This window comes from Heptranchias perlo, unplaced genomic scaffold (assembly GCF_035084215.1).
Source record: "Heptranchias perlo isolate sHepPer1 unplaced genomic scaffold, sHepPer1.hap1 HAP1_SCAFFOLD_65, whole genome shotgun sequence".
NCBI classification, from domain to species: Eukaryota; Metazoa; Chordata; class Chondrichthyes; order Hexanchiformes; family Hexanchidae; genus Heptranchias; species Heptranchias perlo.
The window spans coordinates 2,252,867-2,541,224 of NW_027139677.1; the positions used below are offsets into that span (position 1 = coordinate 2,252,867).

Below are 288,358 nucleotides of genomic sequence, written 5' to 3' on the forward strand. Positions count from 1 at the left end.
ACAGGATCTCCTGTTCATGCTGAAATAAGTTGAGGTTAATGAGGCGTTTATTTTGAAACTGGCTCAACTTCAAAGCGAGCCGGCTCCCTTTTGAGAGAAATGGAATAAAAGAATGTTTTAGTTCGAAACCGACCACAGGACAGAAATCAACTCCCACACAGACAGGAGGATCCTGGTTATTTTTTATATAATCAATTATTCAAAATAACTAGTGTTAGGAGGGTTCATCATTAATGTTTCAATAAAAAGTAAGGACACGAATTAACAACAGTTACGAGGGTCGATCAATAATCTTTACATAAAAAAGTTACCTCACAAATTACCAAAAGGTAGGAGGGCCCATCAGTAATCTTTATACAGAAAGTAACCACTGAAATTACCAACAGGTAGAAGAGTCCACCACGAAGCTTTATATAAAAAGTAAATACTCAAATTATTAACAGGTAGAAGAGTCCCTCATTAAGCTTTATGTAAAAAGTAACTTCACAAATTGCAAACAGGTAGAGGGTCAATCACTAATCTTTATATAAAAGTAATTACACAGATTACCAACGGTAGGCGGGTCCATCACTAATCTTTATCCAAAACGTAACTACACAAATTACCAACTACTAGGAAGGTCCATCACTAATCTTTATATAAAAAGTACATACTCAAATTTTCATAAGGCAGGAGGATGCATCACTAATCTTGACATAAAGATAAACTACTCAAATTACCAAAAGGTAGGAGGGTCCATCAATAATCATAGTACAAGAAGTAACTACACAAATTACCAACAGGTAGGAGGGCCCATCACCAATATTTGGATAGAAAGTAACCACCCAAATTTCCAACAAGTGGGAGGGTCCATCACGAATCTTTATATAAAAAGCAACCACACAAATTACCAACGGTAGGAGGTTCCATCACTAATCTTTATATACAAAGTAAACACTCAAATTTCCAAGAGATAGGAGGGTCCATCACGAATCATTATATAAAAAGTAACGACACAACTTACCAACAGGTAGGAAAGTCCATTACTCATCTTTATATCAGAAGTAACCACTCAAATTACCAACTGGTAGTAGGGTCCATTATTAATATTTATATGAAAAGTAACTGCTCAAATTACCAACTGGTAGTAGGGTCCATTATTAATATTTATATGAAAAGTAACTACTCAAATTACCAACTGGTAGTAGGGTCCATTATTAATATTTATATGAAAAGTAACTACTCAAATTACCAACTGGTAGTAGGGTCCATTATTAATCTTTATAAGAAAAGTAACTTCTCAAATTAGCAACAGGTAGGAGGGTCCATCATTAATCTTTATATAAAAAGGAATCACTCAAACTACCAACTGGTAGGAGTGTCCATTATTAATCTTTATATGAAATGTAACTACTCAAATTACCAACAGGTAGGTGGGTCCATCAGTTCCATTTATATAAAAAGTAACCACTCAAATTCCCAACAGGTAGGAGGGTCCATCACTGATCATTATATAATAAGTAACCACTCAAATTACCAACAAGTAGGAGGGTCCATCACTAATCATTACATAAAAAGTAACCACTCAAATTACCAACGGGGAGGGGGGTCCAACACTAATTTTTACACAAAATGTAACCACTCAAATTACCAAGAGGTAGGAGGGTCCATAACTAATCTTTATATAAAAAGTAACTATTCAAATTACCAAAAGGTGGGTCGATCCATCATTTATATTAAAATAAAAAGTAACTACACAAGTTACCAAGAGGTAGGAGGGTCCATCAGTCATCTTTATATAAAAAGTAACTGCACAAATTTCCATCAGGTTGGAGGGTGCATCACTAATCTTTATATAAAATTAGCTGATAAAATTGACAACAGGTGGGATGGTCCATCAGGCATCTTTATATAAAAAGTAACCACTCAAATTGCCAACAGGTAGGAGGGTCCATTTCTAATCTTTATAGTAAAAACTAACCACTGTATTACCTACAGGGAGTAGGGTCCATTAATAATCTTTTAAAAAAGTAATTACACAATTTACCAACAGATGGGATGGTCCATCACTAATCTTTATCTAAAATGCAACCACTCAAAATTCCAACAGGGAGGAGGGTCCATCACTAATCTTTATATAAAATGTAACCACTCAACTTACCAACAGGTAGGTGGCACATCACTAATCTTTATATAAAAATGAATTACTCAAATTACCATCAGGTAGGAGAGTCCATTACAAAGCTTTATATGAAAAGTAACTACACAAATTACCAACAAGTAGGATGTTCCATCAATAATCTATATATATAAAGTAATATCTCAAATTACAAACGGGGACAAGGGTCCATCACTAATCTTTATATGAAAAGTAAATACTGAAAATTTTCAAAAGGCAGGAGGGTGAATCACTAATCTTGACATAAAGATAATCTACTCAAATTACCAATAGGTAGAAGGGTCCATCAATAATCTTTAGATAAACAGTAAGTACACAAATTACCAACAGGCAGGAGGGCCCATCACCAATATTTGGATAGAAAGTAACCACCCAAATTTCAAACAAGCAGGAGTGTCCATCACCAATCTTTATATACAAAGTAAACACTCAAATTTCCAACAGGTAGGAGGGTCCATCACGAATTTTTATATAAAAAGTAACGATACAAATTACCAACGGTAGGAGGGTCCATCACTAATCTTTATATAAAACGAAATTGCACAAATTACCAACAGGAACGGGGTCCATCAATAATCTTTGTATAAAAAGTAACCACTCAAACTTCCAACAGGTAGTAGGGTCCATCACTAATCATTATATAAAACGTAAGTACACAAAGTACTAACAGGTAGAAGTGTCCATCACTCCACTTTATATATAAAGTAACTACACAAATTACCAAAAGGTAGGAGGTTCCATCACTAATCTTTATATACAAAGTAAACACTCAAATTTCCAAGAGATCGGAGGGTCCACCACGAATCATTATATAAAAAGTAACGACACAACTTACCAACAAGTAGGATGGTCCGTCACTCATTTTTATATAAAATGTAACCACTCAGATAACCAACAGGTAGGAGGGTCCTTCACTAATCTTTATATAAGAAGTAACCACTCAAATTACCAACTGGTAGTAGTGTCCATTATTAATCTTTATATGAAAAGTAACTACTCAAATTACCATCAGGTAGGAGGGTCCATTATTAATCTTTATATAAAAAGGAACCACTCAAATTACCAACTGGTAGGAGTGTCCATTATGAAATGTAACTACTCAAATTACCAACGGGTCGGTGGGTCCATCAGTTCCATTTATATAAAAAGTAACAACTCAAATGCCCAACAGGTTGGAGGGTCCATCACGAATCTTTATATAAAGAGTAGCCACTCAAATTACCAAAATTTGGAGGGTTTATCACTAATCATTATATAATAAGTAACCACTCAAATTACCAAGAGGTAGGAGAGTCCATCAGTAATCTTTATAGAAAAAGTAACTGCACAAATTTCCAACAGGTAGGAAGGTGCATGAATAATTTTAAAAAGAAAATTAGCTACTAAAATTGACAACAGGTGGGATGGTCCATCAAGCATCTTGATATATAAAGAAACTACTCAAATTACCAACGGGTAGGAGGGTCCATCACTAATCTTTATACAAAATGTAACCACTCAAATTACCAAGAGGTTGGAGGGCCCATAACTAATCTTTATATAAAAAGTAACTTTTCAAATTACCAACAGGTGGGTCGATCCATCATTTACATTAAAATAAAAAGTAACTACACAAGTTATCAACAGGTAGGAGGGTCCATCAGTAATCTTTATATAAAAAGTAACTGCACAAATTTCCATCTGGTAGGAGGGTGCATCACTAATCTTTATATAAAATTAGCTAATAAAATTGACAACAGTTGGGACGGTCCATCAGGCATCTTAATATAAAAAGTTACCACTCAAATTACCAACAGGGAGGAGGGTCCATATCTCATCTTTATAGTAAAACTAACCACTTTATTACCGACAGGCAGTAGGGTCGATCAATAATCTTTAAAAAAAAGTAATTGCACAATTTACCAACAGGTGGGATGGTCCATCACTCATCTTTATATAAAATTTAACCACACAAATTACCAACTGGGAGGAGCGTCCATCACTAATCTTTATATCGAAAATAATTACACAACTTAACAACAGGTAGGTGGCACATCACTAATCTTTATAGAAAAATGAATTACTCAAATTACCAACAGGTAGGAGGGTCCATCATTTATCTTTATATGAAAAGTAAATACTCAAATTATTAACAAGTAGTAGGTTCCATCAATAATCTATATATATAAATTAATATCTCAAATTACCAACGGGGAGAAGGGTCCATCACTAATCTTTATATGAAAAATAACGACTCAAATTGCAAACAGTTCGGTGGGTCAATCTCCATTCTTTATACAAAAAGTAACTACAGAAATTCACGACAGGTAGATGGGGCCATCAGTAATCTTTGTTTAAAAAGTTACCACACAAATGACCAACTGCTAGGAGGGGCCCATCACCAAGCTTTATATAAAAAGTAACTGCACAAATCACCAAGAGGTAGGAGGGTGCATCAATAATCTTTATTTAAAAAGTAACCACACAAATTATCAACAGGTAGGAGGGTCCATAACTAATATATATATATATATAGAAAGGAACCTATCAAATCACTAACAGGTGGGAGTTTCAATAACTAATGTTCACACAAAAAGTAACTACACAAATTACCAAGAGGTAGGAAGGTCCATCACTGCTCTTTAAATCAGGACATACCACATAAATTACCTTCAGGTAGGAGAGTCCATCACTAATCGTTATATGAAAAGTAACTACTCAAATTACCAACAGTTGGCTGGATCCATCATTTACATTTATATCAAAAGTAACTACACATATTACCATCAGGTTGAAGGTTCCATCACTAATCTGTATATAAAAAATAACCACTCAAATTACTAACTGCTATGAGGGGCCTATCACTCAGCTTTACATAAAAAGTAACTACACAAATTACCAAGAGGTAGGAGGGACCATCATGAATCATTATATAAAAAAGTAACCACTCAAATTACCAACAGTTAAGATGGTCCATCACTAATCTTTACATAAGAAGTAACTACATAAATTACCAACAGGTCGGAGGTTCCATCAGTAAACTTTATATAAAAAGTAACTGCTCAAATTTCCAACAGGCAGGAGGGTGCATCACCAGTTTTTATATAAAAAATAGCTACTTAATGGACAACAGATGCAATGGTCCATCAGGCATCTTTATATTTAATAAAAATACTCAAATTACCAACATGCAGGAGGGTCCACCACTAATTTTTATTTTAAAAAAGTAACTACACAAATTACGAACTGGTAGGAGGGTCCAACACTAAACTTTATTTAAAAAGTAACGACGCAAATTAACAACTGTTTGGAAGGTCCATCACTAATCTTTATGTAAAAATAAACTACACAAATAATCAAAAGGTAGGAGGGTCCATCACTCATCCATACAAAAAATAACTACACAAATCAGCAACAGGTAGGAGGATTCATCACGAATCTTTATATAAAAAAGTAACTACACATATTACCAACAGGTTCGAGGGTACATCACCAAACTTGATATAAAATCTAGCCACTCAAATTAATAAAATGAAAGAGGGTCTAACACTAATCTATATGTAAAACGTTACCAGTCAAATTACCAACAAGTAGAATGGTCCATCACTAATCTTTCAGTAAAAGTCACCACTCAAATTACCAACAAGTACTAGGGTCCATCAATAATGTTGATATAAAATCTAACCACTAAAATTACCAGCAGGTTCGAGGGTCCATCTCCAATCTTGATATAAAATCTAACCACTGAAATTACCAAAAGGTAAGAGGGTCCAACACTGATCTATATGTAAAAAGTAACTACACAAATTACCAACAGGTAGGTGGGTACATCACTATTTTTATATAAAAAGTGACTTCTCAAATTACCAACAGGTAGGAGAGTCCATCACAAATCTTTATATCGAAAGTAAATACTGAAATTCCCTACAGTTAGGAGGGTCGCATCACTCATTATTATGTAAAAAGTAACTCCTCAAATTACCAACACGCCGGAGGTTTCACCACTAATCTTCATATAAAAAGTAACGACACAAATTTCCAACAGGTAGGAGGGCCCATCAGTCGCCTTTATCTTAAAATATTCTACGCAACTTACCAACAGGTAGGTGGTTCAATCACTAATCTTAAAATATAAAAAAAATACTCAAATTCTCAACAGGTAGGAGCGTCCATCACTATTCTTTATATAATGAGAAACTACTCAAATTACCAACCGGTTCATCAATAATCGAGATATGAAAAGTAACCTCTCAAATTATCGACAGGTAGGAGGGTCCAGCACTAATTTTGATATAAAAATTAACTACTCAGTTACCAACAGGTTGGAGGGTCCGCACTAACCTTAATATAAAAACTATCTGCAGAAATTACCAACAGTTAGGAGGGCCCATCAGTAATCATTATGTAAAAACTAACTACACAAATTACCAACAAGTAGGAGGTTCCATCACTAATCTTTGCATGAAAAGTAACTACACATATTACCAACAAGCAGGAGGGTCCATCAATAATCTTTATATAAAAATATCCTCTCAAATTACCAATAGTTAAAATGGTCCAATACCAGTCATTATACAAAAAATATACCCAAATTACTAACAGGTAGGAGGGACCATCACCAACCTTTATTAAAAAATATGTAACCAGTCAAATTACCAACAAGTAGGATGGTCCAGCACTAAAATTTATGTGAAAGTAAGTACACAAATTACCAACAGGTAGGAGGGGCCATCACTCATCCTTATATTGATAACTAACCACTCAAATTGCCAACAGTAAAGATGGTCCATCACTAACCTTCACAGAAAAAAATAACTACTCAAATTGACAACAGGTGGGAGGGTACGTCAGGCATCTTTATATATAAAGAAACTATTCAAATTACCAACAGGTATGGAAGGTCCATCACGAATCGTTAAATGACAAGTAACGACACAAATTACCAACAGGAAGGTGGGCCTAACCATAAATGCTACGCCTTAAGTAACTGTTTAAAGTTACATGATTCATAACATTACGCATTAGTGTTAATATGAGTAGAACAGTGGTAAATATCCTCACCACCTATAAAGTTAATAAGTATTATTATTAAAACAGTGGTAAATCTCCTCACCTCCTGCAGTGTCGATTATTGTTAATATTAGAACAGTGGTAAATCTCCTCACCTCTAACAGTGCTCATTAGTATTAATATTAGAATAGTGGTAAATCTCCTCACCTCCTGCAGTGGTCATTAGTGTTAACATCAGAACAGTGGTAAATCTCCTCACCTCGTACAATGCTCGTTCTTGGCAATATTAGAACAGTGGTAAATCTACTCACTCCCTACAGTGCTCATTATTGATAATATTAGAACAGTGGTAAATCTCCTCACCTCCGACAGTGATCATTATTGGTAATATTAGAACAGTTGTAAATCTCCTCACCTCCTGCAATGTTCATTATTCAGGTGCTGACACCTGACAGATGTGTTTACTATAATCAAATGGAAGCACCAACCAGGACACAGCTCCATAAATACACAGACAATGTCACTGTCCATACAGACCATGGAATCACTCCCACCTACATATTATGAATGTGGCTAGAGAGCATATTGATCAAATGCATAATTTAAAAGCAAAACTTCACAAACGATAGCGTCCAACAAAAATATGTGAATAAAGTAATACAACAGCGCCAGTTTGTATAAAACCTAGTGAAGAATGTTTTAATTCCACAATGACCGTCCCGCTCCGTATTTCCCTGCAGAATATTCACTACCTCAGGAATAAGGCTGGTGCTGGCCTGCACTGTGAGTGAATCTTACCAATGGCCGCTCTCAGTGCAGAGTCTCAGCCGACAGGAGCCCGTCTGGAACTGGGTTGTGGAGACCAGCGGGACTCACTGGGTTTCACTGGGCAGCTGTCTGTCTCACACTCGATGTGGAGAGTTGATGGTAACACTCGGGAAATGCTCGATCCCAGAGCTAACAGCTGTTGTACTGATGGGGCAGGAGGGGCTTGATTTCATATTTAAAGAAATTTTCTCCTTCTCGCTTTAATATTTCCATCTAAACCTCCTATTAATATTGTATTAGATTTATTACAGAGCAACAAAATTTCAAAACTCCTGTCACCGCTAGGGCAGTATGAACAAACAGCTGGAAAATCAAAAATCTTCAACGAGAATGAAAATGGGCTTAGGTATGTTCATAACATTCTTTGAAATATCAATTCTGTCCTCACAAGGGGTCCATAAATCGGTCAAGGCCCTCCAGCTCCCACAGGGATTGAGAACAGTGCAGATAAACTGCAGAAAGAGGGAAGTGAGTGACCATCCAGAGGGTCAGTGCAGTCACAGTTGGTGGGAGCCCCTGAGTACTGGAACTGTTCAAAAGTCACCTGGTACTGGGGACTGTAAGGTGGATAGAGACAGTGATCAGAGGAGTATCTTCCTCAGCAACAGTGTGGCACCAGGAAGCAGGGGGACGCCCCGAGTATCGGGGGCAAGTTGAGAGAAGTTTACCCACAGGAATAGGAGAACGATCGTGTTGTCAGGTTGTCGAGTTCGGGGAATAGGCAGATTCTGATGTCAGTCGGAAGAATATCCTGGAACGCATGAGGTCTTTTCTGGGAAGGCGAGGAGAGCATTTAATAGTCCTGGTCAGAAACAGTAACGTGAATAGAAGTACGTTTATTTTAATCATTGTCGGGACGTTCAAGGCCAGGATTAATTGCCCATCCCTACTTGCCCTTGTGAATGTGGTCGGGGCCCTTCTTCTAGAAGCGCTCCATTCCGGGTGGTGAGTCATCGAATCATAGAACATTTACGGCACAGAAGGAGGCCATTCGGCCCATCGTGTCCGTCCCGGCCGAAAATGAGCCACCCACCCTAATCCCAATTTCAAGCTCTTGGTCCGCAGCATTGTAGATCACCGAATTCCATGTGCATATCCAAGTATGTTTTCAATGTGATGAGGGTTTCTGCCTCTAACACCCTTTCGGCCAATGAGTTCCAGACCCCCACCACCCTCTGGGTAAAACAACGTTTTCCTCAGCTCCCCTCTAATCCTTCTACCAATCACTTTAAATCGGTGCCCCAAGGTTATTGACCGCTCTGCGAAGGGAAATAGGTCCTCCCTGTCCACTCTATCTCGGCCCTCATCATTTGCACACCTCAATTAAATCTCCGCTCAGTCTCTTTGTTCCAAATGAAACAACCCCAGCCTGTACAATCTTTCCTCATCGCTCCAATTCTCCAGTCCTGGCAACATCCTCGTAAATCTCCTCTGCACCCTCTCTCGTGCAATTACATCATTCCTGTAATGTGGTGACCAGATCTGTACACAGTACTCAAGCTGTGACCTAACTACTGTTTTATAAAGTTCTATCATAATCTCCCTGCTCTTATATTCTATCCCTCACCTAATAAAGGAAAGTATCCCGCATGCCTTCTTAATCACCTTATCTACCTGTCCTGCTACCTTCAGGGATCATGCACTCCAAGGACCCTCACTTCCTCTACACCTTTCAGTATCCTCCCATTTATTGTGTACTCCCTTGCCTTGTTTGATCTCCCCAAATGCATTACCTCACACTTCTCCGGATTGAATTCAATTTGCCACTTTTCTGCGCACATGACCAGTCCATTGATATCTTCCTGCAGCCGACAGCTTTCCTCCTCACTATCAACCACACATTTTTGTATCATCTGCAAACTTCTTAATCATGCCTCCTGCATTCAAGTCCAAATCATTAATATATACCACAAAAAGCAAGGCACATAGTACTGAGCCCTGCGGAAGCCCACTGGAAACAGCCTTCCAGTCGCAAAAACACCCATCGGCCATTACCCTTTGCTTCCTGCCACCTTTGCCACTTTACCTTGGATCCTATGGGCTTATACTTTTTTGACCAGTCTGCCATGTGGGACCTTGTCAAAAGCCTTGGTAAGATCCATGTAGATTACATCAACCATGTTACCCTCATAGACCCTCCTTCTTACGGCCTCAAAAAAAATCAATCAAGTTAGGACTGGCTTAGTGGTATAAACTGGGCGACATGGACATGTTGGGCCGAAGGGCCTGTTTCCATGTTGTAAACTTCTATGATTCTATGATTCTAGTCAGACACGACCTTCCCTTAACAAATCCATGCTGACTGTCCTTGATTAGTCCGTGCCTTTCTACATGATGATTTATCCTGTTCCACAGAATTGATTTCAATAATTTGCCCACCACCGCGGTTAGACTGACTGGCCTGTAATTACTTGGTCTATAACTCTCTCCCACTTTCAACAACGGTACAATGTTTGCAAGCCTCCAATCCTGCGGCACCACGCCTGTATCCAGTGAGGATTAGAAATGATGGTCAGAGCCTCAGCTATTTCCTCCCTTGCTTCTTTAACAGCCTGAGATGTATTTCATCCAGGCCTGGTGATTTATCTACTTTCAAAGATTCTAATACTTCCTCTCTCACGATGTTTATCCCATCCAATATTCCACACTCCTTCTACTTAACTACAATCATACGTCGTCTCTCTCTTTTGTGAAGGCAGACGCAAAGTGTTCATTAAGAACCATACCCACATATTCCGCCTCCACACATGCACTTTCCTTAGCTATCCTCTTGCTCTTAATGTATTCTTTAAAACTTCTTTGGATTTTCCTTAATTTTACTTGCCAGTATTTATTCATGCCCACTCTTTGATTTCCTAATTTCCATTTTTATTTCACCCCTGCACTTTCTATACTCCTCTAGGCTTTCTGCAGTATTGAGCTCTCGGTACCTGACATAAGCTTCCCTTTTTGCCTTATCTTACCCTGTATGCTCCTTGACATCCAAGGGGTTTTGGATTTGACAGTCCAACCCTGATTCTTTCGGAACAAATTTACTCTGAACTCCTTGAAACACACTTGAATGTCTACCATTGCTCTGACTTTGATTTACCTTTAAGTGGCTGTTTTCAGACCTTTTTTGCTAAATCACTTCCCAGCTTAGTCAAATTGGCCTTTCCCCATTTGAAAACTTTCACACCTGTTCTATCTATGTCCTTTTCGATAACTATGCTAAAACTAACTGAGTCATGATCACTACCACCAAAATGCTCTCCCACTGATACTCCTTCCTTCTGCTCGGCTTCATTTCCTAAAACTAAATCCAGAAATGCCCACTCTCTTGTTGGGCTTGCTATAAGCTGGCTAAAGTTCTCCAGAATGCAATTTAAGAATGTTATGCATTCTACATCATTCACTTTTTTTGTATCCCAGTTAATATTAGGGGAGTTCAAATCCCCCACTATTACTGCCATATTTATTTTGCACTGCTCAGCAATTTGTGTGCATATTTGCTCTTCTATCTCCCTCTGACTGTTTGGGGACAACAGTGAGAGATAAATGAAGAGAAGGATTGGGATCTGATGAAGTTGCCGTGGTGGATAAATCACTGGGCCCAGAGATGACGCACCCGAGGCTGTTAAAGGAAGTCAGAGGGACTCTGCACAATTCCTCAAACATTCTGAGACGTAAATAATACACTTGTGCACTGAATGAGACCAAGTGATTAATCTGTTCAAGATTGGGGAAGAGGGGATTAATAGGGTAATCAGAGATCCATTAGTGATGAATCTGTTCAAGATTGGAGGAGAGAGGAGAAATCGGGTAATTACAGATCCTTTAGTGATGTATCGGTTCAAGATTGGAGGAGAGAGGATTAATTGGGTAATTACAGATCCGTTGGTGATGAATCTGTTCAAGATTGGAGGAGAGAGGATAAATCAAGTAATCAGAGACCCATTAGTCTGCTTCCGCTGGGGGCAAACACATCAAAACCGAAATTTAAGGTCGAATAAGTGAATGTTGATTCATAGCGGATGATCAAATGATGCTGGAACGGATTAACTGAAGGCAAGTCCTGTCGGAGGGGCAGTGTCGCACTGTCGGGGGTGGCGAGGGCAGCGCTGAGGCAGTGCCGCGCTGTCGGGGTTGCGGGGGGGTGGTCAGCGCTGAGGCAGTGCCGCGCTGTCGGGGTGGAAGAGAGGGGAAGCGCTGAGGCAGTGCCGCACTGTCGGGGTCGGGGGTGGGGGGGATGGGCAGCGCTGAGGCAGTGCCTCGCTGTCCGGTTGTGGGGGGGGGGATGGGCAGCGCTGAGGCAGTGCCGCGCTGTCGGGAGCGGGGTGGGCAGCGCTGAGGCAGTGCCGCGCTGTCGGGGTGCGGGGATGAATGTGGGGGGAGGGAGTGCTGAGGCAGTACCACACTCTAGTGCCAGTACGAAGGGAATGCTCGACTCTTGGAGGGGCAATACCGAAGGGTGGAGGTGGTGTTGGGCAATATTGAGGGAGTGCTCTCCTGCCAGTGGCAGTACTGAGGGAGTGGTGTATTGTCCGAGTTGCCCTGTTTCGGATGAGAGCTAAACCAAATCTGGGGCAAGTCTGCCTTCTCAGGTCGACGTAAAGGATCCCATGACCTCAGTGTCCCAGCCAATATTTATCACTCAACCAACATCACTGAAACAGATTATCTGGTTATTATCGAATTGCTGTTTGTGGGATCTTGCTGTGCGCAATTTGCCTGTCAGTTTTCCTAAATTACAAAGTGACTACACTTCAAAAGTACCTCATTGGTTGTAAAAGCCTTTGGGTCGTCCTGAGGTGGTGAACGGCGCTATATCAATGCAAGTCTTTCTTTCTTTTCCCTCCCATGTTTGACGCCAAGTTCTCTTGCTCTCGACTCTGGGAAACATGTTGTTGATTTTCTTGTCCTTACTGTTTAGGATTTTGAATCTTTTATGAGTCCCGCCCGAGCCTTCTCGTAACATCTTCAAGGAAAAGTTTATGGAAAGGCCTAAATTACAAAAAACGGCAACAGAGAATGTGGAATCTCTACACTAACTGATAGCAGTTACATGAAGGAGAAACCTTTTACAATGACATTTTGGGAAGCGAAGATTGAATCTCTGCGCCAAGAAATTGCGACACCAAGTGCCGCTAAAAAGCGGATAGAGTGAGGGAGTGAATGAGTGAGAGAGTGAGGGAAGGTGTAAAGTCTGACCGACAAAAATCACATCGGAAGTGGGAACAAGGCATCAGGAGCAGGTGGGACCTGTCCAACAAAGCTGACAGCTGAAACCCAATGAAGCCACAATTGCTGCTTTCATCCGACTTGAATTATTTGGTGGCTGAAAATCCCTGGAACAAAGTGCCGAATGGTCAAGAGCACAATTCCTCTATTTGTATATTTGCAAAAGAATTTTATCTGGGAATCGGATCAGATATTTATCTTTTACATACCCTTGAAAGAGCAATGTTGATATTGGCATGGTGTTCCTACAGGCGGGCGGTACTGATGTCAATCCTGGGCGGACTCTCTGTGACTTTTCTTGTTGGATATTTTTGCCATGGAGGAAATATGTTCGTAAACTATTGGAAACCAGTTAAACTAAAACCAGGTTATGACGTGCGCTATGCATCTCTCGATCTGTCAGAAATGAACTCGACTTGCTTGAAGATAATCAGCGGTGACCCAGAATCCCTTGAAAAAGCTCTTATCAATTCGATTACAATCGCAAACAAACATAAAGTCTTCACTGAAATCGATTATTTAAAAATGACCCGAGACTGCGATTCTTTTGTTAAAAACCGGAAATACATCACTTTCTCCTTAAGCACCGAGGAACGCGATTTCCCTCTGGCCTATTCCATGGTGATCTTTGAAAAGATCGAGATGTTTGAGCGGCTCCTAAGAAGTATTTACGCCCCTCAGAACGTGTACTGCGTCCATGTGGACAGGAAGTCTCCAAAGCCGTTTCACTCGGCCGTCCAGGCCATCGCCTCTTGTTTCAGTAATGTCTTCGTTGTCAGTAAATTAGAGACAGTGACGTACGCCTCATGGTCCAGGGTTCAGGCTGATCTGAATTGTATGGAAGAGCTGCTGAGGAGCTCAGTCCCGTGGAGATATCTCATCAATGTGTGTGGACAAGACTTTCCAATGAAAACCAACCGAGAGGTGGTCAACACTCTCATGGCCATGAACGGCTCAAATGTGATAGATTCGATCCCTCCACCGGGATATAAACAGGTAACTGGGCCAGCTTCATATCTGCCCAGCCGCCAAAGGGGGGCAGCGAAAGCGGTTCAATGTAATCAAAAGGAACGGAATGGATATTTGAAGGACTGGATGATTGGAACGTGCTCATCATCAAACTGCAGTGACACCACACGTCACCTGAAGCACAAGGAATGTGACACTACCCCCGTCCGGTGGTCTCACATCTCCCGCTTCACTGCATTGGAGAATCAAGCGCTGACCTGAACCTCCAGTTCGGCGGCCTCATGCCTCACATCGTATGTTTGATATCATTCGGTATGGGCACGAGAATAGGAGGATAACTTCATACTTAACGGTATTGGGCCTTCTTCCCAGGCAACTGAAGACGTGGCAGATGATTATTTGCTGTTTATTACTTTATTTTCAAAGCCTTGACATACTGTCCTTTCAGGTGTGATTGTTGATTGGCTTATTTAATTTCACGTGTCTAAATTCCAGGCTTGTGGGTGACCAGAGCAATTCGAAATAACCAATCTGCTAACATCTCCCATATCATTTCCCTTCAAGAGGCCATTTGTCGCAATGCATTGTGCCTCCGCCTTATCATTTCTGCTCGATATTCCTCTTGTGAGCCGCTCTATGTATCAGAATTTTGTAGGCAAACTTTATACAAGCAAAAAACATTAGCTAAAGTTTCAATGTATTGTTAATCGTTACTGCTGCTCGTTGTGGTGCGTTACAAAAATAGGATGAAGTCGAATAATGAGAAATGAATGCTCTTTTATTGACTTTCAGAGACGATGGAAGTTTCATTATGATATTCGTGGAACTGTGGTCTTAACAGATCGAGAGAAGAGCCCCCCTCCCATACGTAGCCCCATGTTTGTGGGGGCCGCATACATTCTGGTCACCAGAGAATTTGTGAGTAATTTATTTGTGAACTCGGAAATCCAGGCGTTTTTCAAGTGGTCGGCGGACACCTACAGTCCCGATGAACACATCTGGGCAACTCTGCAGAGAATGCCCGAGGTACCCGGCTCCATTCCATACACTCCCGGGCACCGCATGGGTGACCCACCAATCCTTACTCGAGCAGTGAAGTGGTCTTTTGAGGCTGGTGATGTAGAGAAAGGAGCCCTTTATCCGTCTTGTAGAGGGAGGTTCCGTCATCTACTGTGTGTTTATGCTTCTGCAGATTTGCACTGGATCTCCCAACAGAAACCCCTGTTCGCCAACAAGTTTGATCCTGAACTGGACAACACAGCGGTGCAATGCATGGAGGAATATGTCCGACATGGAGCGATTCACGGCACAGGAAGTTAAGAGTGAATGGGGAGATATGAGCCCCAGGCAGAAAGCAGGGCTGTAACAGCGAATCGATTACGATTACTGATGAGGCATTGTGCTAAGTAATAATGGGGGAATATGTCACACATCAACAAAATAAATAACAGGGGACCTATTGTTAGGTCAATGAGGACCCTTGTAATGAATATGAGCATGATAGTGAATGCATAATTAATTCAAAGTGGAGCATTGTAAAGAATTGGACTGTAATAGAGGCTGCATCAAACGTTGTAATTGGAGCATTGTAAATAAACGGAATGTAATAGTGGCTGCATCAATCGTTGGAATTGGAGCACTATAAATCGTAGGACTGTAATAGTTGCTGCATCAATCGTTGGAACTGGATTATTGTAAATAATAGGTCTCTAATTGTGGCTGCATCAATCGTTGGAACTGGGGTATTGTAATGAATAGGACTGTAATAGAGGCTGTATAAATCGTTGGAACTGGAGCATTGTAACTTAAATGTTCCGATGCGTTCCCACTTCGGGTAATGCACTTAGTTTTATTTTTAATTTAGGCAAGCGATGAAGGGACACTTTACATACTCAATACAGAGGGACTGAAAATCAGCCGTCCTTCCAGCATCCTTCAGTCAAACTCTGTCAAGACAGCGGGGGGAGGGTCGCTAGGAATCAGTCTGGGGAATAGTGAGGGAGAGCGACCCCATGACTATCGACACCCAGGCACTGATGAGTCAACGGGGGGATATTGAATTTGGCGATAGTGTAAAACAGGCGACATCGGATCAGCCTCCGTCATATATAGAATCATCGAAAATTTACGGCACAGAAGGAGGCCATTCGGCCCATCGTGTCCGCACCGACCGAAAACGAGCCATCCAGCCTAATCCCACTCACCAACACCTGGTCCGTAGCCCTGTAGGTTACAGCACTTCAGGTGCACAGCCAGGGACTTGTGAAACGATTTGAGGATTTCTGCCTTTCAGGCAGTGAGTTCCAGACCCCCGCCACCCTCTGGGTGTTTTTTTATTCCTTAGCTCCCCGCTACTCCTCCTACCAATCACTTAAAATCTATGCCCTCTGGTTATTGACCTTTCTATTAAGGAAAATTGGTCCTTCCTATCCACTCATCCAAGGCCCCTCATAATGTTGTACACCTCAATTAAAACAACCCTCGACCTCCTGCGTTCCAAAGAGAACAACCCCAGCCTATCCAATCTTTCCCCATAGCTAAAATTTTCCAAACCTGGCAACATCCTCACAAATCTCCTCTGCACCCTCTCTAGTGCAATTACTTCCTTCCTGTAATGAGGTGACTAGAACTGTACTCAGCACTCAAGCTGAGGCCTAACTAGTGTTTTATACAGTTCCAGCATAACCTCACTACTCTTACATTATATTCCTCGGCGAATAAAGGAAAGTATTCCATATGCCTTCTTAACCACCTTATCTACCTGTCCTGCTACCTTCAGGGACCTGTGGACATGCACTCCAAGGTACCTTACTTTTACTACACCCTTAAGTCTCCTCTCATTTATTGTGTAATCCCTTGCCTTGTTTGCCCTCCCGAAATGCATTACCTCACACGTCTCCGGATCAACTGCTAATTTCTTCATCATGCCCCCTGCATTTAAGTCCAAATCATTAATATATATCACAAAAAGCAAGGGACCTTGTACTGAGCCCTGTGGAACCCGACTTAAAACAGCCTTCCAGTCACAAAAACACCCGTCAACCTTTATATAAGAGCAAAAAAACATCAGAAATAGGAGCAGGAGTGGAACACCCGGCCCCTCGAGCCTGCTCCGCCATTCAACAAGACCACAGCTGGTCTTCTACCTCAACGTCATTTTCCAGCACCATCCCCATATCCCGTGATGCCTTTAATGTCCAGAAGTCTATCTGTCTCTGTTTTGAATGTAATCAATGACTGAGCCTCCACAGCCCTCTGGGGTAAAGAATTCCAAAGATTCACCACACTCGAGTGTCGAAATTGCTTTGTCATCTCAATCCTAAATGGCCTACCCCTTATTTTGAGACTGTGATCCCTGGCTCTGGACTTCCCAGCCAGAGGAAACATGCTCCTTGCATCTACGCTGTCGATCCCTGTAAGAATTTTGTATGTTTCAATTAGATCACCTCTCATTCTTTTAAACTCGAGAGAATACAGGCCAAGTCCACTCAATCTCTTCTCATACGACAATCCCGCCATCCCAGGAATATCCTTTCTTAGGTACGTAGACCAATATTATACACAATACTCCAGGTGCAGTCTCATCAAGGCCCTATATAATTGCAGTAAGACATCTTTCGTCCTGTACTCAAAACCTCTTGTAAAAAAGGCCAAAATACCATTTGACTTCCTAATTGCTTGCTGCACCTGCGTGTTAGCTTTCAGTGACTCATGTACTTGGACACCCAGGTCCTTTTGAACATCAACATTTCCCAATCTCTCACCATTTAAAAATACTATGCTTTTTTGTTTTTCCTACCAAAGTGGATAACTTCACATTTTTCCACATTATATTCCACCTGCCATGTTCTTGCCCACTCGCTTAGCCTGTCTATATCGCCTTGTAACCATTTTGCCTCCTTCTCACAACTCACATTCACACCTAGTTTTATGTCATCAGGAAACTTGAAAACATTACATTTGGTTCCCTCATCCAAATCATTGATGTAGATTGTGAATAGCTAGGCCCCTTTGCCGAATGCCACTCAGCCAATTTTGTATCCAACTTGCCATTCTCCCATGGATTCCATGGGTTTTTGCTTTTTTGCCCAGTATGCCATATTTGACCTTGTCAAAAGCCTTGCTAATATCCACGTACTACAATAAATGCATCAACCTCATCGACACTCCTTGTTACCTCTCTCCAGAATTTCATTTCTATCTCCATCACCCGGAACGCCTGATTGAGGTTCCACTCACACATAACTGTGCGGTCCACGCGAAGCTGGAGCACCTCGCAGGGACAGTACAAGTGCAGATAAAAGCGCCTTAATGGGAATCTTTGGATGGTTCTATAACTAGTTGAATTTCGGCAGTCAATAAATAAATGGATTCCCTTACGTGCATCTAAAGACACAAGAACATAAGAAAAGGGATCAGGAATAGGTGACACAGCCCCTCGAGCCTGCTCCGCCATTCAATCAGATCATGGCTGATCTTCAACCTAAACTCCACTTTCCCGCCCGATCCCCATATTCCTTGATCCCACTTAGACTTCAAAAATGTAAATCTCTCAGCTTTGCATATACTCAACGACTCAGCATCCACAGCCCTCTGAGAGAGAGAATTCCAAAGATTCAGCACCCTCTGAGTGAAGAAATTCCTCCTCATTTCAGTCTTAAATGGCCGACCCCTTATCCTGAGACGATGCCCTCTAGTTTTATACTCTCCAGCCAGGGGAAACAACCTCTACCCTGTCAAGCCTTCTCAGAATCTTATATGTTTCAATGAGATCACCTCTCATTCTTCTAAACTCTGGAGAGTGTAGGCCCATTCTACTCAACCTCTCCCGATAGGACAACGCTCTCATCATAGAATAGAATCAAAGCAATGTTACAGCACGGAAGAAGGCCATTCGGCCCATCGAGTGTGTGCTGGTTCAATGAACGAGCAATCCAGCTCGTCCCACTCCCGTGCCCTATCCCGTAGCCCTGCACATTTTTTTTCGTTTCAATTACTTATCCAGTTCCCTTTTGAAGACTATGATTGAATCTGCCTCAACCACACCCTCGGGCAGCGCATTCCAGATCATAACCACTCGCTGTGCAAAAATGATTTTCCTCATGACACCTTTGGTTTTTTGGCCAAACACCTTAAATCTATGCCTTGTTCTTGACCCTTCCACGAATTAGAACAGTTTTTCTCTATCTTCTCTGACTAAACCATTCATGATTTTGAATACCTCTATCAAAGCTCCTCTCAACCTTCTCTGTTCCAGGGTGAACAACCCCAGCTTCTCCAATCTATCCACGTAATTTAAGTCCTTCATCCTTGGAATCATTCGGGTAAATCTCCTCTGCACCCTCTAAGGCCTTCACATCTTTCCGAAACTGCGGTGCCCAGAACTGGAAAAAATACTGCAATTGTGGCCGAACGATTGTTTCATAAAGGTTCATCCTGACTTCCTTGCTTTTGTACTGCATGCCGCTATTTATAAAGTCCAGGACTCCGGATGCTTTTTTAACCGCTGTCTCAACCTGGCGTGCCATCTTCAACGATTTATGCCCATATCCCCCCAGATCCATCTGTTCCTGTACTCCCAAGTCCCAGGATTTAATCCAGAAAACCTCCGTTGCACCGCCTCCAAGGCAAGTATATATTTCCTTAGATAAGTTGTACCGTACGCAGTACTCCAGGTGTGGTCTCACCAAAGACCTATACAATTGTATTGAGACTTCCTTACTCTTGTACTCCAACCCCTTGCAATAAAGTCCAACATATCATTTGCCTTCCGAATTGCCTGCAGTAGCTGCAGACTACATTTTTGTGTTTCTTGTACCAAGACACCCAAGTCTCTCTGAACATCAACATTTAAAAGCTTCTCACCATTTAGAATTTTTTTTTTCTATTCTTTCTCCCAAAGTGAATAACCTCACATTTCCCCACATTATGCTCCATCTGCCACGTTCTTTCCCAAGAACTTAAACTTTCTATAACCTTTTGCAGACCCTGTTTGTCCTCCTCTCAGTTTGCTTTGTATCGTCAGCAAACTTGGATACATGACACTCGGTCCCTTCATTTAAGCAATTAATATAGATTGTAAATAGTTGAGGCCCAAGCACCGGTCCACGCGGTACCCCACTCGTTACAGCCTGCCAACGTGAAAATGACCTGTTTATATCTCCTCTTTGTTTTCTGTCCATTAACTAATCCACTATCCACGCTAATATGTTACCCCCAACCCCATGGCAGCTTATACTGCTGAACAACCTTTTACGTGGCACATTATCAAATGCCTTTTGAAAATCCAAATACACGACATACATTGGTTCCCCTTTATCTATCCTGCTAGTTCCATCCTCAAAAAACTCGAAAAATTTGGACAAACATGATTTCACTTCCATAATTCAAATGTGTTATGTACTACACTGATCAGTGGTTATGACCCGGCTCTTGCATTGGGTGACCCTACACTAACATTACTGGTGGACAACGTACTCTAACATTACTGATGGTGACGCTACTCTGACATTATCGGTGGTGATCCTATCCAACATCACTGATGGCATCCTACTCTAACATTATTTGTGGGAACCCTATTTTAACATTATTGTGGTGAATCTACTCTACCATGACTGATGGTGACCCTGCTTTAACATTGACGGTGGTGACCCTACTCTAACATTACTGGTGGAGACCTTACTCGAACATGACTGATGGCGACCCTATTATTACATCACCGATGGTGACCATAATCTAACAGTACAGGCGGTGATGCAACTTTAATATAACTGGTGGTGATCCTACTCTTACATCACTGATGGTTACACCAGTCCAACATTGCTGCCGGTGACACGACTCTAACAATGCTGGTGGTGATCCTACTCTAACATTACTGGTGGTGACCCTACTCTAACATTACTGGTGATGACCCGACTCTAAATTTACTGGTGGTGATCCTACTCTAACATTACTGGTGGTGACCCTACTCTAACATTACTGGTGATGACCCGACTCTAAATTTACTGGTGGTGATCCTACTCTGACATTACTGGTGGTGACCCTACTCTAACATTACTGATCGTGACCTTCCTCTAATATTACTGGTGGTGAGCCTACTCTAATATTACTGGTGGTTCCCCTACTCTAACATCACTGATGTGGACCCTCCTCTAAGATTAATTTTGCTGATCCCAGTCTAACATTACCGGTGGTGAGCCTACTCTAACATTAATGGTGGTGAGATTGCGCCAACATCACTGATGGTGACTCTACTCTATTGTTACTGATGGTGACCCTTCTTCAACATTACTGATGGCGATCCTACTCTAACATTAAAGGTGGTGAATCTATGCAAACATAACTCGTGGGACCATACACTAACATTACTGGTGGTGACCCTATTCCAACATCACTGACGGTAACACTACTCTAACAAAACTGGTGGTGACCTTTCTCTATTTCACTGGTAATGACCCTACTCTATCTTTGCTGGTGGTGATGCTACTCCAACATTACTGGTGGTGACCCGGTTCTAACAATACTGGTGATGAACCAATTGTAACATTTGTGAAGGTGACTCTATGCTGACATTACTCGTGCGACCCGAATCGAACATTATTTGTGATGACCCTACTTTAACATTACTTGTGGTGAACCTACTCTAACATTACTGCGGGTGACCCTAATCTCACATTACTGGTGGCGATTCTACTCTCACATTACTGATGGTCAATCTACTTTAACATGACCGGTGGTGATCTTACACTATCATTACTGCGGGTGACCCTACTCTAACGTTCGTGATGGTGACCCTATTCTAACGTTACTAATGGTGACCCTTCTGTAACATTACTGGTGGTGACCCTTCTTTAACATTACTGATGGTGATCCTACTCTAATATTTCTGGTCGTGACCCGACTCCAATGTAACTGGTGGTGATACTATTATCAAATTATTGGTGGCGATTCTCCTCTAATAATAACGGTGATGACCATACGCCAACGTAACTGATAGTGACCCGACTTTAACGTTACGAATGGTGACACTGCTCGAACATTACTGGTGGTGACCCTACTCTAATATTAATGTCGGTGATCCTATTCAAATATTTCTGGTGGTGACCTTACTCTATCATTGCTGGGGGTGACCCGACTCTAACATTAAAGATGGTGACTCTACGCTAACAAAACTTGTGGGACCATACTCTAGCATTGCTGGTGGTGATCCTACTCTATCATTAGCGATGGTGATCCGACTCCAATATTACTGGTGGTGACCCTACCATATCTTTACTGGTCGTGATCCTACTCTAACATCACTGTTGGTGAGTGTTGACCGGAGGTTACAGGTAACGGTTATTGGCTTAGTACCAAGAGAACCGCAGTTCTGATGATGGTCAATCTGATAGCAACATGACCCGACATAAATGTTACTGTGGGTGAACGAATTGTAACATTAGTGAAGTCGACTCTACGCTGACATTACTCGTAGGACCAAACTCTAACATTATTTGTGTTGACCCTACTTGAACATTACTGGTGGTGCTCCTAATCTAACACTTTGGTGGTGACCCTACTTGAACATTACTGGTGGTGACCCTACTCTAACATTATTGGTGGTGACCCTACTTTAACATTACTGGTGGTGACCCAACTATAACATTACTGGTGGTGATCCTACTCTAACATTACTGGTGGTGACCCTACTTTAACATTACTGGTGGTGACCCAACTATAACATTACTGGTGGTGATCCTGCTTTAACATTACTGGTGGTGATCCTACTCCAACATGACTGGTGGTGACCCAACTCCAACATTATTGGTGGTGACCTTACTCGAACATTACTGGTGGTGACCTTACTCGAACATTAATGGTGGTGATCCTACTCTAACATTACTCGTGGTGAAGCTGCTCTAACGTTACCGATAGTGATCCCACTCGACTGTTTCTGGTCCTGACCCTACTCCGATGTCACTGGTGGTGACACTATTGTAAAATTACTGATGATGACCCGACTCTAACATTACTTTTGGTGATCCTACTCTAACATTATTTGTGCTGACACTACTCTAATATTACTAGTGGTGAACCTACTCCAACATTAATCAGCTGAACCTTCTCCAACATTATTGACAGTAGTCCTATTCACACCTTATTTTTTGGTCCGTAATCCAAAATTATTAGCAGTGACCAAATTATATCATTACTGATGGTTACCCGACTCTAACATTACTGGTGGTGACCCTACTCTAGGTTTACTTGTGTAAGCCTACTCTTATATTATTGGTGGTGACCCTACTCTAACATAACTGGTGGTGATCCTACTCCATCATGACTGGTGGTGACCCAACTATAACATTAGTGGTGGTGACCCTACTCCAACATTACTGGTGGTGACCATACATAATCATTACTAGTGGTGATCCTACTCTAATATTACTGGTGGTGATCCCACTCCAGCATTGCCGGTGGTGATCCTGCTCCAAAATTAATGGTGATGACCCTACTCTATAATTACTGATGGTGACCCTACTCTTACATTACTGGTGGTGACCCTACTCTAACATTATTGGTGGTGACCCTACTCTAACATTACTGATGGTGACCCTACTCTAACATTACTGATGGTGACCCTACTCTAACATTACTGATGGTGACTCTACTCTAACATTATTGGTGGTGACCCTACTCTAACATTACTGATGGTGACCCTACTCTAACATTACTGATGGTGACCCTACTCTAACATTATTGGTGGTGGTCCTATTCTAACATTACTGGTGGTGACCCTGCTCTAACATTACTGATCGTGACCCTACTCTAACATTACTGGTGGTGACCCTGCTCTAACATTACTGGTGGTGACCCTGCTCTAACATTACTGGTGGTGACCCTGCTCTAACATTACTGGTGGTGACACTACTCCAACATTATTGGTGGTGACCCTACTCTAACATTACTAGTGGTGACCCGACTCTAACATTACTGGTGATGACCCTAACCCAACATTACTGGTGGTGACTCTGTGACATCATTTCCGGTTTTGTGACCTTTTTCCAACATTATTTGTGTCGACCCGACTCTATCGGTACTGGTAGTTACCCGACTCTGACATTACCGGTGGTTGCTCTACTCCAACATTACCGAGATTTAAAACTTGCAGCTAACCCACCTCTCGATGGGCCGATTACCTAAAGTTGGACAATTGCGGAGTTTAACTGGTCACCTCTCTGATGCTGACACCATCTGAAGTGTTGCATTTTGCCGGAATAATATGGAGGTCACAAACTGCTTGCATGTTAAATGGGGGAGAGAAGCGAAGAGATCTCGGGGTACATGTACACAAATCACCAGAAGTACCGACGCATGCTGATAATGCCATAACAAAGGCAAACCAAGCAATGGGGTTCATTTGTAACGGGATAGAATTGAAAAACAGAGAAGTTATGTTGAACTTTTGTACAAGCTTAGTTCGACTTTTTTGGATTATTTGGACATTTTTGGTATCCATGTTATAAAATGGTAAATGAGGCATTGACGTAGGTGCTAAGATGATTCACAAGGATGATACCAGAACTGTGAGGATATGCTGATCAGGAAAGGCTTAACAGGCAGAGAGTATAGAAAATGGAAGTGTTTTATAAGTTAGACGGAGGGAAAAACATTCCCAACTTGTGGGGCAGTCCATAACTAGGGGCCATAAATAGAAGATAGTCACAAATAAATCCAATAATCAATTCAGGCGAGAACACTTTACTCAGAGAGTGTTGAGAATGTGGAACTCGGAGCCACATGGAGTAGTTGAGACCCTTAATCTTGAAGCCTTTATGGGAAGCTGGATAAACAAACGAGGTGAAAAGGAATAGAAGGACATGCTGATAGAGTGAGAAGGTAGAAGCATGTTGGTCTGGAGCATTGTGTTGGGCCGAATGGGAATAAAAATCTCGAGAGATATGGTACCTTATCAAAGGCCTTTTGAAAATCCAAGTATATTCCCTCCAATGTATGACACTTCCCTATTCTCTCTGTGACTCCTCCAAAGAATTTAATCTGATTGGTCAAGCATGACTGTCCCTTTTGAAATCCGTGCTGACTCTCCTTTATTATATTTTCGATTCAGGATGTTTATATCTTTGAGTAAAAATGCTATTATCTTTCCCACCACCGATGTTAAGCCAACTGATCGATAGTTCCCGGAATCACCAAGTACAGATATCTCAATAAAATATTGTTTATTCCTCGAAGCTGGCAGTCCATCTGGTGATGAATGTGATAGTCCACTTATTCATGTCGCCAATCTGATCCTGCTTTGCCTTGATTTGTGGATTTGGACCACACACATTATCGGCCCTTCTGCAAGTTTATGATTCTTGTACAATTACTGTGGCTGTAAGCACATATATGAAGTCTCAATGCATGACTAACAGTTGCAAATCCGGGAAAAAACTACCTCTGCACACGTTCAAGTTTTTCATTCCGTAGAATTATCATAGAATCATAGAATCATAGAAGTTTACAACATGGAAACAGGCCCTTCGGCCCAACATGTCCATGCCGCCCAGTTTATAACACTAAGCGAGTCCCAATTGCCTGCACTTGGCCCATATCCCTCTATACCCATCTTACCCATGTAACTGTCCAAATGCTTTTTAAAAGACAAAATTGTACCCGCCTCTACTACTGCCTCTGGCAGCTCGTTCCAGACACTCACCACCCTTTGAGTGAAAAATAACATAGAATTTACAGCACAGACACCGTCCATTCGGCCAAACAGGTCTGTGTTGGTGGTTATGCTGCACATGAGCCTTCTCCCACCCCTCTTCATCAAACCCAATCGGCATCTCCTCCGATTCCTTTCTCCCTCACGTGTTTATCAATCTTCCCCTTAAACGCATCCATGCTAATCGCCCAAACATTTCATGTTGCACGAATTCCACATTCTCACCACTCTCTGGGAAAATAAGTTTCTCCTGAATACTTTATTGCATTTATTAGTGACTACTTAATATTTATGGTCCTAGTTTGTATTAAGTAAAAATCCTCCACTCACTGCATTTTACTGGAGAAATAATCAATTTGTGTTATGTAACTATCCCCCACTCACTGCATTTTACTGGAGAAATAATCAATTTGTGTTATGTAACTATCCCCCACTCACTGCATTTTACTGGAGAAATAATCAATTTGTATTCTGTAACTATCCGACGTGACAGTAATTTATGCCGAGATGGCGCTCTGAGGCAGCAGTGCGCATGCCCTGGCCCGCCCACTCGATCGCGCGCTGTTTCCCAGTAAAATTGGGTTGAAGAGTGAACGGCCCCGCGGGCCTAAAATGGGCGAGTTATCCGGGCCGGACCGCTGGTCAACGGACGAATGAGCGCAGCGGATAAGGCCGGGGGATGGAGGAGGCGGGCTGATGTCACCGAAACCGGATTGGAGCCCGATCCGCTACATAAACCACTTTTCTAACTTTGGATCTACCTTTCTTTCAAGTCTTCAGAAGATTGCTTTGAAGAATCTGAGCGGATTCAATTCAAGGACCTGTCTTTTCAGGCCGTTAATTTACCTTTAAAGTCATACCGCCATGTCGCACTGAGGATGCATCTGCTTATTTACACAGATCCTCCATATTTCCTGAATCTGCTCGGTATAGGGATAATGTTGGGTTTTCCTGGCTAGAGATGGCCAGTCCCCAAAATGCATACTCAACTTTAAACACTCAAACGCTCAAATGGCTCTAGTCCTGTTCAAGCGGTCGCCATCAATGTTAGGTTTTTGCCCCCCGAATCCAATAGGCTAAATGTACAGTGGGTTTTTTACAGGATGACCCTTAAACATCGGCCGAAAACGAGGAAACATTGAGACGTCGGGTTAATACTTTTTAATCATATTAAATAAACCACCACATACAGTGACCATTCTGCAAGGAGTTAGTGCCACTCAAACAATGGACGGTGTCCTCAGTGTGAAGACGTGAATTTTTCTTCACAAGGACTGTGTGGTGGTCACTCCTACCAATACTGTCATAGAAGGATGCATCTGCGACAGGTAGATTGGTGAGGATCAAGTCAAGTAGGTTTTTCCCTCGTGTTGGTTCTCTCACCACGCATAATTGCAGGCTACGGGGTCGGCCATTCAAGACTGAAATAAGGAGGAATTTCTTCACACAGATGTTTGTGAATCTTTGGAATTCTCGACCCCAGAGGGCTGTGGATGCTGGGTCATTAAACATATTCAAGGCTGAGATGGATATATTTTTGAGGACTCTTGGGCAATCAAGGGATATGGGGATTGGGTGGGAAAGTGGAGTTGAGGTCGAAGATCAGCCATGATCCTATTGAATGGCGGAACAGTCTCGAGGGGCCGTGTGGCCTACTTCGGCTCCTATTTCTTCTGAATGTTCTAAACTGCTGCAGGCCCAGTCTGGCAGCTCTGTCCTTCAGGACTCGGCCAGCTCGGTCAGCAGTGGTACTGCAAGACACCGGACACGACAAAGGCAAATCAAGCCCAGTCCGTCCTGCAAATTCCTCCTCACTCACATCTGGGGGCTTGTGCCAAAATTGGGAGAGCTCTAAGTGTAGATGTACAATTTGTACCAGAGGAAAACGGTCACCTCTCGTGTAATGTAGAGGGGCACCAGTACCGAAGGAGAAATGTTACCTCTAGTGTAGGTCTACCACAAGTACCGGAGGAGGACAATAACCTCTTTTTGTCACTGCCGGGGTACACTAGCAAGGGAGGAACACGATCAACATTTGTGCAATTGTAGGTGGAGCAGCAGTCCCGCAGGAAAACGGTGACCACTCTTGTAAGTGTAGGGTACCATGAGTACCGGAGGAGCACGGTCACCGCTGGTGTATATGTAGGGTTACCACAAGTACCAGAGGAGCACGGTCACCTCTGGTGTATATGTAGGGTTAACACAAGTACCAGAGGAGCACGGCCACCCCTCGTGTATATGCAGGGTTACCACAAGTACCGGAGGAAAACGGTCACCTCTAGTGTCGGTTACCACAAGTACGGTCGGAGCCCGGTCACCTCTAGTGTATGTGTAGGGTTACCGCAAGTATCAGAGGAGCACGGTCACCCCTCGTGCATATGTAGGGTTACCACAAGTACCGGAGGAGCACTGTCACCTCTCGTGTAAGTGTAGGGTTACCACGAGTACCAGAGGAGCACGGTCACCTCTCGTGTAAGTGTAGGGTTACCACGAGTACCAGAGGAGCACGGTTACCTCTAGTGTAAGTGTCGGTTTAAAGCAAGTATAGAAGGAGCACGTTCACCTGTCATGTATGTGTAAGGTTACCACAAGTACAGGAGGAGCACTGTCACCTCTAGTGTATGTGTAGGGTTACCACAAGTACCGGAGGAGCACGGTCACCCCGAGTGCAAGTGTATGATAAGACTAGTACCAGAGGAGCAAATCACCTCTAGTGTAAGTGTGGCAATACCACGAGTACAATAGGATAACGTTCACGTCTAGTGTAATATAAAAGGACCAGTAGTACTGGAGGAGAAGTCTCACCTCCAGTGTAAGTGTCGGGTTACTCTGGAACTGCAGGAGCACAGTCACCTCGAGTGTAAGTGTGGAGGAACCACTAGAATCAGAGGAGGAGCACGCTCACCTCCAGTGCAAGCGTAGGGTTTCCACGAGAACCAGAGGAGCACGGTCACCGCTAGTGTAAGTGTATGAAACCACTGGTCCCATAGCAGCAACTTACCTCTGGTGTAAGAGCACGGTATCACTAGTAACGGGGTAGCACGGTCGCCTCCAGTATAAGTATTGGGTGCGACAAGGACCGGAGAAGCACAGTCAGCTGTATTGTCAGTGTAGGGATAACACCAGTATCAGAGGAGCATGGTCACATCTAGTGTAAGTGTAGTGGTACCATTAGTACTGGGAGAGCATGGTCACCTCTCGAGTAAGCGTAGTTTAAGTGTCGGGTTCTACCAGTAGTGGAAGAGCACGATCACCTCTGGTGTAAGTGCCGGTCCGTCCAATATCAGAGGAGGACGGTAACCATTAGTGTAAGTGCGGGATACCCCTAGTACCAGAGGAACACGATCACCTCTGGTGTAAGTGTAGGCCTGTCCAATATCAGAGGAGGACGGTAACCTGTAGTGTAAGTGCAGGGTACCCCTAGTACCAGAGGAACACGATCACCTCTAGTGTAAATGTAGGTACAACTAGTGTCGGAAGAGCACTGTCTCCTTTACTGCAATTGTAGGTTGCCACTACTGCCGGAGGCGTAAGTTCACTACTGCAAGACTGGGGCCGTCACCAAAGCGGCAGGATTAAGTTCAGCGCTTCTGCTGGATGAGTTGGGGCACTGGGAGTGAATCAAGAGCAGGGTCAGGGCGATTACTTCAATGGTAGCTGCTGACACCAGTCCTGTGGCAATAGGGTCAGGAGCAGGACTGGGAGATTCAACTTTCCATTTGCAAAGAATGTTTTAATTGATTGTGTTTTTTTGAAACTGTCCAATACAATTATAACTTTTTTTTTAAAATCTGATGTATCAATTAAGAAAACAACTTCCCTGAGTCTATTTGTTCAATGACTGTAACTATTGTTCATTGTGATCTAACCTGATTGACTCCCTGGATGATTGATGTGTGTGTAAATATAGGGATCCCTTCTCCCGCCTAGACCATGCGCTAGTCAGAGTCTTGCAGCTCCGACAGAATTCATCCATTCTCATAGAAAATGGGGCAAGTAACTATTCTGCTGATAAAAGAGATTTACTACCCGATTCTCGCAGCCATCATTATCCCCGGTGAGCCATAGTACCCTGTTTCTTGTTAATCCATGTTAACTGTCTCACTGTTCTTACTGCATGTTGGAAAAGGGAACATGTTTTCCCGGACGTCAGCTTTACACGGTCGGCATTGACTGGGACCAATTTGTGAACAGTTGGTCCGCCCTTTCTGCATTCCCCTTAATCTGATAATTTTACTGATGTTACAATGCTCTTTCCAGCTCTCACAGAAGGATTTTGGTGGATTTCTGGAACGTCTTGTCATCCCTTGCAGAGTGAGCGCTGCAACAGCTCATTAACATGTGTGGGTAGGTTGCCCTTTTTTTTTATTCGTTCACGGGATGTGGGCGTCGCTGGCAAGGCCGGCATTTATTGCCCATCCCTAATTGCCCTCGAGAAGGTGGTGGTGAGCCGCCTTCTTGAACCGCTGCAATCCGTGTGGTGACGGTTCTCCCACAATGCTGTTAGGAAGGGAGTTCCAGGATTTTGACCCAGCGACAACGAAGGAACGGCGATATATTTCCAAGTCGAGATGGTGTGTGACTTGGAGGGGAACGTGCAGGTGGTGTTGTTCCCATGCGCCTGCTGCCCTTGACCTTTGCAATGGTCCAATAGTAATCCTGTTCTCACACTGCTCCCTGTTAATAATCTCACTGAATGGAGTTAACTGCTCTCAACGGTTATCTCCATTTACTGCATGCAGTATTTCAATCAGACGCTGGAATATTATGTCTCTCCTCTCTCTTTCGTACAGCGAACTCGATGTCAATTGTGATTCTCTCACGAGGAAATTGCTGCCTTTCCAAGTGTATCTCCGTCTACATGGTGGCCATGGCAACAGAGGATCTACTGGTCATGATCATCAATATAATAGTGTATCATATTTTCAGTTATCACTTCCCACTTTCATTCCTCTCCCACACTCCCGTGTGTAGGTTCATTCTGTACATGGCCACTGTCACCCTCGATTTGTCTGTTTGGTTCACCGTCTCCTTCACATTTGACCGTTTTGTTGCTCTTTGCTGCCAGAAGTTTAAAACCAAGTATTGCACCGAGAGAACTGCGGCCGCGGTTCTAACAACGGTCTTTGTTCTGACCTTTTTAAAGAGCATCCCCGTTTTGTTTCTATATGCACCGGAACGAATAATTAACAAAGTGCAGTGGGGCTGTTGGGGAAGTGAGGCTATTTTCACCTCACCTCTCGTCACAGCGTACGGCTCGTTTCACGGCATGTCGCTTGTTTGGCTTCCCTTTACCTTAATTGTCTTGTTTAATACTTTGACCATCAGACGGATTTTAGTGACCAGTCGAGCCCGCAGGAGACTCCGGGGTAACAGCAGTGAGAATAAGTGTGATCCAGAGATGGAGAACCGAAGGAAATCCATCATTTTACTCTTCACTATATCGGGCAGTTTTATATTCGTGAGTTTATTAACTACCAAATTTACAAACCCCAATTATTACAGAGGATACCGCACATACCCAGGGTATATCGCTACAGAATTCGGAGCTATGCTAAAGTTTTTGAGTTGCTGTCCAAACACGTGTATTTATGCAGCGACCCAGAGGAAATTCAGAGAAGAGCTGAAGAAGCTGCTGAAATCTCTCTGGACACTGATTCTAAGATTGGTGAAAAAATGAAAGAAATGCGAACTTGAGCTCCCGTTGGAACATTAGAATTCACTTTCAGCCCCTATTCCAGTTTAGACTGGGGATAAAGATGGTTCTCGTAAAAACTCACAGGAACGCGACTATATTTCATGCACTTTGTAGCATTTAACGCCAACATTGACCGTGGGTTTCTACAGTTTCTACAGTTCATTGGCCGAGTGACTCCTGACAAATAAGGACATCCCCCTTAAGTATGAAAAGTGTCAGTGATGAAATGAACATTAATAGTGGAATAGAATATTTGATCAACGAGTTTAATATCACTGTGCGAGGAATGCAATTCAATTCTACCGTGTAATTGACAGGAAGATCCACCAGTTTTAGGGAAAGATTCGATTGTTTAAAATTCCTGGTGAATTTACTTTTTCTCGGAGGTTTGATGAACACGGTGCCTGGACTGACGTCAGCTGCACCGGCCACTTCATCCCTTCTCCAGGGAATAAGGAGCGGAGCCGCTGTATCGTTCGCAGTGCTTGCGATGTTCCGCCATTATCGAATGTTAACAGTTGTTGCCTTGTTTGATCTGCTTTTTTCTGTCATCTCGATATTGAGAAATAATTGAAAGCTGTCCAGCAAAATTAAAAATAAAGTCTTTACCTGTTGTTACTGAATGTATTTGATTGTTATTAATCTGAATCAGCGACCCGTTAAAACTGGTAAAGTAATGTAAGGACCAAGAATGTTTAATAACATTAATAATCAGGACAATTGATCTGCAATCAATGATCTCATATATTGGAATCGAATAAACCGCTCTGTGTGTTGGTGCACAGACAGTAACATGTAATATCCCTTCCCTTTTATCAACTGGTGTTGTTTGGGCATCCGAAAAGCAAGGCTGTGTCTTCGGAGCTTCTACCGGTAACACTGCATACCGGGGTTTGAGAGCGTTGCTCGGTGCAAAGGCATCAGATGAAGAATTGTGCCAATTAACCAGCAATTTGTCCGCCCGCCAGTTTCCGTGTCTCGGATGAAACTGTTTCCAAATTTATCCTGCAGTTTATTGGTTGCAGATTGAAAGATGTCGTGGGGATGCTGCCCCTGGGACTGGTTAAATCCACCGTAGGATGTGTTAGATCATCAGAGGAGATGTCTCTGACTGCTTCCACTGTTCTATTCAGTATACCCGGTTACACATGGAATACAGCCAGCGCTGTGTCCGCTCGATCTTTACACACACTGTGATTGATGGGCACCGCAGATATTGATTGATATGCGAGAAATACGCAGCACCCGTGGAGAGAGAAATAGAATCAACATTTCAGGTCGATGACAAAATCTATTCTTTCACAATTTCTTAGCCTCAGTAACAGATTTAAATGATTGCTGGGAATCTATTGCATAATCGGGCCGAAATACTTGAATAGTTGCGGTGCAACACGCGCGAAGTTCTCCACCATGTTTGTACAAGTCGGAACACGATGATGTTCGATGTTGACTCATGTTGATTCCGCCTAATCATATTACGACTTCCGAAGTGCCCCGATAACGTCCTTAATAATGGAGTCCAGCGTTTTCCCGACCACTGATGTCAGGCTAACTGGCCTGTAGTTCCCTGTTTTCTCTCTCCCTCCTTTCTTCAACAGCGGGGTTACAATTGCGACCTTCCAATATACTTGAACAGTTCTCGAATCCAGGGAATTTTGAAAGATTAAAACCAATGCATCCACTATCTCTGCAGCCAGGGAGAGGGGGTGAGAAAGAAGAACAGAGAGATAGGGACAGAGAGAGAGAGGAAGTGAAAGAAAACGAAAGAGGGACAGAGCTCGGGATTTAAATAGGAACAGATGAGGAGAGAGAAAGAATGAGGGCGAGGAGCACAGATAGGAACAGAGAGAAACAGTGGGTCAGAGAGAGAGACACACAGATGGAGGTGACTGGGTTAAATATCAGAAGTGGAACATTCACTGTAACGTTTAATGTTCGCTTAGCACCAATCTTGGAGCAAGCGGGTACAGGGCAGTGAGAGTGAGAGGGGTGGGAATCCCCAGGATTTGTGTTTTGATAGTGAGGGAGAAACAGAGGGGCAGACAGGCAGAGAGAAAGAAATGGAGAGGCTGAGAGATGTACATTAACGGAAAGGGAGAGAAAGAGAGAAGCAGTAGAGTCAGAGAGAGAAACAGGGGGAGAAAAAACACGGAGGTGACCGGGTTAAACGCAGAGGGAGAGATACAGGCTGAGGATATATCCAGTGTGTAGTCAGCCTGCCCAGTTCGCAGCTTCTAGAAAAACGTCCCTCTCTCACACACTTCCAGAACGTCTGAGTTGAAAAATTGAATCATGGAAGTGAGTTTAAAAAGTGCCCAAATGAATCAGCAGGTTAATCCCCAGTTTATAGGGAAAATTCAGTACTTTCTGGGGATCGAGGGAATGGGTGGACCCAGACTGGGAATACACACAGCGGAGGTTGGAGCAGGGGAGGGAGGGGGAGGGACGGTATATACCCAGACTGGGAATACAAACAGCGGGGTTTGGAGCAGGCGAGGGAGAGGGAGGGAGGGGATATACCTAGACTGGAAATACATATAGCGGGGGTTGGAGCAGGCGAGGGGGGTGGGGATGGGGAAGCAGTGTGCCCCATGTCACACTTGCTCCTTCCAGCCCTGTCTGTGGGGTTTGGTTTGAGCTGTGGGTAGAATTGATCTGTGTCACTGGGGCCTGTCCTTTGCCCAGCCCTGTGTGGGGCCTGTGAGTGGGATCAGAATTTAATATTTTCAAACTGCAGTAATATTCCCAACAAGGTCTTAGAGTTAAAGCTTTCAAATCAGCAAAATCGCCCCCAGGAATGTCACAAGTCCCAACAAACAGCCCCCTGGTGTTCCTGGACAAACCAGGCCTGTCCTGGGCAGGATTAGCCCAGTTTAACCTAACAGTGGGTAGAAACCCAAAGGGAGAGAGAGAGACATCCTAACAGATCAAAGGCTCAGGAAAGGAGCTCCAGTCTGCAGTCAACATACTGCTCACCTGAGGGTAACTGCGGGGTCCCAGTCCACATCCTCCCCTCTCTGTGGCAATGCTCGTGTTTCGGGGAGATGCGGCAACTTTAAGGGAACAGAGCGGCCATTTGAGCGGTTCTGGTGGAGTAAATACGGAGAAACTGTTTCCACTGGCAGGAGGGTCGTTAACCAAAGGATACAGATGGAAAATAATTGGTTTGAAGGCGACAATGTTTCATTCATCGAGTTATGATCTGGAATGCGCTGCCTCAAAGAGTGGAGGAAGCAGATTCAATAATAACTTTCAAATGGGAATCGGATAAATACTTCAAAAAATTCCATGAAGGTCGATTGGGAAAGAGTGCGGGGGGGGGGGGGGGGAGTTGGACTAATTAGATTGCGCTTTCAAAGAGCTGCCACAGGCACGATGGGCTGAAAAGCCTCCTTCAGTGCTGTTTCATTCCATGATTTGCTTCAGGTTTTGGCGGCCATTTTGTGTCCGATGCATGTCGGCCATTTTGCAGCAGGTGCATGGCGGCCATTTTGTTGAGTCCCAGTTGAGCTCTTTCGCTCACAGTCTCACCATTTTGTGCAAATTGATATCCAGCCTCTCGAGCAAAACTCACGCACTTCAACAGGCAGAGCGGTTGTATCTGCGATGCTGTTTAGAGGAGGTGGGATGTAGTTTCGAGGAACCTCTATTCAATATTTTGAAACAATAATACCAGTTTATTGAAAATAACGACAAGATCATGCCCGAGCTGAAGTAAGCGGGAAGTTTTATTAACACAGCACAGGGATAACACCGTGTGTTTATAGAGTGCCTTTACAGTAGGAAAACGTCCCAAAGTGCTTCACAGGAGCGGTTAACAATCATAATTTGACACTGAGACACACAAGGGGATATTAGGACAGGTGACCAAATCATAGAATTATGGAAAGTGACAGCACGGAAGCAATCCATTCAGCCCATCCAGTCCCCGCCGGCTCCATGCATCAGCAAAAGTTTGGTCAAAGATGGAGCTTTTAAGGAGCGTCTTAAAAGGAGGAGAGAAAGGTGGAGAGATGGAAAGGTTCAGGGAGAGAATTCCAGTGCTTCGGGCCTCGGCAGCTGAAGGCACGATGGTAAATGGCGGAGCGTTTAAAATCGGGGATGCACAAGAGGCCAGAATTGGAAGGGCGCAGAGATGTGAGGGTTGAAGGAACACTTGTTACATAGTCCGACTCTTCACTAGGATAGAGACACAGTATATACTATATTCAGTGACTGACTCCTCACAAGGATAGACACACATTATATACTATGGACAGAGACTGACTCCTCACTCGGATAGACACACACTATAAACTATATAGAGAGACTGACTCTTCACTAGGATAGACACACACTATACACAGGGGCACTTGTTACAGAGTCCGACTCTTCACTGGGATAGAGACACAGTATACACTATGTACAGAGACTGACTCCTCACTAGGATAGACACACATTATACACTATCTCCAGAAACTGACTCCTCACTTGGATAGAGACACACTATACACTAGATACAGAGACTGACACCTCACTGTGATAGACACACAGCATACACTATATACAGAGTCCGACTCTTCACTAGGATAGACACACACTATACACTATATACAGAGACTGACTCCTCACTAGGATAGACACACACACTATACACTATATACAGAGACTGACTCCTCACTCGGATAGACACACACTATACACTATATACAGAGACTGACATCTCACTAGGATAGAGACACACTATACACTAGATACAGAGACTGACACCTCACTGTGATAGACACAGACTATACACTATATACAGAGTCCGACTCTTCACTAGGATAGACACACACTACACACTATATACAGAGACTGACAACTCACTAGGATAGACCAACACTATACACTGTATACAGAGACTGACTCCTCACTGGGATAGAGACACACCATACACTAGATACAGAGACTGACACCTCACTATGATAGACACAGACTATACACTATATACAGAGTCCGACTCTTCACTAGGATAGACAAACACTATATACTATATACAAAGACTGACTCCTCACGAGGATAGACACACACTGTACACTATATACAGAGACAGACTCCTCACTGGAGCGCGGCCGTTTAAAGGGGAGGGACAGAAAATCGGCCAAATGTGTTCATATAATGAAACCAATGATGTTCATAAATTGAAACGATCACAAGTCCACTCTCAGTCCGCGTCTTGTGTCCTGCAGCGACTTCAGCTGATTCTTTCCGTTTGAACTGAACTGGTTCTTCTCCAGCCTGAAACAGATTAACGATTAAACAGGAAATAAACAGATTGAAGAACAGTGTCAATAACAGGGAGACTGGGCTTAATATTTTAATAATAATTACAGACAAATATCACCCATGATATTGACTGAATCGCATCTATATTTTATTTATTACATTAAACATTAACACAAGCACTCACCGGATCCGCTCCAGACTCCTGCAGGTCATTATTAGGCGGCGGAGAGCGGGGACAGATCGGTCTGTGAAGGAGTTTAACCCGAGGGACAGACCCGTCAGTGACCGGTTTGTGCAGAGAGCGGAGACGAGATCCTCTGTACAAGAATCTGTGAGACCGTTTTCCCATAGACTGGGGTCAGGGAGAGAGAAATAACAGGAATCAAGGGTAAATCTCCAGTGTTTATGATTAATACTATTACTGATACTCATTGTATCCAGTGTTAGACATCCAGTTATTATAAACACAATCTCACACAGTCTGATGCTTACCCCAGTTTCTGTATTTTACAGTCTGGGTTGCTCAGAGCCACAGACAGTAGGTTCACTCCTGAATCTTTCAATTTATTATTGTTCAGGGACAGCTCTGTCAGTGACCGGTTTGTACTGAGAACAGAGGCGAGATCCTCGGCACAAGAATCTGTGAGATCATTGTAATCCAGGCTGGGGATCAGAGAGAGAGAGAGAAATAACAGGAATCAGAGTAAATCCCCACGATTTATTAAAGTTACTGATACTAATAATAATGTACAGTGTTAGACGTCCAGTTATTATGAAGACAATCTCGCACAGAGTCCGTTACTTACCACAGTTTCTGTATTACACAGTCCGGGTTCCTCAGAGCTGCAGACAATAGTTTCACTCCCGAATCTGCCACTTCATTGACACCAAGGTCCAGAACCGTCAGAGACCGGTTTGTACTGAGAGCAATGGCGAGATCCTCGGTACAAGAATCTGTGAGCGCGTTTTCAGCTAGCCTGGAGTTCAGAGAGAGAGAGAGATAAAGGGAGAAAGAGAGAGAACAAGAGAAAGAGAAACAGAAGAAGAACAGGAATCAGGGTAAATCGCCAGTGTTTAATAACATTATTACTGATACTAATAATAATATGCAGTGTTAGACATTAGGTTATTATAAACACAATCTCACAGTCTGATACTTACACCAATTTCTGTATTTTACAGTCCGGGTTCCTCAGAGCCGCAGACAGTAATTTCACTCCTGAATCTCCCAGTTCATTGTTCGCCAGTCTAAACACAAACAGACAGAGTGAGAAACAAACTGAATCAAACCCCGGTTCCGATACAATTTCTCTCTCTGATATAACCGAAAATTTTTTTTAAAAAACTTCGGGAAATGAATGAACAGATTTTCCTCTCGCCGACAATGAATCTCAGTGTATCTAACTCCCCATATATTTAGGGACTGTCAGTAAATGTATTGAATAAATAAAGTGCTGACTATGTGAAGCCTTTCAATGTTCCTCAGTCCGGTCCCATTCCCTGATCAGAATTCCCCTCCTGGAGATCAGTGACCATCCCTGTCATGTTTGGGGAAACGGATCTCATTTCTGCTGCACCTGATCCCGTCGGATTTTAAGGGAATGGGGCAATTTTCCCTGAATTGAAATGATAAAGCGGCGATTCACTGCACTTTATAGACTGTGCATTATATTGATCTGTATAATAACTTGGGATGAGTTATATTGTGAAACAGCTCGAACAGCTGTTGAAAAATCCGTCCCACAGGATTTTATGTAACAAGGGGAGTTTATTTTTCCCCTTACAAGTTTGAAATGTCCCCGTACTCCTAGTTTAAAGGGGAGGGGAGTCTCTCACTTTATTAAATGAACCTGTACACCTAGTTTATAGGGTTGGGGAGTCTCTCACTTTATTAAATGAACCTGTACTCCTAGTTTATAGGGGTGGGGAGTCTCTCACTTTATTAAATGAACCTGTACTCCTAGTTTATAGGGGTGGGGAGTCTCTCACTTTATTCCCCATTATCTGGCTCTACGTTTATTTCAGGTGTAACTGGGCCAAGAGTTTTGGGGGAATTTTCCGCAGTTTCCTCCCCGAGCGGGACCTCACACATAGGGGATAGATAATGGGTAATTCCCGGGTTCACTTCCCCAAGTTTACCCAGGAGCCTTCCGCTGTAGGGTGGACCCACCACTGGCCGGTGTGTGTCTGTACTCCTGGGCTAATATCCAACAACCCGTTAAGTTTGAACGTTTTTCCCGGCAGATTTGAGCTCTCAAATGCCACTGAATTGTCGGCCTGGATTACGAGCGTGGGGCCTGAATCCACGACCTTCTGATTCAGAGGTCTGAGTGCTGCCAGCTGGGTGAAGAGATGGTGGATGTATTCGCGAGTGAAGGACTGTGTAATTGATGAGTTAAGAAAACATGCTGACGTCCTCTGGTGAAAGCGCAGCTCGCTCACTGACCATTGACTGCCCGAAAGTTGTATTTTGCTCTTTGTTACTGAATGTTTGATGTTTCGACTTCCCTCTCCTACACACGTTCACAGTCCGGTGCCGGTGACTCTCACTGGACCCTACAGCTCGGTAAGAGAGTGGGATGTTCCGACACACGGACTGTTGTACTTAGTGTCGGCTACGTGCAAGTAACAGTGAGAAGGAGCCTCTTCAATGGACATATCTTAGGCAGTGAGAAAAATAACAATAAATATGATTTATTGTAATTAAATTATCAGACTCTTTCAGTGACCTATATTTGCTGATCCGATTAAGACTCTAAAATCCCCACTCGTTCGCAAGGATCCATTTTAGATTTTCCAGTCCTTTGGAAATCACTAACCGTTCCTCTTTATATTTGGTATATTTGTGTTGAATCTGCTTGTTTCGGGTTCGACTGAACTGTTTCATTCCCTTCATTACGGAGCAACACAATCCGTGACTGTTTTGCAATTCGCCAAACAGTTAGAGACACATTAACAGTTACCTCAACTCTTGGTATTTGTACAGTACGGGTCCCAGTCGCTGGAGTCCTTCACACTGAATGTAGCACTTCTCCAGACTGAGGTTTTTTATTCTATCACAGAGTCCAATTACATGAGACAGGACCGCACAGTCAATCGGGGTAAGTCGCAATTCACTAAATGTAAGTGTTTCCACAGACCCCAGGGTGGCCTGTGCCAGTTGTTTATTCTGAGACTCAAACAGGTAGTGGAATGTATTCAGGAGGTCCCTTTTGCCAGTTTCACTCTCTGTGTTTCGAATGTGTCCTTCAACCTTCTCCTTCACCCAGTCAATCACTTCGCAGATTGTTTGATGAAGAAATGGACCCAGAAACTCCTCCAGGGGCCGAGCTGATCGTGGGGAGGAGAGACCAGCAACAAAACGGAGAAATATCTCAAATCGCCCATCTTCCTTACTGTGGGCCTTAGTGAGGAGTTTCCGGATGTCCCCGGGATCTGGAGTCAGGAATTCGGCGAGTGCGGCTACAAACTCTTGGATGGTGAGGTGCGGGAATGTGTACACCACGCTGTGGACAGACTCATCTCTCTCCAAAAGTTCCATCATGAACCCAGACAGGAACTGAGAAGGTTGCAGATTATATTTAATCAAATCTCCATTTCTAAACACAATCTTCTTCTCAGAGACTCCTGTGAAGGCCATCTCACCGATCTTCAGTAACACATCACGGGGGGAGACAATCTCTCGGCCATGGTTTTTCAGAATGTTGTAAATATAGTAAGAATATAGTTGGGTGATGGTCTTGGGAACTTGCTGCTGTTTCTTGTCTCTTTGTGTGAAGAAGGGGCCCAGTGCCAGACCGAGGATCCAGCAGTAGGAAGGGTTGTAACACATGGTGTACAGGATCTCGTTCTCCTCCACATGTTTGAAAACAGCTGCTGCCACCGTCTGATCTTCAAATAACTTGTTGAAATATTCCTTCCGTTCCTCACCAACAAATCCCAGGATTTCAGCCCAGACACTGATCTCAGCCTTTTCTAATAAATGTAATGCAGTGGGGCGGCTGGTCACTAGCACTGAGCATCCTGGGAGCAGCTTGCGCTGTATTAAACTGTACACAATGTCAGACACTTCACACCAGTCTTCAGGATCTGTGCACATGGACTGAGGTTCAGTATTTCTCCGATTGTCAGCAAAATCGATAGTGTCCTTGAATTCATCCAGACCATCGAATATGAACAGTAATCTCTCTGGATTCTTCCAGAGTTCTGCCAGAATATTCCCAAAGTATGGATACAAATCCAGTATCAGATTGCTCAGGTTTATTCTACAGTTAATAGCGTTCAAATCCCGGAATTTAAAACTGAAAACAAATTGAAAGTGTGGGTATATTTTCCCAGTGGCCCAGTCATAAACAATCTTTTGTACCATTGTTGTTTTTCCAATCCCCGGGACTCCGCTCACTGCTGCTGAACTCCCAGAATTGAATTCTCTCCCGGAAAAACTGCTCCGGAACAATTGACCAGTTCGGATTTTTTCCAGTTCTCTCCGGAGATGTTTCTTTCTCCACTCTTCATGGTCTCGGCCTCTTGCCAGCAGTTCATGTTCTACAAGTGTCCGATCTCGAACAGTCGAAATGACCGTTAGTTCAGCGTATAGATTGACCAGCTGGAAAATCTTAACCTTCTCCCTTATTCGGATCGTGTTCACTCTCATTGTTTCAGTTTGGACCCGGAGTGTTTCCTTGTGTTTCTGTTGAACATCTTCAAATAGAACAGACAGAAAACGGTTCTCAATGTTAGTTGTATTAATATAAAAACAACTACTCAATATCACTACTATTCAGTGAAATATTGCAAGATTGAATTTACAGCTTTAATAAAGATGCGTGGGAGATGGACAGACTGTGAATAGACAGTAGTTCCACTGTTAGTGTTTCAGACCTCGGGCAGGTTATCTGGGATATTGTGGGCACTGGGAGAGGGACAGACTGTGAATGGACAGAAGTTCCACTGTCATTGTATCAGACCTCGGGCAGTTTATCTGGGATATCGTGTGTACTGGGAGAGGAACAGACTGTGAATGGACAGAAGTTCCACTGTCATTGTATGAGACCTCGGGCAGGTAATCTGGGGTATTGTGTGAACTGGGAGAGGGTCAGACTGTGAATGGACATAAGTTCCACTTGACTCCTATTTGACCCGAAGATGAACTTCTGACCCCTTTCCTCTCCATCACAGAAACCGCCTTCTTCCACCTCCGTAATATCGCCCGTCTCCGTTGCTCCGTCAGCTCATTCGCGGCTGAAACCCTCATCAATGCCTCCAGTCTCGAATGATCTGATGGCCGGCCTCCCATCTTGCATCCTCTGTAAACTTCAGCTCATCCAAAACTCTGCTCCCAGCATTCCAACTCGAACCAAGCCCCGTTCACCCATCACCCTTGCACACGCTGACCTCTATTGGCTCCCGATATGGCAACGGCTGGATTGAAACATTGTAATCCTGATTTTCAAATCCTTCCATGGCCCTCGCCCTCCCTATCTCTGTAACCCCCCCCCCCCCCACCCCCGAGCCCCACAACCCTCCGATCTCTTCACTCCTCCAATTCTGGCAACTTGCGCATCCCCAATTTCCATCATTCCACCATTGGCGGCTGTGCCTTTACCTTCCTAAGCTCTGGAATTCGCTCTCTAAGCCTCTTCCTCTCTTAACAGAAGCTCCACTGTTACTGTATCATGGCTTGGCAGGTTATCTGGGGCATTGTGTGCACTGAGATAGAGACAGCCTGTGAATAGACAGGCGTTAAATTGTTTTTGTATCAGGGCTTGGGCAAGTTATCTGAGGTATTGTGCGCACTGAGAGCGGGACAGACTGTGGATAGACCGGAGTTAAATTGTTATTGTTTCAGGACTCGGGCAGGTTATCTGGGGTATTGTGTGCACTGAGAGAGGGACAGACTGTGAATGGACAGGAGATAAATTGCTATTGTTTCAGGACTCGGGCAGGTCATCTGGGGTATTACTTGCACTTCTATAGTCAGCTGATCACAGGTAAATGTCACTGCCATTCTGAAGGTACAGAGGGGAGTCAGAATGATGATTTAAGAAATGAAGAGTTTAGGTTGAGCGAATGGTGCGAGGGTTTGATGTATTTTGTTTGGGCAAGAGATTTCAGCTTTGAAATGTTTCACTGGAATTCCCAAAATGAGTAAGAATATAAGATCATAAGAAATAGGAGCAGGAGTAGGCCACAAGACCCCTCGAGCCTGATCCGCCATTCACTAAGATCATGGTTAATCTTCAACCTCAAACCCACTTTCCCGCCCTACCCCCATATCCATTGATTGCCTCTGTGTCTAAAAATCTATCGATCTCAGTCGCGGATGTATTGAAACAGGAAATAGGAAACAGGCTCACAATCAGCAAAATAATTAATAATGGAGAAAATTGAAAGGCAGAAATAAGGGCGAAATCAGGGTCATTTTCGCACCCAAAGGGTTAGAGAGCGGGGCACCAATTACCAGGGACGGACACTAAAGGGGCAGTGTGAATGGGGTGAAGAGACAATTGAACATGTTTCTGTGTATACACTGAGAGGAGGGGTAGGTGGGATGAGCTCTCTAACAGGGACAGGCTTATTTGGGCCAATTGGCCTTTTCCTGTCCCTAATCATTTTCCTGTATTATTGTGTTTCAGAAATTGCGAACAATTTTTCAGCAAGTTTTACACATACATTGAATATGTTTTGATAAAATACGAATACGAACATACGAATTGAAAGCAGGGGTAGGCCATTCGGCCCCTCGAGCCTGCTCTGCCATTTGATAAGATCATGGCTGATCTGAATGCGACCTCAACCCTACGTTCCCGTCTAACTACCATAACCGTTGACTCCCTTGTTAATCAGGAATCTATCTAACTTAGCCTTAAAAATATTCAATGAAACTGTCTCCAACGCTCTCTGGGCAAGAGAGTTCCACAGACTCCCACAAGGGGAAACATCCTCTCAACATATATCCCTTCTAGTCCCCTCAGCAATAAGATCACCTCTCATTCTTCTAAACTCCAGTGTATACAGGCCAAACTTGTCCAACCTTTCCTCATAAGATAACCCCCTCATCCCAGGAGTCAGTCGAGTGAACTGCCTCCAAAGCAATTATGTCCTTTCTTAAATAAGGAGACCGAAAAGGCACACAATATTCTAGATGTGGTCTCACCACTGTCACCTGCAGCAAAACATCTCTACTTTTATATTCCATTCCTCTTGCAATAAATGACAACATTCCATTTGCCTTCCTAATCACTTGCTGTACCTTCATACTAACTTTTGTGATTCATGTACTAGTATACCCAGATCCTTCTGTACCTCAGAGTTCTGCAATCTCTCTCCATTTAAATAATATACTGCTTTTCTATTCCTCCTGCCAAATTGGATAAGTTCACATTTTCCCACGTTATACTCCATCTGACGATTTTTTGCCCACCCGCTTAACCTATCTATCTCCCTTTGCAGATTCCTTATCTCCTCTTCACAAGTTACTTTCCCACCTAGCTTTGTGTCATCAGCAAATTTAGCAACCATACATTCGGTCCCTTCATCCAAATCATTGATATAGATTGATAATAGTTGAGGCCCAAGCACTGATCCTTGTGGCACTCCACTCGTTACATCTTGCCATTTCACCGATTAGAATTAGAAATAGAATTACTGCCCACTCCACTCAATATAATGTAAGAACAGAAAAGAGTCACAGTTCATTTGAGCTGTTCTTCCAATTGTTTCATTTTAGTCTTAGTTTCCTGTAATGCAGGTTTGGGAAATAACAGACATGTTTCCGTTAGACATTCCATTGGGTCTAAAAGACAACTGAATTTAAGGACTATTCTTTGAGTAGAATAAGGTTCTCTCTTTCACTGCCGTTAGGAATCTAGCCAATAACTTCCTCGACACCCTGAACATTATCTTTCCTCACATTTCTCCACGGATTAACATTCTGTTGCGTGAATATCTGCACATATTCTCAGAACAGATCTAACACTGACGTCTCGTCCTGTGCTTTGAAATGATAACTTTTCAATGTTTCTCATTTCTGCACCTCTTTTCTTTACTGGTGGGTCAGATTTCTAGGGGCGCGGGTAACCCTTAACATCTGACTCAAGGCACTGCTCTTTACTTGTGAGCCCAGAGAGTCTGTGCGGAACATAGGAGGTGAGTATTGAGATTAAGAGGGTATTGGAACTAAGTGAAGTATATATGTGGATTCACAGTGCATCAAGATCCTGCCAGATGTGTATGGTGATTCCTAGTGTATCAGGATCCTGCCAGGTGTGTATGGGGATTCGCAGTGTATCAGGATCTTGCCAGGTGTGTCTGGGGATTCACAGTGGATCAGGATCCTGCCAGGTGTGTCTGGGGATTCACAGTGTATCAGGATCCTGCCAGGTGTATGGGGATTCACAGTGGATCAGGATCCTGCCAGGTGTGTATGGGGATTCACAGTGTATCAGGATCCTGCCAGGTGTGTCTGGGGATTCACAGTGTATCAGGATCCTGCCAGGTGTGTCTGGGGATTCACAGTGTATCAGGGTCCTGTCAGGTGTGTAAGGGGATTCACAGTGTATGAGGATCCTGCCAGGTGTGTATGGGGATTCACAGTGTATCAGGATCCTGCCAGGTGTGTATGGGGATTCACAGTGTATCAGGATCCTGCCAGATGTGTATGGGGATTCACAGTGTATCAGGATCCTGCCAGGTGTATGGGGATTCACACTGGATCAGGATCCTGCCAGGTGTGTCTGGGGATTCACAGTGTATCAGGATCCTGCCAGGTGTGTCTGGGGATTCACAGTGTATCAGGATCCTGCCAGGTGTGTCTGGGGATTCACAGTGTATCAGGGTCCTGTCAGGTGTGTAAGGGGATTCACAGTGTATGAGGATCCTGCCAGGTGTGTATGGGGATTCACAGTGTATCAGGATCCTGCCAGATGTGTATGGGGATTCACAGTGTATCAGGATCCTGCCAGGTGTGTATGGGGATTCACAGTGGATCAGGATCCTGCCAGGTGTGTATGGGGATTCACAGTGCATCAGGATCCTGCCAGCTGTATGGGGATTCACAGTGTATCAGGATCCTGCCAGGTGTGTCTTAGGATTCACAGTGTATCAGGATCCTGCCAGGTGTGTATGGGAATTCACAGTGTATCATGATCCTGCCGGTTGGGTATGGGGATTCAGAGTAGATCAGGATCCTGCCAGGTGTGTATGAGGATTCACAGTGTATCAGGATCCTGCCAGGTGGGTATGGGGATTCACAGTGTATCAGGATCCTGCCAGGTGTGTATGGGGATTCACAGTGTATCAGGATCCTGCCAGGTTTGTATGTTGATTCACAGTGTATCAGGATCCTGCCAGGTGGGTATGGGGATTCACAGTGGATCAGGATCCTACCAGGTGTATGGGGATTCACAGTGTATCAGGATCCTGCCAGGTGTATGGGGATTCAAAGTGGATCAGGATCCTGCCAGGTGTGTCTGGGGATTCAGAGTGTATCAGGATCCTGCCAGGTGTGTCTGGGGATTCACAGTGTATCAGGGTCCTGTCAGGTGTGTATGGGGATTCACAGTGTATCAGGATCCTGCCAGGTGTGTATGGGGATTCACAGTGTATCAGGATCCTGCCAGGTGTGTATGGGGATTCACAGTGTATCAGGATCCTGCCAGGTGTTTATGGGGATTCACAGTGGATCAGGATCCTGCCAGGTGTGTATGGGGATTCACAGTGGATCAGGATCCTGCCAGCTGTATGGGGATTCACAGTGGATCAGGATCCTGCCAGGTGTGTCTGGGGATTCACAGTGTATCAGGAACCTGCCAGGTGTTTATGGGAATTCACAGTGGATCAGGATCATGCCAGGTGTGTCTGGGGATTCACAGTGGATCAGGATCCTGCCAGGTGTGTCTGGGGATTCACGGTGTATCAGGATCCTGCCAGGTGTGTATGGGGATTCACAGTGTATCATGATCCTGCCAGGTGGGTATGGGGATTTACAGTGGATCAGGATCCTGCCAGGTGGGTATGGGGATTCACAGTGGATCAGGATCCTGCCAGGTGGGTATGGGGATTCACAGTGGATCAGGATCCTGCCAGGTGTGTATGGGGATTCACAGTGTATCAGGATCCTGCCAGGTGTGTATGGGGATTCACAGTGTATCAGGATCCTGCCAGGTGTATGGGGATTCACAGTGGATCAGGATCCTGCCTGGTGTGTATGGGGATTCACAGTGGATCAGGATCCTGCCAGGTGTAGGGGGATTCACAGTGGATCAGGATCCTGCCAGGTGGGTATGGGGATTCACAGTGTATCAGGATCCTGCCAGGTGTGCAAAACGCTTCACAAGTGCTGGCGATCAGCAGCTGGATTAAATGAAATAAAACAACCTCCATATATTTACAGGATACATCAGAAATCGAATGTGTTATAACTTCAATCCAAATAGAATAGTTGCCGATTGATGAGGAATCTAAACGAGGTTATAGAATCATAGCAGTTTACAACATGGAAACAGGCCCTTCGGCCCAACATGTCCATGTCGCCCAGTTTATACCACTAAGCTAGTCCCAATTGCCTGCACTTGGCCCATATCCCTCCATACCCTTCTTAACCATGTAACTGTCCAAATGCTTTTTAAAAGACACAATTGTGCCCGCCTCTACTACTGCCTCTGGCAGCTCATTCCAGACACTCACCACCCTTTGAGTGAAAACATTGCCCCTCTGGACCCTTTTGTATCTCTCCCCTCTCACCTTAAATCTATGACCCCTCGTTATAGAATCCCCTACGTTTGTGAAAAGATTTTGACTATCTACCTTATCTATGCCCCTCATTATTTTATAGACTTCTATAAGATCACCCCTTAACCTCCTACTCTCCAGGGAAAAAAGTCCCAGTCTATCCAACCTCTCCCGATAAGTCAAACCATCAAGTCCCGGTAGCATCCGAGTAAATCTTTTCTGCACTCTTTCTAGATTAATAATATCCTTTCTATAATAGGGTGACCAGAACTGTACACAGTATTCCAAGTGTGGCCTAACTAATGTCTTGTACAACTTCAACAAGACATCCCAACTCCTGTATTCAATGTTCTGACCAATGAAACCAAGCATTCCGAATGAATTCTTCACCACCATATCCACCTGTGACTCCACTTTCAAGGAGCTATGAACCTGTACTCCTAGATCTCTTTGTTCTATAACTCTCCCCAACGCCCTACCATTAACGGAGTAGGTCCTGGTCTGATTCGATCCACCAAAATGCATCACCTCACATTTATCTGAATTAAACTCCATCTGCCATTCATCGGCCCACTGGACCAATTGATCAAGATCCCGTTGCAATCCAAGATAACCTTCTTCACTGTCCACAATGCCACCAATCTTGGTGTCATCTGCAAACTTACTAACCATTCCTCCCAAATTATCATCCAAATCATTAATATAAATAACAAATGACAGCGGACCCAGCACCGATCCCTGAGGCACACCGCTGGTCACAGGCCTCCAGTCTGAAAAACAACCGTCTACAACCACCCTCTGTCTTCTGTATCCAATTGGCTACCTCACCTTGGATCCCGTGAGATTTAACCTTACGTAACAACCTACCATGCGGTACCTTGTCAAAGGCTTTGCTAAAGTCCATGTAGACCACGTCTACTGCACAGCCCTCATCTATCTTCTTGGTTACCCCTTCAAAAAACTCAATCAAAGGTTAATTTCTGTTTCCGCAGCCGATGAACTTCTGATTTCCAGTTTCTGCCAAACTCGAAACAAACGGCTCCAGTCAAACATTCGGACTCTCTGAAGTGATAGAAACGGTTTGAAATCTCCATTTGATCACTTACCGTTCAGGTGACTGGGTATTTCGGATAAACCTGGTGCGATGTTCATATAATCAAATGGATCAGAACCTGTTGAAATCAATGCAATCAGATCACTAATATCAGAGTAAAATCTGCAGTGTTCAGGCCTGAAACTGAATTCAGTTTGTCATTTTACCGTACCAAGCTCCTGCATTTCTTTCAGTATTTTATCCAACTTTGGGACCGCATGGTGCATTTTCACAAAGGATTCCCACATCACCCTTCGGGCCCGAGATCCTTTCTCCATCACCAGATTAATGAGCAGTTTGGAACTGTCCGCCCTGTTTCCCTTCTCCACGAGATCAACGATCTTCTGTAAAGAGTAATAATTAATATTTTGGTCTCCCCTTTTCCCAGTCCCACTAAAACTGTTTCCCGTTGTTTTCAATCCACACAAGAGTTGTACCCGAACCATTCCCCTGTCCTTTGTACAGATACTGACCGATTCGCTGGATGTTTTCACCTCTTCCTATCATTGGTTCAGATGCACAATATTTTCAGTTTTATCAATTTCTGTCGATTTTGGCCTATTTCACTTCTGTAACATTCCATGATTCTAAGATCTGATGTCCTCTTCTGTGATGTTTAAATGATCCAAACTCATTCTGTGCCCCTCCCACTTACCCGATGTTCGAGCCCATCGAAATGCTTATCGAATGTTAACAACGAGCTGACTCCATCCACCCCTCCTTCGACCGCCTGTTCCAGTCTGTCCCGGTAGAATTTTGTCAACTGGAACAGTTGATAATCGCCGCAATTTGTCAGGAACTCAGTGATTGCAGTGTTCGGATCTGTGAACAAAAATGGAGAAAATTAAACACATTATCGACTTTCTATCCGGGCGGCTACATTTCCTCTTATACCGAACGGCTAAAGCCTACTGTGAGCCCTATTATGAAACTCTCGAAATCACACACTTGGAAATATATCGCCGTTCCTTCATCGTCGCTGGGTCAAACTCCTGGAACTCCCTACCTGACAGCACTGTAGGAGAACCTTCACCACACGGACTGCAGCGGTTCAAGAAGGCGGCTTCCCACACCTTCTCAATGGCACTTAGGGATGGGCAACAAATGCTGGCCTTGCCAGTGGCGCCCACATCCCATGAATGAATAAGAAAAAACACCTTCTGTGAACCCAAATACACCGCATCTGCTACAGTCCATCGTTCTTTCGAGTCAAATTTGTCAAATACGACTTGTTTGCAGTAAATCCGTTCCAGCCTCTCCTGATCATCTCTTGTATCTCTAAATGCTCACTGATTCGACCTGGAATTACAGATTTGATGGGTTTGCCCACAACTGACGTAGACTAATTGGTCTCTAGGTACCCGGTAAATCCTCTCTCCCTATTTAAACACAGACATAACTTGGTCTCCTTCAGTCCACCTGTATAATTTTGATAACAAACGAGGATTGAAAAATTGTGGCCCGAGTCCCTCCTGTCTCCTCTCTGACTTCCTTTAACAACCTCGGGATCATTATCTCTGGGCCCAGTGATTTATCCATCTCGGCTCAGATCCAAACCCTTCTCTACAGTTAGCTCTAACTATGGTCCGAATCCTCCTCTAGCCCACCAACATTCTCACTTCCATCATCATTTTTAGGAACTAAAGGAAATATACTCTATCTCCCAAAAACTTCATCCTCCACAACGAGTTTTCCCCAGTTCCCCCGCTATCTCAGCTCCGCCGCCTGCTGGCCTGAAAAACCAACCACCAATTGTCCTATTTCCCTTCCTATTTTTTAACTGCGTACATATGGATTCTATCTTAACACAGCTCCCTGGAACAGCTTTATGTTGTAAAACTGCCCGCCTCTCTCTCCTCTTTTAAGACGCTCCTTAAAACCTACCTCTTTGACCGAGCTTTTGGTTACCTGTCCTAATATCTTCTTATGGGTTCGGTGTCATGTTTTGTTTGATAATCGTTCCTGTGAAGCGTCCTGGGTCGTTTCACTGTGTTAATGGCGCGATATAAATGCAAGTTGTTGTTGTTCTCGCTTATTGATAGAAACCGTCCTTCAGACCGCCGTCTACAACTAGTTTTAGGAAAATAGGAACATAGGAGCAGGAGTAGGCCATTCAGCCCCTCGTGCCTGCTCCTCCATTTGATAAGATCATGGCCGATCTGTGATCTCCCCTCAGCCAGGAACATTTTGCTCTAAATCTTGTGACAAACCAGGCCCTGTTTTATAGATAACAGATCACATCTCTTGTGCTTCTGACTTTCCAAATGTGTTTGGAATGATTTGTAGATTCACAGACCCGAACCCTAACTCTCAATCCCAACTCCAACTTTTTGGAATGTTGACCAGATTTTGTTTCTTTCTTTTTTGTTTAATACCAAGTGAGTTTATCTCTCACTACTTCAAAACCTCCTTCCTTTTCCCTGCTCATCACTTTTCACTATTTCCTAAGTCTTCTATTCCTGATCCAAGAGATTGATGAATTCCTCTCTCCAGGCTCAGATCCAGATAGTTCCCCATCCTCCATTCATATCAGCTGAAACCTTCCCACTGCTCCATTCACCCAGTCTGTAAAACCATTGTTGGTCGGTTCAGATCGTCGCCGTCCCTTCCCCTCTCCCTGAACTCAGTCTCGTGCCCAGGAGAAAGCGCAGACCTGAGCGGAGTCGGCAGGAGGAACGGCGGCACAGAGCTATAAATAGTGCCGGAGCGGAGGCCCAGGACACCGCGCGGACCTGAGCGGGCGCTGAGGACACAGCACGGACTTGAGGGGGGGGGCACCAGAACACAGCGCGGACCTGAGCTGGGGCCCAGGACACAGGGTGGACCTGAGCGGCGCGCCGGACACAGCGCGGACCTGAGCGGAGGAAGTGTCATCGGCTGGAGGAGCTCGAGCTCCGGGTTTCGGAGCTTGAGCAGGGATTGGCGTCATTGCAGTGCATCCGCGAGGCTGAGAGCTACATTGATAGCATGTTTGAGGGGGTGGTCACCCCACAGCTTAAGAGTGTGCAGGCAGAAAGGAACTGGGTAAACGTCAGACAGACAAGGAGAACCGGGCAGGTAATGCAGGAGTTCCTCGAGAGCATCTCACTCTCTAACCGGGGAATACTGGTGAGGGCGATGGTTCCTCTGGGGAGTTCAGCCAAAGCCAAGTCCACGGCACCATGGGTGGCTCATCTGTACAAGGCGGGGCCGGGGGGGGGCGTTTGGGAGAGGAAGAATTCAGGGAAGCAATAGAGGTCGATGATTCAATGGTTACAGGATTAGACAGGCGTTTCTGCGGCTGCAGACATGATTCCAGGATGGTACGCTGCCTCCCTGGTGCCAGGGTCAAGAATGTCACTGAGCGGCTGCAGAACACTCTGAGGGGGAGGGTGAACAGCAGAGGTCGTGGCGCATATCGGTACCAATGACTTAGGTGGAAAAAGGGATGAGGTCTTGCAGGCAGAGTTTAGGAAGCTAGGAAAGAGATTATAAGCAGGACCTCAGAGGTAGTAATCTCCAGATTACTCCTGTTGCCATGCGCTAGTGAGTACAGAAATAGGTGGATAGTGAAGATGAATGCGTGGCTGGAGAAATGGTGCAGCGGGGAGGGCTTGATTTCCTGGTGCATTGGGACCGATTCTAGGGGAAGAGGGAGCTGGAAAGTCGGATGGGTTGCACCTCAACAGGGGCGGGGCCAATATCATCACAGGGAGTTTTGCCATTGTTGTTAGGGAGGGTTTAAGCTAGCTTGGCAGGGGGATGGGAACCTGAGCGTAGATTCAGAAGGGAGAGAAGCAGAGCTGGAAATGAAAGGCAGAAAATTAGTAAGCGAGTTTGGAAGGCAGAGGAAACAAAGACTAGAAAATAGACAACAAAGGAGTTTGGCAGTGCTTAATGGCATCTACCACAACGCAAAGAGTCCAGTGAATAAGGCAGATGAGCTAAGGGCACAGATAGACACGTGGAAGTATGACATTTTAGCTGTTACTGAAACATGACTGAAGGAGGGGCAGGAATGGCAGCTCAACATTCCAGGTTGCAGGGTTTTCAGACGAGATAGAGAGGGGGATAATAAAAGGAGGGAAGGTCGAAATATCGGTTCAAGAAACAATTGCAGCCGTAAGGAGGAAAGATATGTTAGAAGGATCATCAAATTAGGCCATATGGGTGGAACTGAAGGACAAAAAGGGGGCAGTCGCACTGCTGGGAGTGTACCATAGACCCCCAAACTGTCAGAGGGAGATAGTAGAGCAAACGTGAAGGCAAATTTCTGAGAGGTGCAAAATTAATAGGGCAGTAATAGTAGGGGATTTCAACAACCCTAATATTAACGGGGATAGAAACAGTGTTAAAGTATAGAGGGCGCAAAATTCTTCAATGCATTCAGGAGAACTTTTTTAGCCAGTACGTAGCAAGCCCAACAAGAGAGGGGGCAGTTCTGGATTTCGTTTTAGGGAATGAAGCTGGGCAGGTGGAAGGGGTATCAGTGCGAGAACACGGTGGTAGTGATCTGAATTCAGTTAGATTTAGAGTAGTTATGGAAAAGGACAAAGATAGACTAGGAGTAAAAGTTCTCAATTGGGAAAAAGGCCAATTTTAGTAAGCTGACAAGGTATTTAGCAAAAGTGGACTGGAAACAGCAGTGTCAGAGCAGTGGGAGGCATTCAAAGAGGAGAAGGTGAGGGTTCAGGGCAAATATGTTCCAAAAGGAAAAAGGGTGGGAGTCCCAAATCTAGAGCTCCCTGGATGCCAAGGAGCATATAGGGTAGGATAAAGCAAAAACGGGAAGCTGAAGTCAGATACCGAGAGCTCAATACTACAGAAAGCCTAGAGGAGTATAGAAAGTGCAGGGGTGAAATTAAAAAGGAAATTAGGAAAGTAAAGAGAGGACATGAAAAATATTGGCAAGTAAAATCAAAGAAAACCCAAAGAAGTTTTATAAATACATAAAGAGCAAGAGGATAACTAAGGAAAGAGGAGGGCCTACTAGAGACAAAAAAGGTAACTTTTGTGTGGAGGCGGAAGATGTTGGCATGGTTCTAAATGAATACTTTGCGTCTGTCTTCAGAAAGAGAGAGGGACGATGCAGAGATTGTAGTTAAGGAGGAGTGTGAAATATTGGATGGGATAATCGTAGTGAGAGAGGAAGTATAAAGGGGATTAGCATTTTTGAAAGTGGATAAATACCCCCGGCCCAGATTAAATGTATCCCAGGTTGTTAAGAGAAGCAAGGGAGGAAAGAGCGGAGGCTCTGACCATCATTTTCCAAACCTCTCTGGCTATTGGCGTGATATCAGAGGATTGGAGGACTGCTAACGTTGTACCGTTGCTTGAAAAGGGAGAAAGGGATAGACCGAGTAAGTATAGGCCATTGGGCAAATTATTGGAAAAAATTCTGAGTGACAGTATTAATCAAGGACAGTCAGCATACATTTGTTAATGGAAAGTCGTGTATGACTAAGTTGATCGAATATTTTGAGGAGGGAACAAGGATGATCAATGAGGGTAGCGCATATGATTTAAACTACATGGATTTCAGAAAGGCTTTTGACAAGGTCCCACGTGGCAGACTGGTCAGAAAAGTAAAGGTCCATGGGATCCAAGGGAAAATGGCAAGCTGGATCCAAAATTGGCACAATGACAGGAAGCAAAGGGTAATGGGCAACGGGTGGTTTTGTGACTGGAAGGCTGATTCCAGTAGGGTTCTGCGGGGCTCAGTACTAGGACCCTTGATTTCTGTGGCATATATCAATGATTCTGACTTAAATGTAGGGGGCATGATTAACAAGTTTGCAATTGATACAAAATTGGCCGTGTGATTGACAGTAAGGAAGAAAGCTGTAGACAGAAGTGCCGAGTGGATGATCCATCTCGGCCTCCTCCCGATATCCCCATCATCACAGAAGCCAGTCTTCAGCCAATTCGATTCACACCACGTGATATCAAGAAAAGGCAGAGTGCACTGGGTACAGCAAAGGCTATGGGCCCCGACAACATCCCGGCTCTCGTGCTGATGACTTGTGCTATGGAACCAGCCGCACCTCAAGCCAAGATGTTCTAGTACAGCGACAACACTGGCATTTACCCGACAATGTGAAAAATTGCCCAGGTATGTCCTGTCCACAAAAAGCAGGACAAATCCAATCCGGCCAATTCCCGCCGCATCAGTCCACTCTCAATCATCAACAAAGTGATGGAAGGTGTCGTCGACAGTGCTATCAAGCGGTACTTACTCACCAATAATCTGCTCACCGATGCTTAGTTTTGATTCTGCCAGGATCATTCGGCTGCGGACCTCATTACAGCCTTGGTCCAAACATGGACAAAAGAGCTGAATTCCAGAGGTGAGGTGAGAGTGACTGCCCTTGACATCAAGGCAGTATTTGAGCGAATGTGGCACCAAGGAGCCCGAGTAATATTGAAGTCAATGGGACTCAGTGGGAAAACACTCCAGTTGGTGGAATCAGAGCTAGCACAAAGTAGAACGGGCGTGGTTGTTGAAGGACAATCATCTCAGCCCCAGGACATTGCTGCAGGAGTTCCTCAGGGCAGTGTCCTCGGCACAACCATCTTCAGCTGCTTCATCAATGACCTTCCCTCCATCATAAGGTCAGAAATGTGGATGTGCGCTGATGTTTGCACAGTGTTCAGTTCCATTCATAACCACTCTGATAATGAAGCGGTCCGTGCCCACATGCAGCAAGACCTGGACAACATCGAGCCTTTGGCTAATAAGTTGCAAGTAACATTCGTGCCAGACAATTGCCATGCAATGACCAACTCCAACAAGAGAGTATAACCACATTCCCTCGATATTCAACGTCGTTACCATGGCCGAATCCCCTAGCATCCACATCCTGGGGTTCACTATTGACGAGAAACTTAACTGTACCAGCCACATAAATAGTGTGGCGAGAAGAGCAAGTCAGATGCTGGGGATTGTCCGGCGAGTGACTCACGTCGTGACTCCCCAAAGCGTTTCTACAAGGCACAAGTCAGGAGTGTGATAGAATACTCTCCACTTGCCTGAATGAGTGCAGTTCCAACACCACTCAAGAAGCTCGACACAATCCAAAACAAAGCAGCCTGCTTGATTGGCACCCTATCCACCACCCTAAACATTCGCTACTTTCACCACCGGCGCACTCTGGCTGCAGTGAGTACCATCCACAGGATGCACTGCAGCAACTTGCCAAGGCTTCTTCGACAGCACCTCCCAAATCCGCGACTTCTGCTTCTTAGAAGGACGAGGACATCAGGCAGATGGGAACACCACCACCTGCACGTTCCCCTCCAAGTCACACACCATCCCGACTTGGAAATATACCGCCGTTCCTTAACGGTCGCTGGATCAAAATCCTGGAACTCCCTCCCGAACAGCACTGTGGGAGAACTTTCACCACACGGACTGCAGCGATTCAAGAAGGCGGCTCACCACCACCTTCTCAAGGGCAATTAGGGATGGGCAATATATGCTGGCCTTGCCTGCGACGCCAACATCCCACGAACGAATTTAAAAAAAAAGACTGCTGGAAGATTTCAGTTTACTGGTCAGGTGGGCAGAGAAGTGACAAATGGAATTCAATCCGGAGAAGTGTGAGGTAACGCATTTTGGGAGGGGAAACGAGGCAAGGGAATACATAATAAATGGGAGGATACTGAGAAGTATAGAGGAAGTGAGAGACCTTGGAGTGCCTGTCCACAGAGCCCTGAAGGTAGCAGAACATGTAGATTCGGTGGTTAAGAAGGCACACGGGATGTTTTCCTTCATTATCTGAGGCATAGTGTCTAAGAGCATGGAGGTTATGCTAGAACTGTATAAAGCAGTAGTTCGGACACAGCGAGCGGGCTGCATACAGTTCTGGTCACCACATTACAGGAAATATGTGATTGCACTCGAGAGGGTACAAAGGAGATTTACGAGTCTGTTGCCAGGACTGGAGAATTTTAGCTATGAGGAACGTTTGGATAGGCTGGGGTTGTTTTGCTTAGAACAGAGGAGGCTGCGGGAAGATTGAATTGAGGTGTATAAAATTACGAGGGGCCTAGATAGAGAGGACATGTAGGAACTATTTCCTTTAGCAGAGAGGTCAATTACCGGGAGACAAAGACTTGAAGTAATTGGCAGAAGGATTAGAGGGGAGCTGAGGAGAAATTTTTCACCCAGAGTGTGGTGGGGGGTCTGGAGCTCACTGCTTGGAACGTTAGTAGAGGCAGAAATCCTCATCGCATTTAAACAGGACTTGGATGTGCACTTGAAGTGCCACACCCTACGAGGCTGCGGACCAAGAGCTGGAAAGCCGGATTAGGCTGAACAGATCTTTTCGGCCGGAACAGGCACGATTGGCCAAATGGCCTCCTTCGGTGCCATAACTCCCAATGATTCTGTGAAGGCCGTGAACCCTCCCCTCCTGTTCCTGCCCTGCAGCCGCACATTGACCTGCCTCATATTTCCCTCCTTCATCTGCCCATTGAAAAACAATCCGGGGTTCACCACCTGTAGGCCTTGTCTTTGAGGCTTGTGCTTAAGTCTTATTATTCCCCCTATAAACGTATTTCTATCCGTGTTACTGGTTCCGACCATGACTATTTTCGGCTCTCCTTCCCTTCCCAGAAATTGTCCCGTCCGTTCCAGAATGTTCTTTCCTCTGACACCAAGGAGGAAACTTACTATTCGGGACCTGCTCAGAGCTGCAGAACAGGCTGTCTGTCCCCCGGAGTATATAATCTCCCACCACTATCGCTCTAGTTTTCCTGGTCCCCACCTGCCTCTCACCCCCAACTCACTATAGGTGTCCTCCTGATCCCCGGTCTCACACTGCTACTCAGGAAGACCTTCCTCTGATCACTGTCTCTATCCACCTTACAGTCTCCAACACCAGGTATCTATTTAACTGTTCCAATACTCACGGTCTCCCTCCACCTGTGGCTGCACTGCCCCTCTAGATGGTGACTCACTTCCCCCTATCTACGCAGTATCTGTGCTGTTACCACTTCCTGAGCTGTTGGTGCTTGCTCGAGATGTGAATCCTTTATCAGGACAGAAAATGTATTTTGATGAATTTTCTGAAGCTACCTGTGTCCATTCTCATTCTTTTTGAGGATGTTGGATCTTCTCCCCTGTTTGGACCTTCAGCCATGGTGGTGACAGGCGTTCCCAGATTTCGATGCTCTGTAATAAATATAATATTAATAGGAGGGTTAGACAGAAATATTGAAATGAGCAGGAGAACGTTGCCGTGTGAAACATGATATCAAGTCCTTCCTCCCCCATCAGTACAACACCTGTTAGCTTTCGGTTCGAGCATTTCCCGAGTGTTACGATCGAGTGTGAGACAGACTGCCCAGTGAAACCCAGTGAGTCCCGCTGATCTCCACAACCCAGTTCCAGAAGCGCTCCCGTCGACTGAGACTCTGCACTGGGAGCGCCCATTGGTAAGATTTACTCACAGTGTAGGCCTTATTCCTGAGGTAGAAAATATTCAGGAGCGAGATATGGAGCATGGTGTTATTTGGTCAATTCAATGATCCTTAATTCGGTTTCACACAGTCTGGTGGTATTGTATTTTTATTTACAGATCTGTGTTTAATATGTTTGATTTGTTGAGTTTTGATAGTAATTTCTGGTACTTTATGAATATAATATCTATCCACACCACACAATATATCGCTGGCTGTGATTCCTCTGTTTTCTGTGGTCAGTAACATTGTCCGTATGTTCATGGAGATGTGTCCTGGTTGGTACTTCTATTTGAATATATTTGTAATAACTCTCATGGTATCAGTAACTGACTAATGAGCACTGTAGGAGGTGAGGAGATTTACCACTGTTCTGATATTAATACTAATGAGCACTGTAGGAGGTGAGGAGATTTACCACTGTTCTAATATTAACACTAATGAGCACTGTAGGAGGTGAGGAGATTTACCACTCTTCTAATATTAACACTAATGAGCACTGTAGGAGGTGAGGAGAATTACCACCATTCTAATATTAACACTAATGAGCACTGTCGGAGGTGAGGAGATTTACCACTCTTCTAATATTAACACTAATGAGCACTGTAGGAGGTGAGGAGATTTACCACTGTTCTAATATTAACACTAATGAGCACTGTCGGAGGTGAGGAGAATTACCACTATTCCAATATTAACACTAATGAGCACTGTAGGAGGTGAGGAGAATTACCACCATTCTAATATTAACACTAATGAGCACTGTAGGAGATGTGGAGATTTCCCACTCTTCTAATATTAACACTAATGTACAATGTGAGGGATCATGTTACTTTAATCCGTTAGGTGAAGTACACTATTTCTGTTTTTAATATCTTTAGTGGTCTTACAATCTCAGAAAACACCATCAATATACAAGTGGTAGATTTGACTGCTGTTTTACAATGAATATTCTCCACTTGTGTGCGTCCCGCTGTGTGTGCTCACGCATGTGCGTCCATTGTGGTGCTGATCGGATGCACCTTTGTTTCCCGAGGGTGAAAGGAGAAAGGCCGGCCCGGAGAGGATTGGAAATATCGAGTGAACATGTGATAAAAGCATGGATGAGGGTTTCAGCAGCAGATGGGCTGAAGCAGGGATAAGGGTGGGCGATGTTACTGGAGGTGGAAGTAGAGGCGGTCTTTGTGATGGAGAGAATATCGGGTCGGAAGCTCAGCTTGGCGTCAATTCGAACGCTGAGGTGGTGAACAGTCTGGTTCAATCTGAGACATTGACTGGAACGAAAAGAATTCGTGGCGGGGATCGAAGATCGTGTCTTCCGTCTTTCCAATGATTGATTGGATAAATGTGTAACGCATCTAAGAATAGATGTCGGCCAAGCAGCGTGACAAAGCAGAGGGTGTGGAGGGGTCGAGGGAGGAGGAGGAGAGGAAGAGCAGAGTGTTGTTCGCGTACATGTGAAAGCTGATCCATTGTCTTTGGATAATGTCTCCAAGGGGCAGAAAGTAAATGGGAAATAGGAGGGGGTGAGGATAGATCCATGGGGGATTCTAGGGGTTACAATGCGAGAGTGGGATCAGAAGTAAATGGGAAATAGGAGGGGGTGAGGATAATCAATGGGGGATTCTAGGGGTTACAATGCGAGAGTGGGATCAGAAGTAAATGGGAAATAGGACGGAGTGAGGGGAGATCCATGGGGGTTACTAGGGGTTACTGTGCGAGAGTGGGATCAGACGTAAATAAGAAATAGGAGGGCGTGAGGATAGATCCAGGGTGGATTCCAGGAGTTACAGTGTGGGAGTGCGATCAGAAGTAAATGGGAAATAGGAGGGGGTGAGGATAGATCTAGGGTGGATTCCAGGAGATACAGTGCGGGAGTGGGATCAAAAGTAAATGGGAAATAGGAGGGGGTGAGGATAGATCCATGGGGGATTCCAGGAGTTAAAGTGCGGGAGTGGGATCAGAAGTAAATGTGAAATAGGAGAGGGTGAGGATAGATCCATGGGGGATTCCAGGAGTTACAGTGCGGGAGTGGGATCAGAAGTAATTGGGAAATAGGAGGGGGTGAGGATAGATCAATGGGGGATTCCAGGAGTTACAGTGCGGGAGTAGGATCAGAAGTAAATGTGAAATAGGAGAGGGTGAGGATAGATCCATGGGGGATTCCAGGAGTTACAGTGCGGGAGTGGGATCAGAAGTAATTGGGAAATAGGAGAGGGTGAGGATAGATCCATGGGGGATTCCAGGAGTTACAGTGCGGGAGTGGGATCAGAAGTAAATGGGAAATAGGAGGGGGTGAGGATCGATCCATGGGGGATTCCAGGAGTTACAGTGCGGGAGTGGGATCAGATGTAAATGGGGAATAGCAGGGGGTGAGGATCGATCCATGGGGGATTCCAGGAGTTATAGTGCGGGAGTGGGATCAGAAGTAAATGGGAAATAGGAGGGAGTGACGATAGATCCAGGGTGGATTCCAGGAGTTACAGTGCGGGAGTGGGATCAGAAGTAAATGGGAAATAGGAGGGGGTGAGGATAGATCCATGGGGAATTCCAGGAGTTACAGTGCGGGAGTGGGATCAGAAGCCGTTGATGAAGATTCTCCGGTTATGACTGGATGGGTATAATTGGAACCAGCGAGGGCAGTCCCACTGAGCTGGACAACAGAGGTGGAGAAGAATGAGGAGGGAGAGTTTACCACGGTCACAGTCACAGAAAGTGTCTTTTGTGACTTTGATTATTGCCATTTCAGTGCTGGGGCAGGAGCGGAAACCTGATTGGAGAGATTCAAACATGGAGTTGTGGGTAAGATGGGCAGAGATTCGGGAGATGAAAAAAATCGAGAGGAAAGGGAGGCGGGAGATGGAGATACACGTGTCTAACTATTCACCCACGTCACAAACTGGGCGTGTCTCTTTGATCAAACGCCCTCCTCTGAAATACACAAGTCTGATTTGTGGTTTCATATAAAAGAACATGATAAACTCATTTGACTTTTACATAACATTCCATTCACTCTGACTCGGCGACTGGAATCTCCCAGTTCCTCGAAAGGAGTTCGATTGATGCAGGCGACAGAATTATAGCAAAGCTTCAGATATTCTCTTTTTAAAAACCGCTTCAGAAAATGCAACATCGTCACTTCCGCTTTTTTACACAGAATTATGTCGGATGTAAAGCAAAGAAGCAGGCCGTTCGGTCTGGTCTACATCCTCCGCACACAGCCTGCTCCCTCCACTCTGCATCGCACCCTATTCCTTTCTCCCTCATGTATTCATCTAACTTTCCCATGAATGCAACTTTTCTTTGCAGTGAGGCTCCGTTAATGGAGTTGCCTTGTCACCGACCCTGTTCAGTTCACGGTTTGATGTTGCTCGGTCCCACTAAACCAGGCAGGCACCGACACCCCACTGACCCAATCATAAACAGAAATCACACTGACCAGTCACACACCGACAACCCACAGACCCAGTCCCACATCGAAACCTCACTGACCCAGCCATACACCGAAACCTTACTGACCCAGTCTCACACTGACACCTCACAGACTCATTCCCAAACCGACAGCCCACTGACCCAGTCCCACAACGACACCGCACTTACCCAGTCCTACACCGACACCACACTGACATAGTCCCACACCGAAACACCACTGACCCAGCGCCACACCGGCACACCACTGACCCAGTGCCACAACGACAGCTCACTGACACAGTCAGGCACACAGACACTCCATTGACCCTAACCTTCAAGGGCACCCCATTGACCCAGTCCCACACCGACACCCCATTGACCCAGTCCCAAACCGAAACCTCACTGACCCAGTACCACACCGACACCACGCTGACCCAGTCCCACACCGAAACCTCACTGACCCAGTCCGACAACGACACCCCACTGACCCAGTCCCACATTGACACCGCACTGACCCAGTCCCATACCGTCACAACACTGACAGATTGCCACATCGAGAGCCCACTGACACAGTCAGACACACAGAAACTCCAATTACCCAAACCTGCACCGACACCCCATTTAGCCACTCCCACACCGACACTCCATTGACCCAGTACCACACCGACACCCCACTGACCCAGTCCCACACTGACACCCCACTGACTCAATCCCAAACCGACATCTCACTGACCCAGACCCGCACCGACATCTCACTGACCTAATCTGACACCGACACCCAACTGACCCAGACCCACACCGAAACCCCACTGACACCATCCCACAACGACAGCACACTGACACAGTCAGACACACAGACACTCCATTGACCCAAGCCTGCACCAACACCCCACTGACCCAGTCCCACACCGACACCCCACTGACCCAGTCCCACAACGACAACCCACAGACCCTGTCCCACACCGAAACCTCACTGACCCAGTCCTACACCGACACCCCACTGACCCAGTCACACACCGACACCCCAATGACACAGTCCTACACCGACACGACACTGACCCAGCCCAACACCGACACCCCACTGACCCAGTCCCATACCCACACCCCACTGACCCAGTCACACACCGACACCCCACTGACCCAGTCCCACATCGAATCCCCACTGACCCAGTCACACACCGACACCTCACTGACCCAGCCCCACACCGACACCCCACTGACCCAGTCCCACACCGACACCTCACTGACTCATTCTCAAACCGACACCGCACTTACCCAGTCCCACAACGACACCCCATTGACCCAGTACCACACCGAAACCCCACTGACCCAGTCCCACACCGACACCCCACTGACCCAGTCCCACACCGAATCCCCACTGACCCAGTCCCACACCGACACCCCACTGACCCTGTCCCACACCGAATCCCCACTGACCAAGTCACATACCGAAACCACACTGACCCAGTCCCACACCGACACCCCACTGACTCATTCTCAATCCGACACCTCACTGACTCATTCTCAAACCGGCACCCCTCTGACCCAGTCCCACACCGACAACGCACTTACCCAGTCCCACACCAACACCCCACTGACTTATTCCCAAACCGACAGCCCACTGACCAAGTCCCACACCGACACCGCACTGACACAGTCCCACACCCACACTCCATTGACCCAGTGCCATAACGACAGCCCACTGACACAGTCAGACACACAGACACTCCTTTGACCCAAACCTGCAGCGACACCCCATTGACCCAGTCCAACACCGAAACCCCAGTGACCGAGTCCCACACCGACACCCCACTGACCCAGTCTCACACTGACACCTCACAGACTCATTCCCAAACCGACAGCCCACTGACCCAGTCCCACACCGACACCGCACTGACCCAGTCCTACACCGACACCACACTGACATAGTCCCACACCGAAACACCTCTGACCCAGCGCCACACCGGCACACCACTGACCCAGTGCCACACCGAAACCTCACTGACCCAGTACCACACCGACACCACGCTGACCCAGTCCCACACCGAAACCTCACTGGCCCAGTCCGACAACGACACCCCACTGACCCAGTCCCACACTGACACCGCACAGACCCAGTCCCATACCGTCACAACACTGACAAATTGCCACAACGACAGCCCACTGACACAGTCAGACACACAGAAACATCAATGACCCAAACCTGCACCGACACCCCATTTAGCCACTGCCACACCGACACTCCATTGACCCAGTACCACACCGACACCCCACTGACCCAGTCCCACAATGACACCCCACTGACTCAATCCCAAACCGACATCTCACTGACCCAGACCCGCACCGACATCTCACTGACCAAATCTGACACCGACACCCTACTGACCCAGTCCCACACCGAAACCCCACTGACACAATCTCACAACGACAGCACACTGACACAGTCAGACACTCCATTGACCCAAGCCTGCACCAACACCCCACTGACCCAGTCCCACACCGACACCTCACTGACCCAGTCCCACACCGACACCCCACTGACCCAGTCCCACACCGACACCCCACTGACCCAGTCCCACACCGACACCTCACTGACCCAGTCCCACACCGACACCCCACTGACCCAGTCCCACACCGACACCCCACTGACCCAGTCCCACACCAACACCCCACTGACCCAGTCCCACACCGACACCCCACTGACCCAGTCCCACACCGACACCCCACTGACCCAGTCCCACACCGACACCCCACTGACCCAGTCCCATACCCACACCCCACTGACCCAGTCACACACCGACACCCCACTGACCCAGTCCCACACCGACACCCCACTGACACAGTCCCACACCGACACCCCACTGACCCAGTCCCACACCGACACCCCACTGACCCAGTCCCACACCGACACCACACTGACCCAGTCCCACACCGGCACCCCACTGACTCAGCCCCACACCGACACCTCACTGACCCAGTCCCACACCGACACCTCACTGACTCATTCTCAAACCGACACCGCACTTACCCAGTCCCACAACGACACCCCATTGACCCAGTCCCACACCGAATCCCCACTGACCCAGTCCCACACCGACACCCCACTGACTCTGTCCCACACCGTATCCCCACTGACCAAGTCACATACCGAAACCACACTGACCCAGTCCCACACCGACACCCCACTGACTCATTCTCAATCCGACACCTCACTGACAAATTCTCAAACCGGCACCCCACTGACCCAGTCCCACACCGACACCGCACTTACCCAGTCCCACACCAACACCCCACTGACTTATTCCCAAACCGACAGCCCACTGACCAAGTCCCACACCGACACCGCACTTACACAGTCCCACACCCACACTCCATTGACCCAGTGCCATAACGACAGCCCACTGACACAGTCAGACACACAGACACTCCTTTGACCCAAACCTGCAGCGACACCCCATTGACCCAGTCCAACACCGACACCCCAGTGACCGAGTCCCACACCGACACCCCACTGACCCAGTCTCACACTGACACCTCACAGACTCATTCCCAAACCGACAGCCCACTGACCCAGTCCCACACCGAAACCGCACTGACCCAGTCCTACACCGACACCACACTGACATAGTCCCACACCGAAACACCTCTGACCCAGCGCCACACCGGCACACCACTGACCCAGTGCCACACCGAAACCTCACTGACCCAGTACCACACCGACACCACGCTGACCCAGTCCCACACCGAAACCTCACTGGCCCAGTCCGACAACGACAACCCACTGACCCAGTCCCACACTGACACCGCACTGACCCAGTCCCATACCGTCACAACACTGAAAAATTGCCACAACGACAGCCCACTGACACAGTCAGACACACAGAAACACCAATGACCCAAACCTGCACCGACACCCCATTTAGCCACTCCCACACCGACACTCCATTGACCCAGTACCACACCGACACCCCACTGACCCAGTCCCACACTGACACCCCACTGACTCAATCCCAAACCGACATCTCACTGACCCAGACCCGCACCGACATCTCACTGACCAAATCTGACACCGACACCCTACTGACCCAGTCCCACACCGAAACCCCACTGACACAATCCCACAACGACAGCACACTGACACAGTCAGACACTCCATTGACCCAAGCCTGCACCAACACCCCACTGACCCAGTCCCACACCGACACCCCACTGACCCAGTCCCACACCGACAACCCACAGACCCTGTCCCACACCGAAACCTCACTGACTCAGTCCTACACCGAAACCTCACTGACCCAGTCCAACACCGACAACCCACTGACCCAGTCACACACCGACACCCCACTGACACAGTCCCACACCGACACGACACTGACCCAGTCCCATACCCACACCCCACTGAACCAGTCACACACCGACACCCCACTGACCCAGTCCCACATCGAATCCCCACTGACCCAGTCCCACATCGAATCCCCACTGACCCAGTCACACACCGACACCCCACTGACCCAGTCCCACACCGACACCCCACTGACCCAGTCCCACACCGACACCCCACTGACCCAGTCCCACACCAACACCCCACTGACCCAGTCCCACACCGACACACCACTGACCCAGTCCCACACCGACATCCCACTGACCCAGTCCCACACCGACACCTCACTGACCCAGTCCCACACCGACACCCCACTGACCCAGTCCCACACCGACACTACACTGACCCAGTCCCACACCGACACCCCACTGACTCAGCCCCACACCGACACCCCACTGACCCAGTCCCACACCGACACCTCACTGACTCAATCTCAAACCGAAACCTCACTGACTCATTCTCAAACCGACACCGCACTTACCCAGTCCCACAACGACACCCCACTGACCCAGTACCACACCGACACCCCACTGACCCAGTCCCACACCGACACCCCACTGACCCAGTCCCACACCGAATCCCCACTGACCCAGTCCCACACCGACACCCCACTGACCCAGTCCCACACCGAATCCCCACTGACCAAGTCACACACCGAAACCACACTGACCCAGTCCCAGACCGAAACTCCACTGACCCAGTCCCACACCGACACCCCACTGACTCATTCTCAAACCGACACCTCGCTGACTCATTTTAAAACCGGCACACCACTGACCCAGTCCCACACCGACACCGCACTTACCCAGTCCCACACCAACACCCCACTGACTTATTCCGAAACCGACAGCCCACTGACCCAGTCCCACACCGACACCGCACTTACACAGTCCCACACCCACACTCCACTGACCCAGTGCCACAACGACAGCCCACTGACACAGTCAGACACACAGACACTCCTTTGACCCAAACCTGCAGCGACACCCCATTGACCCAGTCCCACACCGACACCCCAGTGACCCAGTCCCACACTGACACCCCACTGACCCAGTCCCACACTGACACCCCACTGACCCAGTCCAACACCGACGCCCCACTGACCCAGTCCCACACCGACATCTCACTGAGTCAATCCCAAACCGCACCCCATTGACCCAGTCCCACACCCACACCACACTGACCCAGTCCCACCCCGACATGTGACTGACCCAGTCTCAACCTGACACCGCACTGACTCATTCCAAAACCGACAGCCCACTGACACAGTCCCAGACCGACACCGCACTTACCCAGGCCCACACCCACATCCCACTGACCAAGTCCCACACCCACCCCACTGACCCAGTCCCACACCCACAGCCCGCTGACCCAGTCCTAAACCGACACCACACTGACACAGTCCCACACCGACACCCCACTGACCCAATCGCACACCGACACCTCACTGACCCATTCCTACACCGGCACCCCACTGACCCAGTCCCACAACGACACCCCACTGACTCAGTCCTACACCGACAACTCACTGACCCAGTCCCACACCGACACCCCACTGACCCAGTCACACAACGACACCCCACTGACTCAATCCTACACCGACAACTCACTGACCCAGTCTCACACCGATACACCACTGACCCGGCCCCGCACCGGCACTCCAGTGACCCAGCCACCACACTGACACCCCACTGACACCCCACTGACCCAGCACTACACCGACAACCCTCTGACCGATTCCCACACCGACACCCCGCTGAACCTGCCCTGCACCAACAACGCAGTAACGGGGAGTGAGAGCAGACACTCCAATTTTAATGTCTGCATTGTAAAGTTTGATGTGTATCAGGTAATGAATATCAGAGGAAGTGTGACGCTTACAGAAAGTGTGCGTTGTAAATACGATTTTCATTCATTACTAGTGAACCTCGATGGCCTTGCTCATACTTGGACAGATGACCTGGAATGTGATTTCACTGCATTAGTTGAAACAAGCCAGATTGGCAGGCGAGGAGGACTGAATAGCACGTGGAGCAAACTTATCTCCTCGGAAGGTATTGAAACAGCCTTTATCAATTTAGGAAAAGTATTATTAAACCATGGAAAAGGGAGTCTAACATGTTATATGTATCTATATAACCTACTGCTCAGATACAAAATGGTCCTACTACTGCACTGCCGAAACCGTATATAGGAGTTTACACTCAAATGTTTCAAGGCCGTTCGGATGTAGATTGGAAACAAGATCTGTTGTTCTGAGATCGCAGAGATTGTTACCATGGTAGTAGAGGAAACCAGTCACGGAAAATAACTGAAACGGAAATAACAAAACCAACTTCACGTTTCCTGAGTTTAGTTAAGACGAAGATTAACCCTGAACATTCAGGAAGTTTTTCTAACCATGAAGCTCCGATTCAATAACGGATTTTTTTTTTACACAAGGCCTGATACTGCGGATTTACTGAATGCACCGTCAGTTCCAGTACAGAACATTAACCAGCGCCGCATCTACAGAAGGACATCGATAAAGTAATTACATTGACAGAAAGAGGCCCTGACAGCTCTGAAAATCTGATGGTCTTAAACCATCTAAATCTGTAACAGTGACCATTTAAATTACTGCTAAAATACTGAATTCGATGGCAAAATATCTGATAGTCACCACCTTTGTACAACTGAAACGATACAAAATTTGGATAAATTTCATAAAATTTGCTTTAAATCTGAGACGTCTTCAAACTACTGCAGGGGCCGGGCTTCCAACACTGGCACTGAAAGTGATCGAGTTCATTAGTTCTTGATCCACTCTGTTTACAAGAGTTTGTTCCCTCCGATTATTCACATCCCCCGGAAACTCACCAGCTGCAACACTAGGCTCGGTGGGCCCCTTGTTCCCAAATCAGCTCCAATACTGAACTTCAGTCCCTCGCTCCAGGTGACCCAACACAGCCCTGTTATTAATTTATTCGCTACTGTTTCCACCATTCTCCCCCAGTGAAGGGCCTGTCCTTTGCTCGTTCTCCCCAAGTGAAGGGCCTGTCCTTTGCTCGTTCTCCCCCAGTGAAGGGCCTGTCCTTTGCTCGTTCTCCCCCAGTGAAGGGCCTGTCCTTTGCTCGTTCTCTCCCCGCAGCAGCACTGCTGAGTTCCCAACAAACCCCATCAAAATGCTCGAAATTACCAGCCAGTTTTCACCCCAAAGTTTCCTGTATTAAATGCCAACTATTCCCTCCCCCTGCCGCTCTCAGTCAATCAATCCCTTCTTATTTAACACACAGCCCAGCTTCTGCCCCGTTGAATGCTGCAGCTTATGATACTCTGTGTTTCTCCGTGCCCATTCTTCCCGGGTTACAGACTGTCTGATCACACTGCGACCATTCTCCCCGGGTTAGATACTGTCTGATCTGACTGGACCATTCTCCCCGATTTACAGACTGTCTGAACTTACTGACCTGTTCAGTACATTCCTCGGAAGTTTATATCCCGGACCATCTCAGGAATTATGGCCCGGTTCATTCCATCCCCCTGGAGTTCATTTCGCGGACGATCCCCTCTATCATGACCCGGTTCAGTACATTCCCCTGTAGCTGATGCTGACAGTAATCCTCCCTCTTGGTTTAATAAACCAAATGGCCTCCTGTGAAACTGGAATTAAATGATTGTACAGCTTGGAACAGGATCACAGAGGGTAAAATAGCGCTGATGAGTTAAGATTAACCAGACAGGCGGTTCCAACCTCCGCCCTGCAGAGCTCGCACCCGCTCTCTGCTGAGTAAAAACCGTTACTTTTACACTTTAAAGTCACTTCCTGTTTTATATAAAACACTAGAAGGAAAGGTAGAGCAGAGTTAACTCAGTAAGAGAGCCCGACCCCTGTAACCCGGGGAACGATCCTGATTCTTACCCTCAGTCACAGTCAGTCCGCGCCGCCGATCACAAGAGTCAAACAGACCCGCGACTGGGAATCCCCGGATTCACGGCGGATGCAATACTGCGTCTGCGCGGGAGAGCAAGGGCGTTTTGCCAGCACTGCGCCTGCGCGAGAGAGCAGGCCTGCTCTGTCACCAGTGCGCCGCCTTGTCATTTCATGCTGATTGTGCCCAAACTGCGTATGCGTGATATTCCGCCTTTCACCTCCCGTTGTAAAAGCTAAAGTGAAGTTTCGCGCGACTGCCGGGAGGGGTCACTCTGGTTACCTCGGAGAGGAAACTTGCGCAGTCCAACGGGGCACTCGGGGTCATCCGTGATTAGTGGGCACCGCAAATTATAGAGTGTCTTCTGGACCCCGTTATTTAAATTGAGAGTTTATTACAGTGTTAATGAGATTGATGTTTAATTATATTAATGGTGTCTCCTCAGTTTGAGCGGATCTTGTGCAGTTTATTTTCTGTTAGTGATAACGTCATTCCTATTGGTTTATTTAAAATAGACAACTGAACCTCCACCTTCTCTGGCCACAAAACTTCACATTTAAATAATATCCAGCCGGGCAACATCGTCAAACAAGGTTCAAGTTCCAGAGAACAATCAGGGGCCTCACACTGCCCAGAGTGGTCAGAGTGGTCAGATGTTACTGAGGAGTGAGCAAGGCCTTGTTCACAACGGCTCCTGAGAAAAAGAATACTGACATTTCCCGACCCCCCTCACTCTATAAGTCTCCCACCCTTTACATTGACTATCATTGTATTTCTTACATAGTTCAAAATCCCCTTGTTATTTTCCTTGATGTTCACCTTCTTCTACGAACCCTCCGAATGTCTCCATTTGCTCCTGTCCCCTTATCACCTTAACAGTCTGCTTTATATTTACTGTAAGCTCCCTTTTAACTTTATTTTAACGCTATTTATACATGAATGCCTTCCTTTGAGATCGCCCATTATCTCCTTTTCAGAGATTATTAACCTGCACCTCATCCATCTCGTCTTTAACGTTCCCGTTCTTTATCCCTTCAAACCCTCACTTTTCTGTTCTGTATTATCTCACATTCTTCGTTTCTACCTACCGCTTTCTCAGCTTCTTAGTTCTACCCACATATTTAAACATGGAACATTTGCTTCTGACTTAAACCGGTTATCACCGTGAAAGAGCTTAATTTGTAATTTAATTATTGAACATTTAATATTCCCCATAGCTGATCTGCTTGTTCATCTCAATTTTCCCAAGCAATTAAACTGGAGCAGTCCCACTTTTTATCTGATAACCACTACCTGCTGCTGGAGCTGTTTATTGTCAATCTTTCCTCCCCCTACTCTCCCTGAATCTGTCATTTCCTCATCTCGATTCTAACTGGCCTGGCAATCAATACGTGACATTTTACAGGGATAGAGAGGCAGAGAAATAGAGAGGGAGAGAGAGTTAGAGAGGGAGAGGGGGAGAGAAAGAGGGGAGAGACAGAGGGTGAGGGAAAGGGAAAGAGAAGGAGAGGGAGAGAGAGAGAGGCATGGAGAGAGAGGTAGAGAGGAAGATCGAGTGAAGGAGACAGACAGGCATTTAAACAATAGCTAATATTCAAATATTTTTCTCACTACTTGGAGACGACACACAGAGTAAATGTTATGAATTATGCTCCATTAACTTAATGGAGAGAAAGACATAGGAAGGGATAGGGATTGGCGGAAATCCCGGATATTTTCCCTCCCCCCTCCGCACCCCATAGGATGAGACTTCAAACAAGGAGTATTGGTGTGTAAAATTTAACCTGTGTCTCAGAAAGAAGGGGCAACGGAAATGGGACCTGGATCACGAATAGGGTCAGTAAAACAAGTCTGAGAAGCACTGCCTTAGTGAATGTGGGGGGTAGAAGACTCTGATCTGATCTGTTCTGATCAAAACACTTCGCACTCTCATTCATAGATACATAGGAACAGAAGTCGGCCATTCAGCCCCCCGAGCGTATTCCGCCATTCATTGAGATCATGGCTGATCTGTATCCTAACTGCATCCACCCAACTTGGCTCCATATCCCTTAATACCCTTGACTAGCTAAAATCTATCCATCTCAGATTTAAAAGTATTAATTCAGCTAGTATCTACTTCTTTTTGTAGGAGAGAGTTCCACCCTTCTCCCACCCTTTGTGTGAAGAAGTGTTTCCTCACTTCTATCCTGAATGGCCTGGCTCTGATTTTAAAGTTATTCCCCCTTGTCCTGGACTCCCCCACCAGAGTGAAATGTTTATCTCTATCAATTCCATTCAAAATCCTAAAACTATCAATCAGATCACCCCTTCACCTTCTATATTCCATGGAACGTTAGCCTAGTTTATGTAATCTCTCCTCCTGATTTAATACTTGGAGCCCTGGTAACATTCTGGTGGATCTGCACTGCGCTCCTCCCAAGGCCATTATAACCTTTCTAAGCTGCTTTGCCGGGAACTGTACACAGTACTCCAAGTGAGGTCCAACAAGGCCTTTGTATAGCTGTAACAAAACGTCCTTGCCACTATATTCTAGCCCTCTAGATAGAAGACTTAACACTCCATTCGTCTTTTTAATTATTTTTTTTTTACCTGACGACTACATTTTAGTGAGCTGTGTACATGGACCCCTAAATCTCATTGGGCCTCCACTGTTCCTAGCTTTAAAAAAATACTCAGCTCTATCCTGTTTTGGTCGAAAATGACCTCACATTTATCTGCGTTGAAATCGATCTGTACAGTTTTGCCCACTCACTTAATCTATCAATGTCTCTTTCTAATTTTATGCTGCCGTCTACACTACTTACTATGCCATCTATGTTTGTGTCACCGGCAAACTTGGATACACTGCTCTCTGTTATGTTATCTATTATGTTGGAACAGAATGGGAGCACGATGAACATTCATTTCTAAGGAATGGGAATGGGCTGCATGGGGGCAGGATGAGAGCAGGTTTACCTCTTAAGTAGCCAGGGTATAATTGACATGAAATAAACCTGTACGATGCTTAATTCAAATCCTTTATTTATTGGGAGAAGTCCTGAACTCCGAAATATCGCTGTTTTTCTCCTATTATTACTAATTCTATTATTGCTGGACTTATTAGTAATGATCTCAAAATGAAATTTAAAAAGAGGGTGATTTATTTGTAAGTAATTCTGCATCTGAAGCCGTCATGGGTCTATTGAAAAAATATGTGCTTTAAAGAAAGATTTTCTTAAAGGAGGAGGGAAGCTTAGAGCAAGTATATACCGGTCTAAGTATTCACTGGAGGAGGGAGATTTTATATTCCCGCAATCTGTTAGCGGCATCCGAAATGTGGGGAAGATTCCTCAGATCTATTTCTACTGAAATCCAAAACGCGTCCTCTTCGAATGCTTTGCCCTCGAAATGAAGAACATATCAATTCTCCTGCTATGTTCATGATATCGCGAACACACAGTGAGACAGTGAACTTATTCCCTCCGAATAATACTTTATATTTACAGCATATTAAATATAACAATTACCGGAGCGGTTTCTTCACCTCATTTTGCGTTTCTCACTTCCAGACTAGTCCAGATGATATTAATTTGTTGACTGGGCATCGCGTCTGGCCAATGAAAGGTAAATCTTTAAAGGAAGTGGATTGGACGTATTATGCACCAATCTATGAACAGAACTGGAGCTCAGGCCCTTCAGGGCTCTCTTCTCTACACGCACTTTAACGGCGCTTTATTCCGACTCCTGGATATACTTCAGTGGTTTTCCGCCAGTCACGGGTTCCAGTATATAATCCAGGCAGGCAATTCGGTACAAAACAACGGTTACTTCATTTAAAAAGTTAACGCGCTTTATAAATGGAACCTATTCCTTTTGGCGCATATAAAAATATTGACATTTCTACGGCGCCATTCACGACCTCAGGACGCCCTAAAGTGATATGAAGTAATATTCGAAGTGCGATCACTGTTGTAATGTAGGGAAACCGGTGAACCAATTGGCGCAAAGCAAGATCCCACAAACAGCAATGTGATATTGACCAGGTCAACTGTTTTAGTGATAAATATTGAGCAGGACATCGGGGAGCACTCCACTGCCCTTCTTCCAATAGTGGCTTTGAGATCATTTAGGTCAACCTGAGGGGACAGACGGAACCTCGGTTTAAGGATTCATCGAAAAACGGCATCTCTAACAGGGCAGCACAACCACAGTACCGAACCTCGGACAGTGTAGAACTCCAGTACTGACCCTCGGTCAGTGCACGACTCCCTCAGTATTGCACTCGGAATGTCGGTCTGGGTTATGCGCTCAAGTCTCACGAAGTGGGTTTGAACCCACGGCCATCTGACCCAAAGGTGGGAGTGCTGATCACTGAGCCACGGGTAGCACCTGTTCCGATTATTGATCGACTCCAATGGATAATGGCGAGCAGTAAAATGTTGAAACGCACCTTTTCCATAATCTGTTTGCAGGAGGTTGCCGTCCGGTGCGGTGACGTGTCTCATCTTGCAATCGATCACATCCCCGGTCTCCATGGGTCTAAACGTATAAAACCAGCCGCTGTGTAACTGCCGTTTCCTGTGTACTGAGGGGATGAACCCAACCTATTGACTGCCGTGGACGAAGATTTCATGGACACGTTGAGAAATATGAACCTTAGTTCAACCATTGGATTAATATAATTTTCAACTGGACTGTTATTGGGGGAATAAATGAAGCAGACCAATGTGCCGCACATTAAAACAGAAAGAACGTTGCAAGTCAGCGAAGCCCAAAGGTTAAGACTCTTAGCAGAGTAGAGGAACGGAGATGCATATTTGTTCCCGAAGCATTGATGGTTCCAGGAATCCAGATAACCAGATTATTAAATGCCAAAGGACAGATACAAAGGACGATTTTTAAAAAGGCATTCCGGAGTTTATACACCTGTTGTTAAATGTGGGCCCGTTGAACATAAAAAGAAGCAAGTGAGATTGAATTGATATCACGTATCAGTCAGGCCACAGAATACTGGGCCTTATTGGGCATCCCGTTATATTGGAGCTATGGGGAGGCGACGACAAAGATGAACTAGAATGATGCCAGCAATGAAGGATTATAGTTCGGATGAAAGACTCCAAAACCTGTCTGTTGTTTTTTTCACTATATCGAAGCAGGTCCAGGAGGATATTCTGGGAGAGGGAACATAGGCCCGAGAAAAAGATTGATATCCATCTGTACGGCAAAGCTTCGGGTTCCATGAATTAATAACCTCGTTCGCTTTTTCTAAGGTTCCACCCAGCTCTCTCTCTCTCTCTCTTTCTTTCTTTCTCTCTTTCTTCCTTTCTTGCTTTTTTTCTCTCTTGCCTTCTCTTTCTCTCTTCCTTTCTAATTATCATTAGTTCTGTTTGACATTTTAACCAAAGACTTTCATGGCACTTTATCGCCATTTTTAAGCAAGTTTATCTTAAGGGGCAGTCAGTTATTGTTCGGGGTACGTAAAAAACACAAGCTTCACCTCGCAGAATTGATTGGATCTTTAAAAAGTAAAACTGAAAGACAAGCGCCCGGAAATAACCAAAACCAGTTTATACCCCGAATGGGGAAAAGCTCGACTTGAACAGATAAACAGAACCAGTTTATACCCCGAATTGGAAATGCTCGATTTGCCAATAAAAACCAGCCCTGAACGACAAAAGAGGTCAGTGACAACAAAAAAAAACCTTCACAAAAATAAATTCACAATTATATGAGGAAAAAGAGCGGGGTCAGACCAACGTGGGCCCCTTAAAAACAGATAATGGTGATATTGTAAATGAAAATATGGAAATGGTGGACATGTTAAATAATTACTTTGCATCAGCAATTACAGTAGAAGAAAAGGATCCCCTGCCGGACACCCCAAGGAAACTAATTTTGAATCAGGAACGGGGACTCACTATAATTAACGTAAGCAAATTAACAGCATTGCATTGAAGAGTGACAAATCCCCAGAAATAGATGGTTTCCACCCGAGGGTTTTTAAGGGAGTAGGTGAGAACATTGCAGATGCCCTAACTCTAATCTTCCAAAGTTCTCTCGATTCAGGAACTGTTCATTTTGATTGGAAAATTGCACATGTCACTGCACTATCGAAGAAAGCTGAGAGAGGGAAACCTGGGAATTACAGACCTGACTTCGGTTGTCGGGAAATCACTGGAGTCTGTAATTAAGGATCGAGTGACTGAACACCTTGAAAATGTTCAGCTGATCAGAGGGAGCCAGTATGGATTTATAAAGGGGAGAACATGGCTGAAAACGTCAGCCGTTATCACTGTCCTTGTTCGAATTGTGCGGCTTCCTGAACGAACGAAAGTACGAACGAACTTGCTCTTCTTCGAAATATTGCCTTGGGATCTTTTACTTCAACCTGAGTGGACCTCGGTTTAACATCTCATCCGAAAGATGGTAGCTCCGACAGTGCAGCACTCTCTCAGTAGTGCGTTGGAGTGGCAGCCTGGATTATGTGCTCAAGTCTCTGGTACAAGTAGCCCTTGGATGGCCTGACATGCTCCCTTTTCATGGTCCACACGTGTCGATAACGGGTGTGGAAGGGTTAAATGATGTTACATGACAGGATACATCAACTTGGCCTCGGTATTCTTTTGAGTTGAGAAAGTTGAGGGATGACCTAACTGAAATGTTTCAAATGTTAAAGGGATTCGATAGGATAGATTCAGTGAAACTGTTTCCTCTGGTGGGGGAATTCAGAAAAAAAGGTCTTTTTTGGGGTGGCAGGCAGTGACTTGTGGGATACCGCAGGGATCAGTGCTTGGGCCCCAGCTATTCACAATATATATCAATGATTTGGATGAAGGAAGCGAATGTAATATTTCCAAGTTTGCTGACGACACAAAACTAGGTGGGATCGTGAGTTGTGAGGAGGATGCAAAAAGGCCTCAAGGCGATTTAGAAGATTTGAGTGAGTGGCCAAATACACGGCAGATGAAGTATAATGTGGATAAATGTGAGGTTATTCACTTCGGAAGGAAAAAACAGAAAGGCAGAGTATTATTTAAATGTTGATAGATTGAGAAATATTGATGTACAAAGGGACCTGGGTGTCCTTGTACGCCAGTCACTGAAAGCAAACATTCAGCAAGCAGTTAGGAAGGCAAATGGTATGTTGGCCTTCATTGCAAGAGGACTTGAATACAGCAGCAAGGATGTCTTACTGCAGTTATATAGGGCATTGACGAGGTCACACCTGGAGTATTGTGTGCAGTTTTGTTCTCGTTACCTAATAAAGGATCAACTTGCCATAGAGGAAGTGCAGCGAAGGTTCACCATACTGATTCCTGGGATGGCAGGACTGTCGTATGAGGAGTTATTTGTCGACTCGGCCTGTATTCACTCCAGATTAGATGAATGAGAGGGGATCTCATTGAAACATATAACATTCTGACAGGGCTAGACAGACTGGATGCAGGGAGGATGTTTCCACTGTCTGGGAGTCCAGAACGAGAGGTCACAGTCACAGGATACTGGGTAGGATATTTAGGACTGAGATGAGGAGAAATTTCTTCACTCAGAGGGTGGTGAACCTGTGGAATTCTCTACCATCGAAGGCTGTGGAGACCAAGTCACTGAATATATTTAAGAAGGAGCTAGATAGATTTCTAGACAGAAAAGGCATCAAGGGGTACGGGGAGAGAGCTGGAATATGGTATTGAGATTGAGGATCAGCCATGATCATATTGAATGGTGGAGTAGGCTCCAAGGGCCGAATGACCTACTCCTGTTCCTATTTTTTATGTTTCTATATTTCTATGTTAAAAGGGCATAATCTTAAAATTAGGCCGAGGCCTTGCGAGAATGAAATCAGGAAGCGTTTATTTCACACAAAGTGCAGTGGAAATCTGGAACTCTCTGCCGCAAAATGGCTGTGGATGTCTGGGCGACAACTTAATTTTTCTTGAGTGAGATCGGTAGATTTTACTTAGGTGAGGGTATTAAGGGATATAAATTCAATTTAATTGAGTTAGAGGTCCGCAATGATCTGGAGGAACAGTCTCCAAGGGCTGAACATAAGAACATAAGAAATAGGAGCAGGAGTAGGCCAATCGGCCCCTCGAGCCTGCTCCGCCATTCAATAAGATCATGGCTGATCTGATCCTAACCTCAAATCTAAATTTATGTCCAATTTCCTGCAAGCTCCCCGTAACCCCTAATTCCCTTTATTTCTACGAAACTGTCTATTTCTGTTTTAAATTTATTTAATGATGTAGCTTCCACAGCTTCCTGGGGCAGCAAATTCCACAGACCAACTACCCTCTGAGTGAAGAAGTTTCTCCTCATCTCAGTTTTGAAAGAGCAGCCCCTTATTCTAAGATTATGCCCCCTCGTTCTAGTTTCACCCATCCTTGGGAACATCCTTACCACATCCACCCGATCAAGCCCCTTCACAATCTTATATGTTTCAATAAGATCGCCTCTCATTCTTCTGAACTCCAATGAGTAGAGTCCCAATCTACTCAACCTCTCCTCATATGTCCGCCCCCTCATCCCCGGGAATCACCGAGTGAACCTTCTTTGTACTGCCTCGAGAGCAAGTATGTCTTTTCTTAAGTATGGAGACCAAAACTGTATGCAGTATTCCAGGTGCGGTCTCACCAATACCTTATATAACTGCAGAAATACCTCCCTGTTTTTATATTCTATCCCCCTAGCAATAAAAGCCAACATTCCTTTGGCCTTCTTGATCACCTGCTGCACCTGCATACTAACCTTTTGATTTTCTTGCACTAGGACCCCCAGATCCCTTTGTAATGCAGTACTTTCCAGTTTCTCGCCATTAAGATAATAACTTGCTCTCTGATTTTTACTGCCAAAGTGCATAACCTCACATTTTCCAATGTTGTATTGCATCTGCCAAATCTCCGCCCACTCACCCAGCCTGTGTATATCCCCTTGTACGTTTTATATGTTCTCCTCACTCTCTACTTTCCCTCCCATCTTTGTATCATCTGCAAACGTTGATATGTTACACTCGATCCCCTCCTCCAAATCGTTAATATCGATTGTAAAGAGTTGGGGACCCAGCACCGACCCCTGCGGAACACCACTGGCTACTGGTTGCCAGTCCGAGAATGAACCATTTATCCCAACTCTCTGCTTCCTGTTAGATAACTAATCCTCCACCCATACCAGAATATTAATAAGACAATGGCCTCCTCCTGTTCCTATAGCCCTATTTAGGAACGAGTAATCGGGGAAAGCTCCAGGGGCAGGCTGGGGCCTGTTCGATTATAGTACATGGACGATGTTTGGGTGTTAGGGGGAAGAGAGACAGCAGGAAACAAACGCCGTTAGAAAGAAAGAACAAGACGAAGAGGAAAGCGAAAAAAGGGAGACTGTTGATAATATTAGTAATCCTCCTTAATTGGCTCCACAATGAACCTGACCCCATCTCCAAACTTGGGTTTATCTAATGGCGGCTCCTTTCCCTGGGACACGCAGTAATAAATCCCGCTGTCCTTTGTCTCGGCTTTCTTGGTTCGTAAGATCGTTTTCTTCTTGGAGCGTCTGACGAGCTCATACCCGTTCTTAGTGCCCTGTGTCCTCGAGTTTTCGAGTATTAGCACCAAGGGGCTCTCTCGATCTCCTCTTGCTTCAACCAAAAGAGGATTTCCCCGTCGGCCAAAGTTGCTCCACTCTGGCACTGCAGTTCGACCGCGTCCCCTTCGGCTGTCGAGATACTGACCAGTGTTTGCTTCGAGTGACCCTCTAAAATATAGGATAATCAGAAAGTAATGATATTCGATAGAAACTAAATGGGAAACAACGTTTCTCATAATAAAATAAATCAAAGAAAGGAAGTCTTGCATTTACACAGCGCCTTTCACAACCTCGGGACATCTCAAAGTACTTCACTCAGTCTGCATGTGGCTCCAGTCCCACATCATGTAGTTGGCGCTTAACGCCATCTGAAGTGGTCTAGCAAACAAGTTAGTTGTAGAGCAGGACAACTAACCAATAAACGAGCACCCTGTCTGCGTTGCCAAGTAGAGAATCATACAGTCACTCAGCATAGAAGGAGGCTATTCGGCCCATCGTATCTCTGCTGGCTCTTTGAAAGTTCTATTCAATTAGGCCCACTTCCTTGCTCTTTCCCCATAGCGCTGGTATTCTGTCCTCTTGAAGTATTTACCCAATTCCCTTCTGAAAGTTACTATTGAATCTGCTTCCACCGCCCTTTCAGGGAGTGAGTTCCAGATCGTAACAACTCGCTGCGTGAAAAAGACATTCTCATCATCTGTCCGCTGGTTGTTTCACGTCTCTTTGCTTCTTTTAGACTGTATGAATGCACTTTTCGCTTTTTTTAAGCAACTCTTTTTCTAAATATTTCCAGTGGAAAATAGTCAAATAATCGTGAAACGCGACAGTCACATGACAGAGTGGTTAATGCTGTGGGGTCCGTAGTTCTTGTAATATATGCAAATATGATATGTAAACTGGAATGTTAATGCATCGTTTTATTACAGGTACACGGCAAGATACATACGTTGGAAATAAGCCCAAAGCATCAGCTGCAATAACACGGTCTCCATTTTAACCGAGAATGTTCCGCGAGCTCCTTCACCGAATGGGCATCACAGCTTATGGCGTCCGAGCATTGGAATCAGAGGGTCTATCTCGTCTCCAATTCCCCAACGTCAACACTCGAGAGCTCACACCGCGGTTCCGCCTTGTTTCCATCTCTGCCTTGTTGGTGTAATAATTCAAATCGAGGCTGGATATCCAGAGGGCCAGAAATGTGAAAGATAAAGTAAAAAGCAAAGCCCCGTACCAAAATCTGACGAACCCTCACACGGCCTGTGTCAGCCTTGGCTTGGAGGTAACACTCTCGCTTCTGAGTCAGAAGTTTGCAGCGAACAAACCGCAGTCCAAAGATTTGAGCACACAATGTGGGCTGATATTTCACCGTCTGTCCTCTGAAATGACGCAAAAGATCCCGCAGAACTTTTTGGAAGAAGAGCAGGGAGAATTTTCTTCCTCTCCAGGACAATTTGTATTCTCAATTCCCGTTTAAAGAACACCATGAATACTTTCCAGTATCTTTCGCAGAAGAGGGTTTAGACCCATTGGTTAACCATATAATGGCGGACTGGAGTCAGGTGACGACCACAACATCGTGGTGGTAGGGGAGGGTGGTTAACTTTGAGCGATGATGTAAAATGGGGGATATCGAATTCTTCGTCCATGACTTCAATGGGATGCAAAATCGGAGGGGGTGTAGAACAGGCGGCAAATACGATTACGCACAATTTACACTATCTCCCAAAGTTAAAATGACGCCTTGGAGAGCCGGGACAGCTTCTGCTCCCTGAAGGACATCAGTGAACCAATTGAGGGTCGACGGCAGTCCTGCAGTTTTCATGGTTAAAGTTGTTGTTTCTTTGCTGCTGCCAGGCGAGAAATCGCCATAATTATTGAACTTAACTTCACAGAGTAATGACACACAAAGCTGTTCTGCATTCTTATGTTACTATGACAATGGCATTTTCTGCGGTTGCATTGGTTACAGTAAGGTAGAGATAAATCGTTACTGGACTGATACCGAACGCTTCAGATTGACAGGATGAGTGCAGCTCTAACAACACTCAAGAAGATCGAAACCACCCAGGATAAAGCAGCCCGCTTGATTGGTACCCCATCCACCACCCTGAACATTAACTCCCTTCACCACCGGCGCACAGTGGCTGCAGTGTGTACCATGCAGAAGATGCACTGCAGCAACTCGCCAAGGCTTCTTCGACAGCAATTCCCAAACCTGCGACCTCTACCACCTAAAAGGTCAAGGGTAGCAGGCGCATGGGAACAACACCACCTGCACGTTCCCCTCCAAGTCACACACCATCCCGACTTGGAAAGTTTTCGCTGTTCCTTCATCGTCGTTGGGTCAAAATCCTGCAACTCCATACCGAACAGCACTGCGGGAGATCATTCACCACACGGTCTGCAGTGGTTCAAGAAGAAGGCTCACCACCACTTTCTCAAAGGAAGTTAAGGATGGGCAATAAATGCTGGCCTTGCCAGAGACGCCAACATCCAAAGAAGGAATGAAAAAGATGCAGAGTGGCAGTACTGCAGGTAGCCACAAAATGGCAGCAGATTACAGGCTGCGTTGCTCTATTTTATACAAGATTTAGACTACCGAGTGCTGACACTGGTCTCGGAACAGACAATGTTCCACTCCTGAAAACCAACTTGCCTCACTTCGATGAGCAGCAATGCCCAGACAGAGAGACAATGAAAAGGTCAAAAGTAAATGTAAAGTAAAAGTTTTTAAAATATTTGCATTTAATAGCGCCTGTCAGGACATCGGGATGTCCCAAAGTGCTTTGCAGCCAATGAAGTGTAGTCACTGTTGTAATGTTGGGAAACGTGGCAGCCAATCTGCTCGCAGCAAGATCCCACAGACAACAATGTGATAATCAGCAGATAATTTGTTTGTCTTTTTGTGAGGGATAAATATTGTGCAGGACATTACAAGAATGGGGAAAAAACACGTCAAACTCGATGATTCTTTAGGTAAAAATGAATGACGGTATCGCTGGCCTCTTGTCTCTTTGGTAGCAGTGAGATAGAGAAAGGCAAGCAATGCTCGCCGCCTGGTCGTTAAGGATATATTCATTGTGCAGTTGTAGTCTCCAGAGGTTTTGTCTCAGGATGGGGCCTCGCTATTCAATCTATGGAATGTCCTGAACTAAGGAATGAGCCACATTAGAGAATTGCATGTACGGATTTAAACTCAAAGAAGCTGTCGCAGCCAGCCACGTTGGAATCCTGGAATCTCTTACTGTTCACCTCAATGTTTGCTACATTGCCGAGTTCCATTTCATCTGCAAATTTTACAATTATGCCTTGTATACCCAAGTCCAGGTTATTAATATATATCAAAAAGAGCAGTGGGCCCAACACCGGCTCTTGGGGGTCATAACTGCACACTTCCCTCCAGTCTGAAAAACAACTGTTCACCACTACTCTCTGATTTCTGTCCATTAGCCAATTTCGTGAACACGTGGCCACTGCCCCTTAAATCCCAAGGTCTTCAATTTTGCAAACAAGTCCATTATGTGGCACTTTATCAAAGGCCTTTTGAAAGTCCATATACACGACATCAACCGCACTACCCTCATCAACCCTTTCCATTACTTCAGCAAAAAAACTCAATCAAGTTAGTCAAACACGACATCCCGTCAACAAATCCGTGCTCGCTTTCATTTCTTACCTCCTCTTTTTCCAAGTGCAATTATTGACGTTCAGGATTATTGTCGCTAAAAGTTCCCCCACCACCTGAAGTTAGGCGGATGGGCCTGTAGTTCCCAGCAGAGGCCGATCCTATTTGCGCTTAAAATTTCTAAGCAAATATTCGCCCTGAATAGTTTCAAGGGCAAAGTATCAAATTAGCCCATATGTTAGAAAGGTTACTAAGCTTTATATGTCGATGTTTTAAATCATAGAACTAAGCTGGACTCGACAATGGAAACCAGAGGCGAGCAAATAGTGCAAGTTGATGGAGGAACTCTTACGTCTATGGCATTCTTAACTCCCTACTTAATGGATGTTGGCCAATTTAGAGGAAAACAAGTTGACATCTCTTTCTTAAAAGCAGTAAAGGTGTTCCATACGCAATCATTAACGATGATTTACGAATGTATGCAATTGACAGGCAGGAAAGACCAGCTGGTGCGTCAAGCTTGGCCCACACCGTGAAGGCCGAAGCTTCATGACTGAACACTCTTCCCACCCCCTTGACATCTCACCCCCCCTCCCCCGCTGCAATGTGATCTCCTGGGAGAGGCAAAAAGGCCAATGAGTGAAAAAGTGCTCCTGAAAATTCCTCTCCGACTCACTCATGCGATCGAAACCAGTCCAGTAGATCAGATGGACCAAGTGTTATATATAAAGATACTTTCCTTCTATATAATGCGATCTCTGCTCCGAACAAGAACCGGTCCAGCTCCCTCTTGAAGGAATATCTCGGCTCATGATCTTTCTGAACAAAAGAAAGTTTACCATTTGAAAATTGGAACATGTGTTCTACTTCTTCAAACCTACCCTCCTTGTCGTTCAATTATTCACAGATGTGGCATCTGTAAGCAAATAACGAGGGTGTCTAAGGGGAAGATTTGGGTCCTTATCGCCCGGGCGTTAAACATCTAAATGATGGAGCGCAGAGAGTTAGATCTGGCGGGCGAATCCTCCTTGCTTTTATCTGCTCCAGTGGAAATAGTCCTAGAATCTCATCATAACTATAGCGTTCCATCTCTGGATCAATCCTGGTCAATATACGCCACACACTCTTTGATGTCCTTTCTATAATGTAGCGCTCAAACATTCCACAAAGCTTTAACAGTAGCCTGAACTTTATTTTGTAGAAATTAATCATTCCCTCTTTACTCTTGTACTATATGCTCCTATTTATATGGAAAATGTCATTTTTGCAGCTTTATCGACCTGCTCTGGCACCTACAGGGAATAATGGAGCAGGAGTTCATTTTTACTGATTGGCCTTCAAACATCGCTTGGACGGAGTGCATAGAGTAAAGTCTCGGGGTAGTTTTAAACGCCTCTTCTACAACCAGCAGATTTCCTTCCATTCAATGCAGTGGAAAGAAATTCAGACGGCAGCGTATGGCAGCGCATGGCATCAGGTCAAATATGGGCAAGGAAACCTCCTGCTGATTAGCACCTACCTCATCTGATGAATCAGTCCTCTTCCATGTTGAGCACCACTTGGAGGAAGCACTAAGGGTAGCAAGGGCACAGAATGTAGTCTGGGTGGGGACTTTAATGTCCATCACCAAGAGTGACTCGGTAGCACCACTACTGACCGAGCTGGCCGAGTCCTGAAGGACATAACTGCTAGACGGGGCTTGCAGCAGGTGGTTAGTGAACCAACACGAGGGAAAAACTTACTTGGCCACGTCCTTACCAATCTACCAGTCGCAAATGCATCTGTCCATGACAGTATTGGTAGGAGTGACCTCCGCACAGTCCTCGCGGAGACGAAATCCCCTCTTCGCACTGAGGACACCATCCAACGTGTTGTGTCGCACTATCACCGTGCAAATCGGGATACATTCAGAACAGATCTAGCAGCTCAAAACTGGGCATCCCTGAGGCGATGTGGGCCATCAGCAGCAGCAGAATTGTATTCCAGCACAATCTGTAGCGTCGTGGCCCGGCATATTCCTCACTCTACAATTACCAACAAGCCAGCGGATCAACCCTGTTGCAATGAGGAGCGTAGAAGAGCATGCCAGGAGCAACACCAGGCGTACGTCAAAATGAGGTGTCCACCTGGTGAAGCTACAACTCAGGACTACATGCACGCTAAACAGCGGAAGCAACATGTTATAGACAGAGCCAAGCGATTCCACAACCAACGGATCAGATCAAAGCTCTGCAGTCCTGTCACATCCATGCATGAATGGTGGTGGACAATTAAACAACTAACGGGAGCAGGAGGCTCTGTAAACATCCTCATCCTCAATGTTGGCGGAGTCCAGCACGTGAGTGCAAAAGACAAGGCTGAAGCGTTTGCAATCTTCTTCAGTCAGAAGTGCCGAGTGGATGATCCATCTCGGCCTCCCGATATGCAAACCACCACAGAAGCCAGTATTCAGCCAATTCTATTCACTCTACGGGATATCAAGAAACAGCTGAGTGCACTGGATACGGCAAAGGCTGTGGGCCCCGACAACAACCCGGCTGTAGTGTGAAGATGTGTGCTCCAGCACGAGCTGCGCCTCGAGCCAAACTGTCCCAGTACAGCTACAACACTGGCATTTACCCGATAATGTGGAAAACTGTCCAGGTATGTCCTGTCCACAAAAAAGCAGGACAAATCCAATCCGGCCAATTACCGCCCCGTCAGTCTACTGTCAATCATCAGCAAAGTGATGTCGTCGATAGTGCTATCAAGTGGCACTTACTCACCAATAACCTGCTCACCGATGCTCAGTTTGGGTTTCGCCAGGACCACTCAGCTCCAGACCTCATTACAACCTTGGTGCAAACATTGACAAAAGAGCTGAATTCCAGAGGTGAGGCGAGAGTGACTGCCCTTGACATCAAGGCAACATTTGACCGAGTGTGGCATCAAGGAGCCCTAGTAAAATTGAAGTCAATGGGAATCAGGGGGAACGGTCTGCAATTGCTGGAGTCATACGTAGCAAAAAAGGAGATGGTAGTGGTTGTTGGAGGCCAATCATCTCAGCCCCAGGACATCGCTGCAGGAGTTCCTCAAGGCAGTGTCCGAGGCCCAACAATCTTCAGCTGCTTCATCAATGGCCTTCCCTCCATCATAAGGTCAGAAATGGGGATGTTCGCTGATGTTTGTGCAGTGTTCAGTTCCATTCTGAATTCCTCAGTTAATGAAGCAGCCCGTGCGGGCATTCAGCAAGCCCTGGACAAAACCCAGGCTTGTGCTCATAAGTGGCAAGTAATATTCGCGCCAGGCAAGTGCCAGGAAATGACCATTTCCAACAAGAGAGAAACTACCCACCAACCCATGGCATTACCATCGCCGATTCCGCCACCATCAACATATTGGAGGTCACCATTGGTAATTCTGCGGCGAGTGACTTACATCCTGACTCCTGAAAGCCTTTCCAACATCTACAAGGCACAAGTCAGAAGTGTGATGTAATATTCTCCATTTGCCCGGATGAATGCAGCTCCAATAACACTCAAGAAGCTTGTCACCACCCAGGACTAAGCAGCCCGCTTGATTGGCAACTCATCCACCACCCTAAACATGTACTCCCTTCAACACCGGTGTACCATCTACAGGATGCACTGCAGCAACTCGTCAAGGCTTCTTCGACAGCACCTCCCAAACCCGCGACCTCTGCAACCTAGATGGACAAGGGCAGCAGGCACATGGGAACAACACCACCTGCACGTTCCCCTCCAAGTCACACACCATCCCGACTTGGAAATATATCGCCGTTCCTTCATCGTCGCTGAGTCAAAATCCTGGAACTCACTAACTAACAGCACTGTTGGAGAACGTTCACCACACGGACTGCAGCAGTTCAAGAAGGCGGCTCACCACCACCTTCTCAAGGGCAATTAGGGATGGGAAATTAATGCCGGCCTTTCCAGCGACGTCCACATCCAATGAACGAATACAAAAATATTGGGGAGTCGGACTCTGTAACATTTGTCCCTGTGTACAGTATATGTCTCTCCCAGTGGGGAGTCGGGCTTTGTAATAAATGTCCCTGCGTACAGTGTGTGTCTCTCGAAGTGAGGATTCGGACTCTGTAAGAAGTTTCCATGTGTACATTTTTTGTACACACCCAGTGAGGAGTCGAACACTGTTACAATATCCCTGTGTACAGTCTGTGCCTCTCCCACTGAGGAGCCGGACTCTCTAACAAGTGTCCCTGTGTACAGTGTGCGTCTCTCATACGGCGGAGTCGGACTCTGTAAAAGGTTTCCCTGAACAATGCCTGGATCTCCCAGTGAGGTGTCGGCCTCTGCAATAAATTGCCCTGTGCGTAGCGTGTGCCTCTCCCAGTGAGGTGACCCAATCGGTAACAAGTGACCCTCATTGCGGTGTGTGTCTCGCTCAGAGAGGAGTCGGACTCTCTAACGAGTGTCCCTGTGTATGGTGTGTGCCTCGCCAAGTGAGGTTTCCGACTCGGTAAAAAGTGTCCTTATTTACAGTGTATGTGACTACCAGTGAGGAGTCGGACTCTGTAACAAGTGTCCCTGTGTACAGTGTGTGTCTCCCAGTTAGGAATTAGTCTCTGTAAGAAGTGTATCTGTGTACAGAGTGTTTCTCTCCCGGTGAGCAGTCCGAATCTGTTACAAGTGTCCCGGTGAACACTTTGTGCCCCTCACACTGAGGAATCAGTCCCTGTAACAAGTGTCCCTGTGCCTCGCTTAGTGAGAAGTCGTACTCTGAAACAAGTGTCCCTGTAAAGTTTGTCTATCTCCGAGTGAAGAATCGGACTCTGTAACAAGTGTCCCTGTGTACAGTGTGTGTATCTCCGAGTGAGGAGTCGGACTCTGTGACTAGAGTCCCTGCGTATAGTGTGTGTCTCTCCCATTGAGGAGTCGGGCTCTGTAACAAGTGTCCCTGCGTACAGTGTGTGTCTCTCCCAGTGAGGAGTCTGGCCCTGTAACAAATGTCACTGTTTATAGCCTGTGCCCCTCCCAGTGAGGTGTTGGACTCTGAAACAAGTGTTCCTCTCCACAGTATGTGCATCGTCCAGTGATAAATCGCAATCTGCGCACAATTTCTGTCTCTCTCAGTGAGGAGTCAGGCAAGCTAGCAAGTGTGCCAGTGTGCAGTGTGTGTCTCTCCCATTGAGGAGTCGGACTCTGTAACAAGTGCCCCTGCGTACATTGTGTGTATCTCCGAGTGAGGAGTCGGACTCTGTGACTAGAGTCCCTGCGTATAGTGTGTGTCTCTCCCATTGAGGAGTCGGGCTCTGTAACAAGTGTCCCTGAGTGCAGTGTGTGTCTCTCCCAGTGAGGAGTCTGGCCCTGTAACAAATGTCACTGTTTATAGCCTGTGCCCCTCCCAGTGAGGTGTTGGACTCTGAAACAAGTGTTCCTCTCCACAGTAAGTGCATCGTCCAGTGATAAATCGCAATCTGCGCACAATTTCTGTCTCTCTCAGTGAGGAGTCAGGCAAGCTAGCAAGTGTGCCAGTGTGCAGTGTGTGTCTCTCCAAGTGAGGAGTCGGACTCTGTAACAAGTGTCCCTGTGTACAGTGTGTGTTTCTTTATGCGTTCATGGGATGTGGGCGTCGCTGGCGAGGCCGGCATTCATTGCCCATCCCTAATTGACCTTGAGAAGGTAGTGGTGAGTCGCCTTCTTGAACCGCTGCAGTCCGTGTGGTAAAGGTTCTCCCACAGTGCTATTAGGAAGGGAGTTCCAGGATTTTGACCAAGAGACGATGAAGGAACGGCGATATATTTTCAAGTCGGAATGGTGTGTGACTTGGAGGGGAACGTGCAGGTGGTGTTGTTCCCATGTACGTGCTGATCTTGTCCTTCTAGGTTGTAGAGGTCGCAGGTTTGGGAGGTTCTGTCGAAGAAGCCTTGGCAAGTTGCTGCAGTGCATCCTATGGATGGTCTACACTGCAGCCACTGTGCGCCGGTGATGAAGGGAGTGAATGTTTAGGGTGGTGGATGGGGTGCCAATCAAGCGGGCTGCTTTGTCCTGGATGGTGTCGAGCTTCTTGAGTGTTGTTGGAGCTGCACTCATGCAGGCAAGTGGAGAGTATTCCATCACACTCCTGACTTGTGCCTTGTAGATGGTGGAAAGGCTTTGGGGAGTCAGGAGGTGAGTCACTCGCCGCAGAATACCCAGCCTCTGACCTGCTCTTGTAGCCACAGTATTTATATGGCTGGTCCAGTTAAGTTTCTGTTCAATGGTGACCCCCAGGATGTTAATGGTGGAGGATTCGGCGATGGTAATGCCATTGAATGTCAAGGGGAGATGGTTAGACTCTTTCTTGTTGGAGATGGTCATTGCCTGGCACTTATCTGGCGCGAATATTACTTGCCACTTATGAGCCCAAGCCTGGATGTTGTCCAGGTCTTGCTGCATGCGGGAACGGACAGCTTCATTATCTGAGGAGTAGGGTCCTGTAACAAGTGTCCCCGTGTACAATGTATGCCTCTCCCAGTGAGGATTCGGACTCGACAACAAGTGTCCCCGTGTACAGTGTATGCCTCTCCCATTGAGGATTCGGACTCTACAACAAGTGTCCCCGTGTACAGTGTATGCCTCTCCCAGTGAGGATTCGGACTCTACAACAAGTGCCGCTGTGTACAGTGTCTGTCTCTCCCAGTGAGTATCGGACTCTGTAACACGTGTCCCAGTGTACAGTGTCTGTCCCTCCCAGTGAGTAGTGTACTCTGTAACAAGTGTCCCAGTGTACAGTGTCTGTCCCTCCCGGTGAGCAGTCGGACTCTGCAGCAAGTCTCCCTGTGTACATTATGTGTCCCTTCCAGCGAGGAGTGGAACTCTGTTATAAGTGTCCATGGGTAAAGTGTGTGCCCTTCACAGTGAGGAGTCGGATTCTGTAATAAGTATCCCGGTGTCGAATCATATGAATCATCGAAAGGTTGCAGCAGGAAGGAGGCCATTCGGCCCATCGAGTCCGCACCGATTCTATGAAAGAGCAATCCAGCCCTTACCCTGTAGCCCTGATTTTTTTTTTACTTTCAAGTATTTATCCAGTTCAATTTTGAAGGCCATGATTGAACCTGCCTCCACCACCCCCTTAGGCACTGCATTCCAGATCCTAACCACTCACAGTCTAAAAAAGTTTTTCCTCATGTCACCTTTGGTTCTTTCGCCAATCACCTAAATCTATGTCCTCTGTTCCTTGACCCTTCCGCCAATTGGAACAGTTTCTCTCTATCAACTCTGTCTGGACCTTTCATGATTTTGAATACCTCGATCAAATCTCCTCTCAACATTCTCTGTTCCAAGGAGAAAACCCCAGCTTCTCCAGTCTATCTACGTAACTAATGTCCCTCATCCCTGGAATCATTCTAGTAAATCTCTTCTGCACCCTCTCTAAGGCCTTCACATCTTTCCTGAAATCCTGTGCTCAGAACTGGACACAACACTCCAGTTGTGGCCGAACCATTGTTTTATAAAGGTCTTCCATACTTTTGCACTCTATCCCTCTATTTATAAAGCCCACGATCCCTTATGCTTTTTTAACCGCTTTCTCAATCTACCCTGCCACCTTTAACGATTTGTGCACATAAAGCCTCCGATCTCTCTGTTCCTCCATCCCTTTTAGATCTGTACCCTCTAGTCTATATTGCCTCTCCTCGTTCTTCCTATCGAAATGTATTACTTCGCATTTTTCTGCGTTAAATTTCACCTGCCACGTGTCTACCCATGCAACCAGCCGATCTATATCATCTTGAATTCTATCACTATCCTCCTCACTGTTTACTACCCTTCCAATTTTGTGTCATCTGAAAATTTTGAAATTGTGCCCTGTACACCCAAGTCCAAGTCATTAATATATATCAAGAAAAGCAGTGGTCACAGCACCGGCCCCTGGGGAACACCACTGTACACCTCCCTCCAGTCCGAAAAACAACCGTTCACCACTAAACTCTGTTTCCTGTCCCTTAGCTAATTCTGTATCCATGTTGCTACTGACCCCTTTATTTCATGGGCTGCAATATTTATGATAAGCCCACCGTGCGGCACTTTATCAAACGCCTTTCAAATGTCCATATACAACACATCCACTGCATTGCCCTCAACTGCCCTCTCTGTTACCTCATCAAAAAGCTCTATCAGGTTAGATAAACACGATTTGTCTTTAACAAATCCGTCCTGGCTTTCCCGAATCAATCCACACTCGTCCAAGTGACTGTTAATTCTATCCCGGATTATCGTTTCTAAAAGATCTCCCACAACTGATGTTAAACTGATTGGCCTGTAGTTCCTGGGTTTATCCTTGCACCCTTTTTTTAATCAAGGGTGTAACATTAGCAACACTTCAGTCCTCTGGCACCACCACCACATCCACGGATCATTGGCCGGTACCTCCGCAATTTCCACCCTTACTTCCCTCAACAACCTAGGATGCATCCCATCCGGACCGGGTGATAATCTACTTTAATTGCAGCTAGCCTTTCAAGCACTTTCACCAGGATGTTACCAGGGCTGGAGCGCTTCAGCTATGATGAGAGACTGGGAAGATTGGGTTTGTTTTCCTTGGAGCAGAGGAGGCTGAGGGGGGACATGATTGAGGTGTACAAAATTATGAGGGGCACAGATAGGATGGATATTAAGGAGCTTTTTCCCTTCGTTGAGGGTTCTATAACAAGGGGGCATAGATTCAAGGTAAAAGGCGGGAGGTTTAGAGGGGATTTGAGAAAGAACTTTTTCACCCAAAGGGTGGTTGGAGTCTGGAACTCACTGCCTGAAAGGGTTGTGGAGGCAGGAACCCTCTCAACATTCAAGAAGCATTTGGATGAGCACTTGAAGTGCCATGGCATACAAGGCTACGGACCAAATGCTGGAATATGGGATTAGATTAGACAGGGCTTGATGGCCGTGGCGGACACGATGGGCCTAAGGGCCTCTATTCGTGCTGTATAACTCTATGACTCTATGACTCTATGACACTCCCGCTTCATCAATGTTAACCCATCCAGTATCTCAACTATATCCTTTACTGAGACTCTGGCCGCATCTTCTTCCTTGGTAAAGACAGAGGCAAAGTACTCATTTAGTACCTCAGTCACTCTCTGCCTCCATAAGTAGATCTCCTTTATGGTCCCGAATCGGCCTTATCCCTCCTGTTAATACCCGTTTACTGTTTGCATGCCTGTGGAAGACTTTTGGATTCCCTTTTATGTCAGCCGCCAGTCTATTCTCATAATCTCTCTTTGCCCCTTTTATTTTATTTTCACTTCCCCTCTGAACGTTTTATGTTCAGCCTGGTTCTCACTTGAATTATCAACCTGACATCTGTCATACGCCCCTTTTTTCCGTTTCATTTTACTCACCATCTCTTTTGACATCCAGGTAGCTCTGGCTTTAGTTGCCCTATCTTTCTGCCTCGTGGGAATGTGCCGAGAATGTACCCGAACCATCTCCGCCTTAAAAGCCGCCCATTGTTCAATTACAGTTTTGCCTTCCAATCTTTGATTCCAATTTACCGGGGCCAGATCTGTTCTGAACCCATTGAAATTGGCCCTCCTCCAATTAAATATTTTTACTTAAGATTGGTCCGTGTCCTTTTCCATAGCTATTCTAAATCTTATGATACTATGATCGCTGCTCCCAAAATTTTCCCCATTGATATTTGCTCCACTTGGCCCACCTCATTCCCTGGTACCAAATCCAGGAATGCCTCCTTCCTCGTTGGGCCGGAAACGTACTCGTTAATAAAGTTCTCCTGTGCACATTTCAAAAATACGTCCCCCTCTGCGCCCCTTACATTATTATTGTTATCCCAGTCTAGATTAGGATACCAAGTTATAGTCCAAAAATTTTATTTTTAATCCCACAAGCTTTCGGGGGCTTTCCCCTTCCTCAGGCGGTGTGAAAATGAGATTTTCGAATCCTTCGCATTTTAAGATCACATAACAATGCCTGGTGATTACTGCCCGTTGCCAAGGCAATCACAGTGAGCAGACAGAAAGGTGTCACCTAAAAAGGCCACCGAATATACAAACCCCCCAAAAAAGAGAGAGAGAGATAAGGAAGACAGTCAATGACCCGTTATATTAAAAACAGATCACATTTGTTCGCTGGTGGGGTTACGTGTAGTGTGACATGAACCCAAGATCCCGGTTGAGGCCGTCCTCATGGGTGCGGAACTTGGCTATCAATTTCTGCTCGACGATTTTGCGTTGTCGTGTGTCTCGAAGGCCGCCTTGGAGTATGCTTACCCGAAGGTCGGTGGCTGAATGTCCAAGACCGCTGAAGTGTTCCCCGACAGGGAGAGAACCGTCCTGTTTGGCGATTGTTGCGCGGTGTCCGTTCATCCGTTGTCGCAGCGTCTGCATGGTCTCGCCAATGTACCATGCTCTGGGACATCCTTTCCTGCAACGTATGAGGTGGACAACGTTGGCCGAGTCATAGGAGTATGAACCATGCACCTGGTGGGTGGTGTCCTCTCGTGTGATGGTGGTATCTGTGTCGATGATCTGGCATGTCTTGCAGAGGTTACCGTGGCAGGGTTGTGTGGTGTCGTGGACGCTGTTCTCTTGAAAGCTGGGTAATTTGCTGCGAACGATGGTTTGTTTGAGGTTGGGTGGCTGTTTAAAGGCGAGTAGTGGAGGTGTGGGGATGGCCATAGCGAGGTTTTCGTCATCATTGATGACATGTTGAAGGCTGCGGAGAACATGGCGTAGTTTCTCCGCTCCGGGGAAGTACTGGACGACGAAGGGTACTCTGTTGGTTGCGTCCCGTGTTAGTCTTCTGAGGAGGTCGACGCGATTTTTCGCTGTGGCCCGTCGGAACTGTCGATCGATGAGTCGAGCATCATAGAAGCATGCAAAGAAGCATACCGACAACTGGACAACCAGGAACACTACAGACGGTTACCCGCAGACCCGACGAAAGAACACACCCATCAGCTCAACAAACTGATCAAGACCTTCGATCCAGACCTTCAAAACATCCGACACACTCTCATCCCACGTACTCCCCGCGTGGGAGACTTCTACTGCCTCCCAAAGATACACAAAGCCAACACACCCGGACGTCCTATCGTATCAGGCAATGGAACCCTGTGTGAGAACCTCTCTGGATACATCGAGGGCATCCTGAAACCCATCGTGCAGGGAATCCCCAGCTTCTGTCGCGACACTACAGACTTTCTACAAAAACTCAGTACCCACGGACCTGTTGAACCAGGAACACTTCTCACCACGATGGACGTCTCGGCACTATACACCAGTATCCCCCACGATGACGGCATCGCTGCGACAGCATCAATACTCAACACCAACAACAGCCAATCTCCAGACGCCATCCGACAACTCATCCGCTTCATCCTGGATCACAATGTCTTCACCTTCAATAACCAGTTCTTTACCCAAACACACGGAACAGCCATGGGGACCAAATTCGGACCCCAATACGCCAACATTTTCATGCACAAGTTCGAGCAGGACTTCTTCACTGCACAGGACCTCCAACCAACACTATACGCCAGATACATCGACGACATTTTCTTTCTATGGACCCACGGTGAGGAATCACTAAAGAGACTACACGATAACATCAACAAGTTCCATCCCACCATCAAGCTCACCATGGACTACTCCTCAGAATCGGTTTCTTTCTTGGACACACAAATCTCCATCAAAGACGGGTACCTCAGCACCTCACTCTACCACAAGCCCACGGACAATCTCACAATGCTCCACTTTTCCAGCTTCCACCCTAACCACGTCAAAGAGGCCATCCCCTATGGACAGGCCCTGCGAAAACACAGGGTCTGCTCAGACGAGGAGGAACGCGATGGACACCTACAGACGCTGAAAGACGCCCTAGTAAGAACGGGATATGATGCTCGAGTCATCGATCGACAGTTCCGACGGGCCACAGCGAAAAATCGCGTAGACCTCCTCAGAAGACGAACACGGGACACAACCAACAGAGTACCCTTCGTCGTCCAGTACTTCCCCGGAGCGGAGAAACTACGCCATCTTCTCCGCAGCCTTCAACATGTCATCAATGAGGACAAACACCTCGCTATGGCCATCCCCACACCTCCACTACTCGCCTTTAAACAGACACCCAACCTCAAACAAACCATCGTTCGCAGCAAATTACCCAGCCTTCAGGAGAACAGCGTCCACGACACCACACAACCCTGCCACGGTAACCTCTGCAAGACTTGCCAGATCATCGACACAGATACCACCATCACACGAGAGGACACCACCCACCAGGTGCATGGTTCATACTCCTGTGACTCGGCCAACGTTGTTTACCTCATACGTTGCAGGAAAGGATGCCCCAGAGCATGGTACATTGGCGAGACCATGCAGACGCTGCGACAACGGATGAACGGACACCGCGCAACAATCGCTAAACAGGAGGGTTCTCTCCCTGTCGGGCAACACTTCAGCAGTCATGGACATTCAGCCACCGACCTTCGGGTAAGCGTACTCCAAGGCGGCCTTCGAGACACACGACAACGCAAAATCGTCGAACAGAAATTGATAGCCAAGTTCCGCACCCATGAGGACGGCCTCAACCGGGATCTTGGGTTCATGTCACACTACACGTAACCCCACCAGCGAACAAATGTTATCTGTTTTTAATATAACGGGTCATTGACTGTCTTCCTTATCTCTCTCTCTCTTTTTTGGGGGTTTGTATATTCGGTGGCCTTTTTAGGTGACACCTTTCTGTCTGCTCACTGTGATTGCCTTGGCAACGGGCAGTAATCACCAGGCATTGTTCTGTGATCTTAAAATGCGAAGGATTCGAAAATCTCATTTCCACACCGCCTGAGGAAGGGGAAAGCCCCCGAAAGCTTGTGGGATTAAAAATAAAATTGTTGGACTATAACTTGGTGCTGTAAAATTGTTTACAATTGTCAACCCCAGTCCATCACTGGCATCTCCACATCATAGATTAGGATAGTTGAAGTACAGGGTGTGTCTCTCCAAGTGGGGAATCGGACAGTGTAACAAGTGTCCCTGTGTACGGAGAGACTATCTCCGAGTGATGTGTCGGACTCGATAACAAGAGTCCGTGCGTACAATGTGCGTCTCACCCAGTGAAAGTCGGCCACTGTCCCAATTTTCCTTCTGTACAGTGTGTGTCTCTCCCAGTGAGGAGTCTGACTCTCTGGCAAGTGTCACAATGCACAGTGTCTGCCTCTCCCAGCGAGGTGTCCGACTTTGTAACAAGTGTCCCTGTGTACAGTGTGTGTCTCTCCCAGTGAGGATTAGGTGTTTCTAACAAGTTTCACTGTTTACAGTGTATGACTCTCCCAGTGAGTGCTCAGACTCTGTAACAAGTGTAACCATGTACCGCCTGGGTCTATGCAGAGTGTTGTTTCTCCCAGTCAGGTGTCGGATTCTGTAACAAGTGTCCCTTTCTACGGTGTGTGTCTCTCCCAGTGAGGATACGAACTATGCAATAAGAGCCCCGTCAAATGTGTGCCTATCACATTGACTTGTCGTACTCTGTTATAAATCTCCCTGTGGAAAGTGTGTACCTCTCCCAGAGAGGAGTTGAACTCTATTGCAAGTGTCCTTGTGTACAATTTGTGCCTCTATCTGAGAGTTGTCGGACCATGTAACAAGTGTCCCTGTGTACACTGTGAGTCTCTCCCAGTGAAGAGCATCTTAAGGATCAACAAGGTCATCTATGTGCGGAACCACAAGAGATGTGTGAGATCCTAAATGAATATTTCAAATCGGTATTTACGGTTGAGAAAGGCATGGATGTTAGGGAACTTGGGGAAATAAACAGTGATGTCTTGAGGAGTGTACATATTACAGAGAGGGAGGTGCTGGAAGTCTTAACGCGCATCAAGGTAGATAAATCTCCAGGACCTGATGAAATGTATCCCAGGACGTTATGGGAGGTTAGGGAGGAAATTCCGGGTCCCCTAGCAGAGATATTTGAATCATCGACAGCTACAGGTGAGGTGCCTGAAGATTGGAGGGCAGCAAATGTTGTGCCTTTGTTTAAAAAGGGCGGCAGGGAAAAGCCTGGGAACTACAGACCGGTGAACCTGACATCTGCAGTGGGTAAGTTGTTAGAGGGTATTCTGAGAAACAGGATCTACAGGCATTTGTAGAGGCAGGGACTGATTAGGAATAGTCAGAATGGTTTTGTGAGTGGAAAATCATGTCTCACGAATTTGATTAAGTTTTTTGAAGGGGTAACCAAGAAGATAGATAAGGGCTGTGCAGTAGACGTGGTCTACATGGACTTTAGCAAAGCCTTTGACAAGGTACCGCATGGTAGGTTGTTACATAAGTTTAAATCTCACGGAATCCAAGGTGAGGTAGCCAATTGGATAGAAAATTGGATTGACGACAGAAGACAGAGGGTGGTTGTAGAGGGTTGTTTTTCAAACTGGAGGCCTGTGACCAGCGGTGTGCCTCAGGGATCGGTGCTGGATCCGTTGTTATTTGTTATATTGATTCCAGTTATTAATGAGTTGGGTGAGAATTTAGGAGGCATGGTTAGTACGTTTGCAGATGATACCAAGATTGGTGGCATTGTGAACAGTGAAGAAGGTTATCTCGGATTGCAACGGGATCTTGATAAATTGGGCCAGTGGGCCGAAGAATGGCAGATGGTGTTTAATTTAGATAAATGTGAGGTGATGCATTTTGTTAGATCGAATCGGGCCAGGACCTACTCCGTTAATGGTAGGGCGTTGGGGAGTTTTATAGAACAAAGAGATCTAGGAGTACAGATTCATAGCTCCTTGAAAGTGGAGTCACAGGTGGATAGGATGGTGAAGAAGGCATTCAGCATGCTTGGTTTAATTGGACAGGAAATGGAATACAGGAGTTGGGATGTCTTATTGAAGTTGTACAAGACATTAGTAAGGCCACACTTGGAATACTGTGTACAGTTCTGGTCACCCTATTACAGAAAGGATATTATTAAACTAGAAAGAGTGCAGAAAAGATTTACTAGGATGCTACCGGGACTTAATGGTTTGACTTATAGGGAGAGGTTGGATAGACTGAGACTTTTTTCCCTGGAGTGTAGAAGGTTTAGGGGTGGTCTTATAGAAGTCTATAAAATAATGAGGGGCATAGATAAGGTAGATAGTCAAAATCTTTTCCCAAAGATAGGGGAGTCTATAATGAGGGGACATAGATTTAAGGTGAGAGGGGAGAGATACAAAAGGGTCCAGAGGGGCATTTTTTTCACTCACAGGGTGGTGAGTGTCTGGAACGAGCTGCCAGAGGCAGTAGTAGAGGCGGGTACAATGTTGTCTTTTAAAAAGCATTTGGACAGTTACATGGATAAGATGGGTATAGAGGGATATGGGCCAAGTGCAGGCAATTGGGACTAGATTAATTGTATAAACTGGGCGACATGGACATGTTGGGCCGAAGGGCCTGTTTCCATGTTGTAAACTTCTATGATTCTATACTGATGTTAGGCTAACTGGTCTGTAATTCCCTGTTTTTCTCTCATTTGTCACCCTCTAATCTGTAGGAACTGTACCACAGTCTATAGAATTTTGGAAGATGATCACCAATCCATCCACTATTTCAAGGGATTCTTCCTTTAGTACTCTGTGATGTAGATTATCATCCCCTGGGGATTTGACAGTCTTTAGCCCCATTAATTTCCAGAGCACTATTTTATTACTATTACTGGTTTCCTTCAGTTCCTCCCCCTCACTCGACAATTGGTTCCCTAACATTTCTGGCAGGTCATTTGTCCCCTCCTTTGTGAAGACAGAACCAAAGTATGTGTTTAATTGTTCTGATATTTCTTTGTTTCCCATTATAATTTCCCCCATTTCTGACTGTAAGGGATCTACATTTTTCTTCACTAATCAAGTGTCACTGATTATAGTTTGAGTCTTTCCCAGTGAGTTGCCGGAATCTGTAACATGTTTCCCTGTGTACAGGGTGCGTGTCTCCCAGTGAGGAGAAAGACTCTGCAACAAATGTCCGTAAGTACAGTGTGTGTCTCTCCAATGAGGATTCAGACGCTGTAACACGTGTCCCTCTGTACAGTGCGAGACTCTCCCAATGAGGTGTCGGACTCTGTAACAATTGTCCCTGTGTTTAGTCTGTGTCTCTCCGAGTGAGGTGTCAGACTCCGCGATAAATGTCCCTATGTATAGCGTGTGCCTCACACAGTGAGGAGTGGGACTCTGCAATTTGTATCACTGTCGACAGTGTGTGTCTCCCAGTGATCAGAAAGATTGTGCAACAAGTGTCCGTATGTAGTAAATTAAACCAGAAAGAGTGCAGAAAAGATTTACTAGGATGCTATCGGGACTTGATGGTTTGACTTATAGGGAGGGGTTGGATAGACTGAGACTGTTTTCCCTGGAGAGTAGGAGGTTTAGGGGTGATCTTATAGAAGTCTATAAAATAAGGAGGGGCATAGATAAGGTCTTTCGTCAAAATCTTTTCCCAAATGTCGGGGAGCCTATAACGAGGGGGCATAAATTTAAGGTGAGAGGGGAGAGATACAAAAGGGTCCAGAGGGGCAATTGTTTCACTCAAAGGGTGGCGAGTGACTGGAACGAGCTGCCAGAGGCAGTAGTAGAGGCGGGTACAATTTTGTCTTTTAAAAAGCATTTGGACAGTTACATGGATAAGATGGGTATAGAGGGATATGGGCCAAGTGCAGGCAATTGTGACTAGCTTATTGGTATAAACTGGGCGACATGTACATGTTGGGCCGAAGGGCCTGTTTCCATGTTGTAAACTTCTATGATTCTATGATTCTAGTGTGTCTCTCCTGTGAGGAGTCGGAATCTGTGAGAAGTGTCCCTGTGTGCAGTGTGCGTCTCTCCCAGTAAGGAGTCGGAATCTGTAACAAGTGTGTCTGTGTACACTGTGTGTCTCTCCCAGTGAGGATTCGGACTCTGTAACAAGCATTTTTTAATCTGTTCATGGGATGTGTGCGTCGCTAGCGAGGCCAGCATTTATTGCCCATCCCTACTTGCCCTTGAAAAGGTGGTGGTGAGCCGCCTTCTTGAACCGCTGCAGTCCATGTGGCGAAGGTTCTCCAACAGTGCTGTTAAGTTCCTGGATTTTGACCCAGCAACGATGAAGGAACGGCGATATATTTCCAAGTCTGGATGGTGTGTGACTTGGAGGGGAACGTGCAGGTGGTGTTGTTCACATGTGCCTGCTGCCCTTTCATTCTAGGTGTAAAGGTCGCGGGTTTTGGAGGTGCTGTCGAGGAAGCCTTGGCGAGTTGCTGCAGTGCATCCTGTGGATGGTACAGACTGCAGCCACTTTGCGCCGGTGATGAAGGGAGTGAATGTTTTGTGTGGATGAGGTGCCAATCAAGCGGGCTGCTTTGTCCTGGATGGTGTCGAGCTTCTTGAGTGTATTGGAGCTGCACTCATCCAGGCAAGTGGAGAGTATTCCATCATACACCTGACTTATGCTCGCAGATGATGGAAAGGATTCGGGGAGTCAGGAGGTGAGTCACTCACCGCAGAATACCCAGCCATTGACCTGCTCTTATAGCCATTGTATTTATGTGGCTGGTCCAGTTAAGTTTCTGGTCAATGGTGACCCCCAGGATGTTGATGGTGGTGGATTCGGCGATGGTAACGCCGTTGACTGTCACGGAGAGGTGGTTATAAACTCTCTTGCTCGAGATGGGTAAGTGTCTGACGCGAATGTTACTTGCAACTTATCAGCACAAGCCTGGATGTTGTCCAGGTCTTGTTGCATGCTGGTGGAGACTGCTTCATTACCTGAGGTGCTGCGAATGGAACTGAACACTGTGCAATCAAAAGCGAACATCCCGATTTCTGACCTTATGATGGAGGGAAGGTCATTGATGAAGCAGCTGAAGATGTTTGGCCAGAAGACACTGCCCTGAGGAACTCCTGCAGCAATGTCCTGGTGCTGAGATGATTGGCCTCCAACAATCACTAACATCTTCGTTTGCACTACATATGACTCCAGCCACTGGAGAGTTTTCCCACCGATTCCTATTGACTTCAATTTTACTAGGGCTCCTTGGTGCAACACTCGGTCAAATGCTGCTTTGATGTCAAGGGCAGTCACTCTCAGCTCACCTCTGTTATTCAGCTCTTTTTTCCATGTTTGGACTAAGGCTGTATCGAGGTCAGGAGCCGAGTGGTCCTGGCTAAACCCAATCTGAGCATCGGTGAGCAGGTTATTGGTGAGTAAGTGCCGCTTGATCGAACTGTCAACGACACCTTCCATCACTTTGCTGAAGATTGAGAGTAGATTGAAGGGGCAGTAATTGGCCGGATTGAATGTGTCCTACTTTTGGTGGACAGGACTTATATGGGCAATTTTACACGTTGTCAGGTAGATGCCAATGTTGCAGCTGCACTGGCATAGTTTGGCAAGAGGCGCAGCTAGTTCAGTAGCACAAGCCTTCAGCACTGCAGCCGGGATGTTGTCGGGGCCCATAGCCTTTGCTGTATCCAGTGCACTCAGCCGTTTCTTGATATCACGTGGAGTGAATCGAATTGGCCGAAGACTGGCTTCTGTGATGGTGGGGAAAGCGGGAGGAGGCCGAGATGGATCATCTACTAGGCACTTCTGGCTGAAGATGGTTGCAAATGCTTCAGCCTTGTCTTTTGCACTCACGTGCTGGACTCTGCCATTATTGAGGATGGGAATGTTTACAGAGCCTCCTCCTCCCGTTAGTTGTTTAATTGTCCACCACCATTCACGACTGCATGTGGCAGGACAGCAGAGCTTTGATCTGATCCGTTGGTTGTGGATTCACTTAGCTCTGTCTATAGCATGTTGCTTCAACTATTTAGCATGCATGTAGTCCTGTGTTGTAGCTTCACCATTTTAGGTGCACCTGGTATTGCTCCTGACATGCGCTTCGACATTCATCACTGAACCACAGTTGGTCCCCTGGCTTGTTTGTAATGGTAGATTGAGAAATATGCCGGGCCATGAGGTAACAGATTGTGCTGGAATACAATTCTGCAGCTGCTGCTGATGGCCCACAGCGCCTCATGGATGCCCACTTTTGAGCTGCTAGATCTGTTCTGAATTTAGCCCATTTAGCACGGTGATAGTGTTGGATGGTTTCCTCAGTGTGAAGACGGGACTTCGTCTCCACGAGGACTGTGCGGTGGTCACTCCTACCAATACTGTCAAGGACAGATGTATTTGCGACAGGTAGATTGGTGAGGGAGAGTTCAAGTAGGTTTTTCCCTCGTGTTGGTTCGCTCACCACCTGCCACGGGCCCACTCGGCCAGCTCGGTCAGTAGTGGTGTTACCGAGCCACTCTTGGTGATGGACATTGAAGACCCCCACCCAGAGCATATTGCCTACCATCTTTCACATCTGGATGTCGCAGGACTGCAGAATTTTGGTCTGATCCGTTGTTTGTGGAATCGATTAGCTCTCTCAAACGCATGTTCCTTGCGTTGTTTAGCATTGCATTTAGTCCTGTGTTGTAGCTTCACCAGGTTCGCACGTCATTCTCAGCAACGTGTGGTGTTGCTCCTGGCATGCTCTTCCACACTCCTCATAAAACCAGGGTTGGTCATCTGCTTTGATGGCGATGGTAGAGTGAGGGATATGCCGCACTATGAGGTTACAGATTGTGGTGGAATACAATTCAGCTGCTGCTGATGGCCCACAGCGCCTCATGGATGCCCGGTTTTGACAGTCATGTTCCCCTGTGCATTCCCAATCTATCGTGGACCGTTAAAGTCATTTACACGGTTTAAATATATACTGCTCCAAGCCTCATTACAGTCATTGCAGGGCAGGCCTTTGTGTCTGAGATATTTCTCAATGAAAACTGTGGTCGGTATTTCTTCATTCACTGAGTCACTCCTGTTCGGGATACTGCAGCTTACAGCCCTTCACTTTAAATAAGATAGTGGACAGGGGAATATCACAAATATTCCACATGGATGCTTTAAGCCTTTACCATTTCTTGGCTAATTTCGACAGCACCAATGTCGAGATAACTGTTTCTCTGCAATCGCAGAAAATCTCTCAATTTGTTAGTGGAATCATAGATATTTCTTCTGTGTAATTTGGTTGAATTGTTGCTGCAACACCTGTTACAATCGTATTCATTGAAACGCACCAGTTTGAACTAATGATGCAGCCACCGTTACAAACTCATCGATTACAATGCATAAGTGTAAATTATTGTTCCCGTCCTATTCTTACTATGCTCCAGTTTGAGTTAATTATTCATCCACTATTACTGATCTTTCTGTTCCACCCATTTCTTCTTGTCTTTCTCTGTATATTGTTGCACATTCAATCTCTGCTCAGTGTTGCAGTCCTAGTCCACGTGCGCCCGATTACTCCACTATTATTCAGCTCATTGCCATCAATCCGCAATCTTAATGCATTTGTTGTTGCAGTCCTGCCTTCTGCCTGAGGCCCAAATCTTCCCATTCACTCTTGACGTCCTGTTTCGTGAATCGCTCTGTGTCGGACATATTCCTCCATACATTGCACCGCTGTGTTGTCCACTTCAGGGTCAAACTTGTTCGCGAACAAGTGTTTCTGGTGGACGATCCAATGGAGATCTCCAGGCCCATATACACAGAGCTGATGGCGGTACCTTCCTGTACAAGGCGGATAAAGGGCTCCTTTCGCTACATCACCGGCCTCTGAAGACCACTTCACTGTCCGAGTAATGACTCTCGGATTCCCGCTGCGGTGCCCGGGATTGTATGGAATGGAGCCGGGTACCTCGGGCATTCTCTGCAGGGTTGCCCAGATGTGTTCATCGGGACTGTAGGTGTCCTCCGACCACTTGAAGAACGCCTGGATTTCCGAGTTCACAAATAAATTACTCACAAATTCTCTGGTGACCAGAATGTATGCGGACCCCACAAACATGGGGCTGCGTATGGGAGGGGGGCTCTTCTTTCGATTTGTCATGACCACAGTTCCACGGATATCATAATGAAATTTCCATCGCCTCTGAAAGTCAACACAAAGAGCAATTGTTCAATTTAATCCTCATTTTCCGACCATATCACAACTAGCAGCAGTAATGATAAACTGAAATGTTCTCGTCACTTTAGCCTTTATCTACTTTTTTTTCTTGTGTAAATTGTCCGCTGAAAATTCTGATACGCAGAGCGGCTCAAAAGAGGAAATCTTGCAGAAATGATAAGGCGGTAACTCATTGCACTGCTGCTAATGGCCTATTGAAGGGAAATGAGATGGGAGCTGTAACCCGATTAGCTCAATATGTTAGTTACTTAGAATTACTCCGATCACCCGCAACACGTGAGATGAAATAATCCAATCAACAATCACACCTGAAAGGAACGTATGTCAGGGTTTGTAAACAATGTAATAAATCCTTCTATTCCCGTGCCCAAACCAAGGGATTTCTAACAAAAATCTAAGCTGACACTCCAGTGCAGTACTAAGGGGGACTTGCACTATCGGAGGGTCAGTACTGAGGGAGCGCTGCACTGTCGGAGGGGCAGTACTAAGGGAGTGCTGCACTTTCGGAGGGTCAGTACTGAGAGGGTGCTGCCATGTCAGGGGGCATGACTGAGGGAGTGAGGCGCAGTCGGAGGGCCAGTACTGAGGGAGCGCTGCACTGTCGGAGGGGCAGTACTAAGGGAGCGCTGCACTGTCGGAGGGGCAGTATTAAGGGAGCGCTGCACTGTCGGAGGTGCCGTCTTTCAGATGATAAGCCAAATCGAGGTCCCGTCTGTTCTCTCAGATGAAGGCAAAATATTCCATTGCACTACTTCGAAGAAGAACAGCGGAATTCTCTCTGGTGTCCTGGGTAAATATTTATCCATCAACCAACATCACTTGGCTAGTATCGCATTGTTGTTCGCGGGATTTTGCTATGCGCAAATTGGTTCCCGAGTTTCCTACATTGAAACAGTGACTACACTTCAAAAAAGTATTTCATTGATTGCAAAGCGTCCCAGGCGCTTTGCAATCAATGAAATACTTTTTTGAAGTGTAGTCACTGTTTCAATGTAGGAAACTCGGGAACCAATTTGCGCATAGCAAAATCCCGCGAACAACAATGCGATACTAGCCAAGTGATGTTGGTTGATGGATAAATATTTACCCAGGACACCAGAGAGAATTCCGCTGTTCTTCTTCGAAGTAGTGCAATGGAATATTTTGCCTTCATCTGAGAGAACAGACGGGACCTCGATTTGGCTTATCATCTGAAAGACGGCACCTCCGACAGTGCAGCGCTCCCTTAATACTGCCCCTCCGACAGTGCAGCGCTCCCTTAGTACTGCCCCTCCGACAGTGCAGCGCTCCCTCAGTACTGATGTCGGAAAAGACGCTACAAAATTCCAAGTTCTTTCTTTTTTATAGATAGTCGGGCATGAGGCATTCTAGTCAGGACTTGACTCTCGAATGCAGTGAAGCGGGACTTTTGAGACCACGGGCAGGGGGTAGTTTCACACCCCCTCTACTTCACGTGACGGGTCGTGTCACTGCAGTCTGATGATATGGAAGTTTCAATCATCCACTACTTCAAATATCCATTCAGTCCCTTTTTATTACATTTAAGCACTTTCGCTGCCTCCCGGATGGACCAGGCCACGTGTTCGCTACGCTCTGTAGCCAAACGACGATAACCATACTATTGCGGGTGAACCGATAGAAAACTCCTTTGGATGGAGGTACGGAGAGAGGGAGGGCTGGAGGGAGGGAGGGAGGGAGGGATGGATGGAAGTACGCAGAGAGGGAGGGAGGAATGGATAGATGGATGGATGAAGGTAAAGAGAGAGGGAGGGAGGAAGGGAGGGAGGGATTGTTGGAGGTACGGAGAGAGGGAGGGCTGGAGGGAGGGACAGATGGAGGTACGGAGAGAGGGAGGGCTGGAGGGAGGGAGAGATGGAGGTACGGAGAGAGGGAGGGCTGGAGGGCGGGAGGGGTGGACGGGTGGAGGTCTGGAGAGAGGGAAGGAGGGATGGATAGATGGATGGATGGAAGGATGGATGGATGAAGGTAAGGAGAGGGGGAGGGAGGGATGGATAGATGGATGGATGGAAGGATGGATGGAAGAAGGTAAGGAGAGGGGGAGGGAGGAAGGAGGGAGGGTGGGAGCGATGGAGGTACCGAGAGAGGGAGGGCTGGAGGGAGTGAGAGATGAACGTAGGAAAGAGGGAGGACTGGAGGGAGGCAGGGATGGAGGTACGGAGAGATAGAGGGATGGATGGATGGATGGATGGATGGAAGGATGGATGAAGGAACAGAGAGAGGGAGGGAGGGATAGATGGACGGATGGATGGAGGAATGAAGGTAAGGAGAGAAGAAGGGAGGGATGGATGGATAGATGAAGGTACAGAGAGAGGGAGGGAGGGGTGGATGAATGGATGAGGGTACGGAGAGAGGGAGAGAAGGAGTAGTGGATGGAAGGGTGGATGGAGTGATGGATGGATGATGGATGGTTAGATGGATAGATAGATGGATGAAGGAAAGGAGAGAGGGAGGAATGATGGGAGGGAGGGATGGATGGATAGAAGGATGGATGCAGGTACGGATAGAGGGGAGTGAGGGATGGATGGAGGGATGGATGGATAGAGGGATGGATGGATGGATGGATGGATGGAGGAATGGATGGATGGATGCAGGTTCGGATAGGGGAGTGAGGGATGGATGGAGGGATGGATGGATAGAGGGATGGATGGAAGGATGGATGGATGAAGGGAGGGAGACATGGATGGATGGAGGGATGGACGGAGGAACGGAGAGAGGGAGGAATAATGGGGGGAGATAAGGATCGATAGATGGCTGGAGAGGGGAGGGATGGATTGACTGGCGGATGGAGGGATGGATGGATGGATGAAGGTACGGAGAGAGGGAGAGAGGGAGTGCTGGATGGATGGATGAATGGAGGGTTGGATGGAATGAGGAATGGAGAGAGGGAGCGAGAGACCGAGGGATGGATGGATGGATGGATGGATGGTTGGATGGATGGATGAATGGAGGAACGAAGAGAGGTAGGGAGGGATGGATCTATGAATGATGGATGGATGGAAAAATGGATGGATAGATGGAGGGAGGGAGAGATGGAAAGATGGATGGATCAAGGGAGGGAGAGTTGAATGGATGGATGCAAGGAGAGAGGCAGGAATGATGGGAGGGATGAATGGATGGATGGAGTAAAGGAGGGAGGGACGGAGGGAGGGATGAATGGTGGGATGGATGGAAGTATGAATATCCAGAGAGAGAGATGGATGGAGGAAGGCACGGGGAGAGGAAGGAAAAATGGGATGGATGGAGGGATGGATGGATGGATGGATGGAGGTACAGAGAGACGATGGGATGAAGGGAGAGAGAAGGCGAGATGGAGGTTCGGAAGGGTGGAAGGATAGAGGGATGGAAGGATGAAGGGAATGATGGGTGATGGAGGAAGGGAGGGATGAATGAATGGATTGGTGGAGAGGTGGAGTGAGGAATGGGGAAATGGATGGACGGGCAGAGGGACGGACGGAGGGATGGACCATTTACCTGTTTATATTCCGGTGGAGGGTCTGACTCGATAACATTTGAGCCGTTCATGGCCATAAGAGCGTTGACCATCTCTCGGTTGGTTTTCATTGGAAAGTCTTGTCCACACACATTGATGAGATATCTCCACGGGATTGAGCTCCTCAGCAGCTCTTCCATACAATTCAGATCAGCCTGAACTCTGGACCATGAGGCGTACGTCACCGTCTCTAATTTACTGACAACGAAGACGTTACTGAAACAGGAGGCGATGGCCTGGACGGCCGAGTGAAACGGCCTTGGAGACTTCCTGTCCACATGGACGCAGTACACATTCTGAGGGGCGTAAATGCTTCTTAGGAGCCTCTCAAACATCTCGATCTTTTCAAAGATCACCATGGAATAGGCCAGAGGGAAATCGCGTTCCTTGGTGCTTAAGGAGAAAGTGATGTATTTGCGGTTTTCAACAAAAGAATCACAGTCTCGGATCATTTTTAAATAATCGATTTCAGTGAAGACTTTATGTTTGTTGGCGGTTGTAATCGACTTTAAAAGTGCGTTTTCAACGGCTTTTGGTTCACCACTAATTATCTTCAAACAACTCGAGTTGTTTTCTGAAAAATCAAGGGATGTAAATCGCTCATTATCAGCTGGTTTTAGTTTAACTGGTTTCTTATAGTTTATCAATGGATTGCCTCTCTGGCAAAAGTATCGACAAAGGAAATTCAAGCCCAGGATTGAAATCAGTAGCACCAGCCTGCACAGAGCCAACTTCCTCATTGCTCTTCCACCGGTATTTTAAATGCAAATATGTGATCCGATTTCCAGATATAACTATTATACAGAAGGGCAAGTGGAAAATTATGACCTTGAAAAGGAGACACTTTGTTCCGGGGATTTGGATAAATTGGGCATCGAATTTTCAGGCACCGATGAATTCAAATCTTCTGGTCGGGGCTGCAAACAGCAATTGTAGATTCATTGGTGTTCAGCTGTCCGCTCTGTTTCACAGGTCCCACCGTTCCGGTGAGTCTTTGTGTTCAGTCAGACTTCACACCTTCCCTCGTTCTCTCACACTCCGCTTTTTGTGCTTCGATGGCGCTCAGAGTCTCAGTTTCTTGTCGCAGAGACTCGATCTTCGCTTCACAAAGGTCCTTGGAATAAGTTCCTCCCTCGTGTAACCGCTGTCAGTTAGTGGAAAGATTCCATATTGTCTGTTGCCTTTTTCGTAACTTAGGCCTTTCCGTAAACATTTCCTTAAAGGAGGCAGCAGAAGGCCCGGGGATCGCAGAAAAGATTCAAGATCCTAAAAGGGAAGGACGAGAAATGGAACAACATGTTTCACAGAGTCCAGATCAAGAGAACATCGAGTCAACCACGGGAGGGAAAAGAAAGAAACACTTCATTTCTTTAGCGCCTTTCACCACCTCAGGACGGACAAAGCGCTTACAGCCAATGAAGTACTTTTGAAGTGTAGTAACTGTTGCAATGTAGGAAATGCGGCAGCCAATTTCCGCACAGCAAGATCCCACATACATCAATGTGACAATGACCAGATAGTCTGTTTTGATTATTTTGGTTAAGGGATAAATATTGGCAAGGGCGCGGGGCCGATGGGATATTTTACGTCCACAGAGAGGGCAGACATGCCCCAGACTTGATTCAACATCTCATCTGAAAGACGGCACCTCGGACAGTGCAGCACTCCCTCAGTATTGCCCCTCTGACAGAGCAAAATCCCCTCTGTACTGACCCTCCGACAGTACAGCGCTCCCTCAGTACTCGCCCTTCGACAGTACAACAGTTCCTCAGTACTGACTTTACCACAGTGCAGCATCCCTCAGTACTGCCCATCTGACAGTGTAGCTCACCCTCAGTGCTGCCCCTCCGACAATGCAGCATTTCCTAAGTACTGACCCTCTGACAGTGCAGCCCTCCCTCAGTACTGACCCTCTGACAGTGCCGCATTCCGTTGGTACTGACAATCCGACAGTGCAGCACTCCCTCAGTACTGACCATCCAACAGTGCAGCACTCCCTCAATACTGACCCTCTGAGGCTGCAGCACTTCCTCAGTACTTATCTTCAACAAGGCCGATGTCCCTCAGTACTTACCCTCCGTAAATTCAGCACACTCTCAGTATTGCACTTCTGACAGTGCAGTGCTCCCTCAGTACTGACTCTCCGACAGTTTTGCTCTCCCACGGAAATGCCCCGCCTAAAGTTCAACGCTCCCTCAGTACTGACCCTCCAACTGTGCGGCCCTCTCTCAGTACTGACCCTCCAACAGTGCAGTGCTCGCTCAGTACTGACTCTCCGACAGTTTTGCTCTCCCAACGGAAATGCCCCTCCGACAGCTCAACGCTCCCTCAGTACTGACCCTCCGACTGTGCGGCCCTCTCTCAGTACTGACCCTCCAACAGTGCAGCGCTCCGTCAGTACTGACCCTCCGACAGTGCAGCGCTCCCCCTGTGCTGACCCTCTGACAGTGCGGCGCCCCCTCAGTACTGACCCTCCGATAGTTTGGCTCTCCCAACGGAAATGACCCTCCTACAGTTCAACGCTCCCTCAGTACTGACCCTCCGACTGTGCGGCCCTCTCTCAGTACTGACCCTCCAACAGTGCAGCGCTCCCTCAGTACTGACCCTCCGACAGTGCAGCGCTCCCTCAGTACTGACCCTCCGACAGTGCAACGCTCCCTCTGTGCTGACACTCTGACAGTGCGGCGCCCCCTCAGTACTGACCCTCCGACAGTTTTGCTCTCCCACGGAAATGCCCCTCCGACAGTGCGGCGCCCCCTCATTACTGACCCTCCGACAGTGCAGCCTTCCCTCAGTACTGTCCCTTCCACAGGATGCACTGCAGCAACTCGCCAAGGCTTCTTCGACAGCACCTCCCAAACCCGCGACCTCTACCACCTAGAAGAACAAGAACAGCAGGTACATGGGAACAACACCACCTGCACGTTCCCCTCCAAGTCACACACCATCCCGACTTGGAAATATATCGCCGTTCCTTCATTGTCGTTGGGTCAAAATCCTGGAACTCCCTTCCTAACAGCACTGTGGGAGAACCGTCACCGCACGGACTGCAGCAGTTCAAGAAGGCGGCTCACCACCACCTTCTCAAGGGCAATTAGGAATGGGCAATAAATGCCGGCCTCGCCAACGATGCCCACATCCCATGAACGAATAAAAAAAAACAACGCAGCTTTCCCTCAGTACTGACCCTCCGACAGTACAACAATTCCTCAGCACTAACTTTACGACAGTGCAACATCCCTCAGTACTGCCCCTCTGAACGTGCAGCTCACCCTTAATATTACCCCTCCGACACTGCAGCTTTTCCTCAGTACTGACCCTCCGACAGTGCAGCTCTCCCACGGAAATGCCGCTCCGACATTACAGAGCTCCCTCAGTACTGACCCTCCTACAGTTCAGCGCTCCCTCAGTACTGACCCTCTGACAGTAAAGCGTTCCCTCAGTAATGTCCTTCCGACAGTGCAGTACTCGTTCAGTACTCACCCTCCGATAGTGCAGCGTTCCCTCAGTAGTGAGCCTCTGACAGTTCAGCACTCCCTCAATGCTGACAGTCCGAAAGTGCAGCGCTCCTTCAGTACTGACCCTCCGACAGTACAACAGTTCCTCAGTACTGACTTTACGACACTGCAGCATCCCTCAGTACTGCCCCTCTGACAGTGCAGCTCTCCCTTAATGGTGACCCTCCGACAATGCAGCTTTTCCTCATTACTGACCCTCCGACAGTGCAGCTTTTCCTCATTACTGACCCTCCGACAGTGCAGCTCTCCCACGGAAATGCCCCTCCGACAGTGCAGCGCTTCCTCAGTACTGACCCTCCGACATGCGGCATTCCCTCGGCACTGACCCTCCTACAGTGCAGCGCTCCCTCAGTTATGATCCTCCGACAGTAAAGCGCTCCCTCAGTATTGACCTTCCGACAGTGCAGTACTCGTTCAGTACTGACCCTCCGACAGTGCAGTGCTCCCTCAGTAATGAGCCTCTGACAGTGCAGCACTCCCTCAGTACTGACCCTCCGACAGTGCAGCACTCCCTCGGTACTGACCCTCCGATAGTGCAGCACTCCCTCAGTATTGCCATTCTGACAGTGCAGGAGTCCCTCAGTACTGCCCTGCCGAAAGTGCAGCACTGCCTCAGTACTGACTCTCCAACAGTGCAGGTCTCCCTCAGTACTGACCCTCCGACGGTGCAACAATGCCTCAATTCTGCCCTCTGACAGTGCAGCACTCCCTCCGAACTGCACCTCTGACTGTGCAGCACTCCCTCAGTACTGCACCTCTGACAGTGCAGCACTCCCTCAGTACTGCTCGTCCGATAAAGTAGCACTCCCTCAGTACCGCACTAAAGTATTATCCTGGATTTCGTGATTAAGTCTCTGCACTGGGACTTGAACCCAGACCTTCTGACTCAGAGGTGAGAGTGCGGCCAGAATGCTTTGATTTAAGTATTTTCCACAGAGGGGAGGGGTGGGATGTTCGGAATGGGTGTTGGACTGATTGTATCAGCAAATTGAATTGAGAGCTGGATAGGAGCCTAACCAAACATACGTCAGAGGGTACGAGACATTCTTTGTTAATTGCTTTGACTGCAAAGCTGTTTAGCTTCTCGTTTTGTTCATTACATTCAGAGTGCGCTGACTGACAGGATTGGAGATTTTCTACACATTAGCCCACAATATCCTGTCCAGTCCTGTGCCCCAATGTGCTTTAAGATTTAGAACCCGTTAGACTAAACGTTCTATCAGACCACGGTTTAAACTATAAACTACCAAAAACATTTATTAAACAGGAAACATATTCTTCCAGTAATTGCAGATTTTACTGTCTCCTGGGAATTTGCAAAGTAACAAATAGTCAAAATCGCCACGATAACACTCCGTATAAAACTGCACCACAAGTAATTTCGATAGTAACAGCCTATAACGATGCCTTTCTCTGCTGGCGACAACAGCACCGGGAACTTGAAGAAATTTTGGCCCAAAATATATTTTTAAAATCCTTTCAATATTAATCAAAGCAAATCAAATGCAAAAAGTATCCCTCAAATGTAAAAATAGAGCAGCTAACAAAACACATGCTTTCGGGAAGTAATCCCAGAATGTTAGTATCTGAATTGAATTGCTTGCTCCTCGCCGCAACACCACCCCCCTCGAGCCATCCCCTTCCCGGGTACAAATTAATCAGCTCCAAACACTTTGGACCAGCTGCGACACATTTCTCCATCTCTGAATAACATCCAGCTAATCGTTGCTGGAACAATCCAAATTATTTCTGTCATTCAGATCCCTTACAATGTCCAAACGGCCAAACATTCCTAGCATAAACACTAGCATGGACTTGTTGGGCCGAATGGCCTGTTTCTCTGCTGTACATTCCATGTAATTCCAGACCAAACAGAATGTCTGTTTGTGCAATTCCGTGTGTGACGAGCAGTGGCTATTTCCTCATTTTAACCCTGAACACACAGTGACCAGAAAATTGGTCTTAACTTCATCAAAAATCTTAATGATAATGAAAACTCCATCAAATTCCCCATAACGATTGAAAAGAGCCCCCAACTCTAATTCATCTCTTCATAACTAAGGCCTCACATCCGCAGCAATATACTACGTGCTTGTTTGATGCACACAGCAAAATTCATCAGAGCGAAGTGGAAATAATCCTACTCCCAGTGCCAAACTAGCGATTAAAGTGGGAAATATTTCCAACCCGAGAGAAAGCCTATCGATTAACGTGAAAACCATCCCAGCCCAAGTGATATACTTTCGATTAAAGTGGGAAATGATCCCAACCCGAGAGACAGCCAAACCATTGAAGTAGAAATCATCCCAGCACGTGATAGCAAATTGATTAAAATTGGAATAATCCCAGGCCCAGTGATAGACCCTCGATTATAGCGGAATTAATCCGAGCCCGAGTGATAGACATTCGATTACAGTGGAAGTAATCCGAGCCTGAGTGATAGACCATTGATTACAGTGGAATTAATCCGAGCCCGAGTGATGGACCTTCGATTACAATGGAATTAATCCGAGCCTGAGTGATAGACCATCGATTACAGTGGAATTAATCAGAGCTCGAGTGATGGACCATCGATTACCGTGGAATTAATCCGAGCCTGAGTGATAGACCATCGATTACAGTGGAATTAATCCGAGCCTGAGTGATGGACCATCGATTACAGTGGAATTAATCATAGCCCGACTCATAGACCATCGAATATATTGGAATTAATACCATCCCGAGTGATAGACCATCGATTACAGTGGAATTAATCCGAGCCCGAGTGATAGACCATCGATTACAGAAGGAATAATCTCAGCCTGAGGGATAGACTATCGATTTCAGTGGGAATAATCCCAGCCCGAATGATAGACCATCGATTACAGTGGGAATAATCCCAGCCCGAGTGACAGACCATCGACTACAGATCGAATAATCCCAGCCCGAGTGATAGACCATCGGTTACAGTGGGAACAATCACAGCCCCAGTGATAGACCATTGATTACAGAGGGGTTAATCCCAGCCCCAGTGATATACCATCTATTACAGAGGGAACAGTCCCTGCGGCTATCGATGGGCTATAACAAAGCATGAGATGCTCACTCTTCAGGATCAGGTCCTAACCAATGTCTCGGTGTCTCAGTCCCCTCGGATCCAAAGCTCGCTCTGTGCTGAGTTAGGGTGGTTCGAGTGCGCCCTCGGATTCCTGCGAATCTTACTTTCTGCCTCGTGCTCCGGAACTCAATCTGTTTGTGCTTTTTAAAATAGAAAGAAAGGGATTAAAATCTCTCTGTTTGGAAGCTCTGACATCCCACCTTCAAGCCCAACGAGAGGGGGTGCAGTCCTGGATTTAGTTCTAGGATATGAAAAGGGGCAGGTGGAAGGCGTATCAGTGGGAGACCATTTTCGTGGTAGTGAACAGTTAGTTTGAGCATCGTTATGGAAAAGGACTAAGAGAGAGCAGGAGTTAAAGTTTTTAATTTGGGAAAGGCCAATTTTACTAAACTGAGAAGTGATTTATCAGAAGTAAACTGGAAACAGCTACTTGAAGGTAAATCAGTGTCAGATCAGTGGGAGACATTCAAAGGGGTGATTCAAATGGTTCAGGGTAAACACGTTCCGACAAAGATAAAGGGAGGGGCTGCCAGGAGAGGGAACATTTTAGCAATGATGACAGATTGGATAGGCTGGGGGGTTGTTTTCTTTGGAACAGAGGAAGCTGAGGGGTGATTTGACTGAGGTGTACAAAATTACGAGGGGCCTAGATGGAGTGGATAGGAAGGACCTATTACCCTTAGCGCATGGGTCAATAACCAGGGGACATAGATTTAAAGTGATTGGTAGTAGGATTAGAGCGGAAATGAAGAAAAAAATCACCCAGAGGGTGGTGGGTGTCTGGAACTCACTGCCTGAGAGGTTGATAGAGGCAGAAACCCTCAGCTCATTTAAAAAATACCTGGATGTGCACCTGAACAGCCGTGACCTGAAGGGCTACGGACCAAATGCGGGAAAGTGGGATTAGGCTGGATAGCTCGTTTCGCAGCCGGCGCGGACACGATGGGCCGAATGGCCTCCTTCTCGACCGTAAATTTTCTATGATTTTCAATTCCTGATCCTGCTCCGAGAAGCTGAGTAAATATATGTCACAAACCATTGTTTGAACGCTTGGTACATTTTTAAACGGGGTGCATGAGCAGAGAGTCCTACAGTTCACATATACAAATCTTGAAGGTGGCAGGGAAATTTTAGAATGCTCTTAAAAAAAGCAAACGGGATCTTGACTTTACAACTAGCGGCAAAAGGTACAAAGGCAAGATAGTTATGCTAAACCTATCTAAATTGCTGGTTAGGCCTCAGCTAGAATGTTGTGTCCAATTCTGAGCACCACACTTTAGGAAGGTTGTCGAAGCTTTGGAGAGGTTGCAGAGGAGACTTAGTAGAATGGTACCAGGGATGAAGAACTTCATTTATATGGCGAGAATGGAGAAACTGGGATTGTTCTTCGAGCAGAGAAGGTTAACAGTGAGTTTGAACAGAGTTGTTCAAATTAGGGTTTTGATGGAGTAAATAAGCCTGTTTCCATTGGCAGGAAGATGAGTAATCAGAGGTCACAGATTTAAGGTAATTGGTAAAATAATCAGAGAGGCGATGAGGAGAAAATATTTTATGCAGCGAGTTGTTCTGATCTGGAATGCACTGCCTGAAAGGGTGGTGGAAGCAGATTCAATCGTAACTTTCAAAAGGGAATTAGATAATTAATTCAAAAGGAAAAAAAAAATCAGGGCTATGAGGGGAAAGAGCAGGGAATTTGGACTAATTCGAAAGCTTTTCCAGAGCCAGTACAGGCACGATGGCCTCCTCCCGTGCTGTACGATTCTCAGAAGCTGTTAAGTGTATTACTAAGCATTCTGACTGTTGAACAAAATCAATGGAATCAATGAACTCACCTTCAGTAAACATTGCCACACAGATTGTCCCTTCACAAACATGGACTTTACATCTTTAAAATAAAATAATTCCGCAGCTATCTGTTATACCTGTTAATAGTTAACTAAATACGTGCAGTGTTTTACCAACAAGGAATTCACAGCACGACACCTGTAAACCACACCTGTAGATGCCACCTACTTTCCTGGCTGGCCTCCCATCCTCCAGCTTCTGTAGACAGGAGCTCAACCAAGGCCTTGCTGCCCATATTATAACTCGCAGCAAGTCCCGTTCACCCATTGCCCCTTTGCTCGCTGACCTACATTGACTCCCGGAGCAGCAACGCTTCGATTTTAAAATTCTCCTCCTCGTGTTCAACTCCCTCCATGGCCTCGCCCCTCCCTGTATCTCTGTAACCTCCTCCAGCGATACAACCCTCCGCGATCTCCGTGCTCCTCCAATTCTTGCCTCTTGCGCATCCTCAATTTCATTTGCTCCACCGTTGTTGGTCGTGCCTTCAGCTGCCTAGGCCCTAAGCTGTAAAATTCCCTCCCAAACCCTCTCCACCTCTCCACCTCTCTCTCCTCTTTTAAGACCCACCTTTAAACTTGCCTCTTGACCAAGTTTTTGTTCATCTGTCCAAATGTCTCCTTCTTTGTCTGTTAACGCTCATGTGAAGCACCACGGGACGTTTTACTACGTTAAATGTGCTTCCCAATGAGAGGTGGTGTTGTAGTCGTCCAAGTATAAAAGGAATGAGCTGCGAAGAAACATTTCCTGTTGTAATATTGACAAATTGGCAGTCACTTTCTGTTGTAATATTGACAAATTGTCAGTCATTTCCTGTTATAATATTAATAAATTGGCAGTCATTTCGTAGAGAAATTTTTCCGCTGGTTGGGGATTCTAGGAGTAGGGGGCACAGTCTACAAATTAGAGCCAGACCTTTCAGGAGCGAGATTAGAAAACATTTCTTCACACAAAGGGTGGTAGAAGTTTGGAACTCTCTTCCGCAAACGGCAATTGATACTAGCTCAATTGCTAAATTTAAATCTGAGATAGATAGCTTTTTGGCAATCAATGGTATTATGGGATATTGGACAAAGCGGGGTATATGGAGTTAGATCACAGATCAGCCATGATCTTATCAAATGACGGAGCAGGCACGAGGGGCTGAATGGCCCACTCCTGTTCCTATATTCCTATAATGTTAATAAATTGGCAGTTATTTCCTCTTGTAATATTAATAAATTGAGGCGGAGTCACGATTGTATTTAAATTGCTGATTCTGGAAATCTTAGGAAATATTGGCAAACGTTCAGAATGAGATGAGATCGAAGGTTTAGAATATATCTCCCCAGCAGTTTGAAGCAGTTTGGTGGAAAGATTATTTTAAAAGGATGAAGCGAAGCAGCACTTTGATTCAGCTTATTCAATGATTCAGGGAAAAGAGACCGCATCAAATCTGAGCTTTCTGTGTCCATTTCACAGGGTCTCCGTGAACAATCAGGGAGCTGAATACTGGACTTTTTGTCACAAGACTCAACACATTGTCGTTTGACAAACTGAGCCAATTCTTTAGAAGCAATTTGCATCTTTAAGGGCTTTGGATTGGTATTTCTGGCCTTTAAACCTTCATCACATTTAGAAAGCCTGGCTGAAGAGAGTCTAACAGTTCCATTCATTCGTTTCTCATCCAGTTCTTCCACTATAAGCTTCCGGAGCAAATCACAACAGTCCTAACCCCATACTCAGTACAAAGAGACCCCTTCCCCAAACTCTGTACTGAGTATCGGGGGGACACATTGTACTAAATGTCCCCCTTCTACCACAATCAGTAATATGTGTCCTCCCCACACTACGTGCTCTGTATGGTGGGGGAAATGTTGTACTGGGTATCGGGGTACACTTTGTACGAAGTGTCCCCCCATACTCTGTACTGAGTACGTGGTGCAGTGGGATATTTTGTACTGATGATGGGAGGGGACACTTTGTACTGAGTAAGGGGGGACACATTATATTGAGTATGGGGTGGGGGGTGGAGATATTTGACTGAGTATGGGGGGAGACACTTTGTACTGAGTATGGGGTGGACACTTTATATTGAGTATGGGGTGGGGGGTGTAAATATTTGACTGAGTATGGGGTGGACACATTATATTGAGTATGGGGTGGGGGGGTGTAGATATTTGACTGAGTATGGGGGGGAGACTTTGTACTGAGTATGGGGGGGAGACTTTGTACTGATTGTGGGGGGACACTTTGTACTGATTATGGGGGGGACACTTTGTGCTGAGTATGGGGGGGACACTTTGTGCTGAGTATGGGGGGGACACTTTGTACTGAGAATGGGGCGGACACTTTGTACTGATTATGGGGGGGACACTTTGTACTGAGTATGGGGGGAGACTTTGTACTGATTGTGGTGGGACACTTTTTACTGATTATGGGGGGGGGGACACTTTGTACTGAGTATGTGGGGGAGACTTTGTACTGAGTATGGGCGGAGACTTTGTACTGATTGTGGTGGGACACTTTTTACTGATTATGTGGGGGGGACACTTTGTACTGAGTATGGGGGGGGGGACACTTTGTACTGAGTATGGGGGGTCACTTTGTACTGAGTATGGGGGGGAGACTTTGCACTGAGTATGGGGGGTCACTTTGTACTGAGTATGGGGTGGACACTTTGTACTGAGTATGGGGGGTCACTTTGTACTGAGTATGGGGGGGAGACTTTGCACTGAGTATGGGGGGTCACTTTGTACTGAGTATGGGGGGTCACTTTGTACTGAGAATTGGGGGGAGAATTTGTCCTGAGTATGTGGGGACACTCTGTATTGAATAAGGGAGGACACTTTGTACTGAGTATAATGGGGGGGGGGGATATTATGTACTTACTAAGTGGGGACACTTTGTACTGATTATTGGGGGAGACTTTGTACTGAGTATGGGGGGAGACTTTGTACTGAGTATGGGGGGGGGGACACTTTGTACTGAGTATGGGGGGACACTTTGTACTGTGTATGGGGGGGACACTTTGTACTGAGTATGGGGGGACACTTTGTACTGAGTATCGGGGGGACACATTGTACTAAATGTCCCCCTTCTACCACAATCAGTAATATGTGTCCTCCCAACACTACGTGCTCTGTATGGTGGGGGAAATGTTGTACTGGGTATCGGGGTACACTTTGTACGAAGTGTCCCCCCATACTCTGTACTGAGTACGTGGTGCAGTGGGATATTTTGTACTGATGATGGGAGGGGACACTTTGTACTGAGTAAGGGGGGACACATTATATTGAGTATGGGGTGGGGGGTGGATATATTTGACTGCGTATGGGGGGGGACACTTTGTACTGAGTATGGTGTGGACACTTTATATTGAGTATGGGGTGGGGGGGTGTAGATATTTGACTGAGTATGGGAGGGGAGATATTGTACTGATTGTGGGGGGACACTTTGTACTGAGTATGGGGGGGACACTTTGTACTGAGTATGGGGGGAGACTTTGTACTGAGTATGGGGGGGACACTTTGTACTGAGTATGGGGGGGAGACTTTGTACTGAGTATGGGGGGGAGACTTTGTACTGAGTATGGGGGGGGGAGACTTTGTACTGAATATTGGAGGGGACACTTTGTACTGATTGTTGGGGGACACTTTGTACTGATTATGGGGGGGCACTTTGTACTGAGTATTGGAGGGGACACTTTGTACTGAGTATGGGGGGAGACTTTGTACTGAATATTGGAGGGGACACTTTGTACTGAGTATGTGGGGTCACTTTGTACTGAGTATGGGGGGGACACTTTGTACTGAGTATGTGGGGACACTTTGTACTGATTATGTGGGGGGGACACTTTGTACTGAGTATGGGGGGGGGACACTTTGTACTGAGTATGGGGGGATCACTTTGTACTGAGTATGGGGTGGAGACTTTGTACTGAGTATGGGGGGTCACTTTGTACTGAGTATGGGGGGGAGACTTTGTACTGAGAATTGGGGGGAGAATTTGTCCTGAGTATGTGGGGACACTCTGTATTGAATAAGGGAGGACACTTTGTACTGAGTACATAAGAACATAAGAACATAAGAAATTGGAGCAGGAGTAGGCCAATCGGCCCCTCGAGCCTGCTCCGCCATTCAATAAGATCATGGCTGATCTGATCCCAACCACAAATCTAAAGAACACAAGAAGTCGGAGCAGGACCCGGCCACATAGCCCCTGGGCCCTCTCCGCCACCCATAGGGCATTGACCGATCCGAACTCAGCTTCATGTCCAATTTCCTGCCCGCTCCCCATAACCCCTAATTCCCTTTACTTCTAGGAAACTGTCTATTTCTGTTTTAAATTTATCTAATGATGTAGCTTCCACAGCTTCCTGGGGCAGCAAATTCCACAGACCTACCACCCTCTGAGTGAAGAAGTTTCTCCTCATCTCAGTTTTGAAAGAGCAGCCCCTTATTCTAAGATTATGCCCCCTAGTTCTAGTTTCACCCATCTTTGGGAACATCCTTACTGCATCCACCCGATCAAGACCCTTCACAATCTTATATGTTTCAATAAGATCGCCTCTCATTCTTCTGAACTCCAATGAGTAGAGTCCCAATCTACTCAACCTCTCCTCATATGTCCGCCCCCTCATCCCCGGGATTAACCGAGTGAACCTTCTTTGTACTGCCTCGAGAGCAAGTATGTATTTTCTTAAGTATGGAGACCAAAACTGTATGCAGTATTCCAGGTGCGGTCTCACCAATACCTTATATAACTGCAGCAATACCTCCTTGTTTTTATATTCTATCCCCCTAGCAATAAAAGCCAACATTCCGTTGGCTTTCTTGATCACCTGCTGCACCTGCATACCAACTTTTTGATTTTCTTGCACTAGGACCCCCAGATCCCTTTGTACTGCAGTACTTTCCAGTCTCTCGCCATTAAGAAAATAACTTGCTCTCTGATTTTTCCTGCCAAAGTGCATAACCTCACATTTTCCAATATTATATTGCATCTGCCAAATCTCCGCCCACTCACCCAGCCTGTCTATATCCCCTTGCAGGTTTTTTATGTCCTCCTCACTCTCTACTTTCCCTCCCATCTTTGTATCATCTGCAAATTTTGATATGTTGCACTCGGTCCCCTCCTCCAAATCGTTAATATAGATTGTAAAGAGTTGGGGACCCAGCACCGACCCCTGTGGAACACCACTGGTTACTGGTTGCCAGTCCGAAAATGAACCATTTATCCCAACTCTCTGCTTCCTGTTCGATAACCAATCCTCCACCCATGCCAGAATATTACCCCCAATCCCGTGATTTTTTATCTTAAGTAATAATCTTTTATGTGGCACCTTGTCGAATGCCTTCTGGAAGTCTAAATACACTATGTCCACTGGTTCCCCTTTATCCACCCTATAAGTTATATCCTCGAAGAACTCAAGCAAATTTGTCAGACATGACTTCCCCTTCATAAAGCCATGCTGACTTTGTCCTATTAAATTATGCTTATCTAAATGTTCCGTTACTGTCTCCTTAATAATAGACTCCAAAATTTTACCCACCACAGATGTTAAGCTAACTGGCCTATAATTTCCAGCCTTCTGCCTACTACCCTTTTTAAATAACGGTGTTACATTAGCAGTTTTCCAATCTGCCGGGACCTCTCCTGAGTCCAGGGAATTTTGGAAAACTATCACCATAGCATCCACAATCCCTACTGCCACTTCCCTCAAGACCCTAGGATGGAAGCCATCAGGTCCAGGGGATTTATCCGCCTTGAGTCCCATTATTTTACTGAGTACCATCTCTTGAGTGATTTTAATCGTATTTAGCTCCTCCCCCCCGAGAGTCCCCTGTTTGTCCAGTGTTGGGATATTCTTAGTGTCCTCTACTGTAAAGACTGAAACAAAATATTTGTTCAGCATTTTTGCCATCTCCATGTTTCCCACCATTAATTTCCCGGTCTCATCCTCTAAGGGACCTATGTTTGCCTTAGCCACCCTTTTTCTTTTTATATAACTATAGAAACTCTTGCTATCTGTTTTTATATTTTTTGCTAATTTCTTTTCATAATCTAACTTCCCTTTCTTAATCAATCCTTTAGTTACCTTTTGCTGTCTTTTGAAGAATTCCCAATCTTCTATCCTCCCACTAAATTTGGCTACCTTATATGTCCTTGTTTTTAGTCGGATACTATCCTTGATTTCTTTACTTAGCCACGGATGGCTGTCATTTCTTTTACACCCTTTTTTCCTCAGTGGAATATATTTATTTTGAAAGTTGTAAAATAACTCCCTAAATGAACACCACTGCTCATGTACCGTCTTACCCTTTAATCTATTTTCCCAGTCCACTTTAATCAATTCCGCTCTCATACCATCATAGTCTCCTTTATTCAAGCTCAGTACGCTTGTTTGAGAATCAACCTTCTCACCCTCTAATTGGATATGGAATTCAACCATGTTGTGGTCGCTCGTTCCAAGGGGATCCTTAACTAGGACATTATTAATTAATCCTGACTCATTACACAGGACCAGGTCCAAGGTTGCCTGCCCCCTTGTAGGATCAGTTACATACTGCTCAAGAAATCCATCCCTGATGCACTCAATGAACTCGTCCTCAAGGCTGCTCTGCCCAATTTGATTTGTCCAGTTAATATGATAATTAAAATCCCCCATAATTATGGCTGTTCCCTTATTACATGCCCCGACTATCTCCTGATTAATACTTCTTCCAGCAGAGTTGCAACTATTAGGAGGCCTATATACTACGCCCACTAATGTTTTTTTTTCCCTTATTATTCCTTATCTCCACCCAAACTGTTTCATTATCTTGATGCTTTGTCCCAATATCATTTCTCTGTATTACAGTGATTCCTTCCTTTATTAACATAGCCACCCCACCTCCCCTTCCTTCCTGCCTGTCCTTCCTGATTGTTAAATACCCTGGCATATTTAATTCCCAGTCGTTGTCACCCTGCAGCCATGTTTCTGTAATGGCCACAAGATCATACCCATACGTAGTTATTTGTGCCGTTAACTCGTCCATTTTATTACGAATGCTACGTGCATTCAGATAAAGAACTTTCAAATCTGTTTTGTGACGCTTAGTTCCTGCTTTTTCCTTTTTTAACACTTTACCTATTACTCCATACCTTCTGTCCCTTCCTGTTACGCTTTCCTCTCTCTCCCTGCTCAGGTTCCCAACCCCCTGCCACTTTAGTTTAAACCCTCCCCAACAGCACTAGCAAACACTCCTCCTCGGACAGCGGTCCCGGCCCTGCCCAGGTAGGGGACACTTTGTACTGAGTATGGGTGGGACACTTTGGACTGAATGTGGGGGGACACTTTGGAATGAGTATGGGGGGGACACTTTGTACTGAGTATGGGGGGACACTTTGTACTGAGTATGGGGGTGCACTTTGTACTGATTGTGGGGGGACACTTTGTACTGAGTATGGGGGGAGACTTTGTACTGAGTATGGGGGGGACACTTTGTTCTGAGTATTGGGGGGGTCACTTTGTACTGAGTATGGGGGGTGACTTTGGACTGAGTATGGGGGGGACACTTTGTACTGATTGTGGGGGGAGACTTTGTACTGATTATGGGGGGACACTTTGTACTGAGAATGGGGGGACACTTTGTACTGAGTATGGGGGGGGACACTTTGTACTGATTGTGGGGGGACACTTTGTACTGAGTATGGGGGGACACTTTGTACTGAGTATTGGAGGGGACACTTTGTACTGAGTATGGGGGGACACTTTGTACTGAGTATGGGGTGGACACTTTGTACTGAGTATGGGGGGGACACTTTGTACTGAGTATGGGGGGGACAAGTTGCACTGAGTATGGGGGGGACACTTTGTACTGAGTATGGGGGGGACAAGTTGCACTGAGTATGGGGGGTGTACTTTGGACAGAGAATGCGGGGACGCTTTGTACTGAGTATTGGGGGGACACGTTGTACTGATTATGGGGGGACACTTTGTACTGAGTATGGGGGGGACACTTTGTACTGAGTATGGGGGGAGACTTTTACTGATTGTGGGGGGACACTTTGTACTGAGTATTGGGGGGACACGTTGTACTGATTATGGGGGGACACTTTGTACTGAGTATGGGGGGAGACTTTTACTGATTGTGGGGGGGACACTTTGTACTGAGTATTGGGGGGACACGTTGTACTGATTATGGGGGGACACTTTGTACTGAGTATGGGGGGGACACTTTGTACTGAGTATGGGGGGAGACTTTTACTGATTGTGGGGGGCCACTTTGTACTGATTGTGGGGGGACACTTTGTACTGAGTATGGGGGGAGACTTTGTACTGAGTATTGGGGGGGACACTTTGTACTGAGTATGGGCGGGACATCTTGCACTGAGTATGGGGGGGAGACTTTGTACTGATTGTGGGGGGTACAAGTTGCACTGAGTATGGGGGGTGCACTTTGGACAGAGCATGCGGGGACACTTTGTACTGAGTATGGGGGGGACACTTTGTACTGAGTGTGGGCGGAGACTTTGTACTGATTGTGGTGGGACACTTTATACTGATTATGGGGCGGGGAACACATTGTGCTGAGTATGGGGGGGACATTATGTACTGAGTGTGGGGGGGGACACTTAGTACTGAGTATGTGGGGACACTTTGTATTGAATAAGGGAGGACACTTTGTACTGAGTATGAGGCGGGGGGGTTTATTATGTACTTACTAAGTGGGGACACTTTGTACTGAGTATGTGGTGACGCTTTGGACTGAGTATGGGGGGGGCACTTTGTACTGATTGTGGGGGGGAGATTTTGAACTGGGTATGGGGGGGGGGACACTTTGTACTGAGTATGGGGGGGAGATTTTGAACTGAGTATGGGGGGGACCCTTTGTACTGAGTATGTGGGTCACTTTGTACTGAGAATGGGGGGGACACTTTGTACTGAGTATGTGGGTCACTTTGTACTGAGAATGGGGGGGACCCTTTGTACTGAGTATGTGGGTCTCTTTGTACTGAGTATGGGGGGAGACTTTGTACTGAGTATTGGGGGTCACTTTGTACTGAGTATGGGGGGTCACTTTGTACTGAGTATGGGGGGGACAAGTTGTACTGAGTATGGGGGGTGTACTTTGGACAGAGCATGCGGGGACGCTTTGTACTGATTGTGGGGGGACACGTTGTACTGATTATGGGGGGACACTTTGTACTGAGTATTGGGGGGACACGTTGTACTGAGTATTGGAGGGGACACTTTGTACTGAGTATGGGGGGGACAAGTTGCACTGAGTATGGGGGTGTACTTTGGACAGAGCATGCGGGGACGCTTTGTACTGAGTATGGGGGGGACACTTTGTACTGATTGTGGGGGGACACGTTGTACTGATTATGGGGGGACACTTTGTACTGAGTATTGGGGGTACACGTTGTACTGAGTATGGGGGTGACACTTTGTACTGAATATTGGAGGGGACACTTTTTACTGAGTATGGGGGGGACATCTTGCACTGAGTATGGTGGGGACACTTTGTACTGAGTATGGGGGGGAGACTTTGTACTGATTGTGGGGGGGACAAGTTGCACTGAGTATGGGGGGTGCACTTTGGACAGAGCATGCGGGGACGCTTTGTACTGAGTATGGGGGGGTCACTTTGTACTGATTATGGGCGGAGACTTTGTACTGATTGTGGTGGGACCCTTTATACTGATTATGGGGGGCGGGGAACACATTGTACTGAGTATGGGGGGGACATTATGTACTGAGTATGGGGGGGGACACTTTGTACTGAGTATGGGCGGTCACTTTGTACTGAGTATGGGGGGGAGACTTTGTATTGAGAATTAGGGGGAGAATTTGTCCTGAGTATGTGGGGACACTTTGTATTGAATAAGGGAGGACACTTTGTACTGAGTATGAGGGGGGGGGGGGGTTTATTATGTACTTACTATGTGGGGACACTTTGTACTGAGTATGGGGTGGACGCTTTGGACTGAGTATGGGGGGGGGGGGGCACTTTGTACTGAGTATGGGGGGGAGACTTTGTACTGATTGTGGGGGGACACTTTGTACTGATTGTGGAGGGACACTTTGTACTGAGTATTGGGGGGGACACTTTGTACTGAATATTGGAGGGGACACTTTGTACTGAGTATGTGGGTCACTTTGTACTGAGAATGGGGGGGAGACCCTTTGTACTGAGTATGTGGGTCTCTTTGTACTGAGTATGGGGGGGACAAGTTGTACTGAGTATGGGGGTGTACTTTGGACAGAGCATGCGGGGACGCTTTGTACTGAGTATGGGGGGACACTTTGTACTGATTATGGGGGGGACACTTTGTACTGAGTATGGGGGGACACTTTGTACTGATTGTGGGGGGACACGTTGTACTGATTATGGGGGGACACTTTGTACTGAGTATGGCGGGGACACTTTGTACTGAGTATGGGGGGAGACTTTGTACTGAGTATGGGGGGGACACTTTGTACTGAGTATGGGGGGACTCCTTGTACTGAGTATAGGGGGACACTTTCTACTGAGTATGGTGGGGACACTTTGGACTGAGTATGGGGGGAGACTTTGTACTGATTGTGGGGGGGACAAGTTGCACTGAGTATGCGGTGTGCACTTTGGACAGAGCATGCGGGGACGCTTTGTACTGAGTATGGTGGGACACTTTGTACTGATTGTGGGGGGACACTTTGTACTGATTGTGGGGGGGACACTTTGTACTGATTATGGGGGGGAGACATTTTACTGATTGTGGGGGGACACTTTGTACTGAGTATGGGGGGGAGACTTTGTACTGAGAATGGGGGGGTGACATTTTACTGATTGTGGGGGGACACTTTGTACTGAGTATGGGGGGTCGCTTTGTACTGAGTATGGGGGGGGGAGTCTTTGCACTGAGAATTAGGGGGAGAATTTGTCCTGAGTATGTGGGGACACTTTGTATTGAATAAGGGTGGACACTTTGCACTGAGTATGCGGGGGGGGGGGGGGGGGATATTATGTACTGACGATGTGGGGACACTTTGAACTGAGTATGGGCGGACACTTTGTACTGAGTATGTGGGGGACACTTTGTACTGAATATTGGAGGGGACACTTTGTACTGAGTATGTGGGGACACTTTGTACTGAGTATGTGGGTCACTTTGTACTGAGTCTGGGGGGAGACTTTGTACTGATTGTGGGGGGACACTTTGTACTGAGTATGTGGGTCACTTTGTACTGAGTCTGGGGGGAGACTTTGTACTGAGTATGGGGGGGAGACTTTGTACTGAGAATGTGGGTCACTTTGTACTGAATATTGGAGGGGACACTTTGTACTGAGTATGTGGGTCACTTTGTACTGAGTCTGGGGGGGAGACTTTTTACTGATTGTGGGGGGACACTTTGTACTGATTATGGGGGGGACACTTTGTACTGAATATTGGAGGGGACACTTTGTACTAAGTATGGGGGGAGACTTTGTACTGAGTATGGGGGGGACACTTTGTACTGAGTATTGGGGGGGTGACTTTGGACTGAGTATGGGGGGGACACTTTGTACTGATTGTGGGGGGACACTTTGTACTGATTATGCGGGGACACTTGTACTGATTATGGGGGGGACACTTTGTACTGAATATTGGAGGGGACACTTTGTACTAAGTATGGGGGGACACTTTGTACTGAGTATTGGCGGGGACACTTTGTACTGAGTATGGGGGGACACTTTGTCCTGAGTGTGGGGGGACACGTTGTACTGATTGTGGGGGGACACGTTGTACTGATTGTGGGGGGACACTTTTTTACTGATTGTTGGGGGACACTTTGTACTGAGTATGGGGGGGACACTTTGTACTGAGTATGGGGGGACACGTTGTACTGATTGTGGGGGGACACGTTGTACTGATTATGGGGGGACACTTTGTACTGAGTATTGGGGGGACACGTTGTACTGATTGTGGTGGTACACGTTGTACTGATTATGGGGGGACACTTTGTACTGAGTATGGAGGGGACACTTTGTACTGATTGTGGGGGGGACACTTTGTACTGAGTATCGGGGGGAGACTTTGTGCTGAGAATTGGGGGAGACTTTGTACTGATTGTGGGGGGACACTTTGCACTGATTATGCGGGGACACTTTGTACTGATTATGGGGGGGACACTTTGTACTGAGAATGGGGGTGAGACTTTGTACTGATTGTGGGGGGACACTTTGTACTGAGAATGGGGGGGAGACTTTGTACTGATTGTGGGGGGACACGTTGTACTGATTATTGGGGGACACTTTGTACTGATTATGGGGGGACACTTTGTTATGAGTATTGGGGGGCACACTTTGTACTGAGTATGGGGGGGACACTTTGTACTGAGTATTGGAGGGGACACTTTGTACTGAGTATGGGGGGGGACTTGGTACTGAATATGGAGGAGAACATTATACTGAGTATGGCGATGGGGGCACTTTGTACTGATTATGGAGAAGCCACTTTAACTGAGTATTGAGGGGGCACTTTGGACAGAGCATGCGGGGGACAAGTTGTACTGAGTATGGGGGGACTCTTTGTACTGATAATGGGGGGGACACGTTGTACTGATTGTGGGGGGACACTTCGTACTGAGTATGGGGGGACACATTGTGCTTAGTATGTGGGGACACTTTGTACTGAATATGTGGGGGAGACTTTGTACTGATTATGGGGGGGGGGAGACTTTGTACTGAGTATGGGGGGGGAGACTTTGTACTGATTATGGGGGAACACTTTGTACTGAGTATGGGGGGGGAGACTTTGTACTGATTATGGGGGGACACTTTGTACTGAGTATGTGGGTACACTTTGTACTGAGTATGTGGGGACACTTTGTACTGAGTATGTGGGGACACTTTGTACTGAGTATGTGGGGACACTTTGTACTGAGTATGTGGGTACACTTTTTACTGAGTATGTGCGGACACTTTGTGCCGAGTATGTGGGGACACTTTGTGCCGAGTATGGAGGGGCGACTTGGTGCTGAATATGGAAGAGCACATTATACTGAGTATGGCGATGGGGGCACTTTGACTGAGTATTAAGGGGGCACTTTGGACAGAGCATGGGGGGGGAACACTTTGTATTGAGTATGGGGGGGACACTTTGTACTGAGTAAGGGGTGGATACTTTTTACTGATTGTGGGGGACACTTTGTACTGAGTATGGGGCGGACACGTTGTACTGATTGTGGTGGGACACTTTGCACTGAGTATGGGGGGGACACTTTGCACTGAGTATGGGGGGGACACTTCGTACTGAGTATGGGGGGACACTTTGAACTGATTGTGGGGGGACACGTTGTACTGATTATGTGGGACACTTTGTACTGATTGTGGGGGGCACTTTGTACTGAGTATGGGGGTGACACTTTGTACTGAGTATTGGGGGGACACATTGTACTGATTGTGGGGGGACACTTTGTACTGATTATGGGGGGACACTTTGAATTGACTATGGGGGGACACTTTGTACTGAGTATGGGGGGGACACTTTTTACTGATTATTGGGGGGACACTTTGTACTGATTATGGGGGGACACTTTGCACTGAGTATGGGGGGACACTTTGAACTGATTGTGGGGGGACACGTTGTACTGATTATGGGGGGACACTTTGTACTGAGTATGGGGGACACTTTGTACTGATTGTGGGGGGACACTTTGTACTGAGTATGTGGGTACACTTTGTACTGAGTATGGGGGGACACTTTGTACTGAGTATGTGGGGGAGACACTTTGTACTGAGTATGGGGGAGACACTTTTTTACTGAGTATGTGGGGACACTTTTTACAGAGTATGTGGGGTCACTTTGTTCAGAGTATGTGGGGATACTTTGTGCCGAGTATGTGGGGATACTTTGTGCCGAGTGTGGAGGGGCGACTTGGTGCTGAATATGGAGGAGCACATTATACTGAGTATGGCGATGGGGGCACTTTGTACTGATTATGGAGAAGCCACTTTAACTGAGTATTGAGGGGTCACTTTGGACAGAGCATGCGGGGGACAAGTTGTACTGAGTATGGGGGGGCACTTTGGACAGAGCATGCGGGACACCTTGTACTGTGTATGTGGGGGGACACGTTGTACTGAGTAAGGGGTGGACACTTTGTTCTGATTGTGGAGGGACACTTTGTACTGATTATGGGGGGGAGACTTTGTACTGAGTATTGGGGGACACTTTGTACTGATTATGGGGGACACACTTTGTACTGAGTATTGGGGGACACTTTGTACTGAGTATGGGGGGACACTTTGAACTGACTATGGGGGGACACTTTGTACTGACTATGGGGGGACACTTTGTACTGACTATGGGGGGACACTTTGAACTGCGTATGGGGGGACACTTTCTGCTGACTATGGGGGGACATTTTGTACTGATTGTGGGGGATGCTTTTTACTGAGTATGGAAGGAATCTGTTTTATTTGAAAAATAAACAGTTGGACTATATCCTGGTGTTCTAATATTCCTCACATTTGCCAACCCCAGTCCATCACCGGCATCTCCACATCATAACTGCTGTCAGTTAGTGTACAGATTCCACATTCTCTGTTGTCTATTTCGTAACCGAGGCCTTTCCATGAACATTCCTTTAAAGCAGGCAGGAGAAGGCTGGGGCGGGTCTCATGAAAGATTCAAGACTCTAAATGGTGTGGACCACAAAAGCCACGACATGTTTCACAGAGTCTAGAACAAGAGACCATGCCGTCAAACATGGGCGAGAACAAAAAGAAAGAATTACATTCGCATCGCACCTTTCACAACCTCAGGATGTCCCAAAAGCCTTACAGCAAATGACCTGTTTTTGAAGTGTAGTCACTACCTCAGTACTGCCATTCCGACAGCGCAGCACTTCATCAGTCGTGTCCGTCTGGCATTTCAACACTCCCTTATTACTGTCGCTCTGCTAGTGGAGCACTCCCTCGATACTGACCCTCTCTCAGTTCTTCCTCTACAAAAATGCAAATGGCTCTCAGTACTGACCCTCCGATAGTGCAGGGCTGCATCAGTGCTGTACAGAGTTACAAGGACCAGGATCCAATCCTTGTCTGTCTGAACTGCAAATTCTAAAATGGGAAGGAGGTGCAACTGGAACAGGATGGGATAAATCCCCAAAGTCCGGTTTCCTGCTTTCTGTCTCGCAACCGCTCTTAAAAAGTGTCTGTGGGGAGATTGAAGGGGACCAGATGCGTTTAGCCCGGATGTTAAATGGACTGCCTTCAGTCGCGGTCTGATCTCATACTCAAAAAACAGTCGCATCCCCGGCGCTGGAAAATATATCAGACCGCAGGAAATGGGCTTTGGAGAGAAAGGTGAAAGAGGGCAATAAAATAATAAAACACAGGACATAAGCAGAGAAATTACATTAACCTTACCTTTACCCCGCAAGGATTTTCTCTCTCGCTATTTCCGTGTCGATTTTGCAGCTTATATCCTTGTTATTTCAATACAAACAATCAGGTTCGATGTTTCATTTTAGCAAATCACAAATTTGGAATTTGATCTGACCCCCGCTTTGTGAGGTTCAGAACTCCCCTCTGGGCGAAATTGGGAATTTGATCTGACCCCCGCTTTGTGAGGTTCAGAACTCCCATCTGGGCGAAATTTGGAATTTGATCTGACCCCCGCTTTGTGAGGTTCAGAACTCCCCTCTGGGCGAAATTGGGAATTTGATCTGACCCCCGCTTTGTGAGGTTCAGAACTCCCCTCTGGGCGAAATTGGGAATTTGATCTGACCCGCGCTTTGTGAGATTCAGAACTCCCCTGTGGGTGAAATTGGGAATTTGATCTGACCCTCGCTTTGTGAGATTCAGAGCTCCCCTCTGGGCGAAATTGGGAACTTGATCTGACGCACGCTTTGTGAGATTCAGAACTCCCCTCTGGGTAAAATTGGGAATTTGATCTGACCCTCGCTTTGTGAGATTCAGAGCTCCCCTCTGCGTAAAATTGGGAATTTGATCTGACCCTCGCTTTGTGAGATTCAGAGCTCCCCTCTGTGTAAAATTGGGAATTTGATTTGACCCTCGCTTTGTGAGATTCAGAGCTCCCCTCTGCGTAAAATTGGGAATTTGATCTGACCCTCGCTTTTTGAGATTCAGAGCTCCCCTGTGAGTGAAATTGGGAATTTGATCTGACCCTCGCTTTGTGAGATTCAGTGCTCCCCTCTGGGTGAAAGGTGCTGTCAAACCTCAGGCTGGATTTCAGGGAGGAAATTGTTTGAAAACAGGGAGCGGCCTTTCTGGTGAAATCACATCGAATCTGTTTGACAATTCGCTGCCACTTCAACTGTGAAAAGAGTTTCTTATACATTTCACTTTATCTCTTCTTGTTCCAGGGAAGTTCAGTAAAACAGACACCTGGTTAGAAATAAATTGTTCTGAGACATTGTTCGCTAAAACTCCAATCGATTTCCTGAAGTTTGCACTTTGAAGCCAGGGCCCAAAAGTCGGTTTCTTGTCAGTCAGCTGAGCTATTTCTGTACGTGAGAGCGTTAACTAGTTAACCGCCGAACTAAACTATCCCTGTGTATCCGTCGCCTCAGTCACTGGAGGAATGAGTACTGACTTTCCATAGTTACATTTATCATTGTAAATTTGCAGCAGATACAACTGTTACATTGTTAAATACAGAAAGGATCGTTCCTGTGCTCTAGTCGGTATAAAGGTTGAATTTTCCTCATTTTCAGGGGGGTTTTCAGACAGTAATATATATCCCCTCCCCGGGATGAAAGTGTCCGAAGAGACTAAGTGTTTGAGGACAGATTTGTGGAGATAATTCCGAGGGTTGGTTGTGGTGATAATTCCGAGGGACCGATTGCGACATTTCCCTTTTTCTCTCTTATTCCCCCTTGACCAGGATTAAGGATTCACTCGGGCCGGAGGCACAGACTGAATCCGCGGCCCCAAACATCCTCCGATATCTATCCTCAAGTGAACTCTCCCGCCACAGACGGGAGCTCTTTCTTGCTTGTTTCAGTCTATCGTTGTTTTAAGCTAAGAATTTTCCATTCATAAAAAAACATTCAAACGAACAAGCCGATCTCATTAAATTCACTGTTAAGTGAACAGTACGGTAAATGGTGGGGTTGCATGCAGCCGGCGCGAATTAATTGATATGTTCAAAATGATAAAAGGATTCGATAGACTAGATACAGAAAGGCTTCTTTCCTCTGGTGGGGGAATCCGGACCAAAGGGGCACAATCTTTAAATTAGAGCTAGGTTATTCAGGAGTGAAATCTAGAAGCACTTTTTTTCACACAAAGGTTAGAGGAAACGTAGAATTCACTCCCCCAAAGGCTTGTGGGATCAGAGTCAATTGACATTTTCAAGACTGAGATCGATAGATTTTTATTAGCTAAGGGGATCAAGCGAAATGGATCAGCCATGATCTAATTAAATGGGGGAGCAGGCTCGAGGGGTTGAATGGCCCACTCCTGTTCCTGTATTTAATCACCTGCTGGATGTTAAATTCCGGTATTTGGTAAATGTGAAGGTTAACAAGAGTTTCAGGACAATGACTTCAGCACTGGAGGGTTTGAACGTTCCCTTTAAACGGATGTGTTTGGCTGTTTTTATTCAGGGCTGAGCTCCATCTGTTGTGAACATCGCAGAATTCCAGGACAGTAAAGTTCAGGTAATCGGTGTGAGGAGCTTATACTTTCGAACGGTCCTGAATCCCCAACGCCACATTCTCTGTCCACATTATTGCAGGGAGTCATTTGTCGCCCTGATGCTCCGATTCGGGATAATAACGCCCTCCAGTTTTTCCAATATCAGGTGGCTTTATTTCTTACATAAACCGGGTATGAAGAATCCAACCCCTTTAAACCTCAGAAGCGCACTCCTCATACAGCGGGTAAAACCTCCTCCCACACTGAGGAGTGAACCCGAGACGGACACACACAGGTGCACTTTCCATCAGGGTCACTGGGTACTGATCTGAGCGGTAACCGTGGGTAATGTTTGTCCCTAATTCCGGGAATACTGAGTCTAATTGTCAGTTTTCCAATGCAGCCCTGACTGACCCCCACTCTGGCCCCTTCCTGTCTGTGCATTTACCCAGTGAATCCCACTGCAGCCCAGACTGAGCCCCACCCTGGGCCCTTCCTGTCCGTGCATTTACCCAGTGAGTCCCACTGCAGCCCAGACTGAGCCCCACCCTGGACCCTTCCTGTCTGTGCATTTACCCAGTGAGTCCCACTGCAGCCCAGACTGAGCCTCACCCTGGCCCCTTCCTGTCTGTGCATTTACCCAGTGAGTCCCACTGCAGCCCAGACTGAGCCCCACCCTGGGCCATTCCTGTCTGTGCATTTACCCAGTGAGTCCCACTGCAGCCCAGACTGAGCCCCACCCTGGACCCTTCCTGTCTGTGCATTTACCCAGTGAGTCCCACTGCAGCCCAGACTGAGCCCCACCCTGGACCCTTCCTGTCTGTGCAATTACCTTGTGCCCCATTGCGGAACATTCAGCCCCGGAATCAGCACGGTAGGGCCGCGGCTGAGATTCGTGACCCTGTTACTATGCCTCTGACGTTAAAACGGGAGATGATGCTCGCTCAGCTCGAGATGAAAACCGTTAAACGGCCATTCGGATTTAAACCAGGAGAGCGTCCTTTTAAAGGGGAGGGACAAAGAAATCGGCCAAAAATGTTCATATCATGTAATCAGTAACGTTTAGCAATTGAAATGTTTAAACTGTCATACTCCGTCCTGGTCTGATACCCTGCAGCATATTTCCTGCAACTGTATCCGCAAGGCAACACTGAACTGATTCCCTCCACCCAGACAACAAATTCAAGATTCAACAGGAAATAAATGGGCTTCCCAACAGTGTCAATAACAGTTTCTGCAATGATTACCATTGTGACATCGTCGATGATACAGGTCGGCAACTTGACTTCGTCACACCGCATAATTATTGGCACCAATCGCATCCATAAATATCGCTCAGATTGTCGCACAGTGTAGGAGAGGGTTAAACCCACTCGAGTCTGTGTAAGGAGCGGGGCCCGGGACCCTGTATCAATAAATCTCTGATTGTCGCACAGTGTAGGAGAGGGTTTACCGACTGGAGTATGTATAAGGAGCGGGGCCCGGGACCCTGTATCAATAAATCTCTGATTGTCCCTCAGTGTGGGAGGGGGTTTAACCCACTGGAGTCTGTATAAGGAGCGGGGCCCGGGACACTGTATCAATAAATTTCTGATTGTCCCTCAGTGTGGGAGGGGATTTAACCCATTAGAGTCTGTATAAGGAGGGGGCCCGGGACCCTGTATCAATAAATCTCTGATTGTCCCTCATTGTTGGAGGGGGTTTAACCCACTGGAGTCTGTATAAGGAGGGGGGCCCGAGAAACTGTATCAATAAATCTCTGATTGTCCCTCAGTGTGACAGGGGATTTAACCCACTGGAGTTTGTATTTCGAGTCGGCTTCTTTGGTTCAAAGGGGTTCGATTCTTCTTACCAGGTTTTTGTGGGCTTTATAAACCCCTAATGGCGGGAAAGCTGGGGAACATTATCATTACGATTCATTGCAACAGAGCGACTCCAGACATCCCGAACTAATTCAACAACCCGGGGGGTCCTATCTGCGAGACAGACGCTCCTTACAGCTAACTTTAACTTGGGGCCAAAGTGCAAAATGGGCGATATCGAATTAAACAACCCGTTGTTCGCTCAGACCGTCTTTCCCCTCCATTATATGGTAGAAAGAGCAAATATCAGCAGCAAAGTGCATTGATACAGCGCGTTTAAGATAGTAAATATCAGAAGGCGCGTTAGAGACACAGACACCGATATCAAGCAGCAACAGCAGAAAAACTGGGGTGTTTGCTGAAGGTCAAAGAGGGAGGTTTTGGAGAGCTTTTGGAGTCTGGTGAGAGAATGTAGCATGGCCATTGGGGTTTCGGGACTGTCCCAAAGTGCAAACCTGCACTAGGAGCTCAAAGGTCGTGAGTTCTATTCCCAGCATGGCATCTGTGAAGCTGAAAATAGGTGATATTACTGACAGTATCTGTGCTGATTATAGAGCTGATATTACTGACAGTATCTGTGATTATTAAAGAGCTGATATTACTAACAGTATCTGTACTGATTATAGAGCTGATATTACTGACAATATCTGTGCGGATTATAGAGCTGATATTACTGACAATATCTGTACGGAATATAGAGCTGATATTACTAACAGTATATGTGCTTATTAAAGAGCTGATATTACTGACACTATCTGGACTGATTATAGAGCTGATATTACTGAGAGTATCTGTGCTGATTTAAGAGCTGACATTACCAACAGTATCTGTGCTGATTAAAGAGCTGAAATTACTAACAGTATCTGTGCTGATTAAAGAGCTGATATTACTGACAGTATCTGTGCTGATTATAGAGCTGATAATACTAACAGTATCTGTGTTGATTATAGAGCTGATATTACTGACACTATCTGTACTGATTGTAGAGCTGATATTACTAACAGTATCTGTGCTGATAAAATAGTAGATATTACTGAAAATATCTGTACTGATTACGGAGCTGATATTACTGACAGTATCTGTACTGATCATAGAGCTGATATTACTAACGGTATCTGTGCTGATTAAAGATCTGATATTTCTGCCAGTATCTGTACTGATTATAGAGCGGATATTACTGACAGTATCTGTGCTGATTAAAGAGCTGATATTACTAACAGCATCTGTGCTGATTATAGAGCGGATATTACGAACAGTATCTGTGCTGATTAAAGAGCTGATATTTCTGCCAGCATCTGTACTGATTAAAGAGCTGATATTACTAATAGTATCTGTGCTGATTAAAGAGCTGATATTACTAACAGTATCTGTGCTGATTAAAGAGCTGATATTACCTACAGTATCTGTGCTGATTAAAGAGCTGATATTACTAACAGTATCTGTGCTGATTATAGAGCTGATATTACTAATAGTATCTGAGCTGATTAAAGAGCTGATATTTCTGCCAGTATCTGTACTGATTAAAGAGCTGATATTACTAACAGTATCTGTGCTGATTAAAGAGCTGTTATTACTGACATTATCTGTGCTGATTATAGAGCTGATATTACTGACAGTATCTGTGCTGACTATAGAGCTGATATTACTAACAGTATCTGTGCTGATTATAGAGCTGATATTACTGACACTATCTGTACTGATTGTAGAGCTGATATTACTAACAGTATCTGTACTGATTATAGAGCTGATAATACTAACAGTATCTGTGTTGATTATAGAGCTGATATTACTAACAGTATCTGTGCTGATAAAATAGTAGATATTACTGAAAATATCAGTACTGATTACGGAGCTGATATTACTGACAGTATCTGTACTGATTATAGAGCTGATATTACTAATAGTATCTGTACTGATTAAAGAGCTGATATTATTAACAGTATCTGTGCTGATTAAAGAGCTGATATTGCTAAAAGTATCTGTGCTGATTAAAGAGCTGATATTACAGACAGTATCTGTACGGATTATAGAGCTGATATTACTGACAGTATCTGTGCTTATTAAAGAGCTGATATTACTAACAGTATCTGTACTGATTATAGAGCTGATATTACTGACAATATCTGTGCGGATTATAGAGCTGATATGACTGACAATATCTGTACGGAATATAGAGCTGATATTACTGACAGTATCTGTGCTTATTAAAGAGCTGATATTACTGACACTATCTGTACTGATTATAGAGCTGATATTACTGACAGTATCTGTGCTGATTATACAGCTGATATTACTAACAGTATCTGTACTGATTATAGAGCTGATATTACTAACAGTATCTTTGCTGATTATAGAGCTAATATTACTAACAGTATCTGTGCTGATAAAATAGTAGATATTACTGACAATATCTGTACTGATTACGGAGCTGATATTACTAACAGTATCTGTACTGATTATAGAGCTGATATTACTGACAGTATCTGTGCTGATTATAGAACTGATATTATTGACAATATCTGTGCGGATTATAGAGCTGATATGACTGACAATATCTGTACGGAATATAGAGCTGATATTACTGACAGTAACTGTGCTTATTAAAGAGCTGATATTACTGACACTATCTGTACTGATTATAGAGCTGATATTACTGAGAGTATCTGTGCTGATTATAGAGCTGATATTACTAACAGTATCTGTGCTGATTATAGAGCTGATGTTATTAACAGTATCTGTGCTGATTAAAGAGCTGATATTGCTAACAGTATCTGTGCTGATTAAAGAGCTGATATTACTAACAGTATCTGTGCTGATTAAAGAGCTGATATTACTGACAGTATCTGTGCTGATTAAAGATCTGATATTTCTGCCTGTATCTGTACTGATTATAGAGCGGATATTACTGACAGTATCTGTACTGATTATAGAGCTGAAATTACTGACACTATCTGTACTGATTGTAGAGCTGATATTACTAACAGTATCTGTGCTGATTATGGAGCCGATATTAATGACACTAACTGTGCTGATTATGGAGCTGATATTACTGACAGTATCTGTGCTTATTAAAGAGCTGATATTACTAAAAGTATCTGTACTGATTATAGAGCTGATATTACTGACAATATCTGTTCGGATTATAGAGCTGATATGACTGACAATATCTGTACGGAATATAGAGCTGATATTACTGACAGTATCTGCACTGATTACGGAGCTGATATTGCTGACAGTATCCGTACTGATTGTAGAGCTGATATTACTGACTGTATCTGTACTTATTGTAGAGCGGATATTCCTGACAGTATCTGTACTGATTACAGAGCTGATTTTACTGACAGTATCTGTACTGATTTTAGAGCTGATATTCTTGACGGTATCTGTACTGATTATTGAGCTGCTATAAACTGATAGTATTTTTAATGATTATTGAGCTGATCTTAATGTAAGTGGCTAACGTAAAAGGGAACCCAAAAGTCTTTTATAAACATATAAATAGTAAAAGGGTATTCAAAGCAAGGCGGAGCCGATTAAGGACAAAAAACGAGATCTTCTTGTCGAGGCAGAGGTATAGCTGAAGGATTAATTGAATACTTCGCATCGGTCTTCACCAGAGAAAAGGATGCTGCCAATGTAGCAGCAAAGGAGATAGCGATATTGGATAGGATAAAAATAGATAAAGAGGAGGTACTTAAAAGGTTGGCAGTATTCAAAGTAGAAATGTCACCCGGTCCAAATGGGATGCACCCTCGGTTACTGAGGGATGCAAAGGTAGAAATTGCAGAGGCTCTGGTCACAATCTTCTAATCGTCCTTAGAATGGTGCTTCCAGAGGATTGGAGGATTGCCAATGTCAAACCCCTGTTCAAAAAACGGTAGAGGGGTAAACCCGCAATTACAGACCAGTCAGCCTGACGTCGGTGGTGGGGAAACTTTTACAGACAATAAACAGGGACAATATTAATTGGCACTTGGAAAAGTCAGCACGGATTTTTTTGAAGGAAATTCGTCTTTGACTAAGCTCTTTGACGATGTAACGGAGAGGGCTGATGAAGGTAGTGCGGGTGATGTTGTATATATGGACTTTCAAAAGGCATAATGGACTTGTAAGCAAAATTAAAGCCCATGGGATTAAAGAGGCAATGGCAGCGTGGATGCAAAATTGGCGAAGGGACAGAAAGCAGAGAGTAGTGCTGAACGGTTGTTTGTCAGACTGGAGGGAAGTATACAATGGTGTTCCCCAGGGGTCAGTATTAGGACCACTGCTCAATTGGATATATATTAATGACCTGGACTTGGGGATACAGGGTATAATTTCAAAGTTTTCAGATGACTCGAAACTCAGTAATATAGCAAACAATTTGGAGGATAGTAACAGACTTCAGGAGGATATAGACAGACTGGTGAAATGGGCAAACACATGGCAGGTGAAATTTAATGCAGAGAAGTGTGAAGTGATATATTTTGGCAGGAACAATGATGTGAAGCAATACAAACTAAATGGTACAATTTTAAATGAGGTGCAGGAACAGAGAGACCTCTGGGTACACATACACAAATCTTTGAAGGTGGCAGGACAAATTTAGGAGGCTGTTAACAAAGCACTCCTGATCCTGGGCTTTATTAATACAGCCATAGAGTACAAAAGCGAGGAAGTTATGCTAAACATTTATAAAACACTGGTTAGGCCAGTGTTTTATAAATGTTTAGCATAACTTCCGCACAATACACTAGAGTATTGCTGGATTACAGCTAGACTATTGTGTTCAGTTCTGGGCAGCACACTTTAGGAAGGATGTCAAGGCCTTAGAGTGGGTGCAGAAGAGATTTACCAGTATGGTACCAGGGATGAGCAACTTCAGTTATGTGGAGAGACTGGAGAAGCTGGGGTTGTTCTCCTTAGCTGACGAAGGAGAAAGCCTCGGAAAGCTTGTGATTTTCAAATAAAACTGGTGTTCTAAGATTCCTTACGTTTGTCCACCCCAGTCCATCACCGGCATCTCCACATTACAGCAGAGGAAATTAAGGGGAGATTTTATGGAGGCTTTCAAAATCATGAACGGTTTTGATAGAATAAATAAGGAAAATTTTTCCAGTAGCAGAAGGGTCGGTAACCAAAGGACACAGATTGATGGTGATTGTCAAAAAAACAGAGGTGACATGAGGAAACTTTTTTTACGTATAGATTTGTTCTGATCTGGAATGCACTGCCTGAAAGGGTGGTGGAAGCAGATTCAATAACAACTTTCAAATGGGAATTTGATAAATACTAGAATGGAAAAATTTGCAGGGCTATGAGGAAAAAGCAGGCGGGTGGGACTAATTGGATAGCTCTTTCAAAGAGCTGGCACAGGCACGATGGGCTAAATAGCCTCCTTCTGTGCTAACAACCTGGGGGAAGATTTCCTGTCTGAACTCAATGTAGCCCATGAAGCTATCGATAAACAGCAGGTCTAATTTCAAGCAGAAATCATATTGAGAATCCCTACGTGGTCAGTTTTCAGTAAAATATTAAAATGCCTACGTGGCAAAGAAGCAGAATGCAAAATGGTTAGAAAGGGTTAATTAGTTAGTAACTGAAATTGGTACAAGTGGCCTGGCCTCCTGCTGGGCCATATGTTTGCTTAGTCAGCAGGCCTGCATTGTCTTATCAATGATAGGTCTTTGATGTGAGTCAAGGACTGGTCTGAATGTCTCCATGTTTATGGCAGATCAATATAGGTAACGAGCTTAGCCAAAGTTGAAAGACATTCCAGGTTGGGAGATAAGGAACAGAAGGAACAGGGAAGAACATTCCAAGTTGGAAGGTGAGGAAGTATCCCCTTTGATGTCTAACAGCAGCATGATCAGCACATGGACGATTTATGATTGGCCGGAAATAATGTAACCTCGCATGGCAACCTATGCCCGGCTTATGATTGGTGTTGACCCTCGTTAAGTATGTTCCAACCCTATTGATTTGTATAAAAACGTGTGGATTTCTGTATGTTTTTGTTCTTGCTCTGCCAGCACAGAGGGACTCTATCAGGAGTCCAAATCCATGCTGCAGACTAAGAACCCTGCTATTAAAGGTGTGCTGAACTTTAAAATGTATTCAACTTCAGCTTTTACTGAACCAGACTGAGGGGAAAGAATCCGGATCTTCATTTGGTGGCAGCGGTGGGATCTTAACGGTCGTTCACCGAGAGTTCTCGGAGTAAGAGGCGGATTATCTCAGACACGGAGGAAGGAAATGGCGCCCCGATGTAAGTAGTCTTAATTTACTATGTCGGTTTTCCTCCAATCCGTCAGTCTGACGACGAATCGTCCAATCGCTAACACTCGTGTGGTGTCCTTACAAGATTCAGGTCAGTCTGGCGAATACACAGAAATAGCAGGAAGAGGTCAGTGGTCGAATATCACTGAGGGTCAGCTCCGGCTGAGGGTCAGCGTACGTACTGAGGGAATAACTTGTAAGCGGTAGGTCAGTGGTTAATATCACTGAGGGTAGTCAGGGTTTAAGTTCCTGATGATTGGATATAAATAGGAACTATTGATAAAAACTTAGATGCCGCCAAAAAGGCTCAGGAATTAATTTGGAAAAATAACAGAGGTACCACAGCCAAAGAACTAATTGCTTTATGGAGACAGTAATGTAAAAAATATGGATAGAATTAAGTGACTAGACAAATGTTTAAAAGACAGAGACCTGAAAAAGAAACGTTTTGTTGTTTAAGTGTACTGTCCCTTTAAAAAGCCTGTCTTGATCAGTGTTTTTTTTGTTGGTTTTGTGGGCCACGCCCCCTTATTACTGTGTCTTGTGTGTTTTCTTCCTTTGTGTACTGTATTTGTCTTGTCGTGTGTTTAATTCTGATACTGCTGAATTAAAATTTGAGTTATTGAGGTTAAGTGACCTATTAAATTCTGGTTCTTATAAAGTGTGGGCATGTTAAATTCCAGACATGGGATCTTCAAAAAATTGGCATTTTGAATGTTTATTTTGTGATTGGCTGTGGTTTAAAAAGAGGCTAAAAATTAACGGGATAGATTAAAAAAACTATCTGGTATCACTGTGATAGGAAAAGTCGGAAAGCTGGAACAGCTCGGAGCGTTGATTATAATCACATCCACTAAAAGTATGTGAAAAATAGTGTGCAAAAATATAGTATAAAGCAATCCACAAATGTGAGAAGTAAACAAATCAGTCAAACCTGTGTGAAGTGAAATTTTGAAGGTGGGAACTTAATCTCTAAAGGGAGAAGGATCAAATTACTCCTACCACAAGAGCAAGTTAATGTTAACCCCTTCCATCCCAAGAAGCCAGACTGTCATGCCAAGAGCAGTTCAAACAGATAGAAATGACCCAGTCGGTTGAGAACTGTCTGAGCCTTGCCCAGAACACAGGTGAACATGAGGTAATAATTGGTATAGGTTATATTAGTAAAATTGTCCCAATCACTCGGAAATGCCAAAGGCTACAATTGACTGAGATAAGTTTTCACGCTACAGTGAAAAATTGATAAGAAAGGAATGTAAAACAAATCATATGAAAAGGAAGCATAGGTTAGACAATTGGAAGTCCATCACTTGAGCTATGTACTGACACAGGGTACTAAACACCTATCAGTTTTACCCTGCCACAGTATGATAAGGAAGTTTTGACAAGTTCTGGGGCTATTCAATTTTATTTGAAATTAATAGTAGAATACAAGATCTGACCAAAGAGGGGAGACCTTCCCTGACAAATTATATAACTCGCATTGAGACTGCTAAGAAAACTCAACAATTAGATCAACACCTCCTAACTCAAGTGTTAAAACAAAGAGCCACATGGAATGGAGGTGGACATCGTAAAAAGAGATAGGCAAATATGGAGACGTAAAGATCTGTGATAAGTGATATAGCAACTGCCTTTGCCTCAGTTGTTAACACCATTGATTTGACAACATTAGATCAAAAGGTCAGAGATTTAGGGTCTCGCATTAAAGATATATTAAAAGATAACTGAAAATACAGATAAGGAATTGTCTGAGGATCAAATGCTGACCATATATTTGCAAAGGATAGCTACAGTGCTAGAAACACATGCCCAAACCATTAATAAATTAATAAAAGAGGAATATAACGTATCTTAGTAGGCGGCTGCTAATGATATCTGCTTAATGTGGTTACATCTTGAAAACACAGAGATTAGGACTTGGAGTTAGAAATTCCAGTCTGCAGCCCTGCGTACATCTGTATGTGGGAGAGACAGTGTTTATTTCAGACAGGCTGCGTGCTTCAGAGAGAGAGCAAGAGTGGAACTAAGCAAATTCTCTCTCCTGTTTTGTTTTCTAAATTTGTTTTCGGTATAGGGATTATTCCTTTGGATAAATAAATAATAAATGAAGATTTGACAAATTAATCACTTGGGCTCTCAAGAAGAGCTGCAATGGATTTTCTGTGTTTCTTTTAAAACAGGTGACCCTGGTTTTTTATGGGACCACGTGAGTGTTGATGGTGCAGGATTATCAAGAGTAGTTACAAAGTTACGGTGCAACCTTTGCTGGAGAAATTTGGTGCAGGAAACGATCCAGTGGTGTTAAAGATTTAAGACTTTAGCTGCAGACATCAGCGGATACCAAATGTCACAGCGTGGTGATATAAACCTGATTCTCATCTTTTGAAAACATTTTGATTTGTTTTGTTTTAACCTATTTGTTGTCTTCCAAGACAGAATGCTCGAGGTGGGGAGATATGGGAATTTCTCTAAAGTCATTGAATTGGGCATGATAAAAAATCAATCTGGCATAAATATACAATCTAGTGGAAGTCAGGAAAGTGTAGTTGAGAATAGTAAATTGATAGCTTTCTCGTGGAGATATTTGTGTCCTTGCCTATAATGAATAATGAGAAAACTACACTCAAAAGCCTGGCCACTACCCTGACATCGGGACCATGCATGGGGAGATAAGCACTCTAGACACCCCTGATCTTTTTGATAAGATAACCTGAAAACCTAAGAATGGCTACAGTGGACATAAAAGATACAAATGTATGTTGCCATCATCTGAAATGGAGATCAGGATGAAGAACATGATTACAAAGGCCTATGGCCTGGTGAGCTATTGCAACCACTCTTTAAACAAACCAGTTGCTTTTACAGGACTGAATCCTACAGGACATATGATGTGTGCCATGGAAAATGTTCGGAAATACCATGAGGAAGAAGAGACTGGCCAGCAGAAAGTTAATATCCAAGAACACTAAGCTCATTCCTATGAGATGCTGCTAGTATGCGGAGATACATGAAGAAGATACATTGAAGAATGAGTCTCAGACAGGCTCAGTTACTTGACAACAGCACAACAGGAAAATGGTTAATGTGGTCCAGGCGAGTGAGAAATCCTTTTAAACAAGGCACTGACACATGGTCCATAGAGAAACCAACTAATTAATGAAACGGTCAGGAAACACTGGTATCAATCAAAAGGACTGAAATTAAAGTAAAAAGGGACACAGTAATTTGGATTTCCAAAATTCAGGGTTAGGTTCCCATTAGTTAACAATAAAATTGGGAGAAACAATATTTAGAAGATATCCGCACGATGGATACAAAATTATAAGATTATGAGGGGCCCAGATAAAGTAGACAGGAAGTACCTGTTTCCCCTAGCAGAGGGTTCAAGAACTAGAGGACGTAGATTTAAGCTGATTGGCTGGAACAAAATTAAAGGGATATGTTACTAGACATGCTGTCACTGTGTGTCCACATAGTGTTGGACACAGCCTAGAAGCACAGTGTGGGTTTAATAATACCGGTACCAATCAGGATATTAACTGTACCATGGAGGTCCTAGAGGCGGATCTAAAACCCACTTAAGTGGCATATGCCGGAGAGGGCGAATACTGTGTTACAACTAATTTGAAAACGTTTAAATATGCCAATCTAACTTGTGATATTTTAAGTCCAGAATTCTACTCCATTTCTGAAGTCCTGGTTCGGATTGGACCCGAGGAACTGGTAGAGATACATCGGCATAACCTCACCACCGTACAAGTTTCTGAGAATGTCAGAAAGGACTTAAAAGAATATCAGGACACATTTGGGTATCTGACACCCCTGTTGCCTAAATACTTGAAAGCATTGCGAATGGAGATACGCCTCTCCCAGAAGGTTTATTATAACCTACAACAGGACAATAACAACATTAAGCATGACATTGACCAAATTAAAGTCACCACCTGGTGAAATGACCTCTGGAATTTGGGACTGAATATACAGATCCATCCTTGGATTAGATTAATTTCATATGTATTAGTCGTAGTGCAGTTTGTTGTAATGTGCTTCTTGATTTTCATTGCATGTAATAAATGTAAGCAGAGGATGAAGGGTTTGGCAAAGATAGTAAAACAGAGCCTGGGTGAGAATGTTCCCATTGTCTCTGTGGTTTCAACTAAGAACACATCTTAATGGTACCGGGAGTAGCACCCGCTGGGGTAAGGTGCATGTAAAAGGGAAGACAATTATAGTTTGATAGGATTATCAGATGCTCTGCCTCTCTTCCACCCGGACTGGTGGCCAACACGAAGGGAACCTGGTTAAGATGAGGTACAGCATCTAACGGGATATTGTAGGGAGAATTTGGATTAAGGGATATAATGGGGAGGGCACCAATTCACAGGTGTAAAATGGTCTGAAAGGTACCATTCAGTCTAGTTAGGCTGGAAACAAAATATAAATCACCATAGGATATTTGACTATGTTAGCCTTTTCAAACTAACATGAATAGGTTGAGCTGACCAAGGACATTCGCAACTTACTTGAGAGATGTTTAGAAGGAGTCTGTTCCTGAGAACAGATAAGATACAAAGGCGTATTGATGAAACATGTCTGTGTTCTATTGGGACTTCTCTAGTTCAAGGGCTAGTCATATTCATTGTTATAATTCTTATAGTTTATTGCTTACTTAAATGTTGCTGCACTGCAGAACCTGCTGAACCAGTGAGCACCGTAATAATTGGTTATCATCAAATGATAAAAGGGGGGAATGAGAATCCCTACGTGGTCAGTTTTCAGTAAAATATTAAAATGCCTACGTGGCAAAGAAGCAGAATGCAAAATGGTTAGAAAGGGTTAATTAGTTAGTAACTGAGATTGGTACAAGTGGCCTGGCCTCCTGCTGGGCCATATGTTTGCTTAGTCAGCAGGCCTGCATTGTCTTATCAATGATAGGTCTTTGATGTGAGTCAAGGACTGGTCTGAATGTCTCCATGTTTATGGCAGATCAATATAGGTAACGAGCTTAGCCAAAGTTGAAAGACATTCCAGGTTGGGAGATAAGGAACAGAAGGAACAGGGAAGAACATTCCAAGTTGGAAGGTGAGGAAGTATCCCCTTTGATGTCTAACAGCAGCATGATCAGCACATGGACGATTTATGATTGGCCGGAAATAATGTAACCTCGCATGGCAACCTATGCCCGGCTTATGATTGGTGTTGACCCTCGTTAAGTATGTTCCAACCCTATTGATTTGTATGAAAACGTGTGGATTTCTGTATGTTTTTGTTCTTGCTCTGCCAGCATAGAGGGACTCCATCATGAGTCCAAATCCATGCTGCAGACTAAGAACCCTGCTATTAAAGGTGTGCTGAACTTTAAAATGTATTCGACTTCAGCTTTTACTGAACCAGACTGAGGGGAAAGAATCCGGATCGTCAATATGATTCCCAATTTTACTGTTTGGGTGTTTTCACTGCCCTCCTTCCTTCAAACAGTTATTTTTTTTTACTTTTCAGGATGTGGGTGTTGTTGGCAAGATAGACATTCATCGTCCATCCATAGTTAGCCTTGAGAAGATGGTTAATCTAACACGGATGATCCCATAAACTGAGTTGCGTCCTTATGTAGGTTTTAGAGCTATAAGCATAAAATGGCTATCACACGTTGAAATAAAATTGCTGATATGATATGCATTGCGGGAAGGTGGAGTTTTCCTGAGTTAGAAACAAAGACAGGCAATTCTCCGCAGACAGGTCGCCAGTGCAACAATGATAAGGCATTCCACAAATTCGGCTAGCTGGAACAGAACGAGATAAGGAGGAAGAGCATGGAGTCTTTCCAAGGTGGCAATCTGTGCAGAGCAAGATCCCACAAACAGCACTGAGATAAATGAACAGATAATCAGTTTTAGTGTTGTTGGTTGAGATATAAATACTTCTGTTTCTGTCTCCCTCCCTCTGACTTTCTTTCCATCTATCCCCCCAAAATTTGCTTTCTTCTGATGAAAGGTCATTGAACTGAAAGGTTAACTCTGTTTCTCTCTGCACAGATGCTGCCCGACCTGCTGAGAGTGTGTGTTTGTTTCCAGCATTTTCTGTTTTAATTTGAGGGCAAGATGAAGAACTCCGCTGCGCTTCTTCGAATAGTGACATGGGATCTTCTACATCCACCTTCGAGGGCAGACGGAGCCTCGGTTTAACGTCTCATCCGAAAGACGGCACCTCTGGAGTGTCAGTCTAGATTTTGTGCTCAGGTCTCTGAAGTGTGACTCGAACCCCAACCTTCTGACTCAGAGGTGCAAGAGCTACTGACCAAGGCACGGCTGACACCGTGTTCCGGTCGTAAAAAGTGAGGGTAAACTGATGTAAGTGGGCAGCCTGAACTTAAGACACCAAGGTTCCATCCGGCGACAGGTGAGCAACAAGGACGTGTAACGCTTACATGTTTACTGTGATTGATGCTTTAATATAAGATATGGTGGAGGACAGACAATCTGCTCCGCTACATATTTCTTAATGAAGTAGTGAAGTTGCTGACACCAGAATCTCGGACCGATTAATTAACAATACAAGGCATCGCCTAGAATCTTAACTAATACGACTATGCATTAGCTACAATCTTACACCTTACAATTCATAAGTTGTACCATCTTCCATAGTCAGCATACCTAAAGTACTCGGAATGATGTAACCTCGCGGGGAGTAACTGCTTTCCGAATTTAATATGGCCGTGAACCACACAAATTCGCTCCTTGATTGTGGAAATAGGAATAAGATGTAAGCTGAACAAATAAACAGGTAAACCGTCAGAAAAAAAACAATGTGAATTATTCAAATAAGTGTTTGGTACAACAATACAAACCACTAAAGAGCAAAGTTCCATTTGTATAATCAAAAAACCATGAGCAACATATGAGGTAAGACGCGATATAAAACTAAAAGAAGTGATTTGCACAAATGTCAAGAGAAGTGGGAAAATATAGAAAACAAAAAAGAGACTCAAAGAAAATATTAAGAACTGAAAAAAGAGAATATAAACAACGTGCTAGTAATATGAAGGCAAATAGTGCATGTTTTTAATAAGTATATTAAGACTAAGGGAGTGGCTGAGGGAGATGTGGGCCCATTAAAGATAAACACAGATAATTGAAAACAAGGTAAGATTTATTGAATAAATACTTTGTATCCATTTTCACAGTAGAGGAAGAGGATAAAAGTGAAACTAAAAATAAATCAAGGGGAGGAACTTAATGGATTCAATATATGTAAAATATCTTGGAAATAGTAATGGGACTCAATAAAGATCTGGTTTCCACCCCAGGTATTAAAAGAAGTAGATGAGGAAATTGGAGAAACGTTCGTCCTATTCTTTCAAAGCTCTCTTGATTCGGGAATTGTGACATTAGATTGGGAATTTGCTAATGTCACCCCATTATTTAAGATGAGTGAGATAGAGAAACCAAGTAACTACAGACCTGTCAGTTTAATGTCAGTTGTGGGGAAGCTACTACAATCTGTCATTAGGGATAGAGTGACTGAGCATTTGAATTAATGTGAGCTATCAAAGAGCCAGCATGGCATTATGAAGCATAATTCATATCTGACAAACCTAGTTGAATTTTTGCGATGGTCACTGATAAAATATATAAGGCAGCGTCCATGAATGTTACCTATAAGGACTTCCAGAAGACAGTCAATAAAGTTCCACACAGAGATTATTAGCAAAAATGAAAGCACATGCCGTTGGAGGTAACATTGAGTCGTGGGTTGGAAATTGATTGGGAGGTAGGAGACAGAGAGTAGGGATGAAGGGAATGTACACTGTTTGGAGGGACGTGGCAAATACTATTCTCGAGGGGCCTGTTCTGGTGTCACAGCTTTTCACCAGATTTAGAACAATGACTTGGATGAAGCAATACAGACTTGTGTATCCAATTTGGCAGAATTTACACTAAGTTGGAAGGTGCCATAAGTTCTGTAGATAGGAGCAGGTAGTTCAAAAGGGACATAGGCAAATTAAGTGAATGGGCAAAACCCTGGCAAATGAAGTTCAACGCGGGGAAGTGTCAGGTCATCCACATTGGATAAAATGAAAGACAAATCTGATTTTTTTTCTTAATGGTGAGCAATTAGGAACTGTGGTGGAACAAAGAGATTTGTGTGACCATCCAGACTGATCAAAAAAAGCTAGCGGACAGGACCAAAAATTAATCAAAAAGGCCAATGGAATGTTGACCATCACCTCAAGGGGTTGAATAAAATGGGGGGAAGTGACGCTTCAGTTGTACAGCGCTCTGGTCAAACCCTATCAGGAGTACGACACTCAGTGTTGGGCACCGCACCCTCAGGAAGGAAAAGTTGGCCTTCGTGGGGGTGCAACGCAGGTTCACTGGAATGATACCCGGCTTGGAGGGTTAAATTACGAGGTCAGGTTCCATAGACGAGGCTTGTATTGCCTTGAGTATATGAAATTAAGGGGTGATCTGATCGAGGTGTTTAAAATGTTTTAGAAGATTTGATAGGGTAGATACGGAGAACCGTTTTCCTCTGGTGGGGGAATCAAGGACAAAGGAGAAACTAATCTTAACACTAGAGCTAGATCAATCAAGAGGGAAATCACACAAAGGGGAGTGGAAATCTGGAACTCTCTCCTCCAAAAAGCTGGGGGTCAATTGAAGCTTTCAAGACCGATTTGCAGAGTTTTTGTTCGGTCAGGTTATCAGGGGATATGGAGCAAAAGTGGATAAATGGTGCTGAGGTACAGATCAACCATGATCTCACTGAATAGGGGAACAGACCCGAGGGGCTGAATGGCCTCCACCTGTTGCACAGACCAGAGGCTTGAAGACTAAAGCAACCACAATATTGACAAATTGCAACCTGAAGCCCATGATTGTGAAATAGTAAAGTTATAAACACCAGAAAGTGCAGAGTGGGTCATTGAAAAGGCTGGTGGTTTAATTCAATCACATGTCAGTAGATGAGGAGCGATCACTGAGCTTCGCTTACACACTCTGGAGAGACAACCCAGGCTCCGGCACCAGACCATGTTCTGGGATCCCAGTCCCACACCGGCTGCGCTCAGAGCTCTGAGACCCAGCTGCTCTCATCACTCAACAACCTGGCGGCCCGGGCCCAGAGCCAGACTGAAAGATCTCTCTTCAGATCCGACCCGGCCTGCGTCACTGATTGCTCAACACAAACCCTTCCCGACTGAAGCAGGTAACAGCACCGCACGCCCGATGGCTCCCTGGACCCTCGATCCTCTCACTGGCCCGAATCAGGGCGCCGCCATCCCCTCACTGACCCGATTCAGGGCGCCGCCATCTACTCACTGACCCGTTTCACAGCCCCTTCACTCTCTCACTGACACGTTCCCCAGCCCAGCCATTCCGTCAATGACCAGTTCTGCATCCGATCCATCCCCTCACTGATCAGTTCCCCAGCCCAGCCATTCACTCACTGATCCGTTCCCCAGCCCAGCCATTCACTCACTGACCCGCTCCTCGGCCCAGCCATCACCTCACTGACCATTCCCCAGCCCCGCGATTCCCTCAATGATCCGTTCACCGGCCCAGCCATTCCCTCACTGATCCGTTCCCCGGCCCAGCCATCCCCTCAGTGGCCCGTTCCCCAGACTAGCCATTCCCTCATTGACCCGTTCCCCGGCCCGCCATTCCCTCAGTGACCAGTTTCCCGGCCTCGCCATCCCGTCACTGACCGGTTCCCCAGCCCAGTCATTCCCTCACTGACACACCGCTTCTAACTGGTGCCGCGTCGCCTCTCACAGAAAATAAAACAAAGCCGCAGTTCGGTGCAGGGTGCAACTCGACGCATGTGTAACTGGAGCAGAGGGTGGTTCTGCGCAGGTGTGAGCGCTCCTGTCCTGAGCACTCACAGAGCAACTGCCCAGATTTCAAAGGTGAAAACCTAGAAAGAGAGCAAGAAATGACCAACAGCTTCAGCAAATCGGACAGGGTAACCTCACGCCAAAATCTGGCACAGTCCCCTCACCCCAAAATATAACACAGTCCCCTCAACCCAAAATCTCACACAGTCCCCTTACCCCAAAATCTGACAGTCCACTCACCCCAAAATCTGACACAGTCACCTCATCCCAAAGTCTGACACAGTCCCCTCTCCCCAAAATCTGAAACAGTCCCCTCACCACAAAATCTGACATAGTCTCCTCAACATGCAACCTGACACGGTCCCCTCACCTCAAAATCTGACACAGTCACCTCACCACAAAATCTGACACACTCGCGTCACCTCAAAGTCTGACACAGTCCCCTAATCCCAAAATCTGACACAGTCACTCACCCCAAAATTTGACACAGTCCCTCACCTCAAAATCTAACACAGTCCCCTCAACTCCAAATCTGACAGAGTCCCCTCAGCTCAAAATCTGACACAGTCCCCTCACCCCAAAATCTGACACAGTCCCCTCACCACTAAATCTGACACAGTCCACTCACCTCAAAATCTGACACATTCCCCTCACCTCAAAATCTGACACAGACCCCTCACCTCAAAATCTAGCACAGTCCCCTCACCACAAAATCTGACACAGTCCCCTCACCAAAAATTCTGACACAGTCCCCTCACCAAAAAATCTGGCACAATCCCCTCATCCTAAAATCTGACACATTCCCCTCACCTCAAAATCGAGCACAATCCCCTCATCCCAAAATCTGACACATTCCCCTCACCTCAAAATCTAGCACAATCCCCTCATCCCAAAATCTGACACAGTCCCCTCACCCCTAAATCTAGCGCAGTCCGCTCACAACAAAATCTAACACAGTCCCCTCACCTCAAAATCTGACACAGTCCCCTCACCCCAAAATCTAACACAGTCCCCTCAACCCAAAATCTCACACAGTCCCCTTACCCCAAAATCTGACAGTCCACTCACCCCAAAATCTGACACAGTCACCTCATCCCAAAGTCTGACACAGTCCCCTCTCCCCAAAATCTGAAACAGTCCCCTCACCACAAAATCTGACATAGTCTCCTCAACATGCAACCTGACACGGTCCCCTCACCTCAAAATCTGACACAGTCACCTCACCACAAAATCTGACACACTCGCGTCACCTCAAAGTCTGACACAATCCCCTCACCCCAAAATCTGACACAGTCCCCTCACCTCAAAATCTGACACAGTCTCCTCACCACAAAATTTGACACAGTCCATCACCCCAAAATTTGACACAGTCCCTCACCTCAAAATCTAACACAGTCCCCTCAACTCCAAATCTGACAGAGTCCCCTCAACTCCAAATCTGACACAGTCCCCTCACTTCAAAATCTGACACAGTCCCCTCTCCCCAAAATCTAACGCAATCCACTCACCAATACATCTGAGACAGTCCCCTCACCCCAAAATTAGACACAGTCCCCTCACCACTAAATCTGACACAGTCCACTCACCTCAAAATCTGACACATTCCCCTCACCTCAAAATCTGACACAGACCCCTCATCTCAAAATCTAGCACAGTCCCCTCACCTCAAAATCTGACACATTCCCCTCACCTCAAAATTTGACACAGACCCCTCACCTCAAAATCTAGCACAGTCCCCTCACCACAAAATCTGACACAGTCCCCTCACCAAAAAATCTGACACAGTCCCCTCAGCAAAAAATCTGGCACAATCCCCTCATCCCAAAATCTGACACATTCCCCTCACCTCAAAATCTGACACATTCCCCTCACCTCAAAATCTGACACATTCCCCTCACCTCAAAATCTGACACATTCCCCTCACCTCAAAATCTGACAGAGTCCCCTCACCCCAAAATCTGACACAGTCCCCTCACCCATAAATCTGAAACAGTTCCCTCACCTCAAAACAAAGCACAGTCCGCTCACCACAAAATCTGACACAGTCCCCTCACCAAAAATTCTGACACAGTCCCCTCACCAAAAAATCTGACACAGTCCCCTCATCCCAAAATCTGACACATTCCCCTCACCTCAAAATCTAGCACAGTCCGCTCACCAAAAAATCTGACACAGTCCGCTCACCTCAAAATCTGACACAGTCCACTCAACTCAAAATCTGACACATTCCCCTCACCTCAAAATCTGACACAGACCCCTCACCTCAAAATCTGACACAGTCCACTCACCTCAAAATAGGACACATTCCCCTCACCTCAAAATCTGACACATTCCCCTCACCTCAAAATCTGACACAGTCCCCTCACCTCAAAATCTGACACAGTCCCCTCGCCCTAAAATCTGACACAGTCCCCTCACCTCAAAATCTGACACAGTCCCCTCACCACAAAATTTGACACAACCACCTCACCACAAAATCTGACACAGTCCCCTCAACACAATATCTAACACAGTCCTCTCAACTCCAAATCTGACAGAGTCCCCTCACCTCAAAATCTGACACAGTCCCCTCACCTCAAAATCTGACACAGTCCCCTCACCTCAAAATCTGACACAGTCCCCTCACCTCAAAATCTAACACAGTCCCCTCACCTCAAAATCTGACACAGTCCCCTCACCACAAAATTTGACACAACACCCTCACCACAAAATTTAACACAATCGCTCACCTCAAAATCTGACACAGTCCCCTCCCCTCAAAATCTGACACAGTTCCCTCACCTCAAAATCTAACACAGTCCCCTCACCTCAAAATCTGACACAGTACCCTCACCACAAAATTTGACACAGTCCCTCACCTCAAAATCTGACACAGTCCCCTCCCCTCAAAATCTGACACAGTCCCCTCACCACAAAATTTGACACAGTCCCTCAACCACGAAATTTGACACAGTCCCCTCAACCCAAAATCTAACACAGTCCCCTCAACTCCAAATCAGACACAGTCCCCTCACCCCAAAATCTAGCACAGTCCCCTCACCCCAAAATTTGACACAATCCACTCACCACTAAATCTGACACAGTCCCCTCACCCCAAAATCTGACACAGTCCCCTCACCACTAAATCTGACACAGTCCACTCACCTCAAAATCTGACACATTCCCCTCACCTCAAAATCTGACACAGACCCCTCACCTCAAAATCTAGCACAGTCCCCTCACCACAAAATCTGACACAGTCCCCTCACCAAAAATTCTGACACAGTCCCCTCACCAAAAAATCTGGCACAATCCCCTCATCCTAAAATCTGACACATTCCCCTCACCTCAAAATCGAGCACAATCCCCTCATCCCAAAATCTGACACATTCCCCTCACCTCAAAATCTAGCACAATCCCCTCATCCCAAAATCTGTAACAGTCCCCTCACCCCTAAATCTAGCACAGTCCGCTCACCACAAAATCTAACACAGTCCCCTCACCTCAAAATCTGACACAGTCCCCTCACCCCAAAATCTAACACAGTCCCCTCAACCCAAAATCTCACACAGTCCCCTTACCCCAAAATCTGACAGTCCACTCACCCCAAAATCTGACACAGTCACCTCATCCCAAAGTCTGACACAGTCCCCTCTCCCCAAAATCTGAAACAGTCCCCTCACCACAAAATCTGACATAGTCTCCTCAACATGCAACCTGACACGGTCCCCTCACCTCAAAATCTGACACAGTCACCTCACCACAAAATCTGACACACTCGCGTCACCTCAAAGTCTGACACAATCCCCTCACCCCAAAATCTGACACAGTCCCCTCACCTCAAAATCTAACACAGTCCCCTCAACTCCAAATCTGACAGAGTCCCCTCACCTCAAAATCTGACACAGTCCCCTCACTTCAAAATCTGACACAGTCCCCTCTCCCCAAAATCTAACGCAATCCACTCACCAATAAATCTGAGACAGTCCCCTCACCCCAAAATCAGACACAGTCCCCTCACCACTAAATCTGACACAGTCCACTCACCTCAAAATCTGACACATTCCCCTCACCTCAAAATCTGACACAGACCCCTCACCTCAAAATCTAGCACAGTCCCCTCACCTCAAAATCTGACACATTCCCCTCACCTCAAAATTTGACACAGACCCCTCACCTCAAAATCTAGCACAGTCCCCTCACCCATAAATCTGAAACAGTCCCCTCACCTCAAAACAAAGCACAGTCCGCTCACCACAAAATCTGACACAGTCCCCTCAACAAAAATTCTGACACAGTCCCCTCACCAAAAAATCTGACACAGTCCCCTCATCCCAAAATCTGACACATTCCCCTCACCTCAAAATCTAGCACAGTCCGCTCACCAAAAAATCTGACACAGTCCGCTCACCTCAAAATCTGACACAGTCCACTCAACTCAAAATCTGACACATTCCCCTCACCTCAAAATCTGACACAGACCCCTCACCTCAAAATCTGACACAGTCCACTCACCTCAAAATAGGACACATTCCCCTCACCTCAAAATCTGACACATTCCCCTCACCTCAAAATCTGACACAGTCCCCTCACCTCAAAATCTGACACAGTCCCCTCGCCCTAAAATCTGACACAGTCCCCTCACCTCAAAATCTGACACAGTCCCCTCACCACAAAATTTGACACAACCACCTCACCATAAAATCTGACACAGTCCCCTCACCACAATATCTAACACAGTCCTCTCAACTCCAAATCTGAAAGAGTCCCCTCACCTCAAAATCTGACACAGTCCCCTCACCTCAAAATCTGACACAGTCCCCTCACCTCAAAATCTGACACAGTCCCCTCACCTCAAAATCTAACACAGTCCCCTCACCTCAAAATCTGACACAGTCCCCTCACCACAAAATTTGACACAACACCCTCACCACAAAATTTAACACAGTCCCTCACCTCAAAATCTGACACAGTCCCCTCCCCTCAAAATCTGACACAGTTCCCTCACCTCAAAATCTGACACAGTCCCCTCACCTCAAAATCTGACACAGTACCCTCACCACAAAATTTGACACAGTCCCTCACCTCAAAATCTGACACAGTCCCCTCCCCTCAAAATCTGACACAGTCCCCTCACCACAAAATTTGACACAGTCCCTCAACCACGAAATTTGACACAGTCCCCTCAACCCAAAATCTAACACAGTCCCCTCAACTCCAAATCAGACACAGTCCCCTCACCCCAAAATCTACCACAGTCCCCTCACCCCAAAATTTGACACAATCCACTCACCACTAAATCTGACACAGTCCCCTCACCCCAAAATCTGACACAGTCCCCTCACCACTAAATCTGACACAGTCCCCTCACATCAAAATCTGACACATTCCCCTCACCTCAAAATCTGACACAGAACCCTCACCTCAAAATCTAGCACAGTCCCCTCACCACAAAATCTGACACAGTCCCCTCACCTCAAAATCTACCACAATCCCCTCATCCCAAAATCTGACACATTCCCCTCACCTCAAAATCTAGCACAGTCCGCTCACCAAAAAATCTGACACAGTCAGCTCACCTCAAAATCTGACACAGTCCACTCAACTCAAAATCTGACACATTCCCCTCACCTCAAAATCTGACACAGACCCCTCACCTCAAAATCTGACACAGTCCACTCACCTCAAAATAGGACACATTCCCCTCACCTCAAAATCTGACACATTCCCCTCACCTCAAAATCTGAAACAGTCCCCTCACCTCAAAATCTGACACAGTCCCCTCACCTCAAAATCTGACACAGTCCCCTCGCCCTAAAATCTGACACAGTCCCCTCACCTCAAAATCTGACACAATCCCCTCACCACAAAATTTGGCACAACCACCTCACCACAAAATCTGACACAGTCCCCTCACCACAATATCTAACACAGTCCTCTCAATTCCAAATCTGACAGAGTCCCCTCACCTCAAAATCTGACACAGTCCCCTCACCTCAAAATCTGACACAGTCCCCTCACCTCAAAATCTGACACAGTCCCCTCACCTCAAAATCTGACACAGTCCCCTCACCTCAAAATCTGACACAGTCCCCTCACCACAAAATTTGACACAACACCCTCACCACAAAATTTGACACAGTCCCACACCTCAAAATCGGACACAGTCCCCTCCCCTCAAAATCTGACACAGTTCCCTCACCTCAAGATCTGACACAGTCCCCTCACCTCAAAATCTGACACAGTACCCTCACCACAAAATTTGACAAAGTCCCTCACCTCAAAATCTGACACAGTCCCCTCCCCTCAAAATCTGACACAGTCCCCTCACCACAAAATTTTACACAGTCCCTCAACCACGAAATTTGACACAGTCCCCTCACCCCAAAATCTAACACAGTCCCCTCAACTCCAAATCAGACACAGTCCCCTCACCCCAAAATCTAGCACAGTCCACTCACCTCAAAATCTGACACAGTCCCCTCACCTCAAAATCTGACACAGTCCCCTCACCCTAAAATCTGTCACGGTCCATTCACCCCAAAATTTGACACAATCCACTCACCACTAAATCTGACACAGTCCCCTCACCCCAAAATCTGACACAATCCCCTCACCCCAAAATCTAACACAGTCCCCTCAACCCAAAATCTCACACAGTCCCCTTACCCCAAAATCTGTCAGTCCACTCACCCCAAAATCTGACACAGTCACCTCATCCCAAAGTCTGACACAGTCCCCTCTCCCCAAAATCTGAAACAGTCCCCTCACCACAAAATCTGACATAGTCTCCTCAACATGCAACCTGACACGGTCCCCTCACCTCAAAATCTGACACAGTCACCTCACCACAAAATCTGACACACTCGCGTCACCTCAAAGTCTGACACAATCCCCTCACCCCAAAATCTGACACAGTCCCCTCACCTCAAAATCTGACACAGTCTCCTCACCACAAAATTTGACACAGTCCCTCAACCCAAAATTTGACACAGTCCCTCACCTCAAAATCTAACACAGTCCCCTCAACTCCAAATCTGACAGAGTCCCCTCACCTCAAAATCTGACACAGTCCCCTCACTTCAAAATCTGACACAGTCCCCTCTCCCCAAAATCTAACGCAATCCACTCACCAATAAATCTGAGACAGTCCCCTCACCCCAAAATCAGACACAGTCCCCTCACCACTAAATCTGACACAGTCCACTCACCTCAAAATCTGACACATTCCCCTCACCTCAAAATCTGACACAGACCCCTCATCTCAAAATCTAGCACAGTCCCCTCACCTCAAAATCTGACACATTCCCCTCACCTCAAAATTTGACACAGACCCCTCACCTCAAAATCTAGCACAGTCCCCTCACCAAAAAATCTGACACAGTCCCCTCAGCAAAAAATCTGGCACAATCCCCTCATCCCAAAATCTGACACATTCCCCTCACCTCAAAATCTGACACATTCCCCTCACCTCAAAATCTGACACATTCCCCTCACCTCAAAATCTGACACATTCCCCTCACCTCAAAATCTGACAGAGTCCCCTCAACCCAAAATCTGACACAGTCCCCTCACCCATAAATCTGAAACAGTCCCCTCACCTCAAAACAAAGCACAGTCCGCTCACCACAAAATCTGACACAGTCCCCTCACCAAAAATTCTGACACAGTCCCCTCACCAAAAAATCTGACACAGTCCCCTCATCCCAAAATCTGACACATTCCCCTCACCTCAAAATCTAGCACAGTCCGCTCACCAAAAAATCTGACACAGTCCGCTCACCTCAAAATCTGACACAGTCCACTCAACTCAAAATCTGACACATTCCCCTCACCTCAAAATCTGACACAGACCCCTCACCTCAAAATTTGACACAGTCCACTCACCTCAAAATAGGACACATTCCCCTCACCTCAAAATCTGACACATTCCCCTCACCTCAAAATCTGACACAGTCCCCTCACCTCAAAATCTGACACAGTCCCCTCGCCCTAAAATCTGACACAGTCCCCTCACCTCAAAATCTGACACAGTCCCCTCACCACAAAATTTGACACAACCACCTCACCACAAAATCTGACACAGTCCCCTCACCACAATATCTAACACAGTCCTCTCAACTCCAAATCTGACAGAGTCCCCTCACCTCAAAATCTGACACAGTCCCCTCACTTCAAAATCTGACAGTCCCCTCTCCCCAAAATCTAACGCAATCCACTCACCAATAAATCTGAGACAGTCCCCTCACCCCAAAATCAGACACAGTCCCCTCACCACTAAATCTGACACAGTCCACTCACCTCAAAATCTGACACATTCCCCTCACCTCAAAATCTGACACAGACCCCTCATCTCAAAATCTAGCACAGTCCCCTCACCTCAAAATCTGACACATTCCCCTCACCTCAAAATTTGACACAGACCCCTCACCTCAAAATCTAGCACAGTCCCCTCACCAAAAAATCTGACACAGTCCCCTCAGCAAAAAATCTGCCACAATCCCCTCATCCCAAAATCTGACACATTCCCCTCACCTCAAAATCTGACACATTCCCCTCACCTCAAAATCTGACACATTCCCCTCACCTCAAAATCTGACACATTCCCCTCACCTCAAAATCTGACAGAGTCCCCTCAACCCAAAATCTGACACAGTCCCCTCACCCATAAATCTGAAACAGTCCCCTCACCTCAAAACAAAGCACAGTCCGCTCACCACAAAATCTGACACAGTCCCCTCACCAAAAATTCTGACACAGTCCCCTCACCAAAAAATCTGACACAGTCCCCTCATCCCAAAATCTGACACATTCCCCTCACCTCAAAATCTAGCAAAGTCCGCTCACCAAAAAATCTGACACAGTCCGCTCACCTCAAAATCTGACACAGTCCACTCAACTCAAAATCTGACACATTCCCCTCACCTCAAAATCTGACACAGACCCCTCACCTCAAAATCTGACACAGTCCACTCACCTCAAAATAGGACACATTCCCCTCACCTCAAAATCTGACACATTCCCCTCACCTCAAAATCTGACACAGTCCCCTCACCTCAAAATCTGACACAGTCCCCTCGCCCTAAAATCTGACACAGTCCCCTCACCTCAAAATCTGACACAGTCCCCTCACCACAAAATTTGACACAACCACCTCACCACAAAATCTGACACAGTCCCCTCACCACAATATCTAACACAGTCCTCTCAACTCCAAATCTGAAAGAGTCCCCTCACCTCAAAATCTGACACAGTCCCCTCACCTCAAAATCTGACACAGTCCCCTCACCTCAAAATCTGACACAGTCCCCTCACCTCAAAATCTAACACAGTCCCCTCACCTCAAAATCTGACACAGTCCCCTCACCACAAAATTTGACACAACACCCTCACCACAAAATTTAACACAGTCCATCACCTCAAAATCTGACACAGTCCCCTCCCCTCAAAATCTGACACAGTTCCCTCACCTCAAAATCTGACACAGTCCCCTCACCTCAAAATCTGACACAGTACCCTCACCACAAAATTTGACACAGTCCCTCACCTCAAAATCTGACACAGTCCCCTCCCCTCAAAATCTGACACAGTCCCCTCACCACAAAATTTGACACAGTCCCTCAACCACGAAATTTGACACAGTCCCCTCAACCCAAAATCTAACACAGTCCCCTCAACTCCAAATCAGACACAGTCCCCTCACCCCAAAATCTACCACAGTCCCCTCACCCCAAAATTTGACACAATCCACTCACCACTAAATCTGACACAGTCCCCTCACCCCAAAATCTGACACAGTCCCCTCACCACTTAATCTGACACAGTCCCCTCACATCAAAATCTGACACATTCCCCTCACCTCAAAATCTGACACAGAACCCTCACCTCAAAATCTACACAGTCCCCTCACCACAAAATCTGACACAGTCCCCTCACCTCAAAATCTACCACAATCCCTTCATCCCAAAATCTGACACAGTCCCCTCACCCCTAAATCTAGCACAGTCCGCTCACCACAAAATCTAACACAGTCCCCTCACCTCAAAATCTGACACAGTCCCCTCACATCAAAATCTGACACAGTCCCCTCACCCCAAAATCTAACACAGTCCCCTCAACTTCAAATCTGACACAGTCTCCTCACCTCAATATCTGGCACAGTCCCCTCTCCTCAAAATCTGACACATTCCCCTCAGCTCAAAATCTGACACAGTCCTCTCACCCCAAAATCTGACACAGTCCCCTCACCACAAAATTTGACACAGTCCCTCACCTCAAAATCTGACACAGTCCCCTCACCTCAAAATCTGACACAGTCCCCTCACCACAAAATTTGACACAATATCCTCACCTCAAAATCTGACACAGTCCCCTCACCTCAAAATCTGACACAGTCCCCTCACCCATAAATCTGAAACAGTCCCCTCACCTCAAAACAAAGCACAGTCCGCTCACCACAAAATCTGACACAGTCCCCTCACCAAAAAATCTGACACAGTCCCCTCATCCCAAAATCTGACACATTCCCCTCACCTCAAAATCTAGCACAGTCCGCTCACCAAAAAATCTGACACAGTCAGCTCACCTCAAAATCTGACACAGTCCACTCAACTCAAAATCTGACACATTCCCCTCACCTCAAAATCTGACACAGACCCCTCACCTCAAAATCTGACACAGTCCACTCACCTCAAAATAGGACACATTCCCCTCACCTCAAAATCTGACACATTCCCCTCACCTCAAAATCTGAAACAGTCCCCTCACCTCAAAATCTGACACAGTCCCCTCGCCCTAAAATCTGACACAGTCCCCTCACCTCAAAATCTGACAGTCCCCTCACCACAAAATTTGACACAACCACCTCACCACAAAATCTGACACAGTCCTCTCACCACAATATCTAACACAGTCCTCTCAACTCCAAATCTGACAGAGTCCCCTCACCTCAAAATCTGACACAGTCCCCTCACCTCAAAATCTGACACAGTCCCCTCACCTCAAAATCTGACACAGTCCCCTCACCTCAAAATCTGACACAGTCCCCTCACCTCAAAATCTGACACAGTCCCCTCACCACAAAATTTGACACAACACCCTCACCACAAAATTTGACACAGTCCCACACCTCAAAATCTGACACAGTCCCCTCCCCTCAAAATCTGACACAGTTCCCTCACCTCAAAATCTGACACAGTCCCCTCACCTCAAAATCTGACACAGTACCCTCACCACAAAATTTGACAAAGTCCCTCACCTCAAAATCTGACACAGTCCCCTCCCCTCAAAATCTGACACAGTCCCCTCACCACAAAATTTGACACAGTCCCTCAACCACGAAATTTGACACAGTCCCCTCACCCCAAAATCTAACACAGTCCCCTCAACTCCAAATCAGACACAGTCCCCTCACCCCAAAATCTAGCACAGTCCACTCACCTCAAAATCTGACACAGTCCCCTCACCTCAAAATCTGACACAGTCCCCTCACCCTAAAATCTGTCACGGTCCATTCACCCCAAAATTTGACACAATCCACTCACCACTAAATCTGACACAGTCCCCTCACCCCAAAATCTGACACAGTCCCCTCACCACTAAATCTGACACAGTCCCCTCACATCAAAATCTGACACATTCCCCTCACCTCAAAATCTGACAGAGAACCCTCACCTCAAAATCTAGCACAGTCCCCTCACCACAAAATCTGACACAGTCCCCTCACCTCAAAATCTAGCACAATCCCCTCATCCCAAAATCTGACACAGTCCCCTCACCCCTAAATCTGGCACAGTCCGCTCACCACAAAATCTAACACAGTCCCCTCACCTCAAAATCTGACACAGTCCCCTCACATCAAAATCTGACACAGTCCCCTCACCCCAAAATCTAACACAGTCCCCTCAACTTCAAATCTGACACAGTCTCCTCACCTCAATATCTGGCACAGTCCCCTCACCTCAAAATCTGACACAGTCCCCTCACCTCAAAATCTGACACAGTCCACTCTCCTCAAAATCTGACACATTCCCCTCAGCTCAAAATCTGACACAGTCCTCTCACCCCAAAATCTGACACAGTCCCCTCACCTCAAAATCTGACACAGTCCCCTCACCACAAAATTTGACACAGTCCCTCACCTCAAAATCTGACACAGTCCCCTCACCTCAAAATCTGACACAGTCCACTCACCACAAAATTTGACACAATACCCTCACCTCAAAATCTGACACAGTCCCCTCACCTCAAAATCTGACACAGTCTCCTCACCACAAAATTTGACACAGTCCCTCACCCCAAAATTTGACACAGTCCCTCACCTCAAAATCTAACACAGTCCCCTCAACTCCAAATCTGACAGAGTCCCCTCACCTCAAAATCTGACACAGTCCCCTCACCCATAAATCTGAAACAGTCCCCTCACCTCAAAACAAAGCACAGTCCGCTCACCACAAAATCTGACACAGTCCCCTCACCAAAAATTCTGACACAGTCCCCTCACCAAAAAATCTGACACAGTCCCCTCATCCCAAAATCTGACACATTCCCCTCACCTCAAAATCTAGCACAGTCCGCTCACCAAAAAATCTGACACAGTCAGCTCACCTCAAAATCTGACACAGTCCACTCAACTCAAAATCTGACACATTCCCCTCACCTCAAAATCTGACACAGACCCCTCACCTCAAAATCTGACACAGTCCACTCACCTCAAAATAGGACACATTCCCCTCACCTCAAAATCTGACACATTCCCCTCACCTCAAAATCTGAAACAGTCCCCTCACCTCAAAATCTGACACAGTCCCCTCGCCCTAAAATCTGACACAGTCCCCTCACCTCAAAATCTGACACAGTCCCCTCACCACAAAATTTGACACAACCACCTCACCACAAAATCTGACACAGTCCTCTCCCACAATATCTAACACAGTCCTCTCAACTCCAAATCTGACAGAGTCCCCTCACCTCAAAATCTGACACAGTCCCCTCACCTCAAAATCTGACACAGTCCCCTCACCTCAAAATCTGACACAGTCCCCTCACCTCAAAATCTGACACAGTCCCACACCTCAAAATCTGACACAGTCCCCTCCCCTCAAAATCTGACACAGTTCCCTCACCTCAAAATCTGACACAGTCCCCTCACCTCAAAATCTGACACAGTACCCTCACAACAAAATTTGACAAAGTCCCTCACCTCAAAATCTGACACAGTCCCCTCCCCTCAAAATCTGACACAGTCCCCTCACCACAAAATTTGACACAGTCCCTCAACCACGAAATTTGACACAGTCCCCTCACCCCAAAATCTAACACAGTCCCCTCAACTCCAAATCAGACACAGTCCCCTCACCCCAAAATCTAGCACAGTCCACTCACCTCAAAATCTGACACAGTCCCCTCACCTCAAAATCTGACACAGTCCCCTCACCCTAAAATCTGTCACGGTCCATTCACCCCAAAATTTGACACAATCCACTCACCACTAAATCTGACACAGTCCCCTCACCCCAAAATCTGACACAGTCCCCTCACCACTAAATCTGACACAGTCCCCTTACATCAAAATCTGACACATTCCCCTCACCTCAAAATCTGACACAGTCCCCTCACCTCAAAATCTAGCACAATCCCCTCATCCCAAAATCTGACACAGTCCCCTCACCCCTAAATCTGGCACAGTCCGCTCACCACAAAATCTAACACAGTCCCCTCACCTCAAAATCTGACACAGTCCCCTCACATCAAAATCTGACACAGTCCCCTCACCCCAAAATCTAACACAGTCCCCTCAACTTCAAATCTGACACAGTCTCCTCACCTCAATATCTGGCACAGTCCCCTCACCTCAAAATCTGACACAGTCCCCTCACCTCAAAATCTGACACAGTCCAATCTCCTCAAAATCTGACACATTCCCCTCAGCTCAAAATCTGACACAGTCCTCTCACCCCAAAATCTGACACAGTCCCCTCACCTCAAAATCTGACACAGTCCCCTCACCACAAAATTTGACACAGTCCCTCACCTCAAAATCTGACACAGTCCCCTCACCTCAAAATCTGACACAGTCCACTCACCACAAAATTTGACACAATACCCTCACCTCAAAATCTGACACAGTCCCCTCACCTCAAAATCTGACACAGTCTCCTCACCACAAAATTTGACACAGTCCCTCACCCCAAAATTTGACACAGTCCCTCACCTCAAAATCTAACACAGTCCCCTCAACTCCAAATCTGACAGAGTCCCCTCACCTCAAAATCTGACACAGTCCCCTCACCTCAAAATCTGACACAGTCCCCTCTCCCCAGAATCTAACGCAATCCAGTCACCAATAAATCTGAAACAGCCCCCTCACCACAAAATCTGACACAGTCCCCTCACCACTAAATCTGACACAGTCCACTCACCTCAAAATCTGACACATTCCCCTCACCTCAAAATCTGACACAGACCCCTCACCTCAAAATCTAGCACAGTCCCCTCACCACAAAATCTGACACAGTACCCTCACCAAAAAATCTGACACAGTCCCCTCAGCAAAAAATCTGGCACAATCCCCTCATCCCAACATCTGACACATTCCCCTCACCTCAAAATCTGACACATTCCCCTCACCTCAAAATCTGACACATTCCCCTCATCCCAAAATCTGACACATTCCCCTCACCTCAAAATCTAGCACAATCCCCTCATTCCAAAATCTGACACGGTCCCCTCACACCTAAATCTAGCACAGTCCACTCACCTCAAAATCTGACACATTCCCCTCACCTCAAAATCTGACACAGACCCCTCACCTCAAAATCTAGCACAGTCCCCTCACCACAAAATCTGACACAGTCCCCTCACCATAAAATCTGACACAGTCCCCTCACCAAAAAATCTGGCACAATCCACTCATCCTAAAATCTGACACATTCCCCTCACCTCAAAATCTAGCACAATCCCCTCATCCCAAAATCTGACACATTCCCCTCACCTCAAAATCTAGCACAGTCCGCTCACCACAAAATCTAACACAGTCCCCTCACCTCAAAATCTGACACAGTACCCTCACCAAAAAATCTGACACAGTCCCCTCACATCAAAATCTGACACAGTCCCCTCACCGCAAAATCTAACACAGTCCCCTCAACTCCAAATCTGACACAGTCCCCTCACCTCTATATCTGGCACAGTCCCCTCACCTCAAAATCTGACAGTCCCCTCACCTCAAAATCTGACACAGACCACTCTCCTCAAAATCTGACACATTCACCTCACCTCAAAATCTGACACAGTCCCCTCACCTCAAAATCTGACACATTCTCCTCACCGCAAAATCTAACACAGTCCCCTCAACTCCAAATCTGACACAGTCCCCTCACCTCAATATCTGGCACAGTCCCCTCACCTCAAAATCTGACACATTCCCCTCACCCCAAAATCTGACACAGTCCCCTCACCTCAAAATCTGACACAGACCACTCTCCTCAAAATCTGACACAGTCCCCTCACCTCAAAATCTGACACAGACCACTCTCCTCAAAATCTGACACATTCCCCTCACCCCAAAATCTGACACAGTCCCCTCACCTCAAAATCTGACACAGTCCACTCACCTCAAAATCTGACACAGCCCCCTCACCTCAAAATCTGACACAGTCCCATCACCACAAAATCTGACACAGTCCCCTCACCCTAAAATCTGACACAGTCCCCTCACCTCAAAATCTGACACAGTCCCCTCACCCTAAAATATGACACAGTCCCCTCACCTCAAAATCTGACACAGTCCCCTCACCTCAAAATCTGACACAGTCCCCTCGCCCTAAAATCTGACACAGTCCCCTCACCTCAAAATCTGACACAGTCCCCTCACCACAAAATTTGACACAACCCCCTCACCACAAAATCTGACACATTCCCCTCACCACAAAATATAACACAGTCCCCTCAACTCCAAATCTGACACAGTCCCCTCACCCCAAAATCTGACACAGTCCCCTCACGTCAAAATGTGACCCAGTCCCCTCACCTCAAAATCTGACACAGTCCACTCACCTCAAAATAGGACATATTCCCCTCACCTCAAAATCTGACACATTCCCCTCACCTCAAAATCTGACACAGTCCCCTCACCTCAAAATCTGACACAGTCCCCTCACCACAAAATTTGACACGACCACCTCACCACAAAATCTGACACAGTCCCCTCAACACAATATCTAACACAGTCCTCTCAACTCCAAATCTGACAGAGTCCCCTCACCTCAAAATCTGACACAGTCCCCTCACCTCAAAATCTGACACAGTCCCCTCACCTCAAAATCTGACACAGTCCCCTCACCTCAAAATCTGACACAGTCCCCTCACCTCAAAATCTGACACAGTCCCCTCACCTCAAAATCTGACACAACACCCTCACCACAAAATTTGACACAGTCCCTCACCTCAAAATCTGACACAGTCCCCTCCCCTCAAAATCTGACACAGTTCCCTCACCTCAAAATCTGACACAGTCCCCTCACCTCAAAATCTGACACAGTACCCTCACCACAAAATTTGACACAGTCCCTCACCACAAAATCTGACACAGTCCCCTCACCCCAAAATCTAGCACAGTCCACTCACCTCAAAATCTGACACAGTCCCCTCACCTCAAAATCTGACACAGTCCCCTCACCCCAAAATCTAACACAGTCCCCTCAACTTCAAATCTGACACAGTCTCCTCACCTCAATATCTGGCACAGTCCCCTCACCTCAAAATCTGACACAGTCCCCTCACCTCAAAATCTGACACAGTCCACTCTCCTCAAAATCTGACACATTCCCCTCAGCTCAAAATCTGACACAGTCCCCTCACCTCAAAATCTGACACAGTCCCCTCACCACAAAATTTGACACAGTCCCTCACCTCAAAATCTGACACAGTCCCCTCACCTCAAAATCTGACACAGTCCCCTCACCACAAAATTTGACACAATACCCTCACCTCAAAATCTGACACAGTCCCCTCAACTCAAAATCTGACACAGTCTCCTCACCACAAAATTTGACACAGTCCCTCACCCCAAAATTTGACACAGTCCCTCACCTCAAAATCTGACACAGTCCCCTCACCTCAAAATCTGACACAGTCCCCTCTCCCCAAAATCTAACGCAATCCACTCACCAATAAATCTGACACAGTCCCCTCACCTCAAAATCTGACACAGTCCCCTCACCACTAAATCTGACACAGTCCACTCACCTCAAAATCTGACACATTCCCCTCACCTCAAAATCTGACACAGACCCCTCACTTCAAAATCTAGCACAGTCCCCTCACTTCAAAATCTGACACATTCCCCTCAACTCAAAATCTGACACAGACCCCTCACCTCAAAATCTAGCACAGTCCCCTCACCACAAGATCTGACACCGTCCCCTCACCAAAAAATCTGACACAGTCCCCTCAGCAAAAAATCTGGCACAATCCCCTCATCCCAAAATCTGACACATTCCCCTCACCTCAAAATCTGACACATTCCCCTCACCTCAAAATCTGACACATTCCCCTCACCTCAAAATCTGACACATTCCCCTCACCTCAAAATCTGACAGAGTCCCCTTACCCCAAAATCTGACACAGTCCCCTCACCCATAAATCTGAAACAATCCACACACCTCAAAATCTGACAAAGTCCCCTCACCACAAAATCTGACACAGTCCCCACACCAAAAAATCTGACACAGTCCCCTCACCCTAAAATCTGTCACGGTCCATTCACCCCAAAATGTGACACAATCCACTCACCGCTAAATCTGACACAGTCCACTCACCTCAAAATCTGACACATTCCCCTCACCTCAAAATCTGACACAGACCCCTCACCTCAAAATCTAGCACAGTCCCCTCACCACAAAATCTGACACAGTCCCCTCACCATAAAATCTGTCACAGTCCCCTCACCAAAAAATCTGGCACAATCCCCTCATCCTAAAATCTGACACATTCCCCTCACCTCAAAATCTAGCACAATCCCCTCATCCCAAAATCTGACACATTCCCCTCACCTCAAAATCTAGCACAATCCCCTCATCCCAAAATCTGACACGGTCCCCTCACACCTAAATCTAGCACAGTCCACTCACCTCAAAATCTGACACATTCCCCTCACCTCAAAATCTGACACAGACCCCTCACCTCAAAATCTAGCACAGTCCCCTCACCACAAAATCTGACACAGTCCCCTCACCATAAAATCTGACACAGTCCCCTCACCAAAAAATCTGGCACAATCCCCTCATCCTAAAATCTGACACATTCCCCTCACCTCAAAATCTAGCACAATCCCCTCATCCCAAAATCTGACACATGCCCCTCACCTCAAAATCTAGCACAATCCCCTCATCCCAAAATCTGACACGGTCTCCTCACCCCTAAATCTCGCACAGTCCGCTCACCACAAAATCTAACACAGTCCCCTCACCTCAAAATCTGACACAGTCCCCTCACCAAAAAATCTGACACAGTCCCCTCACATCAAAATCTGACACAGTCCCCTCACCGCAAAATCTAACACAGTCCCCTCAACTCCAAATCTGACACAGTCCCCTCACCTCAATATCTGGCACAGTCCCCTCACCTCAAAATCTGACACAGTCCCCTCACCTCAAAATCTGACACAGTCCAATCTCCTCAAAATCTGACACAGTCCACTCTCCTCAAAATCTGACACATTCCCCTCACCTCAAAATCTGACACAGTCCCCTCACCCCAAAATCTGACACAGTCCCCTCACCTCAAAATCTGGCACAGTCCACTCACCTCAAAATCTGACACAGCCCCCTCACCTCAAAATCTGACATATCCCTTCACCACAAAATCTGACACAGTCCCCTCACCCCAAAATCTGACACAGTCCCCTCACCTCAAAATCTGGCACAGTCCACTCACCTCAAAATCTGACATAGCCCCCTCACCTCAAAATCTGACATATCCCTTCACCACAAAATCTGACACAGTCCCCTCGCCCTAAAATCTGACACAGTCCCCTCACCTCAAAATCTGACACAGTCCCCTCACCACAAAATTTGACACAACCCCCTCACCACAAAATCTGACACAGTCCCCTCACCACAAAATCTAACACAGTCCCCTCAACTCCAAATCTGACAGAGTCCCCTCACCTCAATATCTGACACAGTCCCCTCACCTCATAATCTGACACAGTCCCCTCACCCCAAAATCTGACACAGTCCCCTCACGTCAAAATCTGACACAGTCCCTCACGTCAAAATCTGACACAGTCCCCTCACCTCAAAATCTGACACAGTCCCCTCACCATAAAATTTGACACAACCCCCTCACCACAAAATCTGACACAGTCCCCTCACCTCAAAATCTGACACAGTCCCCTCACCTCAAAATTTGACACAGTCCCTCACCTCAAAATCAGACACAGTCCCCTCACCTCAAAATCTGACACAGTCCCCTCACCACAAAATTTGACACAATACCCTCACCTCAAAATCGGACACAGTCCCCTCAACTCAAAATCTGACACAGTCTCCTCACCACAAAATTTGACACAGTCCCTCACCCCAAAATTTGACACAGTCCCTCACCCCAAAATTTGACACAGTCCCTCACCTCAAAATCTGACACAGTCCCCTCACCTCAAAATCTGACACAGTCCCCTCTCCCCAAAATCTAACGCAATCCACTCACCAATAAATCTGACACAGTCCCCTCACCTCAAAATCTGACACAGTCCCCTCACCACTAAATCTGACACAGTCCACTCACCTCAAAATCTGACACATTCCCCTCACCTCAAAATCTGACACAGACCCCTCCCTTCAAAATCTAGCACAGTCCCCTCACTTCAAAATCTGACACATTCCCCTCAACTCAAAATCTGACACAGACCCCTCACCTCAAAATCTAGCACAGTCCCCTCACCACAAGATCTGACACCGTCCCCTCACCAAAAAATCTGACACAGTCCCCTCAGCAAAAAATCTGGCACAATCCCCTCATCCCAAAATCTGACACATTCCCCTCACCTCAAAATCTGACACATTCCCCTCACCTCAAAATCTGACACATTCCCCTCACCTCAAAATCTGACACATTCCCCTCACCTCAAAATCTGACAGAGTCCCCTTACCCCAAAATCTGACACAGTCCCCTCACCCATAAATCTGAAACAATCCACACACCTCAAAATCTGACAAAGTCCCCTCACCACAAAATCTGACACAGTCCCCACACCAAAAAATCTGACACAGTCCCCTCACCCTAAAATCTGTCACGGTCCATTCACCCCAAAATGTGACACAATTCACTCACCGCTAAATCTGACACAGTCCACTCACCTCAAAATCTGACACATTCCCCTCACCTCAAAATCTGACACAGACCCCTCACCTCAAAATCTAGCACAGTCCCCTCACCAAAAAATCTGGCACAATCCCCTCATCCTAAAATCTGACACATTCCCCTCACCTCAAAATCTAGCACAATCCCCTCATCCCAAAATCTGACACATTCCCCTCACCTCAAAATCTAGCACAATCCCCTCATCCCAAAATCTGACACGGTCCCCTCACACCTAAATCTAGCACAGTCCACTCACCTCAAAATCTGACACATTCCCCTCACCTCAAAATCTGACACAGACCCCTCACCTCAAAATCTAGCACAGTCCCCTCACCACAAAATCTGACACAGTCCCCTCACCATAAAATCTGACACAGTCCCCTCACCAAAAAATCTGGCACAATCCCCTCATCCTAAAATCTGACACATTCCCCTCACCTCAAAATCTAGCACAATCCCCTCACCCCAAAATCTGACACATTCCCCTCACCTCAAAATCTAGCACAATCCCCTCATCCCAAAATCTGACACGGTCTCCTCACCCCTAAATCTCGCACAGTCCGCTCACCACAAAATCTAACACAGTCCCCTCACCTCAAAATCTGACACAGTCCCCTCACCAAAAAATCTGACACAGTCCCCTCACATCAAAATCTGACACAGTCCCCTCACCGCAAAATCTAACACAGTCCCCTCAACTCCAAATCTGACACAGTCCCCTCATCTCAATATCTGGCACAGTCCCCTCACCTCAAAATCTGACACAGTCCCCTCACCTCAAAATCTGACACAGTCCAATCTCCTCAAAATCTGACACATTACCCTCACCTCAAAATCTGACACAGTCTCCTCACCCCAAAATCTGACACAGTCCCCTCACCTCAAAATCTGACACAGTCCCCTCACCTCAAAATCTGACACAGTCCACTCTCCTCAAAATCTGACACATTCCCCTCACCTCAAAATCTGACACAGTCCCCTCACCCCAAAATCTGACACAGTCCCCTCACCTCAAAATCTGGCACAGTCCACTCACCTCAAAATCTGACACAGCCCCCTCACCTCAAAATCTGACATATCCCTTCACCACAAAATCTGACACAGTCCCCTCACCCCAAAATCTGACACAGTCCCCTCACCTCAAAATCTGGCACAGTCCACTCACCTCAAAATCTGACATAGCCCCCTCACCTCAAAATCTGACATATCCCTTCACCACAAAATCTGACACAGTCCCCTCGCCCTAAAATCTGACACAGTCCCCTCACCTCAAAATCTGACACAGTCCCCTCACCACAAAATTTGACACAACCCCCTCACCACAAAATCTGACACAGTCCCCTCACCACAAAATCTAACACAGTCCCCTCAACTCCAAATCTGACAGAGTCCCCTCACCTCAATATCTGACACAGTCCCCTCACCTCATAATCTGACACAGTCCCCTCACCCCAAAATCTGACACAGTCCCCTCACGTCAAAATCTGACACAGTCCCTCACGTCAAAATCTGACACAGTCCCCTCACCTCAAAATCTGACACAGTCCCCTCACCATAAAATTTGACACAACCCCCTCACCACAAAATCTGACACAGTCCCCTCACCTCAAAATCTGACACAGTCCCCTCACCTCAAAATTTGACACAGTCCCTCACCTCAAAATCAGACACAGACCCCTCCACTCAAAATCTGACACAGTCCCCTCACCATAAAATTTGACACAGTCCATCAACTCAAAATTTGACGAAGTCCCTCACCTCAAAATCTGACACAGTCCCCTCACCACAAAATTTGACACAGTCACTCACCCCAAGATTTGACACAGTTCCTCACCTCAAAATCTATCACAGTCCCCTCAACTCCAAATCTGACAGAGTCCCCTCACCTCAAAATCTGACACAGTCCCCTCACCTCAAAATCTGACACAGTCCCCTCACCCCAAAATCTAGCACAGTCCCCTCAACTCCAAATCTGACACAGACCCCTCACGCCAAAATCTAGCACAGTCCACTCACCTCAAAATCTGACACAGTCCACTCACCTCAAAATCTGACACAGTCCCCTCACCCTAAAATCTGTCACGGTCCATTCACCCCAAAATGTGACACAATCCACTCACCACTAAATCTGACACAGTCCCCTCATCCCAAAATCTGACACAGTCCCCTCACCACTCAATCTGACACAGTCCACTCACCTCAAAATCTGACACATTCCCCTCACCTCAAAATCTGACACAGACCCCTCACCTCAAAATCAAGCACAGTCCCATCACCTCAAAATCTGACACATTTCCCTCACCTCAAAATCTGACACAGACCCCTCACCTCAAAATCTAGCACAGTCCCCTCACCACAAAATCTGACACAGTCCCCTCACCAAAAATTCTGGCACAATCCCCTCATCCTAAAATCTGACACATTCCCCTCACCTCAAAATCTAGCACAATCCCCTCATCCCAAAATCTGACACATTCCCCTCACCTCAAAATCTAGCACAATCCCCTCATCCCAAAATCTGACACAGTCCCCTCACCCCTAAATCTAGCACAGTCCGCTCACCACAAAATCGAACACAGTCCCCTCACCACAAAATCTGACACAGTCCCCTCACCAAAAAATCTGAGACAGTCCCCTCACCAAAATATCTGGCACAATTCCCTCATCCTAAAATCTGACACATTCCCCTCACCTCAAAATCTAGCACAATCCCCTCATCCCAAAATCTGACACAGTCCCCTCACCCCTAAATCTAGCACAGCCGCTCACCAAAAAATCTGACACAGTCCCCTCACCTCAAAATCTGACACAGTCCCCTCACCCCAAAATCTAACACACTCCCCTCAACTCCAAATCTGACACAGTCCCCTCACCTCAATATCTGGCACAGTCCCCTCACCTCAAAATCTGACACAGTCCCCTCACCTCAAAATCTGTCATAGTCCCCTCACCTCAAAATCTGACACAATCCACTCACCACTAAATCTGACATAGTCCCCTCACCCCAAAATCTGACACAGTGCCTTCACCTCGAAATCGGACAAAGTCCCCTCACACCAAAATCTGACACAGTCCCCTCACCTCAAAATCTGATACAGTCCACTCTCCTCAAAATCTGACACATTCCCCTCACCTCAAAATCTGACACAGTCCCCTCACCCTAAAATCTGACACAGTCCCCTCACCTCAAAATCTGACACAGTCCCCTCACCCTAAAATCTGACACAGTCCCCTCACCTCAAAATCTGACAGAGTCCCCTCCCCTCAAAATCTGACACAGTCCCCTCACCACAAAATTTGACACAGTCCCTCAACTCAAAATTTGACACAGTCCCTCACCTCCAAATCTGACACAATCCCCTCACCACAAAATTTGACACAGTAACTCACCCCAAAATTTGACACAGTCCCTCACCTCAAAATCTAACACAGTCCCCTCAACTCCAAATCTGACAGAGTCCCCTCACCTCAAATTCTGACACAGTCCCCACACCTCAAAATCTGACACAGTCCCCTCACCCCAAAATCTAACACAGTCCCCTCAACTCCAAATCAGACACAGTCCCATCACCCCAAAATCTAGCACAGTCCCCTCACCTCAAAATATGACACAGTCCCCTCACCTCAAAATCTGACACAGTCCCCTCACCTCAAAATCTGACACAGTCCCCTCACCTCAAAATCTGACACAGTCCCCTCACCACAGAATTTGACACAACACCATCACCACAAAATATGACACAGTCCCCTCACCTCAAAATCAGACACAGTCCCATCACCCCAAAATCTAGCACAGTCCCCTCACCACAAAATATGACACAGTCCCTCAACCACAAAATTTGACACAGTCCCCTCACCCCAAAATCTAACACAGTCCCCTCAAATCCAAATCAGACACAGTCCCCTCACCCCAAAATCTAGCACAGTCCACTCACCTCAAAATCTGACACAGTCCCCTCACCTCAAAATCTGACACAGTCCCCTCACCCTAAAATCTGACACAGTCACCTCACCACTAAATCTGACACAGTCCACTCACATCAAAATCTGACACATTCCCCTCACCTCAAAATCTGACACAGACCCCTCACCTCAAAATCTAGCACAGTCCCCTCACCACAAAATCTGACACAGTCCCCTCACCAAAAAATCTGACACAGTCCCCTCACCAAAAAATCTGGCACAATCCCCTCATCCTAAAATCTGACACATTACCCTCACCTCAAAATCGAGCACAATCCCCTCATCCCAAAATCTGACACATTCCCCTCACCTCAAAATCTAGCACAATCCCCTCATCCCAAAATCTGACACAGTCCCCTCACCCCTAAATCTAGCACAGTCCGCTCACCACAAAATCTAACACAGTCCCCTGACCTCAAAATCTGACACAGTCCCCTCACATCAAAATCTGACACAGTCCCCTCACCCCAAAATCTAACACAGTCCCCTCAACTTCAAATCTGACACAGTCTCCTCACCTCAAAATCTGACACAGTCCCCTCACCTCAAAATCTGACACAGTCCACTCTCCTCAAATTCTGACACATTCCCCTCAGCTAAAAATCTGACACAGTCCCCTCACCCCAAAATCTGACACAGTCCCCTCACCTCAAAATCTGACACAGTCCCCTCACCACAAAATTTGACACAGTCCCTCACCTCAAAATCTGACACAGTCCCCTCACCTCAAAATCTGACACAGTCCCCTCACCACAAAATTTGACACAATACCCTCACCTCAAAATCTGACACAGTCCCCTCAACTCAAAATCTGACACAGTCTCCTCACCACAAAATTCGACACAGTCCCTCACCCCAAAATTTGACACAGTCCCTCACCTCAAAATCTGACACAGTCCCCTCACCTCAAAATCTGACACAGTCCCCTCTCCCCAAAATCTAACGCAATCCACTCAACAATAAATCTGACACAGTCCCCTCACCTCAAAATCTGACACAGTCCCCTCACCACTAAATCTGACACAGTCCACTGACCTCAAAATCTGACACATTCCCCTCACCTCAAAATCTGACACAGACCCCTCACCTCAAAATCTAGCACAGGCCCCTCACCTCAAAATCTGACACATTCCCCTCAACTCAAAATCTGACACAGACCCCTCACCTCAAAATCTAGCACAGTCCCCTCACCACAAAATCTGACACAGTCCCCTCACCAAAAAATCTGACACAGTCCCCTCAGCAAAAAATCTGGCACAATCCCCTCATCCCAAAATCTGACACAGTCCACTCACCTCAAAATCTGACACATTCCCCTCACCTCAAAATCTGACACAGACCCCTCACCTCAAAATCTAGCACAGTCCCCTCACCTCAAAATCTGACACATTCCCCTCAACTCAAAATCTGACACATTCCCCTCAACTCAAAATCTGACACAGACCCCTCACCTCAAAATCTAGCACAGTCCCCTCACCACAAAATCTGACACAGTCCCCTCACCAAAAAATCTGACACAGTCCCCTCAGCAAAAAATCTGGCACAATCCCCTCATCCCAAAATCTGACACATTCCCCTCACCTCAAAATCTGACAAAGTCCCCTCACCACAAAATCTGACACAGTCCCCTCACCAAAAAATCTGACACAGTCCCCTCTCCTCAAAATCTGACACAGTCCCCTCACCCTAAAATCTGTCACGGTCCATTCACCCCAAAATGTGACACAATCCACTCACCGCTAAATCTGACACAGTCCACTCACCTCAAAATCTGACACATTCCCCTCACCTCAAAATCTGACACAGACCCCTCACCTCAAAATCTAGCACAGTCCCCTCACCACAAAATCTGACACAGTCCCCTCACCATAAAATCTGTCACAGTCCCCTCACCAAAAAATCTGGCACAATCCCCTCATCCTAAAATCTGACACATTCCCCTCACCTCAAAATCTAGCACAATCCCCTCATCCCAAAATCTGACACATTCCCCTCACCTCAAAATCTAGCACAATCCCCTCATCCCAAAATCTGGCACGGTCCCCTCACACCGAAATCTAGCACAGTCCACTCACCTCAAAATCTGACACATTCCCCTCACCTCAAAATCTGACACAGACCCCTCACCCCAAAATCTAGCACAGTCCACTCACCTCAAAATCTGACACAGTCCCCTCACCTCAAAATCTGACACAGTCCCCTCACCCTAAAATCTGACACAGTCACCTCACCACTAAATCTGACACAGTCCACTCACATCAAAATCTGACACATTCCCCTCACCTCAAAATCTGACACAGACCCCTCACCTCAAAATCTAGCACAGTCCCCTCACCACAAAATCTGACACAGTCCCCTCACCAAAAAATCTGGCACAATCCCCTCATCCTAAAATCTGACACATTACCCTCACCTCAAAATCGAGCACAATCCCCTCATCCCAAAATCTGACACATTCCCCTCACCTCAAAATCTAGCACAATCCCCTCATCCCAAAATCTGACACAGTCCCCTCACCCCTAAATCTAGCACAGTCCGCTCACCACAAAATCTAACACAGTCCCCTCACCTCAAAATCTGACACAGTCCCCTCACATCAAAATCTGACACAGTCCCCTCACCCCAAAATCTAACACAGTCCCCTCAACTTCAAATCTGACACAGTCTCCTCACCTCAATATCTGGCACAGTCCCCTCACCTCAAAATCTGACACAGTCCCCTCACCTCAAAATCTGACACAGTCCACTCTCCTCAAATTCTGACACATTCCCCTCAGCTCAAAATCTGACACAGTCCCCTCACCCCAAAATCTGACACAGTCCCCTCACCTCAAAATCTGACACAGTCCCCTCACCACAAAATTTGACACAGTCCCTCACCTCAAAATCTGACACAGTCCCCTCACCTCAAAATCTGACACAGTCCCCTCACCACAAAATTTGACACAATACCCTCACCTCAAAATCTGACACAGTCCCCTCAACTCAAAATCTGACACAGTCTCCTCACCACAAAATTTGACACAGTCCCTCACCCCAAAATTTGACACAGTCCCTCACCTCAAAATCTGACACAGTCCCCTCACCTCAAAATCTGACACAGTCCCCTCTCCCCAAAATCTAACGCAATCCACTCACCAATAAATCTGACACAGTCCCCTCACCTCAAAATCTGACACAGTCCCCTCACCACTAAATCTGACACAGTCCACTCACCTCAAAATCTGACACATTCCCCTCACCTCAAAATCTGACACAGACCCCTCACCTCAAAATCTAGCACAGTCCCCTCACCTCAAAATCTGACACATTCCCCTCAACTCAAAATCTGACACAGACCCCTCACCTCAAAATCTAGCACAGTCCCCTCACCACAAAATCTGACACAGTCCCCTCACCAAAAAATCTGACACAGTCCCCTCAGCAAAAAATCTGGCACAATCCCCTCATCCCAAAATCTGACACATTCCCCTCACCTCAAAATCTGACAAAGTCCCCTCACCACAAAATCTGACACAGTCCCCTCACCAAAAAATCTGACACAGACCCCACACCACAAAATCTGACAAAGTCCCATCACCACAAAATCTGACACAGTCCCCTCACCAAAAAATGTGACACAGTCCCCTCACCCTAAAATCTGTCACGGTCCATTCACCCCAAAGTGTGACACAATCCACTCACCGCTAAATCTGACACAGTCCACTCACCTCAAAATCTGACACATTCCCCTCACCTCAAAATCTGACACAGTCCCCTCACCATAAAATCTGTCACAGTCCCCTCACCAAAAAATCTGGCACAATCCCCTCATCCTAAAATCTGACACATTCCCCTCACCTCAAAATCTAGCACAATCCCCTCATCCCAAAATCTGACACATTCCCCTCACCTCAAAATCTAGCACAATCCCCTCATCCCAAAATCTGACACGGTCCCCTCACACCTAAATCTAGCACAGTCCACTCACCTCAAAATCTGACACATTCCCCTCACCTCAAAATCTGACACAGACCCCTCACCTCAAAATCTAGCACAGTCCCCTCACCACAAAATCTGACACAGTCCCCTCACCATAAAATCTGACACAGTCCCCTCACCAAAAAATCTGGCACAATCCCCTCATCCTAAAATCTGACACATTCCGCTCACCTCAAAATCTAGCACAATCCCCTCATCCCAAAATCTGACACATGCCCCTCACCTCAAAATCTCGCACAATCCCCTCATCCCAAAATCTGACACGGTCCCCTCACCCCTAAATCTAGCACAGTTCGCTCACCACAAAATCTAACACAGTCCCCTCACCTCAAAATCTGACACAGTCCCCTCACCAAAAAATCTGACACAGTCCCCTCACATCAAAATCTGACACAGTCACCTCACCGCAAAATCTGACACAGTCACCTCACCGCAAAATCTAACACAGTCCCCTGAACTCCAAATCTGACACAGTCCCCTCACCTCAATATCTGGCACAGTCCCCTCACCTCAAAATCTGACACAGTCCCCTCACCTCAAAATCTGACACAGTCCACTCTCCTCAAAATCTGACACATTCCCCTCACCTCAAAATCTGACACAGTCCCCTCACCCCAAAATCTGACACAGTCCCCTCACCTCAAAATCTGACACAGTCCCGTCAACACCAAATCTGACACAGTCCCCTCACCTCAAAATCTGACACAGTCCCCTCACCTCAAAATCTGACACAGACCCCTCACCTCAAAATCAAGCACAGTCCCCTCACCTCAAAATCTGACACATTCCCCTCACCTCAAAATCTGACACAGACCCCTCACCTCAAAATCTAGCACAGTCCCCTCACCACAAAATCTGACACAGTCCCCTCACCAAAAATTCTGGCAAAATCCCCTCATCCCAAAATCTGACACATTCCCCTCACCTCAAAATCTAGCACAATCCCCTCATCCCAAAATCTGACACAGTCCCCTCACCGCTAAATCTAGCACAGTCCGCTCACCACAAAATCTAACACAGTCCCCTCACCACAAAATCTGACACAGTCCCCTCACCAAAAAATCTGACACAGTCCCCTCACCAAAATATCTGGCACAATCCCCTCATCCTAAAATCTGACACATTCCCCTCACCTCAAAATCTAGCACAATCCCCTCATCCCAAAATCTGACACAGTCCCCTCACCCGTAAATCTAGCACAGCCGCTCACCACAAAATCTAACACAGTCCCCTCACCTCAAAATCTGACACAGTCCCCTCACCAAAAAATCTGACACAGTCCCCTCACCTCAAAATCTGACACAGTCCCCTAACCCCAAAATCTAACACAGTCCCCTCAACTCCAAATATGACACAGTCCCCTCACCTCAATATCTGGCACAGTCCCCTCACCTCAAAATCTGACACAGTCCCCTCACCTCAAAATCTGACATAGTCCCCTCACCTCAAAATCTGACACAATCCACTCACCACTAAATCTGACATAGTCCCCTCACCCCAAAATCTGACACAGTGCCTTCACCTCGAAATCGGACAAAGTCCCCTCACACCAAAATCTGACACAGTCCCCTCACCTCAAAATCTGATACAGTCCACTCTCCTCAAAATCTGACACATTCCCCTCACCTCAAATTCTGACACAGTCCCCTCACCCCATAATCTGACACAGTCCCCTCACCTCAAAATCTGACACAGTCCACTCACCCCAAAATCTGACACAGCCCCCTCACCTCAAAATATGACACAGTCCCCTCACCACAAAATCTGACACAGTCCCCTCACCCTAAAATCTGACACAGTCCCCTCACCTCAAAATCTGACACACTCCCCTCACCCTAAAATCTGACACAGTCCCCTCACCTCAAAATCTGACACAGTCCCCTCCCCTCAAAATCTGACACAGTCCCCTCACCACAAAATTTGACACAGTCCCTCAACTCAAAATTTGACACAGTCCCTCACCTCAAAATCTGACACAGTCCCCTCACCACAAAATTTGACACAGTACCTCACCCCAAAATTTGACACAGTCCCTCACCTCAAAATCTAACACAGTCCCCTCAACTCCAAATCTGACAGAGTCCCCTCACCTCAAATTCTGACACAGTCCCCTCACCTCAAAATCTGACACAGTCCCCTCACCCCAAAATCTAACACAGTCCCCTCAACTCCAAATCAGACACAGTCCCATCACCCCAAAATCTAGCACAGTCCCCTCACCTCAACATCTGACACAGTCCCCTCACCTCAAAATCTGACACAGTCCCCTCACCCTAAAATCTGTCACGGTCCGTTCACCCCAAAATGTGACACAATCCACTCACCACTAAATCTGACATAGTCCCCTCACCCCAAAATCTGACACAGTCCCCTCACCTCAAAATCTGACACAGTCCACTCTCCTCAAAATCTGACACATTCCCCTCACCTCAAAATCTGACACAGTCCCCTCACCCCAAAATCTGACACAGTCCCCTCACCTCAAAATCTGGCACAGTCCCCTCACCTCAAAATCTGACACAGTCCCTCACCTCAAAATCTGACACTGTCCCCTCACCTCAAAATCTGACACAGTCCCCTCACCCCAAAATCTGACACAGCCCCCTCACCTCAAAATCTGACACAGTCCCCACACCCCAAAATCTAACACAGTCCATTCATCCCAAAATGTGACACAATCCACTCACCACAAAATCTGACACAGTCCCCGCACCCTAAAATCTGACACAGTTCCCTCACCTCAAAATCTGACACAGTCCACTCACCACAAAATCTAACACAGTCCCCTCAACTCCAAATCTGATACAGTCCCCTCACCTCAAAATCTGTCACAATCGCCTCATCTCAAAATCTGACACAGTCCCCTCACCCCAAAATCTGACACGGTCCATTCACTGCAAAATGTGACACAGTCCATTCACCTCCAAATCTGATACAATCCACTCAGCACTGAACCTGACACACTCCCACCACCCCAAAATCTGACAGTCTCCTCACCACAAAATCTGACACAGTGCCTTCACCTCGAAATCTGACACAGTCCCCTCATCCCAAAATCTGACATAGTCCCTCACCTCAAAATGGGACAAAGTCCCCTCACCCCAAAATCTGACGCAGTCCCCTTAACTCAAGATCTGACACAATCCCCTCAACCCAAAATCTGACACAGTCCCCTCACCTCAAATCTGACACAGACCGCTCACCCAAAATCTGACACAGTTCCCTCAACCCAAAATCTGACCCGGTCCCCTCAACTCAATATCTGACACGGTCCCCTCAACCCAATATCTGACACAGTCACTTGACATCAAATTCTGGCACAATCCCCTCATCTCAAAATCTGACAGAGTTCCCTCACCCCAAAATCTGACACGGCCCCCTCAACTCAATATCTGACTCAGTCCACTCACCCCAAAATCTGACACAGCCCCCTTATCCCAGAATCGGACACAGTCCCCTCACCCCATAATCTGACACAGTCCCTCAACCCAAAATCTGACACAGTCCCCTCATCCCAAAATCTGACACACTCCACTCACCCCAAAATCTGACACAGTCCCCTCACCTCAAAATCGAACGAAGTCCCCTCACCCCAGAATCGGACACCGTCCCCTCACCCAAGAATCTGACACAGTCCCCTCACCTCAAAATCTGACACAGCCCCCTCACCCCAAAATCTGACACATTCCCCTCACCCCAAAATCTGACACAGCACCCTCACCCCAGATTCGGACACAGTCCCCTCACCCCAAAATCCGCATCAACTGCATTGCCCTCATCTACCATCTCTGTTCCTCATCAGAAAGCTCAATCAAGTTAGTTAAACACGATTTGCCTTTAACAATTCTGTGCTGGCTTTCCCTAATCAATCCATAGTCGTCCAAGTGACTATTAATTCTGTCCCGCATTATCGTTTCGAAAAGTTTCCCCACCACCGAGGTTATACTGACTGGCCTATAGTTACTGGGTTTATCCTTATACAATTTTTGGAACAAGGGTGTAACATTTGCAATTCTCCAGTCCTCTGGCACCACCCCCGTATCTAAGGATGTTTGGAAGATTATGGCCGGTACCTCTGCATTTTCCACCCTTACTTCTCTCAGCAACCTACGATGCATCCCATCCGGACCGGGTGACTTATCTACTTTAAGTGCAGCCAACCTTTCTAGCATCTCTTCTTTATCAATTTTTAGCCCATCCAGTATCTCAACTATTTCTTTCTTTACTGAGACTCTTGCACCATCTTCATCCTTGTTAAAGACAGATGCAAAGAACTCGTTTAGTACGTAGGCCATCCCCTCTGCCTCCATGAGTAGATCTCCTTTATGGTCCCTAATCGGCCTCACCCCTCCTCACAACACCCGTTTACTGTTTACATGCCTGTACTAGGCTTTTGTATTCCCTTTTATGTTGGCCGCCAGTTTATTCTCATACTCCCTCTTTGCCCCTCTTATTTCCTTTTCAACTTCCCCTCTCAACTTTCTATATTCTGCCTGGTTCGCACTTGAATTATCAAACTGACATCTGTCATATGCCTCTTTTTTCCGTTTCATTTTACTCACTATCTCTTTTTTTCATCCAGGGAGCTCTGGCTTAAGGTACCCTACCTTTCTGCCTCCTGTGAATGTGCCTGAAGTGTACCAGAATCATCTCCTCTTTAAAGGCCACCCACTGTTCAATTACAGATTTGCCTGCCAATCAATGTACCCGGGCCAGATCTGTAATCATTCCATTGAAATTGGCCCTCCTCCAATTGAGTATCTGTACTTTAGAGTGGTCCTTGTCCTTTTCCATAGCGATTCAAAACCTTATGATACTATGATCGCTGTTCCCTAAATGCTCCCCACTCACACTGGCTCCACTTGGCCCACCTCATTCCCTAGAAACAAGACGTCCTTCCTCGTTGGCCCAAAAATTTACTGTTTAAGAAAGTTATCCTAAACACATTAAAAGAATTCCTCCCCCTCTTTGCCCCTTATATTATTATTTTTATCCCAACCTATATTAGGCTAGTTGAAGTCCCCAGTTATCACTATTCTACAGCTTTTGCACCTTTTTGTTTACCTACCTGCATATTTGCTCCTCTATATCCTTCCAATTAGATGGTGGCCTATAGAATACATTCAGTAACTCTAACCAAATAGATTCTGTCCTTGACCCCTCCAGGACATCCTCTCTCCCCTGCACTGCAACATTCTCCTTAATCAATACTGCCAACCCCCTCCTTTCTTTCCTTCCCTGTCTTTCCTGTACACCTTGTATCTAGAACATTTAGTACTCAAGCCCTTTTTTGAGCCATGTCTCGTTATCGCCACGACATCGTATTCTCAGGTGGCTATTTGCGCCTGCAGCTCACCAACCTTATTAATCATGCCTTGTGCGTTTACACACATGCAATGCAAACCAGTTTTAGACTTTCTTGCACTCTCTCTTAGTCTGATCCTACCTCATACTGTACTATTACTTGCTCTAATGCTATCTTTATCCCTGGATCCTTTATGCCCCTTGTTTCACCTTCCATTGCTCTATGCTGGTGCCGACACAACCCAACTCCCACCGCCACCCCCCCCCCCCCCCCGCCAAATAAGTTTAAACTCCCCTCCCCCCACAGCACTAGCGATCTTCCCCGCCTCCGTTGAGGTCCATCCTTCCCCAGATTCCCCAATGCCCCAGGAATCTAAAGCCCTCCTTCCTGCACCATGTCTCCAGCCACGCATTCATCTGCTCTATCCTCCTATTTCTACACTCACTAGCGCATGGCACCGGGAGTAATTACTACCTTTGAGGTCCTGCTTCTTAATCTCTTTCCTAACTCCATAAAATCTGCCTGCAGGACCTCATCCCTGTTTCGATGTCGTTGGTACCGATGTGGACCACGACCTCTGGCTTTTCACGCTCCGCCCCCCCCCACCCCCCGCAACCCAGAGTGTTCTGCAGCCGCTCAGTGACATCCTTGACCCTGGCACCGGGGAGGCAACATACCATCCTGGAATCACGTCTGCGGCCGCAGAAACGCCTGTCTGCTCCCTTAACTATAGAATCCTCTATCACTCTCGCTCTCATGACCTTTCTCCTCCCTCCTCGAAAGCTAAGCCATCCATGGTGCTGTGGACTTGTCTCTGGCTGCGCTCTACAGAGGAACCCTCTCACTCACCAGTATTTAGAACAGAATACTGGTTAGCGAGTGAGATGCACCCAGGGGACTCCTGCACTACCTACCTGCTCCTCCTTGTCTGTCTGGCGGTCAACCAGTCCCTCTCTGCTTGCACTTTCTAAAGCTGCGGGGTGACCACCTCTGAAACGTGCTATCCATGTAGATCTCAACCTCGCGGATGCACTGCAGTGACGCCAGCTGCTGCTAAAGCACCGTAACCCGGAGCTCAAGCTCCTCCAGCTGACAACACTTCCTGCACCTGTGGTTGTCCAGGAGACGGGAAGAGTCCTGGAGTTCCCACATGGCACAGGCCGTGCATTCGTCGGTTGTGAGCTGCCGTGCCATGCCTCGATTTATTAGATTGTTCATTGAACCTAACACAAATTAATTAAGCCTTAAAAAAACACTCAACAGAGAAACAAACGCTCAGCAGCTACCAGCAACTCAGCTCCTTCCCCTGTTTATTTATAGTTTTATTGGTCTAGTTAATAAATTAGTTTAATTTATTAAATTTAATAAACTAACAGCAGTTTTACGCCCCCAGTTTTTATTTTAATTTTACCCAATTCGCTAACTTAGAGGGAAAAACGCTGTAAAAATTATCTACCTGCTGTGCTGTCACGTCACTCTTTTTTGTCTCGATTCCGACCGACTGTCTCTGCATGAAACGTCGCCTCCACCGCTTCAATTGAGCCTGGACCTTTATTTGAGTTCCTCTGCCGCCTCCGGTGCTCTTCTAGGTCCGCTCCCGCTGCCTCCTCCGCTCCCAGGTTAAATCACGTACATCCAATGTGTAATTTCAAAGAAAACCATTAAGGTAGAACATCCCTTCAATCACTATGTCCTTCCCTTACAAATTTCCAGACGATTCAAGTCAGATCTTTGCATCGGCTCATCGCCAATTGTTTACCTAATTCGTCTTACACGTTGCTCTGTCCGAGCTGCGTGATGTTCTGCACTATGAAACCAATTAATTTTCTGCAAGGTTACAGAAAGGGCATTGTTGCTTTAACAAATGTTGCAGCGATGTACACCCAGGAGACCACTCACTGCGTCTATTAGCTAACGCGACTGAATGTAGTCCAAATTTACATTCTCGAGCACGGATGAGTCACAAGTTGACACCAGTGCCTGTTTGCAGATGAAAAGAACAGGGGGTCAAAAGCAAAATACAGCGGTTGCTAGAAATCGGAAATAAAAACAGAAAATTCTGAAAAGCTCCGCAAGTCAGGCAGCATCTGTTGGAGAAAGAAACAGAGTTAACATTTCAAATCGAAAACCTTTCGTCAGAACTGGGAGATGTTAAAGTTTTTAAGCAAGTACATTTATTACATATGAAAAGAAGAGGGGAACTTACGCTGCGGTATCTTCCAATGGATCCAACATGATAACTGTATTTAAAGATCCCCGTTTGTGGAAAAAACAGACACGGAGCGTATTTGACTAATTTCCACGAACATTATAAACAGCGAGTAACAATGTCCTGCAAGAAATGGGTCCAGTTATCTTGTGAGAATTGTAGTCTGATCATCATTTAACAATGAACCAGAAGCTGTGATGATCTCTGAACAGATTAGAAAACCCAAAATTCACCGATAAGTTGGCTTTTAAATGCCCCACTCTTAGCCGCTGGCCTTGGATCAGTGATTGCACTGAGTCAGCTGGTCATGCATTCAAGCCCCACTCCAGAGACCTGAGCACATAATATTGGCTGACACTGAGTGAGTACTGCACTGCTGGAAATGCATCTTGTGGATGAGATGTTACATGGAGGCCCAGGCTGATTTCTCAAAAGACACCACGGTTTTATTCAAAGACAGCTGGGAATTTCTCTGTGTCCTGGAGAGAAAGAAACAAAGGCGGAATAAAAGAGACAGAGGCAGAGGAATCAAGAGACAAGGAGAATTTAAACAATAGAGGCAGGGAGAGAAACATGATTGGAAAAAAAGGAAGAGGAAAGAAAGGAAGACTGGAACAGGAGGAAAGAGATAAAAGTGAATGAGGAAAGAGGATAAGTGGGAAGGGCAAATGAATGAAAGAAAGAGGGGATGGAAAAGTGTAAGATTCTGAAGCAGAAAAGGAAAAGAGTGAGAAGGTTAGAGAGAGAGGACGAGGAAACGTTTTAAAAATATAATGTGAACGAGAGAGCGAGGGAACCAGAGATTAGCATTAAGTGGACTTAAGATTTGAAGCGGGTTTTAAATGCAGACTTCATACATCCAGTCAAAGTTCGAGGTTAGAACAGCAAAAGTACAAAGAATACAATCAGTAAATGATCAACAGAAAGGAGTTTAATATAAACTGCACTCGTGATGTATAAGGACAGAGCCGCACCCTGTTTAAGTCCCTCAGCTACGTGAATGAACAAGCTGTGGACTTTGTGCTCTCTGAATATTTACACAGTTATTATTAGATTAAAGGGCGGGGATCACTCCACTGCATTGAGAAAAGTTCATTTAATGGCACAAAAACAGGTTTGTTATCTGATAACTTCCAGATATGGACACTTGACAAACTCACTCACCTTAGAAGTATTTTTCTCAAGTTTACCCTGTTGTTTTAAGTCCACCTACGAGAAGGCTGGGGCCGATATCAATGTGAATAACATGACTGAATATGATAGAATTGTCGGAATAGAAGTTTCATTCATTATTTTAAAATCGATTTTCTCCTCATATGTTATGACCCGTTCTCCCTTTCTGGCTCTCGTCCAATTATGAAGGCGTTGATTCTTTGCTGGGGGTGCACGAGACGCCTGAAATAGCCTGTTTACAATATTAACCTATCAACTGTTTGATGCGGTTCTGTTAAATTCCTTTGTCTGTTATTTTAATTAACTCATTTGCCCAGTCAGATGCTGAAGTCCTCGCTAACAGTTCATTCGGTCGTTAGCTGGAGCCCCGTCGTAAATATATTCTCAAATATATTGGCTGTTTCTACCTGAATTGTAAACACTTACAACTTGTCTACAGGTGGGGGAGAGAGGAAATGGTCATATAGCTGAAGGTCCACCTGGCCTGGTCAAGTCACACATTCAGTCGAGTTCTGTTCACTGCAGATAAAATGGCTGTGCAGGCCTTATTCTCAGTACAAATTAGATTAAGGCGTCAGGTAGTCCATCTCTGGGGGAAGAGCTATGAGTGCGGGTTTGATAAGACACGCGACACATTGCATTACTCGGGTAGAAAGCCATGCATCGAAATAAAGTAATTAATGAGATAGAGAACGCTTATGTTTTAGGTAGGCAGATTTAGGAGAGGCCCAGGAAATAACACAGTTGGCACAGCGAGTGGTGAGAAACTGGAGCCCGTTGGAAGGACGGCATTGGGATCAAGGACACTTGATTCATTAAACGTGCTGTAATTGGGAAGGGGGGCGGATATGCTTCCAGCTTTGTTCATCGCAACATATAAAGGGAAAATTTGGGTATCTCTATTGTCCAACTGTTAGAGATTACAATTGAGAAACAGTTAAGAAATCCATTTTACGTGAAAGAATCACTTACATTAAGTCCCATTTTATATTAAGTTCTGCATTAAAGACTGCAAAAGAAACTAACAGTAAAATATCTCTACAAAATGTTACTACAGCATCCCCCGAGGCCAGCTGACACATGTTTGCATTTAGATTCGCTCTCGTACTCCCAACTGGAGACTCCATTCCCTTCCGAGGCCTTTATAAGCATTGTTTTTTGTGCAACTTTGTGAACATAATATTTATCAGGCCCAGGAACATGTTGAAAGGAGATAGTAATGCAAGAGGGAGAGGCGCTGCTATACTGGCAGTATAGCTTATTGTAAAAGCATGAGCATAGGGCTGTGAGGTGGGAGATGAAGAAGGTAGCCATCTGGAGCGTTGGATAGTTTGTATCTTCTGCAGCAAAGCATCCTTTGTAATGTCGGTTTGTTGGCCGTAAGTATAGGTAACATCTAATCTTTATTAAACTTCAGGTGTTGGACTGCGTGTTAAATTCATTCTTGAACTGCAGCCACTTGCCTGGATTATTACAAGTTTTAATCAAACTGTCCTGAAGTATTCTAATGTTACACTGTCTTGGTTTCTCGCTACATTGTAGCAGCGATAATCTTTAGCCTTTGCCTGTTAAGCAGGGAAATGTCAATAAATTTAAAGTACGAATGAGCTGTTGGGCCGGGGCTGACCCTGCAGCAATGGTCAGTTTCATGATGAAGTCATAAGAAACTGAATTAAAGACGGACCATTACATACTGATTCATAAATTTCAGAGGACTTTAATCGTTTCATAACAGCGTGGGAAAGCAGTTAGTTCTGCAAAGGAAAACATCTGGGCATACACTACCAATTGGTAAAAAGGGTACAGAAAAAAAGACAGATTTTTAATTAAATGTTTGACTTGGTAGATTTGCAATTATATGGATCAAGAGTGAAACTATCAACAAAATAACTCAATTAAATTCTCTTTACATGGAATTGTGTATTAACTTTTATATAATTATGTGATGCAAAATTGCAAGGATTGTCAGTTACAGGGTGTGAAAAAAATGCATGAAAACTGGCAGTTTGTAATGACTTTTCGATTTCCGGAACTCCTGAGATACTGAGCTCAGAACTGGAACACTTTGATTCTCCAGCCAACCAACATCAGAAGTAATTGGAATCATTATATTTTAACTACATGTTGAAGTATTTTGCATGTACTGTGTGCTTAATAAACAAATGACACCTCACTTCATTGTTCATGAACCGTATTGAAAACCTCACGCTAACAATAGCTTTAGTACTTTAATTGTGAATAGGCCTTCATTTATTAACTGTGATTAAGTGCCCTCTTTACCCGTCACTCTATAACATTCCACTTTTTCCTCAGCTTCTCCAAAATCCAAACTCCACTTGTTATCAGGTGCCGGTGGAGACCAGACTCTGCCAATCCTGCTGGCATCCAGCGTCTGGTGGAAGTGGTGATCAGTGGCGGCAGTTCTGTGTAACTGGTACATTTTCATTTACGTTGATTTAGACGGCCAGCAGTATTTACGATACGAATCAGGCAGTTGGCAGAGGTTTTAATTCCATCGGTCAGCGATGTACCTGCACCCAGTTACAATCGTGAGAAGGCGATGTGTAATCAATCACATCATCCAATGACAACAGGTAAAATAGAAAGCAAAGGCATGATCAAGTTAACTATTACATTACCGTGTCAAGTTCAATGCGATAAGGTTGTTAGTTCCCTCCCCTGTTTCTAATGATATAGTTGCTGTGTTCGCTTGAGTTCATATATTTCTAATTAAACAGTTACTGTCTTCCTGTGTCCCCTATTTCGAATTAAACAGACCCTGTCCCCATCCTGAACCCACACAGGTGAACTTTCCAGCAGGGTCACTGGGCACTGATGCGGAGCGGGAACCCTTGGCAATATTATCCCCAAACCCAGGAATAATGTGCCCAATTGTCAGTGAACCACTGCAGCACAGACTGAGCCCAACCCTGGGCCCTTCCTGTCTGCACATTTACGCAATGAGTCCCACTGCAGCCCATACTGAGTCCCACCCTGGACCCTTCCTGTCTGTCCATTTACCCAGTGAGTCCCACAGCAGCCCAGACTGAACCCCACCCTGTGCCCTTCCTGTCTGTACATTTAACCAGTGAGACCCACTACAGCCCAGACTGAACCACACCCTGGGCCCTTCTTGTCTGTACATTTCCCCAGTGCCCCATTGGGGAACATCCAGCCCCGGATATCCTGCAGAAACAGCGCAGTGGAACCGGGCGGCTGAGTCTTGTGACCCTGTTGCTGGGCCTCTGACGTCACAACCGGAGATGACGCTCGCTGAGCTCGAGCTGAAAACCCTTAAACGGCAGTTAAGATTTAAACCTTGAGCGCAGTCGTTTAAAGGGGAGGGACAGAAAGTCGGCCAAAAATGTCATATGATGAAACCAATAATGTTTATCAATTGGAATAGTCAAACTGCCACAATTAGTCCGGGTCTGGATTACCGCAGCGACACCTGGGGCTCGATTTTCGCGTCGGGTTACCTGCGGGTTTCCAGCGGCGGGGGCCCCGAAAATCCCGATATCCGGTCACGTGACCGGATCGCGCCTAAATCCCGCCCACTTCCGGGTACCGCGCTGACGTGCGGGGCTGCGCGCGCAAGCCCCGCTGGTGGGAATCCCAGTGGCAATTAAAGCCAGCGGGGTTCCACTTGAGAGTACTTACCTTGCTTGTTGAGGTCAGTTAATGAGCTGAAGCAGCTGTCAAAAGAGGAAGTGTGGGATTTTAGGTTCAAGGCAGTGTGTTTCCCACACTGGGGGAAACAGTCTCTCTCCAACCAGTCGTGTTGCAGCCAGCAGCCTGTGGCAGGTGCCAAGGTGCACTCCACGGGGGAGAGCCCTCACCCACGCAGGAGGCCACCGCGTCACATAGGGCAACCCCTGCCCTCCACCACCCCCCGCCAAGCCAGAGGACAGACCGACACTAAACCGCAGCCCTAGTGCGAGGAACCACCCACCTACCCTGCACAACCCCTCAGACCAACACCTGCCAGATGGGTGGTGCGTGGACACCCTCGGAGGACGAAGAGCATGACCAGCCCCAGCAGCCTCGCAGTCCACGCCGTCCGCCGCAGAGACGTGGAGCCCCCCAACACGGTGTTGTTGCACGCCCACCTGCACAGCAGGAGGGAGGGCTACCGCAGGGAGAGACGCATCGCAGAGGGCACTACCCTCGCCGCAGGGTCCACAGACCGAGGCGCAGCTCCCCGGACCTCTCCAAGCAGCAGTGCACAGGGAGGCGCAGATTCGCTCGACATGTAGTCATGGAGATCTGCAGCCTCTTTCATGCCGAGCTGCTCCTGGCTGGCCCCAGCACCAACTGCTTACCTGTCGCTGTCAAAGTCACCACTGCCCTCCACAACTTCTCCTCCGCATCCTTCCAGGGTGCAGCCGGCTGCACCGCCGATGTCTCTCAGTCGTCTGCGCGGAAGAGTCCTGCAAATACACCTGCACCTACTCTGCAGTAACACGATGGGTGGCATCAGTGGTGGGTCCTCATAGTGATACCCAGGAGCGGGCATTATTGGACACAACGGACAGGATTCGCGGAGACATGGCAGTGGTGGTGTCAATATAATGTGTGCTGTTTGTTGCTCTGAAATTCAATATAGGTAACACCCAGGACAAACCCTCAGACACCCTTGTGCACCCCCTTCATGCTCACGACACGTTTGCCTTCCGCTGCCTACTGCACATATGTGATGCATGCCCTGTGGCTGCAGCACAGGTGGTGGCAGGTTGAGTGAGGCTGGCCGTGAGGGAGATGCACGAGAGGGTGAGTATGGGATGGAGCAATGAGATTGTATGAGGATTGGGTTGCGTGTTAGTGGCAGGATGAGTACTGGCGAGGTGAGTAGGTGCAGGTAAGATGAGCTTGGGGTTTGAGTGGGTATGAAGGGTGATGTGACAGAGTAGTGTTGGCGGTGCCGAAGGAGATGTGGGGTGGGGGCAGTGTTGTGGCAGACGGAGTGTAGGGGAAAGACTTCGTGTTCTCACTGTGGCTGACATACTGCGGTCATTGCAGCGCCTCCTGCACTGTATGCAGGTGGGCGATATGTTGGTGGCGCAGGTGACCCCCTCTGCCACCTCGAGCCAGGCCTTCTTGGTGGCAGAGGCAGGCCGCTTCCTCCCGCCCGCCGGGGGGAAGATCTGTGTCCTCCCCCTCCTCCTCACCCCATCTGATGATACCTGGGGTGAGGCATCATTAAACTGGGAGCAGCCTTCCCCCTGGGCTGCTCCATGCTGCAATTTGTTCCATTGGTTGCAGCATCTGTCAGTGGAGGACTGCCCCTTTAACGAGAGAGCCTCCAGCTGACAGATCGTACTGCGCATGCGCAGCCCGCCCGACGCGCAGACCAGCAGCGTGGACCCCGGAGGAGCAGGTAATTGATTCCAATTAGTGTGTTGCCTGCTACGATCGCGCGGGCAACCCACTAATTTCGCCGAGCGTGTTGACCACGCTCCCGGAGGATTCCCTCCAACCTGAAACAGATTAAAAATTAAAGAGCAGTTCAACAGACTGCACAACAGTGTAAGTAACAGGAACACTGTGGTTGATATTGCAATAACAATGAGACAAATATTATCCATAAACGTGACTGAATCCCATTTATGTTCGAGTTATTACGTTAAACATTAACACAGCACTCACTCGATCAACTCCAGACTCCTGCTTGTCAGCAGGAGGCGGCAGAGGGCAGGGACAGATCGGTCTGTGAAGGAGTTTGATCCGAAAGACAGAACTGTCAGTGACCGATTTGTTCTGAGAGCAGAGACCAGATCCTCGGTACAAGAATCTGAGAGATCGGCAGCAATCAATCTGGAGATCAGACAGAGTGAGAGACAGAGAGAGGGAGGTAGAGGGAGGGAGAGAGGCGTGCAGAGAGGGAGGGAGAGGGAGAGAGAGAGAGAGGGAGATGGAGAGAGAGAGACGCGGATGGAGAGGGACGGAGAGAGATTGAGGGAGAGGGAAGGATGGAGGGAGAGGGAGCGATGGAGAGAGATGGAGGGGAGAGAGAGGGAGGGAGGGAGAGAGAAATCATATAACTCAGAGTCAAATTCCCGTAGTTATTAACACTGATACTAATAATGTACATTGTTTATTAAGAAAACTATTACTGATAATGTGCAGTATTTATTAAGAACACTATTACTGATAATAATGTGCAGTTTTTATTAAGCGCACTATTACTGATAATAATATACATTGTTTATTAAGAACATTATTACAGATAATAATGTGCAGTATTTATTAAGAGCACTATTATTGATAATAATGTTCAGTGTTTATTAAGAACACTATTGCTGATAATAATATGCAGTATTTGTTAAGAGCACTATTACTGTTAATAACGTGCAGTGTTCATTAAGAACACTATTACTGATAATAATCTGCAGTATTTATTAAGAACACTATTACTGATAATAAAGTAGTGTTTATTAATAACACTATTACTGATAATAATGTACAGTGTTTATTAAGAACATTATTACTGATAATAATCTGCAGTATTTATTAAGAACACTATTACTGATAATAATGTAGTGTTTATTAATAACACTATTACTGATAATGATGTACAGTGTTTATTAAGAACATTATTACTGAAAATAATGTACAGTATTTATTAAGAACACTATTACTGATAATAATGTGCAGTATTTATTAAGAACACTATTACTGATAATAATGTGCTTTATGTTTTAAAAACACTTTTACGGATAATAATGTTCAGCATTTATTCAGAGCATTATTACTGTTAATAATGTGCTGTATTTATTTATAACACTATTACTGATAATAATGTGCAGTATTTATTAAGAACACTATTACTGATAATAATGTGCAGTATTTATTAAGAGCACTATTACTGATAATATGTGCTGTATTTATTAAGAACACTATTACTTTTAATAATTTGCTGTATTAATTAAGCACACTATTACTGATAATAGTGTGCTGTATTTATTAAGAACACTATTACTGATAATAATGTGCAGTATTTATGAAGAACACTATGGCTGATAATAATGTGCAGTATTGATAAGAACACTATTACTGCAATTAATGTGCAGTATTCATTAAGAACACTATTACTGATAATAACGTGCAGTATTTATTAAGAACGCTATTACTGATAATAATGTACAGTGTTTATTAGGAACACTATTACTGAAAATAATATGCAGTATTTATTGAGAACACTGTTACTGATAATAATGCGCAGTATTTATTAAGAGCAGTATTACTGATAATAATGTGCTGTATTTATTAAGAACACTATTACTGATAATAATGTGCAGTATTTATTAAGAACACTATTACTGATAATATTATGCATGATTTAATAAAGAACACCATTACTGATAATAATATGCAGTATTTATTAAGAACACTATTACTGATAATAATGTGCAGTATTTATTAAGACCACTATTACTGATAATAATGTGCAGTGTTTATGAAGAGCACTATTACTGATAATAATGTGCAGTATTTATTAAGAGCACTATCACTGATAATAATGTACAGTATTTATAAAGAACGCTATTACTGATAATCATGTGCAGTATTTATAAAGAACACTATTACTGATAATAATGTGCAGTATTTATAAAGAAAACTTTTACTGATAATAACGTGCAGTATTTATTAAGTACACTATTGCTGATAATAATGTGCAGTATTGATTCAGAACAATATTACTGATAATAATGTGCAGTATTCATTAAGAAAACTATTACTGATAATAACGTGCAGTATTTATTTATAACACTATTAATGATAATAGTGTGCAGTATTTATTAAGAACACTATTACTGACAATATTGTGCAGTATTTATTCAGAACACTATTACTGATAATAATGTGCTGTATTTATTAAGAACACTATTACTGATAATAATGTGCAGTATTTATGAAGAACACGATGGCTGATAATAATGTGCAGTATTGATAAGAACACTATTACTGCAATTAATGTGCAGTATTCATTAAGAACACTATTACTGATAATAACGTGCAGTATTTATTAAGAACGCTATTACTGATAATAATGTACAGTGTTTGTTAGGAACACTATTACTGACAATAATATGCAGTATTTATTGAGAACACTATTACTGATAATAATGTGCAGTATTTATTAAGAGCAGTATTACTGATAATAATGTGCTGTATTTATTAAGAACACTATTACTGATAACAATGTGCAGTATTTATTAAGAACACTATTACTGATAATAATGTGCAGTATTTATTAAGAACACTATTACTGATAATAATGTGCAGTATTTATTAAGAGCACTATTACTGATAATATGTGCTGTATTTATTAAGTACACTATTACTGTTAATAATTTGCTGTATTAATTAAGCACACTATTACTGATAATAGTGTGCAGTATTTATTAAGAACACTATTACTGACAATATTGTGCAGCATTTATTCAGAACACTATTACTGATAATAATGTGCTGTATTTATTAAGAACACTATTACTGATAATAATATGCAGTATTTATGAAGAACACGATGGCTGATAATAATGTGCAGTATTGATAAGAACACTATTACTGCAATTAATGTGCAGTATTCATTAAGAACACTATTACTGATAATAACGTGCAGTATTTATTAAGAACGCTATTACTGATAATAATGTACAGTGTTTGTTAGGAACACTATTACTGACAATAATATGCAGTATTTATTGAGAACACTATTACTGATAATAATGTGCAGTATTTATTAAGAGCAGTATTACTGATAATAATATGCTGTATTTATTAAGAACACTATTACTGATAACAATGTGCAGTATTTATTAAGAACACTATTACTGATAATAATGTGCAGTATTTATTAAGAACACTATTACTGATAATAATGTGCAGTATTTATTAAGAGCACTATTACTGATAATATGTGCTGTATTTATTAAGTACACTATTACTGTTAATAATTTGCTGTATTAATTAAGCACACTATTACTGATAATAGTGTGCAGTATTTATTAAGAACACTATTACTGACAATATTGTGCAGTATTTATTCAGAACACTATTACTGATAATAATGTGCTGTATTTATTAAGAACACTATTACTGATAATAATGTGCAGTATTTATGAAGAACACTATGGCTGATAATAATGTGCAGTATTGATAAGAACACTATTACTGCAATTAATGTGCAGTATTCATTAAGAACACTATTACTGATAATAACGTGCAGTGTTTATTAAGAACGCTATTACTGATAATAATGTACAGTGTTTATTAGGAACACTATTGCTGAAAATAATGTGCAGTATTTATTGAGAACACTATTACTGATAATAATGTGCTGTATTTATTAAGAACACTATTACTGATAATAATGTGCAGTATTTATTAAGAACACTATTACTGATAATAATATGCATTATTTATTAAGAACACTATTACTGATAATAATGTGCAGTATTTATAAAGACCACTATTACTGATAATAATGTGCAGTGTTTATTAAGAGCACTATTACTGATAATAATGTGCAGTATTTATTAAGAGCATATCACTGATAATAATGTACAGTATTTATAAAGAACGCTATTACTGATAATCATGTGCAGTATTTATAAAGAACACTAATACTGATAATAATGTGCAGTATTTATTAAGAACACTTTTACTGTTAATAACGTGCAGTATTTATTAAGTACACTATTGCTGATAATAATGTGCAGTATTTATTACGAGCACTATCACTGATATTAATGTACAGTATTTATAAAGTACGCTGTCACTGATAATCGTGTGCAGTATTTATAAAGAACACTATTACTGATAATAATGTGCAGTATTTATTAAGAACGCTATTAAAGATAATAATGTGCAGTATTTATTAAGAGCACTATTACTGATAATATGTGCTGTATTTATTAAGTACACTATTACTGTTAATAATTTGATGTATTAATTAAGCACACTATTACTGATAATAGTGTGCAGTATTTATTAAGAACACTATTACTGACAATATTGTGCAGTATTTATTCAGAACACTATTACTGATAATAATGTGCTGTATTTATTAAGAACACTATTACTGATAATAATGTGCAGTATTTATGAAGAACACTATGGCTGATAATAATGTGCAGTATTGATAAGAACACTATTACTGCAATTAATGTGCAGTATTCATTAAGAACACTATTACTGATAATAACGTGCAGTGTTTATTAAGAACGCTATTACTGATAATAATGTACAGCGTTTATTAAGAGCACTATTACTGATAATAACGTGCAGTATTTATTAAGAACATTAGTACTGATAATAATGTGATGTATTTATTAAGAGCACTATTACTGATGATAATGTGCTTTATGTTTTAAAAACACTTTTACGGATAATAATGTTCAGAATTTATTCAGAGCATTATTACTGTTAATAATGTGCTGTATTTATTTATAACACTATTACTGATAATAATGTGCAGTATTTATTAAGAACACTATTACTGATAATAATGTGCAGTATTTATTAAGAACACTATTACTGATAATATGTGCTGTATTTATTAAGAACACTATTACTGTTAATAATTTGCTGTATTAATTAAGCACACTATTACTGATAATAGTGTGCAGTATTTATGAAGAACACTATGGCTGATAATAATGTGCAGTATTGATAAGAACACTATTACTGCAATTAATGTGCAGTATTCATTAAGAACATTATTACTGATAATAACGTGCAGTATTTATTAAGAACGCTATTACTGATAATAATGTACAGTGTTTATTAGGAACACTTACTGAAAATAATATGCAGTATTTATTGAGAACACTATTACTGATAATAATGTGCTGTATTTATTAAGAACACTATTACTGATAATAATGTGCATTATTAAATAAAGAACACCATTACTGATAATAATATGCAGTATTTATTAAGAACACTATTACTGATAATAATGTGCAGTATTTATTAAGACCACTATCACTGATAATAATGTGCAGTGTTTATTAAGAGCAATATTACTGATAATAATGTGCAGTATTTATTAAGAGCACTATCACTGATAATAATGCAATGTATTTATAAAGAACGCTATAACTGATAATCATGTGCAGTATTTATAAAGAACACTATTACTGATAATAATGTGCAGTATTTATTAAGAACACTTTTACAGATAATAATGTTCAGCATTTATTCAGAGCATTATTACTGTTAATAATGTGCTGTATTTATTTATATCACTATTACTGATAATAATGTGCAGTATTTATTAAGAACACTATTACTGATAATAATGTGCAGTATTTATTAAGAGCACTATTGCTGATAATATGTGCTGTATTTATTAAGAACACTATTACTGTTAATAATTTGCTGTATTAATTAAGCACACTATTTCTGATTATAGTGTGCAGTATTTATTAAGAACACTATTACTGATAATAATGTGCTGTATTTATTAAGAACACTATTACTGATAATAATATGCATTATTAAATAAAGAACACCATTATTGATAATAATATGCAGTATTTATTAAGAACACTATTACTGATAATAATGTGCAGTATTTATTAAGAACACTATGGCTGATAATAATGTGCAGTATTGATAAGAACACTATTACTGCAATTAATGTGCAGTATTCATTAAGAACACTATTACTGATAATAACGTGCAGTACTTATTAAGAACGCTATTACTGATAATAATGTACAGTGTTTATTAGGAACACTATTACTGAAAATAATATGCTGTATTTATTGAGAACACTATTACTGATAATAATGTGCAGTATTTATTAAGAGCAGTATTACTGATAATAATGTGCTGTATTTATTAAGAACACTATTACTGATAATAATGTGCAGTAGTTATTAAGAACACTATTACTGATAATAATGTGCAGTATTTGTGAAGAACACTATTACTGATAATAATGTGCAGTATTTATTAAGAGCACTATTACTGATAATATGTGCTGTATTTATTAAGAACACTATTACTTTTAATAATTTGCTGTATTAATTAAGCACACTATTACTGATAATAGTGTGCAGTATTTATTAAGAACACTATTACTGACAATATTGTGCAGTATTTATTCAGAACACTATTACTGATAATAATGTGCTGTATTTATTAAGAACACTATTACTGATAATAATGTGCAGTATTTATGAAGAACACTATGGCTGATAATAATGTGCAGTATTGATAAGAACACTATTACTGCAATTAATGTGCAGTATTCATTAAGAACACTATTACTGATAATAACGTGCAGTATTTATTAAGAACGCTATTACTGATAATAATGTACAGTGTTTATTAGGAACACTATTGCGAAAATAATATGCAGTATTTATTGAGAACACTATTACTGAAAATAATGTGCAGTATTTATTAAGAGCAGTATTACTGATAATAATGTGCTGTATTTATTAAGAACACTATTACTGATAATAATGTGCAGTATTTATTAAGAACACTATTACTGATAATAATATGCATTATTTAATAAAGAACACCATTACTGATAATAATATGCAGTATTTATTAAGAACACTATTACTGATAATAATGTGCAGTATTTATTAAGACCACTATTACTGATAATAATGTGCAGTGTTTATTAAGAGCACTATTACTGATAATAATGTGCAGTGTTTATTAAGAGCACTATCACTGATAATAATGTACAGTATTTATAAAGAACACTATTACTGATAATCATGTGCAGTATTTATTAAGTACACTATTGCTGATAATAATGTGCAGTATTGATTCAGAACAATATTACTGATAATAATGTGCAGTATTCATTAAGAAAACTATTACTGATAATAACGTGCAGTATTTATTAAGAACGCTATTACTGATAATAATGTACAGTGTTCATTAGGAACACTATTGCTGAAAATAATGTGCAGTATTTATTGAGAACACTATTACTGATAATAATGTGCTGTATTTATTAAGAACACTATTACTGATAATAATGTGCAGTATTTATTAAGAACACTATTACTGATAATAATATGCATTATTTAATAAAGAACACCATTACTGATAATAATATGCAGTATTTATTAAGAACACTATTACTGATAATAATGTGCAGTATTTATAAATATCACTATTACTGATAATAATGTGCAGTGTTTATTAAGAGCACTATTACTGATAATAATGTGCAGTATTTATTAAGAGCACTATCACTGATAATAATGTACAGTATTTATAAAGAACGCTATTACTGATAATCATGTGCAGTATTTATAAAGATCACTATTACTGATAATAATGTGCAGTATTTATTAAGAACACTTTTACTGATAATAACGTGCAGTATTTATTAAGTACACTATTGCTGATAATAATGTGCAGTATTTATTAAGAGCACTATCACTGATATTAATGTACAGTATTTATAAAGAACGCTGTCACTGATAATCGTGTGCAGTATTTATAAAGAACACTATTACTGATAATAATGTGCAGTATTTATTAAGAACGCTATTACTGATAATAATGTACAGTATTTATTAAGAGCAGTATTACTGATAATAATGTGCAGTATTTATGAAGAACACTATGGCTGATAATAATGTGCGGTATTGATAAGAACACTATGGCTGATAATAATGTGCGGTATTGATAAGAACACTATTACTGCAATTAATGTGCAGTATTCATTAAGAACACTATTACTGATAATAACGTGCAGTGTTTATTAAGAACGCTATTACTGATAATAATGTACAGTGTTTATTAAGAGCACTATTACTGATAATAACGTGCAGTATTTAATAAGAACATCAGTACTGATAATAATGTGCTGTATTTATTAAGAGCACTATTACTGATGATAATGTGCTTTATGTTTTAAAAACACTTCTACGGATAATAATGTTCAGAATTTATTCAGAGCATTATTACTGTTAATAATGTGCTGTATTTATTTATAACACTATTACTGATACAATGTGCAGTATTTATTAAGAACACTATTACTGATAATAATGTGCAGTATTTATTAAGAACACTATTACTGATAATATGTGCTGTATTTATTAAGAACACTATTACTGTTAATAATTTGCTGTATTAATTAAGCACAGTATTACTGATAATAGTGTGCAGTATTTATGAAGAACACTATGGCTGATAATAATGTGCAGTATTGATAAGAACACTATTACTGCAATTAATGTGCAGTATTCATTAAGAACATTATTACTGATAATAACGTGCAGTATTTATTAAGAACGCTATTACTGATAATAATGTACAGTGTTTATTTGGAACACTTACTGAAATTAATATGCAGTATTTATTGAGAACACTATTACTGATAATAATGTGCTGTATTTATTAAGAACACTATTACTGATAATAATATGCATTATTAAATAAAGAACACCATTACTGATAATAATATGCAGTATTTATTAAGAACACTATTACTGATAATAATGTGCAGTATTTATTAAGACCACTATCACTGATAATAATGTGCAGTGTTTATTAAGAGCAATATTACTGATAATAATGTGCAGTATTTATTAAGAGCACTATCACTGATAATAATGTACAGTATTTATAAAGAACGCTATAACTGATAATCATGTGCAGTATTTATAAAGAACACTATTACTGATAATCATGTGCAGTATTTATAAAGAACACTATTACTGATAATAATGTGCAGTATTTATTAAGAACACTTTTACAGATAATAATGTTCAGCATTTATTCAGAGCATTATTACTGTTAATAATGTGCTGTATTTATTTATAACACTATTACTGATAATAATGTGCAGTATTTATTAAGAACACTATTACTGATAATAATGTGCAGTATTTATTAAGAGCACTATTGCTGATAATATGTGCTGTATTTATTAAGAACACTATTACTGTTAATAATTTGCTGTATTAATTAAGCACACTATTTCTGATAATAGTGTGCAGTATTTATTAAGAACACTATTACTGATAATAATGTGCTGTATTTATTAAGAACACTATTACTGATAATAATATGCATTATTAAATAAAGAACACGATTACTGATAATAATATGCAGTATTTATTAAGAACACTATTACTGATAATAATGTGCAGTATTTATTAAGAACACTATTACTGACAATATTGTGCAGTATTTATTCAGAACACTATTACTGATAATAATGTGCTGTATTTATTAAGAGCACTATTACTGATAATAATGTGCAGTATTTATGAAGAACACTATGGCTGATAATAATGTGCAGTATTGATAAGAACACTATTACTGCAATTAATGTGCAGTAATCATTAAGAACACTATTACTGATAATAACGTGCAGTATTTATTAAGAATGCTATTACTGATAATAATGTACAGTGTTTATTAGGAACACTATTACTGAAAATAATATGCAGTATTTATTGAGAACACTATTACTGATAATAATGTGCAGTATTTATTAAGAGCAGTATTACTGATAATAATGTGCTGTATTTATTAAGAACACTATTACTGATAATAATGTGCAGTATTTATTAAGAACACTATTACTGATAATAATGTACAGTATTTGTGAAGAACACTATTACTGATAATAATGTGCAGTATTTATTAAGAGCACTATTACTGATAATATGTGCTGTATTTATTAAGAACACTATTACTTTTAATAATTTGCTGTATTAATTAAGCACACTATTACTGATAATAGTGTGCAGTATTTATTAAGAACACTATTACTGACAATATTGTGCAGTATTTATTCAGAACACTATTACTGATAATAATGTGTTGTATTTATTAAGAACACTATTACTGATAATAATGTGCAGTATTTATAAAGAACACTATGGCTGATAATAATGTGCAGTATTGATAAGAACACTATTACTGCAATTAATGTGCAGTATTCATTAAGAACATTATTACTGATAATAACGTGCAGTATTTATCAAGAACGCTATTACTTATAATAATGTACAGTGTTTATTAGGAACACTATTGCTGAAAATAATATGCAGTATTTATTGAGAACACTATTACTGATAATAATGTGCAGTATTTATTAAGAGCAGTATTACTGATAATAATGTGCTGTATTTATTAAGAACACTATTACTGATAATAATGTGCAGTATTTATTAAGAACACTATTACTGATAATAATATGCATTATTTAATAAAGAACACCATTACTGATAATAATATGCAGTATTTATTAAGAACACTATTACTGATAATAATGTGCAGTATTTATTAAGACCACTATTACTGATCATAATGTGCAGTGTTTATTAAGAGCACTATTACTGATAATAATATGCATTATTTAATAAAGAACACCATTACTGATAATAATGTACAGTATTTATAAAGAACACTATTACTGATAATCATGTGCACTATTTATTAAGTACACTATTGCTGATAATAATGTGCAGTATTGATTCAGAACAATATTACTGATAATAATGTGCAGTATTCATTAAGAAAACTATTACTGATAATAACGTGCAGTATTTATTAAGAACGCTATTACTGATAATAATGTACAGTATTTATTAAGAGCAGTATTACTGATAATAATTTGCTGTATTTATTAAGAGCACTATTACTGATAATAACGTGCAGTATTTATTAAGAACATTAGTACTGATAATAATGTGCTGTATTTATTAAGAGCACAATTACTAATAATAATGTGCTTTATGTTTTAAAAACACTTTTACGGATAATAATGTTCAGCATTTATTCAGAGCATTATTACTGTTAATAATGTGCTGTATTTATTTATAACACTATTACTGATAATAATGTGCAGTATTTATTAAGAACACTATTACTGATAATAATGTGCAGTATTTATTAAGAGCACTATTACTGATAATATGTGCTGTATTTATTAAGAACACTATTACTGTTAATAATTTGCTGTATTAATTAAGCACACTATTACTGATAATAGTGTGCAGTATTTGTGAAGAACACTATGGCTGATAATAATGTGCAGTATTGATAAGAACACTATTACTGCAATTAATGTGCAGTATTCATTAAGAACACTATTACTGATAATAACGTGCAGTATTTATTAAGAACACTATTACTGAAAATAATATGCAGTATTTATTGAGAACACTATTACTGATAATAATGTGCTTTATTTATTAAGAACACTATTACTGATAATAATATGCATTATTAAATAAAGAACACCATTACTGATAATAATATGCAGTATTTATTAAGAACACTATTACTGATAATAATGTGCAGTATTTATTAAGACCACTATTACTGATAATAATGTGCAGTGTTTATTAAGAGCACTATTACTGATAATAATGTGCAGTATTTATTAAGAGCACTAACACTGATATTAATGTACAGTATTTATAAAGAACGCTATTACTGATAATCATGTGCAGTATTTATTAAGAACACTTTTACTGATAATAACGTGCAGTATTTATTAAGTACACTATTGCTGATAATAATGTACAGTATTGATTCAGAACAATATTACTGATAATAATGTGCAGTATTCATTAAGAAAACTATTCCTGATAATAACGTGCAGTATTTATTAAGAACGCTATTACTGATAATAATGTGCTGTATTTATTAAGAGCACTATTACTGATAATAACGTGCAGTATTTATTAAGAACATTAGTACTGATAATAATGTGCTGTATTTATTAAGAGCTCTATTACTGATAATAATGTGCTTTATGTTTTAAAAACACTTTTACAGATAATAATGTTCAGCATTTATTCAGAGCATTATTACTGTTAATAATGTGCTGTATTTATTTATAACACTATTACTGATAATATGTGCTGTATTTATTAAGAACACTATTACTGACAATATTGTGCAGTATTTATTCAGAACACTATTACTGATAATAACTTGCAGTATTTATTAAGAACGCTATTACTGATAATAATGTACAGTGTTTATTAGGAGCACTTTTCCTGAAAATAATATGCAGTATTTATTGAGAACACTATTACTGATAATAATGTGCAGTATTTATTAATAACAGTATTACTGATAATAATGTGCTGTATTTATTAAGAACACTATTACTGATAATAATATGCATTATTTAATAAAGAACACCATTACTGATAATAATATGCAGTATTTATTAAGAACACTATTACTGATAATAATGTGCAGTATTTATTAAGAGCACTATTACTGATAATATGTGCTGTATTTATTAAGAACACTATTACTTTTAATAATTTGCTGTATTAATTAATCACACTATTACTGATAATAGTGTGCAGTATTTATTAAGAACACTATTACTGACAATATTATGCAGTATTTATTCAGAACACTATTACTGATAATAATGTGCTGTATTTATTAAGAACACTATTACTGATAATAATGTGCAGTATTTATAAAGAACACTATGGCTGATAATAATGTGCAGTATTGATAAGAACACTATTACTGCAATTAATGTGCAGTATTCATTAAGAACACTATTACTGATAATAATGTGCAGTATTTATTAAGAACGCTATTACTGATAATAATGTGCAGTATTTATTAAGAACACTATTACTGATAATAATATGCATTATTTAATAAAGAACACCATTACTGATAATAATATGCAGTATTTATTAAGAACACTATTACTGATAATAATGTGCAGTATTTATTAAGACCACTATTACTGATAATAATGTGCAGTGTTTATTAAGAGCACTATTACTGATAATAATGTACAGTATTTATAAAGAACACTATTACTGATAATCATGTGCAGTATTTATTAAGTACACTATTGCTGATAATAATGTGCAGTATTGATTCAGAACAATATTACTGATAATAATGTGCAGTATTCATTAAGAAAAACTATTACTGATAATAACGTGCAGTATTTATTAAGAACGCTATTACTGATAATAATGTACAGTATTTATTAAGAGCGGTATTACTGATAATAATTTGCTGTATTTATTAAGAGCACTATTACTGATAATAACGTGCAGTATTTATTAAGAACATTAGTACTGATAATAATGTGCTGTATTTATTAAGAGCACAATTACTAATAATAATGTGCTTTATGTTTTAAAAACACTTTTACGGATAATAATGTTCAGCATTTATTCAGAGCATTATTACTGTTAATAATGTGCTGTATTTATTTATAACACTATTACTGATAATAATGTGCAGTATTTATTAAGAACACTATTACTGATAATAATGTGCAGTATTTATTAAGAGCACTATTACTGATAATATGTGCTGTATTTATTAAGAACACTATTACTGTTAATAATTTGCTGTATTAATTAAGCACACTATTACTGATAATAGTGTGCAGTATTTGTGAAGAACACTATGGCTGATAATAATGTGCAGTATTGATAAGAACACTATTACTGCAATTAATGTGCAGTATTCATTAAGAACACTATTACTGATAATAACGTGCAGTATTTATTAAGAACACTATTACTGAAAATAATATGCAGTATTTATTGAGAACACTATTACTGATAATAATGTGCTTTATTTATTAAGAACACTATTACTGATAATAATATGCATTATTAAATAAAGAACACCATTACTGATAATAATATGCAGTATTTATTAAGAACACTATTACTGATAATAATGTGCAGTATTTATTAAGACCACTATTACTGATAATAATGTGCAGTGTTTATTAAGAGCACTATTACTGATAATAATGTGCAGTATTTATTAAGAGCACTATCACTGATATTAATGTACAGTATTTATAAAGAACGCTATTACTGATAATCATGTGCAGTATTTATTAAGAACACTTTTACTGATAATAACGTGCAGTATTTATTAAGTACACTATTGCTGATAATAATGTACAGTATTGATTCAGAACAATATTACTGATAATAATGTGCAGTATTCATTAAGAAAACTATTCCTGATAATAACGTGCAGTATTTATTAAGAACGCTATTACTGATAATAATGTGCTGTATTTATTAAGAGCACTATTACTGATAATAACGTGCAGTATTTATTAAGAACATTAGTACTGATAATAATGTGCTGTATTTATTAAGAGCTCTATTACTGATAATAATGTGCTTTATGTTTTAAAAACACTTTTACGGATAATAATGTTCAGCATTTATTCAGAGCATTATTACTGTTAATAATGTGCTGTATTTATTTATAACACTATTACTGATAATAATGTGCAGTATTTATTAAGAACAATATTACTGATAATAATGTGCAGTATTTATTAAGAGCACTATTACTGACAATATTGTGCAGTATTTATTCAGAACACTATTACTGATAATAACTTGCAGTATTTATTAAGAACGCTATTACTGATAATAATGTACAGTGTTTATTAGGAACACTTTTCCTGAAAATAATATGCAGTATTTATTGAGAACACTATTACTGATAATAATGTGCAGTATTTATTAATAGCAGTATTACTGATAATAATGTGCTGTATTTAATAAGAACACTATTACTGATAATAATGTGCAGTATTTATTAAGAACACTATTACTGATAATAATATGCATTATTTAATAAAGAACACCATTACTGATAATAATATGCAGTATTTATTAAGAACACTATTACTGATAATAATGTGCAGTATTTATTAAGACCACTATTACTGATAATAATGTGCAGTGTTTATTAAGAGCACTATTACTGATAATAATGTGCAGTATTTATTAAGAGCACTATTACTGATAATAATGTACAGTATTTATAAAGAACGCTATTACTGATAATCATGTGCAGTATTTATAAAGAACACTATTACTGATAATAATGTGCAGTATTTATTAAGAACACTTTTACTTATAATAACGTGCAGTATTTATTAATACACTATTGCTGATAATAATGTGCAATATTGATTCAGAACACTATTACTGATAATAATGTGCAGTATTTATTAAGAACATTAGTACTGATAATATTGTGCTGTATTTATTAAGACCACTATTACTGATAATAATGTGCTTTATGTTTTAAAAACACTTTTACGGATAATAATGTTCAGCATTTATTCAGAGCATTACTACTGTTAATATTGTGCTGTATTTATTTATAGCACCATTACTGATAATAATGTGCAGTATTTATTAAGAACACGATTACTGATAATCATGTGCAGTATTTATTCAGAGCACTATTACTGATAATATGTGCGGTATTTATTAAGAACACTATTACTGTTAATAATTTGCTGTATTAATTAAGCACACTATTACTGATAATAGTGTGCAGTATTTATTAAGAACACTATTACTGACAATATTGTGCAGTATTTATTCAGAACACTATTACTGATAATAATGTGCTGTATTTATTAAGAACACTATTACTGATAATAATGTGCAGTGTTTATTAAGAACACTATTGCTGATAATATTGTGCAGTATTTATTGAGAGCACTATTACTGATAATAATATAGTGTTTATTGATAAAACTATTACTCATAATAATGTACGTTGTTCATTAAGAACACTATTACTGATAATAATGTGCAGTATTTATTGAGAACACTATTACTGATAATAATGTAGTGTTTATTAATAGCACTATTACTGATGATAATGTACATTGTTCATTAAGATCACTATTACTGATAATAATGTGCACTGTTTATTAAGAACACTATTATTGATAATAATGTACAGAATTTATTAAGAACACTAATACTGCTAATAATGTGCAGTATTTATTAAGAGCACTATTACTGATAATAATGTGCAGTATTAATTAAGAACACTATTACTGATAATAACGTGCAGTATTTATTAAGAACGCTATTACTGATAATAATGTACAGTATTTATTAAGACCACTATTACTGATAATAATGTTCTGTATTTATTAAGAGCACTATTACTGATAATAACGTGCAGTATTTATTAAGAACATTAGTACTGATAATAATGTGCTGTATTTATTAAGAAAACTATTACTGATAATAATGTGCTTTATGTTTTAAAAACACTTTCACGGATAATAATGTTCAGAATTTATTAAGAGCATCATTATTGTTAATAATGTGCTGTATTTATTAAAAACACTATTACTGATAATAATGTGCAGTATTTATTAAGAGCACTATTACTGATAATATGTGCTGTATTTATTAAGAAAACTATTACTGATAATAATTTGCTGTATTAATTAAGCACACTATTACTGATAATAGTGTGCAGTATTTATTAAATACACTATTACTGACAATATTGTGCAGTATTTATTCAGAACACTATTACTGATAATAATGTATATTGTTTATTAAGAACACTATTACTGCTAATAATGTGCTTTATTTATTAGGAACACTATTACTGATAATAATGTGCAATGTTTATTAAGAACACTATTGCTGATAATATTTTGCAGTATTTATTGAGAGCACTATTACTGATACTAATGTACATTGTTCATTAAGAACACTATTACTGATAATAATGTGCAGTATTTATTAAGAACACTATTACTGATAATAATGTAGTGTTTATTAATAACACTATTACTGATAATAATGTACATTGTTTATTAAGAACACTATTACTGATATTAATGTGCAGTGTTTATTAAGAACACTATTACTGATAATAATGTACATTGTTTATTAAGAACACTATTACTGCTAATAATGTGCTTTATTTATTAAGAACACTATTACTGATAATAATGTGCAATGTTTATTAAGAACACTATTGCTGATAATAATGTGCAGTATTCATTGAGAGCACTATTACTGATAATAATGTACATTGTTCATTAAGAACACTATTAATGATAATAATATGCAGTATTTATTAAGAGCACTATTAATGATAATGTTGTGTTAATTAAGAACACTATTACTGATAATAATGTACATTGTTTATTAAGAACACGATTACTGATTATAATGTGCAGTGTTTATTACGAACACGATTACTGATAATAATGTGCAGTATTTAATAAAGAACACCATTACTTGTAATAATGTGCAGTATTTATTAAGAACACTATTACTGATAATAATGTGCAGAATTTATTAAGACCAGTATTACTGATAATAATGTGCAGTGTTTATTAAGAGCACTATTACTGATAATAATGTGCTGTATTTACGAAGAGATCTATTACTGATAATAATGATCTGTATTTGTTAAGAACATTATTACTGATAATAATGTGCTGTATTTATTAAGAGCACTATTACTGATAATAATGTGCAGTGTTTATTAAGAACACGATTGCTGATAATAATGTGCAGTATTTATTGAGAGCACTATTACTGATAATAATGTACATTGTTCATTAAGAACACTATTACTGATAATAATGTGCAGTATTTATTAAGAACGCTATTACTGATAATAATGTACAGTGTTTATTAGGAACACTATTGCGAAAATAATATGCAGTATTTATTGAGAACACTATTACTGAAAATAATGTGCAGTATTTATTAAGAGCAGTATTACTGATAATAATGTGCTGTATTTATTAAGAACACTATTACTGATAATAATGTGCAGTATTTATTAAGAACACTATTACTGATAATAATATGCATTATTTAATAAAGAACACCATTACTGATAATAATATGCAGTATTTATTAAGAACACTATTACTGATAATAATGTGCAGTATTTATTAAGACCACTATTACTGATAATAATGTGCAGTGTTTATTAAGAGCACTATTACTGATAATAATGTGCAGTGTTTATTAAGAGCACTATCACTGATAATAATGTACAGTATTTATAAAGAACACTATTACTGATAATCATGTGCAGTATTTATTAAGTACACTATTGCTGATAATAATGTGCAGTATTGATTCAGAACAATATTACTGATAATAATGTGCAGTATTCATTAAGAAAACTATTACTGATAATAACGTGCAGTATTTATTAAGAACGCTATTACTGATAATAATGTACAGTGTTCATTAGGAACACTATTGCTGAAAATAATGTGCAGTATTTATTGAGAACACTATTACTGATAATAATGTGCTGTATTTATTAAGAACACTATTACTGATAATAATGTGCAGTATTTATTAAGAACACTATTACTGATAATAATATGCATTATTTAATAAAGAACACCATTACTGATAATAATATGCAGTATTTATTAAGAACACTATTACTGATAATAATGTGCAGTATTTATAAATATCACTATTACTGATAATAATGTGCAGTGTTTATTAAGAGCACTATTACTGATAATAATGTGCAGTATTTATTAAGAGCACTATCACTGATAATAATGTACAGTATTTATAAAGAACGCTATTACTGATAATCATGTGCAGTATTTATAAAGATCACTATTACTGATAATAATGTGCAGTATTTATTAAGAACACTTTTACTGATAATAACGTGCAGTATTTATTAAGTACACTATTGCTGATAATAATGTGCAGTATTTATTAAGAGCACTATCACTGATATTAATGTACAGTATTTATAAAGAACGCTGTCACTGATAATCGTGTGCAGTATTTATAAAGAACACTATTACTGATAATAATGTGCAGTATTTATTAAGAACGCTATTACTGATAATAATGTACAGTATTTATTAAGAGCAGTATTACTGATAATAATGTGCAGTATTTATGAAGAACACTATGGCTGATAATAATGTGCGGTATTGATAAGAACACTATGGCTGATAATAATGTGCGGTATTGATAAGAACACTATTACTGCAATTAATGTGCAGTATTCATTAAGAACACTATTACTGATAATAACGTGCAGTGTTTATTAAGAACGCTATTACTGATAATAATGTACAGTGTTTATTAAGAGCACTATTACTGATAATAACGTGCAGTATTTAATAAGAACATCAGTACTGATAATAATGTGCTGTATTTATTAAGAGCACTATTACTGATGATAATGTGCTTTATGTTTTAAAAACACTTCTACGGATAATAATGTTCAGAATTTATTCAGAGCATTATTACTGTTAATAATGTGCTGTATTTATTTATAACACTATTACTGATACAATGTGCAGTATTTATTAAGAACACTATTACTGATAATAATGTGCAGTATTTATTAAGAACACTATTACTGATAATATGTGCTGTATTTATTAAGAACACTATTACTGTTAATAATTTGCTGTATTAATTAAGCACAGTATTACTGATAATAGTGTGCAGTATTTATGAAGAACACTATGGCTGATAATAATGTGCAGTATTGATAAGAACACTATTACTGCAATTAATGTGCAGTATTCATTAAGAACATTATTACTGATAATAACGTGCAGTATTTATTAAGAACGCTATTACTGATAATAATGTACAGTGTTTATTTGGAACACTTACTGAAATTAATATGCAGTATTTATTGAGAACACTATTACTGATAATAATGTGCTGTATTTATTAAGAACACTATTACTGATAATAATATGCATTATTAAATAAAGAACACCATTACTGATAATAATATGCAGTATTTATTAAGAACACTATTACTGATAATAATGTGCAGTGTTTATTAAGACCACTATCACTGATAATAATGTGCAGTGTTTATTAAGAGCAATATTACTGATAATAATGTGCAGTATTTATTAAGAGCACTATCACTGATAATAATGTACAGTATTTATAAAGAACGCTATAACTGATAATCATGTGCAGTATTTATAAAGAACACTATTACTGATAATCATGTGCAGTATTTATAAAGAACACTATTACTGATAATAATGTGCAGTATTTATTAAGAACACTTTTACAGATAATAATGTTCAGCATTTATTCAGAGCATTATTACTGTTAATAATGTGCTGTATTTATTTATAACACTATTACTGATAATAATGTGCAGTATTTATTAAGAACACTATTACTGATAATAATGTGCAGTATTTATTAAGAGCACTATTGCTGATAATATGTGCTGTATTTATTAAGAACACTATTACTGTTAATAATTTGCTGTATTAATTAAGCACACTATTTCTGATAATAGTGTGCAGTATTTATTAAGAACACTATTACTGATAATAATGTGCTGTATTTATTAAGAACACTATTACTGATAATAATATGCATTATTAAATAAAGAACACGATTACTGATAATAATATGCAGTATTTATTAAGAACACTATTACTGATAATAATGTGCAGTATTTATTAAGAACACTATTACTGACAATATTGTGCAGTATTTATTCAGAACACTATTACTGATAATAATGTGCTGTATTTATTAAGAGCACTATTACTGATAATAATGTGCAGTATTTATGAAGAACACTATGGCTGATAATAATGTGCAGTATTGATAAGAACACTATTACTGCAATTAATGTGCAGTAATCATTAAGAACACTATTACTGATAATAACGTGCAGTATTTATTAAGAATGCTATTACTGATAATAATGTACAGTGTTTATTAGGAACACTATTACTGAAAATAATATGCAGTATTTATTGAGAACACTATTACTGATAATAATGTGCAGTATTTATTAAGAGCAGTATTACTGATAATAATGTGCTGTATTTATTAAGAACACTATTACTGATAATAATGTGCAGTATTTATTAAGAACACTATTACTGATAATAATGTACAGTATTTGTGAAGAACACTATTACTGATAATAATGTGCAGTATTTATTAAGAGCACTATTACTGATAATATGTGCTGTATTTATTAAGAACACTATTACTTTTAATAATTTGCTGTATTAATTAAGCACACTATTACTGATAATAGTGTGCAGTATTTATTAAGAACACTATTACTGACAATATTGTGCAGTATTTATTCAGAACACTATTACTGATAATAATGTGTTGTATTTATTAAGAACACTATTACTGATAATAATGTGCAGTATTTATAAAGAACACTATGGCTGATAATAATGTGCAGTATTGATAAGAACACTATTACTGCAATTAATGTGCAGTATTCATTAAGAACATTATTACTGATAATAACGTGCAGTATTTATCAAGAACGCTATTACTTATAATAATGTACAGTGTTTATTAGGAACACTATTGCTGAAAATAATATGCAGTATTTATTGAGAACACTATTACTGATAATAATGTGCAGTATTTATTAAGAGCAGTATTACTGATAATAATGTGCTGTATTTATTAAGAACACTATTACTGATAATAATGTGCAGTATTTATTAAGAACACTATTACTGATAATAATATGCATTATTTAATAAAGAACACCATTACTGATAATAATATGCAGTATTTATTAAGAACACTATTACTGATAATAATGTGCAGTATTTATTAAGACCACTATTACTGATCATAATGTGCAGTGTTTATTAAGAGCACTATTACTGATAATAATATGCATTATTTAATAAAGAACACCATTACTGATAATAATGTACAGTATTTATAAAGAACACTATTACTGATAATCATGTGCACTATTTATTAAGTACACTATTGCTGATAATAATGTGCAGTATTGATTCAGAACAATATTACTGATAATAATGTGCAGTATTCATTAAGAAAACTATTACTGATAATAACGTGCAGTATTTATTAAGAACGCTATTACTGATAATAATGTACAGTATTTATTAAGAGCAGTATTACTGATAATAATTTGCTGTATTTATTAAGAGCACTATTACTGATAATAACGTGCAGTATTTATTAAGAACATTAGTACTGATAATAATGTGCTGTATTTATTAAGAGCACAATTACTAATAATAATGTGCTTTATGTTTTAAAAACACTTTTACGGATAATAATGTTCAGCATTTATTCAGAGCATTATTACTGTTAATAATGTGCTGTATTTATTTATAACACTATTACTGATAATAATGTGCAGTATTTATTAAGAACACTATTACTGATAATAATGTGCAGTATTTATTAAGAGCACTATTACTGATAATATGTGCTGTATTTATTAAGAACACTATTACTGTTAATAATTTGCTGTATTAATTAAGCACACTATTACTGATAATAGTGTGCAGTATTTGTGAAGAACACTATGGCTGATAATAATGTGCAGTATTGATAAGAACACTATTACTGCAATTAATGTGCAGTATTCATTAAGAACACTATTACTGATAATAACGTGCAGTATTTATTAAGAACACTATTACTGAAAATAATATGCAGTATTTATTGAGAACACTATTACTGATAATAATGTGCTTTATTTATTAAGAACACTATTACTGATAATAATATGCATTATTAAATAAAGAACACCATTACTGATAATAATATGCAGTATTTATTAAGAACACTATTACTGATAATAATGTGCAGTATTTATTAAGACCACTATTACTGATAATAATGTGCAGTGTTTATTAAGAGCACTATTACTGATAATAATGTGCAGTATTTATTAAGAGCACTATCACTGATATTAATGTACAGTATTTATAAAGAACGCTATTACTGATAATCATGTGCAGTATTTATTAAGAACACTTTTACTGATAATAACGTGCAGTATTTATTAAGTACACTATTGCTGATAATAATGTACAGTATTGATTCAGAACAATATTACTGATAATAATGTGCAGTATTCATTAAGAAAACTATTCCTGATAATAACGTGCAGTATTTATTAAGAACGCTATTACTGATAATAATGTGCTGTATTTATTAAGAGCACTATTACTGATAATAACGTGCAGTATTTATTAAGAACATTAGTACTGATAATAATGTGCTGTATTTATTAAGAGCTCTATTACTGATAATAATGTGCTTTATGTTTTAAAAACACTTTTACGGATAATAATGTTCAGCATTTATTCAGAGCATTATTACTGTTAATAATGTGCTGTATTTATTTATAACACTATTACTGATAATAATGTGCAGTATTTATTAAGAACAATATTACTGATAATAATGTGCAGTATTTATTAAGAGCACTATTACTGACAATATTGTGCAGTATTTATTCAGAACACTATTACTGATAATAACTTGCAGTATTTATTAAGAACGCTATTACTGATAATAATGTACAGTGTTTATTAGGAACACTTTTCCTGAAAATAATATGCAGTATTTATTGAGAACACTATTACTGATAATAATGTGCAGTATTTATTAATAGCAGTATTACTGATAATAATGTGCTGTATTTAATAAGAACACTATTACTGATAATAATGTGCAGTATTTATTAAGAACACTATTACTGATAATAATATGCATTATTTAATAAAGAACACCATTACTGATAATAATATGCAGTATTTATTAAGAACACTATTACTGATAATAATGTGCAGTATTTATTAAGACCACTATTACTGATAATAATGTGCAGTGTTTATTAAGAGCACTATTACTGATAATAATGTGCAGTATTTATTAAGAGCACTATTACTGATAATAATGTACAGTATTTATAAAGAACGCTATTACTGATAATCATGTGCAGTATTTATAAAGAACACTATTACTGATAATAATGTGCAGTATTTATTAAGAACACTTTTACTTATAATAACGTGCAGTATTTATTAATACACTATTGCTGATAATAATGTGCAATATTGATTCAGAACACTATTACTGATAATAATGTGCAGTATTTATTAAGAACATTAGTACTGATAATATTGTGCTGTATTTATTAAGACCACTATTACTGATAATAATGTGCTTTATGTTTTAAAAACACTTTTACGGATAATAATGTTCAGCATTTATTCAGAGCATTACTACTGTTAATATTGTGCTGTATTTATTTATAGCACCATTACTGATAATAATGTGCAGTATTTATTAAGAACACGATTACTGATAATCATGTGCAGTATTTATTCAGAGCACTATTACTGATAATATGTGCGGTATTTATTAAGAACACTATTACTGTTAATAATTTGCTGTATTAATTAAGCACACTATTACTGATAATAGTGTGCAGTATTTATTAAGAACACTATTACTGACAATATTGTGCAGTATTTATTCAGAACACTATTACTGATAATAATGTGCTGTATTTATTAAGAACACTATTACTGATAATAATGTGCAGTGTTTATTAAGAACACTATTGCTGATAATATTGTGCAGTATTTATTGAGAGCACTATTACTGATAATAATATAGTGTTTATTGATAAAACTATTACTCATAATAATGTACGTTGTTCATTAAGAACACTATTACTGATAATAATGTGCAGTATTTATTGAGAACACTATTACTGATAATAATGTAGTGTTTATTAATAGCACTATTACTGATGATAATGTACATTGTTCATTAAGATCACTATTACTGATAATAATGTGCACTGTTTATTAAGAACACTATTATTGATAATAATGTACAGAATTTATTAAGAACACTAATACTGCTAATAATGTGCAGTATTTATTAAGAGCACTATTACTGATAATAATGTGCAGTATTAATTAAGAACACTATTACTGATAATAACGTGCAGTATTTATTAAGAACGCTATTACTGATAATAATGTACAGTATTTATTAAGACCACTATTACTGATAATAATGTTCTGTATTTATTAAGAGCACTATTACTGATAATAACGTGCAGTATTTATTAAGAACATTAGTACTGATAATAATGTGCTGTATTTATTAAGAAAACTATTACTGATAATAATGTGCTTTATGTTTTAAAAACACTTTCACGGATAATAATGTTCAGAATTTATTAAGAGCATCATTATTGTTAATAATGTGCTGTATTTATTAAAAACACTATTACTGATAATAATGTGCAGTATTTATTAAGAGCACTATTACTGATAATATGTGCTGTATTTATTAAGAAAACTATTACTGATAATAATTTGCTGTATTAATTAAGCACACTATTACTGATAATAGTGTGCAGTATTTATTAAATACACTATTACTGACAATATTGTGCAGTATTTATTCAGAACACTATTACTGATAATAATGTATATTGTTTATTAAGAACACTATTACTGCTAATAATGTGCTTTATTTATTAGGAACACTATTACTGATAATAATGTGCAATGTTTATTAAGAACACTATTGCTGATAATATTTTGCAGTATTTATTGAGAGCACTATTACTGATACTAATGTACATTGTTCATTAAGAACACTATTACTGATAATAATGTGCAGTATTTATTAAGAACACTATTACTGATAATAATGTAGTGTTTATTAATAACACTATTACTGATAATAATGTACATTGTTTATTAAGAACACTATTACTGATATTAATGTGCAGTGTTTATTAAGAACACTATTACTGATAATAATGTACATTGTTTATTAAGAACACTATTACTGCTAATAATGTGCTTTATTTATTAAGAACACTATTACTGATAATAATGTGCAATGTTTATTAAGAACACTATTGCTGATAATAATGTGCAGTATTCATTGAGAGCACTATTACTGATAATAATGTACATTGTTCATTAAGAACACTATTAATGATAATAATATGCAGTATTTATTAAGAGCACTATTAATGATAATGTTGTGTTAATTAAGAACACTATTACTGATAATAATGTACATTGTTTATTAAGAACACGATTACTGATTATAATGTGCAGTGTTTATTACGAACACGATTACTGATAATAATGTGCAGTATTTAATAAAGAACACCATTACTTGTAATAATGTGCAGTATTTATTAAGAACACTATTACTGATAATAATGTGCAGAATTTATTAAGACCAGTATTACTGATAATAATGTGCAGTGTTTATTAAGAGCACTATTACTGATAATAATGTGCTGTATTTACGAAGAGATCTATTACTGATAATAATGATCTGTATTTGTTAAGAACATTATTACTGATAATAATGTGCTGTATTTATTAAGAGCACTATTACTGATAATAATGTGCAGTGTTTATTAAGAACACGATTGCTGATAATAATGTGCAGTATTTATTGAGAGCACTATTACTGATAATAATGTACATTGTTCATTAAGAACACTATTACTGATAATAATGTGCAGTATTTATTAAGAACACTATTACTGATAATAATGTAGTGTTTATTAATAACACTATTACTGATAATAATGTACATTGTTTATTAAGAACACTATTACTGATAATAATGTGCAGTATTTAATAAAGAACACAATTACTGATAATAATGTACATTGTTCATTAAGAACACTATTACTGATAATAATATGCAGGATTTATTGAGAAAACTATTACTGATAATAATGTGCAGTATTCATTGAGAGCACTATTACTGATAATAATGTGCAGTATTTATTAAGAACACAATTACTGATAATAATGTGCAGTATTTATTAAGACAACTATTACGGATAATAATGTGCAGTATTTATTAAGAGCACTATTACTGATAATAATGTGCTGTATTTACTAAGAGATCGATTACTGCTAATAATGTGCAGTATTTATTAAGACAACTATTACGGATAATAATGTGCAGTATTTATTAAGAACATTATTACTGATAATAATGTGCTGTATTTATTAAAAGCACTATTACTGATAATAATGTGCTATATTTATTAAAAACACTATTACTGATAATAGTGTTCAGTTTTTATTAAGAGTACTATTACTGATAATAATGTGCTGTATTTATTAAAAACACTATTACTGATAATAATGCGCAGTATTTATTAAGAACACTATTACTGATAATAATGTGCAGTATTAATTATGATCAGTATTACTGATAATAATGTGCAGTATTTATTAAGAACAGTATTACTGCTAATAATGTGCAGTATTTATTAAGAACAGCATTGCTGATAATAATGTGCAATATTTATTAAGAAAGGTATTACTGATAATAACGTGCTGTATTAATTAAGAACACTATTACTGATAATAATGTGCTGTATTAATTAAGAACACTATTACTGATAATAATGTACAGTGTTTATTAAGAACGCTATTACTGATAATAATGTACATTTTTTTTAAGAACACTATTTCTGATAATAATGTGCAATGTTTATTAAGAACACTATTGTTGATAATAATGTGCAGTATTCATTGAGAGCACTATTACTGATAATAATGTACATTGTTCATTAAGAACACTATTACTAATAATAATATGCAGTATTTATTAAGAGCACTATTACTGATAATGTAGTGTTTATTAATAACACTATTACTGATAATAATGTACATTGTTTATTATGAACACTATTACTGATAATAATGTACAGTATTTATTAAGAACACTATTACTGATAATAATGTGTAGTATTTATTAAGAACACTATTACCGATAGTATTGTGCAGTATTTATTAAGAACACTATTACTGATAATAATGTGCAGTATTTATTAAGACCACTATTACTGACAATAATGTGCAGTATTTATTAAGAGCACTATTACTGATAATAATGTGCTATATTTACTAAGAGATCTATTACTGATAATAATGTGCTGTGTTTATTAAAAGCACTGTTACTGATAATAATGTTCAGTATTTATTAAGAGCACTATTACTGATAATAATGTGCTGTATTTATTAAAAACACTATTACTGATAATAATGCGCAGTATTTATTACGAACACTATTACTGATAATAATGTGCAGTATTTATTAAGAGCACTATTATTGATAATATGTGCTGTATTTATTAAGAACACTATTACTGAAAATAATGTGCAGTATTTATTAAGAACAGTATTACTGATAATAATGTGCAGTATTTATTAAGAACAGTATTACTGATAATAATGTGCAGTATTTATTAAGAACAGCATTGCTGATAATAATGTGCAATATTTATTAAGAGCACTATTACTGATAATATGTGCTGTATTTATTAAGAACACTATTACTGATAATAATGTGCAGTATTTATTGAGAACACTATTACTGATAATAATGTACAGTGTTTATTAGGAACAATATTACTGATAATAGTGAGCAGTATTTATTAAGAACACTATTACTGATATTAATGTACAGTGTTTATTAAAAACACTATTACTGACAATATTGTGCAGTATTTATTCAGAACACTATTAATGATAATAATGTGCAGTATTTAATAAAGAACACTATTACTGAAAATAATGTGCAGCATTTATTAAGAACACTATTACTGACAATAATGTGCTGTATTTATTAAGAGCACTATTACTGATAATAATGTACAGTGTTTATTAATAACGGCATGACTCTGAATAATCTTCTTCACCCAGAGAGTGGTAAGAAAGTGGAACTCGCTATCACAAGGAGTAGTTGAGGCGACGAGCATAGATGCATTTATTAGGAAGCTCGATGAACACACGGGTGAAGGAATTCGAAGGATGTGGTGATCGTGAGATGAAGAAGGCTGGGAGGAGGCTGGCGTGGAGAACAAACATTGGATAGCCTTTTTTTGTTCTGTACATTCTTTGTAATTCTTTATATTACTGATACTAATAATGTGCAGTGTCATTCGCCCAGTTATTATAAACACAACCTCACACTTACCCCATTTTCTCTATTTTACAGTCCGGGTTCCTCAGAGCCGCAGAGACTAGTTTCACTCCTGAGTCTCCCAGTATATTTGCCTTCCTAACTGCTTGCTGCACCTGCATATGGAGAAGGATAGGTCTGGCCCAAAAGTTAAAATTCTAAATTGGGGAAAGGCCAATTTTGATGGTATTAGACAGGAACTTTCAGAAGTTGATTGGGAGAGTCTGTTGGCAGGCAAAGGGACGTCTGGTAAGTGGGAGGCTTTCAAAAGTGTGTTAACCAGGGTTCAGGGTAAGCACATTCCTTATAAAGTGAAGGGCAAGGCTGGTAGAAGTAGGGAACCTTGGATGACTCGGGAGATTGAGGCACTAGTCAAAAATAAGAAGGAGGCATATGACATGCATAGGCAGCTGGGATCAAGTGGATCCCTTGAAGAGTATAGAGATTGCCGGAGTAGAGTTAAGAGAGAAATCAGGAGGGCAAAAAGGGGATATGAGATTGCTTTGGCAGATCAGGCAAAGGTGAATCCAAAGAGCTTCTACAAATACATAAAGGGCAAAAGGGTAACTAGGGAGAGAGTAGGGCCTCTTAAGGATCAACAAGGTCATCTATGTGCGGAACCACAAGAGATGGGTGAGATCCTGAATGAATATTTCACATCGGTATTTACGGTTGAGAAAGGCATGGATGTTAGGGAACTTGGGGAAATAAATAGTGATGTCTTGAGGAGTGTACATATTACAGAGAGGGAGGTGCTGGAAGTCTTAACGCGCATCAAGGTAGATAAATCTCCGGGACCTGATGAAATGTATCCCAGGACGTTATGGGAGGTTAGGGAGGAAATTGCGGGTCCCCTAGCAGAGATATTTGAATCATCCACCGCTACAGGTGAGGTGCCTGAAGATTGGAGGGTAGCAAATGTTGTGCCTTTGTTTAAGAAGGGCGGCAGGGAAAAGCCTGGGAACTACAGACCAGTGAGCCTGACATCTGTAGTGGGTAAGTTGTTAGAGGGTATTCTGAGGGACAGAATCTACAGGCATTTGGAGAGGCAGGGACTAATTAGGAACAGTCAGCATGGTTTTGTGAGAGGAAAATCATGTCTCACGAATTTGATTGAGTTTTTTGAAGGGGTAACCAAGAAGATAGATGAGGGCTGTGCAGTAGACGTGGTCGACATGGACTTCAGCAAAGCATTTGACAAGGTACCGCATGGTAGGTTGTTACATAAGGTTAAATCTCATGGGATCCAAGGTGAGGTAGCCAATTGGATACAAAATTGGCTTGACGACAGAAGACAGAGGGTGGTTGTCGAGGGTTGTTTTTCAAACTGGATGCCTGTGTCCAGCGGTGTGCCTCAGGGATAGGTGCTGGGTCCGCTGTTATTTGTTATTTATATTAATGATTTGGATGAGAATTTAGGAGGCATGGTTAGTAAGTTTGCAGATGACACCAAGATTGGTGGCATTGTGGACAGTGAAGAAGGTTATCTAGGATTGCAACGGGATCTTGATAAATTGGGCCAGTGGGCCGATGAATGGCAGATGGAGTTTAATTTAGATAAATGTGAGGTGATGCATTTTGGTAGATCGAATCGGGCCAGGACCTACTCCGTTAATGGTAGGGCGTTGGGGAGAGTTATCGAACAAAGAGATCTAGGAGTACAGATTCATAGCTCCTTGAAAGTGGAGTCACAGGTGGATAGGGTGGTGAAGAAGGCATTCAGCATGCTTGGTTTCATTGGACAGAACATTGAATGCAGGAGTTGGGATGTCTTGTTGAAGTTGTACAGGGCATTGGTGAGGCCACACTTGGAGTACTGTGTACAGTTCTGGTCACCCTATTATAGAAAGGATATTATTAAACTAGAAAGAGTGCAGAAAAGATTTACTAGGATGCTACCGGGACTTGATGGTTTGACTTACAGGGAGAGGTTAGACAGACTGGGACTTTATTCCCTGGAGAGTAGGAGGTTAAGGGGTGATCTTATAGAAGTCTATAAAATAATGAGGGGCATAGATAAGGTCGATAGTCAAAATCTTTTCCCAAAGGTAGGGGAGTCTATAACGAGGGGGCACAGATTTAAGGTGAGAGGGGAGAGATACAAAAGGATCCAGAGGGGCAATTTTTTCACTCAAAGGGTGGTGAGTGTCTGGAACGAGCTGCCAGAGGCAGTAGTAGAGGCGGGTACAATTTTGTCTTTTAAAAAGCATTTGGACAGTTACATGGGTAAGATGGGTATCGAGGGATATGGGCCAAGTGCAGGCAATTGGGACTAGCTTAGTGGTATAAACTGGGCGACATGGACATGTTGGGCCGAAGGGCCTGTTTCCATGTTGTAACTTCTATGTTTGCTTTCAGTGAGTGGTGTGCAAGGACACCCAGGTCCCTTTGTACATTAACATTTCCCAATCGACACCATTTATTTAATAACCTGCCTTTCTGTTTTTCGTTCCAAAGTGGATAATTTCACATTTATCCACATTATACTGCATCTGCCATGTATTTGCCCACTCACTCAACTTGTCTGAATCGACTTGAAGACTCTGTGCGTCCAACTAACAACTAACAATCCCACCTCGTTTTTTTATCGTCGCCAAACTTGGAAATATTACATTTGGTTCCCTCATCCAAATCATCGATATAATTTGTGAATTGCTGGGGCCCAAGCAGTGATCCTTGCGGTCCCCCACTAGTCACCGCCTGCCACCTAGAAAAAGACCCATTTACTCCTGTTCATCGCAACATATCGAGGGAAATTTTGAGCATCTCTATTGTCCAACTGTTAGAGATTACAATTGAGGAATAGTTAAGAAAAACATTTTACGCAAAAGAATCACTTACTTTATATTCAATTTTATATGAATTTATGTAGTTTAATATTAGAATTAAAGATTGCAGATACAACTAACAGTACAATAGCTGCAGAAAATTTTACTACAGCATTCCCAGAGGCCAGCTGACACGTTTACATTTATATTCGCTTTAGTACTCCCAACTGGAGACTCAGTTCCCTTCTGAATCCTTTCAAACCAGTGTTTTTTGTGCAACGTTGGGGACATAATATTTAACAGGCCTCGGAGCATGCTGATGAGAGATAGTACCGAAAGCCGGAGAAGGGCCATGCAGGATCTGCTGTACTGGCATTTCGACTAAGCTTAAAAACATGAGCATAGGTCTGTGAGGTGGGAGATGAGGAAGAGAGCCATCTGGAGCGTTGAACTCACCCGAATGTAATGTTTGTATCTTCTGCAGCAAACCATCCTTTGTAATGTCGGTTTGTTGGCCGTGAGTATATGTAACATCTAATCTTTAAGGAAACTTCAGGTGTTGAACTGCATGTTGAATTCATCCTTGGACTGCAGCACCTTGTCTGTATTATTACAAAATTGCCCAGGTATGTCCTATCCACAAAAAGCAGGACAAATCCAATCCGGCGAATTAACGCCACATCAGACTACTCTCAATCGTTAGCAAAGTGATGGAAGGATTCGTCGACAGTGCTATCAAGCGGCACTTACTCACCAATAATCTGCTCATCGATGCTCACTTTGGGTTCTGCCAGGACCACTCGGCTCCAGACCTCATTACAGCCTTGGTCCAAACATGGACAAAAGAGCTGAATTCCAGAGGTGAGGTGAGAGTGACTGCCCTGGAAACCAAGGCAGCATTTGACCGACTGTGGCACCAAGGAGCCCTAATAAAATTGAAGTCAATGGGAATCTGGGGGAAAACTCTCCAGTGGCTGGAGTCATACCTAGCAAAAAGGAAGATGGTCTTGGTTGTTGGAGGCTAATCATCTCAGCCCCAGGACATTGCTGCAGGAGTTCCTCAGGGCAGTATCCGAGGCCCAACCATCTTCAGCTGCTTCATCCATGACCTTCCCTCCATCATAAGGTCAGAAATGTGGATGTTCGCTGATCATTGCACGGTGTTCAGTTCCGTTCGCAACCCCTCAAATAATGAAGCAGTCCGAGCCCGCATGCAGCAAGACCTGGACAACATCCAGGCTTAGGCTGATAAGTGGTAAGTAACATTCGCGCCATTTACGTGCCAGGTAATGACTATCTCCAACAAGAGAGAATATAACCACCTCCCCTTGACATTCAACGGCATTACCATCGCCGAATCCCCCACCATCAACATCCTGGGGGTCACCATTGATCAGAAACATAATTGGACCAGCCACATAAATAGATTGGCTACAAGAGCAGGTCAGAGGCTGGGTATTCTGCGGCGAGTGACTCACCTCCTGACTCCTCAAAGCCTTTCCACCATCAACAAGGCACAAGTTAGAGTTTGATGGAATACTCTCCACTTGCCTGGATGAGTGCAGTTCCAACAACACTCAAGAAGTTCGACACCATCCAGGACAAAGCAGCCCGCTTGATTGGCACCGCATCTACCACCCAAAACATTCACTCCCTCCAACACCGGCGCACTGTGACTGCAGTGTGTACCATCTACAGGATGAACTGCAGCAACTCGCCAAGGCTTCTTCGACAGCACCTCCCAAACCCGCGACTTCTACACCTAAAAGTACAAGGGCAGCAGGCACATGGGAACAACACCACCTGCACGTTGCCCTCCAAGTAACACAGCATCCCGGCTTGGAAATATATCGCCGTTCCTTCATCTTCGCTGGGCCAAAATCCTGGAACTCCGTCTGGGAGAACCTTCATCTCACGGACTGCAGCGGTTCAAGAAGGCGGGCCACTCCACCTTCTCAAGGGCAATAAGGGATGGGCAATAAATGCTTGCCTCGTCAGCGATACCCACATCCCATGAACGAAAAAAAAGAGAAGCAAAGGAGGAAATGGCGGGGCTCTGATCATCATGTTCCGATCCTCTCTGGCTGCAGGCGTGGTTCTGGAGGATTGGAAAACTGCTAATGTTGTACCGTTGTGTGAAAAGGGAGGAAGAGATAAACCGAGTAGTTATAGGCCAATCAGTCTAACCTTGGTGATGGGCAAATTATTGGAATCGATTCTGAGGGAGAATATAAATCGTCTTTTAGAAAGGCAGGGACTATTCAAGGACAGTCAGCATGGATTTGTTAAGGAACGTTCGTGTCTGACTAACTTGATTGAATTTTTTGAGCAGATCACAAATAGAGTCGATGAGGGTAACGCATTTTTTATAGTCTGCATGGATTTTAGCAAGGCTTTTGACAAGGCCCCTCATGGCAGACTGGTCAAAAAAGTAAAAGCCCATGGAATCCAAGGGAAAGTGGCTAGTTGGATCCAAAATAGGTTCAGTGGCAGGAAGCAAAGGGTAATGGTTGGCGGCCGTTTTTGCGACTGGAAGGCTGTTTCCAGTGGGGTTCGGCAAGGCTCAGTACTCGGTCCCTTGCTTCTTGTGATATATATTAATGATTTGGACTTGATTGTGGGGGGCTTGATCAAAAAATTTGCAGATGATACAAAAATTGGCCGTGTGGTTGATGGTGAGGAGGAAAGCTATAAGGCTGCAGGAAGATATCAATGGACTGGTCAGGTGGGCAGAAAAGTGCCAAATGGAATTCAATCCAGAGAAGTGTGAGGTAATGCATTTGGGGAGGGCAAACAAGGCAAGGGAGTACACAATTAATGGGAGGATACTGAGAGGTGTAGAGGAAGTGAGGGACCTTGGACTACGTGTCCACAGATCCCTGAAGGTAGCAGGGCAGGTTGATAAGGTGGTTCAAATTTAAACGGGATACTTTCCTTTATTATCCGAGGCATAGAATACAAGAGCAATGAGGATATGATGGAACTGTATAAAACATTGGTTAGGCCCCAGCTTGAGTACTGCGTACAGTTCTGGTCACCACATTACAGGAAAAATGTGATTGCACGAGAGAGGATAGAGTGGATTTTAAGAGGATGTTGTCAGGACTGGAGAATTATAGATACGAGAGAAGATTGGATAGGCAGGGTTTTTTTTTCTTTGGAACAAAGGAGGCTGAGGGTAGATTTAATTGAGCGATATAAAATTATGACGGGACCAGATAGAGTGGATAGAGAGTACCTCTTTCGATTCGCAGAGGGGTCAATGACCAGGGGGCAGAGATTTGAATTAATTGGTAGAACGACTAGAGGGGAGATGAGGATTTTTTTTCACCCAGAGCGTGGTGGGGGTTTGGAACTCACTGCCTGAAAGGGTGGTAGAGGCAGATATCCTCAACTCGTTTAAAAATACCTGGATGATCAATTGAAGTGCCGCAACCTACAAAAATAAGGACCAAGTGCTGGAAAGTGGGATTAAGCTGGATAGTTTTTCTACGGCCGGCACGGACTCGATGGGCCGACTGGCCCTCTTCTCTGCCGTAACTTTCTATGATTCTGTGAAGTTCTCCGCGTCCTGGAGAGAAAGAAACAAAGGCGGAATAAAAGAGACAGAGGGAGAGTAATCAAGAGACAAGGAGAATTTAAACAATAGCGGCAGGGAGAGGAAAGAAAGGAAGATAGGAACAGGAGAAGGAAATAAAAATGAATGAGGAAAGAGGACAAGTGGGAAGGGCAAATCAATGAAAGAAAGAGGGGATGGAAAAGTGCAAGATTCTGAAGTAGAAAAGGGAAACAGTGAGAATGTTAAAGAGAGAGGACGAGGAAATGTTTTAAAAATATGTCAACGAGAGAGCGATGGAACCAGAGACAAGGAAAGTGTGAATAGATGACGTCCATCCGTGAACCAGAGGGTCTGTGAGGGAATAGAGGTGAAATATGTTTTCAAAGAGAAACGTCAATACAGACAGCGGATGGGAGCGATTGGGGCCTCAGACATAAAAGGGCATGAACGAGAGAAAGTGTGAAAGAGAGAGGGAATAGAAAATATGAAGCAGGAGCGAATGTAAGAGCAACGGGTAACAACCGAATTCTGGACAGAAAGTTATAGAGGGAAAGAGAGACTGGCAACGAGAGAGAAAATCGAATTGAGAAGAAACGAGTGAATGGGAGAAAGAGACAGGCGGTGGGGCAGACCTTGACTTTGTGTGATAATGTAAGACGGGTGATAGTGAGTCGACAGCCCGTTTTACATCTCTCCCGCTTTTTTATTTCCATTGTCGTCAACGACAGTGTTCTGACACAGGGGAATATCGTGTCAGAGCATTAATGGCCCATCCACTTAATATCGGCAACCGCAGTATGTCCGAGAACCAGAAAATGTACTTAAATGATCTTCATGCATTCAGAAACTAATCAACATTGGCTTTGATATTAATGGTCCCTGATTTAATTCTTATAGCAAAGTAAATAGAATCAAAGTGGGCCATAAGGGTGATGTTCTCCTGATAACACATTCTGTAGTTAAAATATAACTACAGGACATTCCAGTACAGCCGAATCCATGACAACCGGACCAAGTTAAGATTAGCATTAAGTCACCTTAATATTTGAAGCGGGTTTTAAATGCAGACTTCATATTTCCAGTCAAAGTCGAGGTTAGAACGGCAAAAGTACAAAGAATACAATCAGTAAATGATCAACAGAAAGGAGTTTAATATAAACTGCACTCGTGATGTATAAGGACAGAGCCGCACCCTGTTCAAGTCTCTCAGCTCCGTGAATGAACAAGCTGTGGACTTTGTGCTCTATGAATATTTACACAGTTATTATTAGATTAAAGGGCGGGAATCACTTCACTGCATCGAGAAAAGTTCATTGAATGGCACAAAAACAGGTTTGTTATCTGATAACATCCAGATATGGAAACTTGACAAACTCACTCACCTTAGAAGTATTTTTCTCAAGTTTACCCTCTTGTTTTACGTCCACCTATGTCAAGGCTGGGGCCGATATCAATGGGAACAACATGACTGAATATGATAGAATTGTCGGAATGGAAGTTTCATTCATTATTTTAAAATCGATTTTCTCCTCATATTTTATGTCCCGTTCTCCCTTTCTGGCTCTCGTCCAATTCTGAAGGCGTTGATTCTTTGCTGGGGGTACACGAGACCCCTGAAATAGCCTGTTTACAATATTAACCTATCAACTCTTTGATGCGGTTCTGTTAAATTCCTTTGCCTGTTACTTTAATTAACTCATTTGCCCAGTCAGGTGCTGAATTCCTCGCTAAGAGTTCATTCGGTCGTTAGCTGGAGCCCCTTCGTAAATATATTCTCAAATATATTGGCTGTTTCTACCTGAATTGTAAACACTTACAACTTGACTACAGATGGGGGAGAGAGGAAATGGTCATATACCTGAAGCTGCACCTGGCCTGGTCAAGTCACATATTGAGTAGAGTTCTGTTAACTGCAGACAAAATGGCTGTACAGGCCTTATCCTCAGTACAAAGGAGAGTAAGGCGTCATGTAGTCCATCTCTGGGGGAAGAGCTATGAGTGCGGTTTAGATCAGACAGGGTGCTGCAAGCGACAAATTCCATTACTCAGGTTGAAAATCATGCAACGTAATAAATTAATTAATGAGATAGAGAACGCTTATGTTTTAAGTAGGCAAGTTTAGGAGAGGCCCAGGAACTAACGCATTCGACACAGCGAGTGGTCAGGAACTCGAGCCCGTTGGAAGGACGGCACTGGGATCAAGGACACTTGATTCATTAAACGTGCTGTAATTGGGAAGAGGGGCGGTACATGCTTCCAGCTTTGTTCATCGCAACATATCGAGGACAATTTTGTGCATCTCTATTGTCCAACTGTTAGAGATTACTGTTGAGAAATAGTTAAGAAATCCATTTCACGTTAAAGAAGCATCCAATTCATTTATATTTTTAAATTTTAACCATAGCTAATCACTCCCTTTGTAACCTGCAATTTCATGCTTGAGCCCTCTCAGGGAATACTGAAGATAAACAAGATAGTGGCTGAGTAGAATTCTGACGGCCTTTTGAAGTGAATAAGACTTTTAATTCAGGGTTGCAAAGATAGCAAGCAGGAAGATAGCGCCATCTATGGTAGCATGTTGGAATGACAATTTGTATTAATTTTAAATAGGGAAAACCTTATAGAAAATGAAAGGCTCAGCAAGCAAAAAACTGGAGTTGCAAGGCGTGCCAGTTATCACGAATAAAAGCCTCCGACTGATCAGATGCAGTCGCCGTGTCGGTTGGGCGCTCACCAGCGATAACACGAATGGCCGGAGTCTACACACACATAATACTCCAATTCAAAGAAGCTCCAGTGAAAAGGACAGCGCGCAAGAAAGTCTTCCAATATCAGAAATCAAGTCGAACGGTGAACGGCACGGTAGGAGATAGGAAAAACATAACATTAATGACCCTACAAGAGGCAACTCACGTGGAACTAACCGACCCGCGAGAACTGCAGCCGATAAAAGATTCAAACTCCTCCAGAGAACATGAAACAGCCCGCGGGAGGCGATATGTTGGAAAGTGGTCAAGTTAAAATGATTGAAAGCCTCGAAGGAAAAGACATCAATAACATTTTACCAGGTAGGAAGACTTTCTTTAAAATTAATATTCGGAATGTGGTTGTCTCTCGCCATTTATTACCCATCCCTGGATTGCTCTGTGCATTTGGGTTGCTCTACGGGCCAATTCAGAGGGCGGTTAATAGTCAACCATGTTGGTGTGGGCCTGGAGTTACATGTAGACTAGGCTGAGTAAGGACGGCAGGTTTCCTTCCCTAAAGGACATTAGTGAACCAGATGGGTTTTTACAGCAATCTAACAGCTTCCTGGTCACTTTTACTGGCCCAAGTTTATCATTTCCAGACTTTTCAAACAGAATTCAAATTCTCTAACTGTCAGGCGGGGATTTTGAATTCACATCCACTGAATTATTTTCCAAGCCTCTGAATTGCTAGTCCGGTAACCTAAGCACGGCGTTTTTATGTTTAAAGGAAGTAAGATTGTTCCATAGCAAGGAGTCGCCAAGGGATAGATTTTCCTCTTGACAGCCTAGACGTTCGCCATCACAGCGGGCGGAGCGCAGAGAGGAAAATCTGGCGGGAAGGAGCGCATGCAGTGAAAAAAATCCAACTAATTTTCTTCCATTGATTTTGATGGAAGGAAAATCCGGCGAGTTCTGCATCAGGCGTGCAATCCTCCAGGTCAGATTTTCCTCTCTGCGCTTCGCCTGTATGGTCAAGGCAAAGATCGACTCAAAGGGCTAGATTTTAAAATGGTGGCGGGATGGCAGCGGGGCGGGGGTGGGGGGGGGGGAGTCAATGGGCGCGCGGCAAACCCGAATAATAAAAACTTACCAATCCCCATGCGATCATGACTTAATTTGTGCCGCTTCACCTAGTTTCCGGGTTTGCCGTCCGATAGCTGTGCAGTGAACAGGTGCATAAATAATCAATGAGGCTAATGGAATGCTGGCCTTTACATCTAGAGGACGAGGGTACAAGGGGGCAGAAGTTATGCTTCAGCTATACAAATTCCTGGTTAGACCGCACCTGGAGTACTGTGAGCAGTTCTGGGCACGGCACCTTCGGAAGGACATATTGGCCTTGGAGGGAGTGCAGCGGAGGTTTACTGGAATGATACCCGGACTTTTAGAGTTAAGTTACAAGGAGACATTACACAAATTGGGGTTGTGTTCTCTCGAGTTTCGAAGGTTAAGGGGTGATCTGATCGAAGTTTATAAGATATTAAGGGGAACGGATAGGGTGGATAGAGAGAAACGATTTCCGCTGGTTGGGGATTCTCGGAGTAGGGGGCACAGTCTACAAATTAGAGCCAGGCCGTTCATGAGCGAGATTAGAAAACATTTCTACACACAAAGGGTGGTAGAAGTTTGGAACTCTCTTCCGCAAACGGCAATTGATACTAAATTTAAATCTGAGATAGATAGCTTTTTGGCAACCAAAGGTATTAAGGGATATGGGCCAAAGGCGGGTATATGGAGTTAGATCACAGATCAGCCATGATCTTATCAAATGGCGGAGCAGGCACGAGCGGCTGAATGACCAACTCCTGTTCCTATGTTCCAAGTGGGCGTCATGCGCACCCGCATGTCAGGCTGTCAGCTGGAGCGTCTAGATTTAAAGAGCCATTGCTCCAATGGATTTTGCTGGAGGAAAAAGCCAGAAGACCCAATGGAGCAGCAGAGGGGCAAGGCTGCTCCTAGATTCAGCGATTCCTCACTTCAGCTGCTACTAGGAACTATTTTACCCGGCCGATAGGAGGAAGCGCCCCGCCTCTGCCTACAAGGATGCTTGGCTCCACGTGGCAGAGGAAGTCACCAGCAGCAGCAACTGTTCCTGCACCTGGATCCAGTTCAGGAAGCGTTTCAATGACCAAAGTGAGCCAAAGTGAGTAAACTTACTCATTCTCCTACATTACTTATTCCACATCACCACCCCACCCCCCCCGCAACTCATTCTGCACTGCCAAGACTACTCCATCACATCAATCCTCACGCCCAATTAAGGCTCGTCCTCAACTTACCTTCACTTCCTGAGCACTTCATCACATCCCCATTTGTGACCGCACCACTACCACTCACCCAAATCCTGATCCAATGTGATGTCTCTATCTCATACTCACCCTCTGAAGCACCTCTTGCACGATCAGCCTCACCCAAACCAATGCAATCATCGGCTAACCACTTCAACATCATTCACACGTCTGTACTTTCTCGCCTCCTAGGAGAAGAGAGCGCAAAATGAACGCGAGAGAGCGAGGACTGGAGAGGGACAACATCAAATAATGGTCCTCACAGAGGTGGAGGAGGAGGCCCTGGAGATTAGCCGCACCCTCGAGTGCCTGCCTGTTGGGAACGTCGAGACTGACATCCTACAAACATCTGGTGATACAACTTTAACTTTCATCACACGCAACATGAATTGATGTTAACAATGATTGGCATGTTGAACACCTCAATATGCTCATCGCAACATGACACATCTGTGATGACGCTTAATATTACCTTATGTTCTCTTACAGGCCCTTCAACGACCGCAGTGGCAGGAGAGGCCAACCCCGCAGAGGAGTTCCCGGCCCCTGAGGGCGCACCATCAGATCTTAGTGAGCCATCCACCAGCGCAGATACTCGCACCTCGGTTGGTCCTGGTAGTCAGTTAGTTTGGTTGGCACCTGGTGAGTCACCTCACAAAAGTGAGTACGAGCAGACACTGGTGGCAGGAGCGGCTGTGGAGAGTCCGCGTCGGTGGGCACACTCCTCTCCAGGCTCTGTTCAGCTGGACGCAGACGCTGAACCCCAGGGCCATCCTTTAAAAGGAGAATGATCGGGGGTAGCAGCACAGTTGCGAGTTACTGGAATTTGTGTCACACACACTCTCCACAATCGTGCAGAGGATGTAGGAGTCTAACTCCTACATTGGTGGAATGGTGGCACAGGTAAGTGCAGGGATCTCTGAGATAGTGTCACAAGGACGTGAGCAACTGTCTGAAATAGCGCCGCAGGTAATTGCGGGAATGTCTGCAATGGAGAGAATGCTAGCCTCCGTTGAGCTTCAAGCACTGCTCACAAATGAGTCCATTCAGGCTCTGACAACGGCAGCTCGGACTCACGGTGAACAACTTCTGCCGCCTTAAATAGGTAGACTTTAAAACTTGGCTTCCAAGGCATCATACATGTCCTCGAAACTATTCTCCAGCAGGGTGGTAGGAGTGCGTCGGCATGGTCCAGCTGAGGGGTGATCGTGACAGGGGGCATGGAAGCGGGGACGCCACTCAAAGTGCTCCCATGTCTCACCTGTTGTCCCCTCTCAACCACTAACTGCATTGCTGCCTCCTCTCCAGGTGGCCGAGTCTGCCCCTGCCCCTCCTTTGAGGGGCCCTCATGGGTTGTGTGTGTGTCAACTGAGATGTGTGTGTGTGTGTGTGTGTGTGTGTGTTTCAACGGAGGTTGTGTGTGTGTTTTAACTAAGGTTGTGTGTGTGTTTCAAAAGAGGCCATATGTGTGTATTTCAACTGAGATGCGTGTGTACATGTGTGTGTTTCAACACTGTGGTGTGTTTTTACATGTTCGTATTTTAACTGAGGTTATGTGTGCGTAAGTTCATGGGCCGTGCTGTATCATTATGTTTGTTCTGTATATCCAATTTATTTTATTCCCCTCACTACCCCGTGAGATTCGGGAACTTCCAATGAAGGTCGGTGTGGGTGCTGTATGTCTGGATGCTCCCCAGGGGGAGAGAGAGTCAGCGAGGCGGAAGGCTGCTGAGGGCACCGTATTTCTACCTGTGATACAAACAGGTGTACTTGAGAACAACTGAGCCCAAAGACAAGGAGGCTGCTGATCAGCACATCTGTCCTATTGGTCTGGCAGTAGTGTCCGCACAGAAACAAGGCGGCATAACGTCGTGGGGGGCAGGGGGAGGGAATAAAGTACAGCAGCCAATATAAAGTCCATTTTTTTCAGACAGCAGGGGCTGGTAATGGTTCTGCTTTTGCCATTTACACATCTTCTGCGCCCATCTTTTGTTTCTTTATTGTCCCATTGTCACCTTCCCTATTGCCTTGTATCATCGCCCCTTTTGAAATTTAATCACTCGTGCCCTCCACCCTATCAGAGACCATTTGTTCTACCCCCACCCCCACTTCCACCGCCCTCCGCCACCCACCCCCCGTTCGATGGACACTCCTTTCGCTGCTGATGCTGAAGCTTCAATTACATTATTTCCCCGCCCTGATGAACAGAAATCTGTCTCCTTCAGCCGCTTCCCTCTGCCCCCGATAGGATAATGTTCATTTTTACATCATCCAAAACTTAATACTACTGCTATTTTCCATGCACAAACAGCCTCAAACCAGACGTTTCAGTGTTGCGGTTCACTGAGGTGACTCCGGTAACACTGAGAAATAAATCCCGAGATATTAGTTCCATCATCTCTTGTCTACTTGATACACAGAATTAATAAATCCATGGCCTGCATTTAATTTATTTTGAGAATAGAGAGAAACACTAATTGCAAAGCATCGCGTTAGAAAAAGCAAATTCTTAATCTTCTGGTTGATTTCCAATCAATTTAGCCGTAGAAAGTTCGCACCCTCACCGTGAGCACAAGTAATATTGGCCTGAGGATTCACTTTACAATGAAATTAAACCGAACAAGTTTCCCATATCACCTTATTGTGCAAGCGCTCCCTAACTCTATCCAGATTCCGAACTGGAAGGCACAGAAAAAGAATGGTGTCCAGAGTCGGCCAACTGACAATCCATTCAAATGCTTCTATGCTAATGCAAGAAATCTTAGAAATATACTGCTGGAACTGTAATCTTTCGCAGCATTAGAAAACCCAGATGTAGCAGGCGTTACTGAGACATGGCTAGATTTAAATCATGGTGCTGGATGCCATATCGCAGGGTATAACTGTTTTAGGAAAACTACAATAGGTCAGAAGGGAGGTAGTGTGACCTTATTTGTCACAGATAATCTGCCTGCTTTGGCAAAAGATATTAGCACATCCGCAGTTGCTGAACCTGTTTGGATTCGATTAATCCAAGCCAATGGCCGCAAGTTTATGATTGGCACCTTTTATGGAACTCAGGACAGCGGCGCCTTGCTGATCAGGAACTTGGTTCACAAATTGCTAAGCCTTCTAGCCGGGGACCTTGAGCTGTAGTTTTAGGCCTCATTCATTATTCCTTCTCGGAACTGCTCCGACCGGTTTCGCCGCCCTCGCGGCTCATTAGGGAGAGTCAAAAACAAGCCGAATCCAAAGTGTATCACTCGTGATGTTAGGGTTAGCATTTTGGGCAGGGGGTTGGGGGGAACAGGCCCGCCCTGTGTTGTCTGCCGCTTGGGACTGCTGGCCCAAACTCTGGATTGTTCCTGCTGTCCAAATGAATGCACCTTGACCTGTAGTTTTAGGCATCATCCATTGTTCCTTCTCGGAACTGCTCCGACCGGTTTCGCCGTCCTAAAGGCTCGTCAGGGAAAGACAAAAACAAGCCGAATCCAAAGTGTGTCACGCGTAATGTCAGGGTTAGCATTTTTGGCAGACGTTAGGGTTCGGGTTATGTTTAGGGTTAGGGTTTAGCGGTTAGGATTAGGGGTTAGGGTTTGGGTTTGTGGCTGCATTAGGATTGCAGTGAAGGATGTGGTTAGGGTTAGCGTTAGGGTACTAGGATCAGGGTTATGGTTATGGTTTGGGAGTTAGGATTTAGGGGTTGGGGTTATGGTTATGGTTAGGGTTTAGCGGATAGGGTTAGGGTTAACGTTTCACAGCATCGGGGTTAGGGTTAGGCTCAGGGTAACGCTTCATTAATGTTAGGGTTAACGATAGCGTTAGGATTAGGGTTATGGTTAGTGTTAGAGGTCAGTGTTAGGGTTTGGGTTATGTTACATTAGGGTTAGGGATAGAGTTATAGATAGGTTATGTTTAGGGTCAGGGTCAGGGTAAGGATTTGGGTTAAAGGTTTGTGTTCGAGTTCGGTTTTGCATTTTGGGCAGAGGGGAGAACAGGTCCGCCCTATGTTGTCGCCCCTTGGGACGGTTGGCCCACACTTTGGATTGTTCCTGCTGTCCAAATGAATGTACCTGTAGTTTTAGCCATCATCCTTTTTTCCTTCTCGGAACTGCTCAGGCCGGTTTCGTCGCCCTAACGGCTCGTCAGTGAGAGACAAAAACAAGTCGAATCCAAAGTTTTGTGCTCCAAATGTTAGGGTTCGCATTTTGGGCGGAGGGTTCGGGTTGGGTTCAGGGTTAGGTTTACGGGTTAGGGGTTAGGGCATTGCTGCAGGAGTTCCTCAGGGCAGTGTGCGGTGCCAAATCTTCCTCAGCTGCTTCATCAATGACCTTCCCTCCATCATAAGGTCATTGCACAGTGTTCAGTTCCATTCGCAAACCCTCAAATAATGAAGCAGTCCGAGCCCGCATGCAGCAAGACCTCGACCGCATCCAGGCTTGGGCTGCTAAGTGCCATGTAATATTCGCGCCAGACAAGTGCCAGGCAATGACCATCTCCAACAAGAGAGAATCTGAACACCTCCCCTAGAAATTCAACGGCATTACCATCGCCGAATCCCCCAACATCAACATCCTGGGGGTCACCATTGACCAGAAACTTCACTGGTCCAGCCATATAAATACTGTGGCTACGAGAGCAGGTCAGAGGCTGGGTATTCTGCGGCGAGTGACTCACCTCCTGACTCCCCAACGCTTTTTCCACCATCTAAAAGGCACAAGTCAGGAGTGTGATGGAATTCTCTCCACTTGCATGGATGAGTGCAGCTCCAACAACACTCAAGAAGCTCTACACAATCCAGCACAAAGCAGCCCGCTTGATTAGCACCCCATCCACCACCCAAAACATTCACTCCCTTCACCACCGATGCACTGTGGCTGCAGTGTGTACCATCCACAGGATGCACTGCAGCAATTCGACAAGGCTTCTTCCACAGCATCTCACAAACCCGCAATCTCTACCACCTAGAAGGACAAGACCGGCAGGTACATGGGAACAACACCACCGGCACGTCCCCCTCCAAGTCACAAACCATCCCGACTTGGAACTATATCGCCATCGTCGATGGGTCAAAATCCTGGAACTCCATTCCAGCAGCACTGTGGGCGAACCTTCACCACACGGACTACAGCGGTTCAGGAAGGCGGCTCACCACCGCCTTCTCAAGTGCAATTAGGAATGGGCATAAAATGCCGACCTCGCCAGTGACGCCCACATTCCATAGACGAATAAAAAATAGGTAAAGAGCGCGGAGTTGAACAGATAAAAAAAGATCGCAGAGCGGAGCAGGTAAATAAAGAGCGCAGAGCAGAGCAGGTAAATAAAGAGCGAGGAGCGGAGCAGGTAAATAAAGAGCGAGGAGTGGAGCAGGTAAATAAAGAGCGAGGAGCGGATCAGGTAAATAAAGAGCGTGGAGCGGAGCATGTAAATAAAGAGTGAGGAGTGGAGCAGGTAAATGAAGAGCGAGAAGCGGAGCAGGGAAATAACGAGCGAGGAGCGGAGCAGGTAAATAAAGAGCGAGGAGCGGAGCAGGTAAATAAAGAGCGAGGAGCGGAGCAGCATAATAAAGAGTGAGGAGCTCAGCAGATGAATAAAGAGCACAAGTGGAGCAGGTAAATAAAGAACACAGAGTTGAACACGTAAATAAACAGCGTGGATCGGAGCAGGTAAATAAAGAGTCAGGAGCGGAGCAGGTAGATAAAGCGCTCGGGGTGGAGCAGGTAAATAAAGAGTGAGGAGCGGATCAAGTTAGTAAAGGTGTTGGAGCGGGGCAGGTAAGTAAAGAGGATGGAGCGGAGCAGATAAATAAAAAACGAGGAGCGGAGCAGGTAAATAAAGCGTACAGACAGGAGCAGGAAACTGAAGAGTGAGGAGTGGAGCAGGTAACTACAGATCGAGGAGCTGAGCAGATAAATAAAGAGGAGGTGAATAAAGAGCGAGGAGTGGAGCAGGTAAATAAAGATTGAGGAGCGGCGCAGGTAAATAAAGAGCGAGGAGCGGAGCATGTAAATAAAGAGTGAGGAGCTGAGCAGGTGAATAAAGATTGAGGAGCGGAGCAGGTGAATAAAGAGTGAGGAGTGGGGCAGTTAAATAAAGAGCGAGGAACGGAGCAGGTAAATAAAGAGAGAGGAGCGGAGCATGTAAATAAAGAGTGAGGAGCTGAGCAGGTGAATAAAGATTGAGGAGCGGAGCAGGTAAATAAAGAGTGAGGAGTGGAGCAATTAAATAAAGAGCTAGGAGAGGAGCATGTAAATAAAGAATGTGGAGCAGAGCAGGAAAATGAAGAGCGAATAGCGGAGCAGATAAATAAAGAGTGAGGAGCGGAGCAGCTGAATAAATAGCGAGGAGAGGAGCAGGTAAATAAAGAGGGAGGAGCGGAGCAGGTAAATAAAGAGAGAGGAGAGGGGCATGTAAATAAAGAATGAGGAGCAGAGCAGGTAAATAAAGAGTGAGGAGCAGAACAGGTAAATAAAGAGCGAATCGCGGAGCAGATAAATAAAGAGCGAGGAGAGGAGCAGGTAAATAACGAGCCAGGAGCGGAGCAGGTAAATAAAGAGAGAGAAGAGGGACAGGGAAATAAAGAGAGAGGAGAGGGACAGGGAAATAAAGAGTGAGCAGCGGAGCAGCTAAATAAAGAGCGAGGAGCGGGGCAGGTAAATAAAGAGCGAGGAGAGGAGCAGGTAAATAAAGGGCGAGGAGCGGAGCAGATAAATAAAGTGTGAGGAGCGGAGCAGATAAATAAAGAGCGAGGAGAGGAGCAGGTAAATAACGAGCCAGGAGCGGAGCAGGTAAATAAAGAGAGAGGAGAGGGACAGGGAAATAAAGAGAGAGGAGAGGGACAGGGAAATAAAGAGTGAGCAGCGGAGCAGCTAAATAAAGAGCGAGGAGCGGGGCAGGTAAATAAAGAGCGAGGAGAGGAGCAGATAAATAAAGTGTGAGGAGCGGTGCAGGTAAATAAAGAGTGAGGAGCGGTGCAGGTAAATAATGAGCGAAGAGCGGAGCTGGGAAATAAAGATCGAGGAGCGGAGCAATTAATTAAAGAGTGAGGAGCGGGGCAGATAACTCAAGAGCGAGGAGCGGGGCAGATAAATAAAGAGCGAGAAGCAGCGCAGGTAAATAAAGAGCCCGTTGCGGGGCATTTAAATAAAGAATTATGTGAGGAGCAGTGAAAAAAGGAGTGAGGAGCGTTGCAGTTAAATAAAGAGCGAGGAGCGTTGCAGGTAAATAAAGATCGATGACAGGAGCAGGTAAATAAAGATCGAGGACAGGAGCAGGTAAATAAAGATCGAGGAACGGAGCAGGGAAATAAAGGGCGAGGAGAGGAGAAGGTAAATAAATAGCGAGGAGCGGAGCAGGTAAACAAAGAGTGAGGAGCAGAGCAGCTAAATAAAGAGTGAGGAGCAGTGCAGGTAAATAATGAGCGAAGAGCGGAGCAGGTAAATAAAGATCAAGGAGCGGAGCAATTAAATATCGAGCAGGAGCGGTGCAGTTAAATAAAGTGTCAGGTGCGGAGCATGTAAATAAAGAGTCAGAAGTGGAGCAGGAAAATAAAGAGCGTGGAGCGGAGTAGGTAAATAAAGACCGAGGAGCGGAGCAGGTAAATAAAGAGTGAGGAGCAGTGCAGGTAAATAATGAGCGAAGAGCGGAGCAGGTAAATAAAGTGTCAGGTGCGCAGCAGGTAAATAAAGAGTGAAGAGCGGAGCAGGCAAATAAAGAGCGAGGAGTGGAGCAGGTAGATAAAGAGTTAGGAGTGGAACAGGAAAATAAAGAGCGTAGAGCGGAGCAGGTAAATAAAGAGCGAGGAGCGGAGCAGGTAAATAAAGAGGGAGGATCGGAGCGAATAAATAAAGAGCGACGGGCGTTGCAGGTAAATAAAGTGAGGAGCGGAGCAGGTAAATAAAGATCGAGGATCGGAGCAGTTAAATAAAGAGGGAGGAGCGGAGCAGGTAAATAACGAGCGAGGAGCGGAGCAGGTAAATAAAGATCGAGGTGAGGAGCAGGTAAATAAAGAGCGAGGAGCGGAGCAGGTCAATAAAGTGCGAGGAGCGCAGCATGTAAATAAAGAGTGAGGAGCTCGGTAGTTAATTAAAGAACGAGGAGGGGAGCGGGTAAATAAAGATTGAGGAGCGGAGCAGGTAAATAAGAGTGAGGAGCGGAGCAGGTAAATAAAGAGCGAGGAGAGGAGCAAGTAAATAAAGAGTGAAGAGCGGAGCAGGTAAATGAAGAGCGAGGAGTGGAGCAGGGAAATAAAGAGTGAGGAGTGGAACAGGAAAATAAAGAGCGTGGAGCGGAGCAGGTAAATAAAGAGCGAGGAGCGGAGCAGGTAAATAAAGAGTGAGGATCGGAGCGAATAAATAAATAGCGAGGAGCGTTGCAGGTAAATAAAGTGAGGAGCGGAGCAGGTAAATAACGATCGAGGAGCGGAGCAGGTAAATAAAGAGGGAGGAGCGGAGCAGGTAAATAAAGAGCGAGGAGCGGAGCAGGTAAATAAAGATCGAGGTGAGGAGCAGGTAAATAAAGAGCGAGGAGCGGAGCAGGTAAATAATGAGCGAAGAGCGGAGCAGGTCAATAAAGTGTCAGGTGCGCAGCAGGTAAATAAAGAGTGAGGAGCGGAGCAGGCAAATAAAGAGCGAGGAGTGGAGCAGGTAGATAAAGAGTGAGGAGTGGAACAGGAAAATAAAGAGCGTAGAGCGGAGCAGGTAAATAAAGAGCGAGGAGCGGAGCAGGTAAATAAAGAGCGAGGAGCGGAGCAGGTAAATAAAGATCGAGGTGAGGAGCAGGTAAATAAAGAGCGAGGAGCGGAGCAGGTCAATAAATTGCGAGGAGCGCAGCATGTAAATAAAGAGTGAGGAGCGCGGTAGTTAATTAAAGAACGAGGAGGGGAGCGGGTAAATAAAGATTGAGGAGCGGAGCAGGTAAATAAGAGTGAGGAGCGGAGCAGGTAAATAAAGAGCGAGGAGAGGAGCAGGTAAATAAAGAGTGAGGAGCGGAGCAGGTAAATGAAGAGCGAGGAGTGGAGCAGCTAAATAAAGAGTGAGGAGTGGAACAGGAAAATAAAGAGCGTGGAGCGGAGCAGGTAAATAAAGAGCGAGGAGCGGAGCAGGTAAATAAAGAGTGAGGATCGGAGCGAATAAATAAATAGCGAGGAGCGTTACAGGTAAATAAAGTGAGGAGCGGAGCAGGTAAATAACGATCGAGGAGCGGAGCAGGTAAATAAAGAGGGAGGAGCGGAGCAGGTAAATAAAGAGCGAGGAGCGGAGCAGGTAAATAAAGATCGAGGTGAGGAGCAGGTAAATAAAGAGCGAGGAGCGGAGCAGGTCAATAAAGAGCGAGGAGCGGAGCATGTAAATAAAGAATGAGGAGTGCGGCAGTTAAATAAAGAGCGAGGAGGGGAGCGGGTAAATAAAGATTGAGGGGCGGAGCAGGTAAATGAAGAGTGAGGAGCGGAGCAGGTAAATAAAGAGCGAGGAGAGGAGCAGATAAATAAAGAGCGAGGAGTGGAGCATGTGAATAAAGAGCGAGGATCGGAGCAGGGAAATAAAGAGCGAGGAGAGGAGCATGTAAATAAAGAGCGAGGAGCGGAGCAGTTAAATAAAGATTGAGGAGTGGAGCAGGTAAATAAAGAGTGAGGAGAGGAGCATTTAAATAAAGAGCGAGGAGCGGAGCAGGTAAATAAAGAGCGAGGAGAGGAGCATGTAAATAAAGAGCGAGGAGCGGAGCAGGTAAAAAAAATGGAATAGTGGAGGAGGAAAACAAAGAGTGAGGAGTGGAGCAGTTAAATAAAGAGTGAGGAGTGAAGCAGGTCAATAAAGAGCGTGAAGAGGAGCATGTAAATAAAGAGTGATGAGCGGAGCAGTTAAATAAAGAGGGAGGAGCGGAGCAGGATAATAAAGAGTGAGGAGCTCAGCAGATGAATAAAGAGCACAAGCGGAGCAGGTAAATAAAGAACACAGAGTTGAACACGTAAATAAACAGCGTGGATCGGAGCAGGTAAATAAAGAGTCAGGAGCGGAGCAGGTAGATAAAGCGCTCGGGGTGTAGCAGGTAAATAAAGAGTGAGGAGCGGATCAAGTAAGTAAAGGTGTTGGAGCGGGGCAGGTAAATAAAGAGGATGGAGCGGAGCAGATAAATAAAAAACGAGGAGCGGAGCAGGTAAATAAAGCGTACAGACAGGAGCAGGAAACTGAAGAGTGAGGACTGGAGCAGGTAACTACAGATCGAGAAGCTGAGCAGATAAATAGAGGAGGTGAATAAAGAGCGAGGAGTGGAGCAGGTAAATAAAGATTGAGGAGCGGAGCAGGTAAATAAAGAGCGAGGAGCGGAGCATGTAAATAAAGAGTGAGGAGCTGAGCAGGTGAATAAAGATTGAGGAGCGGAGCAGGTAAATAAAGAGTGAGGAGTGGAGCAGTTAAATAAAGATCGAGGAGCGGAGCAGGTAAATAAAGAGCGAGGAGCGGAGCATGTAAATAAAGAGTGAGGAGCTGAGCAGGTGAATAACGATTGAGGAGCGGAGCAGGTAAATAAAGAGTGAGGAGTGGAGCAGTTAAATTAAGAGCTCGGAGAGGAGCATGTAAATAAAGAATGAGGAGCAGAGCAGGTAAATGAAGTGCGAATAGCGGAGCAGATAAATAAAGAGTGAGGTGCGGAGCAGCTGAATAAATAGCGAGGAGAGGAGCAGGTAATTAAAGAGCGAGGAGCGGAGCAGGTAAATAAAGAGAGAGGAGAGGGTCATGTAAATAAAGAATGAGGAGCAGAGCAGGTAAATAAAGAGTGAGGAGCAGAGCAGGTAAATAAAGTGCGAATAGCGGAGCAGATAAATAAAGAGCGAGGAGAGGAGCAGGTAAATAACGAGCGAGGTGCGGAGCAGGTAAATAAAGAGAGAGGAGAGGGACAGGGAAATAAAGAGAGAGGAGAGGGACAAGGAAATAAAGTGTGAGCAGCGGAGCAGCTAAATAAAGAGCGAGGAGCGGGGCAGGTAAATAAAGAGCGAGGAGAGGAGCAGGACAATAAAGAGCGAGGAGTGGGGCAGATAAATAAAGAGCGAGAAGCAGCGCAGGTAAATAAAGAGCCCGTTGCGGGGCATTTAAATTAAGAATTATGTGAGGAGCAGTGAAAAAAGGAATGAGAAGCGTTACAGTTAAATATAGAGCGAGGAGCGTTGCAGGTAAATAAAGATCGATGACAGGAGTAGGTAAATAAAGATCGAGGACAGGAGCAGGTAAATAAAGATCGAGGAGATGAGCAGGGAAATAAAGAGCGAGGAGAGGAGCAGGTAAATATATTGCGAGTAGCGGAGCAGGGAAATAAAGGGCGAGGAGAGGAGAAGGTAAATAAATAGCGAGGAGCGGAGCAGGGAAATAAAGAGTGAGGAGCAGAGCAGGTAAATAAAGAGTGAGGAGCAGAGCAGCTAAATAAAGAGTGAGGAGCAGTGCAGGCAAATAATGAGCGAAGAGCGGAGCAGGTAAATAAAGATCAAGGAGCGGAGCAATTAAATATCGAGAAGGAACGGTGCAGTTAAATAAAGTGTCAGGTGCGGAGCAGGTAAATAAAGAGTGAGGAGCGGAGCAGGTAAATAAAGAGCGAGGAGTGGAGCAGGTAAATAAAGAGTGAGGAGTGGAGCAGGAAAATAAAGAGCGTGGAGCGGAGCAGGTAAATAAAGAGCGAGGAGCGGAGCAGGTCAATAAAGAGCGAGGAGCGGAGCATGTAAATAAAGAGTGAGGAGCGCGGCAGTTAAATAAAGAGCGAGGAGGGGAGCGGGTAAATAAAGATTGAGGAGCGGAGCAGGTAAATAAAGAGTGAGGAGCGGAGCAGAGAAATAAAGAGCGAGGAGAGGAGCAGGTAAATGAAGAGTGAGGAGCGGAGCAGGTAAATAAAGAGCGAGGAGAGGAGCAGATAAATAAAGAGCGATGAGTGGAGCATGTAAATAAAGAGCGAGGAGCGGAGCAGGTAAATAAAGAGCGAGGAGAGCAGCATGTAAATAAAGAGCGAGGAGCGGAGCAGTTAAATAAAGATTGAGGAGTGGAGCAGGTAAATAAAGAGTGAGGAGAGGAGCATTTAAATAAAGAGCGAGGAGCGGAGCAGGTAAATAAAGAGCGAGGAGAGGAGCATGTCAATAAAGAGCGAGCAGCGGAGCAGGTAAAAAAAATTGAGTCGTGCAGCAGGTAAATAAAGAGTGAGTAGTGGAGCAGGTAAATAAAGAGCGTGAAGAGGAGCATGTAAATAAAGAGTGAGGAGCGGAGCAGGTAAATAAAGAGGGAGGAGCGGAGCAGGATAATAAAGAGTGAGGAGCTCAGCAGATGATTAAAGAGCACAAGTGGAGCAGGTGAATAAAGAACACAGATTTGAACACGTAAATAAACAGCGTGGATCGGAGCAGGTAAATAAAGAGTCAGGAGCGGAGCAGGTAGATAAAGCTCTCGGGGTGGAGCAGGTAAATAAAGAATGAGGAGCGGATCAATTAAGTAAAAGTGTTGGAGCGGGGCGGGTAAATAAAGAGGATGGAGCGGAGCAGATAAATAAAAAACGAGGAGCGGAGCAGGTAAATAAAGCGTACAGACAGGAGCAGGAAACTTAAGAGTGAGGAGTGGAGGAGGTAACTACAGATCCAGGAGCTGAGCAGATAAATAAAGAGCAGGTGAATAAAGAGCGCAGAGCAGAGCAGTTAAATCAAGAGCAAGGAGAGGAGCAGGTAAATAAAGACCGAGGAGTGGGGCAGGTAAATAAAGAGCGAGGAGTGGAGCAGGTAAATACAGATTGAGGAGAGGAGCAGGTAAAGAAATAGCGAGGAGCGGAGCAGGTTATTAATCAGGAGATTAATCAGGAGATAGTCGGGGCATGTAATAAGGGAACAGCCATAATTATGGGGGATTTTAATTATCATATTAACTGGACAAATCAAATTGGGCAGAGCAGCCTTGAGGACGAGTTCATTGAGTGCATCAGGGATGGATTTCTTGAGCAGTATGTAACTGATCCTACAAGGGGGCAGGCAACCTTGGACCTGGTCCTGTGTAATGAGTCAGGATTAATTAATAATGTCCTCGTTAAGGATCCCCTTGGAACGAGCGACCACAACATGGTTGAATTCCATATCCAATTAGAGGGTGAGAAGGTTGATTCTCAAACAAGCGTACTGAGCTTGAATAAAGGAGACTATGATGGTATGAGAGCGGAATTGATTAAACTGGACTGGGAAAATAGATTAAAGGGTAAGACGGTACATGAGCAGTGGTGTTCATTTAGGGAGTTATTTTACAACTTTCAAAATAAATATATTCCACTGAGGAAAAAAGGGTGTAAAAGAAATGACAGCCATCCGTGGCTAAGTAAAGAAATCAAGGATAGTATCCGACTAAAAACAAGGACATATAAGGTAGCCAAACTTAGTGGGAGGATAGAAGATTGGGAATTCTTCAAAAGACAGCAAAAAGTAACTAAAGGATTGATTAAGAAAGGGAAGTTAGATTATGAAAAGAAATTAGCAAAAAATATAAAAACAGATAGCAAGAGTTTCTATAGTTATATAAAAAGAAAAAGGGTGGCTAAGGCAAACATAGGTCCCTTAGAGGATGAGACCGGGAAATTAATGGTGGGAAACATGGAGATGGCAAAAATGCTGAACAAATATTTTGTTTCAGTCTTTACAGTAGAGGACACTAAGAATATCCCAACACTGGACAAACAGGGGACTCTCGGGGGGGAGGAGCTAAATACGATTAAAATCACTCAGGAGATGGTACTCAGTAAAATAATGGGACTCAAGGCGGATAAATCCCCTGGACCTGATGGCTTCCATCCTAGGGTCTTGAGGGAAGTGGCAGTAGGGATTGTGGATGCTTTGGTGATAGTTTTCCAAAATTCCCTGGACTCAGGAGAGGTCCCGGCAGATTGGAAAACTGCTAATGTAACACCGTTATTTAAAAAGGGTAGTAGGCAGAAGGCTGGAAATTATAGGCCAGTTAAATAAAGAGCAGGTAAATAAAGAGCGAGGAGCGGAGCAGGTGAATAAAGAGCGAGGAATGGAGCAGGTAAATAAAGAGTGACTAGCGGAGCAGGTAAACAAAGAGCGAGGAGCGGAGCAGGTAAATAAAGAGTGAGGAGCGGAGCAGGTAAATAAAGAGCGAGGAGCGGAGCAGGTAAATAAAGAGCGAGGAGCGGAGCAGGTAAATAAAGTGTGAGGAGCGGAGCAGGTAAATAAAGAGCGAGGAGCGGAGCAGGGAAATAAAGTGTGAGGAGCGGAGCAGGTAAATAAAGAGCGAGGGGCGGAGCAGGTAAATAAAGAGCGAGGAGTGTAGCAGATAAATAAAGAGCGAGGAGCGGAGCCGGAAAATTGAGAGCGAGGAGCGGAGCACGTAAATGAAGATAGAGGATCGGACCAGGTAAATAAAGAGCGAGGAGTCGAGCAAGAAAATAAAGAGTGAGGAGCGGAGCAGGGAAATAAAGAGTGAGGTGCAGACCAGATAAATAAAGAGCTTGGAGCGGAGCAGGTAAATAAAGTGCAAAAAGCAGAGCAGGTTAATAAAGAGTGAGGAGTGGACCAGGTAAATAAAGAGCGAGGAGCGGAGCAGATAAATAAAGAGCGAGGAGCGGAGCAGGTAAATAAAGATCGAGGAGCGGAGCATGTAAATAAAGTGCGAGGTGCAGAGCAGGTAAATAAAGAGCGAGGAGCGGAGCAGGTAAATGAAGAGTGAGGAGCGGAGCAGGTAAATAAAGAGTGAGGAGCGGCGCAGGTAAATAAAGAGTGAGGAGAGGAGAAGGTAAATAAAGACTGAGGAGCAGAGCAGGTCAATAAAGAGCGAGGAGCGGAGCAGATAAATAAAGAGTGAGGAGCGGAGCAGGTGAATAAATAGCTTGGAGAGGAGCAGGTAAATAAAGAGCGAGGAGCGGTGCAGGTAAATAAAGAGAGAGGAGAGGGACAGGGATATAAAGAGAGAGGAGAGGGACAGGGAAATAAAGAGTGAGCAGCGGAGCAGCTAAATAAAGAGCGAGGAGCGGAGGAGATAAATAAAGTGTGAGGAGCGGTGCAGGTAAATAAAGAGTGAGGAGCGGAGCAGGTAAATAAAGATCGAGGTGCGGAGCTATTCAATAAAGAGTGAGGAGCGGGGCAGAAAATTAAAGAGCGAGGAGCGGGGCAGATAAATAAAGAGCGAGGAGCGGGGCAGATAAATAAAGAGCGAGGAGCAGCGCAGGTAAATAAAGAGACCAGTGCGGGCCATTGAAATAAAGAATTATGTGAGGAGCAGTGAAAAAAAGAGTGAGGAGCGTTGCAGGTAAATAAAGATCGAGGACAGGAGCAGGTAAATAAAGAGCGAGGAGATGAGCAGGTAAATAAAGAGCGAGGAGCAGAGCAGGAAAATAAAGATCGAGGAGCGGAGCAGGTTAATAAAGATCGAGGACAGGAGCAGTTAAATAAATAGCAAGGAGAGGAGCAGGTAAATAAAGAGCGAGGAGAGGAGCAGGTAACTAAAGAGCGAGGAGCGGAGCAGGTAAATAAACAGCGAGGAGTGGAGCAGGTAAATAAAGAATGAGGAGTGGAGCAGGTAAATAAAGATCGAGGAGCGGAGCAGGTAAATAAAGAGCGAGGAGCGGAGCAGGTAAATAAAGAGTGAGGAGTGGAGCAATTAAATAAAGAGCGAGGAGCGGATCAGGTAAATAAAGAGTGAGGAGAGGAGCAGGTGAATAAAGTTTGAGGAGCGGAGCAGGTAAAGAAAGAGTGAGGAGTGGAGCAGATAAATAAAGACTGAGGAGCGGAGCAGCTGAATAAAGAGCTAGGAGAGGAGCATGTAAATAAAGAATGAGGAGCAGAGCAGGTAAATGAAGAGCGAATAGCGGAGCAGATAAATAAAGACTGAGGAGCGGAGCAGCTGAATAAAGAGCGAGGAGAGGAGCAGGTAAATAAAGAGCGAGGAGCGGAGCAGGTAAATAAAGAGAGAGGAGAGGGGCATGTGAATAAAGAATGATGAGCAGAGCAGGTAAATAAAGAGTGAGGAGCGGAGCAGGTGATAAATAGCGAGGAGAGGAGGAGGTAAATAACGAGCGAGGAGCGGAGCAGATAAATAAAGACAGAGGAGAGGGACAGGGAAATAGAGAGAGCAGCGGAGCAGCTAAATAAAGAGCGAGGAGCGGGGCAGGTAAATAAAGAGCGAGGAGAGGAGCAGGCAAATAAAGAGCGAGGAGCGGAGCAGATAAATAAAGTGTGAGGAGCGGTGCAGGTAAATAAAGAGTGAGGAGCGGTGCAGGTAAATAATGCGCGAAGAGCGGAGCTGGTAAATAAAGATCGAGAGGCGGAGCAATTAAATAAAGAGTGAGGAGCAGGGCAGATAAATAAAGAGCGAGAAGCAGCGCAGGTAAATAAAGAGCCCGTTGCGGGGCATTTAAATAAAGAGCGAGGAGCGGAGCAGGTAAATAAAGACAGAGGAGAGGGACAGGGAAACAAAGAGAGAGCAGCGGAGCAGGTAAATAAAGAGCGAGGAGTGGAGCAGGTAAATAAAGAGTGAGGAGTGGAGCAGGAAAATAAAGAGCGTGGAGCGGAGCAGGTAAATAAAGAGCGAAGAGCGGAGCAGGTAAATAAAGAGTGAGGATCGGAGCTAATAAATAAAGAGCGAGGAACAAAGCAAGTAAATAAAGAGCGAAGAGCGTTGCAGGGAAATAAAGTGAGGAGCGGAGCAGGTAAATAAAGATTGAGGAGCGGAGCAGGTAAATAAAGATGGAGGAGCGGAGCAGGTGAATAAAGAGCGAGGAGCGGAGCAGGTAAATAAAGATCGAGGTGAGGAGCAGGTAAATAAAGAGCGAGGAGCGGAGCAGGTCAATAAAGAGAGAGGAGCGGAGCATGTAAATAAAGAGTGAGGAGACGCGGCAGTTAAATAAAGAGCGAGGAGGGGAGCGGGTAAATAAAGATTGAGAAGCGGAGCAGGTAAATAAAGAGTGAGGAGCGGAGCAGGTAAATAAAGAGCGAGGAGAGGAGCAGGTGAATGAAGAGTGAGGAGCGGAGCAGGTAAATAAAGAGCGAGTAGAGGAGCAGATAAATAAAGAGCGAGGAGTGGAGCATGTAAATAAAGAGCGTGGAGCGGAGCAGGGAAATAAAGAGTGAGGAGCAGAGCAGGTAAATAAAGAGTGAGGAGCAGAGCAGCTAAATAAAGAGTGAGGAGCAGTGCAGGTAAATAATGAGCGAAGAGCGGAGCAATTAAATAAATTGCGAGGAGCGGAGCAATTAAGTATGGAGCAGGAGCGGTGCATTTAAATAAAGTGTCAGGTGCGGAGCAGGTAAATAAAGAGCGAGGAGTGGAGCAGGTAAATAAAGAGCGTGGAGCGGAGCAGGTAAATAAAGAGCGAGAAGCGGAGCAGGTAAATAAAGAGTGAGGATAGGAGCGAATAAATAAAGAGGGAGGACCGGAGCAAGTAAATAAAGAGCGAAGAGCGTTCAAGGTAAATAAAGAGGGAGGAGCGGAGCAGGTAAATAAAGAGCGAGGAGCGGAGCAGGTAAATAAAGATCGAGGTGAGGAGCAGGTAAATAAAGAGCGAGGAGCGGAGCAGGTCAATAAAGAGCGAGGAGCGGAGCCTGCAAATAAAGAGTGAGGAGCGCGGCAGTTAAATAAAGAGCGAGGATGGGAGCGGGTAAATAAAGATTGAGGAGCGGAGCTGGTATATAAAGAGTGAGGAGCGGAGCAGGTAAATAAAGAGCGAGGAGAGGAGCAGGTAAATGAAGAGTGAGGAGCGGAGCAGGTAAATAAAGAGCGAGGAGAGGAGCAGATAAATAAAGAGCGAGGAGTGGAGCATGTAAATAAAGAGCGAGGAGCGGAGCAGGTAAAGAAAGAGCGGGGAGATGAGCATGTAAATAAAGAGCGAGGAGCGCAGCAGTTAAATAAAGATTGAGGAGTGGAGCAGGTAAATAAAGAGTGAGGAGCGGAACATTTATATAAAGAGTGAGGAGCAGAGCAGGAAAATAATGAGCGAAGAGCGGAGCTGGGAAATAAAGTTCGAGGAGCGAAGCAGGTAAATAAAGATCGAGGAGTGGAGCAGGTAAATAAAGAGCGAGGAGTGGAGCAGGTAAATAAAGATTGAGGAGTGGAGCAGGTAAATAAAGAGCGTGAAGAGGAGCATGTAAATAAAGAGTTAGGAGCTGAGCAGGTAAATAAAGAGCGATGAGTTGAGCAGATAAATAAAGAGTGAGGAGCGGAGCATTTAAATAAAGAGCGAGGAGCGGAGCAGGTAAATAAAGAGCGAGGAGAGAAGCAGGTAAATAAAGAGCGAGGAGTGGAGCAGATAAATAAAGAGTGAGGAGAGGAGCATTTAAATAAAGAGCGAGTAGCGGAGCAGGTAAATAAAGAGCGAGGAGAGGAGCATGTAAATAAAGAGCGAGGAGCGGAGCAGGTAAAAAAAAATTGAGTAGTGGAGCAGGTGAATAAAGAGTGAGGAGTGGAGCATGTCCATAAAGAGTGAGGAGTGGAGCAGGTAAATAAAGAGCGTGAAGAGGAGCATGTAAATAAAGAGTGAGGAGCGGAGCAGGTAAATAAAGAGCGAGGAGCGGAGCAGTTAAATAAAGAGCGAGGAGTTGAGCAGATAAATAAAGAGTGAGGAGCGGAACATTTAAATAAAGAGTGAGGAGCAGAGCAGGGAAATAATGAGCGAAGAGCGGAGCTGGGAAATAAAGTTCGAGGAGCGAAGCAGGTAAATAAAGATCGAGGAGTGGAGCAAGTAAATAAAGAGTGAGGAGAGGAGAAGGTAAATAAAGAGTGAGGAGAGGAGCAGGTAAATAAAGAGTGAGGAGTGGAGCAGGTAAATAAAGAGCGAGGAGTGGAAAAGGTAAATAAAGAGTGAGGAGTGGAGCAGGAAAATAAAGAGCGTGTAGCGGAGCAGGTAAATAAAGAGTGAGAATCGGAGCGAATAAATACAGAGCGAGGAACAAAGCACGTAAATAAAGAGCGAAGAGCGTTGCAGGTAAATAAAGTGAGGAGCGGAGCAGGTGAATAAAGATTGAGGAGCGGAGCAGGTAAATAAAGATGGAGGAGCGGAGCAGGTGAATAAAGAGCGAGGAGCGGAGCAGGTAAATAAAGAGTGAGGAGCGGAACATTTATATAAAGAGTGAGGAGCAGAGCAGGAAAATAATGAGCGAAGAGCGGAGCTGGGAAATAAAGAGCACAGACAGGAGCAGGAAACTAAAAAGTGATGAGTGGAGCAGGTAACGAAAGATCGAGGAGCGGAGCAGCTCAATAAAGAGTGTGGAGCAGAGCAGGTCAATCAAAAGCGAGGAGCAAAGCAGGTAAATAAAGAGTGAGGAGCGGAGCACATAAATGAAGAGCGAGGAGTGGATCAGGTCAATAAAGAGCGAGCTGCGGAGCAGGTAAATCAAGAGTGAGGAGCGGAGCAGGTAAATAAGGAGCGAGGTGCCGAGCAGGTTAATCAAGAGCGAGGAGCGGAGCAGCTAAATAAATTGCGAGGAGTGGAGCAGGTAAATAAAGAGTGAGGAGCGGACCAGGCAATTAAATAGCACAGATTGGAGCAGGTAAATAAAGATCTAGGAGCGGAGCAATTAAATAAAGAGCGAGGCGCGGAGCAGGTGAGTAAAGAGAGAGGAGCGGAGCAGGTAAATAAAGAGCGGGGAACGGAGCAGGTAAATAAAGAGTGAGGATCGGAGCGAATAAATAAAGAGCGAGGAACGGAGCAAGTAAATAAAGAGCGAAGAGCGTTGCAGGTAAATAAAGTGAGGAGCGGAGCAGGGAAATAAAGATCGAGGAGCGGAGCAGGTAAATAAAGAGGGAGGAGCGGAGCAGGTAAATAAAGATCGAGGTGAGGAGCAGGTAAATAAAGAGCGAGGAGCGGAGCAGGTAAATAAAGAGCGAGGAGCGGAGCAGGTAAATAAAGATCGAGGTGAGGAGCAGGTAAATAAAGAGCGAGGAGCGGAGCAGGTCAATAAAGAGCGAGGAGCGGAGCATGTAAATAAAGAGCGAGGAGAGGAGCAGGTAAATGAAGAGTGAGGAGCGGAGCAGGTAAATAAAGAGCGAGGAGAGGAGCAGATAAATAAAGAGCGAGGAGTGGAGCATGTAAATTAAGAGCGAGGAGCGGAGCAGGTAAATAAAGAGCGAGGAGAGGATCATGTAGATAAAGAGCGAGGAGCGGAGCAGTTAAATAAAGATCGAGGAGTGGAGCAGGTAAATAAAGAGTGAGGAGAGGAGCATTTAAATAAAGAGCGAGGAGCGGAGCAGGTAAATAAAGAGCGAGGAGAGGAGCATGTAAATAAAGAGCGAGGAGCGGAGCAGGTAAAAAAATTGAGTCGTGGAGCAGGTAAATAAAGAGTGAGGAGTGGAGCATGTAAATAAAGAGTGAGGAGTGGAGCAGGTAAATAAAGAGCGAGGAGCGGAGCAGGTAAATAAAGAGTGAGGAGTTGAGCAGATAAATAAAGAGTGAGGAGCGGAACATTTAAATAAAGTGTGAGGAGCAGAGCAGGGAAATAATGAGCGAAGAGCGGAGCTGGGAAATAAAGTTCGAGGAGTGGAGCAGGTAAATAAAGAGTGAGGAGAGGAGCAGCTAAATAAAGAGTGAGGAGAGGATCAGGTAAATAAAGAGTGAGGAGAGGAGCAGGTAAATAAAGAGTGAGGAGAGAAGCATGTAAATAAAGAGGGAAGAGTGGAGAAGGTAAATAAAGAGTGAGGAGCGGCGCAGTTAAATAAAGAGCACAGACAGGAGCAGGAAACTCAAGAGTGATGAGTGGAGCAGGTAACGAAAGATCGAGGAGCGGAACAGCTCAATAAAGAGTGTGGAGCAGAGCAGGTAAATCAAAAGCGAGGAGCAAAGCAGGTAAATAAAGAGTGCGGAGCGGAGCACATAAATGAAGAGCGAGGAGTGGATCAGGTCAATAAAGAGCGAGCTGCGGAGCAGGTAAATGAAGAGTGAGGAGCGGAGCAGGTAAATAAGGAGCGAGTTGCCGAGCAGGTAAATAAATTGCGAGGAGCGGAGCAGGTAAATAAAAAGTGAGGAGCGGACCAGTCAATTAAATAGCACAGAGCGGAGCAGGTAAATAAAGATCTAGGAGCGGAGCAATTAAATAAAGAGCGAGGCGCGGAGCAGGTGAGTAAAGAGCGAGGAGCGGAGCAGGTGAGTAAAGAGCGAGGAGCGGAGCAGGTAAATAAAGTGCGGGGAACGGAGCAGGTAAAAATAGAACGAGGAGCGGGGCAGGTAAATAAAGAGCGAGGAGCGGAGCCGGGAATTAAAGAGTGAGGAGCGGAGCAGGTAAATAAAGAGTGAGGAGCGGAGCAGGTAAATAAAATGTGAGGAGCGGAGCAGTTAAAAAAGAGTGAGGAGCGGAGCAGGTAAATAAAGAGTGAGTAGAGGAGCAGGTAAATAAAGAGTGAGGAGTGGAGCAGTTAAATAAAGAGCGAGGAGCGGAGCAGGTAAATAAAGAGCGAGGAGAGGAGCAGGTAAATAAAGAGTGAGGAGAGGAGCAGATAAATAATGAGCGAGGACCGGAGCAATAAATATAGAGCAGGAGCGGTGCAGTTAAATAAAGTGTCATGTACAGCGCTGGTAAATAAAGCGTGAGGAGCGAGGCAAGTAAATAAAGGGAGAGGAAGGGACAGGGAAATAAAGAGTGAGCAGAGGAGCAGCTAAATAAAGAGTGAGGAGTGGAGCAGGAAAATAAAGAGCGAGGAGCGGAGCAGCTAAATAAAGAGCGAGGAGCGGAGCAGGTAAATAAAGAGCGAGGGGCGCAGCAGGTAAAGAAAGAGCGAGGGGCGGAGCAGGTAAATGAAGAGCGAGGGGCGGAGCAGGTCAAGAAAGAGCGAGAGGCGGAGCGGGTAAATGAAGAGCGAGGAGCAGAGCAGGTAAATAAAGAGCGAGGAGCGGAGCAGGTAAATAAATTGCGAGGAGCGGAGCAGGTAAATAAAGAGTGAGGAGCGGACCAGGCAATTAAATAGCACAGAGCGGAGCAGGTAAATAAAGATCTAGGAGCTGAGCAATTAAATAAAGAGCGAGGCGCGGAGCAGGTGAGTAAAGAGCGGGGAACGGAGCAGGTAAAGATTGAGCGAGGAGCGGGGTAGGTAAATAAAGAGCGAGGAACGGAGCAGGTAAATAAAGAGCGAGGAGCGGAGCAGGTAAATAAAGAGCGAGGAGCGGAGCAGGTGAATAAAGAACGATGTGAGGAGCCGTGAAATAAAGAGTGAGGAGCGGGGTACGTAAATAAAGAGCGAGGAGCGGAGCCGGGAATTAAAGAGTGAGGAGCGGAGCAGGTAAATAAAGTGTGAGGAGCGGACCAGTTAAAAAAGAGTGAGGAGCGGAGCAGGTAAATAAAGTGTGTGGAGCGGAGCAGGTAAATAAAGAGTGAGGAGCGGAGCAGGTAAATAAAGAGCGAGGAGCGGAGCAGGTAAATAAAGAGTGAGGAGCGGAGCAGGTAAATAAAGAGCGAGGAGCGAGGCAGGTAAATAAAGAGTGAGCAGAGGAGCAGGTAAATAAAGAGCGAGGAGCGGAGCAGGTAAATAAAGAGCGAGGAGAGGAGCAGGTAAATAAAGAGTGAGGAGAGGAGCAGATAAATAAAGAGTGAGGAGCGGAGCAGGTACATAAAGTGTGAGGAGCGGAGCAGGAAAATAAAGAGCGAGGAGCGGAGCAGGTAAAGAAAGAGTGAGAGGCGGAGCGGGTGAATGAAGAGCGAGGAGCAGAGCAGGTAAATAATGAGCGAGGAGCGGAGCAGGTAAATAAAGAGCGAGGAGCGGAGCAGGTAAATAAAGAGTGAGGAGCGGAGCAGGTAAATAAAGAGTGAGGAGCGGAGCAGGTTAATAAAGAGTGAGGAGAGGACCAGGTAAATAAAGAGTGAGGAGCGGAGCAGTTTGATAAAGAGCGAGGAGCGGAGCAGGTAAATAAAGAGCGAGGGGCGGAGCAGGTAAATAAAGAGCGTGGAGCGGAGCAGGTAAATAAAGAGTGAGGAGCGGAGCAATTAAAAATAGAGCAGGAGCGGGGCAGTTAATAAAGTGTCAGGTGCGGAGCAGGTAAATAATGAGTGATGAGCGAGGCATGTGAACAAAGCGCGAGGAGTGGAACAGGTAAATCAAGAGAGAGGAGAGGCACAGGGAAAAAAGGGTGAGCAGCGGAGCAGCTAAATAAAGAGTGAGCAGCGGTTCAGGTGAATAAAGAGCTGACTCCTGGTCTGTGCAGAGTCACTGACTCCAGGTCTGTACAGCATCACTGACTCCCGGTCTGGACAGAATCACTGACTCCCGGTTTTTGCAGAGCCAGTAACTCCCGGTCTGTACAGATTCACTGACTCAAGATCTGCACAGTTTCACCGACTCACTGTCTGAACAGAGTCACTGATTCCGGTCCATGCAGAGTCACGGACTCCCGGCCTGCACAGATTCACTGATTCCGGTCTGAACAGAGACACTGACTCCCGGCCTGCACAGTCACTGACTCCCGGTCTGTGCAGAGTCACTGACTCCAGGTCTGTACAGCATCACTGACTCCCGGTCGTACAGCGTCACTGACTCCCGGTTGGACAGAGTCAATAACACTCGGTCTGCACAGAGCTCCTGGCTCCCGGTCTGTAAAGACTCACTGACTCCCGGTCTGGACAGAATCACTGACTCCCGGTTCAGTAACCTGCACTGAACAGTGGGTAGCAGAAGAAGCCCTTCAGTGACGACCAGCAGGAGGAAAAGCGTCCAACAGAGGCGGTAGACGGGCATTCTGGGAGAAGTCTGCACAGTCACCTCCACTGAGCAGTGGGTCGCAGAAGAAGCCCTTCAGTGACGACGACGAGGTAGGAAAGCGTCCAGCGGAGGCGACAGAGGGGCATTCTGGGAGAAGTTGGCTCAGTCACCTCCACTGAACAGTGGGGAGTAGAAGAAGCCCTTCAGTGACGACAACCAGCAAGAAAAGCGTCCAGCAGATGCGACAGAGGAGCATTCTGGGAGAAGTCGGCTCGGTCACCACCACTGAGCAGCGGGCAGCAAAAGAAGCCCTTCAGTGACGATCATCAGGAAGAAAAGCGTCCAGGAGAGGCGACAGACGGGCATTCTGGGAGACTTCGGCTCGGTCACCTCCACTGAGCAGCGGGTAGCAGAAGAAGCCATTCAGTGACGACGAGCAGGAGGAAAAGCGTCCAGCAGAGGCGGTAGATGGGCTTTCTGGGAGAAGTCGGCTCAGTCACCTGAACTCAACAGTGTTTCGCAGAAGAAGCCCTTCAGTGACGACGACGAGGGAGGAAAGCGTCCAGCAGAGGCGACAGAGGGGGCATTCTGGGAGAAGTTTGCACAGTCACCTCCACTGAATAGTGGGTCGTAGAAGAAGCCCTTCAGTGACGACTGCCAGGAAGATAAGCGTCCAGCAGATGGGCTTTCTGGGAGAAGTCGGCTCAGTCACCTGAACTCAACAGTGTTTCGCAGAAGAAGCCCTTCAGTGACGACAACGAGCAAGAAAAGCGTCCAGCAGAGGCGACAGAGGAGCTTTCTGGGAGAAGTCGGCTCAGTCACCTCCACTGAACATTGGGTAGCAGAAGAAGCCCTTCCGTGACGACGACCAGGTGGAAAAGCGTCCAGCAGAGGCGGTAGATGGGCTTTCTGGGAGAAGTCGGCTCAGTCACCTCCACTGAACAGTGTTTCGCAGAAGAAGCCCTTCAGTGACGAAAACGAGCAAGAAAAGCGTCCAGCTGATGCGACAGCGGGGCATTTTGGGAGAGGTCTGCACATTCACCTCCACTCAATAGTGGGTAGCAGAAGAAGCCCTTCAGTGACTGCTACCAGGAGGGAAAACATCCGGTGGAGGGGCATTCTGGGAGAATTCGGCTCAGTAACCTCCACTGAACAGTGGGAAGCAGAAGAAGCCCTTCAGTGACTGCTACCAGGAGGGAAAACATCCGGTGGAGGGGCATTCTGGGAGAATTTGGCTCAGTAACCTCCACTGAACATTGGGTCGCAGAAGAAGCCCTTCAGTGACGACGACCAGGAGGAAAAGCGTCCAACAGAGGCGGTAGACGGGCATTCTGGGAGAAGTCTGCACAGTCACCTCCACTGAACAGTGGGTCGCAGAAGAAGCCCTTCAGTGACGACGACGAATTAGGAAAGCGTCCAGCGGAGGCGACAGAGGGGCATTCTGGGAGAAGTCGGCTCAGTCACCTCCACTGAACAGTGGGTAGCAGAAGAAGCCCTTCAGTGAGGACAACCAGCAAGAAAAGTGTCCAGCAGATGCGACAGAGGGGAATTCTGGGAGAAGTCGGCTCAGTCACCTGCACTGAACAGTGGGTAGCAGAAGAAGCCCTTCAGTGACGACTGCCAGGAGGAAAAGCGTCCAGCAGATTGGACAGAGGGGCATTCTGCGAGAAGTTGGCTCAGTCACCTGCACTGAACAGTGGGTAGCAGAAGAAGCCCTTCAGTGACGACTGCCAGGAGGAAAAGAGTCCAGCAGAGGCGACAGATGGGCATTCTGGGAGATGTCGGCTCGGTCACCTCCACTCAGCAGCGGGTAGCAGAAGAAGCCCTTCAGTGACGACTATCAGGAGGAAATGCGTCCAGATTTGCGCAGATTCATTCAATCACTGTCTGTACAGAGTCACTGATTCCGGTCTGTACAGAGTCACCGACTTCCGGTCGGTACAGAATCACTGACTCCCGCTCTGTGCAGAGTTGCTGACTCCAGGTCTGTACATAATCAATGATTCCGAACTGCACAGAGTCGCTGACTCCCGGCCTGTACACAGTAACTGACTCCCGTTCTGTGCAGAGTCGCTGACTCCAGGTCTGTACAGCAGCACTGACACCCCGACTGCACAGTGTCACTGACTCCCGGTCTGTGCAGACTGACAGACTCCGGGTCTCTACGGAATTACTGACGCCCGGTCTGTACAGAGTTACTGACTCCCTGTCTCACAGAGCCACCGAGTTCCGGTCTCGACAGATTCACTGACATCCGGTCTGTACAGAGTCACTGACACCCGATCTGCAGAGAGCCACTGAATCCGGGTCTGCACAGGTTCACGGACTTAATGTCTGAAAAGAGTCACTGATTCCGGCCCATACAGAGTCACGGACTCCCGGCCTGTAGCGATTCACTGATTCCCTGTCTGTCCAGAATCACTGATTCCGGTCTGTGCAGAATCACTGACACTAATTATTCAGACTCCGACCAGCGCGAATAACTTCTTCGAGCTAGATGTGATTTGAACTCGCAATTTTTTGATTTAGAGTCAGATACGCTGCCGTTGCGCCACGATCTCTGATAAAAGAAAGGTGGATGTTTACCTTTATGAAATTTCCTCATCCACCGTGTCATATATTTCAGATGAACAAATCCCCGCCCACTCCCACCGAGTGTCAGGCAGCCTCAGAAGCAGCCTTCACCTATCCGCGGCAGCATGAATGCAGCAAATCCAATTACACACACCCGGCACCCAGAATCATCACATCACAGGAAAAGAACTGCTCAAAATGCATAACAGGACGGGCAGCATCTGAAAAAACGTTGAGACTTTCGGTGTGTGGACTTTGTTCAGGACTGCTAACAGGACGGTGTGAAAATGTGAACTATGGGTGTGTATAAATGCATGTCATGCTTCTTTATAGTGTGAGTGTTTATGTCATGTGTGCCATTTATAAATTTATTTTGATTTTTTTTATAATATGATATGTCTTGTTATAAATATACATATTGCATCTGTGACACGTATAAATGCATTTGGGTATATCTGTGTGGTGGTTGTCATTATACCTGTGTGTATCTGTGTTATGTATTTGTGTGTAATTGAAAAATAAGACATAGAGAAATAAACATCCAGAAAATACATTTATAATATATATACACCCCACTAAATGAACAAATAATACAGATACATGGAAATACATTTGTGAGCAGCAGTCATGAAATGCATTTGCATCGAACAAATCAGAAATATATTTTTAATCTCACACGTCAGCAGCCCAGTATATTTATAACTATGGCAAACTCAAATTGTAACGTTCCCTGGTGGTCCAATAGTTAGGATTCGGTGCTCTTATTATCTTGGCCCGGGTTCGATTCTTGATGAAGAAATTTGCTTTAACAAAACAGTTCACTTAATTACACAAAATAATTCAATTCTCTGACACGCCGAATGATTCTTTTAGTTACCATTAATAAACCCACAACTTTCTGTTTCGTACTGAAAGAAATGCTAACAAGTTTGGCGAGTGACTGTCGAATCTCCGCTAACTTTTCTGACTTTCATCCCTTCTCATTTTACGCACTTGATTTTCGGAGTCTGCTGAAAAGTACTCAGTGGTTATGAGACCCGGAATCTGGTGCAGCCGTTGTTGAATGTGAAAGGATTGCTGCCCATTTTATACGAGAGTAAGCTCGCGCCTGGAAGTTTGTGAGGAGCAAGTTCCAGCAAATTGTTTCTGACCCGGGGATTTTTCGCGTGTGAGGCCAATATCATGACCATTACACCACGAAAACATCCACTTAGTCCAGCCCAGGTCAGATGGAAGTGTTAAGGGAGAAAGGGAACTGCTCACTCCCACTTCTGGGGGATGTCCCAAAGCGTTTCATAGAGATGTAATCAAAAACATAGAATCATAGAATCACAGGAGGCCATTCGGTCCATCGTGCCAGTGCCAGCTCTTTAAATTAAATGGTGCAATTTTAAAGGGGTGCAGGAACAGAGAGGCCCGGGGGTGTACGTACACAAATCGTTGAAGGTGGCAGGACAAGTTGAATAGATTGTAAAAAAAAAAGTATTCGGAGTCGTTGACTTTATAAATAGTGGCATAGAGTACCAAAGCAAGGAACTTATGCTAAACCTTTATAAATCACTGGTTAGGCGCCAGCTGGCCACCACACAATTCTGCCCACCACACTTTAGGAAGAATGTCAAGGCCTTAGAGAGGATGCAGAAAATATTCACCAGATTGGTTCCAGGGATGAGGGCTTCAGTTACGTGGATAGACTGGAGGACCAGTGTTGTTCTCTTTACAGCAGAGAAGGTTTGATGGACGTGTTCAAAATCATGACGGCTTCAGATAAAGTTAATAAAGATAAATTGTTCCCATTGGCGGAAGGGTCGAGAACAAGAGGGCACAGATTTAACGTGATTGGCCAAAGAACCAAAGGGGACATGAGGGAAAAGGTTTTCTTGCAGCCAGTAATTGTGATCTGGAATGCGATGTCTTTAAGGCGTGATGGAAGCAGATTCAATTGTGGCTTTCAAAAAGGAATTCGATAAATAATTGAAGGGAAAGAAATTGCTGAGCTGTAACAATTCTGTCACTGTTGACAGAGAGAGAAAGAGAGAGAGACAGAGACAGAGAGATAGCAGAAGACGCCCTTCAGAAACGTCGACCACGAGGAAAAGCGTCCAGCAGAGGCGACAGAGGGGCATTCTGGGCGAAGTCGGCTCAGTCACCTCCACTGAACAGTGGGTAGCAGAAGAAGCCCTTCAGTGACGACCAGCAGGAGGAAAAGCATCCAACAGAGGCGGTAGACGGGCTTTCTGGGAGAAGTCGGCTCAGTCACCTCCACTGAACAGTGTTTCGCAGAAGAAGCCCTTCAGTGACGACAACGAGCAAGAAAAGCGTCCAGCTGATGCGACAGCGGGGCATTTTGGGAGAGGTCTGCACAGTCACCTCCACTCAATAGTGGGTAGCAGAAGAAGCCCTTCAGTGACTGGTACCAGGAGGGAAAACATCCGGTGGAGGGGCATTCTGGGAGAATTCGGCTCAGTAACCTCCACTGAACAGTGGGAAGCAGAAGAAGCCTTTCAGTGACTGCTACCAGGAGGGAAAACATCCGGTGGAGGGGCATTCTGGGAGAATTCGGCTCAGTCACCTCCACTGAACAGTGGGGAGCAGAAGAAGCCATTCAGTGACGACGACGAGGTAGGAAAGCGTCCAGCGGAGGCGACAGAGGGGCATTCTGGGAGAAGTCGTCTCAGTCACCTCCACTGAACAGTGGGTAGTAGAAGAAGCCCTTTAGTGACGACAACCAGCAAGAAAAGCGTCCAGCAGATGCGACAGAGGAGCATTTTGGGAGAAGTCGGCTCGGTCACCACCACTGAGCAGCGGGCAGCAAAAGAAGCCCTTCAGTGACGATCATCAGGAAGAAAAGCGTCCAGCAGAGGTGACAGAGGGGCATTCTGGGAGAAGTCGGCTCAGTCACCTCCACTGAACAGTGGGTAGTAGAAGAAGCCCTTTAGTGACGACAACCAGCAAGAAAAGCGTCCAGCAGATGCGACAGAGGAGCATTTTGGGAGAAGTCGGCTCGGTCACCACCACTGAGAAGCGGGCAGCAAAAGAAGCCCTTCAGTGACGATCATCAGGAAGAAAAGCGTCCAGCAGAGGCGACAGACGGGCATTCTGGGAGACTTCGGCTCGGTCACCTCCACTGAGCAGCGGGTAGCAGAAGAAGCCATTAAGTGACGACGGGCAGGAGGAAAAGCGTCCAGCAGAGGCGGTAGATGGGCTTTCTGGGAGAAGTCGGCTCAGTCACCTCCACTGAATAGTGGGTCGTTGAAGAAGCCCTTCAGTGACGACGACGAGGGAGGAAAGCGTCCAGCAGAGGCGACAGAGGGGCATTCTGGGAGAAGTCTGCACAGTCACCTCCACTGAATAGTGGGTCGTAGAAGAAGCCCTTCAGTGACGACTGCCAGGAAGATAAGCGTCCAGCAGATCGGCTTTCTGGGAGAAGTCGGCTCAGTCACCTGAACTCAACAGTGTTTCGCAGAAGAAGCCCTTCAGTGACGACAACGAGCAAGAAAAGCGTCCAGCTGATGCGACAGCGGGGCATTTTGGGAGAGGTCTGCACAGTCACCTCCACTCAATAGTGGGTAGCAGAAGAAGCCCTTCAGTGACTGGTACCAGGAGGGAAAACATCCGGTGGAGGGGCATTCTGGGAGAATTCGGCTCAGTAACCTCCACTGAACAGTGGGAAGCAGAAGAAGCCCTTCAGTGACTGCTACCAGGAGGGAAAACATCCGGTGGAGGGGCATTCTGGGAGAATTCGGCTCAGTAACCTCCACTGAACATTGGGTCGCAGAAGAAGCCCTTCAGTGACGACGACCAGGAGGAAAAGCGTCCAACAGAGGCGGTAGACGGGCATTCTGGGAGAAGTCTGCACAGTCACCTCCACTGAACAGTGGGTCGCAGAAGAAGCCCTTCAGTGACGACGACGAATTAGGAAAGCGTCCAGCGGAGGCGACAGAGGGGCATTCTGGGAGAAGTCGGCTCAGTCACCTCCACTGAACAGTGGGTAGCAGAAGAAGCCCTTCAGTGACGACAACCAGCAAGAAAAGCGTCCAGCAGATGCGACAGAGGGGCATTCTGGGAGAAGTCGGCTCAGTCACCTGCACTGAACAGTGGGTAGCAGAAGAAGCCCTTCAGTGACGACTGCCAGGAGGAAAAGAGTCCAGCAGAGGCGACAGATTGGCATTCTGGGAGATGTCGGCTCCGTCACCTCCACTGAATAGTGGGCAGTAGAAGAAGCCCTTCAGTGAAAAATACCAGGAGGAAAAGAGTCCAGCAGAGGCGACAGATGGGCATTCTGGGAGATGTCGGCTCGGTCACCTCCACTGAGCAGCGGGTAGCAGAAGAAGCCCTTCAGTGACGACTATCAGGAGGAAATGCGTCCAGATTTGCGCAGATTCACTAAATCACTGTCTGTACAGAGTCACTGATTCCGGTCTGTACAGAGTCACCGACTTCCGGTCGGTACAGAATCACTGACTCCCGCTCTGTACAGAGTTGCTGACTCCAGGTCTGTACATAATCAATGATTCCGAACTGCACAGAGTCGCTGACTCCCGGCCTGTACACAGTAACTGACTCCCGTTCTGTGCAGAGTCGCTGACTCCAGGTCTGTACAGACTGACAGACTCCGGGTCTCTACGGAATTACTGACGCCCGGTCTTGTTATAAATATACATATTGCATCTGTGACACGTATAAATGCATTTGGGTATATCTGTGTGGTGGTTGTCATTATACCTGTGTGTATCTGTGTTATGTATTTGTGTGTAATTGAAAAAAAAGACATAGAGAAATAAACATCCAGAAAATACAATTATAATATATATACACCCCACTAAATGAACAAATAATACAGATACATGGAAATACATTTGTAAGCAGCAGTCATGAACAAATCAGAAATATATTTTTAATCTCACACGTCAGCAGCCCAGTATATTTATAACTATGGCAAACTCAAATTGCAACGTTCCCTGGTGGTCCAATAGTTAGGATTCGGTGCTCTTATTATCTTGGCCCGGGTTCGATTCTTGATGAAGAAATTTGCTTTAACAAAACAGTTCACTTAATTACACAAAATAATTCAATTCTCTGACACGCCGAATGATTCTTTTAGTTACCATTAATAAACCCACAACTTTCTGTTTCGTACTGAAAGAAATGCTAACAAGTTTGCCGAGTGACTGTCGAATCTCCGCTACCTTTTCTGACTTTCATCCCTTCTCATTTTACGCACTTGATTTTCGGAGTCTGCTGAAAAGTACTCAGTGGTTATGAGACCCGGAATCTGGTGCAGCCGTTGTTGAATGTGAAAGGATTGCTGCCCATTTTATACGAGAGTAAGCTCGCGCCTGGAAGTTTGTGAGGAGCAAGTTCCAGCAAATTGTTTCTGACCCGGGGATTTTTCGCGTGTGAGGCCAATATCATGACCATTACACCACGAAAACATCCACTTAGTCCAGCCCAGGTCAGATGGAAGTGTTAAGGGAGAAAGTGAACTGCTCACTCCCACTTCTGGGGGATGTCCCAAAGCGTTTCATAGAGATGTAATCAAAAACATCGAATCATAGAATCACAGGAGGCCATTCGGTCCATCGTGCCAGTGCCAGCTCTTTAAATTAAATGGTGCAATTTTAAAGGGGTGCAGGAACAGAGAGGCCCGGGGGTGTACGTACACAAATCGTTGAAGGTGGCAGGACAAGTTGAATAGATTGTAAAAAAAAAAGTATTCGGAGTCGTTGACTTTATAAATAGTGGCATAGAGTACAAAAGCAAGGAACTTATGCTAAACCTTTATAAATCACTGGTTAGGCGCCAGCTGGCCACCACACAATTCTGCCCACCACACTTTAGGAAGAATGTCAAGGCCTTAGAGAGGATGCAGAAAATATTCACCAGATTGGTTCCAGGGATGAGGGATTCAGTTACGTGGATAGACTGGAGGACCAGTGTTGTTCTCTTTACAGCAGAGAAGGTTTGATGGACGTGTTCAAAATCATGACGGCTTCAGATAAAGTTAATAAAGAGAAATTGTTCCCATTGGCGGAAGGGTCGAGAACAAGAGGGCACAGATTTAACGTGATTGGCCAAAGAACCAAAGGGGACATGAGGGAAAAGGTTTTCTTGCAGCCAGTAATTGTGATCTGGAATGCGATGTCTTTAAGGCGTGATGGAAGCAGATTCAATTGTGGCTTTCAAAAAGGAATTCGATAAATAATTGAAGGGAAAGAAATTGCTGAGCTGTAACAATTCTGTCACTGTTGACAGAGAGAGAAAGAGAGAGAGACAGAGACAGAGAGATCGCAGAAGACGCCCTTCAGAAACGTCGACCACGAGGAAAAGCGTCCAGCAGAGGCGACAGAGGGGCATTCTGGGCGAAGTCGGCTCAGTCACCTCCACTGAACAGTGGGTAGCAGAAGAAGCCCTTCAGTGACGACCAGCAGGAGGAAAAGCGTCCAACAGAGGCGGTAGACGGGCATTCTGGGAGAAGTCTGCACAGTCACCTCCATTGAACAGTGGGTAGCAGAAGAAGCCCTTCAGTGACGTTGACTAGGTGGGAAAGCGTCCAGCGGAGGCGACAGAGGGGCATTCTGGGAGAAGTCGGCTCAGTCACCTCCACTGAACAGTGGGTAGTAGAAGAAGCCCTTTATTGACGACAACCAGCAAGAAAAGCGTCCAGCAGATGCGACAGAGGAGCATTTTGGGAGAAGTCGGCTCGGTCACCACCACTGAGCAGCGGGCAGCAAAAGAAGCCCTTCAGTGACGATCATCAGGAAGAAAAGCGTCCAGCAGAGGTGACAGACGGGCATTCTGGGAGACTTCGGCTCGGTCACCTCCACTGAGCAGCGGGTAGCAGAAGAAGCCATTCAGTGACGACGGGCAGGAGGAAAAGCGTCCAGCAGAGGCGGTAGATGGGCTTTCTGGGAGAAGTCGGCTCAGTCACCTGAACTCAACAGTGTTTCGCAGAAGAAGCCCTTCAGTGACGACGACGAGGGAGGAAAGCGTCCAGCAGAGGCGACAGAGGGGCATTCTGGGAGAAGTCGGCTCAGTCACCTCCATTGAATAGTGGGTCGTAGAAGAAGCCCTTCAGTGACGACTGCCAGGAAGATAAGCGTCCAGCAGATGGGCTTTCTGGGAGAAGTCGGCTCAGTCACCTTAACTCAACAGTGTTTCGCAGAAGAAGCCCTTCAGTGACGACAACGAGCAAGAAAAGCGTCCAGCAGAGGCGACAGAGGGGCTTTCTGGGAGAAGTCGGCTCAGTCACCTCCACTCAATAGTGGGTAGCAGAAGAAGCCCTTCAGTGACTGGTACCAGGAGGGAAAACATCCGGTGGAGGGGCATTCTGGGAGAATTCGGCTCAGTAACCTCCACTGAACAGTGGGAAGCAGAAGAAGCCCTTCAGTGACTGCTACCAGGAGGGAAAACATCCGGTGGAGGGGCATTCTGGGAGAATTCGGCTCAGTAACCTCCACTGAACATTGGGTCGCAGAAGAAGCCCTTCAGTGACGACGACCAGGAGAAAAAGCGTCCAACAGAGGCGGTAGACGGGCATTCTGGGAGAAGTCTGCACAGTCACCTCCACTGAACAGTGGGTCGCAGAAGAAGCCCTTCAGTGACGACGACGAATTAGGAAAGCGTCCAGCGGAGGCGACAGAGGGGCATTCTGGGAGAAGTCGGCTCAGTCACCTCCACTGAACAGTGGGTAGCAGAAGAAGCCCTTCAGTGACGACAACCAGCAAGAAAAGCGTCCAGCAGATGCGACAGAGGGGCATTCTGGGAGAAGTCGGCTCAGTCACCTGCACTGAACAGTGGGTAGCAGAAGAAGCCCTTCAGTGACGACTGCCAGGAGGAAAAGAGTCCAGCAGAGGCGACAGATTGGCATTCTGGGAGATGTCGGCTCCGTCACCTCCACTAAATAGTGGGCAGTCGAAGAAGCCCTTCAGTGACAACGACCAGGAGGAAAAGAGTCCAGCAGAGGCGACAGATGGGCATTCTGGGAGATGTCGGCTCGGTCACCTCCACTGAGCAGCGGGTAGCAGAAGAAGCCCTTCAGTGACGACTATCAGGAGGAAATGCGTCCAGATTTGCGCAGATTCACTCAATAACTGTCTGTACAGAGTCACTGATTCCGGTCTGTACAGAGTCACCGACTTCCGGTCGGTACAGAATCACTGACTCCCGCTCTGCACAGGGTTGCTGACTCCAGGTCTGTACATAATCAATGATTCCGAACTGCACAGAGTCGCTGACTCCCGGCCTGTACACAGTAACTGACTCCCGTTCTGTGCAGAGTCGCTGACTCCAGGTCTGTACAGACTGACAGACTCCGGGTCTCTACGGAATTACTGACGCCCGGTCTTGTTATAAATATACATATTGCATCTGTGACACGTATAAATGCATTTGGGTATATCTGTGTGGTGGTTGTCATTATACCTGTGTGTATCTGTGTTATGTATTTGTGTGTAATTGAAAAATAAGACATAGAGAAATAAACATCCAGAAATTACAATTATAATATATATACACCCCACTAAATGAACAAATAATACAGATACATGGAAATACATTTGTAAGCAGCAGTCATGAAATGCATTTGCATCGAACAAATCAGAAATATATTTTTAATCTCACACGTCAGCAGCCCAGTATATTTATAACTATGGCAAACTCAAATTGTAACGTTCCCTGGTGGTCCAATAGTTAGGATTCGGTGCTCTTATTATCTTGGCCCGGGTTCGATTCTTGATGAAGAAATTTGCTTTAACAAAACAGTTCACTTAATTACACAAAATAATTCAATTCTCTGACACGCCGAATGATTCTTTTAGTTACCATTAATAAACCCACAACTTTCTGTTTCGTACTGAAAGAAATGCTGACAAGTTTGCCGAGTGACTGTCGAATCTCCGCTAACTTTTCTGACTTTCATCCCTTCTCATTTTACGCACTTGATTTTCGGAGTCTGCTGAAAAGTACTCAGTGGTTATGAGACCCGGAATCTGGTGCAGCCGTTGTTGAATGTGAAAGGATTGCTGCCCATTTTATACGAGAGTAAGCTCGCACCTGGAAGTTTGTGAGGAGCAAGTTCCAGCAAATTGTTTCTGACCCGGGGATTTTTCGCGTGTGAGGCCAATATCATGACCATTACACCACGAAAACATCCACTTAGTCCAGCCCAGGTCAGATGGAAGTGTTAAGGGAGAAAGGGAACTGCTCACTCCCACTTCTGGGGGATGTCCCAAAGCGTTTCATAGAGATGTAATCAAAAACATCGAATCAGAGAATCACAGGAGGCCATTCGGTCCATCGTGCCAGTGCCAGCTCTTTAAATTAAATGGTGCAATTTTAAAGGGGTGCAGGAACAGAGAGGCCCGGGGTGTACGTACACAAATCGTTGAAGGTGGCAGGACACGTTGAATAGATTGTAAAAAAAAAAGTATTCGGAGTCGTTGACTTTATAAATAGTGGCATAGAGTACAAAAGCAAGGAACTTATGCTAAACCTTTATAAATCACTGGTTAGGCGCCAGCTGGCCACCACACAATTCTGCCCACCACACTTTAGGAAGAATGTCAAGGCCTTAGAGAGGATGCAGAAAATATTCACCAGATTGGTTCCAGGGATGAGGGATTCAGTTACGTGGATAGACTGGAGGACCAGTGTTGTTCTCTTTACAGCAGAGAAGGTTTGATGGACGTGTTCAAAATCATGACGGCTTCAGATAAAGTTAATAAAGAGAAATTGTTCCCATTGGCGGAAGGGTCGAGAACAAGAGGGCACAGATTTAACGTGATTGGCCAAAGAACCAAAGGGGACATGAGGGAAAAGGTTTTCTTGCAGCCAGTAATTGTGATCTGGAATGCGATGTCTTTAAGGCGTGATGGAAGCAGATTCAATTGTGGCTTTCAAAAAGGAATTCGATAAATAATTGAAGGGAAAGAAATTGCTGAGCTGTAACAATTCTGTCACTGTTGACAGAGAGAGAAAGAGAGAGAGACAGAGACAGAGAGATAGCAGAAGACGCCACACAGAAACGTCGATCACGAGGAAAAGCGTCCAGCAGAGGCGACAGAGGGGCATTCTGGGCGAAGTCGGCTCAGTCACCTCCACTGAACAGTGGGTAGCAGAAGAAGCCCTTCAGTGACGACCAGCAGGAGGAAAAGCGTCCAACAGAGGCGGTAGACGGGCATTCTGGGAGAAGTCTGCACAGTCAACTCCACTGAACAGTGGGTAGCAGAAGAAGCCCTTCAGTGACGACGACGAGGTAGGAAAGCGTCCAGCGGAGGCGACAGAGGGGCATTCTGGGAGAAGTCGGCTCAGTCACCTCCACTGAACAGTGGGTAGTAGAAGAAGCCCTTCAGTGACGACGACGAGGTAGGAAAGCGTCCAGCGGAGGCGACAGAGGGGCATTCTGGGAGAAGTCGGCTCAGTCACCTCCACTGAACAGTGGGTAGTAGAAGAAGCCCTTTAGTGACGACAACCAGCAAGAAAAGCGTCCAGCAGATGCGACAGAGCAGCATTTTGGGAGAAGTCGGCTCGGTCACCACCACTGAGCAGCGGGCAGCAAAATAAGCCCTTCAGTGACGATCATCAGGAAGAAAAGCGTCCAGCAGAGGCGACAGACGGGCATTCTGGGAGACTTCGGCTCGGTCACCTCCACTGAGCAGCGCGTAGCAGAAGAAGCCATTCAGTGACGACGGGCAGGAGGAAAAGCGTCCAGCAGAGGCGGTAGATGGGCTTTCTGGGAGAAGTCGGCTCAGTCACCTGAACTCAACAGTGTTTCGCAGAAGAAGCCCTTCAGTGACGACGACGAGGGAGGAAAGCGTCCAGCAGAGGCGACAGAGGGGCATTCTGGGAGAAGTCTGCACAGTCACCTCCACTGAATAGTGGGTCGCAGAAGAAGCCCTTCAGTGACGACTGCCAGGAAGATAAGCGTCCAGCAGATGGGCTTTCTGGGAGAAGTCGGCTCAGTCACCTTAACTCAACAGTGTTTCGCAGAAGAAGCCCTTCAGTGACGACAACGAGCAAGAAAAGCGTCCAGCAGAGGCGACAGAGGGGCTTTCTGGGAGAAGTCGGCTCAGTCACCTCCACTGAACATTGGGTAGCAGAAGAAGCCCTTCTGTGATGACAACCAGGAGGAAAAGCGTCCAGCAGAGGCGGTAGATGGGCTTTCTGGGAGAAGTCGGCTCAGTCATCTCCACTGAACAGTGTTTCGCAGAAGAAGCCCTTCAGTGACGACAACGAGCAAGAAAAGCGTCCAGCTGATGCGACAGCGGGGCATTTTGGGAGAGGTCTGCACAGTCACCTCCACTCAATAGTGGGTAGCAGAAGAAGCCCTTCAGTGACTGGTACCAGGAGGGAAAACATCCGGTGGAGGGGCATTCTGGGAGAATTCGGCTCAGTAACCTCCACTGAACAGTGGGAAGCAGAAGAAGCCCTTCAGTGACTGCTACCAGGAGGGAAAACATCCGGTGGAGAGGCATTCTGGGAGAATTCGGCTCAGTAACCTCCACTGAACATTGGGTCGCAGAAGAAGCCCTTCAGTGACGACGACGAGGGAGGAAAGCGTCCAGCAGAGGCGACAGAGGGGCATTCTGGGAGAAGTCTGCACAGTCACCTCCACTGAATAGTGGGTCGCAGAAGAAGCCCTTCAGTGACGACTGCCAGGAAGATAAGCGTCCAGCAGATGGGCTTTCTGGGAGAAGTCGGCTCAGTCACCTGAACTCAACAGTGTTTCGCAGAAGAAGCCCTTCAGTGACGACAACGAGCAAGAAAAGCGTCCAGCAGAGGCGACAGAGGGGCTTTCTGGGAGAAGTCGGCTCAGTCACCTCCACTGAACATTGGGTAGCAGAAGAAGCCCTTCTGTGATGACAACCAGGAGGAAAAGCGTCCAGCAGAGGCGGTAGATGGGCTTTCTGGGAGAAGTCGGCTCAGTCACCTCCACTGAACAGTGTTTCGCAGAAGAAGCCCTTCAGTGACGACAACGAGCAAGAAAAGCGTCCAGCTGATGCGACAGCGGGGCATTTTGGGAGAGGTCTGCACAGTCACCTCCACTCAATAGTGGGTAGCAGAAGAAGCCCTTCAGTGACTGGTACCAGGAGGGAAAACATTCGGTGGAGGGGCATTCTGGGAGAATTCGGCTCAGTAACCTCCACTGAACAGTGGGAAGCAGAAGAAGCCCTTCAGTGACTGCTACCAGGAGGGAAAACATCCGGTGGAGAGGCATTCTGGGAGAATTCGGCTCAGTAACCTCCACTGAACATTGGGTCGCAGAAGAAGCCCTTCAGTGACGACGACCAGGAGGAAAAGCGTCCAACAGAGGCGGTAGACGGGCATTCTGGGAGAAGTCTGCACAGTCACCTCCACTGAACAGTGGGTCGCAGAAGAAGCCCTTCAGTGACGACGACGAATTAGGAAAGCGTCCAGCGGAGGCGACAGAGGGGCATTCTGGGAGAAGTCTGCACAGTCACCTCCACTGAATAGTGGGTCGCAGAAGAAGCCCTTCAGTGACGACTGCCAGGAAGATAAGCGTCCAGCAGATGGGCTTTCTGGGAGAAGTCGGCTCAGTCACCTTAACTCAACAGTGTTTCGCAGAAGAAGCCCTTCAGTGACGACAACGAGCAAGAAAAGCGTCCAGCAGAGGCGACAGAGGGGCTTTCTGGGAGAAGTCGGCTCAGTCACCTCCACTGAACATTGGGTAGCAGAAGAAGCCCTTCTGTGATGACAACCAGGAGGAAAAGCGTCCAGCAGAGGCGGTAGATGGGCTTTCTGGGAGAAGTCGGCTCAGTCACCTCCACTGAACAGTGTTTCGCAGAAGAAGCCCTTCAGTGACGACAACGAGCAAGAAAAGCGTCCAGCTGATGCGACAGCGGGGCATTTTGGGAGAGGTCTGCACAGTCACCTCCACTCAATAGTGGGTAGCAGAAGAAGCCCTTCAGTGACTGGTACCAGGAGGGAAAACATCCGGTGGAGGGGCATTCTGGGAGAATTCGGCTCAGTAACCTCCACTGAACAGTGGGAAGCAGAAGAAGCCCTTCAGTGACTGCTACCAGGAGGGAAAACATCCGGTGGAGAGGCATTCTGGGAGAATTCGGCTCAGTAACCTCCACTGAACATTGGGTCGCAGAAGAAGCCCTTCAGTGACGACGACCAGGAGGAAAAGCGTCCAACAGAGGCGGTAGACGGGCATTCTGGGAGAAGTCTGCACAGTCACCTCCACTGAACAGTGGGTCGCAGAAGAAGCCCTTCAGTGACGACGACGAATTAGGAAAGCGTCCAGCGGAGGCGACAGAGGGGCATTCTGGGAGAAGTCGGCTCAGTCACCTCCACTGAACAGTGGGTAGCAGAAGAAGCCCTTCAGTGACGACAACCAGCAAGAAAAGCGTCCAGCAGATGCGACAGAGGGGCATTCTGGGAGAAGTCGGCTCAGTCACCTGCACTGAACAGTGGGTAGCAGAAGAAGCCCTTCAGTGACGACTGCCAGGAGGAAAAGAGTCCAGCAGAGGCGACAGACTGGCATTCTGGGAGATGTCGGCTCGGTCACCTCCACTCAGCAGCGGGTAGCAGAAGAAGCCCTTCAGTGACGACTATCAGGAGGAAATGCGTCCAGATTTGCGCAGATTCACTCAATCACTGTCTGTGCAGAGTCACTGATTCCGGTCTGTACAGAGTCACCGACTTCCGGTCGGTACAGAATCACTGACTCCCGCTCTGTACAGAGTTGCTGACTCCAGGTCTGTACATAATCAATGATTCCGAACTGCACAGAGTCGCTGACTCCCGGCCTGCACACAGTAACTGACTCCCGTTCTGTGCAGAGTCGCTGACTCCAGGTCTGTACAGACTGACAGACTCCGGGTCTCTACGGAATTACTGACGCCCGGTCTTGTTATAAATATACATATTGCATCTGTGACACGTATAAATGCATTTGGGTATATCTGTGTGGTGGTTGTCATTATACCTGTGTGTATCTGTGTTATGTATTTGTGTGTAATTGAAAAATAAGACATAGAGAAATAAACATCCAGAAATTACAATTATAATATATATACACCCCACTAAATGAACAAATAATACAGATACATGGAAATACATTTGTAAGCAGCAGTCATGAAATGCATTTGCATCGAACAAATCAGAAATATATTTTTAATCTCACACGTCAGCAGCCCAGTATATTTATAACTATGGCAAACTCAAATTGTAACGTTCCCTGGTGGTCCAATAGTTAGGATTCGGTGCTCTTATTATCTTGGCCCGGGTTCGATTCTTGATGAAGAAATTTGCTTTAACAAAACAGTTCACTTAATTACACAAAATAATTCAATTCTCTGACACGCCGAATGATTCTTTTAGTTACCATTAATAAACCCACAACTTTCTGTTTCGTACTGAAAGAAATGCTGACAAGTTTGCCGAGTGACTGTCGAATCTCCGCTAACTTTTCTGACTTTCATCCCTTCTCATTTTACGCACTTGATTTTCGGAGTCTGCTGAAAAGTACTCAGTGGTTATGAGACCCGGAATCTGGTGCAGCCGTTGTTGAATGTGAAAGGATTGCTGCCCATTTTATACGAGAGTAAGCTCGCGCCTGGAAGTTTGTGAGGAGCAAGTTCCAGCAAATTGTTTCTGACCCGGGGATTTTTCGCGTGTGAGGCCAATATCATGACCATTACACCACGAAAACATCCACTTAGTCCAGCCCAGGTCAGATGGAAGTGTTAAGGGAGAAAGGGAACTGCTCACTCCCACTTCTGGGGGATGTCCCAAAGCGTTTCATAGAGATGTAATCAAAAACATCGAATCATAGAATCACAGGAGGCCATTCGGTCCATCGTGCCAGTGCCAGCTCTTTAAATTAAATGGTGCAATTTTAAAGGGGTGCAGGAACAGAGAGGCCCGGGGGTGTACGTACACAAATCGTTGAAGGTGGCAGGACACGTTGAATAGATTGTAAAAAAAAAAGTATTCGGAGTCGTTGACTTTATAAATAGTGGCATAGAGTACAAAAGCAAGGAACTTATGCTAAACCTTTATAAATCACTGGTTAGGCGCCAGCTGGCCACCACACAATTCTGCCCACCACACTTTAGGAAGAATGTCAAGGCCTTAGAGAGGATGCAGAAAATATTCACCAGATTGGTTCCAGGGATGAGGGATTCAGTTACGTGGATAGACTGGAGGACCAGTGTTGTTCTCTTTACAGCAGAGAAGGTTTGATGGACGTGTTCAAAATCATGACGGCTTCAGATAAAGTTAATAAAGAGAAATTGTTCCCATTGGCGGAAGGGTCGAGAACAAGAGGGCACAGATTTAACGTGATTGGCCAAAGAACCAAAGGGGACATGAGGGAAAAGGTTTTCTTGCAGCCAGTAATTGTGATCTGGAATGCGATGTCTTTAAGGCGTGATGGAAGCAGATTCAATTGTGGCTTTCAAAAAGGAATTCGATAAATAATTGAAGGGAAAGAAATTGCTGAGCTGTAACAATTCTGTCACTGTTGACAGAGAGAGAAAGAGAGAGAGACAGAGACAGAGAGATAGCAGAAGACGCCACACAGAAACGTCGACCACGAGGAAAAGCGTCCAGCAGAGGCGACAGAGGGGCATTCTGGGCGAAGTCGGCTCAGTCACCTCCACTGAACAGTGGGTAGCAGAAGAAGCCCTTCAGTGACGACCAGCAGGAGGAAAAGCGTCCAACAGAGGCGGTAGACGGGCATTCTGGGAGAAGTCTGCACAGTCAACTCCACTGAACAGTGGGTAGCAGAAGAAGCCCTTCAGTGACGACGACGAGGTAGGAAAGCGTCCAGCGGAGGCGACAGAGGGGCATTCTGGGAGAAGTCGGCTCAGTCACCTCCACTGAACAGTGGGTAGTAGAAGAAGCCCTTTAGTGACGACAACCAGCAAGAAAAGCGTCCAGCAGAGGCGACAGACGGGCATTCTGGGAGACTTCGGTTCGGTTACCTCCACTGAGCAGCGGGTAGCAGAAGAAGCCATTCAGTGACGACGGGCAGGAGGAAAAGCGTCCAGCAGAGGCGGTAGATGGGCTTTCTGGGAGAAGTCGGCTCAGTCACCTGAACTCAACAGTGTTTCGCAGAAGAAGCCCTTCAGTGACGACGACGAGGGAGGAAAGCGTCCAGCAGAGGCGACAGAGGGGCATTCTGGGAGAAGTCTGCACAGTCACCTCCACTGAATAGTGGGTCGTAGAAGAAGCCCTTCAGTGACGACTGCCAGGAAGATAAGCGTCCAGCAGATGGGCTTTCTGGGAGAAGTCGGCTCAGTCACCTTAACTCAACAGTGTTTCGCAGAAGAAGCCCTTCAGTGACGACAACGAGCCAGAAAAGCGTCCAGCAGAGGCGACAGAGGTGCTTTCTGGGAGAAGTCGGCTCAGTCACCTCCACTGAACATTGGGTAGCAGAAGAAGCCCTTCCGTGATGACAACCAGGAGGAAAAGCGTCCAGCAGAGGCGGTAGATGGGCTTTCTGGGAGAAGTCGGCTCAGTCACCTCCACTGAACAGTGTTTCGCAGAAGAAGCCCTTCAGTGACGACAACGAGCAAGAAAAGCGTCCAGCTGATGCGACAGCGGGGCATTTTGGGAGAGGTCTGCACAGTCACCTCCACTCAATAGTGGGTAGCAGAAGAAGCCCTTCAGTGACTGGTACCAGGAGGGAAAACATCCGGTGGAGGGGCATTCTGGGAGAATTCGGCTCAGTAACCTCCACTGAACAGTGGGAAGCAGAAGAAGCCCTTCAGTGACGACGACCAGGAGGAAAAGCGTCCAACAGAGGCGGTAGACGGGCATTCTGGGAGAAGTCTGCACAGTCACCTCCACTGAACAGTGGGTCGCAGAAGAAGCCCTTCAGTGACGACGACGAATTAGGAAAGCGTCCAGCGGAGGCGACAGATGGGCATTCTGGGAGAAGTCGGCTCAGTCACCTCCACTGAACAGTGGGTAGCAGAAGAAGCCCTTCAGTGACGACTGCCAGGAGGAAAAGAGTCCAGCAGAGGCGACAGATGGGCATTCTGGGAGATGTCGGCTCGGTCACCTCCACTCAGCAGCGGGTAGCAGAAGAAGCCCTTCAGTGACGACTATCAGGAGGAAATGCGTCCAGATTTGCGCAGATTCACTCAATCACTGTCTGTACAGAGTCACTGATTCCGGTCTGTACAGAGTCACCGACTTCCGGTCGGTACAGAATCACTGACTCCCGCTCTGTGCAGAGTTGCTGACTCCAGGTCTGTACATAATCAATGATTCCGAACTGCACAGAGTCGCTGACTCCCGGCCTGTACACAGTAACTGACTCCCGTTCTGTGCAGAGTCGCTGACTCCAGGTCTGTACAGCAGCACTGACACCCCGACTGCACAGTGTCACTGACTCCCGGTCTGTACAGACTGACAGACTCCGGGTCTCTACGGAATTACTGACGCCCGGTCTGTACAGAGTTACTGACTCCCTGTCTCACAGAGCCACCGAATTCCGGTCTCGACAGATTCACTAACATCCGGTCTGTACAGAGTCACTGACACCCGATCTGCAGAGAGCCACTGAATCCGGGTCTGCACAGGTTCACGGACTTAATGTCTGAAAAGAGTCACTGATTCCGGCCCATACAGAGTCACGGACTCCCGGCCTGTAGCGATTCACTGATTCCCTGTCTGTACAGAATCACTGATTCCGGTCTGTGCAGAGTCACTGACACTAATTATTCAGACTCCGACCAGCGCGAATAACTTCTTCGAGCTAGATGTGATTTGAACTCGCAATTTTTTGATTTAGAGTCAGATACGCTGCCGTTGCGCCACGATCTCTGATAAAAGAAAGGTGGATGTTTACCTTTATGAAATTTCCTCATCCACCGTGTCATATATTTCAGATGAACAAATCCCCGCCCACTCCCACCGAGTGTCAGGCAGCCTCAGAAGCAGCCTTCACCTATCCGCGGCAGCATGAATGCAGCAAATCCAATTACACACACCCGGCACCCAGAATCATCACATCACAGGAAAAGAACTGCTCAAAATGCATAACAGGACGGGCAGCATCTGAAAAAACGTTGAGACTTTCGGTGTGTGGACTTTGTTCAGGACTGCTAACAGGACGGTGTGAAAATGTGAACTATGGGTGTGTATAAATGCATGTCATGCTTCTTTATAATGTGAGTGTTTATGTCATGTGTGCCATTTATAAATTTATTTTGATTTTTTTATAATATGATATGTCTTGTTATAAATATACATATTGCATCTGTGACACGTATAAATGCATTTGGGTATATCTGTGTGGTGATTGTCATTATAACTGTGTGTATCTGTGTTATGTATTTGTGTGTAATTGAAAAATAAGACATAGAGAAATAAACATCCAGAAAATACATTTATAATATATATACACCCCACTAAATGAACAAATAATACAGATACATGGAAATACATTTGTAAGCAGCAGTCATGAAATGCATTTGCATCGAACAAATCAGAAATATATTTTTAATCTCACACGTCAGCAGCCCAGTATATTTATAACTATGGCAAACTCAAATTGTAACGTTCCCTGGTGGTCCAATAGTTAGGATTCGGTGCTCTTATTATCTTGGCCCGGGTTCGATTCTTGATGAAGAAATTTGCTTTAACAAAACAGTTCACTTAATTACACAAAATAATTCAATTCTCTGACACGCCGAATGATTCTTTTAGTTACCATTAATAAACCCACAACTTTCTGTTTCGTACTGAAAGAAATGCTAACAAGTTTGGCGAGTGACTGTCGAATCTCCGCTAACTTTTCTGACTTTCATCCCTTCTCATTTTACGCACTTGATTTTCGGAGTCTGCTGAAAAGTACTCAGTGGTTATGAGACCCGGAATCTGGTGCAGCCGTTGTTGAATGTGAAAGGATTGCTGCCCATTTTATACGAGAGTAAGCTCGCGCCTGGAAGTTTGTGAGGAGCAAGTTCCAGCAAATTGTTTCTGACCCGGGGATTTTTCGCGTGTGAGGCCAATATCATGACCATTACACCACGAAAACATCCACTTAGTCCAGCCCAGGTCAGATGGAAGTGTTAAGGGAGAAAGTGAACTGCTCACTCCCACTTCTGGGGGATGTCCCAAAGCTTTTCATAGAGATGTAATCAAAAACATCGAATCATAGAATCACAGGAGGCCATTCGGTCCATCGTGCCAGTGCCAGCTCTTTAAATTAAATGGTGCAATTTTAAAGGGGTGCAGGAACAGAGAGGCCCGGGGGTGTACGTACACAAATCGTTGAAGGTGGCAGGACAAGTTGAATAGATTGTAAAAAAAAAAGTATTCGGAGTCGTTGACTTTATAAATAGTGGCATAGAGTACAAAAGCAAGGAACTTATGCTAAACCTTTATAAATCACTGGTTAGGCGCCAGCTGGCCACCACACAATTCTGCCCACCACACTTTAGGAAGAATGTCAAGGCCTTAGAGAGGATGCAGAAAATATTCACCAGATTGGTTCCAGGGATGAGGGATTCAGTTACCTGGATAGACTGGAGGACCAGTGTTCTCTTTACAGCAGAGAAGGTTTGATGGACGTGTTCAAAATCATGACGGCTTCAGATAAAGTTAATAAAGAGAAATTGTTCCCATTGGCGGAAGGGTCGAGAACAAGAGGGCACAGATTTAACGTGATTGGCCAAAGAACCAAAGGGGACATGAGGGAAAAGGTTTTCTTGCAGCCAGTAATTGTGATCTGGAATGCGATGTCTTTAAGGCGTGATGGAAGCAGATTCAATTGTGGCTTTCAAAAAGGAATTCGATAAATAATTGAAGGGAAAGAAATTGCTGAGCTGTAACAATTCTGTCACTGTTGACAGAGAGAGAAAGAGAGAGAGACAGAGACAGAGAGATAGCAGAAGACGCCACACAGAAACGTCGACCACGAGGAAAAGCGTCCAGCAGAGGCGACAGAGGGGCATTCTGGGCGAAGTCGGCTCAGTCACCTCCACTGAACAGTGGGTAGCAGAAGAAGCCCTTCAGTGACGACCAGCAGGAGGAAAAGCGTCCAACAGAGGCGGTAGACGGGCATTCTGGGAGAAGTCTGCACAGTCAACTCCACTGAACAGTGGGTAGCAGAAGAAGCCCTTCAGTGACGACGACGAGGTAGGAAAGCGTCCAGCGGAGGCGACAGAGGGGCATTCTGGGAGAAGTCGGCTCAGTCACCTCCACTGAACAGTGGGTAGTAGAAGAAGCCCTTTAGTGACGACAACCAGCAAGAAAAGCGTCCAGCAGAGGCGACAGACGGGCATTCTGGGAGACTTCGGTTCGGTTACCTCCACTGAGCAGCGGGTAGCAGAAGAAGCCATTCAGTGACGACGGGCAGGAGGAAAAGCGTCCAGCAGAGGCGGTAGATGGGCTTTCTGGGAGAAGTCGGCTCAGTCACCTGAACTCAACAGTGTTTCGCAGAAGAAGCCCTTCAGTGACGACGACGAGGGAGGAAAGCGTCCAGCAGAGGCGACAGAGGGGCATTCTGGGAGAAGTCTGCACAGTCACCTCCACTGAATAGTGGGTCGTAGAAGAAGCCCTTCAGTGACGACTGCCAGGAAGATAAGCGTCCAGCAGATGGGCTTTCTGGGAGAAGTCGGCTCAGTCACCTTAACTCAACAGTGTTTCGCAGAAGAAGCCCTTCAGTGACGACAACGAGCCAGAAAAGCGTCCAGCAGAGGCGACAGAGGTGCTTTCTGGGAGAAGTCGGCTCAGTCACCTCCACTGAACATTGGGTAGCAGAAGAAGCCCTTCCGTGATGACAACCAGGAGGAAAAGCGTCCAGCAGAGGCGGTAGATGGGCTTTCTGGGAGAAGTCGGCTCAGTCACCTCCACTGAACAGTGTTTCGCAGAAGAAGCCCTTCAGTGACGACAACGAGCAAGAAAAGCGTCCAGCTGATGCGACAGCGGGGCATTTTGGGAGAGGTCTGCACAGTCACCTCCACTCAATAGTGGGTAGCAGAAGAAGCCCTTCAGTGACTGGTACCAGGAGGGAAAACATCCGGTGGAGGGGCATTCTGGGAGAATTCGGCTCAGTAACCTCCACTGAACAGTGGGAAGCAGAAGAAGCCCTTCAGTGACTGCTACCAGGAGGGAAAACATCCGGTGGAGGGGCATTCTGGGAGAATTCGGCTCAGTAACCTCCACTGAACATTGGGTCGCAGAAGAAGCCCTTCAGTGACGACGACCAGGAGGAAAAGCGTCCAACAGAGGCGGTAGACGGGCATTCTGGGAGAAGTCTGCACAGTCACCTCCACTGAACAGTGGGTCGCAGAAGAAGCCCTTCAGTGACGACGACGAATTAGGAAAGCGTCCAGCGGAGGCGACAGATGGGCATTCTGGGAGAAGTCGGCTCAGTCACCTCCACTGAACAGTGGGTAGCAGAAGAAGCCCTTCAGTGACGACTGCCAGGAGGAAAAGAGTCCAGCAGAGGCGACAGATGGGCATTCTGGGAGATGTCGGCTCGGTCACCTCCACTCAGCAGCGGGTAGCAGAAGAAGCCCTTCAGTGACGACTATCAGGAGGAAATGCGTCCAGATTTGCGCAGATTCACTCAATCACTGTCTGTACAGAGTCACTGATTCCGGTCTGTACAGAGTCACCGACTTCCGGTCGGTACAGAATCACTGACTCCCGCTCTGTGCAGAGTTGCTGACTCCAGGTCTGTACATAATCAATGATTCCGAACTGCACAGAGTCGCTGACTCCCGGCCTGTACACAGTAACTGACTCCCGTTCTGTGCAGAGTCGCTGACTCCAGGTCTGTACAGCAGCACTGACACCCCGACTGCACAGTGTCACTGACTCCCGGTCTGTACAGACTGACAGACTCCGGGTCTCTACGGAATTACTGACGCCCGGTCTGTACAGAGTTACTGACTCCCTGTCTCACAGAGCCACCGAATTCCGGTCTCGACAGATTCACTAACATCCGGTCTGTACAGAGTCACTGACACCCGATCTGCAGAGAGCCACTGAATCCGGGTCTGCACAGGTTCACGGACTTAATGTCTGAAAAGAGTCACTGATTCCGGCCCATACAGAGTCACGGACTCCCGGCCTGTAGCGATTCACTGATTCCCTGTCTGTACAGAATCACTGATTCCGGTCTGTGCAGAGTCACTGACACTAATTATTCAGACTCCGACCAGCGCGAATAACTTCTTCGAGCTAGATGTGATTTGAACTCGCAATTTTTTGATTTAGAGTCAGATACGCTGCCGTTGCGCCACGATCTCTGATAAAAGAAAGGTGGATGTTTACCTTTATGAAATTTCCTCATCCACCGTGTCATATATTTCAGATGAACAAATCCCCGCCCACTCCCACCGAGTGTCAGGCAGCCTCAGAAGCAGCCTTCACCTATCCGCGGCAGCATGAATGCAGCAAATCCAATTACACACACCCGGCACCCAGAATCATCACATCACAGGAAAAGAACTGCTCAAAATGCATAACAGGACGGGCAGCATCTGAAAAAACGTTGAGACTTTCGGTGTGTGGACTTTGTTCAGGACTGCTAACAGGACGGTGTGAAAATGTGAACTATGGGTGTGTATAAATGCATGTCATGCTTCTTTATAATGTGAGTGTTTATGTCATGTGTGCCATTTATAAATTTATTTTGATTTTTTTATAATATGATATGTCTTGTTATAAATATACATATTGCATCTGTGACACGTATAAATGCATTTGGGTATATCTGTGTGGTGATTGTCATTATAACTGTGTGTATCTGTGTTATGTATTTGTGTGTAATTGAAAAATAAGACATAGAGAAATAAACATCCAGAAAATACATTTATAATATATATACACCCCACTAAATGAACAAATAATACAGATACATGGAAATACATTTGTAAGCAGCAGTCATGAAATGCATTTGCATCGAACAAATCAGAAATATATTTTTAATCTCACACGTCAGCAGCCCAGTATATTTATAACTATGGCAAACTCAAATTGTAACGTTCCCTGGTGGTCCAATAGTTAGGATTCGGTGCTCTTATTATCTTGGCCCGGGTTCGATTCTTGATGAAGAAATTTGCTTTAACAAAACAGTTCACTTAATTACACAAAATAATTCAATTCTCTGACACGCCGAATGATTCTTTTAGTTACCATTAATAAACCCACAACTTTCTGTTTCGTACTGAAAGAAATGCTAACAAGTTTGGCGAGTGACTGTCGAATCTCCGCTAACTTTTCTGACTTTCATCCCTTCTCATTTTACGCACTTGATTTTCGGAGTCTGCTGAAAAGTACTCAGTGGTTATGAGACCCGGAATCTGGTGCAGCCGTTGTTGAATGTGAAAGGATTGCTGCCCATTTTATACGAGAGTAAGCTCGCGCCTGGAAGTTTGTGAGGAGCAAGTTCCAGCAAATTGTTTCTGACCCGGGGATTTTTCGCGTGTGAGGCCAATATCATGACCATTACACCACGAAAACATCCACTTAGTCCAGCCCAGGTCAGATGGAAGTGTTAAGGGAGAAAGTGAACTGCTCACTCCCACTTCTGGGGGATGTCCCAAAGCTTTTCATAGAGATGTAATCAAAAACATCGAATCATAGAATCACAGGAGGCCATTCGGTCCATCGTGCCAGTGCCAGCTCTTTAAATTAAATGGTGCAATTTTAAAGGGGTGCAGGAACAGAGAGGCCCGGGGGTGTACGTACACAAATCGTTGAAGGTGGCAGGACAAGTTGAATAGATTGTAAAAAAAAAAGTATTCGGAGTCGTTGACTTTATAAATAGTGGCATAGAGTACAAAAGCAAGGAACTTATGCTAAACCTTTATAAATCACTGGTTAGGCGCCAGCTGGCCACCACACAATTCTGCCCACCACACTTTAGGAAGAATGTCAAGGCCTTAGAGAGGATGCAGAAAATATTCACCAGATTGGTTCCAGGGATGAGGGATTCAGTTACCTGGATAGACTGGAGGACCAGTGTTCTCTTTACAGCAGAGAAGGTTTGATGGACGTGTTCAAAATCATGACGGCTTCAGATAAAGTTAATAAAGAGAAATTGTTCCCATTGGCGGAAGGGTCGAGAACAAGAGGGCACAGATTTAACGTGATTGGCCAAAGAACCAAAGGGGACATGAGGGAAAAGGTTTTCTTGCAGCCAGTAATTGTGATCTGGAATGCGATGTCTTTAAGGCGTGATGGAAGCAGATTCAATTGTGGCTTTCAAAAAGGAATTCGATAAATAATTGAAGGGAAAGAAATTGCTGAGCTGTAACAATTCTGTCACTGTTGACAGAGAGAGAAAGAGAGAGAGACAGAGACAGAGAGATAGCAGAAGACGCCCTTCAGAGACGTCGACCACGAGGAAAAGCGTCCAGCAGAGGCGACAGAGGGGCATTCTGGGCGAAGTCGGCTCAGTCACCTCCACTGAACAGTTGGAAGCAGAAGAAGCCCTTCAGTGACGAATGCCAGGAGGAAAAACGTCAAGCAAAGGCGACAGAGAGGCATTCTGGGAGAAGTCGGCTCAGTCACCTCCATTGAACAGACTGCAGCAGAAGAAGCCTTTCGGTGACGACAACCAGGAGGAAAAGCTTCCAGCAGAGGGGCATTCTGGGAGAAGTCGGCTCAGTCACCTCCACAGAGTGCAGCAGAAAAAGCCCTTCGATGACGACTACCAGGAGAAAAAGCATTCGGCGGAGGCTTAGAGGAGCATTCTGGGAGAAGTCAGCTTAGTCACCTGCACTGAACAGTGGGTAGCAGAAAAACCCCTTCAGTGACGACGACCAGGAGGAAAAGCATCCGACGGTGCATACAGAGGGGCATTCTGGGAGATGTTGGTTCAGTCACCTCCACTGAACAGCGGGTAGCAGAAGAAGCCCTTCTGTGACGACGAGCAGGAGGAAAAGCGTCCAACAGAGGCGACAGAGGGGCATTCTGCGAGAAGTCGGCTCGGTCACCTCCACTGAACGGCGGGGAGCAGAAGAAGCCCTTCAGTGACGACTATCAGGAGGAATAGCGTCCAGCAGAGGCGGTCGATGGGCTTTCTGGGAGAAGTCGGCTCAGTCACCTCCACTGAACAGTGGGAAGCAGAAGAAGCTATTCAGTGACGACAACGAGCAAGAAAAGCGTCCAGCAGAGACGACAGAGGGGCATTCTGGTAGAAGTATGCTCAGTCACCTCCACTGAACATTGGGTAGCAGAAGAAGCCCTTCAGTGACGACGACCAGGAGGAAAAGCGTCCAACGGAGGCGGTAGACGGGCATTCTGGGAGAAGTCTGCACAGTCACCTCCACTGAACAGTGGGTTGCAGAAGAAGCCCTTCAGTGACGACAACCAGGATGGAAAGCATCCGGTGGAGGAGCATTCTGGGAGAGGTCGGCTCAGTCACCTCCACTGAACAGTGGGAAGCAGAAGAACCCCTTCAGTGACTGCGACCAGGAGGGAAAGCATCCGGTGGAGGAGCATTCTGGGAGAATTCGGCTCAGTCACCTGCACTGAACAGTGGGAAGCAGAAGAACCCCTTCAGTGACTGCGACCAGGAGGGAAAGCATCCGGTGGAGGGGCATTCTGGGAGAATTCGGCTCAGTCACCTGCACTGAACAGTGGGTTGCAGAAGAAGTCCTTCAGTGACGACTGCCAGGAGAAAAAGCGTCCAGCAGATTGGACAGAGGGGTATTTTGGGAGAAGTCGGCTCAGTCACCTGCACTGAATAGTGGGCAGTAGAAGAAGCCCTTCAGTGACGATTGCCAGGAGGAAAAGAATCCAGCAGAGGCGACAGACGGGCGTTCTGGGAGATGTCGGCTAGGTCACCTCCACTGAGCAGCGGGTAGCAGAAGAAGCCCTTCAGTGACGACTATCAGGAGGAAATGCGTCCAGATTTGCGCAGATTCACTCAATCACTGTCTGTACAGAGTCACTGATTCCGGTCTGTACAGAGTCACCGACTTCCGGTCGGTACAGAATCACTGACTCCCGCTCTGTGCAGAGTCGCTGACTCCAGGTCTGTGCATAATCAATGATTCCGAACTGCACAGAGTCGCTGACTCCCGGCCTGTACACAGTAACTGACTCCCGTTCTGTGCAGAGTCGTTGACTCCAGGTCTGTACAGCAGCACTGACACCCCGACTGCACAGTGTCACTGACTCCCGGTCTGTACAGACTGACAGACTCCGGATCTCGACGGAGTCACTGACGCCCGGTCTGTACAGAGTTACTGACTCCCTGTCTTACAGAGCCACTGAGTTCCGGTCTCGACCATGTCACTGACATCCGGTCTGTACAGAGTCACTGAAACCCGATCTGAAGAGAGCCACTGAATCCAGGTCTGCACAGGTTCACTGACTCAATGTCTGAAAAGAGTCACTGATTCCGGCCCATACAGAGTCACGGACTCCCGGCCTGTAGCGATTCACTGATTCCCTGTCCGTACAGAATCACTGATTCCGGTCTGTACAGAGTCACGAACTCTTGGTGTCAGTGACTCAGTACAGATCGGAAGGCAATTACTCTGCAGAGAGTCACTGACGCTCCGTCTGTACAAAGTCACTGACTCCCGTTCCGTACAGAGTCACTGACTCCAGGTCTGTACAGAATCACTGACTCACCGGCCTGTACAAAGTCACAAACTTCCCGTCTGTACAGAGTCACTGACACCCGATCTTTACAGAGCCACTGACTCCAGGTCTGTGCAGATTCACCAACTCACTGTCTGTACAGAGTCACTGATTCCTGATCGATGAAGACTCGCTGACACCCGGTCTGCACAGAGCCACTGACTCCAGATCTGCGCAGATTCACTAAATCACTGTCTATACAGAGTCACTGATTCCGGTCTGTACAGAGTCTCCGACTTCCGGTCGGTACAGAATCACTGACTCCCGCTCTGGGCAGGGAGAGAGAGGAAAGCGTAACAGGAAGGGACAGAAGGTATGGAGTAATAGGTAAAGTGTTAAAAAAGGAAAAAGCAGGAACTAAGCGTCACAAAACAGATTTGAAAGTTCTTTATCTGAATGCACGTAGCATTCGTAATAAAATGGACGAGTTAACGGCACAAAGAACTACGTATGGGTATGATCTTGTGGCCATTACAGAAACATGGCTGCAGGGTGACAACGACTGGGAATTAAATATGCCAGGGTATTTAACAATCAGGAAGGACAGGCAGGAAGGAAGGGGAGGTGGGGTGGCTATGTTAATAAAGGAAGGAATCACTGTAATACAGAGAAATGATATTGGGACAAAGCATCAAGATAATGAAACAGTTTGGGTGGAGATAAGGAATAATAAGGGAAAAAAAACATTAGTGGGCGTAGTATATAGGCCTCCTAATAGTTGCAACTCTGCTGGAAGAAGTATTAATCAGGAGATCGTCGGGGCATGTAATAAGGGAACAGCAATAATTATGGGGGATTTTAATTATCATATTAACTGGACAAATCAAATTGGGCAGAACAGCCTTGAGGACGAGTTCATTGAGTGCATCAGGGATGGATTTCTTGAGCAGTATGTAACTGATCCTACAAGGGGGCAGGCAACCTTGGACCTGGTCCTGTGTAATGAGTCAGGATTAATTAATAATGTCCTAGTTAAGGATCCCCTTGGAACGAGCGACCACAACATGGTTGAATTCCATATCCAATTAGAGGGTGAGAAGGTTGATTCTCAAACAAGCGTACTGAGCTTGAATAAAGGAGACTATGATGGTATGAGAGCGGAATTGATTAAACTGGACTGGGAAAATAGATTAAAGGGTAAGACGGTACATGAGCAGTGGTGTTCATTTAGGGAGTTATTTTACAACTTT

General features: G+C 44.5%; 2 protein-coding genes and 1 pseudogene across 4 annotated transcripts; 1 reads left to right on the plus strand and 2 right to left on the minus strand.

Moving 5' to 3' along the window:
- The first annotated feature begins 13,423 nt into the window (after nt 1–13,423).
- Nucleotides 13,424–15,569, plus strand: LOC137318138 (beta-1,3-galactosyl-O-glycosyl-glycoprotein beta-1,6-N-acetylglucosaminyltransferase 3-like). Its single transcript, XM_067981111.1, has 2 exons — nt 13,424–14,191; nt 14,957–15,569. The coding sequence occupies exons 1-2, from the start codon at nt 13,460–13,462 to the stop codon at nt 15,482–15,484; spliced, it is 1,260 nt and encodes a 419-aa protein (XP_067837212.1). The 5' UTR covers nt 13,424–13,459; the 3' UTR covers nt 15,485–15,569.
- A 19,707-nt stretch (nt 15,570–35,276) lies between these two features.
- LOC137318137 (NACHT, LRR and PYD domains-containing protein 3-like) lies at nt 35,277–69,852 on the minus strand. Of its 3 annotated transcripts, none has more exons than XM_067981107.1 (11): nt 69,769–69,852; nt 57,696–57,791; nt 49,293–49,459; nt 48,810–48,981; nt 48,651–48,716; nt 39,777–41,514; nt 37,975–38,061; nt 37,620–37,790; nt 37,306–37,476; nt 36,998–37,165; nt 35,277–36,825 (listed from the first exon to the last, which is right to left on the minus strand). In XM_067981107.1, exons 2-11 carry the CDS (start codon nt 57,757–57,759, stop codon nt 36,738–36,740), a joined length of 2,892 nt encoding a protein of 963 aa, XP_067837208.1. In that variant the 5' UTR covers nt 57,760–57,791; nt 69,769–69,852; the 3' UTR covers nt 35,277–36,737. The 3 variants fall into 3 exon arrangements, with proteins under 3 accessions (XP_067837208.1, XP_067837209.1, XP_067837210.1); XM_067981108.1 differs by lacking the exon at nt 69,769–69,852 and adding an exon at nt 69,317–69,453; XM_067981109.1 differs by lacking the exons at nt 48,810–48,981; nt 57,696–57,791; nt 69,769–69,852 and having other exon boundaries at nt 49,293–49,367.
- Nucleotides 69,853–103,360: 33,508 nt separating this feature from the next.
- Nucleotides 103,361–226,166, minus strand: LOC137318134 (beta-1,3-galactosyl-O-glycosyl-glycoprotein beta-1,6-N-acetylglucosaminyltransferase 3-like; annotated as a pseudogene).
- Nucleotides 226,167–288,358: the final 62,192 nt, after the last annotated feature.

Excerpts from the sequence above, each read along its gene's own strand:
- LOC137318137 (XM_067981107.1), bottom strand. The coding sequence starts at position 57,759 with ATGGCTGAAGGTCCAAACAGGGGAGAAGATCCAACATCCTCAAAAAGA. Across the intron at positions 38,062-39,776 it reads TACAAATACCAAGAGTTGAG|ACTGGCGAACAATGAACTGG; the intron begins GTAACTGTTAAT and ends GTTTGTGTTTAG. Across the intron at positions 37,166-37,305 it reads TGTAAAATACAGAAACTGGG|TCTATGGGAAAACGGTCTCA; the intron begins GTAAGCATCAGA and ends CCCTGACCCCAG.
- LOC137318138 (XM_067981111.1), top strand. The coding sequence starts at position 13,460 with ATGTCAATCCTGGGCGGACTCTCTGTGACTTTTCTTGTTGGATATTTT. Across the intron at positions 14,192-14,956 it reads CTCCACCGGGATATAAACAG|AGACGATGGAAGTTTCATTA; the intron begins GTAACTGGGCCA and ends ATTGACTTTCAG.